The sequence below is a fragment of the Colletotrichum lupini genome, chromosome 8 (assembly GCF_023278565.1).
Source record: "Colletotrichum lupini chromosome 8, complete sequence".
NCBI lineage: Eukaryota > Fungi > Ascomycota > Sordariomycetes > Glomerellales > Glomerellaceae > Colletotrichum > Colletotrichum lupini.
The window spans coordinates 403,343-674,905 of record NC_064681.1 but is presented as its reverse complement, the minus strand read 5'-3'; the positions used below and the strand labels follow the sequence as shown (position 1 = coordinate 674,905).

At 48.0% G+C, this 271,563-nt stretch overlaps 83 protein-coding genes and 4 non-coding genes across 87 annotated transcripts; 46 read left to right on the top strand and 41 right to left on the bottom strand.

The window, feature by feature from the left end:
* Positions 1-10,026: 10,026 nt before the first annotated feature.
* CLUP02_14680 (transcription mediator subunit Med12) lies at positions 10,027-14,739 on the bottom strand (the record flags this gene model as incomplete). The annotated part of the gene is made up of 2 exons (XM_049293607.1): positions 10,027-13,459; positions 13,511-14,739. 2 exons carry the CDS (start codon positions 14,737-14,739, stop codon positions 10,027-10,029), a joined length of 4,662 nt encoding a protein of 1,553 aa, XP_049150753.1.
* Positions 14,740-15,261: 522 nt separating this feature from the next.
* On the bottom strand, positions 15,262-15,549 carry CLUP02_14679 (uncharacterized protein; the record flags this gene model as incomplete). The annotated part of the gene is made up of 1 exon (XM_049293606.1): positions 15,262-15,549. A coding segment is annotated over one exon (288 nt), but the record flags the coding sequence as incomplete, so codon positions are not given.
* A 971-nt stretch (positions 15,550-16,520) lies between these two features.
* CLUP02_14678 (uncharacterized protein) lies at positions 16,521-20,953 on the top strand (the record flags this gene model as incomplete). The annotated part of the gene is made up of 17 exons (XM_049293605.1): positions 16,521-16,550; positions 16,964-17,097; positions 17,171-17,203; positions 17,410-17,545; positions 17,663-17,784; positions 17,890-18,286; positions 18,392-18,558; positions 18,611-18,771; positions 18,831-19,117; positions 19,164-19,672; positions 19,749-19,881; positions 19,951-20,040; positions 20,188-20,371; positions 20,433-20,544; positions 20,573-20,635; positions 20,688-20,785; positions 20,850-20,953. 17 exons carry the CDS (start codon positions 16,521-16,523, stop codon positions 20,951-20,953), a joined length of 2,760 nt encoding a protein of 919 aa, XP_049150751.1.
* Positions 20,954-21,546: 593 nt separating this feature from the next.
* CLUP02_14677 (ATP adenylyltransferase) lies at positions 21,547-22,849 on the top strand (the record flags this gene model as incomplete). Its single annotated transcript, XM_049293604.1, has 2 exons — positions 21,547-21,666; positions 21,875-22,849. 2 exons carry the CDS (start codon positions 21,547-21,549, stop codon positions 22,847-22,849), a joined length of 1,095 nt encoding a protein of 364 aa, XP_049150750.1.
* A 642-nt stretch (positions 22,850-23,491) lies between these two features.
* On the bottom strand, positions 23,492-24,925 carry CLUP02_14676 (uncharacterized protein; the record flags this gene model as incomplete). Its single annotated transcript, XM_049293603.1, has 1 exon — positions 23,492-24,925. The coding sequence occupies one exon, from the start codon at positions 24,923-24,925 to the stop codon at positions 23,492-23,494; it is 1,434 nt and encodes a 477-aa protein (XP_049150749.1).
* A 699-nt stretch (positions 24,926-25,624) lies between these two features.
* On the top strand, positions 25,625-26,960 carry CLUP02_14675 (riboflavin transporter MCH5; the record flags this gene model as incomplete). The annotated part of the gene is made up of 2 exons (XM_049293602.1): positions 25,625-26,084; positions 26,155-26,960. 2 exons carry the CDS (start codon positions 25,625-25,627, stop codon positions 26,958-26,960), a joined length of 1,266 nt encoding a protein of 421 aa, XP_049150748.1.
* Positions 26,961-34,385: 7,425 nt separating this feature from the next.
* Positions 34,386-36,718, top strand: CLUP02_14674 (uncharacterized protein; the record flags this gene model as incomplete). The annotated part of the gene is made up of 3 exons (XM_049293601.1): positions 34,386-34,972; positions 35,207-36,576; positions 36,639-36,718. The coding sequence occupies 3 exons, from the start codon at positions 34,386-34,388 to the stop codon at positions 36,716-36,718; spliced, it is 2,037 nt and encodes a 678-aa protein (XP_049150747.1).
* Positions 36,719-36,888: 170 nt separating this feature from the next.
* Positions 36,889-42,773, top strand: CLUP02_14673 (uncharacterized protein; the record flags this gene model as incomplete). The annotated part of the gene is made up of 25 exons (XM_049293600.1): positions 36,889-36,983; positions 37,069-37,125; positions 37,225-37,407; positions 37,503-37,795; positions 37,915-38,052; positions 38,142-38,197; positions 38,262-38,373; positions 38,451-38,611; positions 38,669-38,730; positions 38,874-38,901; positions 38,977-39,108; positions 39,167-39,348; positions 39,514-39,616; positions 39,679-39,727; positions 39,802-40,486; positions 40,576-40,636; positions 40,690-41,081; positions 41,139-41,150; positions 41,204-41,247; positions 41,307-41,445; positions 41,554-41,749; positions 41,815-41,909; positions 41,981-42,104; positions 42,163-42,358; positions 42,622-42,773. 25 exons carry the CDS (start codon positions 36,889-36,891, stop codon positions 42,771-42,773), a joined length of 3,747 nt encoding a protein of 1,248 aa, XP_049150746.1.
* Positions 42,774-43,021: 248 nt separating this feature from the next.
* Positions 43,022-44,170, bottom strand: CLUP02_14672 (glycosyl hydrolase family 17; the record flags this gene model as incomplete). The annotated part of the gene is made up of 3 exons (XM_049293599.1): positions 43,022-43,260; positions 43,417-43,817; positions 43,905-44,170. 3 exons carry the CDS (start codon positions 44,168-44,170, stop codon positions 43,022-43,024), a joined length of 906 nt encoding a protein of 301 aa, XP_049150745.1.
* A 933-nt stretch (positions 44,171-45,103) lies between these two features.
* CLUP02_14671 (eukaryotic aspartyl protease) lies at positions 45,104-46,726 on the bottom strand (the record flags this gene model as incomplete). Its single annotated transcript, XM_049293598.1, has 5 exons — positions 45,104-45,142; positions 45,218-45,797; positions 45,850-46,147; positions 46,201-46,449; positions 46,507-46,726. The coding sequence occupies 5 exons, from the start codon at positions 46,724-46,726 to the stop codon at positions 45,104-45,106; spliced, it is 1,386 nt and encodes a 461-aa protein (XP_049150744.1).
* A 979-nt stretch (positions 46,727-47,705) lies between these two features.
* Positions 47,706-48,359, top strand: CLUP02_14670 (uncharacterized protein; the record flags this gene model as incomplete). Its single annotated transcript, XM_049293597.1, has 2 exons — positions 47,706-47,756; positions 47,862-48,359. 2 exons carry the CDS (start codon positions 47,706-47,708, stop codon positions 48,357-48,359), a joined length of 549 nt encoding a protein of 182 aa, XP_049150743.1.
* Positions 48,360-67,139: 18,780 nt separating this feature from the next.
* CLUP02_14669 (uncharacterized protein) lies at positions 67,140-67,481 on the top strand (the record flags this gene model as incomplete). Its single annotated transcript, XM_049293596.1, has 1 exon — positions 67,140-67,481. One exon carries the CDS (start codon positions 67,140-67,142, stop codon positions 67,479-67,481), a length of 342 nt encoding a protein of 113 aa, XP_049150742.1.
* Positions 67,482-76,941: 9,460 nt separating this feature from the next.
* On the top strand, positions 76,942-80,694 carry CLUP02_14668 (alcohol dehydrogenase; the record flags this gene model as incomplete). The annotated part of the gene is made up of 10 exons (XM_049293595.1): positions 76,942-77,164; positions 77,600-77,711; positions 77,779-78,503; positions 78,568-78,734; positions 79,271-79,378; positions 79,433-79,465; positions 79,527-79,617; positions 79,820-79,923; positions 80,059-80,210; positions 80,280-80,694. The coding sequence occupies 10 exons, from the start codon at positions 76,942-76,944 to the stop codon at positions 80,692-80,694; spliced, it is 2,130 nt and encodes a 709-aa protein (XP_049150741.1).
* A 1,784-nt stretch (positions 80,695-82,478) lies between these two features.
* Positions 82,479-83,841, bottom strand: CLUP02_14667 (uncharacterized protein; the record flags this gene model as incomplete). Its single annotated transcript, XM_049293594.1, has 3 exons — positions 82,479-83,284; positions 83,521-83,620; positions 83,728-83,841. 3 exons carry the CDS (start codon positions 83,839-83,841, stop codon positions 82,479-82,481), a joined length of 1,020 nt encoding a protein of 339 aa, XP_049150740.1.
* A 36-nt stretch (positions 83,842-83,877) lies between these two features.
* On the bottom strand, positions 83,878-84,419 carry CLUP02_14666 (uncharacterized protein; the record flags this gene model as incomplete). The annotated part of the gene is made up of 2 exons (XM_049293593.1): positions 83,878-84,075; positions 84,153-84,419. The coding sequence occupies 2 exons, from the start codon at positions 84,417-84,419 to the stop codon at positions 83,878-83,880; spliced, it is 465 nt and encodes a 154-aa protein (XP_049150739.1).
* A 306-nt stretch (positions 84,420-84,725) lies between these two features.
* Positions 84,726-86,169, top strand: CLUP02_14665 (S1/P1 Nuclease; the record flags this gene model as incomplete). Its single annotated transcript, XM_049293592.1, has 4 exons — positions 84,726-84,879; positions 85,075-85,152; positions 85,248-85,907; positions 85,982-86,169. The coding sequence occupies 4 exons, from the start codon at positions 84,726-84,728 to the stop codon at positions 86,167-86,169; spliced, it is 1,080 nt and encodes a 359-aa protein (XP_049150738.1).
* Positions 86,170-91,495: 5,326 nt separating this feature from the next.
* CLUP02_14664 (uncharacterized protein) lies at positions 91,496-93,696 on the top strand (the record flags this gene model as incomplete). Its single annotated transcript, XM_049293591.1, has 4 exons — positions 91,496-91,504; positions 91,844-92,193; positions 92,257-92,927; positions 92,981-93,696. 4 exons carry the CDS (start codon positions 91,496-91,498, stop codon positions 93,694-93,696), a joined length of 1,746 nt encoding a protein of 581 aa, XP_049150737.1.
* A 918-nt stretch (positions 93,697-94,614) lies between these two features.
* CLUP02_14663 (uncharacterized protein) lies at positions 94,615-96,126 on the bottom strand (the record flags this gene model as incomplete). The annotated part of the gene is made up of 7 exons (XM_049293590.1): positions 94,615-94,686; positions 94,766-94,835; positions 94,887-95,016; positions 95,626-95,741; positions 95,799-95,839; positions 95,900-95,969; positions 96,050-96,126. The coding sequence occupies 7 exons, from the start codon at positions 96,124-96,126 to the stop codon at positions 94,615-94,617; spliced, it is 576 nt and encodes a 191-aa protein (XP_049150736.1).
* Positions 96,127-96,173: 47 nt separating this feature from the next.
* Positions 96,174-97,775, bottom strand: CLUP02_14662 (uncharacterized protein; the record flags this gene model as incomplete). Its single annotated transcript, XM_049293589.1, has 8 exons — positions 96,174-96,315; positions 96,533-96,722; positions 96,948-97,056; positions 97,162-97,194; positions 97,291-97,329; positions 97,381-97,570; positions 97,633-97,693; positions 97,763-97,775. The coding sequence occupies 8 exons, from the start codon at positions 97,773-97,775 to the stop codon at positions 96,174-96,176; spliced, it is 777 nt and encodes a 258-aa protein (XP_049150735.1).
* Positions 97,776-97,819: 44 nt separating this feature from the next.
* On the top strand, positions 97,820-101,200 carry CLUP02_14661 (uncharacterized protein; the record flags this gene model as incomplete). The annotated part of the gene is made up of 11 exons (XM_049293588.1): positions 97,820-98,033; positions 98,091-98,265; positions 98,333-98,647; positions 98,720-98,804; positions 98,870-98,973; positions 99,041-99,209; positions 99,282-99,344; positions 99,399-99,754; positions 99,811-99,896; positions 99,998-100,020; positions 100,556-101,200. 11 exons carry the CDS (start codon positions 97,820-97,822, stop codon positions 101,198-101,200), a joined length of 2,235 nt encoding a protein of 744 aa, XP_049150734.1.
* Positions 101,201-101,545: 345 nt separating this feature from the next.
* CLUP02_14660 (uncharacterized protein) lies at positions 101,546-102,628 on the bottom strand (the record flags this gene model as incomplete). The annotated part of the gene is made up of 1 exon (XM_049293587.1): positions 101,546-102,628. One exon carries the CDS (start codon positions 102,626-102,628, stop codon positions 101,546-101,548), a length of 1,083 nt encoding a protein of 360 aa, XP_049150733.1.
* Positions 102,629-104,081: 1,453 nt separating this feature from the next.
* CLUP02_14659 (bacterial alpha-L-rhamnosidase domain-containingprotein) lies at positions 104,082-106,238 on the top strand (the record flags this gene model as incomplete). Its single annotated transcript, XM_049293586.1, has 4 exons — positions 104,082-104,981; positions 105,037-105,094; positions 105,150-105,357; positions 105,407-106,238. The coding sequence occupies 4 exons, from the start codon at positions 104,082-104,084 to the stop codon at positions 106,236-106,238; spliced, it is 1,998 nt and encodes a 665-aa protein (XP_049150732.1).
* Positions 106,239-106,961: 723 nt separating this feature from the next.
* On the bottom strand, positions 106,962-108,668 carry CLUP02_14658 (CFEM domain-containing protein; the record flags this gene model as incomplete). Its single annotated transcript, XM_049293585.1, has 6 exons — positions 106,962-107,328; positions 107,405-107,787; positions 107,861-107,928; positions 107,984-108,205; positions 108,306-108,441; positions 108,543-108,668. The coding sequence occupies 6 exons, from the start codon at positions 108,666-108,668 to the stop codon at positions 106,962-106,964; spliced, it is 1,302 nt and encodes a 433-aa protein (XP_049150731.1).
* Positions 108,669-110,255: 1,587 nt separating this feature from the next.
* On the top strand, positions 110,256-112,461 carry CLUP02_14657 (GMC oxidoreductase; the record flags this gene model as incomplete). The annotated part of the gene is made up of 4 exons (XM_049293584.1): positions 110,256-110,305; positions 110,378-110,777; positions 110,828-110,908; positions 110,971-112,461. 4 exons carry the CDS (start codon positions 110,256-110,258, stop codon positions 112,459-112,461), a joined length of 2,022 nt encoding a protein of 673 aa, XP_049150730.1.
* Positions 112,462-113,046: 585 nt separating this feature from the next.
* On the top strand, positions 113,047-116,015 carry CLUP02_14656 (uncharacterized protein; the record flags this gene model as incomplete). Its single annotated transcript, XM_049293583.1, has 11 exons — positions 113,047-113,170; positions 113,244-113,293; positions 113,344-113,445; positions 113,507-114,035; positions 114,158-114,170; positions 114,796-114,921; positions 114,979-115,520; positions 115,571-115,602; positions 115,655-115,728; positions 115,787-115,857; positions 115,915-116,015. 11 exons carry the CDS (start codon positions 113,047-113,049, stop codon positions 116,013-116,015), a joined length of 1,764 nt encoding a protein of 587 aa, XP_049150729.1.
* A 1,897-nt stretch (positions 116,016-117,912) lies between these two features.
* Positions 117,913-122,547, top strand: CLUP02_14655 (uncharacterized protein; the record flags this gene model as incomplete). The annotated part of the gene is made up of 4 exons (XM_049293582.1): positions 117,913-118,195; positions 118,245-121,277; positions 121,345-121,603; positions 122,202-122,547. The coding sequence occupies 4 exons, from the start codon at positions 117,913-117,915 to the stop codon at positions 122,545-122,547; spliced, it is 3,921 nt and encodes a 1,306-aa protein (XP_049150728.1).
* On the bottom strand, positions 122,062-124,047 carry CLUP02_14654 (TAM domain methyltransferase; the record flags this gene model as incomplete). Its single annotated transcript, XM_049293581.1, has 8 exons — positions 122,062-122,134; positions 122,198-122,617; positions 122,733-122,870; positions 122,930-122,954; positions 123,118-123,243; positions 123,320-123,518; positions 123,724-123,762; positions 123,826-124,047. Coding segments are annotated over 8 exons (1,242 nt in total), but the record flags the coding sequence as incomplete, so codon positions are not given.
* A 1,462-nt stretch (positions 124,048-125,509) lies between these two features.
* CLUP02_14653 (dioxygenase) lies at positions 125,510-127,468 on the top strand (the record flags this gene model as incomplete). Its single annotated transcript, XM_049293580.1, has 5 exons — positions 125,510-125,769; positions 125,956-126,034; positions 126,254-126,490; positions 126,577-127,058; positions 127,195-127,468. 5 exons carry the CDS (start codon positions 125,510-125,512, stop codon positions 127,466-127,468), a joined length of 1,332 nt encoding a protein of 443 aa, XP_049150726.1.
* A 1,687-nt stretch (positions 127,469-129,155) lies between these two features.
* CLUP02_14652 (eukaryotic translation initiation factor eIF-1) lies at positions 129,156-129,860 on the top strand (the record flags this gene model as incomplete). The annotated part of the gene is made up of 4 exons (XM_049293579.1): positions 129,156-129,183; positions 129,354-129,428; positions 129,555-129,647; positions 129,712-129,860. The coding sequence occupies 4 exons, from the start codon at positions 129,156-129,158 to the stop codon at positions 129,858-129,860; spliced, it is 345 nt and encodes a 114-aa protein (XP_049150725.1).
* An 812-nt stretch (positions 129,861-130,672) lies between these two features.
* On the bottom strand, positions 130,673-131,911 carry CLUP02_14651 (uncharacterized protein; the record flags this gene model as incomplete). The annotated part of the gene is made up of 4 exons (XM_049293578.1): positions 130,673-130,924; positions 131,028-131,175; positions 131,252-131,307; positions 131,423-131,911. 4 exons carry the CDS (start codon positions 131,909-131,911, stop codon positions 130,673-130,675), a joined length of 945 nt encoding a protein of 314 aa, XP_049150724.1.
* Positions 131,912-133,491: 1,580 nt separating this feature from the next.
* CLUP02_14650 (uncharacterized protein) lies at positions 133,492-134,551 on the top strand (the record flags this gene model as incomplete). The annotated part of the gene is made up of 2 exons (XM_049293577.1): positions 133,492-133,756; positions 133,866-134,551. 2 exons carry the CDS (start codon positions 133,492-133,494, stop codon positions 134,549-134,551), a joined length of 951 nt encoding a protein of 316 aa, XP_049150723.1.
* A 373-nt stretch (positions 134,552-134,924) lies between these two features.
* Positions 134,925-136,981, bottom strand: CLUP02_14649 (uncharacterized protein; the record flags this gene model as incomplete). The annotated part of the gene is made up of 5 exons (XM_049293576.1): positions 134,925-136,009; positions 136,075-136,419; positions 136,570-136,589; positions 136,648-136,829; positions 136,931-136,981. The coding sequence occupies 5 exons, from the start codon at positions 136,979-136,981 to the stop codon at positions 134,925-134,927; spliced, it is 1,683 nt and encodes a 560-aa protein (XP_049150722.1).
* Positions 136,982-137,033: 52 nt separating this feature from the next.
* On the bottom strand, positions 137,034-137,651 carry CLUP02_14648 (uncharacterized protein; the record flags this gene model as incomplete). The annotated part of the gene is made up of 4 exons (XM_049293575.1): positions 137,034-137,142; positions 137,195-137,297; positions 137,415-137,494; positions 137,590-137,651. The coding sequence occupies 4 exons, from the start codon at positions 137,649-137,651 to the stop codon at positions 137,034-137,036; spliced, it is 354 nt and encodes a 117-aa protein (XP_049150721.1).
* Positions 137,652-139,878: 2,227 nt separating this feature from the next.
* On the bottom strand, positions 139,879-140,103 carry CLUP02_14647 (uncharacterized protein; the record flags this gene model as incomplete). Its single annotated transcript, XM_049293574.1, has 1 exon — positions 139,879-140,103. One exon carries the CDS (start codon positions 140,101-140,103, stop codon positions 139,879-139,881), a length of 225 nt encoding a protein of 74 aa, XP_049150720.1.
* Positions 140,104-142,759: 2,656 nt separating this feature from the next.
* CLUP02_14646 (uncharacterized protein) lies at positions 142,760-143,597 on the top strand (the record flags this gene model as incomplete). Its single annotated transcript, XM_049293573.1, has 2 exons — positions 142,760-142,786; positions 142,983-143,597. The coding sequence occupies 2 exons, from the start codon at positions 142,760-142,762 to the stop codon at positions 143,595-143,597; spliced, it is 642 nt and encodes a 213-aa protein (XP_049150719.1).
* A 637-nt stretch (positions 143,598-144,234) lies between these two features.
* Positions 144,235-145,597, top strand: CLUP02_14645 (uncharacterized protein; the record flags this gene model as incomplete). Its single annotated transcript, XM_049293572.1, has 5 exons — positions 144,235-144,290; positions 144,368-144,565; positions 144,662-145,370; positions 145,439-145,476; positions 145,540-145,597. 5 exons carry the CDS (start codon positions 144,235-144,237, stop codon positions 145,595-145,597), a joined length of 1,059 nt encoding a protein of 352 aa, XP_049150718.1.
* A 3,753-nt stretch (positions 145,598-149,350) lies between these two features.
* CLUP02_14644 (uncharacterized protein) lies at positions 149,351-150,558 on the top strand (the record flags this gene model as incomplete). The annotated part of the gene is made up of 3 exons (XM_049293571.1): positions 149,351-149,585; positions 149,652-150,287; positions 150,512-150,558. 3 exons carry the CDS (start codon positions 149,351-149,353, stop codon positions 150,556-150,558), a joined length of 918 nt encoding a protein of 305 aa, XP_049150717.1.
* A 1,656-nt stretch (positions 150,559-152,214) lies between these two features.
* On the bottom strand, positions 152,215-155,119 carry CLUP02_14643 (SKT5; the record flags this gene model as incomplete). Its single annotated transcript, XM_049293570.1, has 3 exons — positions 152,215-152,348; positions 152,400-154,613; positions 154,663-155,119. 3 exons carry the CDS (start codon positions 155,117-155,119, stop codon positions 152,215-152,217), a joined length of 2,805 nt encoding a protein of 934 aa, XP_049150716.1.
* Positions 155,120-159,401: 4,282 nt separating this feature from the next.
* CLUP02_14642 (uncharacterized protein) lies at positions 159,402-159,929 on the bottom strand (the record flags this gene model as incomplete). Its single annotated transcript, XM_049293569.1, has 3 exons — positions 159,402-159,428; positions 159,535-159,637; positions 159,841-159,929. The coding sequence occupies 3 exons, from the start codon at positions 159,927-159,929 to the stop codon at positions 159,402-159,404; spliced, it is 219 nt and encodes a 72-aa protein (XP_049150715.1).
* Positions 159,930-160,049: 120 nt separating this feature from the next.
* On the top strand, positions 160,050-160,536 carry CLUP02_14641 (assembly factor cbp-4; the record flags this gene model as incomplete). Its single annotated transcript, XM_049293568.1, has 3 exons — positions 160,050-160,102; positions 160,159-160,343; positions 160,400-160,536. 3 exons carry the CDS (start codon positions 160,050-160,052, stop codon positions 160,534-160,536), a joined length of 375 nt encoding a protein of 124 aa, XP_049150714.1.
* An 843-nt stretch (positions 160,537-161,379) lies between these two features.
* Positions 161,380-162,263, top strand: CLUP02_14640 (nascent polypeptide-associated complex subunit beta; the record flags this gene model as incomplete). Its single annotated transcript, XM_049293567.1, has 4 exons — positions 161,380-161,431; positions 161,497-161,521; positions 161,707-161,879; positions 162,034-162,263. 4 exons carry the CDS (start codon positions 161,380-161,382, stop codon positions 162,261-162,263), a joined length of 480 nt encoding a protein of 159 aa, XP_049150713.1.
* A 550-nt stretch (positions 162,264-162,813) lies between these two features.
* CLUP02_14639 (adenosine-deaminase) lies at positions 162,814-164,319 on the bottom strand (the record flags this gene model as incomplete). The annotated part of the gene is made up of 2 exons (XM_049293566.1): positions 162,814-163,939; positions 164,156-164,319. The coding sequence occupies 2 exons, from the start codon at positions 164,317-164,319 to the stop codon at positions 162,814-162,816; spliced, it is 1,290 nt and encodes a 429-aa protein (XP_049150712.1).
* Positions 164,320-164,995: 676 nt separating this feature from the next.
* CLUP02_14638 (60S ribosomal protein L24) lies at positions 164,996-165,878 on the top strand (the record flags this gene model as incomplete). The annotated part of the gene is made up of 3 exons (XM_049293565.1): positions 164,996-165,046; positions 165,335-165,478; positions 165,606-165,878. 3 exons carry the CDS (start codon positions 164,996-164,998, stop codon positions 165,876-165,878), a joined length of 468 nt encoding a protein of 155 aa, XP_049150711.1.
* Positions 165,879-167,507: 1,629 nt separating this feature from the next.
* Positions 167,508-168,426, bottom strand: CLUP02_14637 (redoxin; the record flags this gene model as incomplete). The annotated part of the gene is made up of 3 exons (XM_049293564.1): positions 167,508-167,684; positions 168,032-168,234; positions 168,303-168,426. 3 exons carry the CDS (start codon positions 168,424-168,426, stop codon positions 167,508-167,510), a joined length of 504 nt encoding a protein of 167 aa, XP_049150710.1.
* A 1,472-nt stretch (positions 168,427-169,898) lies between these two features.
* On the top strand, positions 169,899-171,546 carry CLUP02_14636 (uncharacterized protein; the record flags this gene model as incomplete). The annotated part of the gene is made up of 8 exons (XM_049293563.1): positions 169,899-169,996; positions 170,046-170,211; positions 170,287-170,489; positions 170,589-170,613; positions 170,688-170,885; positions 170,936-171,013; positions 171,122-171,315; positions 171,390-171,546. 8 exons carry the CDS (start codon positions 169,899-169,901, stop codon positions 171,544-171,546), a joined length of 1,119 nt encoding a protein of 372 aa, XP_049150709.1.
* Positions 171,547-174,664: 3,118 nt separating this feature from the next.
* Positions 174,665-175,045, top strand: CLUP02_14635 (uncharacterized protein; the record flags this gene model as incomplete). Its single annotated transcript, XM_049293562.1, has 1 exon — positions 174,665-175,045. The coding sequence occupies one exon, from the start codon at positions 174,665-174,667 to the stop codon at positions 175,043-175,045; it is 381 nt and encodes a 126-aa protein (XP_049150708.1).
* Positions 175,046-175,575: 530 nt separating this feature from the next.
* CLUP02_14634 (uncharacterized protein) lies at positions 175,576-177,021 on the top strand (the record flags this gene model as incomplete). The annotated part of the gene is made up of 3 exons (XM_049293561.1): positions 175,576-175,782; positions 175,833-176,259; positions 176,309-177,021. The coding sequence occupies 3 exons, from the start codon at positions 175,576-175,578 to the stop codon at positions 177,019-177,021; spliced, it is 1,347 nt and encodes a 448-aa protein (XP_049150707.1).
* Positions 177,022-179,519: 2,498 nt separating this feature from the next.
* Positions 179,520-179,859, top strand: CLUP02_14633 (uncharacterized protein; the record flags this gene model as incomplete). The annotated part of the gene is made up of 2 exons (XM_049293560.1): positions 179,520-179,776; positions 179,835-179,859. The coding sequence occupies 2 exons, from the start codon at positions 179,520-179,522 to the stop codon at positions 179,857-179,859; spliced, it is 282 nt and encodes a 93-aa protein (XP_049150706.1).
* A 747-nt stretch (positions 179,860-180,606) lies between these two features.
* On the top strand, positions 180,607-182,184 carry CLUP02_14632 (uncharacterized protein; the record flags this gene model as incomplete). Its single annotated transcript, XM_049293559.1, has 1 exon — positions 180,607-182,184. One exon carries the CDS (start codon positions 180,607-180,609, stop codon positions 182,182-182,184), a length of 1,578 nt encoding a protein of 525 aa, XP_049150705.1.
* A 1,128-nt stretch (positions 182,185-183,312) lies between these two features.
* Positions 183,313-183,399, top strand: CLUP02_tRNA289. Its single transcript has one exon. It is a non-coding gene; the product is annotated as a tRNA-Glu (tRNA).
* CLUP02_14631 (uncharacterized protein) lies at positions 183,336-183,896 on the top strand (the record flags this gene model as incomplete). Its single annotated transcript, XM_049293558.1, has 4 exons — positions 183,336-183,466; positions 183,527-183,577; positions 183,710-183,794; positions 183,855-183,896. 4 exons carry the CDS (start codon positions 183,336-183,338, stop codon positions 183,894-183,896), a joined length of 309 nt encoding a protein of 102 aa, XP_049150704.1.
* A 101-nt stretch (positions 183,897-183,997) lies between these two features.
* On the top strand, positions 183,998-185,390 carry CLUP02_14630 (uncharacterized protein; the record flags this gene model as incomplete). The annotated part of the gene is made up of 4 exons (XM_049293557.1): positions 183,998-184,252; positions 184,428-184,724; positions 184,892-185,134; positions 185,190-185,390. The coding sequence occupies 4 exons, from the start codon at positions 183,998-184,000 to the stop codon at positions 185,388-185,390; spliced, it is 996 nt and encodes a 331-aa protein (XP_049150703.1).
* Positions 185,391-185,875: 485 nt separating this feature from the next.
* Positions 185,876-186,565, bottom strand: CLUP02_14629 (60S ribosomal protein L37; the record flags this gene model as incomplete). The annotated part of the gene is made up of 3 exons (XM_049293556.1): positions 185,876-186,021; positions 186,207-186,458; positions 186,562-186,565. The coding sequence occupies 3 exons, from the start codon at positions 186,563-186,565 to the stop codon at positions 185,876-185,878; spliced, it is 402 nt and encodes a 133-aa protein (XP_049150702.1).
* Positions 186,566-187,254: 689 nt separating this feature from the next.
* Positions 187,255-188,097, bottom strand: CLUP02_14628 (uncharacterized protein; the record flags this gene model as incomplete). The annotated part of the gene is made up of 1 exon (XM_049293555.1): positions 187,255-188,097. One exon carries the CDS (start codon positions 188,095-188,097, stop codon positions 187,255-187,257), a length of 843 nt encoding a protein of 280 aa, XP_049150701.1.
* Positions 188,098-188,794: 697 nt separating this feature from the next.
* On the top strand, positions 188,795-190,027 carry CLUP02_14627 (pre-mRNA-splicing factor 38B; the record flags this gene model as incomplete). The annotated part of the gene is made up of 2 exons (XM_049293554.1): positions 188,795-188,877; positions 188,938-190,027. The coding sequence occupies 2 exons, from the start codon at positions 188,795-188,797 to the stop codon at positions 190,025-190,027; spliced, it is 1,173 nt and encodes a 390-aa protein (XP_049150700.1).
* A 137-nt stretch (positions 190,028-190,164) lies between these two features.
* CLUP02_14626 (uncharacterized protein) lies at positions 190,165-193,446 on the bottom strand (the record flags this gene model as incomplete). Its single annotated transcript, XM_049293553.1, has 12 exons — positions 190,165-190,440; positions 190,557-190,650; positions 190,742-190,874; positions 190,954-191,395; positions 191,473-191,612; positions 191,732-191,816; positions 192,027-192,167; positions 192,325-192,497; positions 192,574-192,883; positions 192,954-193,011; positions 193,062-193,163; positions 193,226-193,446. 12 exons carry the CDS (start codon positions 193,444-193,446, stop codon positions 190,165-190,167), a joined length of 2,175 nt encoding a protein of 724 aa, XP_049150699.1.
* A 107-nt stretch (positions 193,447-193,553) lies between these two features.
* On the top strand, positions 193,554-198,174 carry CLUP02_14625 (uncharacterized protein; the record flags this gene model as incomplete). Its single annotated transcript, XM_049293552.1, has 13 exons — positions 193,554-193,590; positions 193,750-193,789; positions 193,844-193,979; positions 194,097-194,160; positions 194,221-194,377; positions 194,438-194,536; positions 194,622-194,805; positions 194,845-195,047; positions 195,088-197,322; positions 197,375-197,677; positions 197,731-197,835; positions 197,892-197,924; positions 198,051-198,174. 13 exons carry the CDS (start codon positions 193,554-193,556, stop codon positions 198,172-198,174), a joined length of 3,720 nt encoding a protein of 1,239 aa, XP_049150698.1.
* A 534-nt stretch (positions 198,175-198,708) lies between these two features.
* Positions 198,709-200,474, bottom strand: CLUP02_14624 (abscisic acid ABA receptor; the record flags this gene model as incomplete). Its single annotated transcript, XM_049293551.1, has 2 exons — positions 198,709-198,970; positions 199,291-200,474. 2 exons carry the CDS (start codon positions 200,472-200,474, stop codon positions 198,709-198,711), a joined length of 1,446 nt encoding a protein of 481 aa, XP_049150697.1.
* A 298-nt stretch (positions 200,475-200,772) lies between these two features.
* On the bottom strand, positions 200,773-201,096 carry CLUP02_14623 (uncharacterized protein; the record flags this gene model as incomplete). Its single annotated transcript, XM_049293550.1, has 1 exon — positions 200,773-201,096. The coding sequence occupies one exon, from the start codon at positions 201,094-201,096 to the stop codon at positions 200,773-200,775; it is 324 nt and encodes a 107-aa protein (XP_049150696.1).
* An 866-nt stretch (positions 201,097-201,962) lies between these two features.
* Positions 201,963-202,943, top strand: CLUP02_14622 (amidohydrolase 2; the record flags this gene model as incomplete). Its single annotated transcript, XM_049293549.1, has 1 exon — positions 201,963-202,943. One exon carries the CDS (start codon positions 201,963-201,965, stop codon positions 202,941-202,943), a length of 981 nt encoding a protein of 326 aa, XP_049150695.1.
* Positions 202,944-203,318: 375 nt separating this feature from the next.
* Positions 203,319-203,428, top strand: CLUP02_tRNA290. Its single transcript has one exon. It is a non-coding gene; the product is annotated as a tRNA-Met (tRNA).
* Positions 203,429-204,015: 587 nt separating this feature from the next.
* Positions 204,016-204,096, bottom strand: CLUP02_tRNA265. Its single transcript has one exon. It is a non-coding gene; the product is annotated as a tRNA-Gly (tRNA).
* Positions 204,097-204,420: 324 nt separating this feature from the next.
* On the bottom strand, positions 204,421-206,631 carry CLUP02_14621 (uncharacterized protein; the record flags this gene model as incomplete). Its single annotated transcript, XM_049293548.1, has 12 exons — positions 204,421-204,486; positions 204,551-204,599; positions 204,682-204,772; positions 204,835-204,891; positions 204,987-205,075; positions 205,216-205,309; positions 205,399-205,589; positions 205,644-205,655; positions 205,736-205,992; positions 206,059-206,253; positions 206,344-206,409; positions 206,488-206,631. The coding sequence occupies 12 exons, from the start codon at positions 206,629-206,631 to the stop codon at positions 204,421-204,423; spliced, it is 1,311 nt and encodes a 436-aa protein (XP_049150694.1).
* A 691-nt stretch (positions 206,632-207,322) lies between these two features.
* Positions 207,323-207,847, top strand: CLUP02_14620 (uncharacterized protein; the record flags this gene model as incomplete). The annotated part of the gene is made up of 2 exons (XM_049293547.1): positions 207,323-207,536; positions 207,621-207,847. 2 exons carry the CDS (start codon positions 207,323-207,325, stop codon positions 207,845-207,847), a joined length of 441 nt encoding a protein of 146 aa, XP_049150693.1.
* Positions 207,848-208,051: 204 nt separating this feature from the next.
* CLUP02_14619 (uncharacterized protein) lies at positions 208,052-208,743 on the bottom strand (the record flags this gene model as incomplete). Its single annotated transcript, XM_049293546.1, has 2 exons — positions 208,052-208,481; positions 208,583-208,743. 2 exons carry the CDS (start codon positions 208,741-208,743, stop codon positions 208,052-208,054), a joined length of 591 nt encoding a protein of 196 aa, XP_049150692.1.
* Positions 208,744-210,695: 1,952 nt separating this feature from the next.
* Positions 210,696-210,974, top strand: CLUP02_14618 (uncharacterized protein; the record flags this gene model as incomplete). The annotated part of the gene is made up of 1 exon (XM_049293545.1): positions 210,696-210,974. The coding sequence occupies one exon, from the start codon at positions 210,696-210,698 to the stop codon at positions 210,972-210,974; it is 279 nt and encodes a 92-aa protein (XP_049150691.1).
* Positions 210,864-211,289, bottom strand: CLUP02_14617 (uncharacterized protein; the record flags this gene model as incomplete). Its single annotated transcript, XM_049293544.1, has 2 exons — positions 210,864-211,098; positions 211,234-211,289. The coding sequence occupies 2 exons, from the start codon at positions 211,287-211,289 to the stop codon at positions 210,864-210,866; spliced, it is 291 nt and encodes a 96-aa protein (XP_049150690.1).
* Positions 211,290-211,834: 545 nt separating this feature from the next.
* Positions 211,835-214,100, top strand: CLUP02_14616 (major facilitator superfamily transporter; the record flags this gene model as incomplete). The annotated part of the gene is made up of 3 exons (XM_049293543.1): positions 211,835-211,988; positions 212,058-212,784; positions 212,840-214,100. The coding sequence occupies 3 exons, from the start codon at positions 211,835-211,837 to the stop codon at positions 214,098-214,100; spliced, it is 2,142 nt and encodes a 713-aa protein (XP_049150689.1).
* Positions 214,101-215,127: 1,027 nt separating this feature from the next.
* Positions 215,128-216,878, bottom strand: CLUP02_14615 (uncharacterized protein; the record flags this gene model as incomplete). The annotated part of the gene is made up of 2 exons (XM_049293542.1): positions 215,128-215,475; positions 215,571-216,878. 2 exons carry the CDS (start codon positions 216,876-216,878, stop codon positions 215,128-215,130), a joined length of 1,656 nt encoding a protein of 551 aa, XP_049150688.1.
* Positions 216,879-217,812: 934 nt separating this feature from the next.
* CLUP02_tRNA264 lies at positions 217,813-217,893 on the bottom strand. The gene has a single exon. It is a non-coding gene; the product is annotated as a tRNA-Gly (tRNA).
* Positions 217,894-219,100: 1,207 nt separating this feature from the next.
* Positions 219,101-219,995, bottom strand: CLUP02_14614 (uncharacterized protein; the record flags this gene model as incomplete). Its single annotated transcript, XM_049293541.1, has 2 exons — positions 219,101-219,410; positions 219,739-219,995. 2 exons carry the CDS (start codon positions 219,993-219,995, stop codon positions 219,101-219,103), a joined length of 567 nt encoding a protein of 188 aa, XP_049150687.1.
* Positions 219,996-220,875: 880 nt separating this feature from the next.
* CLUP02_14613 (uncharacterized protein) lies at positions 220,876-221,925 on the bottom strand (the record flags this gene model as incomplete). Its single annotated transcript, XM_049293540.1, has 1 exon — positions 220,876-221,925. One exon carries the CDS (start codon positions 221,923-221,925, stop codon positions 220,876-220,878), a length of 1,050 nt encoding a protein of 349 aa, XP_049150686.1.
* Positions 221,926-222,558: 633 nt separating this feature from the next.
* CLUP02_14612 (ATP synthase subunit D) lies at positions 222,559-223,338 on the bottom strand (the record flags this gene model as incomplete). Its single annotated transcript, XM_049293539.1, has 4 exons — positions 222,559-222,588; positions 222,642-222,728; positions 222,788-223,183; positions 223,330-223,338. 4 exons carry the CDS (start codon positions 223,336-223,338, stop codon positions 222,559-222,561), a joined length of 522 nt encoding a protein of 173 aa, XP_049150685.1.
* Positions 223,339-223,854: 516 nt separating this feature from the next.
* On the bottom strand, positions 223,855-224,639 carry CLUP02_14611 (NAC domain-containing protein; the record flags this gene model as incomplete). The annotated part of the gene is made up of 3 exons (XM_049293538.1): positions 223,855-224,173; positions 224,234-224,292; positions 224,400-224,639. The coding sequence occupies 3 exons, from the start codon at positions 224,637-224,639 to the stop codon at positions 223,855-223,857; spliced, it is 618 nt and encodes a 205-aa protein (XP_049150684.1).
* A 961-nt stretch (positions 224,640-225,600) lies between these two features.
* Positions 225,601-226,173, bottom strand: CLUP02_14610 (ribosomal protein L14; the record flags this gene model as incomplete). The annotated part of the gene is made up of 2 exons (XM_049293537.1): positions 225,601-225,915; positions 226,045-226,173. The coding sequence occupies 2 exons, from the start codon at positions 226,171-226,173 to the stop codon at positions 225,601-225,603; spliced, it is 444 nt and encodes a 147-aa protein (XP_049150683.1).
* Positions 226,174-227,093: 920 nt separating this feature from the next.
* On the bottom strand, positions 227,094-227,551 carry CLUP02_14609 (uncharacterized protein; the record flags this gene model as incomplete). Its single annotated transcript, XM_049293536.1, has 3 exons — positions 227,094-227,192; positions 227,251-227,363; positions 227,416-227,551. The coding sequence occupies 3 exons, from the start codon at positions 227,549-227,551 to the stop codon at positions 227,094-227,096; spliced, it is 348 nt and encodes a 115-aa protein (XP_049150682.1).
* An 851-nt stretch (positions 227,552-228,402) lies between these two features.
* Positions 228,403-229,256, top strand: CLUP02_14608 (uncharacterized protein; the record flags this gene model as incomplete). Its single annotated transcript, XM_049293535.1, has 4 exons — positions 228,403-228,410; positions 228,570-228,690; positions 228,748-229,080; positions 229,164-229,256. The coding sequence occupies 4 exons, from the start codon at positions 228,403-228,405 to the stop codon at positions 229,254-229,256; spliced, it is 555 nt and encodes a 184-aa protein (XP_049150681.1).
* Positions 229,257-230,374: 1,118 nt separating this feature from the next.
* Positions 230,375-235,089, top strand: CLUP02_14607 (uncharacterized protein; the record flags this gene model as incomplete). Its single annotated transcript, XM_049293534.1, has 2 exons — positions 230,375-232,569; positions 232,629-235,089. The coding sequence occupies 2 exons, from the start codon at positions 230,375-230,377 to the stop codon at positions 235,087-235,089; spliced, it is 4,656 nt and encodes a 1,551-aa protein (XP_049150680.1).
* A 327-nt stretch (positions 235,090-235,416) lies between these two features.
* On the bottom strand, positions 235,417-236,436 carry CLUP02_14606 (uncharacterized protein; the record flags this gene model as incomplete). Its single annotated transcript, XM_049293533.1, has 7 exons — positions 235,417-235,570; positions 235,614-235,672; positions 235,727-235,767; positions 235,838-235,870; positions 235,938-236,184; positions 236,220-236,339; positions 236,389-236,436. The coding sequence occupies 7 exons, from the start codon at positions 236,434-236,436 to the stop codon at positions 235,417-235,419; spliced, it is 702 nt and encodes a 233-aa protein (XP_049150679.1).
* A 158-nt stretch (positions 236,437-236,594) lies between these two features.
* On the top strand, positions 236,595-236,919 carry CLUP02_14605 (uncharacterized protein; the record flags this gene model as incomplete). Its single annotated transcript, XM_049293532.1, has 2 exons — positions 236,595-236,608; positions 236,733-236,919. 2 exons carry the CDS (start codon positions 236,595-236,597, stop codon positions 236,917-236,919), a joined length of 201 nt encoding a protein of 66 aa, XP_049150678.1.
* Positions 236,920-237,007: 88 nt separating this feature from the next.
* On the top strand, positions 237,008-237,813 carry CLUP02_14604 (uncharacterized protein; the record flags this gene model as incomplete). The annotated part of the gene is made up of 4 exons (XM_049293531.1): positions 237,008-237,231; positions 237,314-237,329; positions 237,485-237,621; positions 237,672-237,813. 4 exons carry the CDS (start codon positions 237,008-237,010, stop codon positions 237,811-237,813), a joined length of 519 nt encoding a protein of 172 aa, XP_049150677.1.
* A 2,104-nt stretch (positions 237,814-239,917) lies between these two features.
* Positions 239,918-241,570, top strand: CLUP02_14603 (uncharacterized protein; the record flags this gene model as incomplete). The annotated part of the gene is made up of 1 exon (XM_049293530.1): positions 239,918-241,570. The coding sequence occupies one exon, from the start codon at positions 239,918-239,920 to the stop codon at positions 241,568-241,570; it is 1,653 nt and encodes a 550-aa protein (XP_049150676.1).
* A 670-nt stretch (positions 241,571-242,240) lies between these two features.
* CLUP02_14602 (uncharacterized protein) lies at positions 242,241-243,845 on the bottom strand (the record flags this gene model as incomplete). The annotated part of the gene is made up of 4 exons (XM_049293529.1): positions 242,241-242,543; positions 242,685-242,751; positions 242,809-243,143; positions 243,234-243,845. The coding sequence occupies 4 exons, from the start codon at positions 243,843-243,845 to the stop codon at positions 242,241-242,243; spliced, it is 1,317 nt and encodes a 438-aa protein (XP_049150675.1).
* Positions 243,846-246,628: 2,783 nt separating this feature from the next.
* On the top strand, positions 246,629-247,564 carry CLUP02_14601 (uncharacterized protein; the record flags this gene model as incomplete). Its single annotated transcript, XM_049293528.1, has 1 exon — positions 246,629-247,564. One exon carries the CDS (start codon positions 246,629-246,631, stop codon positions 247,562-247,564), a length of 936 nt encoding a protein of 311 aa, XP_049150674.1.
* Positions 247,565-263,726: 16,162 nt separating this feature from the next.
* Positions 263,727-266,183, bottom strand: CLUP02_14600 (uncharacterized protein; the record flags this gene model as incomplete). Its single annotated transcript, XM_049293527.1, has 7 exons — positions 263,727-264,107; positions 264,172-264,269; positions 264,324-264,482; positions 264,550-264,965; positions 265,031-265,157; positions 265,238-265,618; positions 266,147-266,183. 7 exons carry the CDS (start codon positions 266,181-266,183, stop codon positions 263,727-263,729), a joined length of 1,599 nt encoding a protein of 532 aa, XP_049150673.1.
* A 158-nt stretch (positions 266,184-266,341) lies between these two features.
* CLUP02_14599 (uncharacterized protein) lies at positions 266,342-266,814 on the top strand (the record flags this gene model as incomplete). The annotated part of the gene is made up of 2 exons (XM_049293526.1): positions 266,342-266,367; positions 266,469-266,814. The coding sequence occupies 2 exons, from the start codon at positions 266,342-266,344 to the stop codon at positions 266,812-266,814; spliced, it is 372 nt and encodes a 123-aa protein (XP_049150672.1).
* A 1,487-nt stretch (positions 266,815-268,301) lies between these two features.
* CLUP02_14598 (FAD binding domain-containing protein) lies at positions 268,302-269,960 on the bottom strand (the record flags this gene model as incomplete). Its single annotated transcript, XM_049293525.1, has 1 exon — positions 268,302-269,960. One exon carries the CDS (start codon positions 269,958-269,960, stop codon positions 268,302-268,304), a length of 1,659 nt encoding a protein of 552 aa, XP_049150671.1.
* Positions 269,961-271,563: the final 1,603 nt, after the last annotated feature.

Below are 271,563 nucleotides of genomic sequence, written 5' to 3'. Positions count from 1 at the left end.
TTAACTATACTATTAATATATAAAAAAAGGTCGCTACTTATATTATTAACCCGTTAGTAAGTAGTAAGAAAAGAAAGGTCTATTTTAAATAAGCTACTTTTTAAAAGCTTATTATTAACTACGAGTATCTAAATTTATTAATTTTAATTATAATAAGTCGTTAGTAATCGTTTAGTAAATCTTTTTTTATTAACTTTATAATAATAGTTACGTAACTACTTTACGAAGTAACTTCAACGCTCTAACTTAGTATTATAAAGAGACTCCTTAGGGCGTTATTATTATATATATTTAAAAGTTTTTTAATTTCTTTACTTTTTATAAGTACGTTACTAAGTACTTAGTAAATAAAGTACTTATTTATATTATTATTATATATAGTACTACTATTATTTCTTATAATCCTAAAATTTAGACTTTTATTAAAAAGCGTGCTCTTATTATTAATTATATTCTTAATAATAATAATAAGCGGGACGACTTTAAGTTTAAGTTTAATAAGTCTTAATACGAGGATATTAAATTTAAAGAGCTTAATAACGACTTAAAAAATTCTTTTTTTTAGCGTCGTAATAAGCGTTATTATTTTAATATTAATAACTTACTAACCCTTACTTATATTACTCTTTTTAATATAAATAAAGGTTTTCTAGCCTTTAGTTATATTACTCTAAATTTTAATAAGGCTAGTATTACGTTTTTTTTACTCTAAGTAAAGGCTTTATAATAGCTTAATAAAACTATTATTTATATTAAGGCTAAAGCTGCGGGTTATAATTAGTAATTTAATATTAATAAGTTTTTTATAAATATTAATATTACTAAGGTCCCTTAGTTTAATTAGGATTATAATAGCGTTACTTCGAATAACGTTCCTTATCCCTAACTTATTATTAATAATAATAGCATTATACTCCCTATTTCGCTTTTTATTTTACTTCTTATTACAGCTCTTATGATACTTTTTATTATAGCTTTTATTATATTTCTTATTATAGCTCTTATTATACCTCTTATTATAGCTTTTAATAATAACTAAATAGCAAACGCTTTGCGAACTATTATTATTAATATATATAATACTCTATATAACTTCGACTACCTCTTTTTTATTTATTATAATATTAATAAAATTAACGGCCTTATTTTAAATAGTTAACTAAGTACGTATATAAAGCCTCCCTATTTCTCGCTTACTAAACGGATTATTATTAATAATTATTATATTTTAAAAATATATATTAAAGCTACTACTATTATTATTAATATTACGTAAGTTATTCTCTTTATATAGTTAGATCTTAGTCATTTCTTAGTAACGTATTACTAAGGGTTATAATACTGTATTCTTTTTTTAAAAATTACGCTAGGCTAGATAAAAAGGGTTCTATAAAGTATTATTAATTAACTTATTTTTAATAACTTTTTATTATAAACTTAACGTTTATTATCCTATTTTATATATACTTTCTTTTTATAATATTTAAATTTTTTAATTACTTTTATTACCCTTTTAAAATATTTAATAAGCTCTTACGTATTATACTTAATAAGCTATTTAGCTTATTTAATAAAATATTATAAATTTCTCCCTTATTTTATTTTATAACGATTTTTTTAATTTTTTAAACGTTTTACTCGTTCTCTAACTCTAAGAAATTCGCTATTTAGTTATTAATTATTTAGTAATTTCTTTATAACTTAAGCTAAGAAACTAAGAAAATATTATATATTTTCTGATACTATTTTAATAAATATATTTAATAAGCCTGTTTCCCTACCTTTTTAATTATTATAATTTTAATATATCTCGGTATTAGTTTATCATTTTTAAATTATATATTCTTTATAAATAGGCCGACGACCTCTTTTTAATTAAACTCTTTTAAAATATATTTTTTTTTATAATAAGCTACTTAGTTTTTAAAAGCTTATATTTATATTTATATAGCTTAGGCCCTAATTTCTTTAATTTTTTAAACTCCTTTTTAAACCCCCTAGACTATAACTTTATAATTAAGTATATATTTAACGTACTTAGGATAATAACCGTATAGTACTATATATAGGAATACTTTTATAATAGAATATTAATTATTATTATATATAAACTCGGCCTTTTTTAGCTACGCTACTTACTTATTTAGCGAGCCCTTAGTATAAATTTTTAAATACTTTTTTAATATTTAATAAGTCCGCTCTATTGAGCCGTTAGTTTATAAGTAATATATAATAAATAGTTAGTAATATATTACCCGTTTTTTAATAAACTCTTTTTAAAATACGCTTATAAAAAGCTTATTTCTATTTATAATAATACTTTTTAATATACTAAACTTATATTTAAGCTTTTAATATAAGATATTTATTATTTATATTACGTTAAGTATTTTAATAATAAGTAAGAACTTTACGAACTTTATTATATAATAAATAATAATTAAAATATTATTATACTCTACGCCGTTATTATAAGTACTTAGTAATAGCCCTATAATAAAGTTTATAAATATTTTTTAAAATAAATATAAGGGTAGTAGTAATAACTATAGCTAACTATACGGCTTATATCTTAGGGTTATAATTCCTAAATAATATTTATAGTTCTTAACTTATTTTTAAATATTTTATTAAATATCTTTTTAATAAAACTTCTTTCAAATTAGCTCGAGAGTTTTTATAGCTCCTATATAACCTACCCTATAATTATTATAATATTAATAAAGGATTTCTATTTATAAAAACTTTATTCCCCCCGATAGAGTAATCCGCTAGGGCCGTACTATATATTATATATTAAGAAAAACTAAGTATAATACGCTCTATACCTAACTATTAATTAAAATAATTAACTAACTTAACTATTATTTCCTTTTTATTAATAGCTCTTAATTCTTTACTATAGTCTTCCTAAGTTCTAGCTATTTATAGGGCGAGCTTTATTTATTTTAATATATATAAAACTTCTTAGTACTAGCCCGTATAAGTAGCTAGGTTTAGTATAATCTATTTTTTTATATAAGTATTATTATTACTTAGGGGGTCTTATAAAAACTATTTAAAATATTAGCTTATTACTTTAACCCTGTATACCTCCGGCCCGTTTATTATAATTGTTATAACTAAACTAGTATTAATATACTAAATTTTAATATTTATATTAGCCCGGCTATTTACGGCGTTTATACTATTACCTAGCTAAATTCCGTACTATTAAAAAGTATTTTACTAATCCTTAAGTATATTTATATTAACTACGATAGTTATAGCGTCGAGCTAATTAAAGAGGGCGCTTAGTTTAAAATAGGTAAACTTATTAACGGGCATTTTTAGGTAAGCTTACTAATTACTAACTATATACTAAGAGAGTAGGTTCTTATTGGGGTAGTATTTTAACTAGCTAACTTCTTAACTAGTTATTTAACTAGTTATCTAAGTAGTAGTTTATATATTAATAAGTTTATTTAGTAAATATGTTTAGTAGATTTATTTAGTAAATTTATTTAGTTTAAATAAAGAGTAGCTTTAGGTAATATTAAAAGTAATAAGGATGAAAAGAATCTTTACGAGCTCTAGTATAAGTAGTAAATATTAGCCTATTTAGCCCTTTTTTTTAAAAACCTTTATGTTATTATTAAAGTTTAGAACCTCTGCGGTTAAGGGCCGCCTTTAATTATTATAGCTAACTATTATAGCTAATTATTACGGCCGACTTTTATTATTAACCTTTTTAATTAGTACCGCTACGTAATAAAGAGGGTAGCTTACTTATCCCGAATTAAATAGCGGTTTTTATATTAAAATTACTATATTATGTTAAGTACGTACTTAGGATATATTACGCATATTATATAGTTAAAAAGTATACTATATTATATAATTTCTTTTAAAAGCGTAATCCCGTTAAAGTCGATCTTTTATACTTATAAAGCTAAAAGAAAAACTACTATATAAAGACTTTATTTAAAAAATAATAAGTCTTTTTTTAAAAAATAGTATACCCTATTTATTAAATAATATATTCTTAGCTTATTAATTATAATACGAACTCTTATTAATTATAATATATAAAACTCGTTTTTAACTTATAGTTTTTTAATAAGCTCCTTAGTTTTTAATAAGAAATAAGAAGCGAATACTATTTTACCCCTTATAAGCTCTTTTATAACGGGACATAAAATATACTATTTTAATATAATGACTTTAATTCTATTTAATTCTTTTTTATTTTTATTAAACTATTAATAAGCGTTTATTAATAACTCTCTTATTTCTTTTATTTTAAATCGTTTTAATAATAATTATTACTATTTTATTAATACGCTTTATAATACGCTATTAATATAGGAAAAAGGATTCCTTATTTTTAAAACTAGCTAATATTTAGCTAGGATTATAAAAAGAGGCCTCAATTATTTAAATATATATTTTAGTAGTATTATTTTATTTTTCTAAGCTAATTATTCTTTATTAAATATTAAGTAATAGTTTATTAATAAGACGTAGCTTTTAAGTTAATATAAGGGAGACGTTTTTATAAAATACTTCCCCTTTTATATAATCTAGCTTTTTAAATAAACCGTTCGCTAGGTTCGTTTTCCTTAGCTAGTATTTTAAATTAAAATTAAATACTAATAGTTTATATACTTACCTCGCGAGCTTTTTTTAAAAATCCTATACTAATATACTAATTACTTTTTTAAATACTTAGTAATTTATTAGAATTATAAACTTTTATAAAAAACCTTAGAAATAATAAGCTTAATACTCTAGCCTTTTTATTATAATAAATAGTTTTTATTAGCTTATAACTTATTACTACTCTATATTTAAGAACCTTTATAATTAATAAATAATAAGTTACTATTCTCTATTAGCTTATTACGATAAGATTATTATAATAGCTTTAACTAAAGCGTCGGTTTTTATTTATATAATACGTTATTAGTTTTAATACGTAAGTACGGTTATTAAAATAAAAGCGACTTTTAACTAATTAAATACCTTATTTACTTCCTTAGTTTATTAAAAATCCTTTATTTACCCCTTTTTTATTTTTAGTAATACTATTATTAATATAACAATACCTAAATATTTAGTAATAAACTTTTAATAAAAATTATAAAACCCTAGGAATACTTAGATATTCTTAATAGACTTTAGTACTTTTTAGTTAGTAATCGTTCGTACTCGTAATAAGTTAATCTTAATTCTTTTTTATATAATAATATAACTTAAGAACTTAACCCTCTTTTAATAAAATAAGTACTTTAATAGTTTAATAAAAAGCCCGTATAATTATAAACGTCGGAGGACCTTTTTAATATTTTTTATATACTACTCCTTTATTATTAAGTAGATTATTAAATTATTTATATATACTATGTAATAAATATTTAATAAGTTAATAAGTACTTAATAAATATATATTTAGAACGTTATAAGTATATTTATTAATTTAAAAAGTATAATAATATACTTAAAATAACTATATTAGCTCTAAAACGCTATTTTCTATTGGTCTTTTTTTTTAATTTAAATATAGTAGTAAGTATTTTTAATATCTATTTTTAAAATCTATTTCGTTCTATAAAGCTTATTTAAGAGCTTATTAATAAGTAGTAATAAGTATTAATTTTTTATAGTTATTTTATTTAGTTTATAATAGTTTATATAGAAGTATAATATACTATCTTTTTTTAATATAAAAAGGATCGGTACCCTAGCTTTATTAACTAAAAGTATAATATAACCGTTCGCTAGGTTTTTAATAATATACGCACGAAGCTTATTAAGTTATTTTTTATTTAATAAATAAATAAGATTATATAGTGGTTTAGTACCCGGAATTAAGTTAATTAAGTATTTTACCCCGCTATATAACTACGGTTCTTTTATTGATTACTCGTTAAATATCTTTATTTTTAATTAAAATTTTAGTAATAAACCCCCTTATAATTTAGTCTCTATTACCCCCGCAATACTTTTTATAATAGTAATATATAATATATAAGCCCTTTTATAATTTTTAATAATATTATAAGCTATTACCTTTAGTTTAGTAACCGAAATAGGCTCGTACGACTATATATTTATTACTATATTAATACGAATACTTTTTTAGCTTATTAATAATTACGATAATAAGAGGTTTATTATTCTTTTATCCTTATTAATTATATAATAGTTTTTTTCCGGCTTTATAAGCGTAAAAGATCGACCTTAACGGGATTACGCTTTGAAAAAAATTATATAATATAATATACTTTTTAACTATATAATACGTATAATATACCCTAAGTACGCGCTTAACGTAATATAATAATTTTAATACGAAAATTACTATATAATTCGGGATAAGTAAGCTACCCTTTACGTAGTAATACTAACTAAAAAAGTTAATAATAGAGGTTAGCCGTAATAATTAGTTATAATAATCGGCCGTAATAGTTAAAAGCGGCTTTTTTTGACTATAGAGGTTCTAAACTTTAATAATAATATAAAAGTTTTTAAAAAAAGGGCTAAATAAGCTAATATTTACTACTTTTTAGAGCTTATAAAGACTTTTTTTATCCTTATTATTTTTAATATTACTTAAAGCTACTCTCTATTTAAACTAAACAAATTTACTAAATAAATTTACTAAATAAACTTATTAATATATAAACTACTACTTTAATAAAAACCTACTTTATTCTTAGTATATAATTAGTAATTAATAAGCTAAAAGTACTTATTAATAAGTCTACCCCTCTTAAGCTAAGTACCCTCTTTAACTAGCTCGACGCTATAATTATTAAAACTAACGTAAGTACGCTTAAGGATTAGTAAAATACTTTTTAATAATATAGAATTTAGCTAAATAATAGTATAAATGCCGTAAATAACCGGGCTAATACGGATATTAAAATCCGGTATATTAATACTAATTTAAAAATTATATTTTACGGAGTTAAAAATCCCTTTAATATAGGCTATATTATAAATATAAGAGAATATATAAGGGGCCCTTTAATCCTTAATAAAAAGGAGTATATAATATAAGATTTAGTTACTTACGTAAGCTAGTACTAAGAGGTTTTATATATATTAAAATAAGTATAACTCGCCCTTTAGATAGCTAGAATTATGCAGAGGAAGGTCGGGAGTTTTAATTAGTAATTAAGTATAGAGCGTAATATACTTAGTTTTCCTTAATACGTAATATATAGTACGGCCCTAGCGGATTACTTTATTAAGGGGATCCTTATTAATTATAATAAATAGTTATTAAATCTTTTTTAACTACTTATAGTAATTAATAAAAAAGAGTATTAATTAGTAAGCTTTTCCTTAGTTTATAACTTTATTTTAAAAGTCCTTTAATAAGAGAACTATAATAATAACTAAGGTTAATTTTAAATAGGTTATAAGCTTAGTACTAATAATATTTATTTTAAAGTATATATTTATATTAATCTTTATTAGCTTTTTAATAATACTTTATAAAACTATTACCCTACTTTTTATAATTACTTTTATTAGTACCCTCTTAATATTTAATATAAGTATATTAAGTATATTATTTATATTTACTTATTTTTTAATAAGTCGACCTCTATAATTCTTAGCTCGGTAATAACCTATTAAACGGTTATTAACGTTAGCTTCGATTAGGGGTACATTAGCTTATTATTACCCCTATTTCTTAACTTATTTTCTTTTAGTATTTATTAAATATATAGCCTATTTTATTATATATAAAGTACTTAATATTATTATTATAATACTTTTATAATAGCTTAGTACGAGTATTCTTATTATATAGCTTTTATAATATTATTTTTAATAAGTCCTTAGAACTTAGCTCTTTAGAGCTCTTTTTATTCTTTTTTTTATAAAAAGGGAATACTTAACGTAGTTATTTTAATAATAAATATAGCCTCTTTTTATTATCTTTTTATAACTAGTTGCTACCCTTTTACTAATTTAATAATTATAATTTATTAGCTTTATAAATTATATTATATACTTTTTAATTAAGACTTTATAATAAATTAAATCGTCCTATAACTAAGATAGTAGTTTAAAAAAGAATTAATATACTTCTATTTTCGAATTCTTTATATTTTTTATACTTAGGTTATAATAAATTACTAATTACTTAGTAAGGAATTAAGTAGGGGTCTAGCCCTTTTTTAACCTCTTCGTTCTTAGCTTTTTATAATATTCCCGTTCCTAAGTCTTAGGGTTTACGTATTATTAATAAATAAACGCCAAGAAGTTACCCTAAGAGAGGGAACTTTAAAAGCTCTTTTTATAATTATATTATTATATTTATAATAATAGGGATATTTTAAATAGGGCCTATTTAATATATTATTTTATAGTATTTTTTATATAAAAATTATTATTTACTTTTATAATAATAATCTAGTTTACTACTTAAGTATTCGTAAACTCTTTTTTAATTAGTTTATAGTTATAAAAAGGAGGTTTTTTATATTCTCGTTAACTTAGATATATTACTAGCCGCTCAGTAAATTATTAAATAAGTTTTTTATATTAACACTATTTTTAGTTTTAATTTTTAATTATTATTTTTATTATTTTATAAAAGTAGGTTATTATTAAGCTTATAAGGTTTATTAAACTAGCTATTTTAGTACTATTTACGCCTTTATACGCGCCTTAACTTCGTATATTTAGTAATTAGTTACTAATAAATACCCTATTTATAATAAATAAGGTCCTCGGAGTATTAATAAAGTAACTAACCCGTAAAAGTAATTTACTCCGATTTTTTTCTTTATTTAGCTTTTTTATAAATATTAGTATTTAAATAGGACTCGCTTTATAATAAGCTCGTTTTTTTAAATAAAATAGGGTTAAGTAGTTAATTTTAAATAGTTATAGTTTATTAATACTAACGGCTCTTTACTAATAGTTAGGCGTTATTTTATTAACGTTTTATTTATTTTTATAATCTATTATTATTTATATTAATTATTTTATAAAAGTAAAAGCTTTAAAATTATAAAAAATTAGGCTATAAATACTTAACTAACGAGGTTATAATATAAGTATAAGTATATTATAAAACTAAAGCTTATAAAGTCCTTTATATAGGCTTTACTTTTTAAAAAGTTCTTTTATAATACGATTTATATACTAATTACTAAGTTATCGATATCTTATTACTAGCTATATCCCGAATTTATTATACTTTTAATACCCTACTATATACTTATTAGAGGAATCGTGGGCTTAGTATACTAATTTCCTTTATCTATATCTCTATTACGCAGTTAATATATGCTCGTTAGAATTCGTACCGGCCAAGAGGCCTTGCCCTACTAACGTACATACCAATAAAAGACAAACACGAGGCACACAACCTGAAGCGTCGTTTAGACGATTGGCAAGGGACGATCACATCTTGGCGAACGCCAGATAGCGCTTGCTCGTAACACGTTCCACGACAACTTGCTGAAATATATGCCAGTTCGGAACTCATCCTAATTTGGGTGCTTCGATATCTCCAGCATTGGTCTCGTACCCAGTAAGAACATCTCACTTGAAATGTTGTAGGGGTGTGCTGCTTTTCATATTGAATACCTGAAACGTCATAATTTAAAGCCACCGCGTTGCCGCAAGCAGGTCACAATCGCACACAATCTGCAACGAATAAAGTTGTCATAAACACGTTTAAATAATAATGTTGTTGTTGTCATGATGATGAAAAAGGAAAATCCCCCCTAATGCCCGCCTCACTAATACAATCATGTCGACCCCCTCCATCCCTCTCCTTCAATCTTTCCAAGCCAGCCGACGCCGACCAGACTATTGACTTTCCATCCTGGTATCAAAAAAAGGATCTTTTCTCGTTGCTCCCCCCTCGCCTGCCTGATTCTACAATCCCGATTTGGACCAGTAATGATATCTATGAATGAACACCTCGCCTTTCTTCCGACGTATGCATGACAGTAATGAAATGTTTGTGTGTGTATGTGTGTGTGTGTATCCCCAACGCTTCCTCCAATTTGTTTACTGAATCTTGATCGCCTCAAATAACGTGAGACTGAGAGCCGTGTCGTTCTCTCCAACGTTGGGAGTGGGCTCGCTGAGCATCTCCCATTTGCGGTAGATGAACGGCGTTAATTTATCGGTGCCTTGCATCGAGATCGGCATCTTGATTCTCTGCGGCCCGTTTGGTTGTGTAGTAGATTGCTGTCTGTGAGCAAGCACGAATTGCTCCGTCGTTGGAGGCATGTGACTGAATAGGTATCGGAGACGGGCATCTGAGGATGCTGGGTTCTGCATGGTGCCGCCTGTAAGCAAGACTCGTACACACTGCAGGCGTATGTCGTCTGGCAAAGTATCGACTAGTAGTAGGGCCAGATCGAAAACCTGCTGGCCGAGCGGTCGGCCATTTTGAGCGTCCTGGAATGCTAGATTGTCCAATTCGAGAGTAAGACCAGACAGAACAATCAGGATTCTCGCCCGAATTTCGAAAACAGCAGCATTGGCGGGCGGCTTCATGTTGTTGGCGGCCTGGGGTTGAGTCGCTACCGGCGCAGGTTCGTTTGCAGTCGTGTGGAGCGTGATGAACCGCAACAAGGCGGGAAGCCAGTAGCGGATAATTGAAGCGCGCAGGTCTCTCTTGTTGATGTCGTCGGTTGCCAGGACTTCCCACAGCTCTGCAAGCTTCTCAACCATGCCCGAAGTGAGCTGTGATGTTCGGACAGGCGGACGACCTCTCAGGATCGCCTCGACTACTGAAAGCAGACTTCCTGCGAGCTGAGTGCTTTCCTGAGAAAGAGGATCCGCAGCAGGTGGGTTCTTGTTTGACGGGAAGAGACCCAGGAAACGCAGATGAGCCTGCTTTTTAAGATGCTCCGTTATGTCCTCGCTTAGGTAGGGTAGCATGCTAGTCCACATGACGTTGTTGGCTGACACAGCGCGGTCCATCGCCCTCGAAAACATGTCGAACTGCGTGAGAGCCTGTTCCCCTCCTCCCGGGCTTGTCGTGCTATCCGCCGCGAGGCCAACCGAAAGCTTGAGCTGGCAGAATGGGAGAGTAAACTCGTTTGCCAATTCCAGGACCGTCTCAAACGTCAGTGGTGAATCATCGCCAGCATCCGGTAGTAGGAGTTTGGTCGTAACCTGTGCAAACAGACTTGTCAATGCAGTCTCTGGGTTCTTGATACCCAGCGCTTGAACCACCGATGGAGGATCCCGTAGAACCAAGAACTTGAGCAGTTGCAGCGCTGTGTCCTTGATTTCGGGGTTTGCGAGTGGCAGCATCGAAGATTCGACGACTCCCTGCAGCCTCGAGAACTCGACGAGAGCATTCCTCACAAGATAGACCATATCCTTGTGGTTTTGACGTGGCGCCACTCGTTGCTGAATATAGAATCGGTAGGTCTCTTCGGGTGTTAATGCGGTCTTGGCGGGAAGGGGCATCGTTGTCAGATAGAGGACTTCCTGCATGTACGTTGTGGTGCTGTTAGGTGGCATCGAGGGGTTCAGCCCGATCCTCCCTGCCTCGACAGATGTCGTGGTAAGAATAATGGGCAAGGTCAGACAGCCCATGCTGATGAGAAGGGGGTAGATATTTTCCAGCGTAGGGCGAGTCTTCAACGCGCTGATGTGATGGACCCAGTCAGTCATGCGCACGTCAAAGTGCTGAGCGTCGAAAATGCGCAGCCTCCCGAGGAGTGCGCTATAAGCACGCTGTCTGTCCGCTGACTTTAACCAGCAAGATTCCAACCGTCCGACCACGGTCTGGAAAAGTCGGTCCATGGTAGGCCGATCGACGCTGGTCCCGCTCGTCAAAAGCTTCTCGATCTCTTCGTGTAGTTCGCCCTCGGCATCCTGTAGCTGTGCCGTCATGTTATCAGATACGGGCGAGCATGCGTCGATAGGGTTATTGCGATCGCATTGGTGGAGCTGCTGACGCAGGTAGACTGCAGTATTCGTGTAACCGGGTATCAGGGTCGAAAGATTTGCCAGAGACGCCAAGAGAGGTCGGGCAGCAGGTCCTTGTTCGTCGCTAACCGCTTTCAACCTTTCCATCAGCGCATCGAACAGTTCCTTGGCCACGCCCAGTGCTGCGAAAATCGGTAGGTGAACGTTGAAAGTATCGGCGCAGGAGGCAAGAATCTCGGGATTCGAAGCTCTCGACACCACCTTGACAATTTCGACGAGAACCGAGTAGTCGGAGGCCGCTTCAAGAACAGCACGAGCGAAGTTGAACATAGCCGGGGAGACCTGGGGGCCGTTCTTCGTCATAATTATTTCCTTGGTGAATATTTGCAGAAGCCTAGCTCCGACCTCGGTTTGCAATGCTCGGTTGCTGTTGGTAATCAGCCTGCAGAGCTTTCCGACTGCTACGGGCTTCCGCTGGAGCATCGGATCTCCAGGCGGAAGAGGAAGTCCCATAACATGCTGAATGCATTTGAGAGCTGTGTTAATATCCTGGGCTTCGTCGTTGACGTCGTAGGATGCTCGTCGTAGGAGGCTTGCTCGTGTGGCTTGGGCAGAAGAGTTAAGGGCGTGGAGAGGGAGGTCGACAAGCAGCCTTGTAGCACAAGATCCATCTGCCTCAGTATCGGCCGGTTCTCTCAGTCCGCCTCGGGCAATGAGCCAGAATATGTATCCCTGAAGTTGGAAGTCTCCTGATCGTACGATTTCTGACACCAGCTGGTGGAAAACTCTCTTCGATCTTGTCTCGGTTGGTGGGTTTGCACTAAGGAACTCGAGAATCGCCGTCGTCACATCCACTCCAGCAGCCGCCCAAGCTCGAAGAAGACTGGCAGTGATGTACACCTTTGCGTTGCCTGGTCGGTGAGGCGAGGTGCACCACTCCAATAATGTGCGAACTATCATTCCCTTGTCTTCACTAACAGCCCAGCACTGCGTAGCCAAGTCGGAGCTGTACAAAGACATGAATGAGGTGTCGAGATGCTTGACCAGTATCTGTCGGTTTGCCGGCTGGGAGTTGCTGGCTGATGCAACTAGCTGCTCGTTTCTGACATTGATCCACTTGAATGCGTTTTGGGCAAAGTCGTTATCGATCGGAATAGATGCGAGCAGAGCGTCTCTGTACTTGAACCAAGTCGCAGGAGACACGAAGTTGTCCGAGTAGGCGGACAACAGGGGTGTCAGTAGAGACGTCAACCTCGTAGAGAGTTGGGTGAGGATATCGCGGTCGGGATCGTTATAAATCTGAACAGTTAGTTGCGAACTCACTGTGGGTCTGAGCTGGCGTACCGTGTTGAGATGGCTGAGCAACGCATTCACCAATCGTCGGCCATATCTTCTTAAACGAAGCAAATCTTTCCAGTAAATCTGTGTTGTGAGAATCCACATGGGCAACTTTGATTGTGTCGAGTTCTCCAACCCGGATACAAGCCAATCCATGTAGTGGTCACGGTCGAGTAGCTGTTCCGCATAGAGGTGTGTCGCAAGTCGGATGCTATAGAAAGGTTAGCTCGCACACATGAAGCATCGCATGACGTAGACTTACGCATATTGAACTTTGGGTTTCCAGTCGTTGTCCCCAAAGGCCGCCGAGACTCCTTCCACAAATTGCTCCACGAAAACCGTCCAGTCTCTGAGCCACTTTGCCTCGCCACCGAGCACAAAGGGTCCAGGGCCGTTTCCCTTTCTCTTAAAGGCTCGGATCTCATTGGCGCCAACGCACTTGACCAGCCAGACTGCTCTTTCTGTCGGCACGTTCTTATTGAGGCAGTGGTCTAGAAGCACTTTACCTCTGATACCGTGGGGAATCGTTCGGCTCAGTCGGCGCAACGATATCGATGGGTTCGCCAAGTCCCTCAGCCACATTTCTCGCTTCGTATCGGTCAGGGTAACGCGCGGCGGCGGCTTGAAGGTCGAGGGCGACGAGACCTGGCCATTAAGCTTTCTCTGGTTTAGCACTCCGATAAAGATGTTGGACAACAAGTTCAGCCCGCTCTTATGCTTGAGCGCGGGAAACAGTGCAGCCTTGGCAGATTGTGTCTCGACCGAGGCCTGCGGTTGTTTATCGTAGTATCCATTCTTGATGATCGATTCGGTATATTGTTCTTCGGGGTGGTTTCCGGTCCACGGGAAGAAGTCGGCGTGCCCCATATCCGGGATATCTCGCGCGCCACTACTCGAACCTTCAAAGCCTGGTTTGGCTGCGGCGTCGGGCCTCGGTTTGCTAAACGGCGCATATCGGGGGGCGATGCTTGGGGTCTCGATGTGGTACGGTTTCGGTCGGCCATCCTTCTTAATTGCCATGACAGGCGCCGGCGCATCTTTGACGGCGGCGGGTACGACGAATCGCGGACGACGTTTCGGCATGGGCATCGGGGGGTTATCTGCGTCGACGGGCTGGCCCTTGGCCGAGGCCGGCGAGCTCATATCGGCAAGGTTTGAGGTTTCGTTCTTGGGCATAAGGCGGGAAGGCGTGAGGGTCTTTGTGGATTCGCTGACGCCGTGCTGGGCAAGCATGGCCTCGTTGGACAACTCCAGCTTGAGGCGAGAGCCTCCCCTCCGCGGTAACGTGCCATATCTGTTCTGTGCGACGGCGGCGTCGTTGGCATCGCCAGTCAGGTCGATGAGGTTATCCTTTCGAATAGGCGACTGGGGCAAATACTGGGCGGATAGGGAACGCTGTTGGGTTGGCCGTTGGACCGACAAGCCCGAGCTGCTCAGTGTTCGCTGCTGGGGCGGTCGCGGCTGGACGCCCATTGGGGTCCTTGAGGTCATCGCAGGCGGAAATTCCGAGGCGACATTGCTGATTTCTCAAGATATGATCGGGTGTGTTGGATGTAGTGAGGAGGCGACTAGGTCGAAGCGCCGAGGCTGCGATGCCGAGTGCCAACAATTTGACGATGTTGAAGTGATGTTGGATGGAAGGGGGGGAGGAGGAATAATCGGTCGACGGATTGATGTCGGGGATCTGACGGCGTCAGCCGCGCTATCTGTGCAGCGGTCGGGGGTGCAAGAGCGGTTTGCGGATTGGGACTGGATTAGCAGGCCACTGGTAGGGTGGGTGCATGCAGCGGTGGAGTGTGCAGGGCCCTGGTGCGGTACCGTACGGTACAGCGGCGGCGGATTTGCAAAGTGCGCGTGGGATCTTTCGTACGGCTGGCTATTACCACGGATACAGAGACGGGGGCGCAGTATCTCCGAAGGTTCCCGCGTATGCCAGGTTCGCTGTTGTCGGATGACTCGCGACGGCCCGCTGGAAATCCTGCTGGTTGCTGACACTGTTGAAATTGGAAGAGCCTATGTTGTTGTTGTGTTGAAGCCGTTGATTATGAGTGTCAAGACAAGGGGACAAGTCGTATGGTGAGCGATGAGTTGCAGAGAGCTAACGTCAAGATCAGGCAACATGAACAAAGCTAGGAGGCGGGGAGCGGAGAAAATCGTAGCCCAGGTATGAGGAAGAGTCTTGTTCCCAAACGAGTCAACGACTGGGGGAGATTGAGCTTCAAAAGGCAGAGAGAGGGAAAGGAGAACAGAGAGAGGGCGCCTGAGAAGGTGTTTGAAAGTGACAGGCAGAGTTGCCGTGGGTTGGGGTTTACAATGCAGCCAGAGCGCAGCGCAGCGCACTCCGTAGGTACTAGGTGGTGCAGGAGACCATTAGACGGACGGCAAAGATGGCTCGGGGTTATAGTGTGCCTTGGCTCAGCTCAGCCTAGGACTGAGTATCTAGTCACGCAGCACATAAGGACCCGACGAATTCAATTCGACCGAATTCAGGCTAGGAACGGGGAATGGGAATGGTAACTGAAAATGGGAAAGGCAACCAGAGGCAACCTGACAAACACCCTGTGCGGGTGCTGGTGCTGGTGGACGGAACGGAAAGCGGAGGGTGTGGCGTGTGATACGGGATGAGATGGTACGGGAAGGGGGGTGTGAGCTGAGAAGGGGGATTTGAATGAGTAAGTGAGTGAAAGTGAGAGGTGAGAGTGAGAGGGACAGCGGAGTGAGTGAAAAGAAGGTGTGTGTGAGAGAGTGAGTGGGCGTCCAGGGAACAGCAGCTAAATTGCGTTTAGTCGTGGGGCGGGGAGCCGATGGGATCTGCGGTTCCAGGGAGCGGGAGTTTTTCTCTCAGCATGTTGCTTGGAGCCCTGGAACCAGCAAGGCGACTTTGGGGGGGGGGGGTGGGCTGGTTGGATTAAGCGCCTCATTCACACGCTTTGCTCTGTAGGTAGTCCAATCCCATACGGCTTATAGTGTGTGTACGATTTGTTGAATTGGGACCTTCTCCGAGATGGATGAGTTCGAGTTCACGGACATGACCAGGTTGATGAGTTGCGCCGACTTGCGGGAAGCTCCCGATAAGCGCAGGGACTGTTTAATCTTTCTGCGCACTCTTTCTGTGTCAATACGGAAACTACACAGTACTGGGTAGTTAAAACATTGTCTCTGTGGTGTGCATGTTCCAATTCGGATGCCGACCCGAGTTCACCAAGCATTACCTATTAACTAGGAACATCTGTATCTAGGACAGAGTTTACACCCACTTCCCAGACCACACGATGCAGACATGGACCAAACAGCAACGTCCCGTTCTTGGCTAAGGAAAAAGAACAGTTTGGTGTTTCGGCATAAAGCAGGCGGATACGCGGCAGGCTTTAAGGCGGCGGCGGCAAAAGGGGGAAACAACTAGCGGTAAAAGATGAGGCTGGGAAACCCATTTGCTACAGCAACACAATACTCAAGTAATAGGCAGATTCATCTTGTTCATTTGCCTACCTGCAGACCGTAACCTGAGACTGGTCGTATGATGAACAATTGGTAACGATGCGATGTAATGAACTAGGAATGGAAATCGGAAGCTTCCTGTCAACAAATTATCGACGACAACCAGGCCAAGCTGGCGCCTTGGCTTGAATAGGTTAGGCCGATTCTTCGATCAGCTGGGGGAAAAGAACACACACCTCCCCCCCTTCTGTCTCTTTTCCTCTCTCTCTCCTCTCAGTCCCCTGATGCTAATGGAACCTCCAAAATCCGCCAGTCCAAGGACAACCCCCGTCCGCCGCCATGGGGCCCAGTCCGTCTCATTGGTTTGTTCAACCAATGTCTTACAGCTGATTCGCCCACTCCCGCCTCCAAGTGACCTTCGCCCCGGTCTTGTTTCCTTTCTGGCTTGTCCAGTTCTAAAAGTCGTTCCTTGTCAGTCACTCAGTGTATCCATATGGGCTCTTTGGAGTGCTGAGATGTAAGACAATGATGTATTACAGATACTTATCGCCATTATCAATATCATCATCATCGTAAGCCTCCTTTTGCCTCTTTCCCAAGCTCCGTATCAGACTTGCATCCTCGCGTATAAACTTTGACAGTCATCAAAATAACCCGAAGCATGCTAAATTAGACAAGTGTCAGTTCGCAGTCGATGCTGACAAGGACCGGGCCACCGCTTAGTAAAGACACTTGCACTCTCTTCGACTCTTCCTACCTGTACGGATACTCTGGACTCTGGAGGTACCTGGAGTGGGCAGCACACTGGAAACTCCGACAGGCTAGGGAACCCAAACGCCCGGGTGTCCCCTTCGCCCAGGTCTAAATCTTGCTTCCTTCGGTGTTCCGTACCGCTGGAATGGCAGAGCCCATCTACACATCACCAGACGGAAGGGCGGAGAGAGGAAGCCGGAATAGGCTGTTGGGATGTTGTTAGCCGCAGTCGGTCCAAGATCCCAAGACGACTACGGAGTACAGCTGCTCCTATCGCCCGGCCTGGCCTTCTGTCGCTCTCTTAACCCGTCCAATCGCACCAAACGTCCCTTCCGTGGGTAGTTTGTCAGTTCTTAGTATCTATCGAATACACCTGGGCAGTTGTCGCTTTCGCAGAGGGGCAGGTTGGCAAGTATTCGTCTCCGTAACTAGCTGCCACTTGCATCTTAGCTACCACTTTCGGGTGCTTTACTTCAACGCCACCATCCAACCCAAAATCGACAGGACGACGCATCATCGCCATTATCGACACATTCGCTTCGAGCGACGCCTGTCTTGCCTGCCCTTTTCTCTCTTGGATCTGATTTGTCTACGACCCCGTGTGTTTTGTCTCATCCCTTCCCCCTCCCTCTCTCCCACCGTCCCATCAGCCCGCTCTCCCGACTCCCGAACAGGTGGTGAGGGACAAGAAGAACAGGCCCAACTCTGCAAAATTGGTAGACGATCTGAGCGAGCGGCACTGCTTTCCGCAGAGAATGGCCACCAGATTCACAGCACCCATCATCCCCGTTTGACACAAAAAACCGGCCCTAACTCTTCCCGCGTTTCGTCCATACTCTCCGGTCTCGTGGGACACCTGTCTCTGGCTCTCATTATCCCCAGGACCTTTTCAACCACTGGCTCGACCACTGAAGGAGGGGGGCTATAGTACCCTTCGGCTTCTATCGAACAGCATCCTGGTCGACTATCGCGACTCTCCTTGGGGCCCTGGGGTAGACTCCTTCTCCAGGCCCTGGGAAAGTTTGTCTTCGGCCGGCGAACCAAAACGTGCCAAACCACGCCCGCCGGTCTTACTACACCAGACCAGGCACCGGGCCGTCGTGGCACCGCGGCTGCTTGGTTTGCGTCGCCCACGCGCTGTCCATGTCTTTGATGGCTGAATCGCCGCCAGGTGTCACGCAATCTGCCATCATGCTGCATGCGATCCGCCCCTGCAAATCAGGTGGTACCTGGCGGGGGTGGCCAGTGAGAAGCCGCCGAACACCTGCCATAAACACAAGAAAACACACGATGGTATCGGCCATCTTCTTTCAGCTGACACGACCTGCTCCCGTATGACCGCGGTCACCAACTTTTGAGACATTTTTCTGATGAGGTATGCGCAATCATAGGTAGTCGGGTCGCCGTGCCTGACTTGCTTCGGGCTCTGCTGGTGCTGAGTGGGCTTTTGCGTGTCAAACAGACCCATCAACTATGCCAGCTGGAGGCCTTTCGTTGGCTTTTATTCCGTGTTCCATCACTCTACCAGACTCCTCTCCAGCGGCATCCACGTTTCGCAGGGCCCAACTTGAGTTATCCGGCTCTTATTCGCCAAACGACATCTATCATGTTAGGCTCCGTGTCGCTGCGACCAAAGTCCGCGTCTGGAGGGCTATTTGGACAAGCACAGGCCACGATGGTAGGTATAGCAGCAGTGTTAGCACACCGCATCTCCAGACTCCAAGGCCGCTTCCCCGACAATGCCCAGCCCAGGGCCCCAGAAGATGTCGAAAACCTTCTTTCGAAAGTTCCAAGCGAACTCCAAAAAAGGGCCACCAGGGCCCTCCTTTCCTTCTCCTGCAGGCCCCGTGTGGGGGAATATAGCTGTGCCTGCAAGGGCAGACGGCCGCGGCCTAGCTGTTATCTCGTGCTCGTCTTGCTGCAGAGGGGCCCGCATACGGGCGATACTTTCCGCGCCAGATAACGGAGAAGGGGATTTCGTAAGGGTGCCGTGCAGGCGCGCAAAACAAAATGCTCCGGCAAAGCTCCATGCTGCGAATGATTACCACGGCCACGGAGAAGACGCCGGAGTAATATGCAGCTGTTCTGCCCTTCTCCTTTCTTTTGGACCCTCCGTAGGCCGCATCTTCCGAGGCCCCGCAAACTTCGACACCCAGAGTATCCAGTGGTCCACGTCCCAGAGTCAGACATTTCGGGATCCTGTCATATCTCCCCCTACAGAGCGTTGGCACACGTAGACAATGTCCAGCGGAGGTTATCCGTTGCAGTCTGTAAACTTGGCTCTCCAATTCCCGGACACACTCATGGAGTCGAATTCGGCAGCGGAACGAACACCATCGCAAGGTTAAGCCCGTCGGCGGGAGCGTCCTCCCACCTTCGCACTGGGCAGACGGCGATCCCCATCTTTTAGTATCAGGTTTCTGGAAATCCCGGGCACGCAAAGTGTGAGCCTGTTCGTTATCGGAATCCGCGTCCCTCGGAATCTCTGCAACTTTTGCTTCCCACTGTCAGATCGGTTCGTGGGGCGGCGGCGTTCGGAGGGGCCGCTTGACGGCTCGCGCGACAAGATACACACCCCCAGGCACCTTCCGGGAGAGAAGAGTGGGGGGGCGTAGATATAGCAGAAAACGTGTCGTCGGCTGAGTGTGTGCAAGCGGGGCGGGGCAATCGGCCAGCCTATCCCTTCCCTTTCCCTTCTGTCCTTCCCCAGCTCTTTGGGGTCGCGTGTGTTGCTGCCTGAAGACTTAGGCGCCACTTTTCTGTTGGAGTGCGGCCCTGTCACTTGAGGTGAGAGCTTCATTCGCGCATCCAGGACCGTGGTATCTATCGAACCCCCTCCGCTATAGCTCTCTGCCTTCCACGTACAGCACATCCAATTCAACCAGAGCTCTCACAATGGCGTCCAAGCGGGATATGCGTCGGCCGGACCTGAGTATGTTTTGCACCTTTCCTATCCTGTCGCGAATGTCTGCTAACCTTTGTCTCCCGCGCAGTCGTCCCCTATCAGGAGCCCAAGGCCAAGGGCGACTCCACCGAGCTCTCCTCGACGCTGTCTTCTACCCTGCCAATGGCTGCGATGCTTACGCGCAACAAGTTTATCGGATGGTATGGCGCATTTCCTGTTCACCCTCAGCGAGACGAATAGCATTGCTGGCGCTGCACCGAGCTGTGGCGGCCAAGCAACCATAGCACAGGGGTCTACATGAGCTTTGGTCGAAGATCAGACTTACTGACAGGCTATGAAATAGGGCTTCCGTCGTCTTCAGCATTCAGACTTGGCTTGGTGAGAGCGAGGAGACGAAGAAGAGCTCCGCGACGCCGGGATACTTCTCCGTGGGCATGTCAGGTATGTATCTACCCGACCCCTTGGTCGCATTTTCACGAGCCTGTTCACTGACGATACGTGACAGTCATGGCTCTTGCCGTCAGCTACCTGCCCCTCTTCCTCCCTCCTCCCGCCCAACGAGGCGCCGCGACTGGCACCGGTCCCGCTGCCCCCGTTCCTCCTGCGTAGAAAGGATTGCCCATATAACGAGGGACGGGGTCGACGGTGGTGTAGAACGGGGGTGTATCTGGCATCATAAGCCGTTCCCAGTATGAGACGAGGTGCAGGCAGTGTCTACCTAAGGGGGGGCATATTGACGAGTCGATGATGGCGTCAGGGGGGGATCAAGCGTGGTGGAAAATTGTAGTATAATACCTCTTTTGGAGACAAAACGTAAAAGCTGGCGCGAGAGGAACGTCACGCGGTTGATACTCTAAAATCTTAATAGCATCAAATTCAACTATGACTTGTCGCAAACATCATGCTGGAAACTATTCTGGGAGTTCAGAAACTAAGATTGAACGTTGTCGCGTTGTGCAATTATCGATGCAAGGGGATACTTTCTGATGTCGTCATATGCAGCTGGCCAATAACCGGCTTTCATTCCGACTGCCACTCCTGCGACGTTCAACATGTCGATTCGTCTACGGAGTACAACAACTCCTCTCATATTAACATCCTGTTAATACTTCGCTCCAATTTATAATTCGGCATTCATCTCTTAGTTGCCGCTTTTGAATCATCTCCAAGCGTGGGACCTCATCAGAGCAGGGAGAAGCGCAATGGCTTCTCCGATAACCGAGGCCTCGGTCCTCGCTGCCTTTGATGAAAAGGTTCGTGACGGGATCGTGATGTACGCGGAGGACATGGAGAAGATTTATCACGAGGATGGAGGTTTCAAGGTCAGTTCTTTTCTCTTTTCTCTTCTTCACCGGATTTCATCCTTGTAGTTGTGGTACGAATAACGGGCGTATCCGTACGTTCCCATCTTGCTTTTTACTTGACGAGAAAACTGAGACAGATGGTGATAAGGGGTAGAGAAAGGGATAGTAGAGGGCTTTAAAACCAAGGGAATCGTAGGGAATCGCAGAAGCTGACGATTCTGTCTAGTTTGAGTTCCGCTTAACGGCTGCGTTGAAAAGCAAGCCCGCCGCGGTAGAAGACAACGCGGAGCTAGACGAAGCAGACGACAATGGCCCTCCGTCTCGGACAAACGCAAGCGCAACCTCGCACGCCAACACTCGTACCCAAGAAGACGGCAAACACAGGAACAACAAGATCACCCTCGATGAAGAAGGAAACCTTCCCGGAGGCGACATCAGCATCGCGGGCTTCGAGCTCACGACCGTCGGCGGCGGCGGGGATGAAGAGGCTACGCATGTGCTGGCGTTCAACAAGTTCTGCGCGTACAGGCCGCATCTTCTCCTCTTGACTGCCGATGGGAGGAGAAGGCAGTTTGAGGGGTTGGATGGGCGGGATCTAGGGGCTGCTGTTCAGGTTTTGGGAGGGTTGAATTTGGGGTGGGGAGGTGATGCTGATGCTGGTGCTGATGGTGAGGAAGAGAAGAGACGAGAGTACTTGGTCATCTTCAACTGTGGTAAGGAGGGCGGGTGTAGTCGGTTGCACAAGCATATGCAGGTTATCCCTGCACCGGGAGCGATTCCCATGTGGCCTGACCTCGTCGACGCCGGGTCCGGGACAGGGGCGGAAGCGGTCGGTGACGGGAAGCAAGAGCCGCCGTTCCGGTACTTCATCCACCGCTTTAGCGGCACATCGCCACCCTCGACAAAGGACCTCACGGCGAAATACAGAGCCATGCTCCGCCAGGCGACGGAGCTGATTCCCGGCCGGGAGGAGGTTGTCGAGGAGGACGGGGACGGGAGGGCCGTGGCGGTGCCGCATAATGTTATTCTCGGACGGCGGTGGATTGTTGTGGTTCCGAGGGTGAAGGCGGGCGTTGACGGGGCGGATGTGAATGCTGTTGGTATGCTTGGTGTCGTGTGGGCTTCGAGGCCGGAGACGGTGGGGAAGTGGAGGGAGCTGGGGGCGAGGAGGGTGCTTGGGGAGGTTGGCGTTGGGAGGTAAGTGATGGGTTGTTTTGGGAGTTTAGCAGAGGTTTGATAGGCTTGAAAGATGGGCTTTGGAGACTGTGGGTTGTGATGGAGTGATGTGGTGTAGACGGATTGGTATAGATGTAGATGTGGAATAGAATGAAGCAGGCGATGAAAGCCAGCAGCATATAGACGATTAGAGGCTTCATTTCATCAAGATCCCCCATCCATCTCGTGTTGATGCTAAACCCTTTTCTGCAGACCTTGGTTCTTGCTGGGTTGTGGAGGACATCATGTTGGCCTATACCGGTCCAAAGCCATCACTATCAGCTTTTGTCTACATCACAATCTATGCTAAGTACCAAACTTGCCATTGCATGAGGCCAAACAATAAGAAAGTTTTCGAGTTAGCGGGTAATTCCACTTCGGCAACTTCCAACTGGCTAGTAAAGCCATTCAGGCCTTCCATCTAGCGGAAACCCTTAACCACAAAGGGCGAACATTTTCGATGCCACCCTGGCTCCTAAGCACCTTGCACCGGATTGCTTCCATATTCCCTCCTCAATAAGCTGATTCAGATATCGCCTTCATTACCTTTCCATGCAAGTCTCAAGCAGCAGCGCTTCCATTGCCGCTCAGGTCTCCTTCTCCCAAACCCTCCCAGAGAGTAGCCACCTCAATAATCATTCGCAGTAGACCCATACAAATGCTCCCCCGTCTCAAGAACTTCAACTTCATCGCCGACATGGACATACAGCCCCTTGCCTTGCCTCCTAGCCTCGTCCAGATCATCGTCCTCGGGCACGCAATGCATCCCGAGGTATCCCAGCGCCTTGGGATTCCCCGTTTCCGGAGTACGGTGCTCAATCAGCGTCGTGCTGGGCTGCGGCTTCCCCTTCTTCTTCTCAGCGGACGCAGGGTTCTCCGTGTCAAAGGTTGCCGTAGCGAGGTTGACGTTTGGCATCGTACAGCGGGATGTTCTACAGACGACGGAGAGCTTTGGTGAGACGTCCGCCCGCGGCTTTCTGTTATCTGAGAGGTCTTCCTTGGGGATGATGCGGTATCGCTTCCACGTCTCTTCCACGTACGCCGGCGCTCCCGTGACCCATAGATTCGCGCGGAAGCGGAGGGCGTCAAGCGGTCTGTTCTCCGGCGGCAGCAGCGCTGATACGGCGTGGACGGAGGATAAGCTGTTGAGGTTGACGGGCTGCTGGTCCGTGTATCCGTGGACGGCGGGCGAGCCGATGTAGCTCACGGGCGCGAGGTTGAGGGTCGTCCGCGTCAAGGTCTCGGGGGTGCAGCGCGTGAGCGTCAGGCCGCGGTTCGGCGGGATGGCGAGGAATTTCTTCAGTTTCGGCAGGAGGGTCGTGGCGACGGAGGGGATGCGGGACATATCTAGCCCGGAGGCGTCGCGGGCGTGGATGCCAAAGGTTTTGAGGCCGATGTTGAATTCGTCTACGAGGGTTGAAGGCGGGTTCAGAGGCACGATGAAGGAGATTTGGGGTGTTGCGGAGGGGTTGAAGGGGTTTGAGAGGAAGGTCTCGATGCGTTGGGTCCAGGTTGGGGGGTCTGGGTCTGAGAAGGTTACGAGGACACAGCCGCCGGCTTGGACTAGGGGGTCTCGCTGGTCGCTGTTCTTCCGAGGGAGGTAGATTTCTGTCTGGATGTGGCACATATTTGGCTTCGTGCGTTGGCTGATGAGTTTCCAGGAGACGGCGCCCGTTTCCGGGTCCGGCGTCTCGGCTGCGAGGGCGAAGCATCTGTCGTAGGCGAAGCCTGTCTTTGTGAGGAGGGCTCTGTCTACTTCGACGAAGCCGCAGGATTTGATCGGGTGGATGTAGATTGACTTGATGCGGATCGGCCCCGGGTTGCTCGATGGTGTGTCTTCCGGTAATGCATATTTGGAGCCGAATTGGTCTGCCATGTGGCTCTTATTGGCCGGGACACCTATGGACTCCAGGTTCCGGAGCTTCCTGCGCGTGGATGCGGCATCGCCATTGTGGAGGATGAAGGCTAGGGTGAGGGTGACGGGGAGGAGGAGGGCGATGAGAGCGTAGACGATGGTCGAGGCCCGGAGGTGTTGGAGAGAGCCCACGATCTGGAGGAGCATCGTCTCGAGTTTCCTTCCCTGGTGTGACCCTGGCGGGAGATTCGTGTGGGTTGACGGCTTGTCTTCTAAAGGTAAGATCTAGCGTTCATTCCGAGTCTCGGAGTCATTTGGAGGTGGGAGATGTGACGTTTAAACTGCCTTTCGGGCCGCCCCACTTGTGGGGTCCCCTGTTTTCCCGCGATTGCGACACCGGTCGTTGAGCCGGAGCCGATGCCGACGCCGGTCCCACATAGGCGTAAGTTACCTTTCTAAGAAAACGCGAAAGAGGAAGACGACAGGTCATTGGCTGGTGCCCATATTCTTTTGTCAAGGAAACAAAGAAGTGGCCGGGTTGAAGACGCTGTTGTTGGAATTTTAAATTTTTTCTCTTTCCCGTAGAGGTCTAGCCCGCTTTCTTCTTGGATGTCAGTTGCAGGGCGCGCTTTGCATGGAGTGCATATGTAGAAATATGTAGGATGACCCATGCATTTTTTCCCTATGGAGTCTAAACGTCTTTAGTTGCGTTGGTTTTCGAAAGTCAATACCTCGATTACAATTACCTTTAGGGGAATGGAAGAGATTATTGCCATTGTTGCTTGAGTCACTAATCACTCGGCTGCGAAGACTATTTATCTCGCTGGAGCTCCCCAAGTCTCTAGATGATGTTTGCTCATTTCTCTCCAAACCATCTGTTTACTCAAGCGACTTGCCAAGTTGAAGATGTCTCAACCACTGAGATCCTCTCAGCAGAACCAGGTCGCGCCTGAGGGAAATCACGACATGACTCGGAACCACACTACCGATAGGGCCGAAAACCGAGACTCGAAGCCGGAACCGCAGTACAACCCGAGCATCGACGAGACCATCCCGAACCCAGAAGATGAATACCCCGAAGGAGGCCTGCGAGCTTGGTCTGTCGTGCTAGGCTCCTGGTTCGCATCCTTCTCGGCCTTGGGCATCTCAAACAGCGTGGCGACCATCCACGCCTACATCAGCTCCCACCAGCTACAAGGTTACAGCGAAGGCACCATCGGCTGGATTTTCTCCATGTACATGTTCCTCTGCTTCTTCTGTGGGATCTACATTGGCCCCGTCTTTGACAAGTATGGCCCGAAGTGGTTGATCCTGTCCGGCCCCGTCTGTGTCGTGGCGGCTCAGATGTTGTTGAGCATCTCTACGCGTGCGTATACTCTTCCTTACGACCTTTGGAACCTTATAAATTTAGTTAGCTGACAATAATCTTTGACCAGAGTTCTGGCACTTCATGCTCGTCTTCGGAGTCCTCAACGGCGTCGGCGCCTCCCTCTTGTTCACGCCGTCCTTCGCAGCCGTCGGTCACTGGTTCTACCACCGCAGAGGACTCGCCACCGGCATTGCTTCCACTGGAGGTTGTTTCGGAGGCATCGTATACCCCATGAGGCTCCGCGCCCTCTTCGAACGAGCTGGCTGGGCATGGGCGATCCGGACCGTTGGGTTCATCGTCCTCGTTTTCTGCGGGGCTGCGACCCTTCTCATCGACAGACGACTACCACCCAACCCCAACGCCTCGGTTCATCCCAACATCCGTATACTTCGTGATCCAGCATTTGCGTTGACTACGCTCGGCATCTTCCTCCTTGAGTGGTCGCTCTTCATTCCTCTCACGTACATATCGAGCTATGCCATTCATAAGGGCTTCGATATCGACTTTGCGTATCAAATCCCTACGATTCTGAATGCTGGAAGTGTAGCTGGACGTATCTTGGCAGGATGGTTCAGTGACTTTGCCGGGCCTTTCAACTCCAATATCCTGGCTCTTGTGCTGAGCATCGTCGCTTGCTTGGCCGTGTGGCTGCCGGCGGGCTCCTCTATGGCGGGCATCGTCGTCTTCGTGGTCCTGTTTGGCTTCGCTAGCGGGAATAACATTAGCATCAGCCCGGTTTGTATCGGCAAACTCTGCAAGACGGAGAGTTATGGGCGGTACTATGCGACGGCTTATACGGCGGCCTCCTTTGCTTGCCTTTTCGATGTGCCGGTAGCTAGAGAGATCATTTCTGCGCAAAACGGGGAATATTAGGGGTTAATTATCAGGCCTCGTTAGTTAAGGGATAGCTCAGGGGGTATAAAGAGGGGGACTAAGTAATAAAAGAGCAGCTTAGGTATATATAGAGCGCTAATAATATACCTTAAGAAAAGGATAGATTTTAGTAATTCCTTTTTTAAACTTTAATAATAATTAGCCTTTATAAGCTTTTTTTTATATTATATATTTATTAATAATTTAAAATTTTTATTTATAAAGGGGACTAGGTTAAAAGCTTAAAATATTAATAAAAACGAGACGTAATAAGAGAGCGTAATTAGTATTATAATAATAATAAAAAAACGACTCTTTTTTATTAAACCCCCTAGAGTTACTTCTTTTTTAATAAATAATATAAAAACGAAGTATAATAAAACGAATAACGTAATAATAATATAAAAAGACCGTATTACTAAAAGTATTAACGAATTTTAAATTAAATAATAAACTTCTTACTCTTATTTATTAATATTTAAACTAAATAATAAGCGATAGGCTAATAAAACTATAAGAATAAGAGCGATAATTAGAAAAAAAAATCCTTATTATAATATATAAAGAGCGCTTATATAAAAAATAAGTAGATTTAAAACGCTTATAAAGCTTTTTAAATAATCCGGCCCTTATATTAAGGGCTACGGTCTTAGTTATAATAGCCTTAAATATTAGCTTTAATATAAACGGGAACGTAAACCCTTAGACTAAGGATAGTTTAATAAATAAAACTATATTTAAAACGCTATTTAAATAATAATAAAGCGACGAGTTTATATTATTTAAGCCCCTATTTACTAGCTCTTTTTTAACTTAAATAAGCGCTATAAGTAGAACGTTTATATTTAGACCGCTATCCTTCTTTAATTTATTATATACTAGTAAATTAATATAGGATTTATAGAGCTTCTTTTTTAATTATTACTATTATTTTAACTTATAGGCTTAATAAATAAGAATAGATTATAATAAAGTAATATATATAGTTAGTTATTTAAATAGTAATATAAAGACCTCCTAAATATATTATATTTTTAATTACTAAAGGACCCCCGGGTTTATAATAAACTAAGTTATATAAAAAGAACTAAAGACTTTTTTATAAAATAACCTATTTAATCCCGCTAACTAAGGAATAATAATAAGTATATAACTAAATAATACCTCGTAAAGCTAAAAAAAAAAGTTAACGAGTTTATTAGCTATATTAATAAGCTCGAGATAGAACTAAAATATATCTTAATAAAAAAATAGAAACTCTTTATATTAATAAGTAAACTATAGCCCGAACTACGCTTCGTAATAGTATTATAAATAGAACTTTTGCGAACTTATTTATAATTAATATTATTAATAAGACGTATTAAATAATCCTTACTATTAATAGGGAGCTTATAAACGTCCTTTAGGCAATATTTTAACTTAAACTCGAATAAGTTAGTAAGAAAATATTAGGGCGTTAATAAGTTAAATACGTAAGGAATATATTATAACTCGCTTAGTAAGGATATTACGTATTATAATTATAAAAAGATTAGCTATATTATAAGGGATTACTTATGACTACGGGAGTAGTATTAGTCATACTATAATTATAATAAAACCGGGTACTTTACTAATAGCTACCCGAGCGTTATATATTATAAATATAATTAAAAGGGGTATAAGGCTACTAATTATTAATTAAACTTCGCCCTAGCTAAGTAGTATAGACTAATAACGAGCTTAAATACTATTTTAATAAAGAGAATAGTTAATAATTAATAAGGGCGGTGCTTAAATATTCTAACTTATATATACCTAAACTATATATAAAAAAAGCTAAGCGCCCTTATTAATTCGAGAGTAAAAAGGAACGTAGTTAATATTAGGCTACTTAATAGTTTTAACGCTAATTTATAAATTTATTTATTACTATAATTAGTAAATATAGAGAGTAAATAAATAAAGACGTTAAGAAGCTATTATTTATAGCTTTAAATTATTAATAGTAACTACGTAATAAAAATATAGCTATATTACTTTATAATAATTAATATTACGGCGCTTATACTTATTTTTAGTTTTCTTTAGCTAGAGGATATTAACTTACTAATTAGTTACAAATAAAAAAAGTAATAGTATTTAATTTATAAATAATATATTCACTTAGACGCTTTAAAAAAGGGGCTATTAAATAACTTAGTTTTAATAATACTTGCGTATATTATAATTAACTTAATTATAAATAGTAATATAGTATTAGCGAGCGTAGCTAAGGATTAAAAGCTACGTTACTAGGACTTTAATAACTTATTTTTAAAAAAGAAGGCTATTTTATTATTAAATAAAGTACTATATAACTATTATATTAAACTAAATAACGCGGCACTTATTCCCTAGGGACCTATTTACTTATTATTAAACTATAAGCTCGAGATTTTACGTAATTATTTAATAAAAATAGAGGCTAGGGGCTAGATATACCCCTTTATAAGCTTAGTAAGAGTACTTATCCTTTTTATACTTAAAAAAAGAGGAGAGCTATAACTTTATATTAATTATAGAGCGATTAATAAGATTATATAAAAAAATAGAACGCTACTATTACTAATTAGAGAGATATTAAATAGACTATTTAATACTTTTATTTTTATAAAATTAGACCTTAAGAACGCGTATTATTATATATATATAGCCGAGGGTAATAAGTAAAAGACGGCTTTTTATACTAAATACGGGTAGTTTAAGTACTTAGTCGTACTTTTTAAGCTAACTAACGTACCCACGACTTTTTAAATATATATTAATAACGTTCTAAGTAGCCTAGTTAATACTATTTATATTATATACTTAGATAATATTTTAATATATAGTAACGATTACGTAGTATATAAAGAGTACGTACGTAGTATACTATAAAAACTATAATAATAAAACTTATATCTAAATAGTAATATATACGAGTTTTATATATTATATATAGGATTCTTAGGGTATATCGTATTTAATAAAAGCATAGAAATAGAACCCGCGCGTACCGAAGTTATAATAAATTAATTATTTTTAAAGAGCGTTAAAAATATATAAACGTTTTTTAAATTTACGGGGTTTTACTATAGATTTATTAATAACTATACTAAAATAATAGTACTTTTAATAGACTTATTAAAGAAGGTAAAACTAGGATAGTTAGAGTTATTAATACCTATTATAAAGTTATTTAAGAGGCTATTAATAGTATTTATTAACGTGCTAATATTATAATATTTTAACCCTACTTTACTTATATAGTTATAAATAGACGCTTTAATTCGAGCTATTAGCTTAGTAATTATATAATTATTCAAGGGTAATTAGTACTTAATTACTTATAAGTTAAGGAAATTAATAGATATAAAGAGCTATTATAATATAAGAGATACGGAGCTATTAGCTATTATAGATATATTAAAGAATTAGTAATACTATTTTATTTATAACCGAAATTAGGTCGTAGTATTTATAAATTATTTTAATTTATAGTTTTTAAATATAAAAAAGAGATTAAATAAGAAATAGCTACGCTAGCTAAACGAACTTATAATATTTAATATTAAAATTAGGTTTAAATTAAGTATAAAGAACTTAGTAAATAGACTATTATAAAGACCTAATTATAATAAAAATAATAATAATAATAGAGTAGAGGAGCTATTATTGAAAATAAGGGAAGACTTTTATAATATTAAAAATATATAAGAGCCCTTTTAAGTTATAATAATAAGGTATATAAAAACGAGCTATAAGAATAGCTCTTAAATAAAAAGGATAATAAGTATTTTAGAAGCGGAATTAGTAATAGTATAAAAAAGTAAATAAAAGAGGTTAGGAGCTCTAGCTTAAGGGAACTCTAAGGAGTATTTTAAAAAATATAACGGGGCTACGAGCCTAGGGTATTAGAGTTATAATATAGTATTTAAAGAGCTACTTAAGCTTATTATTAAAATTATAAATTACGAGCTACTTATTTTATAGGATTTTAATATAATAAGAGTACTTAAAATAGTAGTTAGTAAAGAGGGGTTATTAATAATAAGTTAACTATAAACTATTTAATAAGAGGACGTTTTTATAAAGAATAGGTAGTAAATTAAAAAGAACTAACGGCCTCGCTTAGTTAAAAAAAAGTAATAATAAAGCTAGGTATATAACTTAAGAGGGCTATTATATTACGGTAATTATATTTACGTATTATTATATAAGAAGCTAAAAAGGGAGGTTATTAAAATATATTATAATATATTTATAATAAGATATTATAATATAAAGCGGATAATAATACTATTAAAACGCTATTATTATTAAAATAGAGTAAGTAGGGATATAAAAAGTTATATTAATACTTATATAGTATATTAGCGGACGAAGCCTTATTATTATAAGTTATATAGCTTATTACGCCCCTTATTTACTTTAGTTAGGTTATAATAAGAAATATTATTAAACTTTATTATAAGCTTATTTATATTAATTATACTAATTAAGAGGCGCCCCTATAATATAATACTTATTATAATAAACCGATTTATAAAGTATAGCGTTTATATTACTACGAGGACGACCCTTATAGCTTAGGGATTTATAAACCTCCTATTTATAAAAATCTTTATTAAGTTTAGAATACTTAAAAGGATCGTCTTTGATAAGGGGTCGTTATTTATAAATAAGTTTTAGACTTATTTTTATTACTTTTTAGTAATAAAAAGTCGTTTTAATACTACGTTTTACTTATAAACGGATAGTTAAATAGAATAGTAGAATTAATATTTAGAATAGTATTTTTATTACTTTTATACTTAGGACTAATTAGATTAAGTATAGCGTCTTTACTTAGCTAAGTTTATATATAATAATACTTAGTACTTAGTAATTTATAAAGTACTTACTAAGGCCCTACTTAAGTTTTTACTTACGTACTTTATATTAATTTTAATAAGGGCTCGAGATAGTATATAAAATATCTTAACTAAGGAGCGTATAGCCCGATTACGAACTAATTAAAAAGTTCTATAACCTTTTATATAAAAAGTACGTAAAATATATAAATAATAAGCTAATAAAGCTAAGATAGATATATTATATAAAATAGGTAATTAGGTATTATTATTAAAAAAGAATATTAGTAAGTAGCGTCTTAGCTAGAAATTAGTTAATAAGTATTTAGGCTTATTCGAAGTTAAATTAATAATTAGAACGGTAGGGGTTACTTATTAATTAAATATACTAACGTAATATAAAATATATAATATATTTTATATATCCTTACTTAAGTCGTATTAATATTACGAAGAAGCCCCTTAGAAGCCCTTATTTATTAAAAATATAGATAGGGAGCTATTTTACGAAATAGAAGATATTATATAATATAAAGGGCTAAAGAGGAAATAATAATACTTAATTTAGTAAAAGGGATATAATAATAATAAAAATACGTAAGAGCTAGCTAAGTATATTAAAAATATAATATTAATTAGTATATATAAAGAACGAGTTTTAATTAAGTAGCGCGCCCTAGCTCTTAATAAGCCTAATAACGTAGTAAATTAGTTATTAATAAAAAAAAAAGGGGGGCTATATAGTTATAACTAAGTAATATAAACGTACTAATTATAAACCGTTTTTTTAATTTTTATAATACGCGGGAGGACCGCTTTTATTTATAAAAAAAACTACCCTTATATATAAAAGGGCCGCTTTAGCTATTATCCTAGGGGTTATTATAAAAGAAATAATCTTTTTGTTATTAACGAATTTATAAATAATTAGTTATAAATACGGAGCGTAGGCGGGGTAACTATATATTAGCTAAAATATTATTTAAGTAGCGTACTTTATTATAAATAGTGCGAAATAGTATAATTATAGTGTTATTATAAGATAAAAATATAGTGCGGGAGGAGTTTATAACTACCTTATTATTATTATTATTAATAACGGGGATTAAGTAGGCCTCTTTATTAACGCGCTTAAGTACCCTTTACGTATTACTAATAGTAATTTAATAAGTTTATTAAAGTTATAGAGTAATATTAGCGACCTAAGTAGTAGTAATAATAAAGCGATAATAGAGCGATAAACTTCTAAATTATAAACGTTATTATTTAAAATAAGAGCAGTACTTTATAGGGTTTAAATTATAGATTTTATAGACTTAGGGACTTAAAATATTATTGATATAATACGTAAGAGAAGTAATAGAATAATAACTATACTAAGCGCTTATTATATTTTTATAAAAATAGTTCTACGTAGTATATTTAATATAATATACGCTAGATTTTAAAAAAATATTAAATAAAGGAGCGAACTAGGGGCTATAAATTATTAACTTAGCTAATTATAATACTTAGTTTTTAAATTAAGCGCTTTATATATAACGTAAATAAAGTAGGGGAGCGGGCGTATTTAGCTAACCCCGATCTTTTTAGCGTTCGCTTTTTTTTTTAATAAAGGTTTATAATAGTTAATATAAATAATATATAAGTAGCGATATATATACGAGGTTAGGGTAAATAAAGGGAATATTAAGCTTTTTAAATAGATTATTATTACTACTATTACTAAACGTATTTATAATATTAATAACCGTTTTATTACTAATAATAGTAATTCTATAATTAGAAGCTATATTTATATTAAAACGAGTTAATAGCGAATATAAAACGACTCTATAAAAGACTTACTTAAGTACGGGAAGTATATAAAAATAAGGATCTAAGAAATATTTATTAATTATAATATTTATATAACGAGGGAGTAGCGTAAATATTAATAAAAATAAGAGATTATATATAAAAAAGATAATTATAAAAAAAAAAAAAGGAATTCGGAATTATAATAGCTTAGAAGGGGGTTAATATTAGTAAATAAAAGTAAAATAACGATTATTTAAGTATTAATAATTATAAAGACGGCTTATAAATAAGAGCGACTTAGGTATAGAATTATAAGGCTATTATTTAAAATAAAGGGTTTATATTTAAGTTAATAAGCGCTATTTATACCCGCCTTTATATTATATATTTAAAAACTTTTTAAATAAAAAATTAATATAATATATATAAATTATAAACGGGCTTTAAAATAAAGCCTAGGGGAGGGAGTACTTTATTAAGCCTTATTAATTAAGCTTTATTAGTTAAGGGATAACTTAGGGGGTATAAAGAGGGGGACTAAGTAATAAAGGAGTAGCTTAGGTATATATAGAGTATTAATAATATACCTCGAAAGAAGGGTAGATTTTAGTAATTCTTTTTTTAAACCCTAATAGTAGTTAGCCTCTGTGAGCTTCTTCCCTATATTATATACTTATTAATAGGCAATAGCTCGATCCTCGTTATAACACGGAATAAATAAGTTAGTGTGAGACTTGTTCCCGGCCAACCGCTGCTGGAGGTTGGGCCCATGAGCGATAGCGAGTCAGTGCAAATGATCCGCGAGATATCTAGTAACTCTTCATTATCAATAGAAGCAGCTTCCGCCCTTTCAACTCGCCTTGAAAACCTACCACTCGCCATCGCTCAGGCTTCAGCGTATATGCAAGATACCTCTATGAGCATTGACCGCTATCTTCGGATCTTGAACAAAGGCGATGCTGCTGAATCTGAGCTGTTGAGTAAGAACTTCGAAGCCGTTGATCGGGATGCTGGCATTTCACGAGCTGTAATGGCTACCTGGACAGTGTCTTTCGAAGAACTGACGATGAGAAACTCTCTCGCGGCTGGAATTTTATCACTGTTGGCTTTCTTTAATTGCCAAGCAATACAGAGACAGTTCCTAACTGTCTATATGTACTTGGAAGAATCCTCACCAGAGGCGAGAAACCAGACAGAGGACAAAAGCAACGGGTCCCAACCGACGGAAGATTGCACCAGCCGACTCGAAGAGGACTGCGAATCCGCGGATGCAAATGTGGTTTTCTCTGGACGAGATTGTCATTCGCAAGAAGATAACTACAATTCCAAGGATGAACATATGGACGAAAACTATTAGTATCCCTATTATAGGGTAATTAGTTCGAACCGTAGTTAACGAAGAGATTAATTAAACTATCTAAATATCTACGTAGGTATAAAAAGGAGGTTCTAACCGTAGGTTAGGCTAGCTATAATAATTATAAATAGGGCCCCTAATTGGCCCCTGCGCAGTCGGCTGTATGCCGCGGTCGAATTGGACTTCTAATCTGATAAAAACCATGCGAATACCCCAAGCTTAGAGTGCTTTAGTCAAAATGAAGCGAATTCGATTCGTCTGGAGCAAGCTCTTGGTGCTCTCAAGGCGTTTTCGTTTCTCAGAGAGAGCAAAAATGAGAAATTAGATATGCATCGCCTTGTACAGCTGGCCACTACTGCATGGCTAATGCGAAAGGGCTTGGCAAAGAGTTTCGTCGGGAAAGCACTGACAACCATGGCCAGGTTCTGCGAAAGCGATTATGGACGCAGGACATTATCCTACAAGGACTTTCCTCACTTTCAAGCTGTACTATCAGCTAATGCGGAGGATTCCACCGAAAACAACTCTTCGACCTTCTTTATCAGACACAATATGGCGACAATATACAGTTCCATGGGCTACTTGACGCTCGCGCTTGACGTATCTGAGGCCATGGTGGAGACACAAGCACACAATGGGCACGAAGAGCTTTTCTTTGAAGCAATACAACTCAGATCAGATATTCTCGGATCCCTCAATCGCGAACAAGAAGCGAAGCAAGCTCTTGCTGCTTTGATTGCTATCCTGCCGCAGGAAAGTATCAGCAAGTTTTCCACAGTTAGTCTTCTTGCTGAGCTTTATCTAAAATCAGAAGATTACAGGGAAGCAAAAGACCTCCTGGTCAGTGCCATTGCAGAACTCAAGGAAGATGATGCTCAGTCCTTGGGAGAGAAGGCATTCCTGAAGGTTCAATTGAGCATGGCAATTGCGAACATGGACTGCGCGTCGGAAGCACGAGAGACATTCTCGGAGGCATCGAAGCTGGTGGATAAATTGCCTGGATGCAGCAAACCCTCCGGTATGGCGTTTAACAACAATCTGGCAAGGATGTTTATCTCGCAAGGAAAATTCAAGGAGGCAGAGAGACTTTGTCGCCAGTTTCTACCCAAAAACCTAGCCAACGTCGAGGCTTCTAATACCACCATTGAGATATTGGGCACGTTGGCGGATGCCATGGGCAAACAAGATCGTTTTTCAGAAGCTATCGATGTCCAGCGCCGAGCCTTGCATTGCATCAAGCAAGTCTGCGAGCCAGGAAACGAAATGGAAGCCGAAGCATTTGAGAATTTGGGCATTCTGCAATACGTTCGAGGCTTGCTTGACGATGCAGAAGAGAGTATGGCCCATGTGTCTCGGTTGTATGAAGACCTATATGGTGACGCTGGGAATCATATACTTCGATGCATGGGATATCTGGGACTCATCAAGCACCGTCAATGCAAATGGGAAGAAGCACAGAGTATCATGGAGAAGGGTTTTCTGCGTAGTGTCATGGTGTTTGGTCCGGAGCATGAGATGACACTTGGTTTCATGAGATCTCTGAGTTCTTTCACGGTAGACTCATCAGAGTCAGACATAGTGAGCAGTGAGTCTGAGGATGAAAGTCAGTATAGTGACACTGCAGAAGGGAAATAATGAGCAGTAAAGCATTGACAACAGGCCTAGTCTGCTTGAGTACTGTAGTCTTCAAGCCCAAGGAACCTTTTTTGATGTTCTGGAACAAAGAACCCTTTCAACAGATGTAACACTGATGAGGACAAAATGAAGTAGTGCCCCGTCCCTTTAAAGGGTGTTTGAGCAACTCTGTGGTCTTGTAAACCCCGTGAAGTAGTCTCTTCTGCCTCTACACAGCGGTAACCCAAAATCTGTAAATTGGTTGTGTTAACAAATAATTTAAAATTTAAGAGGCACGAAAATGGTAAGCCATCTTTCGCATTGCTTGGATAAGATATTGTTAGTGAAAATGATTGAACACTTTGTAGCGAGCATTCTGTCGATTCTGAAGCTTAGGTAGTGGTCACATGGTTGTACGCTCACTCCCACGTCTTCAGAAGTAACACAGACCAACGCCGATGACGTCGCTTCGACATAACAGAGAGCACGACCGAGGAATGAAGTATGACGAATTCTCATACTCGGGACCGCAAGGCGCGTACGTGGCCAATGACTCGATCACATTCCTCACACAAGCCACCAAACATCATTGACAACGGTTCTGCCGTGTCTGCGTGGTGAAAACCTCACCCGTTAGACCCATCCAGTCGTTCCACCCGCCGTCAACCCGCCCTAGCGAGACATTGTGTAACAAGGAGTCGGGACCCTTCTCCATCACCACCGCACCGAGACAGAGGGTCTCCGGCAAGGCGGCACAGAAAACTCGACAGGTCAGCGAAAGGGATGGGCATCTGGGCAGATTTTCAACATGGCAGACTGTGTACGTGTGCCTGTATCGTCTTGATGAAAACCCTTCACCCGGAAGACGTCCGGAAGGGAGACCGTTCTGTTTCCGTGAGCTCACGGACGATCTAGTGGTATTAAGGCCCCCTCAGGTGAGAACACGTTTGTACACAGCATGAAGGAAAAAGCGCGGAAGATACATCAGTTTCCTCCCGGCGCGTATCAAAAGATCAGCGTAGAACAGGCGGACCCACGGAACGGAGCGGCAGAGCCGCATCGCAGGAGACACACGGGCGACGGAGGGCAAGGGAGAGTCAGCCAGGCATTCTCATCTATCCATTTACCCATCCAGAGAGGGAGACTAGAGAATCGTCCAGTGTCTGGCTCGTGCGTTGGCGCAAGTCCTGCAAGAAAGGGGAGAGAAAGTGAGGGGCCATGGTTGAAGGGGGAAGCACGACGGTTTGTGACTTGCATATGCCGCTTCAGCTGAACTAGACGACGACTACGAGAGAGTTTCTTACCCCTTTCAGCATTGCGCTTTGAGGACAGGGTATGTCCCGGCAGATGCTGCCCGGCAATTGGATCCCGTTGGAGGCCGATGAGGACGAGCGCGACTTACAGCAGCGGGATGCTGCATTATCTGCGTTTATCGTAGGCCACTGCAGTCAGGACTGCATGCTAGGTACCGTGGTATCTTTACCGAAGCAAATGCGGCTTGCCTGACAGGATTAAGAAGAGGGCTAGTGGGTTAAGACCAAACCCACTTTTCAGAGGCCCATCAGCCACGTTTCGAGGGTTCGTCACGATGCGTCAAGTGCCGGTACGACGTGTCCTGTCACTTGTGCCTGTATCCATGGCTGCGATTCACCCAAGCCTCCTAAGATCAGGTAGATCCTCCTCGTCCAGACATGTCCGCCACGCGTCCAGCTTCCTTGGGAGGCCGCGCCCAGCGCCGAGCCCCCCGTCAAGTCTGGGAAGTCGAGTTGGCTGGTCTGGGCATCCAGTAAGGGACGGGATAAGGTACCGGTAGTCTGAAGTTGGCGCCGCGCTCAGAGATGGCCAGTGATCCACGAACGACAGTGGCCCCCAAGAGAAAAAGTCGCCAGATCACCACCAAGGATCACGTCGATGAATCGCTGACGGGCACAACGGGGTGGGATTGTGGACTGATGATGACCATGAGAGGGGCTGATGAGAGTCAATGCAAATGGGATCTCCCAAACCAAAATCCCGGAATCCATGTCAAGGGGGAAGGAAGTTTTCAGTGGCTTTCTCATCAGGACTGACATGCTGGAAAGCCAAACCACCACAGTGACAGCGAAGCCCCTGGTCCAGCCAGGCACGCCGTCAAGTGCGCCATGTGCGTTGGAGTTGCGACAGCCAGGTTTTACCTTGTCGTTGCTGTCTCGGGTTGTCGTTGGAGGGTTGCTACCTTCCATTAAGTAAGCAAGTCGGAACCCGTCAGCCAGGCACACTAACAATCACCTCTTGCTTATGGCGCAGCCTCCTTGTCGTGCTTACCTTCACCATGGTGCCTCCTTCCTCAAGGACTGATTGATAACGTGACCTGTTAAGCTCCCTCCTTCCCCCTTCTTCCCATCTCTAGCCAATCAATCACCCGGTCTCTCTTTCCCCCTTACATCCCTCGGTCCAGTCCGTGACATGCAGCCCCACCCATCGTCTTTTCCCACCACAGAACGGTGAACCCGCCCATCTGAGTGGTCCCTGGTCATTTGCTGTGGCGCGGCTTAGAATCCGGGCGTGTCGCATATCCCCTCCAAGTCCATCCTCTCCAGCCAATCACACCCAATTATCTGCAGGGAAAGAGTCAGGGGTCCAGGCACCGAATTGCCGTTCCTTCTCCCATCCAATCGATCCCCGCTGCCATTCCAGAAGGTCTGGAGCCCACACTGCCAATGCCAACGGCTCTGCTTTTTTCCACGTCCATCGTATCTGTCAAGACATCGTCGCCTCAACTGTCCAATCGAATCGATTCTTCCCCCCTTGCTTCAATCGCACAACCTTAATTCCTTGGCCCTGCTCGGTTTTGGCGGCTGGACTCTGGAGACCTTCCAGGCAAATCCAGCCTCTGACGATCCGCCCTTCCCCTGCTAGAGTCCTGACGCTGGCCTGGTTGTCCTAGTCTCGGTCTGCTGGCGGCGGCTTCGGCGGTTGTGCTTGTGCAGTCCGCGCTGTGCATTAGGTTATTATTCTCCGAGCGCTGGTCCGCAGCCACACGGCACAGAGTCAGTAACCGTGGGAAAGAAGCACTGTGAGATATGTCGACTCACCAACGTTCGACCACGAGCGTCAGCAACACCATCACGAACCATCTCGACCACCTTCTAAGACCTCCCGTGAAATGAACCGACCACCACTACCCCAAGAAGCAAATCAAAACCGACTCACCAGAGTGACCACACTCATTAAGCCAACTCTCACCGCAACCGCGCACCGCCGCAATGGGTTTCAACCCTGAAACTCCACCCGCTCATCTCGGTCCTCCATCCCCAAAGAGGTCACCATCCCCCCCTGTCTTCAAGCTCTCGAGGTCGAGCATGCCCTGTCCCTCGAATGCTTAGCATCAATAGTCAAAAGATGTTCCCACTCAAAGAAGGCTTGGGTATGGGTCCAGAGACGCAGCTGGGCCTCGTCTCCGACACCATATTTTGCCCCTCTCTGTCCCAGTCTCCCTCCCTGCCTTTGGTGTGTACGAGGTCGAACACCGAGGTACTCGCGCCTACCCGGTACCACCGCCCCTGTCGAGACGAGTTTCGTCACAGCCCATCATCGTCCGATATCACAAAACCCGTGTCCCTCTTTTTTCTTCCTCGTCTTCTCTCACCATCTCAACTCCTCGTCTCACGATCACCAACCAAGTACACCTCCCATACCTATACCACCAAACAGCCACCAATACTCCGTACCATACAACGAACATACGGCCTCAAGCAAGACGCATACAACGCACGAACCCGCACACGCACGCCAAGAGATCTGCACGCTCACACACACCTTTTCGGGCTTTCACTCTTAACACACCAACATCCCACACATTCTTCCTACCCAAAGTCTAAATCCTTTCCACACACCATCACCTACATCACACCTCAACCGTGTGTTGCTCGTATCCCAGACGGCAGAAGCTGCACCTCGCCTCTCTCTTTTTACCCATCGAGCGCCCGCCCGCACTCGTTTCTGCTAGTCCAGCTGGTCTGATCCAAAAACCTTGCCTTCGCTATACATATTTTTCTGCCGACCTGCCGGTACACACTTCCTCAACGCCACTCTTTCACCAACCAAGACGACTCGTCGCTAGCTCGACGTCCGTAACAACAACAACAACAACTCCACGATCATTCGGAGAGAAGGAGGATTCTGGAAATCAAAGGGAACAAGAAAAAACAAGAAAGCGGGATATCAGAAAGAGACTGGAATTGGGGAACCTCGTCAACGAAACCGGTCCGATTCGCGCGTACGCAAAGGCAGCTATCTTGAGCCGCCTTCCTTTTTGTTTAATATACCCTCTCCTCGAACACCAACCGACGACGACAAGATGAAGGTCTCACTCGCGATCCTGACGACGCTGTGCGCGTCACTCGCCACCGCAGGCGTGGTTATCACTCCCGTCCGTCAAAATCAGGTCGTGCCCGCAGCACAAAAGGTCTCGGGCGACTGCTTCTTTGGTGTTGTGACGCCTCAAGGTTGCGCGTAAGTCTTCATTCTCGACTGGTCTTCACTGGAACCATGACTAACATGATACTACAGTCCTTTGAGAACGTGAGCCTGGCTTTACCATGCAAAGCGTCAAACGATTCATCATGAGCGATGAGGGGAAACGGCGGGAAAGAGACAGGCCGGAGCTCGTCGGGAGCATGTCAACCACCACGCAACTTAATGCCTCACTGCAGAAGCCAACCCGGGCGGACGTGTGAGCATCCATTGCTCCGACGATTCTGATGAACCGCCTCACTCCCGGCCTCGCCTCTCCTTTCTCTACGGCCAATTTTCACGACGGAGAGGACCACGACGCCATCGGGCCCGTCGTCTGTACCATTTACGACTTATTACATATGTGACCGGTTCACAACAAAGCATCCATCAGCATCAGCGGTTGTTCTTTCAGGCGGAATATTATTTGGGCATTTTCATCAAAACGACGATGACTGACGACATGAGCGAGTGAGAGCGAGACGGAAGTGGCAGAGACATGGGAGGACGTCGTCAGTGGACCTTACAGAGGAGGATTATGGTCACCCCCAAAACTAATGTTGGCATCCAAGACGTCGCGTCTGCTTGTTTTTGCTTGTCTCGCCGCTGCGCTTCCCCTACGGACCTCCGCGGGGTGGAAGCGCCGGCAGCACAGCATCACCAGCGCAGTCTTGGCATCTTCTTCACCAAATTTCTCTTCTTATTCCCCCTCCAATTTTTTACCATATACTAGATCACCCTTTTCCCAACTTACAAGAATTTCAAAAATATTGGATATCACCCCCCGTTTCCCCCCTTCGTTGATGATGCGACTAACTGCCTGAGACTGTCACTAACCGGAAGCTCCAACCCCCACCAATGAATCTAAGCGAACGCGGATGATACTCACGCCAGACAAGCCATGGCGCCCATCAAACACCAACACCATACCAAGTGGCGCAACGCCTCGCGCAGCGGCTGCTACAACCATCTTTCCCCCCCTCTCACCGCGACAAACGCACGTCGTCCATCCACCCCCGCCAGGTCCCAACGGCATAGACGTCTTAGACTTCCGCGTGCCTGAAATGCTAAAACTCCCAAGCCGCAAATTCTGATACGCGAAACCACCTCAGACTTCAGACGCCTACCTTGTCCAGTAAAACCCGAGACCAATTCCCCCAATCCCCCGCCCGTGCCTCGGTTTCGTCCCGACTTGGCCGTGTTCCAGATCCCCCAATCCGGTCACTCTTTGTCTCTCGTCCTGCCCCCAAACCCCACCCCAGCCAGCGGCAACCGTTGTAACCTTCCACACCTCAAAGCCCACGAAATACCTTACCCTACTCTTAAGGTATTGCGGCACTGGGCGGTACCATGCCCTATACGTGAGCCGCAAAAACCTTAATGTCGCAACTCAAAATCCCCCCCAAACTTAACCATTTACCTGTGGGACCTATGACCTATGACATCGTACCCTCGAGCACCCACACAGACGGGCACGGAGAATAAGTTACCTTGACCTCGTTCTTTGCCCACCGAGAGCTTGGCTTACGTGCCTACGTAGTTGCGTACTACCGCTCTGCGCGCGCGCGTACCTGGCCGTCGACCTGGATACCTGGGCCTGGCGCTGTTCCCTCCCCCTCGGTCCCGAGACAAGTCGAGTCTTCGACACCCACACCAACCACTTTGCCCACGCGTCAGATGCGCAGAAAATAGAAAGAGGCCCTACCGATCGAGGACTTTCATTCGCTTGTCACACTTCTTTGGGATTCATTTCATCGGCTACCAGATGAGGAAGCAAAGTGTAAATATTGAATTCCGTTTCTTAGGGTATCATGGTTTCCTGTCAGTCTCTCGTCAACGAAACAAACGCCGCCCATGCCATCTGAAATGCCCTCCTCTGTCCGATACTAAACATTCCTCCCAATCGTGTGTGATCAATTTGAATTGGTAGCCGCCGTCGTTCAACATCTGAGGGGGTACTTGGGGGCACGATCGGCCTTCATTCCGCCCCAGTGAGTCTCAGGTGCCTCACTGCCATCTTCACCAATGGCATGTGGCTTCCAGGGCTCGTCAAAGGCCTCGAAGAAGAACACGTTGAAGCCCCAGTTGACCATACCGCAGACACCAGAGTCGTAGAAAGCCTGAGCGTTGTCTTGTCCCGGGATCGCCTGCTGATACTTTGCACCTTCACTGGGCCAACCTAATTTCAGTCGATCTTGTCAGCAACTCGTTCACGATGACCGTGTAGAACCATTCGGTATGGCGGTCACTGCTCAGAATGTATGACATAGGTGATGAATATCACCGAAGAGGCAACCACCAAGATCAGAGTGATGAGTGAAGCAGTTCGACTTACCCGTCTCCCCAACCCACAGCTCAGGCTTGGTGAGCGATTCACTGACGCTCTGGATGCGTCCAAACGCCTGCATGATGGAGTCGAAGAAGCAAGCAGTGGCGTTGTCGCGCGTCTGACCCTGCCAGTAGGAAAAGGCGTTGGTCAGAAGAATGTCGGCCTCCTTGATGACGGCATCGGCCGTGCCGTCTTGGTACTTGTTCCAGCTGTCCGCGGTACCGATCTTGAAGAGCGGGGCCGCCTTCTTCATGTCCTTGATCTTGTCCGCCAGCTCGGTGCCGGTGAAGTTGCCGCGGTACATGGACTCGGATCCGACAGTGATGGCGTAGACTTGGTCCTCGTAGCCGGGTGTGTGCTTCAGAATTGCAGCCTTGTCGGCGGCGTACGACTCTTCGGTATCGGGCCTGTCCGAGTCAGCGGGAGCACTTTCCCAATAAGCTTCACTCGATTTGGGGTAAAGTGAAGTATATCGCCGGACGAGGTTGGTCTACCAAATGCCCAGAATCACCTGGAATTCTTCCTTCTTGGCTGCGGGAAGAATGTACTGGGCAGTGTTGCACTGGTCAGCAGCATAGATGCGGACGATGCTGCTTCCCGAAGCATCTCGGATGGCCCTGAAGTCCGCTTCGTAGTCTGCCTGGTACTTGCACTGCCCGCCCGGCTGCTTCGAACCGAGAGCGAAGCCCAGATGTCCGGATGCGAGGACCAGTCCAGGGGCAGAGGCCAGCAAGGCGGCGAGGACTGAGGTGGAGCGCATTTCGACGGTCGATCTGTTGGTGCTTGCCCGTGCCTAGGTAAGATATCTGAGGCGGCAAAAGGTGTAGCTGCGACAAAAGTCTCGCAAGAGTAAAGGAACAGGAACAGGGTAGAGATGTGAGTAGGTAGGTGACAAAGGGCGATGCAGGAAAAGAATGGGTTGATCAGTCGGCGAAGAGGATGAAGGTCAAAGAAAAAGAGGGAGCCAGAGATCCACACGCGTAGAGTCTACATTCAACTCTCATCAATGGTGATTCTCCAAAGGCAGGAAGTGAGTGTATTCATCACCAGTTTGGGAAGGAGGCATCCTGCCATGTGCTGCATGTCCAGATTGGGCAAGAACGAGATGCAGACAGGGTCCAACCTTGACATCCCGCACCTCCCTCACAACTCGGGACGAACCAGCAGCTCCCAAGAATGCACTGATCATTTATGCTTTCTCAAACTGTCATATTTCTATCAGATCTTGGCAGCTTTGCGATCATTATTGTTAATCCTAACCATGTTGGGGTTTGCGCACCCCGATCGATAGCTCGATCTCGGATATAATTGCTTGGAATAAGAGTTGCTTCAATCGCGTTCTCAACGGACAGTGCTGTTGCTTTCTTTCTTCCCCTGTCAAGACAAATATCGCGAATGCGATTTAAGCTGAACCAGAAAGGGATTTTCGCCCATATTTTATCATTATTTACTGTCATCCACAGTACCTCTCACACAGAAATAAGTCCGACCGTCCAGTTACTAAAAGAAGTCGCAGCTATTCCTCACGTCACATCACGATTCAACTGAAAAACACAAGTGTCGTGAGATAATCTAGAAACCACTGTGGGTTTCAGTTGTTCATTAATCAATAACAGAAACTATGTAGTCCCATGGCCAGGGAAAGAGGGTATAAAGCGATCCGCCATGTACAGGAGGCTCGATTCGTCATCATCTATTCGCCAACGTGGCGACCTTCTTGATCCTGCCCCAACTCCCGATTCATGCAGTGATATTCAGCCGTTCAATTATGTATGCGGATTTAAAGGAAGGACATGAAAGTTTGTACGCCGACCAAAGCACCAGCTGCAAGCCAGAGGTTGGTGGATGTTGAGCGGCCAGCAGCGTTGCCGGTACCAGTCGGGTTGCTACCACTGGGGGCAGTGGAGGTAGAGCACTCGCCAGTGAACTTTGCCGCCGCATTCGCGCCCAGGGGAATCTTCTGAAGGTTCGAACCGCAGTTGTTGTAGGGGGCAAAGTGGAGGGCGGGTGTCTCCTGGTCGAAAACAACATAAGTCGAACGGAGGAACGAGTCACCAAGTAGGTACGAGCCGTCGGTTGCCTTATCAGCTCCGAGGACACACTGGTTGTTGCCCACGTTCCAGATGAACTCCTGAATGGGCACCTTCATGGTGTAGTCGCCAAACTTGAAGTCGATGGTGCCTGTGGTGCTGCAAGGTACCACATACATGTTGACGGATGAGTCAAGCTGGCCTCCCAAATCAGATCCGAGTGAGTCGACGATGGCTGAGGGAAGATAGCTCAGGGTGGCGCCAGTGTCGAAGAAGACGGGGAATTGAGAGTTGGCGTAAGTCTTGGAGCTGCTTCCCGACTTGCTCAGGCCCACAGAATCCAGCTGAACCCAGTACCTAAGAAATTCAATCAGCCATTGTCGTAAATAATAGAAGAGTAATTACTCACCTCCACAGGTTCTCGTTGTTCTGAGGCCCAAGGATGGGCGCCGAGTGCAGGGTGCCACTGAATTTCTTCGTGTCGACACCGCCGAAGGAAATGAGACCGCTACCCGTCTTCTCGTCCTTGGTTCCGAGCGCGATACCAATGGTGAGAGACTCAACGATGTTCTGGGCCTTCATCTCGTCAAGAACGGTCGGGTACCCAGTGTTGTTGGTCGCCTCGCCGAAGCTCAGGCCGAGGATACCTCTGTTAAGGTCAACACTATCAGTGGCATAGCCAAAAATTGTGTCTCTCAGTGCAATGTCTGTAAATTGTGATTAGTGGGTTGATCAGGCGCCAGAGCGAGGTAGCACATACCGCTGCCGGGAAGCGTGATGTTATCGCTGACATACTGCAGAACGACCTCTCCCTTTCCATACTTAATGCGACCTGTCTGGCGATAAACAGACGAAGTCGAAGAGTCTTGAGGGTCGTACTGGCCATTGGCTCTGCAGGATTGTGTCTGTGCGCTGCTGCCAGCGTTGGCGCAATTGGGGTTGACCCAGAGTTCGGAGGAACCAGTGTCAATGGCAACCTTTGTGTCTTGGCCGGGCGTACCAATGTTCACTAAGAACAATGATTAGTAAATTTGGTTGGATTTCAAGCGCCTAGGAGAATACTCACGCTCAATCAAATAAGTAGTCGTCGTCACGTTGAGAACTGGGGCGTCTGTATCTGAGACCTGTCTTCTGCGCAGCTTGTCCAGAGGGTGCAGTCTGACGTCTTGGTAGACAGGCAAAGAAATGGCACCGACACCACCAGAAGACTGTGTATCGTCGCGACGAGCCGATAGAGCGGATGCGCTTGCCGCGAGGGCGGCAAGAGTCAGGCTACGAGCAACCATTGCGATATTCGGGTCCTACTCGGTTTTGGGGGTTCCGGATCGATGTCGTCGGGGTGGTGTACGTCTAGCGATGTGACGTTGTGAACGTTCGTTGTCTAAAAAATGCCGGCGAGAGTTTGTAGATGCAGATTCGCAAATGCAGGATTCCAAGCCACGAGAACCGAATTCGATAGATATGCCAAAAACACGAAATGCTGGTGACTGGGGAGACGACGACGGCGACTGGGGGGAGGCCAAAGAAAAAGAAGTGGGATGGCAATGCTTTTAAGGACTGAGGGTGGTGCCTTGGCAGATTGGTTGCCCAGACTCGTAGCGTGGATTGGGAAAGGAGAGGCCAAGGAAGGCGTGGAGGAGTACCGGTATGGATACGCGAGCTGTGTTTGTCTAGGCGCCTGCATCACCGAGAGACCGCCCCCAGGGAAGAAGGCACAGCTGGAAGGCAATCGACCGGGGGCAGTAGTGACTGCAGGTGCGTTGGTGACCTCACTGAATTTGGCAAGGAAGGCGCGGGAGAGTGGCACTGCACTGCACTGTGTGGGCGTAGTGCCGTCATTGCTGACCAAGTAATGTACTTTTTGGTGGTGGGGCCTGCAAAAGAGTACCTTTAACTCCGTCCAAAGCTGGTGCGGGAAGGAGCTCTCTTGAGGCTGAGCTCAGCCGAACTCTGCTGAGACCGCCAACAGACTCAGCAGGCATTGCCATGCTTACACACCAGGCAACTGCCAGCCACACAAAGATTTCATTCGTTGGTTCCTGGAGAACTGCGGGGACCTGCTTTCAATACAATTTCCAATTGGCCCAAACATCCAGATGATGGGTTGAAGCAGCAAGCCCAGTCCCTGAATATCGCTCCTTCTCACCTTCCCAGGATTGGAAATCCCAAGGGTTTGGCAACAATTAACTGTTGACCACAGAATGGGAAGGGGAAGGAAGCGACAGCCTTTTTTGGGCAGCGCATGCATCATCCCCCGCGAAAGCAATGACCGACGACCGGGATATTGCCAGCATCGTGTGCACTCTATTGAGGCAGGTTCGTCCTCTCTGTTCTACCTGCACCGGCACTCACATAATTAAGGTATGACCAAGGTACTCGTCTTCACTTCACCACTTGCTCTCGAAATACTGACCATGACAGGTACCTAATTCTTACCGCAAGACACCAGCAAAGGATCCAGGCGCCACTTCCCACCAGAAACTGGCGCCAGCAAGCAGCCCAGACGTGGCAACGGAAGCAACGGCCGTGCACAGCCCCCTCCAGGAAGGCGCCGGCTTTCGGCACGACCACATCGAAGCTCCCGGTGGATGGATGACTGACATCCAATGCACAGCACAAACCTTGGCCCCATCCCCGTCGCTGTCTTGTCTCTCTGCCTGGGCTGTCGGCATGCTCAGCGTGTCAGAGCAATACTGGCCCTCGTCAAAGAGTTCCTCTTGCGAATCATCGATTGGTGTTTGGCATCTCTCGGCTGTCACCACTGCATCGCTTTCTTTGAGACACGTGTGGCTGGTCCACCATCAGCACGCCCAGCCTCTTCCTGACTGGATGTCGTGGCGGGAGGATTACGACGACATCCGTACACCCTCTCTTTACCAACGATCACCCTCGACCCTCTTTAGTCAGAAACTTGAGTAAACCATCTTTCAACGATATTTCAAGGCCAAAGCCAAGAATGGTCGCTGTCGCGCGCATTAGCCTAACTAAAACCAAGGTTCTTTCTTATTAGGTACCTTAGTGCACACAGGCCCTCCAGGGGCCCGTCCGCGCCGTCACCTCATCTCTCTCCCCGCGATCCCTCGCCAACATATCCGGACGAATATCTATGTATTCGTAAACTCGAAAGGTTCCCTTGGCATCTCTTTTCTCGAAACTGCACAAAGGCCATGGCAGCTATGCGGCCACGCCGCTATCCGTCTCGGCCGGTTTTCCAGTCGCTAGTCTGCCATAGGCACATGCACAATTGTCTTTGACACCAACACTATTCGATGCTCGGCTGCTATTCATCAGTCTTGGCTGTCGTGGCATCGAAGCAAACGGCCTCTGTTGGCTTGCAGTGGCACACCTCCTGACTTCAAGGAGCTGCAGCCTCTGTCGGGATTTAACCGGGCAATAAAGGATTGAGGCGATCGACGTCGATACAAGGACTTGAAGCCAGCCTGCTGTCGTGACTCGGGCAAGCCTCCATCCGCCCCTCAAGCCACCGCGCTGTTTCTCGCTAGCGTAGGCGGTTTCCGCCGGTAAGCCAGTCGATGACGCTCAAAACCCAGAGGAAAACCGGACGAGGCCACAGGCTCTGCCCACGCTATTGTTACCACAATGCCGTGCACAGGTCTTGGCACCCGATTTTGATTGAATTTCCAATAGTCCTGCCCTTCCTTCTCCGTGGCACCTCGTGACTCTCAGTCTCAGTGTACCCAGAGCCTGATCGTTGAAGCTGCAGGGGCGCAGATCTCCCTTGGAATGGAACCCGCAGTGGAGAAACCAAAGATTCCGATTTTCCCAGCCCCAGCATGGCTCGCCTAGCTCGCGAAATTGATTCGGCACCGCAAAGCCAAAGCGGGCATCGCTCGACCCAGATGGTTTTCGGGCCTTCGGCTTCCCCATCTTCACGAAATCATGCTTCTTTCACTCGCGCGGACCCGTTCCGACCCTACGACAGAATCTGGCACTGTACGCCTAAACGGGAGTCTCGGGCACCATGCCCCAGTCAGTTTCTTCGCACTAGCTCTCAGCCCTGAGGCAGAGCTGCCAAATACGAACGAGTTGGCGGATAGCTTTCCAGATCCTTCGAGGTTGTGGTTACGTTCTTTTGCTAGCTGAAATCTAGTGAGACCGCCAGGCAGACTACAACAGCCTCATCCGCTCTCCTCCCGCACCTTAATGCACCTTCCAGGCTTCTTTGCGGTAACTCCGCGCCGTTCTGTCGCTCGTGTCCATCTTTGAGGAAATTTGCTGGCTGGTTACACGAGTGAGGCCAGTCTGTTATCACCTGGCTACCTTGTCACTGTCTTTCCTACGGCTAGCATGGCCCCTTGAAATGATTCACTCAAGTAAGGATAGACCTCAAAGTCTACCCAATATCTACAACCAGACCGACCCCTGCACTCCTGGCTGACGGATATTTTGTTTAACCTTAATATGACAGTGTCATACCGCGCGCAACCCGCCACAAGCCTTCTCCTGTCATCCAATTTGGTTTCGGGTCCTTTTTGTGTAACCAAACTCGCCTTCTCGGATACCTAGACTTGGCATTTGTTTTCTCCCGCTCTCAGCCGCAGCAGTCTTAGGGCAGGATAACCGTCTCGCAATTGTAACTCTCTGCCCCAAAGCCTCCGCAGCTTCATATCCTCCAACCCTACGCAGAGAATTGTGCTAGGGAATCCGTCTACTACGAAGTTGTGGTGAAGGTTCGATGACGAGAAATGCAACGGCTGAAGCATTTCTAGAAGATGTTTGGACCTGACGTCAAAGCCCGTTGTAACCCCAGTTGATTGCAAATACGCCACTCGGCTCATCTTAACGGCTGGAGCCAGGTTGTCTCGCAAGAGCACTAACCTGGCTAGCTTCTCGCGGTGGAATGTTCAGCTGCTACTGGTTAGCCTGCCACAGAATTGCTATGCCGAAGCCACTAATGTGGAAATATTTATGCCGCGGCCCTGTGAGTGTCGGATTAGAAGTTTAATTTAACTACGGTATATAGCCGACTACGCAGGGGCTAATTAGGGGCCCTATTTATAATTATCGTAGCTAGCCTAATTTACGGTTAGAACCTCTTTTTTATACTTACTACGTAGATATTTATATAATTTAATTAATCTCTTCGTTAACTACGGTTTAAACTAACTACTTTATAATAAGGATATTAATACTAATTAGTAATTAAATTTTATTATTATAGATCGGTAAGGTATCTTATTATATAAAAAAGACGACCTCTTAATACTACACGGAATAAGAGATTTATACTAATTAACTTTATAAAAATAAATAAAAAAAGAAGTAATTCTCGAATACTATACGGAATTAAGTAATTATAGCCCTTTATTACTTACGAGAGGTCGATGTTTATTATATTAAATTACGTTAATTAACGGAACTACTTAAGTAACTAGCCTTTTACCGTCGCCCCGAGTAGCTTTTTTACTAAACGACTTTTTTATAACTAGCCCGTAATTAGAAATTAACTAGTTAAATTAGTAAAAGGAAATACCTATATAATAACTACCTACCTAATTAATTAGCGTAACGAACGAGCTTAATAATATAATATAAAAAAGTACTACGTAATTAAAAAAGGGGATTTCTAAACGTAAATATTCTTATTTAATAGTAAAAGTAACTGTCGGATTAGAAGTCTAATTCGACCGCGGCATATAGCCAACTGCGCAGGGGCTAATTAGGGGCCCTATTTACGATTATTATAGCTAGCCTAACCTATAGTTAGAACCTCCTTTTTATACCTACGTAGATATTTATATAGTTTAATTAATCTCTTCGTTAACTACGGTTCGAACTAACTACCCTATAATAGGGATATTAACACTAATTAGTAATTAAATTTTACTATCGTAGATCGGTAAGGTATTTTACTATATAAAAAAGACGACTTCTTAATACTATATAGGATAGGAGATTTGTACTAATTAACCTTACGGAAATAGATAAAAAAGGAGGCGATTCTCGAATACCGTATAGAATTAAGTAATCGTAGCCCTTTACTACTTATAAGAGGTCGACGTTTACTACGTTAAACTATATTAATTAACAGAACCGCTTAAGCGACTAGCTTTTTACTATTACCCCGAGTAGCTTTTTTACTAAACGACTTTTCTATAGCCGGCCTATAATTAGAAATTAACTAAGTAATAAAAAGGATTACTAATAAGTAATAATTACCTAACCGTAATTAAGTTATAAAAAAGACTGCCTAAAAGATATAAAATAGGGTACTGAGAGGCCGTAAAAGACAAGATCTTTAAAGTATCTAACCTTACTGCGTATAAATAATAAATAGGTATTTTTAGTAATTTCTTTAAAATATATAATCTTATAAGAAAGAGGGCTTAACTTCGTTAACTATACTTAACGGCCTATATAGTTCTTAATAGCTTATATAGCTCTTTTACGAGCCGCCCGGCGTCTATTTTTAATTATTCTTACGGAATACCGCCCTAAAAGAGGTAGGTTAAAGAAGGAAGCTATTTAGAGATTATAAAAAGCACGAGGCTTAGGAACCTAGAAGTATACGGGATAGCGGAAATCGGTAATTAGTAAAGATCCCGAGACTAATTACTATATCTTTTTATAATAATATAAACGTTTACTACTATTATTATTAAAAAGAACTACTAAAACTTACCCTTTTTTACTAAACAAAAAGGAGGATCTTAATAAGTATAATAGTTAATAATCTAAAAAAGTAGTAGTAATTACTAAAAATAGTAAAAACGAGAGTAGTAGCGAGACGGTAAGAAGAAGCGGGAATCTCTTAGACCTTAATAAATTCGTTAAGTAATAAAAGTACGGATTTATTATAACTAATACGCGGATTAAATATATCCTTATTAAAATTAAATACGCTAGTAACTACTAATATAAATATAAGCTAGAGCATGCCCCTTAGCGAGTTAGGGTAAAAAAGAAGAGGACGAAACCCGATCCTAAATAGAATCCTAATCCTTTATAAATAGGTAAATATTAACCCGGATTATTAGGGGACGTAAATATATAGAATTATAGATTAGCTTAATAGCGAGCAAATTAACGCGGTATTAATCTATTTAACTAAGGTTTATAAAAAAAAGGGGCTATAGGGGTAACCCTTATTCTATAAGATCGTAAACGACCTTAGTTACTAACTAAACGAATAGTTCGCGAGCGCAAGCTTAAGAATTATAAAAGTAGTTAATAGATTCTTTTACGGGCGAGGGGTATTATTAGCGCAATTATAATCGCAAGAGCTATACGAAATACTAATAGTAATAATTATAAAGGAGGAATTTATATTATAGAACTAGGTATAGGTTAATAAAGCGTATAATCGCTTTAACGAATTTAGAAAAAGGGTAAACGATCTAGATTTCCTCCCTATAATTACTAACGGAAATCTATTATTATAAAAGGATATACCGGGGCTAAATATAGTACTAGAAGTACGATAATCGATAATTTTACTTATTTCGATCTATAACTCGTTACTATTACTAATACGAAATTAGGTACCGATCGGTTAATAAGAAAGGAGGTAGACGACCCGAAGTTATTAATAGTACGTAGCGATATAGGGATCGTATATAGATATTAAAAATCTAATAATAAATACGAGGTAATTTATAGACCTTAAAAAGATCTTCTTAAAAGAGAAATTATACTCTAGGGGGAAGTATAAGGTCTTATAAAAAACCCTAATAATATTTTACGATTATTACGAAAAAGTCGGAATTAGGGAATATTAGTACTATTCGGTAATTAATATCGTACTTATAAGTAAAGCTTTTAATTATTATTATAAAGCGGTACGTAATCTCGATCGAAACGACTTTCTTAGTATAATTAACGTAATCCGAAGCCGCTTCGAGACTTATAATAAGAACCTAGAGCTCCTATCTAAGCTACGAGCGATTTTTTTATATTTATAGCTAAGATAATAGAGGGTAAATTGCGAGTAGAGATCCTCGAAGAGCTTATTAATCGAATTAATAAACTAGCGAAAACTTAGCTAAATAAGGGGATAAACGAGTAGAAAGTTAGATATTTTTATACCGTAGTCTAGCGTATATTAGAGGTAAAGATTACTTTATATTAAGTACCTAAAGACTACGAGACGCTCTACTCGAGGCTAAGATCTAGCTTTAATATTAAAATAAGAATACCGCGCTAAACTTATTTCTAAGTATACGACGGCCCTTATTAATAATATTAAGTCGATTAAACGTATAATAAGAAAGGAAAAGAGGCTAAATACGGCAATTACTAATAAGGAGGCCTAGATTCGTTAAATAAGTAGAGATTTAAGTTATAAGTAAGGTAATAAAAAAAGCAATACTATATTTATAAAAAGGATAGATATTAGTTAAGTAACTACTCCGAGGAAGAGCGTGCTAAATCGTACGAATAGTATAGAAAGTCGAGGGTAGTAAATAGTAAAACTAGCCCTCGTCGGTTTAACTAATTCCTTATTATATATAAGGGCAGATCCGGGGGTATAAAACCTAATAATAGTAGCTAAAGTAGCGGCCTAAAGTATATACCCCCTATAAGAAATTCGGAAGATAAAGAAGATCTTACCCCTTATACTAACGAATTAGATTACGATAAAATTAAAGATATTAACTACTCTTTTTTCGCCCCGTTAGCCTCTAGAGGATATACGAGGCTAAACGAATAAAGGGTAGTAAAAGCTCTTAATAAGTAGGCTTTTATTTATAGATAATAAGGGAAGGTCCCTTAGATAATAGATATAGAGGCGGCCGAAAGGGCGAATTTAATAGGGCCGAAGTTTATTATTTTAATAATTAAGGAGAAGACGCTATCTCTTTTAATATTTAAAGAAAAGGAACATAGTACTAAGTATATTTAGGGGTAGTTAGAGAGGTCCTTTTTATACTACTTAGATCCCTTAAATACTAAGCTCGTATAAGTATTCTATACGAGCGAAAGGTACGGCCTAGACGATTTTTATAAAATTATCCTAAATACTAGGGCATCGTAATAGTTAACTAGAGGAAAAGGGTAATTTTAGGCACTATAGAAGATCGTATTAGTAATACTTAATACGTTAACGGCGGGTATTACGAGGATTAGTTTCGGCCTAGGCAAGGAAATCGTCGCCCTAGGTATAGTAAAAGTAGAGATATACTTTAGAACGATAACTTTTTATATTTTACTTATTAATACCCTATTTTTCTTATATTTAAAAGATATAGATCGACTAGGTATTATATTTAATAATACGAGGAATATAATCTTTAGTAATAAGTACTTCGAAGTAGTTAAATAATAATAGGGGTATGCGTTTATAAAGCTTACTAACGATACGAAGTTAATTAATTACCTAACGGAAAGTGAGCTTAGAAGACTATACTAGAGATTTAGGTACCCGTCGGTTACGAGGCTATATAACCTCTTAAAGTAATTAAGTAATAATAATATCGAAATAGAGGCGCTAGAGTAGTTAACGAAAGTATATTACTAATACTAAATAAATACGCAGAGCCTACGCAGATTTAAGTTTAAATTGCGTAATAAGCTTAACTTTAACTAGAAAATCGTCGTCGATATCTTTTATTTAAATAGTCGGCTAGTACTATATATAATCGACGTAGCTATATCCTTCTAAGTAAGGCAATTCCTCTAGGATCTATAAATAAAAATAGTATAAGTAGCCCTACGAAAAAGCTAGATTAATATATACTAGGGACCGCTAGACGGTATTAAAACTGACGCTAGTACTAGTTTTAAGTCGGTAGAATTTAGGGATAATACGACGGCTTACGGTATATAGCTAAAAGTCGTACTTATTAAAGCGTACTATAGTATTAGAAAGGTAGAGAGGGTATATTAGTAGTTAAAAAGGGCGTTTAGAATTATTAAAGAGGAAAATCCGGATTCTATTAACGACGAATACTTTTAGATAGTACTTAAATACTATAACAATACTATGGGGCCTAACGGACTTATACTAACGCTATTAGTATTTAGAGCATATTTAAGAACGACCTTAGCCTCGCTACCGTTACTAAGTATAAGCTAACGAGCCTAAGTAGTTAAATAAATAATGCGGGTACTATATAAAATAAGCGTAAAAAGGTAAGTTAACGAGGTAATTATTACGCGCAATAGGCCCGATATAGGGGATAATCTAAATATACTACTAAATTTAGATATACGAGTATAGCGCGAAATTACTTAATAATAGGCTAGGCTATATAAGTTAATTTCTATCGACGAGCGCTCTTATATAGTTATAAAAGATCGTAACTAGTTATTTAAAGTGTTAATTACGGTAGTTAGACCGTATTATATAGATCTTAACGAGGTAATTTCTAACCTATAAGAAGAAGAAGAGCTAGGGGAAACTATATAACCCGTAGTAAAGGTATAGGAAATTATCCTTAACGAAATCGTTATAGTAGTACTAATAGATAACGAGGAAGAGGATATTACTAAAAGGGCACTAATACTACTAGCGAGACGTTATAAAAAACTATAATAATAAGCCCTAACGCGGTAATTTATTACTAGCGACGAGGTAATTAATACTTTTTATATAGTAAAAGAGAAAGCCGATTTTGAGCTAGTAATTAAACTACGTAAAGAAGGCGTAATTATAACTACTAAAAAGCCGTATAAGGGATTAGATCTTATCGAAGTAAATACTCTTTATAATCGAGGGGTCTATCGATTTATTTTATATAACTTAGAAAAATATATAAACCTCTATATATTTAAATTACGAATAGTTCGTAAGATTAAAGGGAAAGGAATACCCTAGCCGTATGAGAAGTTTAGATACGTAATTTAGGGGTACGGCGACGTTAAAAAGGCGACGCTACTTATATAATTACTTATTATATAGCGCTATAGCTAACGATTAATAATAGTACTAATAGCATCGCTACGGAAGAAGGGATACGAGATTTAGAGCCGTGATATTACCTAGGCCTATACCTAATCGGCTATAGGGCTTATAAAGAGAATCCTAGCCTATTTACTAAAAAAAATAGCTAGTAAATACTTAGAAAGTACGATTATTAAAGTGCTTAAGTTACTATATAGGCTCGTAGAATCGGGTACTTATTAGTAAGCTACTTACTACGATTTTTATATTAATTAACTATTAATAGTTATCTTTATATACGACCCGTACTTATTAATCGCGGAGTATAAAAGTAATTAACTTAGGATTATTAGAATATAGACCGACGATATATTAGGCCTATTTAATATTAACTTTATAAAAAAAGAGGATAAGGAGCTTTAGAAAGCGGGCTTTATAACGAAGCTAAAAGAGGTCCTTATAATAAATACCCCCCTAGTATTTAATAGTAGGATTTTTATAATTAAAAAAGAAACCGTTATTTTCTAATAAAAGGGGTAGGGCGAGAAGATTAACCTCGTTAATCTAAATATAACTAACGTTAAGAAGCGGTATAAGGCTAAGCTTATATAAGGGGTATATATTATAAGTATTTATTAACTTAAGGCGACTTTTAATTACGCTAAAGTAGCGTAAGCTATAGACTTAATTAAATAAGACGTCGAGGTACTTAATAAGCGGCTTAAGTAGTAGTAGACGAATCTCGATCGAGGTCTTATTTACTACCCGATCGACCTTATAACTAGTAAGCTCTACGTCTTCGTTAATAAGTTATTTACGAATAATAACGACCTTACTTCGTAATTAGAGTATATTATTATCCTAGCTAATAAGAGTATAGGCGAGAGCGAATTTATTATATATAGTAATATAATCTATTACTCGTTAACTAAAAATAAGCGGGTAACGAGAAGTATACTAGCGTTAAAGGTTTACGGTATAATTAATAGCGTTAACCTCTCCTACGCGATTTTAATAATACTAAGGAAGATTACTAATCGAATTAGCCTTTTACTTATTCTAACGGTTATCTATATAGATTCCTACTCGCTATATAAATACCTTATTAAATTAGGAACGACGAAGGAAAAGAGGCTTATAATCGATATTATAGCCCTTAAGTAATTATATAAAAGGCGCGAGATACTCGAGATCTATTAGATTAATAATAAAGATAACCTCGCAAACGCTTTTATAAAAGTAGTACTAAATAAGGGATTAGAGTAATTCGTAGGTAATAAAAAAGTTATTATATAAATAGAGGGATAGGTTATATAAAAAGAGTAAAAAAAAGGGGGAAAAGGAAACGACTTAGTAAACGGGCCCGAGGTCGAATTATACCTCTAACCGTAGTAGTTAAATCGATAAAAAAAAAGAAAAAGTTAGTATCGGATTAGAAGTCTAATTTAACCGCGGTATATAGCTAACTACGCAGGGGCTAATTAGGGGCCCTATTTATAATTATCGTAACTAGCCTAACCTACGGTTAGAACTTCCTTTTTATACTTACGTAGATATTTATATAGTTTAATTAATCTCTTCGTTAACTACGGTTCGAACTAACTACCCTATAATAGGGATATTAATAATAACTTTATAAGAGTTATTAAACTAGGAGATTTATAGTATACGGAAAAGTTTATTATTATAAAGATTTTATAAATACGACCTTAAGCTTATAATTTAAATAACCTCTTTATAGCTCCCTTAACTACTTTCTAAATATTACTTAGGAATATAATATAAGGGACGGTTTAATAAGAGAAGAGGGGATTTAGAGGTCTTAATAATATTAAATTAAGAATATTACGGATCTTAGAAATTAACTTAAAAAGAAAGCGGCTATTCTAAAGTAATCTTACGACCTCTTATTAGAGTTACTATTAGCTTAAAAAAAGGCTAAAAAGACGAGGATCTAAAGAGAAAAAAAAGAATCCTTTAGAAGGCCGCTAAAGGGCTTTTTTTTATACTAGCTCCTAGTACGAAATTACTAATTTTAAAAAATTAACTAAGTAATAAAAGGGATCGTTAATAAGTAATAATTACCTAACCGTAATTAAGCTACGAAAAAGACTATTTAAAAAATATAAAATAGGGTACTAAGAGGCTATAAAAGATAAGATCTCTAAAATATCTAACCTTACTACGTACGAGTAATAAGTAGGTATTTTTAATAAGTCCTTAAAATTTACGATTTTATAAAAAAGAGGGCTTAACTTCGTTAACCGTATTTAATAACCTATATAGTTCTTAATAGCTTATATAAGTCCTTTACGAGCCGCCCGGCGTTTATTTTTAACTATTTTTATAAAATACTACCCTAAAGGAGGTAGGTTAAAAAAAGAAGCTATTTAGAGATTATAAAGAGCACGAAGCTTAAGAGGCTAGAAATATATAGAATAGCGGAAATTAGTAACTAGTAAAAATCCCGAAACTAATTACTATATCTTCTTATGGTAATATAAACGTTTATTATTATTATTATAAAAAGGAACTATTAAAACTTACCTTTTTATATTAAATAAAAAGGAGGATCCTAGTAAGTATAATAGTTAGTAATTTAAAAGAGTAATAATAATTATTAAAAATAATAAAAACGAGAGTAGTAGCGAGATAGTAAAAAGAAGCGGGAATTTCTTAGACCCTAATAAATTCGTTAAGTAGTAAAAGTACGGATTTATTATAACTAACGCGCGGATTAAATATATTTTTATTAAAATTAAATACGCTAGTAATTACTAATATAAGTATAAGTTAGAGCACGACCCTTAGTAAGTTAGGGTAAGGAAAAAGAGAATAAACCCCGATTTTAAATAGAATCCTAATCCCTTATAAGTAAGTAAATATTAACCCGGATTATTAAGAGACGTAAATATATAGAATCGTAGATTAGCCTAACGGTAAGTAAATTAACGTAGTATTAATTTATTTAACTAAGGTTTATAAAAAAAAGGGGCTATAAGGGTAACCCCTATTTTATAAGATCGCAAACGACCTTAGTTACTAACTAGACGAATAGTTCGCGAGCGCAAGCTTAAGAATTATAAAAGTAGTTAATAAATTCTTTTATAGGCGAGGGGTATTATTAGCGTAATTATAATCGCAAGAGCTATATAAAATACTAATAGTAATAATTATAGAGGAGGAATTTATATTATAGAACTAAGTATAGGTTAATAGAGCGTATAATCGCTTTAACGAATTTAAAAAAAAGGTAAACGATCTAGATTTCCTCCCTATAATTACTAACGGAAATTTATTATTATAAAAGGATATACCGGGGCAAAATATAGTATTAAAAGTACGATAATTAATAATTCTACCTATTTTAATTTATAACTCGTTACTACTATTAATACGAAATTCGGCGCTAATTAGTTAATAAGAAAGGAAATAAACAACCCGAAGTTATTAATAATACGTAGCGACGTAGGGATCGTATATAAATACTAAAAATCTAATAGTAAATACGAGGTAATTTATAAACTTTAAAAAGATCTTCCTAAAAAAGAAATTGTACTCTAGGGGGAAGTATAAGGTTTTATAAAAAACCCTAACGATATTTTACGATTATTATAAAAAAGTCGGAATTAGGGAGCACTAGTACTATTCGGTAATTAATATTATACTTATAGATAAAGCTTTTAATTATTATTATAAAGCGGTACGTAATTTTAATTAAAACGACTTTTTTAGTATAATTAACGTAATCTAAAGCCGCTTTAAGACTTATAATAAGAACCTAGAGCTCCTATCTAAGCTATAAGCGATTTCTTTTATATTTATAACTAAGATAATAGAGGGTAAATTGCGAGTAGAGATCTTTAAAAAGCTTATTAATCGAATTAATAAGCTAATAAAAACCTAGCTAAATAAGGGGATAAACGAGCGGAAAGTCGGATATTTTTATACTATAATTTAGCGCATATTAAAAATAAAAATAACCCTATATTAAGTACCTAAAAACTACGAGACGCTCTACTCGAGGCTAAGATCTAGCTTTAATATTAAAATAAAAATACTATACTAAACCTATTTCTAAGTATATAACGGCCCTTATTAATAATATTAGGTCGATCGAACGTATAATATAAAAAAAAAAGAGGCTAGATATAGTAATTACTAATAAAAAGGCCTAGATTTATTAAATAGGTAGAGATTTAACTTATAGGTAGGGTAACGGAAAAGGTAATATTATATTTATAAAAAGAATAAATATTAATTAAGTAACTACTCCGAAGAAGAGCGTACTAAATTATATAACTAGTATAAAAAGTTAAGGGTAGTAAATAATAAAACTAGCCCTCGTTAGTTTAATTAATTTTTTATTATATATAAGGGTAGATCTAGGGGTATAAAACTTAGTAACGGTAGTTAAAGTAGCGGCTTAAAGTATATACCCCCTATAAGAGATTTAGAAAATAAGGAAAATCTTACCCCCTATATTAACGAATTAGATTATAATAAAATCGACGATATTAACTACTCTTTTTTCGCCCCGTTAGCCTCTAGAGAATATACGAGGCTAAATAAATAGAGGGTAATAAAAGCTTTTAATAAATAGGCTTTTATTTATAAATAGTAAGGGAAGGTCTTTTAGATAACGGATATAAAGACGGCTAAAAGGGCGAATTTAATAGGGCCGAAGCCTATTTTCTTAACGATTAAGGAGAAGACGCTATTTCTTTTAATATTTAAAAAAAAAGAATATAGTACTAAGTAAATCTAGGGGTAACTAGAGGGGTCCTTTTTATACTACTTAAATCTCTTAAATATTAAGCTTATATAAGTATTTTATATAAGCGAAAAGTACGGCTTAGATAATTTTTATAAAATTATCTTAAATACTAAGGTATTATAATAGTTAACTAAAAGAAAAGGGTAATTCTAAGTATTATAAAAGATCGCACTAATAATACTTAATACGTTAATAATAGGTATTATAAGGATTAGTTTTAGCTTAAGTAAGGAAATCGTCGCCCTAAGTATAATAAAAGTAGAGACGTACTTCGGAACGATAATTTTTTATATTTTACTTATTAATACCCTATTTTTCTTATATTTAAAAAATATAAATCGACTAGGTATTATATTTAATAATACGAGGAATAGAATTTCTAGCGGTAAGTACTTCGAGATAGTCGAACGATAATAGAGGTATACGTTTATAAAGCTTATTAATAATACGAAGTTAATTAATTACTTAACGGAAAGTGAGCTTAGAAGACTATATTAGAAATTTAAGTACCCGTTAGTTACGAGGCTATATAACTTCCTAAAGTAATTAAATAATAATAATATCGAAATAGGGGCGCTAAAGTAGTTAACGAAAGTATACTACTAATACTAAATAAATACGTAGAGCTTATATAAATTTAAGTTTAAATTGCGTAATAAGCTTAACTTTAATTAAGAAATCGTCGTTAATATTTTTTATTTAAATAGTTAACTAGTATTATATATAATTAACATAGCTATATCTTTTTAAATAAGGTAATTCTTCCGGGATTTATAAATAAAAATAGTATAGGTAGCCCTGCGAAAAAGCTAGATCGATATATACTAAAGACCGCTAAATAGTATTAAAACTAACGCTAGTACTAGCTTTAAGTTAGTAAAATTTAGGGATAATATAACGGCCTATAGTATATAGCTAAAAATCGTACCCGTTAAAGCGTATTATAGTATTAGAAAGGTAAAAAGGGTATATTAATAATTAAAAAGGGCGTTTAGAATTATTAAAGAGGAAAATCCGGATTCTATTAATAACGAATACTTCTAAATAGTACTTAAATACTATAACGATACTATAAGGCCTAACGGACTTATATTAACGCTATTAGTATTTAGAGTATATTTAAGAACGACCTTAGTTTTATTACTATTACTAAGTATAAGCTAACGAGCCCGAGTAATTAAAAAAGTAATACGGGTATTACGTAAAGTAAGTATAAGAAAGTAAGTTAATAAGGTAATTATTATATATAATAGGCCCGATATAGGGGGTAATTTAGATATATTACTAAATTCGGATATATAAGTATAATATAAAATTACCTAATAATAGGCTAGGCTATATAAGTTAATTTTTATTAATAAGCGCTCTTATATAGTCGCAAAAGATCGTAACTAATTACTTAAAGTATTAATTATAGTAGTTAGACCGTACTATATAAATCCTAACGAGGTAATTTCTAACTTATAAAAAGAAGAAGAGCTAAGGGAAACTATATAACCCGTAGTAGAGGTATAGGAAATTATCCTTAATAAAATCGTCGTAGTAATATTAATAAACGACGAGGAAGAGGAAATTACTAAAAGGGTACTAATATTACTAACGAGACGTTAAAAAAGACTATAACAGTAAGCCCTAACGCGGTAATTTATTACTAGCGACGAGGTAATTAATACCTTTTATATAATAAAAAAGAAAGCCCATTTCGAGCTAGTAGTTAAACTACGTAAGAAAAGCGTAATTATAATTACTAAAAAGCTATATAAGGGATTAGATCTTATTAAAGTAAACACTTTTCGTAATCGAGGGGTCTATTAATTTATCCTATATAACTTAAAAAAATATATAAACCTCTATATATTTAAATTACGAATAGTTTATAAGATTAAAGGGAAAAGAATACCCTAGTTATATAAGAAGTTTAAATACGTAATTTAGGGGTACGGCGACGTTAAAAAAGCAACGCTATTTATATAATTACTTATTATATAGCGCTATAGCTAACGATTAATAATAGTATTAATAATATCGCTATAGAAGAAGGGATACGAGATTTAGAGCCGTAATATTACCTAGGCCTATACTTAATTAGCTATAAGGCTTATATAGAAAATCCTAGCCTATTTACTAAAAGAAATAGTTAGTAAATACTTAAAAAGCACGATTATTAAAGTACTTAAGCTATTATATAGGCTCGTAAAATCGAGTACTTATTAATAGGCTACTTATTACGATTTTTATATTAATTAATTATTAATAGTTACTTTTATATACGACCCGTGCTTATTAGTCATAGAATACGAAGGTAATTAATTTAAGATTATTAGAATATAGACTAACAATATATTAGGCCTATTCGATATTAACTTTATAAAAAAAGAGGATAAGGAGCTTTAAAAAGCGGGCTTTATAATAAAGCTAAAAGAGGTCCTTATAATAAATACCCCCTTAGTATTTAATAACGGGATTTTTATAATTAAAAAGGAAACCGTTATTTTTTAATAAAGGGGGTAGGGCGAGAAGATTAACCTCGTCGATCCGAATATAATTAACGTTAAGAAGTAATATAAAATTAAGCTCGTACGAGGGGTATATATTATAAGTATTTATTAACTTAAAATAACTTTTAATTACGCTAAGGTAGCATAAGCTATAGATCTAACTAAACGAGACGTCGAGGTACTTAATAAATAGCTTAAGTAATAATAAACGAATCTTAATCGAGGTCTCGTTTATTACTTAATTAATTTTATAATTAATAAGCTCTACGTCTTCGTTAATAAGTTATTTACAAATAATAACGACCTTACTTCGTAATTAGGGTATATTATTATCCTAACTAATAAGAGTATAAGTAAGAGCGAATTTACTATATATAGTAATATAATTTACTACTTATTAACTAAAAATAAGTGGGTAACGAGAAGTATACTAATATTAGAGGTTTATAATATAGTTAACGGCATTAACCTTTTATATACAATTTTAATAATATTAAAAAAGATTACTAATTAAATTAGCCTTTTACCTATTTTAACGGTTATTTATACTAATTCTTACTCGCTATACGAATACTTTATTAAATTAAGAATAATAAAGGAAAAGAGGCTTATAATTAATATTATAGCCCTTAGGTAATTATACGAAAAGTATAAGATACTCGAGATCCGTTAGATTAATAATAAAAATAACCTCGTAAACGCTTTTATAAAAATAGTACTAAATAAAGGATTAGAATAATTTATAAATAGTAGAAAAGTTATTATATAAATAAAGGGATAGGTTATATAAAAAGAGTAGAGAAAAGGGAGAAAAGGGGATAATATAATAAACGGGCCCGAGGTTAAATTATACCTCTAACCGTAGTAGTTAAATTAATAAAAAAAAGAGAAAGTTAGTATCGGATTAGAAATTTAATTTAACCGTAGTATATAGCTAACTATATAAGGGCTAATTAAGAGCCCTATTTATAATTATTATAAGTAGCCTAACTTATAGTTAGAACCTCTTTTTTATACTTATTACGTAGATATTTATATAGTTTAATTAATCTCTTTGTTAACTACGGTTCGAACTAACTACCTTATAATAAGGATACTAATAGTGAGACCTTATGGCTGATAGGATATGCCCTATTATTTATGGCTTCCAAGTTGTGTCGCAACAGCCTTGGTGGACGATGTTCAAGGGGAGCGGGGTTTCTTCTCTCTTCTATTTCCTCTCTTCCTCATCAGCCCCTCCTTCTCTCTTCCACCTAGATGTTTTCCATTAAGCAAAATGGCCATCGTGAGTCAGGGGAGCTTTTACGGACGGGCGTCCTACTGATGCATGTTGAAATAAGGATCCTGAAGTACCGTACTCATCGCTAGATCGCAGCACAAGACAAGTTGGCAACTTTTTGTCCAGTAGGCTAAGGTCTGTTGCGCTACCCTTCGTGAATGGCAATGTTCACTCAACCAGTAGCGATGTTTCCATATCGACGCACTATCGTAGAACCTGAACCGACATTTTGCGAGTTGATGTAAAGCCGTCTACTCAGCCAACTTCATTTTACAATAGACGCCTAGACGCTTCTACCCGTTGCCAAAGGACGTGAACCCAACGGTGTCGATGTCCACGACAGCTTCATGCTGCACTAGGAACGCCAGACCCAAGAAGTGGAACTGGTGCTTCAACTGCGCAGATACTTTGCCTTTCTCGATAGCCAGCTTTCATGTTTCATCATAAAAACATAAGGTCGGCGTTTTATTCGAACCGAGTTAAAGACGCGACATCCTAATCAGGCTTATATCCGCTCACACCTTGACAACGCAGTTATTAACCTACGTCGCCGCTTAAACCTCCCCGTTCGCCCCGAAGAACAGGTGGTCAAGCCTATGTTGCACCAGGATACATCCTCTTCGCTTCATCATGTGGTAGTAGCATGTTTTCACGTGTGAAGTCAAGATGGCCCTTCTTCAGGTTGTTGTAGGAATCATCAGATGTCACAACCAATTGCCTGAGACTCTGTGTCGAATTCACTCGTGATGTTGTAGAAGTCTATGTCCAATTTTAGTTACTAAGAGAAGTCTTTGTCAGAGTACGTCCCGACAGCTCCGCGGTTGAGGGTGCAGGATTGTGACAAGGCAGATGGGAAACCAATTTTGCTGGAAGCTAATTGGAAATAGACCAGATGCTGTCCGTTGTTTGCAAGACCTTGATAGTCCCTTGCGGCCTTCTTGTCGATTGTCTATCCACTCTCAAGATGGATTTTTCCACTTTACAGCGTCTATTCTTCACAATATCTTTCTCTATCGAGATCTTCCTTTTTGGATCTGGGTCTCTTAACAACCTGCCCTTTCTTCACGCAGGATTTACAATTCCAAGACTGTTCTCTTTCGTTACCTTCGGATCAAAGGGCTCTTCATGGCCCTTTGAGCTACTTCTGCACCATCTTTCAAACAAGTAATCCCTATTATACTTGCCTTTGCGAATACTTGCGGCTAGGTACACTAGGGTAGGTCACGCAACAGCTCATCTCGGTGAGTCCCCAGAACGATACTCAATAGCTACTAAGGTGGCACGGCAGAGAACCGGGTGCATCTTGTCTGCTGCTCAAGCTCTAGTCTCAAAGGCAACCAATCGAACAGACTGTTCAACAGACGAGTCAAGATCAACGCGTGGCAGTGGTACAAGAGCGGGCAGCGCAAGATGATTCTTCTGCATGCACTGTTTCGCATGGGGGTACAATAACAACTCCATGTACCGAATCGACATCATTGATCTACTACCAAAGTGCGCTTCCGGTCGAGCGTTTTGAGACAGTCTTGAAACTAGGTAGTTTTAGCAAAGAGTTTCCATCCATACACAGTTGAGAACACATATGGATTTAGTACTTCTGAAATGAACTCTGCAAGGTTGTTCAGAGTAACTTCGTGTCTTCCAACTTCATCTTTCCAAACGTCGCAAAGGAAGGGCCATAACAAGACATACTGTAAGATGGAAAAGGTCTGGATCGGCAGGCTGTCGAGTTCACTCTTTGGGCTAGTGAGCACGTGCATACTTTCCTCTTTGTCTCAGTATCATGCTCCATGTCAAGGTCTCAGTGTAACGAAGGAAGACACAGCATTGATGTAAGCATATGTCAGATGCCAAGTAATATTAGCCCTATTCGGAAATCCAAGGTAATAGTACACACAGTCTTCGACGATCCAGAAGGCTTGGAGATCTCATGACATGTCAAGTCCCACGCATCCCGGGCAAAAAAGTGTCGCGGATTTGGAAATCGTGTACGATTGCAGTTGCTGTACCAGATAGTAACTCGATGTAGTAGTAAACCCCGCTGGCGTTGATCCTCTTAGGACTATGTTGTAAGTTCACATTCTTGTGTATATGGAAGACAGAGGTATGATCCCGCTTGAGGGGTTATCACAATATCAAACTACTCTTCTCTCATATTCTCACGAAAGCCTTCTCTCAAACATCCAGTTAGTAAGTTAGCGATCCAATACGAAATAAGTCCAGTTCATTAAATTTTTGTTCTTTTTGTTGTTCTAGACCACCTATAGCCATCTCAACAACGACAACGATAATATCAACGAAAATGCAGCTCTCATCTATGCTCATCGTCGGCCTCGGACTTTCCTCTACTACGTCCGGCTATGTTCTCACCCTGTATAAAGGCGAGAATTGCGGAGGCGCCTCGCAGAGACGCAACATCTACGACAACACCTGCGCTACCACCGATTTTGCCCCCAAGTCCGTCCGGGTCGAGGTCTATGGGGGTTATAACCAGAAGGCGTACTTTTACTCTACCAAGGGATGTATCGCGGGCCAGGAGCTCCGTGGTCCGTGGTATGCTGATCATGAGAATAATTCGTGGAAGAGAGGAGCGTGTATTAGTATGGGTGGTAGGACTGTTAATGCCTTTGGGTCTCGAGTGTGAGAGGGCAGTAAACTGGCATGGGCATAGACCCCCATTCAGGCGATTGTTATGCCTTAGATTCGAGAGTCAATACGACAACCTCTCGAGATGCTGAACCAGATAACTAGACTAAGCTTCGCAACTTACTCTGGGTGTTGGCTCCTGAGCGAATGAACAATAGAAATGCCGGTCGCCTTAATTTTCTGGTCATCAAACTTTTCCAAGCAATATGTGATGTTAGAACATTCCATCGGGCGAAGTGCCCGTTGTTAGTAGGCATATTTCCGAATGTGCTTTTGGCCTACTTGAGAATCCCAAAGATTAATACCTCGCCGTCAACGGGGTACTCCAAGCTTCATTACCGAATACTTAGAGGAATATCCTATGACCTAATAGGGAGATATTGTCACGAGTTATAGCACATAGCAATGGGCATACGGAGTATAGTAAAAGTAGCTTAACTATTAAAGTAGAAATAAACAAAAAGAGAAGGTCTATATATACGATATCTAAGATAGATACGTAATTTAGCACGTGACGGGCACTTTATAAGGTGCGATTACTATCCCTATTACGTAACATACCCCCTAATTGCTACCGCTAGGGAGCTATTGTGCCTAAGATAGAATCTCTAAATGCCCTTACAAAGGCCTAATTTAGTTAAATATAAATAAAGGAAAATTAAGCGCAAGGGATACGCGTCTTTTAAACCGCGTTTATTATAAATATATCCCTTTATTTAAAGTAAATAGAATCCTAACCTAAAATAGTACGTATTTTATTACTTTTAGTATATAAATTACTAAGGGCGAGGCTACTTAGCCGCTTTGCGTATATTTAAATTCTCGCGGCGTCGCCTAGTTATTATTTTTCTTTTTTTTTTTAACCTCTCGTAATTACTATAAGTACCCCCGTCTACTGCGCGCGCGCGCCTGCGCCATTAAATCGTTTACTAATTTTATTCTAAATATAAATATTTAATATATCTAGAAATAATAATAAGTTTCGCGCAATTTCTATAATACCTCTTATATACGTATTATATAGTTTATTAAGAGTTTAAATAGGTAATAATACTAACGAGCCCCTCTAGGTCGTTATCCCCCCCCGCGACCTCTTACCTACCTACTAAGGCCTAGCTACTAAGCTCTCCCTCCCTAGTTAAGAGGATATCGAGGCTACTAGTTAAGACGCCGAGGACTTTATTAAGTTCGAGGCTCTCCTTAGCGGCCGTAATAAGGGCAATAATAAGGTAAATAGTAGTAATAAGAGCTCTAACGGGCTTTTACTTATCCCCCCCTCGGAGTCTAAGAGTAAAAATAAGACTAGTTCGGATAATAAGCCCTTTAAAAAGGGTATATCGTATACTTATTATCTTAGGAGTTTATATTTAATATTATTCTAAGGTTTAAAAAACGCAAGGCTAGCTCTTTTTAAAAGGGTAGTAAGAAGTAAAAAAGAACGCCGAGAGGCTAAAGTACCCCCCGCGGTAAGTATAGTTCTCTTTACTATTCTAAGCCTATTTAATATATACTTAGTCCCTAAGAAGCTTAAGGGAGAGGCTCCCGAGGAACGGGAGATCTAGTACCTACCCTATTTTAAAGTAGCCCTTTAGTATACTAATACTAAGGATAGTAGTCGTTATTTTATAAGAAGTAGTAGCCGGTATGCGCGCTACTTTAACGGCCGTTTAGCTAAAGGGTATATCGATATACTAGTCGTCTTACGGCTAATAGCCTAGGTCCTTACCGAGGCTATTATAAATAGCGCTCCCTCTCTTATAAGTATATTATCTTTTTCTATCGTTAAGAAGCGCACTTCTAACTATAGTTTTAGTAAGATATTACTAAGCTCCGTAGTATTGTCCGCTAGATATATAATAACCGGAGGATATATAAGAACTATATTAGCTTTTATATAGAGGACTTCCTTAACGCGCGCCCCCGGTCCTCTCTTATACTTATCGTAATTATTTATAACTAACCTCCTATTACGCCGCCCGCTTCCGTACCCTAAGTCGTTAACTTAACGGTCGTTCTAGCTCCCGCGCCCCCTATTACCCCCGCTACTCTTAGCTTTATAAACTTTAAGGCGCGTAAGACGCGTTTCTTAGTACGTATACTAACCCTCCTCTTTAATAACGCTATATTCTTAGTAATTACGTACTTTATAAACTAGGAGTTTAAATAGTAAGCGTAAGCCCAGGTCTTATTTCTATATACGTATACCCTATAGGGTAAGGTTATTTTATTTATTTTAGGCCTCTGGGCCGTACTTTAGGTTCTATCTATTATTTACTTTTAGGTATTAAGTTTTTCTAAGCGTGGCCTAAATTAATTATTTTTAACTATTTTAGCTATTTATAATAGCTTCTCGCGCATCGTAAAGGTTAAGAAGTATATAAAAATATTCGAACTTAGCTCGTAAAAGGTTTTTAATAAGTCTATCTGCTAGTATATCTTTTATTAATATATAAGTAACTTCGAAGCTACCTCTAGCGTGCTCTTATTTTAGCTATATATTCTATATATTAATATAGCGAAGTCGAGTAGCTATTCTTTCTCCTTCCCCCACGACGAGTCGAATCGTTTACTAATTATCGTAGTTAACTAACTATACTTCTCTTAGGTTAAGGGTAATGTCCTTAAAAAGGCGCTTTAGAGCTATGGTCTCTTTTGCAGTTTCTTTAAGGTAAAGAAGCTTAGCTTTAGTAGTTAACGTCGTAACCGTTACTTAGCGTGCTAATTTTTATTAAATTAGGCTACTAAAAAAGAATATTATATATCCCTAAGATGATCGTCGTATTACCTCGTTATTTGCGAAGCTAGTATCTCTAGTTAGAAGTAATAATTACGTACTTAGTATACTGCCGTAGTAGAGCGTAAGATATCTCGTTATATAGAGATATTGGATATAGTAGTTAATTACTTTGATATAGGTTACGCTTAGGTTAGTTAGGAACCGTAATAATTATGAGTAAGTAAAAGCAACGTTTAGTCTAATTATAATAGCTATATAAAGTATACTCCCGACCTTCTCTTAGTAGCTCTTTATTTCCTCCTTTATTACTTACCCCTCGTTTAGTTTAAACTCTTTTTAAAAAAGAGGGGTAGCTAAATATAGTAAATCTATAAGGTCGAAGCGCTTAGTAACTCGCTCAATATATACGTTATAAATAAAGTAAACCTTGCGAGCAGTACGGTCTCGTAAAATCCGCACTCCGAGGAAGTAATTAATCGGTCCATTCTCCTTAAGGTTAATATATTCTTTTATGCCGTCGACGATCCCCTAAGCCGCCTTTCGGTCGTCTCGATAATATAGAATAATGAAGTTATCGACGTAGAATACTAGTATTACCTTCCTATTTGCGGTTTAGTAAATATAGATCTCTTCGTAGCTATATATTATATTTATACTACGGAGTATAGAGGTAAAAGTTTAAAACTAGAGAATTAGTAAGTCTCGGAGGCTATATAGAGCGCGTTAGAGTTTACTTACTTTACTAGTAACTTTATATCCCTCTAGGAGTTTAATAATTACTAGCTTCTCGCTCTTAAGAAGCGCGTTAAGGAATGCGTTAATAGTATTATACTAGTCTACCTTAAGGTCGAATTAGGTAGCTATTATTATTATAAGCCTAAAGGCCTTTGTAGTAAGCGTCGAAGCGTACGTATTTTATAAGGGGTTAAGTAGTTATATATCCCCCCTTATATATATACGTACTTTTACCTCGCTAACCTCGTTATCGACGTCGTGCTTATAAGTATATACCTACTTTAATAGAAATAGGATCCCTTATTTAGGATTACGGTCGACCTCTTCTTATATACTAATATCCCTTAGCTTTTTTATTTTTACGTCCATAGTATCCTTAAGTAACTTCTATAGTTACGGTGGGAGATATTTAATATTGCTAAACTTCTTTAGTAAGCTCTAGAAATTAACTTTAGTAAGTCGTAGTTTCTAAACTCCTCCGGAGCGCTCTAGGTAGGTCCTATGAACTGCTCCTTTTACTATTTAATAGAGTATTATATATCCTATACTACTTTCCTTTATAGCTTTTTGCTAATTAGGTATAAAAGTAGAGAAAAAGTAGTCCTAGAGACGGTTATAATAATCGCCGTCTCTTATATTTAAATATAAGAGCGTTGCGAAGATATTATTATTAAAGCGTTATAGAGGTCTACGGGCCCGGTTTAAACGTCTAGGACCTAACGGAGCTTTACTTAGTACTCGATAAGGTAGTTCTTATAAGCTCTGTTCTTATATAATAATAGAGGTTTATTATAAGGGTTCCTTATTAACGTCGACTTTAGTATTAGGAATTACTTCTTTACGATTAGTACCTCGTCTACCGCGTGCTCTAGCGTTTTATTAAGAGCCGTTAGGAATTAAAGGCTTAAGAACCTCTGCGGTATATATAAGTGCTCGTAAGGAGGACTATAGACTGCGCAGAGCTATTTATAACCTAGTTATTATATCCCCTTTTTTACCCCTATCCCTAAGCTTGCGCAAGGGGGTTATCTTAGGGGTTAGTAGTAATAGTAAGACTATATTAGCCTTTTTAGCTTTATTTACCGCACCCTAGAGTACGTCTATTAGTTACTTAGCGTCCTAAATAGTTAAAAATCTAATAGTAATACTATCCTTAACTATAGAGTTATCTTAAGTACTAGTATTTCCGAAGTCTAGATCTACTTCCCCGAGTGCTCGAATTAACTTATCGTTAGTATTAAAGAGTTCTTATATCTCTTAGATTACTAAATTTACTTACTTATTTACGATAGCTTGTTCCTCGTATGCGGGATTATAAAAAACTTCTTTATTAAACCTAATATTCCTCGTAATAAATACTTATTTAAGCGCGGGTACTTAGACCCTATATAGGTTATGCGTTTCTAGTACATATCTAACTAGGTATCCTATATACCCGCGGGGAAGCACTTTAAACTCCTTCTAACGTATGCCCCTCTTATGATTTTTATAAAGAGGGTATGCTTAGTAATTATATACGTAGAGGCCACTGAGATACGGGGTAACCGGTTTAGAATCCCGCACTTAGTAACCCGTCTATTACTAGCGTTAATACCGCTTCTACTAGTTAATTTTTATTATAATAAGCGAATCTCCTTTATTAGCCTCCCGTAGGGTAATATTATAAATAAAGATTACCGCTAGTACTATTTCGTCCTATAAATTCGTAGGGAGGTTCGCAAAAAGGCGCATTTTATAAGCTTTAGCGATTACGAGTTAACTTACTTTTTTAGCGTTACTTACGGGTTCCTTCGTATATAGAGGTAGAAGTTCTATTCTAATTCCTAGCTCGCTATACTACGTTTTATATACGCGTTTAACGTTTATAGTTAAGAGAGCGGTCTTATTATTACTTTTAAAGAAGTAGATTAGAGTCCCTTTTTAATAACGAATCGCTACCTCGAGGCTCTATAGTATAAAAAGCACTTCCTCCTCTATTTTTATCCTTAAAAGGAACCCCCTGAGCTACTTATTATATTTGTTAGAAGCTATGAGTATGTATTGTCGTTTACTAAGAGATAGTTCGAAGTAAAAGAGATCTTAGTATATACGGTACTATAGCCGTAAGGCTCTTCTCGAGGGTAGTCCTCTTAAGACTACTATCTTAGCTTCGGATAATATATATGCTTTATACTTAACTTATAATAGAGGTTTAATACGCATACCTCGAGTTTTATATAGTAATCGACGAAGAGTATTAGGTCCGAGATAACCTATTCTAAGGTACTAGAGGAGCGCGCTATTAAACCTCTTACGGGTATATTAATATAAATAACGGAATTTTCTACGGCTAACTAGTAGTATAATACTAGCTAGGCTCTATAGGACACGCTTAAGGTTTGTAAAAAAAGGATAGGATTAGAAGAGCTTATATTTAAAGAAGACTAGATTATTCTTTTAGATAAGCTACTTTTTAATAGTACTCTTATAAAGCGTTCTCTATCGTAAAGTGTAATCTAGACCGTAGTACTAGAGTGCGCTTCTATTTAGCAAAGTCTCTAAGACTATATTAATATAGAATCCCTCGACGTAAGTAACGTTCTAAAGCTTTAAATCGCAGGTTCCCTTTCCCTTAGGTCCGTCTAGGACGCCCTTTATAATACGAGTGCCGCGTGCGGTAATAGGTAGTATAGTAGTTCCTAATTTAACATAGTCTTTATCGCCCGATAGTACGTAACTCTTAGGTTTAAATAGGCTCTTATCGTTAATTAGATATATTACTTTATAGCTATCTATTACCGTGCTCTAGGAAAGGGGGTAAGCGCTACTTATAGGGGTACTAAAAATTGCGTTTACCTCTAAGTCCTAACTTTTTATAAGTATAGCGACTACGTAGCCCTCGTCCTAGTCTATTAATAAGCTCGCTATAGGTTAGTTAGAGGATCCTTTTAAAAACCTAGGTTTCTTAGGGGTTCTATCGTTCCTTAGCTAACTAGCTTTTTTAAGCTTATTATAGAGTGATTTCTACTTACTTAATTTAATAGCGGCGAGGACTTCCTCTACATAGCTCCTTAGCATTCGTATTAGTAACCTACTAGCGTTTTGGCCTATAAGTGCTTATTTTAATTTTCGGTACGCCGTAGGGCGCTACGGGTATGCGCAATTATAAGAGTATATAACGTTACCCTTATTATTTACGTCGTTAACTAAGTTAGAGCGTCTAGTAAAAGTAGAGTAAGCCCCTTTTTAACCTAAAGGTCGTTTAGTATATACGTCCTAGGTTACTAAGCTAAATATATATATAATCTCCTCGAGGGTCCTCGTATACGTTCTGAAGGCTATTAATTCGCTAAAGGTTTTATATATACGTTAGCCCTATATAAAGTTAAGTCTGGACTTAATTATAACTAAGAAGTTAAATACGGCGATCTCTCTGCTAATTTCTAAAATATCGTACGTTTTAGCTCGGAGATAAGCGGACTACTACTCTTTATACTAGCGTTAGGGATTAATTCCGGTCCTCGCTTTATTAAGGGCTTATTAATATTCCTCTCGAACCGTATTCTTTACTATTAGTTCGGGGGGCGCAAATTCCTACTTTAAATATTTAACGATTCGCTATATACTAAACTTAGCGCCGTTCTTAATAGCTTTTTAAAATACGTATTCGTATAATATAGCGTTAACTAATTTTACTAACTACTAGGCGAGGACTTTAATATGCATATTAATAATATTACGTTCATAAGCTATAAGTTACTCGTATTTAGCGTCGAGCTCTTATTATTTCTAAATACTCTCGAGCGTATAGATCCTCTTTATGGGTACGGTATAGGGATAGATTTATTTATATAAAGTAAGTAGCATAGCTAGCTTCGTAAAAAGAAACCTAGCTTAGTTCTATAAGTTACTCGTACTCGAGGAAGTTAAAAGGTTCGTACTAGGAGTTATGTTTAGAAGCTATTAGTAGAGGATTTCCTAGTTTCTTTAGTCGTTCTCAAACGCCTCATAACGGGCCTAATAGGCTCGTAGTTCTTCTTTATTACGGGTCGCAACTAATCGTCCGAATTCTAAGGGCGAAATAAGCGCTATAGAGGGGTTAAGGAATACGTCGGAATCTAGAGCGTCTAGGTCGACGTACTTCTAGACCCCGACGCCCTTACTTATAGTACGAAGTGCGTTAAACTATTTAATTTAACTATCGTAGCTAGTTAGTTTAGCTTAGGCTAAAATAAGTACGAGTAAGTCGGTTATCTTAAAAAGATCGTAGGAATCGTATTAATAAGTGCGTTATCGTAGTATAGGGTCTTAACTAAGAGCTAGGCTTATAATTATTACGAGTTATAGTACGTAGTAATGGGCATACGGAGTATAGTAAAAGTAGCTTAACTATTAAAATAGAAATAGATAAAAGGAGAAGGTCTATATACACGATATCTGAGATAGACACGTGATTTAGCACGTGACGGGCACTTTGTGAGGTGCGATTACTATCCCTGTTACGTGACAGATATCTAGACATACCTTCTACCTGAATATATAGAAAACACATATAGCCCCTCCGAATTCCGTTCCTGTCACTAGCCAGCAGGCGTCTGTCTAGTTCGATAGGTCAGGTCAAACTGGCTGAGCGTTGGAGTAGTTCAAGGTTAACAATTAAATACGGCCACGTCCTACTCGACGACAGGCTACGAGTTCGATTCCTGGCATGAGCACCACGACATGTAGCCTACTGAGGTGAACTTTTTTCCATTCTTTTACTTACTTCGGAAAAGGAGCTTACCCTCTGTGACTTTCGGACTACCGGCTTGCTCCCTCCCACTTCGGCCGCCCGCGACTCGGCATGCCGGATGTGGGGGGTTTCCGAACTTGACCCACAACGAGCACTTGCTTCATGACTCTGTAAGGATAGACTTGGGTCTGTGAGTTCTTCATGGAAAATAGGCCAAAGGGACTCTGTGACGAGTGTACCTGTGCAATCGTTGCTACATTTGGGCCTCTTTGTGCAGCACACGCGGGACATGACGACATAAGTTATCGTATTGCAAGAGTCCCCGATTGGACACGGGGAGATAGGGAAAGAGGTAGGTAGGTGATCCACTGTGCCTTCCATTGAGGAAACTTCCTGTGCCTCAATGAACACATCATTGACCATTGCTGGAGACTAGGAGCGGGGGGATATTCTGTTTCTTTTCGGTCCTCCAGGAACGTGTGTTTAATTAAATTATGCCCACGCCTCGTCTTCTATACGGGAATGCGGCAATAAGGGAAGCCTCCCACCGGGAAGATGGGTCGATAGCGAGTCAAGGCTATACAAGCATTCCTGACTCCGATCGTATGGCGGATTTGTCGTACTAAATACGATGGTAATCAAGCAAGCAACTGTCATGTCAAAACAGCGATTATTGAACGCTCGAGTTTCTGGGTCTTATCCAAATCTCTATCCAACAATCCGAAATCGTTGGGAACTTCCGACTACGTCGCATTTCACGGCCATTGTTTCGGCTCGTACAGTAATCCCCTTAAAAAAAGATTATCTGATTTTTGATCATTGTGGAGAGGTCATATTCCCAGCCGCTTCCATGGTGATACATACCCAGCAGAATGCTTGACGATGAGGTGGATCCCACGGTACGCGTACCTCCCTGCGGCTGATGTCCGTCAAGGAACCAGCGAGTCAGCACTTAACAGACGTAAACCCGCTTGATGGCCCTCACTTCTTAAAACCTCTCGCTTACAACGTAAATGATGATCTACCTGGACGAGTCAGGCTCCTGATGTTCCCAGCAATGGTTCACTCCGTAACGCTGTCTCGAAGGCCGCTTAGCAATTGAGATTCATGATGAGTAAAATGGGCGAAGAAAGAAAAAAGGAGAACAATAGGAGATTTATAAGTTGCAGGGAAGCCTTTAACCTGTCAAATACTTACACCATCATTCCCAATCTCAGCACTTCGTTTCAATTTCTCGAAAAGTTCCGGCCCTTTACTTTTGCACCAGCACAAAAGATGCAGTTCTTCACCATCATCGCTCTCCTGGTGCCTTTGGCCCTCGCAGAGACCTGGAACCTTTCCGGCACCTGCTCCAACGACCTCACGTGCGAGATCGACGACCAGTACACCAGCCCTACACTGGTCTGCGGTAACCAGAACGGACATTTCTCTGGCGACGGCAACGCAGGAAAGACGGGCTGCGTCCCTGCTGGCACCAAGTGCACTTACGTCTGGACTTGTTAAGCTTTTACATCTACTCGCGTCCAGGTATGTAGGCAGTGTGTTGAGAATAGGAATGAGTGTGGCTGATGGATTTGTTTTGGTAGAGAAAGGAGTGATGGAGCGAAAAAGGTCGCATACTGGGTAGTTTCCATAATTAAAAGTCAACTGTATGAAGTTAATTGAGTTTAAACGTAATGATCTACCGATGAACCGGCGCCGCTCATGGTCCGTGATGTGATCCACTATTCCCGTTTTCTTGACTGCCGTGTGTGTTCCCGGCGCGGGGTACACCCCACTATTCCCGAGGTAACAAACTCCGTGGAATATCCAACCCCCCAGCAACCACCCCAACGTCCACTTGACACATTCTAGAGTCACTTTCAAGTCATCTCATTGCGACGTTACCTTTCAAGCAAGGTGAGCTCCGATATTCCTACACTGCAACGAGCAGTTCTGTTTGAGAACCCCGGCCCTGATGCACAGGTCGTTGTCCGGGAAGATGTCCCAGTCGGAACCCCCGGGCCGTTTGAAGTTCTCGTTCAACTTGACTTCACTGGATTATGGTAAGTTGACAGATGGCTACCTTCATCACTGGTCTCAACATCGCTAACACCATGGCCATCTTTGCAGCGGGTCAGAAGTCCGAGCGCTCCGTGGTTGGGGTGCTTACGATCCCATCCTGGGCCATGAAGGTATCGGCAGAGTCGTGAAATTGGGAGACAACGTCTCAGAGTCACTCCTGAAGAAGAAGGTTGGAGTCAAGTGGCTCTATAGCGCCTGCGGAGAATGTTCCGTATGCGCGCGCGGATTCCCCAATAACTGCTCTAAGCAGCTGAATACCGGCAAGCACCGTCCTGGGACCCTTCAGCGATACGTCGTCGCGGACTCGAGATACTTGACCTTGATACCGGAGGGCTTGAACGACGAGGAGGCAGGACCATTGCTTTGTGCGGGCCTCACGATGATGGGCGCGCTTTCGATGCTGGACAATGACTTATCTCGAGGCGACTGGGTGGTAATCCAAGGCGCCGGAGGAGGGCTCGGTCATCTTGGAGTGCAAATCGCATCTAAGCTAAAGGGCTTCCGTGTCATCGCGGTAGACACGGGAGATGAGAAACGGAAGTACCTGGAGAGTAGAGCGGATGCGTTCATTGACTATGCAACTGAGGACGTGGAAAAGTCGATCATGAGTTTGACCGGGGAGGGAGCTCATGCTATCATCGTTGTTCCCGGTTCAGAGGACGCCTATCGAATCGCGCCAAAGCTCTTGAGGTCTATGGGGACAATCATTTGCGTTGGGCTACCTCGAAATGATTTCGAGTTGCCCATCTCAGTTGCTCAGTGTGCCCTGAAAGGTATGTTCTCTAGCTCTGCACCGCAAGCTCTCAGCGAAGACGAAAGCTAACACCTTCGCACTAGCTCTGACAATCAAGGGTGCCATGGTCGGGACAGAAGATCAAATGACGGAGCTGCTTCAGGCAGCTGAGAAGGGAACGATCCGGGCTTCCATAGACCTTTTATCCTTCTCGCATGTTCCCGAGATCATGACCCAGCTAGAGAAAGGAGAGGTTTCTGGACGGGCCGTGGTCAGTTGTCTCTAAGAGCTACATGCCACTCGTTACCCCGTCAATGCCGTATCATATACCATCATTTATCTTCCAATAAGTAGATGAATCTGCTCTTGAGACGATTCGCTCGAGTCAATATTCTCGCAGATCCACTGAAGAAGTGCAGCGAGCGCTTAGAGTAAATTGAGTCCAACCATTCGGATCGACAAACGGATCGAACCCGCAATCTCTCACAAACCTTGCGGCTTTCCTCCGCCTTTGGTACTGTTTTAATTGGTTTCTTCAGGTAGAAATAAGTAATGATACAGGTTGCGGCGACTGACCTTCTCAACATCTGTTGGTTGTCCCATGTTGGTTTACCGGATATGGAGATGCTCATGCGGGAATCGTACCAACAGGACTTGCATGCCGACCACATGCATAACCATCACGCGCCAAGAGAGGGGTAAAATGTGATGGAAGAATCTTCACAGATATAAATACAATGACGAAGTAAAATGAGAGAACTTGACGCATTGTCTTCGTTTCACCCCACATCACGCTTCCTCACTTAGAACGCGACGAAGATGGCACCTTCTCCGCCCAAATCCTCTCCGAAGTCATCGACGAACTCGCCCCCAAATGATGGCGATGATACTATCGACGCTATTATTCCAGATGAGGTCTTTCCAAGACATTGAATCTTTTCTGAGAGCGGTTGTTAACCATGAGCTCAGATCAACGACGAGGACGCCTCAACAATTGGACCCGTGAGTTCAGCTTCAAGATCAAGCCCGGTTATGAGGAGCAGATGGATGACGACTTTTTCAGAGCGTCGCATCCTCCAGTACGAGCGTAAGCAGTTCGATTCTCGACTACCGCATAGAGAACGGACGCACGTATCACAAGTACAAAGACGGCAGTGAGTTCCGCATCGCACTAAACTTGAGAGTGTATCTCCGGCTCACACAAGTAGAATATGCACTTCCCAATGATGAACGGGAGCTTGATAGACTTGGTACGAAGCGCAACTCAACCATCGCCTTCTGGGACTAACCCAGGCGACCCCGCAGACCTGTCACACAATCTCTTTCTCATGACCTTTGACAACAAACTCGGAACAGCCCCGCCGAATGCCGCTGACTCTAGGGTCCGTCGCGTCCTTGATATCGGCACAGGCACGGGCATTTGGGCAGTCGACTTTGGCGATGAGCATCCCGAGGCTGAGGTAAGCTCGACTGCAGCGGGAATTTTCATGGTCTGACATCTTCCTTACTCTCATCTCAGGTTCTCGGAGTCGATCTGTCTGCCACATGGCCCACTTAGTGCAATTCCCACGTCTTCTTTCTCGTAGGGCAAGTAGCTGATCGCAAGTAGCACCCCTCCCAATGTCCGCTTCGAGATTGACGACGTCGAGGACACTTGGACGTTTTCTCGGCCGTTTGATTACATCCACAGTCGCGTCATGACCTCGTCGGTCAAGAGCTGGGAAGATTTCATCCGCGAGTGCTTCGAGTGAGTTTTCCATCGCTGCTCATCCACAGCAGCGGGCGGAAGCTAAGGAATGACATCCAGACACCTTAGCCCCGGGGGATACCTCGAGCTGAACGAAATCGATCCCTGCCCTCTGTCCGACGACGGCACCCTCCAAGAGACGTCCGCAGTCATCAAGTCGGTCCGCATGCTAGAACAGGCTGCTAACATCTTCGGTCGCCCTTACCACACCGCGCAAGCACTCCAAGAGACTCTGACAAAAGTCGGCTTCGAGGATGTGACTGTACAGAGATTCAAGTGGCCGACGAACCCTTGGCCGCGAGATGCCCGTCATAAGGAGCTTGGGATCTGGACCCACGAGAATCTGGTTGCCGGCTGGGAGGGCTTCTGCATGGCACCTTTTACCAGGGCCCTGAATTGGTCTAGGGAGGAGGTCATGATTCTCATGATGCAGGTGCGCAAGGAGTTTAGCGATCGGAGCATTCATGCGTACTTCCCGGTGTAAGCTTTCAACTCGCTTCGTGCTTTCAGTTCCTTGGCTAATGGTGGCAGCCATTCCATCTACGCTAGGAAGCCTGCCGGGCCAGCTTCAGCATGAGGTATGAATAAGTATAAATGGATGGGAGAGCTGTCATAAGAGGACTTTCTAATTCAGCAACGTGCATTCTTGATCCACAAGGATAAGGTCACTGAAGGCGTCCTCAAGGCTGTCAATTGAGGGGAGCGTCCTATCATAACCAACGGAGACCATCTCATGCCCCCGACATGATGTCTCCGAACAAATAGTGTCTTTCAATTCCCTTCGTCTCTGGAGGTATATTCGTAGCTTATGCTTAGAGGACGGTCAGTGATCGGGAGGGAGATCCGGTGTCCGGCGTTCGGCGTCCCGGTGCGGCCAGATCAATTCTCAGCCGCCAGAAATTTTCTCAAGCACCATCTCGCAGCGGAACGACCAGTACGAGCCATTCAGCCGACTGTCGTGGTGGGACATAAGCTTTGGCGCCGTTGGTCTCGTAGAACGGAGCCCGCTCGTAATTTATATGCGGTCGTATCAATGCATCGCGTACCTATAAAGCAAATTGACCAAGCGGCTGAGAAAGACCTTTCGAAACGAGATGGAGGTCGGTGTTTGGCTATTAGTAGATACGCTCACAATGTATTTTATTACGATGCCCCAAATTCCCTGCATACTCAAGTGCGTTTCTCGCGGAAGCTAAAGTGTTAAAACTCCTCAAAGGACTTCCATGTAATGTCAAAGATCCGTCATCAAAGCTTCATCTCCACAAGCATTTGATGGAGATGGCCTTCATGTCATAAGGTCTCAACAGCATATCAACGCCTAATGCTATCTCTGCAGTATCTCTCTACACCATTGTCGACATCACAAACTCAGTGTTGAATACTTTTCTTGACTACGATCACGCGCGGAATCAATCACAAGTCCACAATTACGCTACATTAACCCCTTCAAGCTCAGCCACAGACACCATCCCCAACATCTGTCAAACTTACCTCCGTTCCAGCCTAAGTCTAGCCTCCCGGCCCGGATCTCGCTTCACGCCGTGCAGTGTACTGCGTAAGCGGGAACCCTCCGGCCCCGAGCACCGTCCACCACCGTCGGCGACTCCGGTACACCAGGGATGACCGTCGTAGGCAGTCGCGTCGCATACCTCTCATCAAAGCAGAGCCTCAACCCATTCATCCATACTTTCACCTCCCCCGCCCCTCTGTCCTCCTTACGTAACCCATATATCCCGGGTGCGACTTATACTTTTACGTACAAATTTCGTCTTCCGTAGTCTTGGAGCGAGGTACTGAAGTCGGGTGTCATCGGCTTCAAGCACCCTACCTCTGACATGACACTAGCGCATCAACGACCGTCACGGGATATTACCATAACAACGAAGATGTCAAATTTCTTGGAATATTCAGAACCATAGGAAGAAAAGGCCAAAAAAGCTATCATAATATGTGCCATCATGATGGTAGACAAGTGGGTTGAAAACAGAAACCCCCATAACCATGCAATTAACCCCAATGTAACCCGCAGACCTCTGTAAACGCCATGTCGAACACAAGATGCTCCCCAAAAGGAAAACGAAAAAGAACCGTAGCGATACAGTCCGCACTTCCTCTCAATGCAGCGTCGCCCTTACACCATCACCTCGAATGCGTCTAGTCCACACCCGTGAGCATGCAAATCCCCGACGCGCATCCCCTTCACAACGGAGCGAAGAGCACAACCCCATCACCGTGCATTCAACACACCAAGCAACCCAAACCACTCACTTACGCCTCATCATCCCTCTTCCCCTCCCTCTTAGTCGCATACATGTGAAACTGCCCAAAAATCACAAAATCCTCCACCATCGTGCCCAACGACCCCAACAACCACGGCAGCGCGTTGAGCAAATACGCCCGGTCCTGCTTGAACGCAACAAGACTCGCGCCGTACGTCAGGTTCCCCGTAAGCGACAACAAGAAAAACAGCAGCGCGAGCCCCTCGCAAGACTTTTCCCTGTAATTCTTGATAATCTGCGGGATGCGCGCGCAGAGGTAGCACACGGCGCTAAAGTAGCCCAGCGCGAGACCAATCTTCTCCCAGGTGCCGTCCGCCGCGGCGGGGGAACCCGCGCCCGCACCGGCGTCGCTGTCGGGGGCGTCCCACGCGCCGACCTTGTAGGAGAGGAACCAGCCCGCCGCGCCGACGAGGTATACCGCGAGGATGCTCAGGGTGTTGTGGAGCCAGGGGTTGCTGTCGGGCGTCTCGTCCTCGCCGGTGACCATCTTGCGCAGGGGGTCGAGCGAGCTCTCCTCGTGGTGGGCGTGACGGCGCTGCGAGCCGGGGAGACCGGCCGCCGCGGACGAGCTACGGCGGCGCTGTGCCGAGTTTGAGAGGAGGGGTTCATCTTCCCGTGCTTCGGTCGGGTTCGCGCCGGTGGCGGTGACGGGCGCGGAGGAGCGGCGGCGGGAGGATGCGCGGCGGGCGTTCTTGGTGTTGTAGTAGACGCATTGGGAGATTAGGACGAGGTCGGCGAAGCAGAAGTAGCTTGCGAGGGCGACGGCCGTCGGAGCGAGGTGGGTGAAGAGAGCGCCTGGAGGGGTGGTTGTTAGTGGGAGCACGCGCCAAAAGGTTAAATTTTTTTCATGGCGTTAAGCAGTGTTGGCGTTGGTGGTTGGAGAAATTTTCGGTATGACAAGAGACGCATATTTTTTCTTGGAGAAGGGTAGCGGTGTGGGAGAAACTCGCGAGGCGCAGATAACATGGACCATTGGCAAAAGCACAAGGAAAAAAGAGTGAGGAGCTGGGAAGGTAATGTTTTCTGCGTACCCATGAGATTCGTCACGTCGCCGATCAACCAGATGATCAAGAAGCCCATGGACAAGCCATCAGCGCTTTGCGACTTGTAGTTTGTGAGAAGCTGGGGAAGCTATTTTGTGTAGATAAGGATGGTCAGTCTACTTGGACAGAAAAAGCAGGCAAAAAGAGTCGTGATCCGAGGTCGCGTGACCTTCGCGAACAGAGAGAGGGACGTACGAGAAGACATATCCACGCGGTCAAGCTAATGCTGCCAAAGATTCCCGACAGGGCCTCTTCGACTTTCGGCGTGGACGATAAGGCGGCAAAGGCCGTAACCGCGACGGAAGCCATTGTGTGTGTATTTTCGATATGCGACCTTGGTGAAGCTCACGATAACAAACGTGAAAGAAAGGTGAAAAGGACGGGTAAGAAGAGCCGCAGCGACAGATAGGTTTTGGGGGAAGCTCTTCTCTCTTGTGCCGTTCCTCGGTCAGGTGGGCTTAGGAATGGGGTCAAGTGGGATGGTTTTCTTCGATGGAGAGTCACGCAGACAAGACATTGTTGGTGCGGCACGGGTAGAGGGGACTGATAGCGTCCACATTTCGTCCAATCCGATTTCAGCATTCTGCTTTTCCCCCGTTATCGCATTCCTTATCGCCTACCGCAACCGATAAGAGACCCCTGCCGCCGCATGACATAACCAAAAGACCAAGAACGACCTTGGCGTCGTGGAGTGTGGGCTGACGAAGAGAGCAATTAGTGGGGGCGGGTTGAGCATCCAGCAAGGGTCCCTCCAGGAAAACTTGGAAAGAATTTGGCGGGCAGAGCGGGTTGACCGCCGCAAAGGTCCTATTTTCGGAGGGGCCCAATGACGGAGAAAATGGTCGAGCTGAGAGAGTTGCGCCAATGAAGAGTCCTGATTTGGTCATCTCAACCTGCTGAAGCTGTCACTGTCGCTGACACCCTGGGCTTATGTAATTCTTCCAAGACGCTTCTGCGCATTTGCATCTGCAATATCGAGATGAACCGTTCGCATGGCCCAGATAACATGCTCGAATGCATGCAGCGCGAGGCGTCACCCAAAGTCTAACCATCTGCCTCCAATCACAGGAGCAGAGGCACACCGAACGATCAGATAGGCTGAAATTCCGCATTCCAGCAGTCACCGGACATCCGCCAATCGTCAGCATTCCCCTCCCAAGTGGTGTTTCACGTGGTTCCCCCCGTGCACCGCCATGATTCGCCCTCCGTGGCTGAGGCGGCACCGGGTGTGGATGGTCACGGACGAGCACCCCGGCGCAGGCGTTCCTCGGCCAACTCACCTCTGCCGGGCGCCTACACCAGCGGCCCGCTCAGCGCCAGTCATCCGTGTTGACGTTAACCTGGAAGGTAACGTGAGCTGGCGTGCATCGCTCCCGTCCCCAAAACCGGCGACCCGACCACGCGTCAAGCTCCCATATAACCGCGCGTCCGTCCTGTTTCCCGTCTAGCTTGTCGTCATTCAGTCAAATTGACGGACTCAAATTATAGTCCTAAAACAGTGAAGCCTAATCGCACCTCAGTGCATACCAACTCACCAATAAGAATCGCAAGCCATCATGAGGCTTTCGGGCACTGTCGCACTGCTCGGTGCATCGCTGCACGGGGTTGCTGCATGGGGAAGTATGTCATAAATTCCCTGCATCCACGATAGCTTCAAAATGGCCCTGAGCTGCAAAGTGTCTCGAGTTGCCTCGCTGACCGACTTGACTTACCAGGTCTGGGTCACATTGCGACTGCGTATCTAGCCAGCCACTTTGTCGCCAACACAACCGAAGTCTTCTTCCAGGACCTGCTGCGTAATGATTCCGAGCACTACCTTGCCGGCGTCGCCACTTGGGCTGATACGATCCGGTACACGCGCTGGGGACACTTCACCGGGCCCTTCCACTTTATCGACGCCAAAGATAGTCCGCCCGACTATTGCGGCGTCGACCTCGAGCGGGATTGCAAAGACCAAGGCTGCGTTGTGACGGCACTCGCAAACTACACCGCCCGGTCTCTGGATCCCAAGCTGAGCGGGTGGGAACGCAACCAGGCGGCGAGGTTCGTCGTGCACTTCATCGGTGACATGCACCAGCCTCTCCACAACGAAGATGTGGCCCGGGGAGGCAACGGCATCCACGTTAAGTGGCAGGGTTCCGATTACAACCTCCACCACGTCTGGGACAGCTCCATTGCCGAAAAGCTGATAGGAGGCTCTCGTCGGAGGCCCTACGACAACGCGAAGAAATGGGCGGATGAGCTTGCTGACGAGGTCAAGACTGGAAAGTTTGCTGCGCAAAAGGCAGAGTGGCTGAAGAGTCTGGACTTCAACAACGTCAACGCTACCGGCCTAGAGTGGGCGAGAGAGGGAAACGCTTTCGTTTGCACCCATGGTATGTTGAATCCCGAGCCATCGGCGACCCCCCACAAACCGGAAGGGCGACGTCAAAACTGACTCTTGTATTAGTATTCCCAGAGGGGCCGCGAGCTATTGTCGGCCAAGAACTTAGCGGCGAGTACTTCCAAAAGGCGGCACCTGTGATTGAGCTTCAGGTCGCCCGCGCGGGTGTGAGAATGGCTGCTTGGCTGGACCTCATCGCCGCGGCATACCAAGACCTGGCGAAGACGGCCGAACCTGTCATGGAAGACTTGTAAGATTATGAGATGAGACGCCAAGCATGTTGCGCTGTTTGCTCCGCGCGCGACTTTCTGTACAAGACCCTCGTTTATCACACAGCAAAATGTGTTTTGATGCAGTGAAAGCTTGGCCCTGCCGGGGTCCTCTGTGTGTATTTGATTTCGTGACTTAGAGCCTAGTCGCAAACATCTCTGGATGCCAAGCTAGTGTAATGACATGATCAATGACGAGACGAGGCTCACCTTGGGCTCATCTGCCGTCGTAGTGCTAAAGATCGTGACAGCTGCCATGCGGCAGCTCACAGACTTGTCAAGTTGCCTTGGGTAGGAGACTCGGAATAATGTTGATCACACTGGTCGCGACACATTCTTGGCCGGGCCTTCGTCAGCAAAGAGTGTGCCTGCAATGGCTGAGGCGGCCCAGTTTGATTCACATGGAAGAGCTGTTTCCCAGAGGCGTAGTCGGCAAACATTACCTGGCAACGAGAAAGTGGCGTGACTTGAACGCATTTCCCTTCTCGCGGTGGAGAATTTGGAATCAGGCTAAGAACGGGTTGGAGGTCTAGCCGTGACGGCAAAGGACAGCAATTGGGATGATAGGTGACGTCTGACAAGTGAAGTTCGATGACAGCCCTTGCCGGGGGTCCGAGAGCAGCCCGGCGAGCAATACATCCAAGGAGATTGGATGCCGGAGGAAGCGCATCCTGTGTGCATGTCAGTGGACACAACGGGATTGGCACGGGTTCTGCATCTCAAGTTTGCGATGACGGTTCAACCGAGCTGGGTGACTGGGGTCGTGGGCGAGCGTGGTTACCGTAGTGCAGGCAATGAGCGACGATAGATAGCGCAAGGCGTTTGCCTCTGTGACAGTCGACGGGTTTCAACTCGTCTTCCCGAGCTGGGATGAAAGGCAGGTCTGCATGCCGGATCCGAGGAGAATGCCTGCGAGTTGAAGATGAAGACGAGGTTGCGCCGTTGGCTCAAGTGACAAATGGACGGAAGTCGAGGTGAACCTGTTTCACCATTGGGTTTTTGGCACAGGCTTCAAACTCAGCCTCGTGTCGCAGGATGGTGCGCCTCCTTGGCGCGAGTGGAGATTCGCGACAGGGGCGCTGCACACACTAACACTCTCACTCCACGAGTCCACCGCAAGCAACCCCGGTGGCTCGGATCCAGATAAGGGAAGATTGATGACAAGCCCTTTAATTGATGTTGGAATTGGATGGCATCTCAGGGGGGAAACAATCTGCTCGTTTACGGGATCTCGGAAGGGATGAGACGAATATGGGGGAGGCGTCGGCTGTGGTGCCGGTCATTCGGGTGCGTCTATGGAAATTCGAGGTTTCGCCAGGTGATCTTTTGCGATGCAGCTTCAAGCATCAAGCCGTAGAGCCGTGCCGTTCGTTTCCAGGCGCAGGCGAGGCCGCGAAGGCATCATCATGTGGTGCCGTGGGCCGTGGGTGCCGCATTCGAGTGTCAATCGGCGAGAAGACAGTCCGTACCCATCAAAAGATCCGGCACAGTCATCCACACGATGTGGTATCAGTGGGATCCGTAAGTAAAAGTAGAAGTTTGGATGGCGGGATCAAGACCGAGCATATGTTTCCAACGGTGACAATGGCGGATCTGTCAGTGCAGTGAGCAAAACGTTGTAGGGCAACTTTAGGTGTGGACGATCAATAGCATTAAACTCAGCGTCGTTTGCAAAATGTCCGACAATTGGCAGCCCAGAAAGGAAAGTTCTCGACTCAAGCACTTGGGTTGACAGCAGAAAATGGTAGACGAGATGAAAATCGAAACCGTCATCTCATGGATAAGCATCTCGCGCACTAGGGTTGGCCATGAGGAAGATCAGATTAACCTTTTGCTCGGATGGCTGATGCAGGACTGGCCGATTATCCAACGAGCGAGGTGGCAAGGGGGGAAGGGGTGAACTCGGTGCAAGGTGGTGGTGGGAGGTTGGTTGGTGTCGCCGTTGACGGTTGGGGTGGCAGATATCTAAGGATTCGGTGGACAATGACATGGGAGAGAAGAAGGGGGAGGGGGAAAAGACTCGAGGGTCGAGGTGAAGCAACACCTTTGACAAGGGACACCCCTTCCCCCTGCAATTCTTCCAGGGCTGCGGTGGTGGGGCGGGTTTCTGGCGGGCGGGATGCTAAGGACAACCTTAAACGTGGTAAGAGGGGATGAGATAATCAACCTTTCCCGTTTTGGTGACCCAAGTGGAGTCATGGATCTCCACGGGTCTTGGGCCGCTGCAGGTACCGAGTGTAAACGGCGCTTGGCACTCCTGCTGGGACGTGGAAGGTGCCCTCCTCTCACTTCACCACGCTTCCCTTCCAGTTGCAATTGGAAGTGTCCGGAACGATACATGTAGATAAGTTAAGTTACGTACCTAGGTAGGTACGTGCCTCCGTTTTGATCTTGGAATGGAAGGTGAGGCACCAGTGGAAAGGAGATGGCGCACCTTCCAATCCCACAGTTCCGTAGGTAGGTAGGTAGGGAGTAGTGTCTTTCTCGATTCCTTTGCGCACCTTCCATTTTCTTGCATTACCCCATCCATCAAGTACGAACACTGCTCGACTCCTCCTTCGACAACTTCATGGGTTTCCTTGGCACTCAACGTTTGACGGGAGGAAGATCATCCCCGAAGCTCCAACCGCAGTAAGGTACGGTGGACCACACCGACAAGTTCAAGTTTTTTTTTCTTTTCCCCCTTTCCCTCGCCTACTCACCCTGGAAACCCCTTTGCTGCTCGCCCTCTTTTCTCAAACCGACAATCGACGGTACCGTGACCGGTCATCCCAGGGGGCCTTGCCGTCATCCGAACTTGCCGAATAACAGATTAAGTTTATTGGATGTTTGATGCCATCATTACTGCGCGCCCGCTGCTGACCTTGGTTTTCCGCTCGCTTCGCCAACTCCACATTCCGACCAGCAACGCCAACGTACATATCCTAGGTACTCCGTATACGAGGTGCTTCTCGTTTGCTTCCACATTCTGCAAAACGGCAGAAAAGTCAACTAGGTTTTTGGATGGACTCCGCCGCCCTTCCGACAAAAAGCCTCCGTGCACTTCTGGCCAAGTACATACATGATACGAGGCATTCGCTCGCGATGCAGACGAGGCACACGATACACTATCCCACCCTTATCTGCGGGACGGATTCCATAAGGGCAAGCTTTGAAGTGGAACGAAATGCAGTGGAGTTGATGCGTTGCATTTCGCTCACCGGAATTAGACGGGCGCTTCCATTCTCATGCGCAATTGCAGACACGAACTGATCGATGGGTAGAACCGCCAGAACCGATGGTCGACTGGCAATGTTAATGTTCTGTTGTAGCTGGCCAGCGGTCGCACTAGCACGGCATGTCTCACCCGTCTAAACGGTCCGTTGCCAATCATCCACATTGCCGCTTTCTCCCGGCCAAGCTTGAGACCGTTGTCGTGTCGCTGGTACCCGCAGAAGCAGCGTGGAAAAGAAACACAGCACGGCTCGGGGGATCTTCAAGCGGTAACGTCAATCAAGAGAACCCCATCACGAACATGATGATGTGTGTGCGCTGTCAGCAAACAGCACCAGCTTTGCCTCTGCGTGGCCAGTCTTGGCGTTAATACAGGCGTGCCAGGCCTCTCAGGAAAGCCAGCGTCCGGAGGCAAATCATGGCCGATCCTCAAAGGCTTAGCATGAGGAGCTAAACCCATGACGACTCATGGCTCAAGAGCCAAAATCAATTGCATACGCATCCGCAGTTCGGTGTGCCATTTGTCTCGACAGGGTGCGGCTCTCACACATCGGTCCACTACGTGCCTAAGTATCAACGGTCCGTGGGAAATACGGATGGATAGATGCTTGTCCTGACGGACGTTGGCCTAACGGTTACAAACCTGCCAGCTGATGAGTGCAACTTGACGTGCGACAGTGCAGGCATCGAGGAGCGAACTGCCAGTTTTGCCAATGCTCCAGGGAAATTAGGACGGAGGAGGCTTCGCTCAGATAGCCAGCAATCGAGCATTTGCGGGTAGTTGTGGAGAGAAGGCGCCTCACAAACTCACCTTGGTGCGGTCGGTATCTTGGACGGTGACAATACGTTGGTCGAGTACGGCGACGAGGCACTCCGTAAAGTGCCGCGCTTAAGAGACGGCAAGGACACGAAAATGTCGTCCAGTGTCTCGTTTCGCTTCATCGACGCCTCGGGCGAAACGCCATTTGCCTGATGTGCCGGACAGCAGGCCCCGCCATTGGCTCGCTAAGCCGCGCCGGGGCCAAGTGGGGACTCCATGACCCCATTCTGCGACGACAGGAGCCGCATCAGACCTTCCCAGACCTCGCGACGGCACAAGCCACCACCGGACGAGGGGGGTTCCTTCCAACTACCTTATCCTTACCCTTGCCATACCTTACCCTTACCTTACTGCGTAGCGTAGTCTCTTACTGTCGTCCACATCTGGTGCCAACAACCTTTTTTCTTTGCCTCGCATCTTGAACCCCTACCAATACTTGTGTGGTAGAGTGGTAGATACCTGCCACAGGGACTAGAGACACCACACTGACGTTACCCGAGCCGCCCTGTTCGACTCAACTTCGTTACCTGCCATCCTGAAGAAGTCGGGAACTGTCCGTCAAGGGTGCCCACCCTCTCCCGGTCTGGGACAACGACATCCCCTGCTCATCTGTAGCTTGTCTCTCTTTTTTCTATCCGTCTACTCCGTACACTACGTAGTAGTCCGTTCCTTACACTACGGAGACTCTTCATACACTACGCCTCTGACCAACATCTTTGTCGCCGTTCCCGTCCCATCCATGCAGCTAAACTCGACCACCCCTGCCAAAGCTCAGATCTCTATTCTCCCGTCTCTTCACTCAACCCCCCGATCCATCATCCCTACTCTTCCTCCTCCTACTTTCTCGGAGCCTGGAGGCGTCTGCCCTTGTCAACTAGTTGTCGCACACCATCTCATCAGACAGATGCTACCTACCTAGTCTCTTTGTCCCTCTCTCTCTCTCTCTCTCTCATCCCTCGACGGTCACCTTCTCATAGAGAGCTGACAGACCCTCATCACCTTTTTCCCACCCCCTGGTTCGTCACCCACTGCGGGCCTGCCAATTGCCCGCACGGGGATCAGATGCTAAGCAGCATCCATGTACTCACACCCCCGGCCAACAGTGTGAGCCGTGTACTATCCGTAAGGTATACTCAGTAGTATGGTGTATGGCTAGGTACTAGGTAGTCTGCAGACGGGCTCCTGTCAGCCCTTGTCTCCTCCTTCTTCTCCTCCTCTCCCATCTCCCCTGCGCCGCGTTTTGGACTCGTGGAGACGATTCCTCCCCCCCAAGCCGTCATGGAGCCTGTCTCCGTTCATACGACCCCTTGGTCGAACCGGCACCAGCCTGCAACCACAGCCCTGTGCATATAAGACTTGAAAGCTTGGCACTGATCGCATATTTGTCTCGGCCTCTCCCTTCTTAATCCCCAGCAGCGCTCAGTCTCGATCATTCTTTTCGCCTTCCACCCTTTACTTTTATTTCCATTCATCCTGTTGCCTCACGCTGGGAGTGTGTCTTCACATTCATTCATTCATTTCTTTTCAGCTTGTGCTACGTATTCAGGTGTCTGTGACCGTTCCTTTCGTACTCTACTCTTGTTCGCTCCTCGGTCTGGAACCAACCCCTTTCGAACGACAATCTAGTATTTTATTGATAGCGACTCGGTCGACAACTCCCTCGGATTTACCCCCAACGATCAACAAGAAAGAGACAAGATGCAGATTCAAAAGCTCATCACTGCCCTCGCGGGCATGGCCGTCGTCGCCGAGGCCTCCGTCGCCTTCCTCGATGCCTCGCCTTTGAGCGCCGCCCTCGCCAAGCGTCAACAACGTGGTGGTAACCGTGGTGGACAGGGCGGAAACCAAGGTGGAAACGCAAACCAGGGTGGAAATGCCAACGCTGGTAACGGAGCTCTGTGTTTGCAAACGAACGCGGTGCAAAAGGGTTCGCAGCAGGCCGGACAGCCCAACGCCCAACAGGCCAACTCGAAGACGTGAGTATTGACACATACACGGCACAGGCAACCCCCGAAACGCGCTAACCTACTGCCTTGCAGCGACAATGCCAACTTCATCAACATTTGCTCCGGTTCTACCCTCACCGATGGTGAGCAGAAGACTGGCGGTTCCTGCAACGGTATCCCCATGGGCAAGATCCCCGCCCAGACCAAGATGGTGTCTACCGTCATCAACAATCCCCCTCACAACGGCAACATCCAGGCCAACCAGGACTTTGATGTCGAGCTCAAGGTTAACAACCTGCAAGCCGGTTCCTTCACTGACGCTCAGTCTACCTACTACTCGGCTCCCCAGGATCTTAGCGGCGGCGGTACCATTATCGGCCACGTTCACGTCACTGTTCAGGATATGGGTAACTCCTTGACGCCCAACACTCCCCTGGATGCTTCCAAGTTTGTCTTCTTCAAGGGCATCAACGATGCCGGCGATGGCAATGGTAACCTGAAGGCCACCGTCACTGGAGGTCTCCCCGCCGGAAACTACCGCGTCTGCACCATGTCTAGTGCCTCCAACCATCAGCCCGTTCTGATGCCCGTCGCTCAGCGTGGTGCCCAGGATGACTGCAACAAGTTCACCGTTGGTGGAAACGGCGGCGGCGGCAACAACAACGGAGGTGGCAACAACGGCGGCAACGCTGCCAACGGAGGCAACGCTGCCAACGGAGGCAACGCTGCCAACGGAGGCAACGCTGCCAACGGAGGCCAGCAGAGTAAGTCGACCAGTGATACTTCAATGTTTCGTTGATGTACTAACGGATACAAGACAACAACCAGGGCGGAGCTGCCCGTGGAGGTAAGCAAGCCGGAGGCAGACAAGGCGCCGGCGCTGCTGCAGGCGGTGCTGCAGGAGGTGCCGGTCGCGGCGGTGCTGGACGAGGCGCTGGTCAAGGTAATGCTCAAGCAACACCTCAGAACCCCCCTCAAGGATTTCCAAACACACAGTTCCCAGGCCAATTCCCCGGCCAATTTCCTCAATTCCCTGGAAGCGCACCCCCTGGACAGGCCACAGCACAACTCCAGACCGGAAACACACAGGGAGCTCCCAATGCTAACAACTCCGGCCAGGACGGGGACGCCGCCAGTAATTCGGAGAAGGCGACGGCGACTCCTTCGGTAGACCCGGCGGCAGCGACGCCAACGCCCACCCAGGGCGGAGGTGCCTCCAACAATGGCAAGGCCAACAGCAATGGATCCGGACAGAACGGCAACGGTAACACTTCTTCTGGATCTGGCAAGGGAGGCGCGACGTCGAACGCTATCGGCGGAATCGCGGCCCCGGCGGTCTCGGACTCTGGCGATAGCAGCCGACCATTCTCCGTCAATGGCAACTCGTTCGTTTCCAAGGCCAATGCGGCGCAGCGTGCTTGCGATGTTCAACGGAATGCCTGTTTCAATGCTTTCAACGGTGGAAAGTTGAACGGGGTCACCACGGCCGACTGTGATGCCCAGGTTCAGACCTGCATCCAGGAGCTCTCATAATCGGAATGCCTTTCGACGACAAGGACGACAAACAACCGAGGGATTATTGGGATATGCACGCGCGCGCTGATACGGACAACACGGGCCTTTTACATCACATACAACGACAAGTCTCCATGCTTTTGGGTTCACCCGGGTCGCCAAAAAGTGTTCTGGTGTTTTTTCTGTTTTTAATTTCTTGGGGTTGTTATATTCTACACGAACTGGCAGGAGGTTATTAGATGAGCAGGTTGGCGTGGATGGTTTTTTCTTTTGTTTGATGAAAACCAGCGCTCCCCGTGCTTCGATACCACACACTCACACATCATCAACGACAACACTGGCAAACTCCTCCCCCTCTATATTATTGTTCTAATGTCCCCCTCTCCTCGACAACCCTCACACACATCTCATCACCTCATCACCATGACACAAAATCTTACGATCCGACCTTTCTGTACATTTAGAGGGAGTTGTTTTTCCGTTGACAGGATACGCAGCATGGCTTGGAAAGAAATGGAAGACACAATTCCAGTAGAGAGTGCACACAGTTTTTTTTGGATTACTTTTGCTTGGTTCTTTGGTTCTTACTGATTCGACATGTCGTGATATCTTGTCTAGGAGTTCCGCGATCCACTAACAGATGACACGTCACGATGTCACCCCATCTTAGTGAAAGTCGGGGTGGCAGGAGGTATACCGGCAACACTGCGCAAAACGTCCTTTCTCTCTGATGTTGATGAACCTGCACAGTGAAAGCTGCGGTGCCGAGCTGCGGTCCGAGCTGCGGCGTCTGATCTGCGTGTCGCGATGATGGGGGGGGGGCACATGTCTCGGCCGGGGGGCCGTGTTATGCGCTGGGGTTGGTGTCTAGGGTGCCTGGTCTGCTTGTTTTGGGGGGGATTTTTCAGTAGGCCTGATGGAGGGGTTTGTATATGACTAAGCTGGGCTCTCCAGCGTCGCGTGCCATTGAGTGGGATCAGTGTGTGTGGGTTGGAGACTGGCGTTCGACTTGGCAGGTCTGAGAGGGGGTATGGCCCATGGGAGAGGGGAGGAAAATAGGGTAAAGAAGAGTTGAGACGTGTTTCACGTTGTCGATTCTTCTCTTCTTGTAGTGCCGGAGTTGGGACGGATGGAAGGGATCTTGCGACAGAGGGGGGCTTGCGGTACCGTAGAACAGCCTTAACAGACAGACTTATATTTGCGAATACAGGGCTTGAGGCTCAAGGTCCGGGCTTGTGATGTCACGAGTCGAGGCTAGAATCTGGGTACCTGTGGTTTGTGGATTGGGGCATGTGTCATGGGTTGGGATGGCACTTTTCGTGTGGTGCCAGGAGGGTTCTGGGGAGGGGGGTGTTTGAGGTCTCGTGGGAGGGGGCAATGGGCCTTAGCAGCTGAGGTAAGGTACGGATTAGTGGAGGTATATTAATTAGGAGATTTCTTTTTAACGTTTCGGAAGGGGGGGCGGGTGAGAAGAGAGATTGATTGATGTTTATTTCTGCCTTTGGGGGAGCTTAATCTTGAGGTCTTTTCTTTGTTTTCGGCGATTGGGATTTCTCATACACACACGCACACACACACACATACGCGCGCGCAAGGTGGTCTTGATTGGGCTTGCGTCGGGAGGTTTATTCTCATGACTCTTTTACTTGAACTTTGAGAGTTGTACCTGACTTGAGGCTTAATTTCGCTTTTTGTTTTTGGCTTTTTTGTTCCCGTCCGTTGCTGCGAGGCCGTTTTGCCCGTTTTTCCCCATCTCCCTTTTGGCTTTCAGCGTGTTGGTTTCGAGTTGATTTATCGTCGGTTTTCGCAAGTGTGCCACTGAATGAGCAAGTGCAACGATAAGAAGGTCAACTCCACCCTCCAAATCACCGTATTCAACGTCCCAACAGATGAAAGATTCTGTATGTCGGAGTTCGTCTAGCAACGGGATCATGTTTTTTTACGCACTTTTCCGCAACATGGTTTCGGGTTGTTTGCCCTTTGTCTTTTGCCCTCTACAATCGATCTTTGCCTTGTGGTTGCGCGGATTCTCACGCCTACTTTGCCTTACCTTATCATATTCGCTCGTGATGATGCAGGTACCAGAACCTTGCAACTGAATCGCGAGTCCACTTATCTACCTGAGGTACCCCTTCTCGGCGAGCCGCTCAAGGTCAAAATTCTGTGTTTTCTCCGTCGGGAAACACAGAACTTAACTAACGCACCGTAGAGAAGTCATCACTTTTTTGTTCTTTCGGTCGGTGCCGAGGGACGTGGCTGCTGTCGTCCCGAGTTTACTTGCATCGCGGCGTCTGCGAGTAGAACGCAAAAGTTGGCAAAATGGCTAATGTCAGAAGTTTCGCCTCATCCTTTGAAGCAAAAGCATCGCAACGTCCCGAGATGAGGGCAAAGGTTTGGACAAGTGCCGCCCCGTCTGAGTCTCGGGGACGACCCGACGTGAACTGACATCTTGGCCGTTCTCCTTTTCTCGTTCTGTTTTTTTTTTTTTTTGCTTTCTACTTGAGTTCTCCCTTGTTTTTCGCCTTTGCTTCCTTCTTGGTAACATGTCCACACCCTCTCTTGACGATGGAAAGGTTGAGTGTGCCGAGAGAGGGTGAGGTAGGGCGAAATTTGAGTTCCTCAGGGAGGGGGGAACGACTGTCTTGGGTGTAGCCTTTTGGGTTTGCGAGTGACTCGTTTTGGTTCTTTTAGTCTTTTTCAACGTTCCGTTTGTGCCTGACAATGGTATTTCCTCCATAATAGAGGAAACTTACGTTGAAGATACGGTTTGGATACGTTTCCCTTTTGAGGCCGACACGGCGTCGCGCCGACGTGGACCAGAGAATTCGATTAGTTTGTCAGCCGACATACACACGTTACCGGAGTGCGGCGGACCTTGATCCGCAGAGCTTGATGGGGCAGGGCTCCTTCGGCCCGGGCTTGACATGGCCGCGCTGGGTTCCGCTCCGATTGGGAAGTGGAGGCGCTGCCGATCCGGAAGCCGGGGGCACCAGGCGGATCATGGTTTGGCGGCTCGTGGTTTGGCGGCCCGGGCACCCAGGGCTCTAATTCCGTGTGAAGTAGCTCCTCGCGGCCATGTCTCAAATCCCTCATTTCCAATAGGGAGGTTCCAACACAAAAAAGTGGTGTCCAACGAAGACGCTAGCTTCTTTGAAGTGCGTTGTTTGACAAACATTCGCATACCTAGCTCGCGGGTAGCGACCAACAAGCGTTGGGAACCGCGGAACGCAACAGGATTGGACGCAGTCAATTACTGAGGCTGCCCACACCTGAGTATTTAGCCCTCCATATCTTCAGCCCCTCCGAATTGTACCACGCCATTGGTTCGATGGCTTTAGATGTGTTTGCTGGAGTCGATTTCTGGTAGAGAACTACAACCTGGCCAGATCAACGGGTCCCGGATCAGGCTATCGTTAGCTCCGCTGTTGGTTCAACCGGTCTGGGAGAGAGTTGCTTCATCCCTGCATTCAAGCCACAACGTACCTTTCGCAACGGGGAAAAGCAGGCTGGCTGGGACTAAGTGATCCAGCCAGGTCTCACACGCAATAAGAGATACAGAGGCGCAGGGAGCAAACAACTCACAAACCCGGGACTAATTAGGTACTAATGTACCTTTGGCAACGCCTCTGCCGTAGCCTTATATCGAAAACCCTGAATTCTTTAGCTCAGAAGCTCCAAGTCCGGCGCATATCTCCGGCCCACGATGAACCCGAGCTGGGAAAGGGGGCAAGAATCGCTTTGGAAAAGTAGAGAATCTAGTCCTTGAGCCTCCCTGCGTGGGGGGGTCGTTCTTTCAACAGGCCAATTATTCCGCCTGTATGGCAGCGCATCGTCGACCGATGTTTCGACTCTTGAATCTAAGGACTCTATTGGATGCAAGTGGCGAGACATTCTAGAGGCTATGAAAGCTGAACACTTTCTACGCTGGACTGTTTGCTCTGTTGGAACGGCTACCGGGCTAGGGCGTTGGTCACGGTGATGTTGAGAAAGCCGGCAAGTCCGGCGGAGCCTGGCCCTATGTTGGCTTGTTGGCCGTATATGAGATCTATCAAGAGAAAGCACCTATGCTACATAAGAGGGGAACAATGGCTCGCCATCAGTGATAGCTCATCTCGCTGAAAAAGAATTCATGACCGCCAGAATGCAGTTCGCCGATGCTCTCTTACGTCTCTTGTGGACTTACAGGTCCATCACGGCTCTCGCCGTGGTCTCGGTTTTCCTTCTCGTCTTTACATACGCTCGAAGCCCGAGACGGCGTCTTCCGCCAGGCCCGAGAGGGCTGCCCCTCCTCGGAAACGCCCTCGACGTCCTCAAAGATCCGTGGCTGACTTTTGGCGGCTGGATGAAGACGTATGGTATGCTCGTCCCGCGGTTCCCTCCACTGGCTAACCGACTAACACGACCCAAATCAGGCACCATCATGCACTTCACCGCTGCCGGAAGCGATGTAGTCGTCCTCAACGACCTCAAGACCTCGTTCGACATCTTGGATCGTCGCGCTGCCGTCACAGCAGACCGGCCCGGTAACGTCATCATAGACATGATGACGGGGTCCTGCTTCGTGCCTTTCCAGAGCCAGAACGCAATGTATGCCCCCCTAAATTCACACATCCACAAAGGAAGCAGAGCAGAAAAGCTCACTACGAAGTTCTAGGTGGCTGCGCATGCGCAAAGCCTCCCACACAGCGCTCCGCAGCATCTCCTTCCCAGACATCCGCCTCGTCCAGCAAAAGGAGGCTACACTCCTGGCGGCGGACATGCTCAAGGACCCGCAGGACTGGCTGTCGCACCTGCACCGCGCGGTATCCTCGGCGAACATGAATCTGGTATACGGCACGCCTTCCCTCGCGTCTGCGAGCGATTTGAAGCTGGTTTGGCTTGAGGACTTTGTCGCGCGGTTGACCAAGGCTGCGCTGCCTGGTGCGCATTTGAGTCAGGTCTTCCCTTGGTTGAGACATGTGCCGTCCAGGTATGTTTATTTGGCAGATTGGACAGTGTGATCGCTACGGCTGGGATGGTGAAGCTGATAATCTGGGTCTAGATTCGCGCCTTGGAAGAGGCGGGTGGAAGATTCGTTTGCTGCGGACTCTGCTATCTTTGGAAGTTGGTTCGAGGAGGCCAGACTTGTGAGTATTGCATGGGTGACCCCTATTGTCTTTTTGGAAGTTCTGTGTGCTGAAAACATTTGCAGAGAGGTGTCAATGGCGGCAACTGTCTCGTCAAAAGCTTCATCAAGGACCAGAGCCGGTGCAACTTATCCGACACGGAAATCAACTGGCTCGCGGCGAGCGTCATGTAAGTCCGTCTACGAGGTATACCGACCCTCTTTGATGTGATCAATTTTCTGACAAAATATCTCCAGTGCCGGGGCAAAGTCGATCACGGGCGTGCTCGAGTGGTGGATGTTGGCTATGGTCGTTTACCCCGAGGTGCAGCAGCTCGCCCAGGAGGAGCTGGACCGCGTCGTGGGACGCGAGGCGATGCCGAACTTTGCCGATCACTACGGAAAGCTACCTTACATTCAAGCCATGGTGAGTTGTCGGATTTTCAGAGACTCCTCTCTGTCGCGTGAAACGACATCGCTCACGATTGAACTTGTCCAGGTCAAGGAGTCACTTCGGTGGCGACCTGTCGACCCAATAGGTCTTCCACATCAGAGCTCCGAGGTAAGTCACAGCCTTGCGCCTACAATCTCTCAGTAACCTGACTCTTTCTCACAGGACATATGGTACGAAGGCTGCTTTATACCAAAAGGCTCGTTGCTCATCCCCAACGTCTGGGCCATGAACCGCGATCCGCACACGTACGGCCCGGACGCCCATCACTTCAACCCGGCTCGGTTCCTCGATCCCAAGACTGGGCAGCTCAAGCCGCTGGCAGCGGAGACGAAAGAACAGGGCCACGTCACGTTCGGGTTTGGCCGCCGATTGTGCGTCGGGCGCCAGATTGCGAATGAGGATCTCTTCATCACTATCGCGACGGTGCTTTGGGCGATGAAGATTGAGCCGAAGGTGGGATACGATGGGTTGAATGTCCCTATAGATGTTGATGGATGTGTCGATGACGGTGTAGTTGTGTGAGTTACCCCTGTACTCTTGCCAGTTTGTTGCTGTCGCTGACTTTGGATGCCAGACGCCCGGTTCCGTTTGAGTGTACCACCAAGTCTCGGTTTCCTGAGGCGTTTAAGACCCTGCAGGCTGCCGAGAACTATAGTGTAAGTTGAGGAAGCAATCTTGTACAAGCCAGCTTCGCCATTAGTTTTCACATCTAAAGACTAGCGGATGGCGACCTTGGAGTCCCAGATGTCGCAACTTCGGAGGATCCAAGAGCAGCAAACGTAGTGTTAGTCTAAGATAAGATAACACTTTGAGTGGATAACCCACGTCGAAAGCTCGTATATCTACAGTGGCGGCAATCAGAAACTCCGGCCACGGCTCGGGGTCCGGTTGACATGCTGTTCTTGATTAGTGATACTGAGCTTCATGCCAAGGTCATGCCACCACATGCTACAAATTGAGTCTGCCGGCATATATTGCCTTTGATTTTCTGACGATTCAGAAACTAGAAATTGACTGCAGTATCTATCTAAGTTTCTTTGAACCTAGCCTTTTGATGGGCCTTCGAGAACTTTCTTGAAGTTCACTAATCAGATTACCACTCACCTTATCGCGACACTCCGGACAGCTGCACCTGCTTTAATCTCCGTAAATTCTACTGATTCTCTTTAGGTGCGAGAGCTGTCCTATTTAGGAACTGTCCTGACCCTACCAGACATCATGTTCCGGGGTAGTAGCTACCAAAGGATAAGTGATCTTCACCATTGCACCACGAAATAGCTCCAACTTTGACTCGCTCAGTCTGATCTTCGTCTGAGCAGACCATTCACTCCCTCGCCATGCCGGAACCATGGGACGATCAGATCGCGCACTTCCAAGGGATACCATGGTGCGCCAAAGTCCTCTCGGAACCAGGCATCATCGCCAGACCCCTCGTCAGCCGCGAATTCGACCCAGACAACCGCATCTTTGAATTCTGGGGCTCCACACTCTTCAGCGCGGCCACGGTGCCCTTCTTCATCGGCTGCTTCCACATGCCCTCGCCACCACCGGACGGCGTTGGACAACCTCACGATAGCCGGCCCCTCGACGAACTGTACATGACCAAGGTCCGCTGCTTCCTGACTCTCGGCCATGGGCTGAGCACGCTCAAGAAGGAGTGGTGCCACGGCGGTGCTGTCGCGGCCATATTCGACGAGTGCATGGGTGCGATCGGTTTCATCAACAAGTTGCTGGGGTTCATGCCGATGCTGCCGCAGGTCACACAGAACTTGAACATCACGTACATACAGCCGGTGCCGACCATGTCGACGGTGGCTTGCACGGCGGTCTTGAAGCGGATGGACGGGCCTAGGAAGTTCTTGGTCGGGGCGGAGATCACCGACGAGCTTGGTACGGTTCTTGCCAAGGCGGAAGCGTATTTTGTTGGGATGGAGAAGCGGAAGAAGAGGCAGGAGAAGCTTTGATGTGGCTTTGAGAGCTTGTATAGAGAATTGATATGGATTAGACTTTGCTTATATGTAGACATAGACCTCTGCCGCCGGAGTCCTTGAGCTGTCAGCATTGACAGTAGCCAGCTGGGCATCCTTACTTGCTTGGACGCATGGCACACGAACGACGCCGTGATAATAGATAGGATCTGAATTTCAGTCTATAGCTCTGTATTCAAGAAGCTGTCTGCTTTCCTTTGAGGGTCAAGGACATGAGTTGTAATACTTTTACCAGAGCAGCTACGTGAGTATTCTGGACTAACCTCGTTTCAAACGAGGCTGAGCTATCTCGCTAGGCAACCTCAGAATAATGCAAGGTGTCTACCAGCCTTCCAAGTACATCTGCTGCACACTACCAAGCTCATGATATACAGTCGGTCCCCTAGAAGAGTCATTCTCCGCCGTCTGAATATGCACCATCCACTCGTTACTTTCAGGTGACCCATACGCCCCCAAATCATGCCACGAGTGAAGTGTCACAACACCGTGCGACGCAATGATTGTGTAATCCATCGCGCAACGGTTGCAGTGGCCAATCGACTCGTACCCATGCCCGTCGACCGCAACGCGGATGCCGTCCATGACATCCGATGACGCCATGTATCTACTGACATACCGGGGGTGGCCCCAGCCCAACCACTGGTTGATGTTCACACCGTCGTCGTCGAATATAACCTGTCCATTGGGCTCCAGTAAGATCATCAGATGCGGACAGACGCGCCTGGAGCAGGTCGTCCGAAGCAAACCGGCCTCGAGGTTATCGCGGACCTCGTGCTCCATGTGAATCAGGAACCTGCCCTCGATAATCTTGGGTGTGAAGGCGTACCGGCTCGTGGTGGAGATGAGGTTTGCAGGTACGTCTACTCGCGATGTGAATGGCGCCATGATGTCCTCGAGGAGTTGTTGCTGGTTCTTGTCTATTGCCCCGCTGTCACTCATACGAGCCAATTTAAGAGCGAGCTGTACGTGCGCATGCCGGAGATTGTAGTTCTTCGGATTAAAAATGTGGCGAGAGTTTTGCTGGCAGGGAAAGGGGTTGTGGCTCTCGGCTCCGGGGATATCTTGCGTACAAATCCTGTGAAGATGGCAGCAGGGGCTGCATACCCAGTGGTTCGGCTTGGTGTAAGCGAGGCCCGTCCAGAAGGCGAGTTTGTGGTTGCGAGGGAGTGAGATAAGGGCGAGGGTCCAGTCCCTGTGCGTGAGGACACGAAGGCCTTTGCAGGTGTGAGAGAGAGCGAATTCGTCGTGTAGCGGGAGGGAACTGAGTATCTGGTACAGGATCTCGTTTGGGAGGGACTGGATCGGTGAAGCGTTGTCTGCAGAGGACGACTTTGTTGTTTCCGTTCGAAAACGTTGGAAGAGACGGTGGTTGTGATGAACGAGCAGTCGTCTGAGACGTTCCATATTGTGTTGCTGGGCTTGTGTAAGTTGTAGCTGGCTTACTGGGTGGCTGTGTCGGTGGATGTTGAAGCTGAGGGAGTTGTCATGAGGTGAGTTCGCCAAAATAGGTGAAAAGATTTCAAGCTGCTTGTTCGATGCGACCGACTTTCATGACTAGGAAGAGCAAGGCCAAGTCATTAACTACGAAGTAAGGCAGTTCATTACGATAGGAAGTTCTTCCTAACTTGGCCATTCAGGCCCTCACCAACACCTGGAAGGACGGTTCGTTGGAGATTCGGGTCCTCGGAGCACCCTTTTGTCTAGAATCCACCGGTTGAGACTCGGACCACGAAGCCTTGGACGACATTTTCGGGCTCATCATGTCCCCTCACTGACCCAGCATCTTCGCCTCTACCTCTATTTCGAGTACTCAGGTGGGATTGGGGGTAGAGGCAAGGGGTCCTAGGTTCGTCGTCGAGGAATACCTTCAGCCACCATGGATCTAGAGCAGTCCACTTAATGGCGACGAAAAACCGATAGATGGGTTTTAATCAAGTGACCGTCTCTCTCTTCCGTCTCGGTCCACGAGCCGTAGCATCCCGCCTCTAGACAGCGAGTTTCTGCACCGACGATGCATCATCTGTCCTGAACTTTCTGGTGCGACTCAGATTCGTGCTACAATGTCGATCTTTGACGATAAAGGACAACGATGAGGCTTGATCCGTCTGAAATCCCAAAGCCAGATATCGATATCGGTCCGTCTTTAGTCTACACAACAAGATCTCAGCATCTCCGAGGGCGTCACAGAACCTCTCTCGCTGAATAGGAATTCATACTATCAGAAGACATCCATCGTATCTTCGGATCATTTCGTCCCGAAAGAAGAAAAAGCAGAGTCCGGTCGTCCACCTGGAGCTATCCGGGCGGGAGCATGGAGTTTACATCCCAGCATAGCAGACCCAGGTTTGATCGCAATGGACGTTCAACGCAAATCAGCATCATCGGCCCAAAGGAAACAAACCCACATCCCTTTGGTGTATCCGTACAATTTCGTATGGAGAGGCATTGCGGGGTACACAGGCAGAAGTTGGGGAACCCCACGACCGACATGAAGTTCTGTCCTCAATCTGGTAAAGTGCTAGACCGGGGTATGCGTGGGTATTCCCGCTTCTGTATCGGTGCCTGGGTTGTAACTGCTGTGATTGGCGTCATCCGCGGCAATCTACACCGAAGATGGACTCAATTGAGGTTGACTCCGCGCAAGTAAATGTGACGACAGCCGAAGCTCAGCTGTCGAAGCGCAAAGGAGGTAGTCAAGATATTCCACCAAGGCTTCTTGTCTCGTGAACATGATCTCCCACAGCCGCCTCGGCATAAAGTCTAAGGCGCTTGATATGCCTCGTGTCATCGGAACTTGACCAGGTCGCACCACTTCCTTCTGCACCATTGCAGCCGCAACGGCAAACCCAGTTCTAGCATGTTGATATCACAACAGTCTATTCGAGCCCTTGCGGCAACAACTCTCCTTGCAAATTACTGTTCTGCTGAATGCTGGCGAAACACGACCTGCGATGGACCAAGCTCTGCTTCGTTCCCAGGAGTTTGGGACCAGTACAACTATGCTCCCACTTCTCGTAACGTCACACCAAAGTACATCTTATCCTCACCATCTGGAGCGGCAATCTCCAATTTTACCGCACCGGTCAATCTTTCCAGCCAAATCGACGGCCTGGTCTTCGACTTTGGCGTCGAAGTAGGTGGGATCGTGACCATCGACTACAAGCTCTCCCAGTTCACCAACGCCACTCTCGGCCTCGCTTTCACAGAGGCGAAAAACTACATTGGTCGCAAGTCAGACAACTCGAATGGTGGTACCGGACAAGACGGCGCTCTCGCATACAACATCACCTCGGGCGCAGCGGGAACCTACATCATGCCCGATCCGAAGCTACGCGGCGGCTTCCGGTACCTGACCTTATTCCTCACGCCATTCGGCTCGTCGTCTACCGTCTCGGTGGAGATCCGCAATATCAGTCTGGAGATCAGCTTCCAGCCGACGTGGTCCGATCTTAGAGCCTATCAGGGATACTTCCACTCCAGCGACGAGCTCCTCAACAGGATCTGGTACAGCGGGGCGTATACCATCCAGACGAACTCCGTTCCGGGCAAGACTGGTCGCATTTCTGGGACAAGTGGACGCACGAGCTGGCAGAATGACGCTTACATTGGGCCCGGGGAGACCGTCCTTCTGGATGGAGCGAAGCGTGATCGCTGGGTCTGGATTGGGGATATGGGGACTGCGGTGCCTTCGGCATTTGTGAGCACCGGCGATATGGAGAGCACGAAGAATACCCTCTTGGCGATCTACAACTACCAGGTAAGTTGCCCCAAAGATGATGAAATTGAAATTTACTCAACGTGTCGCTCGTTAGTCTGCCGACGGTACTTTGCCAAAAGCCGGTCCACCATATCTCTCGAAGGATAGCGACAGTAAGTTGAGACAAGTTTAGGATGGCAAGAAGTCAAGCTGACGGTGCAAACATAGCATACCATCTGTGGACACTGGTTGGCACTTACAACTACTTCTTGTACACCGGCGACACGGACTTCATGACTTCCATCTGGCCCAAGTACCTCAAAGCAATCAACCTCAGTAGAAGCAAAGTCTCAGACAAGGGAATCATGAACGTGACTGGCGCCGCGGACTGGGGCCGATGGACATACTCCACTGAGCGCAGCTCAGCAAGCATGCTGTAGGTGAATGTTCTTCTCGGCCAAGGGAAACACTAACTCTACGACCAGATTGTATCGAGCCCTGCGCACCGGCGCCGACATCACCTCTTGGTCTCCTACCCTCGCGAACGCGAGCAGCTACCAGAAAGACTGGACAAGCGCCGCGAGCAAGCTGCAAGCGTCCATCATGACTGAGCTATGGGATGAAATCAAGGGGGCGTTCAAGGAAAGTCCCGACAACACGTCGCTGTATCCACAAGACGCGAACAGCATGGCAGTCGCCTTTGGTGTCGTCTCCGCAGATAGCGCCGAAGCGCAAAAGGTGTCCGACTACCTCGAATCAAACTGGACCCCGATCGGTCCTCACTGCCCCGAACTCAAAAACAACGTGTCGCCATTCATCTCCAGCATCGAGATCGCCACGCACTTCCGAACGGGACGCCCCGATCGGGCCTTACAGCTTATCCGAGACGCGTGGGGCTGGTACCTGAACAACCCCAACGGCACGCAGTCTACCGTCGTGGAGGGGTATCTCATCGATGGAACATGGGGCTATCGAGGAGATCGCGGGTACCGGAACGATCCGTCTTATATCTCGCATGCTCATGGGTGGAGCAGTGGTCCAACTTCGACTATGACGGAGTATCTTGTCGGACTGAGGGTCATCAAGCCCGGCGGAAGCGAGTGGCAGCTCAAGCCTGTGCTGAGCGAGCTCTCGGAAGCCGAGGCTGGGTTCACGACGAGCTTGGGCAAGTTTTCTGCAAAGTTTACCGTTGGGGATGAAGGAACGGCTGTCGTTGAATGGGACACACCGGCGTCGACTCGGGGATATTTGGTGCTTTCGAGGCAGAAATCCGTCTGGGTCAATGGTGGAAAAGGTAATATGACCATCAGCGTCTAGTCTTCTCCTTCGTCGGTGATCTGTCGTGCGCTTCGATAGAATGAGCGCATATCGGAATTGCAATCTTGGCGTTTCTGTATGGCCCAGGTTCCAATAAAAACCGACAGCAGGTAGATCCTAAGAGTCTCAGTCTTTCTGCAGACAATACTCCGTGTTCCCAGAGCTCCTTATAGTTCCAGGGGCCCTTTTTTTGGTCGGTGCGCTTGAGTCCAGCACATTGTCTTTCAGGGAATGGCGATCATCAAGGACCGAGGCAGACATGAGTTATAGTAAGTGATTTCCTTTTCATCTTGACTGCCCTCTATCTTTCGCTCTTTCACGAGCGAATACGCAGAAGACGTCTGCCTTCACTGATGAGTAGTATTGCGTATTATTCACTTGAAGGGACAGAGATACCCTCTTGTGGATCGTGAGATCCTCGCGGCCATCACCTTGTCCGCTCGCCGAACGACAAGACCACCACGGCTGACTGGGTGTCCAGATCCCCCAATCTGGCAATTTTGGTGAACACAAGAGTCCAGGACACTCTGGAAGTGGTTTTATACTTGCTTGATCTTCTCCAACAGTTCCATCCAGTTGGACCTTGTTGGGATGTATAGACTATCTTGTGTGTGTGAGGTACTCGGTAAGGTAGGTATACATATCGCGTGTAAGAGGAAAAATTGATGATGTTATGTACAGTGCATTACTGCAAGATTATGTTATCTCCAAGCTGTCCACTACCTAGTCCCACCTCTGACTCTTGCCACTTTCAACATCCGTCAAAAGCACAAACTCAGCCTCAGACCTCTTCGGCGTAAGCCGTCGATTCAAACCACTGGACCCAGTCGCCACCGCCGAGTGCGAGTTGTCGGTACCCCTCGAGCCCGACGATGCGCCAGACAGCTTGGACTTGACAGCCGACCAGGCGGCGTTCTGAGACAAGGCGCTAGAGAGGAACTTGTAGACGGCAGGGAGGGAGGCCGTGATGATGCCTGCGTAGAGCTCGATTGTGCTCCAGTAGGCCGCGTCGACGTAGTCGTACGTGATGTTGGTCGAGTTTGCGAAGACGACGAGGGTGCGGAGGCGGATTACGCTGGCGAGAGTGACGCTGTGGGAGACCAGTTAGTCTTGTCCCTTTGTTGAGATAGTGGGATGACAGTAGAGGGGTGTCTCAGGGGACTTACAAGATGCCCATGGAGAATACAACCATGACCATGAGCTTCTTCTTTAAAGGCATCTGCAGCTGGTAAAGCTGGTGCAAGGGGAGCGCCAGGATGACGATATCCAGCACGATGTTGAAAGCCGCGCTCAACCATCCCTGGAGGTGGATATTGTTGCAGCGGCCCAGGTGATCTGACTCGAGCTGCAGCCAGGCGTGATTGATGGGCCAGCATTGGAAGAGCGTGGCGAAGAAGAAGGCGGCGGCGTAGGCTAGGGTGAGGCCGATTGTGACCCAGATGGCCTTGCCGAGGCTGTTGTGCTGGAAGATGCGGTGGAGGAAGAGGAGGATAGAGACTTTGTTCATTGCCTGTGCGAGGAAATAGAAGAGCTCTCCGAGGAAGTAGAACTGTTGGTGAGGGGTGTTGGTGTTAGTCGTTGTTCTTGGTTGAGACGAGGTGCGAGTGGATTTGGTCACCTACAAACAGCACGTTCTCAACGTTCTGGAGGGGCAGAGTCCAAATGTCCTTTCCCAATCCATTTGCAGAAACTAGATCAGTCAGTCTCGACTTACACGGGACACGTGTTTATGGAGGAACACCTACGTGTGAAGGCAAAGACGGTTGGCGGGATCGTGAGAAGAACGCAAGCGGTGATGGTCCAGTCATCCCAGCTGAGTTCTCTGTTGCATCCAGGCAGAGCAGAACACATACGGAGTATGTAAATGATGAGAGCTACACCGAATCCTACACCCGCCACGAGAGGAGGCTTCATAGTATCATCTCGAATAGGTAGGCCGCACATGGTCGCCGAGCCATTCTTAGTTTCTAGCGCAGCATCAACACGAGTCAGTCAAATCCTCCCATTTGTGATGCTGAGAATATGCCTTGTACGGTCTCAAAGCTAAAGCAAGGCAAAGGCACTTACTGAGGGCATCCTCATAGTTGCATCCCTGCAACACGCAGACAGAGAGGTTGGCATTGAGTTCCTCGTTGGTGCAAAGACACGCAGTGTCCGTAAGCTGGCAACCCGACGTCGGGACAAGCTTGGTGAGACAGACGAGCTGTAGTCGGGAAAAGATGGGGATGCCGCACTGATCAGCCAAAAAACTTGCCACCGTCTTGACGCTAAGCGCGGGAGATCCGCTCACTATTCAATACTTACTGCGCATTCCGGGTATAGCTTCTGAGCCATGGCCAACGCTTCCGCAGCTGAAGTCGCGGCTTGGGCCGTTGAAGAGAAGGCCGCGAGGGCTGCGGCCGTGGCCGCCAGCATGCCTGAAAGCTTCATGGCGACCGATATTGTGAAGGGGGGATGTCGTACGAGAGAGCAAGAAAGGATGGGGAAGAGAAGCACGAGCGGGATTCCGGGTTTCCTTTTCAAGTATGTAAATCGTAGCCGAGAGAGACGGAGTTCCCTAGACCGGATTTAGAGAAGAGGAAGAAGGGGGTGTTACTTTTAACCTCATATCGTGACTTGCGTGCCATCCTTCCTCCGCCTGTCAAGTTCATCACATAGATGGCGGCATCTGCCGTGATCCTTGGCTCTCGGGTCCGTCTCTCTCTAGGATTCTGTCCCTGGATTTCTTCATTCTGGAGTCTCTCTGAAGTGGGCGAGTCATTTCTGCGTTGCCTTGTAGCCGACAATCTTGCTTTGGATCGTCGTCGAACCCCTGGTGTAGTTGAGAAGGAAGATTCCGTAAGAAGACTGAGGAGACTTGAATGTGGCCTGCGCCGGATGCAGATGCCGGTCAAAACGGTTCGCTAGAGTCCTTGACCAGCAAACTTACGAGTAAACTTTCCGAAAAGAGTGGTCCGATTTCTTAGCGGCGGCAGTTGAGCTAACTTGGCTACGTAAAAGCCAAATCTCTTCATCTCTCCATCACCCGCCTGTCGACGTCCAAACCGTTGAGCTCAGTCCCAAAGCGGTTAAATTATCACGAATGGAGGAAGAGGAGGGGTTCGCGAGTGGCCAATGAACCGCAGGGGATCGCTAACATGCTTTTCGTTATTCCTGGTATTCTGTATATGCACTGCAACGGCAGTAAGAGTGAGATCAACGGCTCTTCAGACCAGGGCTAACCCGACAACAAGGAGGCGGTAAGTGCTTGCGCGCCTGATCTGTCTGTTCTGTCTCCAGTCTGTCTCCCGTCTGTCGTTCGTTGCGTGAATCGTAGTGGCATCGAAGCAATGGGCCCCTCTAGAATCTCCATACCCGTCGTCCAAAGAGCGTTCGGACAATGGGGCCAAGTGTAGGGCTATCGTTTCTCAATTCGTGACCCCTGGCTGTGGATGTGTCCACGTCGGATTGTGCTCGCTCAGCAAGGTTCTGCCATGCTTGTTCTGTTGGACAGTTGCTTGTCGTAGAGCTCCATTGGTGTGGGCAGCAATTTTCCCCATTGGCGGAGCAGGATCCGGGGGTGGTGTTTTGACGTTTGACAGGGCCCATGTTTTCTTTCATTTCGTCTACGACCCTGGTTGAATCCTCGACAGGCATGCCAAAGAGTCGTCGGCGCCAATGCAACCTCGAGTTAGGAAAGGAAACTGGCAGATCAAAGCATCTTCTCCCCATGTCTCACTTCTCGTGGCCCCTTCATGAGCGTGCCGGCTTCACGGGAGATAATGCCTCTCATCACATCAGCATCGCCAATCAGTGGAGATGCGTTCGAAATGAGTCCGAAAAGGAGCGTTCTCATGAACCCATACTTAACGTTTGAGGTTCTGACTTTTTGAGTCGCTTCGCCTGTCTTGGTTCCACCAACTCTTAGCCATTTGGCAGTAGTCATTCCTTTGCATCTCAACAAACTCGCCAGCCAGTCACTCATTCATCGTGTTTTTGCTTTCGATTGCGTTTCAGTCACCTTCAGTGGATGTTACCATGAAGTTCCTTTTCTCTGTTGCGGCGCTTTTCGCGGCTGCCCATGCGGCGTAAGTTCTCACAACTAGTCTCAGTCAATACCTACACGCTTATCGTGCGAATCATCGGCTTACACAAACCAGCTTCGATCAACCCCTTGGTCCAACCCTGAATGCCACGGGACCTACAGACAACTCGACGTATGACTACGTCGTAGTCGGCTCCGGGCCGGGCGGTGCTCCCCTCGCTGCCCGCCTGGCCATGGCCGGCTTCAGTGTCCTGCTCATCGACGCCGGTGAGGATCGAGGCGAAGACCCGGCCGTCCAGGTTCCAGCTTTGCACGTTCTGGCTTCTCAACATCAGCCGATCGCGTGGGATTTCTTCGTCAACCACTACTCTGATCCGGAGCAGGCCAAGAGGGACAGCAAGATGTCGTATCGAAAGCCGGATGGAGAGATCTATGTTGGTCTCGACCCGCCAGAGGGGTCTGAGCAGCTGGGAATCTTGTATCCTCGTGTCGGCGCCCTCGGTGGTTGCTCACAGGTAAGTCGTCTCGACGTAGGCTAGTTTCCATTAGCTGACAATCTCAAAAGCACAATGCTCTTGTCACCATTCTGCCTCAGGATAGTGACTGGGACAACATTGCGGCCATCACTGGTGACAGCTCGTGGGAGGTGAGTAATTACCGACTTCCTTGGCGATGGCTGGAAAATGCTGACAATAATGGCTTCCGAAGGCTTCCAAGATGCGAGAGTACTACAAGAAGCTCGAAAAGTGTCACTACCTCCCCGGCGGCCTCGACAGCTCCGTGCACGGCTACGACGGATGGCTAGAGACTCAAACTACCCCGCCAATTCTCATCGTTCAAGACCAAAAGGTGCTGTCTCTGGTTCTCGCTGCTGCCACCACGATGGGCAAGTCACTTCTCGGCAAGGTGATCAACACCGTCACCGGCCTCCTCGAGATCTTGGCCGTCGATGTCAACAACGACTCACCCGACCGTGACAGTGGAGAGAAGATCTACCAGATTCCCCTCTCCATGAAGGATCCTTCCTTCACTCGTTCATCCCCTCGTGACTTCATCTTCGACGTTGTCACCGCGACCAACGAGGACGGATCCAAGAAGTACAAGTTGGATGTGGCTCTCAACACGCTCGTGACCAAGGTCAACTTTGACACGACGGGCGAGAAGCCCAAGGCAACTGGCGTTGAGTACCTCGTCGGTAAGAGCCTGTACCGTGCCGATCCCAGAGCCACCAAGGAGGACGGCGGCGTCCCCGGACGTGTGTTCGCTAGCAGGGAAGTCATCGTGTCCGCGGGAACCTTCAACACCCCTCAGCTGCTCAAGCTTAGTGGTATCGGCCCTGCCTCCGAACTTGAATCCTTTGATATCCCTGTAGTCAAAGACCTCCCTGGTGTCGGCGGCAACATGCAGGACCGGTACGAAGTCGGCATCGTGGGCAAGGCGCCCACCGACTTCTCCCTCCTCGAGAAGTGCACCTTCCTCGACATGAACGGCACGCACAACGGCGAGGACCCCTGCTTCTCTCAGTGGCAGTCGGGCATCGGCGGCCTAAAGGGCGGCTACACGACCAACGGCATTGCTTTCGGGTACTTCAAGCACTCTTCCGTCGCGGAGAATGGCAATCCGGACCTCTTCCTCGGTGGTGTACCGGCCTACTTCAACGGTTACTTCCCCAATTATGCCGAGCACGCCCTCGCCGACCTCAGCGTCTGGACCTGGCTTACCCTCAAGGGCCACAGCCGTAACAACGCCGGCGTAGTCAACCTGACGAGCACCAACCCGCGCGACACGCCCAACATCACCTTCCACAGCCTTTTCGAGGGCATCGGTGGCGAGGAAGATCTTCAGGCTGTGTACGAGGGAATGCAGTACGGCATCGAGGCGTTTGAGAACCTGATCCCGCTTGATGGCTCGTTTGAACGCATCTGGCCACCCAAGGAGATCTCATCTGAGGCTGACCTTAAGCAATTTGCCAAAGATGAGGCCTGGGGTCATCATGCTAGCTGCACTGCGCCTATTGGTGCCGATGACGATCCGCTTGCTGTCCTGGATTCTAACTTCAAGGTTCGTGGGGTTGACGGATTGCGCGTGGTCGATGCCTCCATCTTCCCCAAGATTCCCGGGTTCTATATCGTTCTTGGTATCTACATGGCGAGTGAGAAGGCCGCTGATGTGATCATCGCTGAGGCACAAGCGGCGTAGTTTGTCAAAGTTCGCCATTATTGGACGTTGACGGTAACCAGGGTCCAGATTTCCTAATAGCATCATGTTCTATGATGTGCATAATACTACAGCCAGATTCTGATTCATTGATCTCTTGAAAGCCGGACAAAGCATATAAGCGAACTGTGAAAATGCTTCATTATTTGCTGTAGATCTTGTAAAAGTGCGTTTTTCTTGGAACTCAGTTGATGTACCTGAGACAAGGGTCAGCCGCGAATGAAGCCGAGAAGCCAGCTACCTTCATCCCGTCTTCCTTGTCAGACATCTGACGCAGCTTAAAGGCATCCTATAGGCCATTTCTCAAAGACCCCTTTCAGGTCTTGGCGTTGAAAGGGTGAAGACGGTCAGCCGCCTGCCCTCACAAGCGTCTCTTTTAGACATACTGACCTCAGCTAGAAGCACCTAAGCATTTCGGAAGCGCCGGTCTTCAGACCTCAACTTTTTTTATGTAGACTTCTCAGAGGCATATATCAAGCCCGTCTCCTTCCAGGCCCCTAGAGCTGCTTGTCTCTGTACCAAGCCCAATAGCAAGATCAGTCGAAAGTTGGCATTGGCTTCAGAAAGATGGTTCCCCGATCCGAAGCCTCAGCCAATTCATTGAAGGAGGACAACCGCTGGTGCCTACGATGCCTCGGTTTCTACACTGGCGTCTATCCCAGGAAGCAAAAGCCGGTCGCGAACTACTATTGTAAAAGAAACCGTGAGCGCCGTTGAGTACCTTTCTCATTCACGATTTTCTTACTTACGTTTCATCGTTCTAGTTATGAAATGCGCCAGATGTGCCGAGGATAAGGACAAACGCTGTCTCATGGTAGGAGTTTGTTTCTTGGTGGAGGCTGTGGGATGCTGAATTCCATCTAGATTCAGAAGGAGCAGTGGCCCCAAACTCTGGAGATCATTGAGAAGACCAGGCAAATCATTTTGGCAGAACAGGTTGATGGCGAGAGCGAGAAGTTCGCCGGGGTAAGTTCAATGCAGAAAGTTGGGTTGTCTTCCGAAACATTTGCTGATAATGACATGCCAGGACCGGAAAGCCATCAAAGACCTATATCGACATGTTGAAAGAGTGACCAGGGCTTACCACAACACACAACTGCAAGACGATCATCAATCAGCGGCTTCGGATGAGGACACTCCAATGGCCTACAACACGGCGTCTGACGATGAAGTGATGGGCGAGATTCGGTGCGCCCCGAGCTTTGCAGGACCGAGTCGGAGCGGCCGTTCCTCCAACACAGCTGGCCTAAGGGTCTCGAAGGTATTGGTTGATATCAAAAGAATCGACGAGGAAAAGGCAGAAGCCTCGCGCCGCCTGGGAAGAGAAGTCTGGATCGCGGCACGGGACCCGCAAGCAATCGGGCCTTCTGACCAATTTCTTCGGCTCGTGGTTGATGAGCTGCACCGTGACGCTCGTCAGGGCGATGCTCGGCACGGTATCTCTGACGCTTTCAAGGCTGTTGACAACGCTCACGATGCCCGGGAGGACGCCTTCCGCCGGCTAGGAGACCTGGCTCTCGCCATCATGCCGGCCAGCTCCACGCTTGAGGGCAGGGGTTCGTCGGGATCGGGCCGAGCCTCCAATTCTCGTCATTGATCTTGCAAGAAGGGAAGGACCAGAAGCAACTTGATAGTAGTGAAGGAGGCTAGACCATGTTTTGAGATTTGACGTTGATAGAATCTTTCGAGCGGTCCGTGGTTATTAAATTGATTGGAGCTGTCAAAGTGAATATGTGAGGATGGAATTGGCTTTGGTTGGCGGTACTTTAATTATGCACCAACAAGACCCCTGTCGTTAGCAAGCATCGAGCCCAGCTAAGACCAAAGGACTTGCAATCTGCACCTGTGTATATTGCATCAACAGCCGCAAAGGTGCGGTTCGCTGTGAAGTTGTGAACCAGTGCTGGAAACCAGATGAATGTCTAGACCAATGCTAAGGAGAATTGATCTGCTCCATGTCGTGTTGTGTCTTGCGCTGCTGCTGCCAAGGATTCCCACGGAGGGTTTGGTCCGTAGTTCAGCCACATCACATGTAGCCACAGGGAAGTCAAGCTCCCGCCACAGCACTACGTCATACAGCCATCACCGAACCAAAGCGAGGGAGCTAGCTCTACGTACCTCAGCTGCCATAGGTAAGGTAGCTTGCCTTTGGCAGGCACGCAGGAGTCAGATCACGATCCTCGGGCTAAATAAATACGCCAGAGCTGTGCCTTGGCCAAGCCACGTCGCAAACACTCTCTCTCAGCTTCCCCATCTTTACGTCGGTCCGTCTACCAGCACCAACTTACTTTACGAAAGCCTTCTCTGCAACTTCAGACGACACCCCGACGAAAACTATCCCATCATGTCTGACGAACGAACTGTTTCCCAGGGCCAGGCTTCCAGCTCCGGCGGAAGGAGCAGGATGGTCGACTCTGTGCAAACCAAGGCCCAGGAAGTCCTGTTCGTATTGTCCACCATCTCGCGTGCTCGCGCCCCAATCTAACATACGTATGACAGGCAAGAGGACTACGACAAGGCGAGAGGTTTGGTCGCCGATGCTGCCAAGAGCAAGGCCTACCTGTACCCCATCAAGGGCATCATCTACTTCGCAACCCACCGAACACTGTGGAAGCCCCTCCTGTCACGCATCGGATCCTACCTGCTCCTATCTGCCGGTGTCGTCACTGGCATGTTCGTCTTCACCTACGTGCCACAACTTGCTCTCCTCGTTTTCGTGAACGGCCCGCTAGCCGTCTTCACCACCGTCCTTTTGATTCTGAACGAGAGTTCGGCAATCATCAACTTCCTCTCGCGATCATTCCTGCTCCAGGACGCGATTCTGGACACCTTTGACGGCACTCTTCTTCTCAGAGATGAGGACGGAATTGTGAGGGAAGGCAGACAGCTCAGGCCCGGATCTGACCCCATGCAGAAGCTGGGCAAGGTTCTCAAGAGTCCCTTTGAGAAATACAGTCCCAAGGCACTCATCAGATACCTCATCTACCTGCCCCTGAACTTCATTCCTGTCGTGGGAACCGTCATCTTTATCTCTCTGCAGGGTGAGTCTTGCCGGCCGCTTCCGTGTATTTCACAGCTAACGTTTCTGCAGCTCGCAGCAGAGGTCAAGCCGTCCACGGCCGTGTATGTTTCTTCCTTTCCATATTCCGGATATCGTGCTGACAATCCAACCCAGTACTTCCAACTCAAGAACTGGTCGTCTTCCAGAAGAGCCGACTGGCTGAAAAGACACGCCGGGCCTTACACTGCGTACGTTTGGGATCCACCCGCGCATGTATTGTGTGCATTTGGCTGACTTCTGTCACAGCTTCGGCCTAGTTGCAACCGCCCTTGAGATGATCCCCTTCGCTAGCGTTCTCTTCACATTCACAAATGCAGGTATGTTTGGCAAGGATTGGACTTTCGCCTTGAGTAACTACTGACGCTTATCTATAGTCGGCGCTGCTCTTTGGGCCGCCGATATCGAGGCCAAGGATACTTCCATGACGGATAGCACCGCACCCACGCTTCGAGAGACGGCACAAAAGGCCGAGTAAACGACGGACGTCTGCGTCTGGGAGTCATACCTTTGACTTTTACGGCGGGATCGGCTTGGCACTAGGAGATACCGACCCCTCTTTTGACCGGATCCCCGTGCCACAGCATCTTGACAGCAGTGACGGATCTAGTGCGACAAGAGCCGAAGCTTTCAGCTGAAGAGCACTCGTAACTCTTGGCGAGACGGCGTTGTTCGACACGCTAAGCAAAGTCGGCGAAGCGTAATTCTGGTAACAGTCGACGGAGCAGTGTGTTTTGGCCCCGACGAACATGAGAAGAAGGAACTTTTACCGTAATAATTAATTTACGAATCACAACTCTGCGCATCACGATATCCTTGATGTACCACTCTTCAGGTCTTGCCCTGATTTCGTCTGCCGCAACGTGTTTCAGACACTGCAGCACCGGCTTTGTCATTTTTCGCCGACGACCAGCTAGACGATCGCTCTTCAAATCGAGACGTTCGCCACCTGATACGGCACATTGACAGGTGTTCCGGCGAAGCAGTCCATGCTACTAATCAAGCGAGACTCACCTGGGCCTAACATAAACAAAACGAGTAGGACAAGACATCGCGAGCCCCCGCTCCGAGCCTTCCATTATGGCGTACTACTTGCTTCAGGAACAGGTAATCTTGTTTCAAGGTACACGGGTAGCTGCATGACACGCACTGTCAAAGATTGGCTTTTGCAACTACAACTGGTTGCAATCGTGTCCCGCACTAGGGGATGGTCAAGATGGGACAAGACTCGGTGCAAACTTATCGGTTCTGCCGGAGAGGCCGCTCGAGTCTCGCCGACCAGTGGCTTTCTGGTAGGTCACTAGTAGGTGTTCCTTGGTGAGTGCAACCACCTCGGGATAACGTCCCGTGTCTGTGACTGCCACCATACCACGCTGTGCTTGATGACTTGCGAGTGGATGTCACGATGCGTGCTCTTCGGTGATATCCTGATCAGGAACTGATTCAGATTCGCAGGGGCGAGACTGGTGATGCAGCAACTCTCCATCAGCATCGACTTTCAGTACCAGATGGATGCCGCAGACAGAGTACCGAACGTGAAGTCCATCCCTCTTCTCGTTTCACCAATACGGATGTAGGGCCTCAATGTGGATGATGACCGCGAGCTGATCATTATACTGCCAGATCGTACCTGTGTGTTGTGTCGAGCTCGGCTCGGGGGTCGCATAGCAGTTGGGTATCTTTCTCTTGTGACCACCTGGTTAGCCTCGAGTACAAGCTGCTCTATTCTTCGCAATCTTCTGACATTGTGCTAAAGAAGAATTCCAATATAGGAAAGGTTGTATCTTCCACAGCTCCCCACCAAACTAGGCCACAGAGCTGAATGATAATCCGGCTGCCTCTCTTCGGCCCGCTTCAGCAACTGATTCCGGTTCATGGCAAGACTGAATGAAGTGGGAGCATTCGAGCCCTGTAGTAATCAGAAGGTATCTTGCAAGATTAGGCATTCCCGAAAGATATGGAACTTGCTGTGAAATTGAAAGGAAGGAGAAGCATGTGTAAGCCAGTTGGTGGTATTACCTTCCCGGCATCACACCTTCCTTTCATTAGGCAAGTCGTGAGCTCTTTCCTGCTATAATTGTGTCGTCCCCTTCTTCAGATACTTGCACATACAAAGTTTTTCTCCCGTTCTCCCACCTCGGTTTTCCCCCCTTCCCTTCTCTCTCGCTCTTTCCCCCTTCTTCGTTTCTTCTCCTGTGCCCATCCCCAGTCGCTCGAATACGAGTGAGCCGGCTTTCACTCGTTCACTTCTACTAGTATCCCCGACTTTCGTTTGTTTGAATACTCCTAGCATCAGTGGCTCGCCAGGTATGATCGTCAACCATATTGTGTGCTACGAACTTTGTACTGAGGCCGCTTCAGAAGAAACTCCGAATATGCGAGCCTCTCATCTCACTGTCGTCTTGGTGACGGTAGTCGGTCTGCAATTCTTTGCTACAGGCGTGACAGCTTCCGCCAATGCCGATGACCTCAAGCAGCGGGACAAAGTCGAGTCCCCCGCCGCTGCCCTCAAAGTCGAACATCACGCGAGGAGCCCTCAAGATCTCGATGCATTCACCAGCTACGACTATGGATACACCTATCCGCCGCCTCCCTCTCCCACCTCTTACGGTGACCAGCCGCCGTCGACCGTGATATCCTCTGCTAATAGTGCTCATGGTCAGTCGATTATGTATTTCGGATACTGCTCTCAGACTGACATGCGTAGTATCTTCAACTGAAGTCGGCTCGGTCGCCAGCGACTCCAGCACATATGGCGTCTCTGACTCTGTTACTCTGAGCTTAACTGTCTCTGCTGGAGCTACCACCACTCTGTCCAATGCCGTCACGTACCCCCCCAGTTCTGATAGTACTTCAAGTACTGCATCTTCAAAGGTGGCTAGCACCATTGTGACATTGATTTCATCCAGCTCCATCGCTTCAAGTGTATCATCATCACTTTTAACAGAGTCGACTCTTTGGCCGCCAGCCAACACTTCGACCAGAACCGCAACGTCATCCATTTTTGCAACGTCACTGAGCGCCAACCAGACAGCTTCTTCGGAGACCATATCTGGCACTTTTGCCTCCGCGTCCGAAGTCAATAACGGCACGGCCGTATCCTCGACTGGTTCAGCATCGGCCACTTCCACGCCCACGCCGCCATTCTCTGCATTCAATTCATCATCCAAGATACAGACTGGCACAGGTGGTCCAGTTTCAGCCTTTTTCAACACATCCACGTCGATAACATCTCTCTTCGTCTCTTCGGAACAAGCTTCTACGTTGACCCAACCTGTGGAAACTCCGTGGCCTACGCTCTGGCATTCAACTGGTTTCCCCACCTCGGTGACTAGCTCCCAAACTTACTCACCCAACTCGTCCTCGTTGAGAACTTCTTCCGTTGACTTCTCGGTGTCCGCAAGTTCCTTCATAGTAGTCCCTTCTATCGTCACTCTCAGCGCCAATGGAACCGTTCGGTTGACAACTCTCTCGCATACTCTACAAGCCACTGTCGGATGGAATAGCACACAATCAGGTGCTCCGGTCACAGGCATTCAGACCACACTTGGCACGGGCGTCTCTACCAGCGTCTTAATAAGCTCTCGAGTCTCGGGAGCTCTACCAGTCAACTCCTCGACGGTCGATGGCCATGTAAACCGAACCATTTCAAGTAGCCCGACCGGAAACTGGACCTCACACCCCGTCGTTACAGTGATTCTGCCTACTTCAACTCTCGTCATCTCGGGAACAGGATCCATCGTCCGAACGAGCATTGCTGTCACTGCCGCGCCTTGGTTTCCGGCAAACTCGACAATATGGCCAAGCGGTACGCTTGCCTCTATTAGTGAGGAAAGTCCACCGCCTACGCCATCTGGCACGGGTACATTTCCTTCGGCTGCCACCAGCTCCAGGGCAACAGGGCCATATCCCGCGTCGAACACGACTACTCTGACTCTGCCGACTGGAAGTGCGAGCAGTCGAGTATCAGGTGCTCGAATTACGATCTCCGCGAACGGGACAGGTTTTACTGCTCCATGGAACTCGAGTACGATCATGACTCTGACAAGAGGCTCCACGGCGGGAACAGTAGTCATCACATCGATCGGCAATGCCACAAGCATAACAGCTACGCTCGCCACCCCTCCTCAACTACCAAATTCCACATGGGCCGCGAGTGCTAACGCCACTTGGATGGCAACGAGCCATTCCGGGGATCCAGCAACCTCCAATAGGACTTCGATAGGGGCTTCGGCCACTTTACCTCCATGGCCAGTGTTCAACTCCACCCAGGCATCACTCACTGGCACCGTTTCAATCCCTGCCATCACCTCGTCGGCAACTAGTATATCAAACACTACTGCCTCGGCCTCGGCATCGTTTCCTTGGATCAACTCGACATCTAGCGGGGGCCTCACGGCCTCAGTCATTATCGTGAGTGGAGGCAGCACAATCACTTTGTGGCCAACCGGAATGACTCCCAGCCTGACTTCGTCCTCAAATGGGACCCTCCTGCAGACGTCTACAGCCAACGCCACAAGCAGTTTGACGTCTTCAGCAGCATCAGCCCCCTTTCCCACATTCAATTTAACCCAGATCCCCTGGCCCACTGCGATCAACAGCTCTGGTAGGCCGCCTTCTACGGTGTACTCAGGAACCGTTGCCATCACTTACACATCCATCGGAAGTGACCGGCCGCCTTTTCCCACAACCAACTCCACCAAGCTATCCGGGCCTACAGGAAGTGGCACATGGGCTTCAGGGACGTTATTTCAAACCTCCGAGCCCTCAGAAGCATCCAATAATACTTCGTCTACCGTCAATTTGCCGCCATTCCCGACAACAGGAAACGCCACTGCTATTCCAAGGCCAACTTGGATCCCTGGCACAGCATCAGGACTCCCTGTCACTACTTTGACTGCTACCGGAGCAAACGGCAGCACTACGCAGACACTCTCAATCGTTCCCCTGCCTCCTTTCCCAACATTCAACAGTACGACAACTCCAGGCGCAACGGGCACCTCGGCCGGCACGGGAGTCAGTGTCACTTGGAGAGGCACAGGTGGTCCATTCAGTGCTCCGACAGATCCAAGTTCAACTTGGAGTCGGTGGCCCAACTCAACTGCGTCAAACATGTTGCCAACCACTAGTATACCAACAACGCAATCCGGCACTGCTCCTTTGCCTACTCCACGAAACACGACAACGGTCACAAATGCAAATGGCACGGCCTTCTCAACGGGATCTCCACCCGTTACTATTGGTCATCCCTCCTCGCTACCCCCCTTTAGCAACTCAACCACCATCTCTGGAGCAATCTCAACGTCTCATTTCACCTGGACTATGTCAGGATCCGTCTTCTCTTCTGTGTCTATATTACCTGTACCTACACTGTCACCTTTCAACTCATCTAGTTCTCGAGTTTCTTCCGGCACCGCGCCATCTTCTGGACCCTCTCTTACCGAGTCGGCGGGCCCAGCTTTGACCAACTCTGCCAGCCTTGCATCTGGAGCTTCTTCGGCTTGCAACACTGTCACTGTAACAAACGGCACCGTAACTCAGGTCGTCACCACAAGTATCATCATCAATTCCGCTACGGCGAAGGCTGATCCAACCGTGGTCTACCCACCATCCTCTTCAAACAACACAGCGTACACCGCGTACCCATCCAGATCTTCTTGCAGTTCCAGATGGCAGAATATCACGATAGCGTCGACGGCAGGGTTCACAGGTTCGTGGACGTCTTCAGCTAGAACAAATCGTAAGTCAGAACCTCCCGACCTGGTTTAGTCAATCTAACAACATCGCAGGAACCTGGACATCTGTAGACCCAGCCACGACATTCATCACATCAACGACAAGCCGCTTGAGCAATCCCAGCAGAGACAGCGGCGCTTTCTCAGATACCAGCTTCTCCGTAGCCGGCACGCCTACCACAACCATCTCTAACATGCCTCTCCCTTCGAGCCCGGCGTACCCCTGGGGAGGACTTGGTCCCATTTTCCGACACCACAGCGGAACCGAGCCTGTTGACGATGATGCAGGGTCTCCCGATGGGCCAGTGGTCCAGGGGAGAGACGGGGTCTGGTAGGCTCGGTGGAAGAAACACATGGATCAACTCGCATCTCGTGCTCGGGCAAGGAATCCGGGTGCTTAAGTCTCACGACGAAATCGAATGCCTGTTTGCTTCTATCCTGATATCCATTGAACTGCGTCTGGACCAGCGCACACGTACCCATACCAAGAGTCTCTTTTGTACCGCAACCCGACAGATGGCGTGCCTGGAGTTATTTCCTAGCTAGAGTGAATGGAAGAAAAATTGGAATGGCTGTCCTGATAAACCATACAGATAACCCAGGTTCTTCCCGTGATGAAACGCTTCTCTGTCCTTCGCCAGCCGTTGATGAACCATGCTCCCTCATTGCAATACGCCAAAACACCATGATCCATATGCGAAATGGAACCCCCTAGTAAACCGCCAGCCCGGTAGTCTATCATGATTTCCCTACGCCCAATAATGTCCCTAAGTAAAGGAATATGAACGGCTAGTGTATACCCTCCGGTGGATTAGATCCACTCGTCTCCGCCACCGTCGGCTTCCGCCCGTACACAACGTATCTGTACCAGGCAAGTCAGCACATAGTCTCTCTAATCTCGATCATCAAGAGGAACCGAACTCACAAAGGAACATAAGCATGCACCTTATGGCTCCTCAAACTCTTCCTCACCGTCGCGCAAAAAAGCAGCGTCTCCTCTTTACTCCACCCCAAATTCCTCGTCGCGAGCCCCAACGTCAACCCTTCGAGCCCGTGGTCGAGGTTACAGTGCGTGTACGCGCCCAACGTCTTGAAGTGCGGGTCGCGCGGCCACGCGTTGACGGGCCACTTGAATTGTTGTTCTTCAACGTCGACGAAGCCCGCGGTGCGCATGAGGGTGGCGTAGGTGGGCGCCGCGTCCATGTTGCGGCCTGTTACACGGCCGCCTCTGAGGAAAAGGTCGGAGAGTTTGTGGATTGGGGAGTCTGGCGTTAGGGATGCGTCGTCGCAGCGGTAGGGAAGGGAGAGGTCTTGCATTTCGAGGTAGCCGCCTGGTTCAAGGTTTCTGGGTGGTTAAGAAGGTGAGTATTTGAGTGGCCGCTAGGGATAAGTGTGCATAGAATGAGATGGACGGGTATGAGTGTGAGGGTAAGAGTGAGAGAGAGAAGTTTGAGACACACTCGAAGGCTTGGTTGATAAAGTCTTGGTAGTTTTTGAGACTCCCTGCTAGCATGCGGACAAAGATGAAGTCGAACGGCTGAGACCATGTCCAATTCTGCTCTAGGTCGTCCAGCTCCCATGTTAAGTTCGGAGGTGTCCTGCCATCCCGACGTCAGTGAGCACGACAATGAGATTTTTCCCCACTTGATGAGCCTACCATTTTGGCTGGATGTTGCTCAGATCTACACCAATGACCTAGATTGAAGACCGTCTTAGTAGTCGTCGGCCGGGATGGAGAGGATCTCATCGACTTGCCTTGGCTTCCGGGTGTGCGTCCGCTGCAATTTCAACATCGTCAATCTCACAACCCCAAAGCAAGGTGAGGCAGGACTCAGTGTATCTCACCGTAATCCATCGCCCAGATCCCGGTGCCCGTGCCGGCGTCCAGCACGCGCTTTGCCTTTTGTGAGTCCTTAGGACATAGGCATAGCTTGTCGCCCAGCGTCACACTCCACATGAGGTGTTGGAAATCTGGTTTGAGATGATACAAATATGAGCTTCAGGGTTCCTTTCCAAATCCGCACACCGAAAGAGGAGAGATGCAAACCTAGGCGCTCCTGCTCGACAATATCGTTGGGGAACGGATATTCTGTGTTTATATCGTCAGTCATCAAGGACCCAGCATCGGAAAGGCGGTTCACAAGGCACTGCTCACTCCCGGAACTCATTGCGTGATATGTCCTGCCATTCTCCTCCAGCACCGTCAACATGCTCGGGGTAGGCGAGTCGGTACTACCATTCCGAAGCTGCAGCACATGATATCGTTAGTCTATGGCTGATGCTATCTGGGAAACATTATGACAGCCAGGCTCTGGCTGCGTTTCTGGTGACATCTTTGGAGCTCCAGCTGCGCGGGATGTGACGTGAAACGCCGCCACGTAACTAAACATGAGAAGGTACAAAGTGGGTGGGGGGGAAGAACGCAAGCTGGGCAGAACAAAACACTCATACCTCCGAGATTGCCGAGTCCGAATCAAAGGTATCGGGCTCCTAGAAACACAATCATTTAGTTAAACCAAACCTCGCAGTATGAGCTCTCGTCAAAAAACGCACCAGAGGTTGCCCAGCGGCAGCCATATCTCTTCGCTCTGGAGTTCTCCTCGGTCGTTTTGTCGATGTAAATGTTTGTAGGTTGGTAGATTGAGAAAGCCGACCCCGGTTTGGGTTCGGGAAAAGCAAAAGGTGGATAACGGTCGTTCCAGGGATGGTGAGGGTACGGGGAAGAGGGCCCCGAGGACTCACTCCTGCGCAAGGAGGGCAAGGAAAGGGGCAAGAGGAAGAGGAGTCAGGTCGGAGCTTAATCCGATGGCACTTGCGCGCAACATCAACACCGGGCACACCTTACGATTACAATTTTCTTGTCCGTAATTGCCTTGTAGAGCAATCCCAATCCCAATTTCAATCCCGGCCTTCTGTAAACGCGTAAACGGGTGGAAGAAGTAGGGACGCCCCCCCCTTTCTGGGCAATCAGGCACATCATACATGCCGCAACATGCCGCACCTCCCCAGCCATGGCAGGGTACCAAGACGGGATCGAACCTACCTTATTCAACGCCGGCGGCTACGGGGAAACTTCCAATGCAGCCTACGAATACCTTATCACGGAGCCTACGTTATTTACTAGTGTGCGAAAGAACAGGACATCGCTTCAGGAAAAAAAAAATTGTGTCCTGAAGAAAGAAAAGCAAAAGCCCGGGCACGGTCGTGAACTTTGAGTTGTGATGATCATGCAGGGACCAGCAAGTGCCGAGATTGATTAGTCGGCCGTCCGGGAAGGGGGTTGGGAAATGACGAAGGACATTTGTCAAGTTGCTGGATCCAGATTCTCAAAGCCGCTTTATCCGCGGAGTTATCTTTGCTGCGCACAGAGCAAGTTATAAATACCTACGCGTTCATATTTGCTGGAATTACGCTCCGTTTATCCCTCTTCTTCTGGATACTGCGTGGTTTTGTGAATGGCATGACTCGGATTTAGGTTTTTCAGAGTTTTGTTTATCCAATCTTTCGAGTTGCATTGTGTCGTATTGTCGCGTCGTTGATAGGGCACATCGTATACCTCCACTGGGGGGGGGTTCTTGTGACCCGTGGTAGCTTCAACAATGGTTTTGTTAGTTCGCGCCTACACGAAATTGTGTCAGAGGTGGCTTTTCGCTCCGGAGAATCTTACGTCGCTGCCGGCGCCGAGGGCTCAGTCGGAGAAAGTGGGCCCCGCGCGGCACGGGGCTCGGAATCGAGCAGTGATAACCTGACCCGGGCCTGCTAATCAAGGTGCCATGGTACCGGAAGGAAAGCCCACTACCAGTAACCGATGAGAAGAGAACTAAAGGGAGAGTGGCAGCTGTATCTCAATGTTGTACTGACATTTCAGTTCAGAAGAAGCTCAACGATATAGCACACTTTGATGATGCGCAAGTTACCTTACCCGCCAAATCTCGAGTGTCTCTTCTCACTTTTGCTACCCATCGGTCCGAGTTTCAACGAAGCACGAAGATCAATGCTCTGATTGTTTAATAGTCATCTCCCCAGCATGAAACATACTCGTCGCCATGTGACCTGATGATACCTCGCCGTCGTTACCTTGCATACTTACCTTGGGTAGTAGCAAACATCCTCACGCAAAACACACGGGGACCAAAGCTCCATACCAAAGTGTACAGCCTCTGATCACCCAAAGGCAACGGCAGAACACAACATAGTTCCTAATCTAGATGTACCACTTCTAAATTCTCTCGTCGTTATGGATCCCCCGGACATCCCGGCCGGGACCGAGTGCCGAAGAAGGCCGCTTACACAATCCGCCCGCCCATCGCAAGTCCCGAGCCAGGACCCGGGGGTGACGCTCGGACCCCGTCTGCACTACCCCTCCAAGCCCTCCACCAACTTCAGAGTCTCCCGCGACAGGTTGTGGGGGCGGGGCAGCGCTAGTACCCCGCAGAACGCCCTCTCCTCTATGAAGTCAGAGACTCAGACTGAGTGCCGGAGGGGATTATCACCCAGGTAGGTACCTAGCTGGGGATGTGGTGGAGGAGGAGGGGTAGAGGGGGAGAATTACCGTATCCTCGAGTCTTGGGGAACTATCAAATGACAATGTGCTGACATACCTCTTTCCAAGCAGTTAATCCTAGGACTTAGAGACTTGTTCCGTAAATCCGTTGTGCTCTGAAGTGTGCGACCACGTCCAAGGTGCGGCGGATTTGCCGCGGCGCGGCTAAGGTATTACCCGTCGACCGACACTCGAAATTCAAACCACCTGTACTGCATGGTACAGCTAGGTAGCCCACTCGGAAATCAGCGATTACAGAGCATTACATAAAGAGTGCCCCTCCCTCCGAAGAGTACCACCTCTGCCAGATAAATCCGGGGTCCTTGATATTAAAGATAGACGAGACGAGCAAAGAGAAAGCCGTTACTAACTCGACTGGACATTTGAGAAGCAAATCGGACCCTTGTCGCTGCCTGCATCTAGATCACACACAATTAGCAAGCAACAATGGCTCAGAACACACCAGAGCTCCTGGATCTCACGATCGACAACATCACACCCAACACCGTTCGCATCAACTCGCAGAGCGACAATGCACGACTCAAGTACCTCATGGAACGGCTCGTCACCCATCTGCACGACTTTGCGCGGGAGACGCGGTTGAGCACTGACGAGTGGATGGCGGCGCTGAATTTCCTCGTCGGCTGCGGACAGATTAGCAGCGACGTGCGGCATGTAAGTCGGCGCGCGGTGCACCCGTCGTGAATATAGCGGATGGCTTAAGGACTCCTGACGAACGACGCTGACCGCCCGCCGACTAGGAGTTCATTCTCCTCTCCGATATTCTAGGCCTCTCCCTGCTCGTCGACAGCATTAACCACCCCAAGCCATCCGACTCCACCGAAGGCTCCGTCTTGGGGCCATTCCACACACACGATGCGCCGACTCTAGAGAACGGAGCGAATATGTCGGGAGATCCTGAGGGCGAACCGCTGCTGGTTGTGTGCACCATCAAGGACCGACAAGGTAACCCCATCTCCGGAGTCAAGATTGACATCTGGGAGACGGACAGCAGTGGTCACTACGACGTGCAGCACGAAGGGAGGACAGAAGCAAGCGAGCGCTGTGTCATGATCTCGGATGAGGAGGGTCGCTTCTTCTTCCAGGGAATCAAGCCCGTGAGCTATCCAATTCCCCACGATGGGCCGGTTGGAAAGTTGCTTTCTCTCCTGGGGCGTCATTGCTGGCGGCCAGCGCATCTGCACTTCATGTTCCAAAAGGAAGGCTGGGACCACTTGATCACGTAGGTTTTTCCGCTCTTATCTGTTGCTCCATTGTAGGAGCTAGCTCTTTCAAGAACCCGCCGTCCGTTCCGCTCCGATGCGGATGGCCAGGGTTGGGTGAGATGGATCATGGATCTGGCTGACGCAATCAACTAGCGCACTCTATATCCGGGGAGATCCATATGAGAAATCGGATGCGGTGTTTGGTGTTAAGAAGAGCCTTGTTGTCGACCTCGATAAAGTGGACAAGGCGACGGCGGAGGAGTATAACGTCAAGGAGGGTGGATGGTTGCTGAAACAGGACTTTGTGCTGGTCTCGGAGAAGGAGACGCAGGAGCTGCGGGACCAGAATGCTATCGAAGCATTGGGAAAGCTGGGTCTGACACATCTCAAGCTTGTCGACCATTTGCCAGTGCCAGAGCTTGACTGATGGATGTCGAATTGTAATGAACATTTGAAGTCTTTAATTTCCATTTCGTGACTTGACGATCGAGTGGCTCAAGCGCCTTGACACCGATCCTGCTTTTGCTCGACCATGGTCTGAAAGGCTCTGTTCGTAGGATTGTTGGATTGTGACGGAGGACAGGGACATGCTAGTCAGCTCTCAGTGACGCATCGTGGAGCCGCATCCGGAGACTTGTAAGTTGTAGGGCTGGGCGCTGAAAGCGGCAAGGCCGGCTGGCAGCAGATGGTCATTGTAGAGTCGGGACTGGTCGAGACGCAAGGTCTGGAAGCCGGCCGAGTTGGCGTTGATGCAGACGCCGCAGACGCAGGGAGTCAGGATTTGTCTTGCAGACGAAACAAACAACATTGTGCCTCTCTCTTGGGCTGGCGCTCTTCCAGGGGGGTCCCCTATCAGATGATTGCCCATGTCTCAGTCCTTGAAAGTGCGTGATCGTTGGAGGTATGTAGTGGCTGCCGACGAGAGACCTCTTGCAGCTGTATGATGTATCGAGGAAGCTCCGGTGGCGCCGACGTCCTGGCAGAGAGCTGGCAGAGGCCTCACGGTGGCTGTACCTGGGAGCCGGGTAGCGCAAGGTGCCGAGATACGAGCTGCAGATGGCATCCATAGATTGTTTGGGCATCCCGCCGACTAAACCGCAAATAGCCAGGGACAATCATGGGGTCGCGGCGGCGGCGCGCGAGTCGATGAGTCCAGCCACAACTAGGTGTGGGCCGTGCTGGTGTTGGTGTGACTGTTGCTTCTGTGCCAAGTGTGACCACCAACCAAACCTCTGCAATGAGGTATCCATATCCATAGTCGTCATCTTGTGCAGGGCAGGACTCGGACGGGTTTGTCACAAACAACGTGCTCACTGCGAGGGCTGACTTTGGGATGATGGGCGAAGGGTGAGTAACACACGTTGAACTGTGCGAAGTACAGAGGGGCAATGCCTTTCGGAAACTACCATACTACGTAAAGCAGAAGAAGATGCGGGTGATGAGAGGTTCCATTGCCTTATCTCTCCCAAGTCAAGGTACCTTATCGGGCGCAGTCAGCGGCTCACGCGATTCCGTTTCCCGCTGGTTCAGCCAGAGCAGGCACGGGAAACGGCCAGTGGCCTGTGCCTGCCCTGTGCAATAGTTGCCCCTCGTGCCCACCTGCACCGGTTTACTCACACCAGGGCGGGAGGGCCTGAGACCCAGCCAAACCAGGTACCTAATCCGTCCATCGCTACCTAATACAGGCAGGAGTCGAGATAGGTACCTGACTGCATCGCTCTTTGCAACTCTGTTCAGTGCCCGCCCGAACCCGAGTCCGTCATTCCTTCCGTCCCAAGTTACCAATTTTGCGGGCTGCCCGCCTGCCCACCCTAACATCAGTCACTGATCTGCAGACCCCGTCCACCCCCCATAAATCTTCCGACGTATATAACCACCCAGCCCAGCGATCCCTCTTTCGTCCGTCTCCCACCACCTCATCATCATCGACCCAGTACAAACATCAACGACATCAGATAACCGCTAGATCAACTGCGAACAACCGCACTCTCGTGTTAACAACCCAACTACTCGAACAATACTACAGCGAGACCGCTCTCACGCCGTCCGTCGCTAAACCCCCGACAATCGTCACCCAACCCGTTTCCCAAGGTCACCCCCGAACAGACGAGTTTATGTCAATTGAAAATCTCAAGTCCTACGGTATGTCACCACCACAGTCGTCTTCCCTCGATCCACGATCATCACCGCCGTGTTCCTTCAAGTCTCCTGGCTCGCTGTCGCCTAGAGATTGGAACACGTTGCGTTGCCCTCTCTCCCCCCTGACCGCCACCAACTTGCCTACTAGGATGCTGACCATTGTCGCGCTTCAGACCCCTTCGCCGAAGCCGACGAAGACACCGGCGAGACCAAACAGTCTCAAAATTATATCCATATTCGGATCCAACGTACGTCGCGAACCTCCAAACCCTGCTGTCGAGAGACACAAATACCGCACGTCCCGACAGAGCGGTCCCACGCGCGTCGACTCAAGGCAACCAATCAACATACAGTGACTAACCCATGACTTGCAGAGCGCAATGGACGAAAGACTTTGACCACCGTTCAGGGTCTCCCGAAGAAATTCGACCAGAAGAAAATTCTCAAGGTCATCAAGAAGCAATTTGGTACGGATTACCCCGCTTCAACCCCAATATGACATGGGCGGCCTGCTAACATGACCCCTTCTAGCTTGCAATGGCACCATCGTAGCTGACAGCGAGATGGGCGAGGTCATCCAGCTCCAGGGTGACCAGCGCAAGGTTGTGCAAGAGTTCCTTATCAACACCAAGGAGGGACTCGGATTGGATTCCAAGACCATCAAGGTCCACGGTTTCTAAGCACGCCGCAAGTCGCCACCGTTCCTACCAGCCTTGGCCACAGCGGCTACGGCTGACGTCCGGGTCTGAGAAGAGCCGCGAGGCATAGCAGCCTCTCCGCCTTTCGACGCCGCTCAGTGTCGGCACCCGATGTGACGTAGTAGGACGGTATACCTCCCACCGACAGAAGAGGTTATCGGTGGAGGTTGAGGGCGACTTGCGTCAGCTTCGACGCATGATAAGACAGTTAGATCTCGAGCATCTCACAAGGGCCCACCGTACTTTCATTGATGGTTTGGGTGGTCCAGAGATTTAGTCTTGAAAATGACAAACTTGTCCCAATTCTCTCTTGCCATTTTTGTGATGTGTGCTATCGTTTTGGAGCCTTGTGGCCGTTGCTGAATTCGTCGAAGTCCTTGGATCATGTCACTTTTTGAGACAATCCCTAGTTAAGGATGTTCCCACTGCCTGGAAACCACTTTGCGATTTGGCACCCAGTAGACGAAAGTTGACCCTTCATCTACACGGAGGTTGAACCATACATTGTGCACAGTAATAACGTTGCAGCAACTTGTCTTATTGCATGAGGAAACCACGTTATATGCAGCATAGCTGTGAATTTGGGGTATCTATGTTTCTCAAGGCACATTCCAGCACCCGTTGCTTTCAACAAGGTCGCGTTTTTTCCTCTTTCTCGTGCTTCCCGCCCCTAAATACTTTCCATCGTGGGGGTCTATCTGCCATGACACATAGTTCGTGTCCCCCCTACATTCACCAAAACATATCAAATAGAGGGAACAATGCTCTGAAAATTTAGATTCGTGACATGGCGCCTATAGTTCGCTATGCGAAGGGGAATAGGAAGGCAAGATGGCCTCGCCGGTCACACGCTCAAACTGCTGCAGGATGAACCTGGCGAGGGACTCGAACGGTTTTTCGGGATAGTCTGAGCCGTTGTAGTGGAGGTGGGCGAGGAGGGAGATCATGCTGATGAAGCTGGCGATGGAAAAGATGTTGATCGAGGTGGAGGTTTCCTTTTGGATGTTTATGCTTCGTTGGGTGATGTGGTATGCTATCGTAAGGGTCTGGTTTGCGCACGCAGGGCAAGATGTCAGCGGTTGTTTAACTAATGCTTTCGCGGGCGGCCCCAGTGTAGAAAGCTGCTGTAGAAACGAGAGAGTGACTGACCGTAGCTATGGTGACCCAGCCGGGGAGTAGAAGTCTTGGGTCCTCGAAGCCGCCTGAAAATGTGAGGATTCGTTCGGTGAGGAAGGCGTTGGTGGAGTTGATTGTAAGGAGGCGGATGATTGTCGCTTGTGGGGTGTAGTTGATGAGCCTGGTCGTTGTTAGACGAGCCTCTTCAGACACGGAGCACAGCTTCTAGAGAAGAAAGGTGCGCTTCAACCACTTACCATCGTGACATCAGGCAGTCTATGAAGAAGAAGGAGAGGTACGCTGAAGCTCCGCACTAACACGATATTCATGTCAGCTTTTGATTCATCTTTCGGGGGTTCATCCAACGGCACAACCCAGCGCAGGCGCCGTTGTGTGCTCCCCCAGAGAAGAGCAATGCTTCCACATACCCACATGAGTCCCAGGAACATTTCAGTCCATGGAAAGGGTATCTCGGAGTGTCCGGGGGGCCAATTGGGCGGGGGACACGTGCTACCCGCGAACCCGCCACTGACGACACCGCCAACCCCGACTCCAGAGGCCGCCGCAGCGGCAGCATCAACAGCTTTCTTTCCCCCCGGTACGGCGACGGGAATAATCTGAACGAGGAGGGTCAGGGCGGGCTGCAGGGCCCAGAAGATGGCCGGGCCGATAGAGAGAAGGCGGCAGGCGAAGAGCCATGGTCGCCATGGCTTGGGGACATTGAGGACGACGGCGATGCGGGGTTCGAGGAGGGAGGAGGAGACGAGGTCCGGGTTGTAGGGCGGCGGGTGGCCGGAGGTGGTGTCGTCTGCGTTTGGGTCTGGAGGAGCGCCGTTCGTGGGAATCGGGGTGCCGTTTGTGTGGTGGTGTTGGTGCTGGAGGTGGTGGTTTGAGACGGCGCGCGCGAGGGGTGCCATCTAAGCTCTGTGAGGCGGTGGTGTTGCGGCGGACTGCGCTGCCATTGATGGAGGGGATTCGGGTGCGGTTGTCTGCGGCGGCGGCGACGATGGCGGCATGGGGGTAGTAGAGTTGTCGAAGGAGGCAAGTGCCAGACGGAGAGAGGAAGAGAGCGTGTGATGGACGAGAAGGATGGTTAGGTTCGAAGCTATTGTGAGATGGCCGGTTGGTCGAAGAGTCCGGTATCCGTAGGCGTCTAGGCCTTTTAGGACCTTGAACCCCAAGGTAGGTAAGGTTGGCGAGTAGCGTAGTGTAGCAGCAGAGCGGAGCGGGTTTCTGGAAGTTTGGAAGAAGATCCAGTCGAGAACTACTTAGTGGCAGACGGAAAGGTAGCTCGGCACACTGGTGCTTCCAAGGTTGTGTCTCGGCGTCGTGCTCCAGCACTTGGGATTGGGCGGTCCTGCAGCTCGTTTCTGGGGGGTGCGGTCGATTTCCTCCCTCTATTCTTGTTTTTTGGAACAGGAATGTTCCAAGGAACGGAGAGCATCCGAGAGTTGGAGGCGACCGGGATGTGAAGGAGGGATTGGAGCTCGAGTATAACGGACCCTTTTTGGGGGGTTATTCGGAGGACGGACGAAGACGAGGACGAGGAGGGGGAATGGAAGCCCAGGCAGGTAGGTCGCGTGCCGCTGCCCGCAATTGTGTCGACAAGTGTCAATTACGGGAATGTGTGTGTGCGTGAGATAATGCCAAAATGGCCGAATCCAGCTGGTCCAGGAGGTGAGCTATTGGTCAGAGTTGTAGACCAGATTAGAAAAGAAAAAAGGTTTGGATTGATTAATGAGTATTCCAAAGAGGTGAAGCATCCATCCATCCTCCCACCTTCCAGGTTCGCTACCTCACATTATCTTGATTGCTACGTCGTCCCTGAGCACTGGGCACTGAGCAGCATGAGGAGGTACAGGTACGTTTTAGTCGGGCTTCCCTTGTGGATGCGGAATTGAGACAATGACAGCAGGGTCCTGCCCGACCGTGGGTAAGGTACGTATTCGTAGCGTAAGGTACGAATCCCTCTTCTCCCTCATTGCGGAGTCCGACACATCATGAACGGATACCACAACCCTGCCAGTGCCTCCCTTCGTCGTCATTTTTGGAAGCAATTATCCACTCGACGTGGCTTGATGACTATCGAGGCTGTCATTGGTGTAATCCAACTCTGGCGGGGGGAGCACAGCTCTTCAAGCCACAGTGTGGCGCATATGACCATCGCGGCAAGAACATGAGCCGTGCACTCCACAGTTTCCAAAAGATGCGACGGCCGAAGCGCTTGCCGCGGAGGATTCCGACCGAGTTGTGGTCCCTCGAGAAAAATGTCCCCCGAAAGCTTGGACCACCTATTTTTCCAATTGGAATTTTTGGTCAGCAGAGGTGTTCGTGATAGAGCTCCCCGGTAAGAGGACAGGACGACCCGTTCGGAATCAGACCATTCCCAGAGTCCGCCCGCTCCCGCACTCGACGACGACGACGACGACGACGACCTCGAACCTGGCATAATCCTACGATCACGAATCGAGACCGATTGACCTACCCGTCACGCGCCATGTACCGATTCGCGAGGCCGCTGCTCGGCCTCGGCAGCGCAGCCATGCGCCCCCAGCAGCCCTTCACCAGAGTTCTCCCCGCGGCCAAGAGGATAGCAGCGTTGCCTGTCGGGGCCGTGTCGGCGAGGAGGGGCTACGCAAGCAAATTTGCGGCGGACATGCGGATGAGTTCGCGCCAGAACAAGAAAGCTTCGCAGGCCGACGGCGGATATTCTGCCAGCGAGATCGAAAAGTCCATGACTATGGCACATATTATGCTTCCAGGTGCGTTCTCAGTATCGAGATGGTGTGATTTAGTAGGCGCACTTCATACGTGGAGGGAGCAGGAAAGAGACAGACAGAGAATAGCGCGTTGACACGGCATTCACAACAGGAACCTTTGTCACCGTACCCTTCTCCCAACTCGACAAGTCCCCCAAGGCCCTCTGGGCATACAACTACGCCCGCCTCAAGCAACGCGTGCTAGACTTCTTCGCCGTCTTCGGCGCAAAGGTCCACTCCATGCCGAACTGGACCACCAAGCCGCGCTTCCAGCTCAGCTACACCAAGATCGTCCCCGAGGCCAAGGCCCTCCACCGCCGCCTAGGCGAGGCCCTGGCCGCCGGCGACAAGGACACCCTCCGCGAGATCTGCACCCCGGCCCTCTACCAGACCCTGTCGGCCGTCATCTCGCGCCGCAAGGCGACGGAGAAGCTGACGTGGGAGCTGCTCCGCTACGACGGCAAGCCGCGCATCGTGAGCCACAAGATTGCGATGATGCCGCCGCTGGGCAAGGCGCCGGTTATCCAGCAGGTCGTCGTCGCCATCTCGAGCTCGCAGAAGCTGGACAAGATTGAGAAGTCGACGAATAAGCCCGTCAAGGGCGGGCTGCGGGTGCAGAATCAGACAGAGTACTTTGTCATGACCAGGCAGTTCAACCCCAAGACGTGGGCGCCCAAGAAGTGGATCGCGTGGGGCAACACGCAGGCCACGACGATGGAGGACTGGGAAATGATGCAAAAGGGCATCAAGGATATGGAGAAGAAGGATTATGCCAAGAGACGGGGGGAGCGGCTGTGAGGCTGATATCTTTGGGTCGCACTGGTGAGGACGACAACAGGAGGTTGTGGCGGGCATGTGTATGAGGAGTGAAACAAAAACATGTAATGAGTGTATTATATGTGTCTGATTAAATGGCTGGCTATAGAACGGGCCTGATTGCATAGGAGCAAAAGACTCTCCGACCGACCACCAAATACAAGAATCAAAATCTCCCCCTTTTCCCTACTTCGCTAGGGTTATTTTCACTTCCGTGGGTATTTATTCCACTTTTGATGTATTGATACGAATTGCTACGCAAGGATCAAATGGTACTTCAGGAAAACACCTTCTGGTCGCTTATGCTTTGCTTACTCTGAGTAGCATGCTCACCGTTGAGATCGAGGCATGGCCCTTAGAAGAACTTGCCAGCGGGCTTAATGACCTCAACCTCGGAGTTGGCCTCATACTCGTCCCTCTCAACATAGCGAGGGGCGCCGTCAGCCTCGGGCGAGAACCCAGGCCCGACAGGCCGATCGAGCGCGTCGAAGCGGCGACCGCTCCTCTTGGCCAAGACGTACTGGAACGCCAACCGGCACCCCAACGCGCCGAACCCCCAGAGGAAACTGCCCACGGGCGCAGCGACGAAGGCGCCGAACACGCTCCAGTCGTTGGCGTACAGGCCCTCGGAGATGATGAGCAGGTTACCCGCCTTTTGCGCGTCGCCGTCGTAAAAGACGAGACCGAACAGGAAAACGGTGAGGATGCCGCCCAGCCCGCCGGCGACGACCTCGAAGCCGCGCCACCAGTAGAAGCGGTCGACCAAGCCGAACACGAGGACGGGGATGACGGAGGCGGAGACGAGGTCGGAGATGAGGTAGATTTGCAGGACAGAGGGGGCTTTCAGGGCGATGACGACGGTGGGGAAGATGATGAGGACGACGCCGGCGCGGATCCACCAGATGTTGAGGCGGTTGCGGAAGAGGTCGTTTGAGGCGGAGGAGACCATTGCGGATTGCAGGCTGTCAAAGGCCGCGGTGGAGAGGGTGCAGACCATGACGAGGACGATGCCGACGACCCAGGCGGGGAGTTGTTGGAGGAGGAGGAAGAAGGCGATGGAGCCGCTGTCTGCGATCTGGTCTAGCGGGAGCGCGCCGGACCAGGCTGCTACGAGGCCGGTTACGCCGACCATGGTGAGGATGCAGAGGATGATGACGACGGCGATGGAGACGCCCACGCGGAGGTCTTTGTCTGTTTTGGAGGCAAAGGTGCGGAGCCAGAAGCCCGAGAGGAAGAAGTCGTTTGTGAGGATGCAGATGGGGAGGATGTAGAGGAGTTGCCAGCCCAGGAGGGTTGGTTTCAGAAGGCCTGAGGTTTCGATGAGGGAGGTGTCGATATCTGTTTTGACGCCCATTGTGATTGCGACGATGATGATGAGGCAGATTACCATTGCGCCTTGGATGTTGTCCGTCACAAAGGAGATGCGGAAACCACCGAGGGCTTAATGATTCGGACGTTAGTCTGGTATTCTCTATTTCTCCAGAATACCGGCGGGGGAAACTTACATGTGTAAATGGTGGTGATGACGCACTGCACAATCATGACGGGCAAGCCATCCAGACTCGTCAGGGCGTTGACGACCTGTCCGATGGCGGACAGCTCGGCGACCATGTACAGGAACAGCGTGACGAGGGTCATGAAGCTGAGATACAACATGGCGACGGTGCCGTAGCGCTGCCTCGTCCAGGCCGTGAGGACGAAACCCTCGGGCGTCTTGCGGCGGATGACGGGGCCGAGGACGGCGAAGATGAGGAGCGGGAGAGAGGACGAGAGGGCGTAGACGAGGACGCCCTGGACGCCGGTGATTGTGGCGAGTTCCGGGTAGGAGAAGAGGATGCCGGAGCCGAGGGCTTAGGTGTCTTTGTTAGTATTTCACGAGGCCGGGGCAAGGTAGGAGAGAGGGAGGGGAGGGGGGAGAGATGTTCGGAGCGGCAGCACGTTTCCCACGCAAGCATTAACTTGATCGAGTAATTACGGTGCAATCTCAGCTTCATTTCCACATTTCGCGGCATCTCCTCTTCTGTCGTGTCGTCTCAGAAGGAGACCTCCAAGAAGGACTTTCCAGAGACGATGAGAACGGAAGAGGGTGGATGCGCGGCGACTGCTTCAAATCCGCGCCCGTAGTGAGCCGCATCCCCGATATTTCCATCTCCCCCACCCCCTTTTTCCTGATGACATCTTCAGAAGGGGGGAGGGTTTTCCACAGATAATTCTGGCCACATTCGAGGTGTGCCTCAGGGTGGCCAGAAAGGTTAGTAGGCTTGTCTCCGCCGATTCAGAAGATGAGATCAGAAAAAAGGGAGTAGGGGGAAATGGAAGTCGAGGAGTAATTGTTGATCTTTTTGTTGTTGGGTTACGAACCTGCCTGTCAGTCATTCGATTGGATTCCTGGCCCGTAGTCATTCGTCTCATGATGATTCTGTTCATGAGAAGAATCGGGGATAGAGAAGTCGATCATCCTATATCATCTGTTGTAGGCTTGCATTGTGCTGTGCGGTTCGTGGGAAAGTAGTCTCGTAGTCTTTGCTGTTTTCTGTGCCGTTCTGCCGCTCTTCTTTCTCGAAGATGCTTTGCTATCGGGTTAAGAAGCGCAGTGGCTAGACCACCCGCGTCTTCTTCACTCACCAGAGGCGATGAAGTTGAGGGCCAAGGGGAAGGCTGCGGGGAGTGCGTGTTAGTTTGCTATACATTGGGGGATCCGAACGAGAGTCGAGCTTGTTGACTGTTTCTCAAGGGAATGAGAGCCAAGTGTTGCAGACGCGGTCAGACTCAGCCTCGTCTGGCCCCATTAAACACATATACTCTCACTCTCATTCTCATGATGCAAAGGGGAAGAGTTCCTGACCCGTCTGAGTTCTATTTCCAGACAGGAACTCTCCCTTGGACTGATTGCGGAACTTCCACGCAATGGCAGTACCGGTGATACTGCGCAAACGTTAGTACCATACACTCTTTAGGAGGGAGGGAAAACAGCAGCGATAAAGGGTGTTGAGATTGAAAGAGCTGCGCAGAGTTCATACAGGAAGAGTCCATAGGTGACGTAGATGAGGGCGTTGGACGCCGCGAAGGATGGTTGACCCATAGTTGCAGTTTAAGCGCAATTGTCAATTGTCAATCTTATACGGTAAAAAGCAGATTACAAGGCTGCGACGCAAAAGTTGCGATGAAATTTCAATCTCTGTCACACGTCGTGAGAGAGAGAAGAGAAGTCAAAAGGTGACGATGATACAGAGCGCGTGGCGTGAGTAACAAGCGAGATTTGCGCGCGAATAAAAGTAGACGATTACTAGAGAGAAAAATCCTCTCACACTCGGCGAATTAGATGGTCAGATAGTGGACTGGCTAGGCCCGGAGCAGCGTGGTTTGGCATTGGGTAACCACCGCCTTGGGTGCACCACTACATCCTAATCCTCTGACGGGATTAGCTGATGGTCTGAGAAAGAGTGGATATTTTTGATCGCGGTGTGGGGGTTGTCAAAGTAAAGTCGCAGCGATCAAGTGGCCGACTGCGGCGATGGGCCATTCAGAGCTCCTTTCTTGGGTTTTTGGTGTGGGCGCCGCGCTACCGATGTGGAGGGGTCCCGAGGTGGTGGGGAGTCAGTCGTACCGTTCTTGATTCTGGAGTCTTGGTTCTGAGCTTCTGCTTTAGTTACGAGGGCTGGATGTTAGTTTGAGTAAGGAAATCTGCCATGGATATCAAGAACTACAAGGAAACCCTTTTCCACGATATCATATGACCTTAACCTGAGATGCGAGGTAGAACTTTTGATAGTCAAGTACCTTACGAGTACTCGGCTCTTTATGTAATCGGATCTCAAAGTGGGCCCGCCGGACCATGGAGGGAAGGGGCGCCGCGCCGCACCGCGCCGCGCGTGACCGCCACGATGCCCAGGCGCCCGATCTAAGCCCGTGCATCTTCCGACACTCAACGACCACAGCGCCGAACATCGCCGGCCCCTTGACGCCATACTGGCCGACTTCCCCCAGTTCTTAGCTGGTTTTCGATGTAAGGCCTTAGAAGCCGGTGGACTTCCGGCATCCCTCCGGAAAATGCGGGACCGGTACGGAGGTCACCAAGGCATCTTCCGATTCCAACAGGCGCCGTAGATAGTCGTTGTCACGGCTACCGATACTCTAGCCTCGCAAGACCACCCCAAAACCTCAGAGCTCAGCTGTCCAGTGGCTTATCCTTGCGTCAGCTCTTGTCTCGGTCTGAACGTCACTGGCTGAGCCATAGGCACGCGCGCGTCTCAGGATTTCGGTACCGTGTGGAACGCGGATCGTGGATCATCGCGGCCGTCTGTCTTACCAATGAATTGCCCGTGTCAGTTCGAGATCGAGAAATTCACAACCACTGCGAGTTCCGAAACCTCCTCTTCCCCTCCTTTTACCATGCGATAGCTACCTGACGACCTCGTGTCCAGGCTGGGCAAGTCTCAACCTGCACATGGGATGCCATGCCTGCATTGTTCACTACTGAACGCAAATGGGTCATGAAACTCTTGCTTCGATCGTCATTTGTCAAAAAGGCTAGACAGATCTTCAGGTCCTGATCCAGTTGCCACAGCTTGCCAACCCCTCCAGATTGCTTCATGTCTAAGATCTGAGACTTGGCATTCCGCGACCCGCGGCAGGATCGATGCCCAACTCAGTACACCACTACACCGCGAAGTCGATATCGAAACTTGCCTCGAGACAAGTAAGCCTTCGTCGGTCCGCATCCATTGCACAGGTAGTCAATACCTTGAGCTAGCATAGCCGTGCCGCTCACCAAGCTCATCAAGCAGCATGCAGGATGCATCACGATATCTCGAAAGACGGGTAATACCCTATCCAACATTAAGGCGATCGGTTCAAACGACCATTATACGCGTAAAACAAAGTCTGACCAAGGTGAGGGTTTGAGAAACCACTTTTCTTTTTGTTGAAGATCCCGCTTCCAAAACTCCAAATGCAACTGCCATCGAAGGACTTCATACAGTCCAACAAGTTTTTTCCAATCATGAAATCAAATGGGTATAAGGTGCGCCGCTCCCAGATGCTCTAATAAGCCATAGACGTGCCTGGCCACACGACCCCGATTACCGCCTCGTAGATACCGGTACGCCTTAGGAGGATCCATCTCTCTCTCTCTCTCTCTCGCCCTGGAAATAAGTTTTCTCGCCCTTCGGTAGGCGGTTTTGGTCGAACAAATACATGATTAGGAAAAGGTTGTGTAAGTGTTTCGGTCGTCTTTCACGGTTCGTTGCCAACGACACCGGAAGACGATGCTGATAGTGATGATGGTAATGTTGGTGGTTGGATGTCTCTCATTCCTGGTTGGGATCGAATTTGGATCGGTCAATCATGTGCTCCCAGGGCACCTCGGTCTTGACGCCCTTCTTCATACAACTCTTGCATACAGAGGAGTCGTAGTCGACCTGCGTGACCACCACCTTACACCGCTTCTGCGTCTGGCTGTACCGGTAGCACCACTCGGAGGCGCCCGTGAAGTGGTGCCCGCAGGCGTAGTTGCGTCGGTACCACTCGCACATGACGGGCGTCGCGGCGCGGTGGGTGGCGGTGGGGGCGAAGAGTTGTTGATGAAACAGAGAGGGTGAGGTTGGCGGTAGCTATAAAAGCTATCTGAATCTGCTTCGTCAGCATCGGTCTTGTTCTTCAACAGACGTCGAAACCTACACGAGGGTATTGTATGTGCGTGTGCGTGTGAGCGTGCGAGAGGTTGATTTAGACTGAAAAGAGGGGACTTGGCATGACAACTCGGTCAAGGCAAGTTGCAAGGGCCGACAGATACCGGTGAGCGAGAGCAGCCTGTCAGACGACGTCCCGAGGTGATGGTTCAAGCGGGTATATGTAAGATCTTAAGCTCAGGTGGCTGCAGGAGCGGGATCGATACGGCTTAAGGGGAAAAGGTCCGAGGGTAAAGATTGTATAGGATCTCAGAAAAAAGGTTGCCGCTTAATACCTACCCTTCCCATCCCTCGATCACATACCCCCCTCCCCCCTTCGATATTCTGCCCACCCTCTATCTGGGAACACTTGGCGGGCGTATGTGCTGGATGAGAAGGCATGGGCACAAACCCGCGGGCCTGGCCCTCGAGAAATCGTTTCTTTTGCGGAAAGAAAAAGATGGGGAATTGCGCATGTACACATCCATTTTGTCTGTGTTGCGTATCGATGATGAGAGTCTGCCAAATTATCAAGGGAAACGGTGGATGTTTTTTGCCCTTGTCTCAAACCAAAAGAAAGAAAAAAGTAGGATAATTAGCCTTTATTTTCCCTCTGCTTCTTCTTTCTCTTCTTCCTCATCAACTTCTCCAAAAGCAATCAGTCGTAACCTATTGCTCTCGCCCCCCTCCCCAAGGGCCCTTGCGGAAAGCTGCTGGCACGACTAGGATCCGTTTGTCTCTCCTGGTGCCGTTTGCCGCATTCTTTTTCTTTCGGCCGTGGCCAGGCAGCCCCCAGGTTGTGTTTTCAAGACCAGACTACGCCTGGTTGTCACTGACGACACGGGTGGAATGAGTTGATTCGAGTCAGCAAGGTACGAATACCTACCTACCAGGGCATGGGCAAAGTGCCATTCTGCCCAGCGGATTTCCTTGTTGCAAGGAAGGACTAGAAAAAGGAAAGAAAAAGCAAGTATCCGATCCACGAGCTCGGAGGGATCACAAATGGTTTTTTTCTCATTTTCTGATGGTTTCCTTGCGACCAGCCTTGTTGGTCCATCTCTCCCGGCGCTACCACCTTCGGAAGACGGCAATCCCAGCGAATAGGAGAGGGATTCAGTACTTTTCTGATCTTTGTCAAAGGAGGGACTTGAAAAAGATTCGATAGTAACACTGTAACGAGCCGCGCTGGGCACGGAGCCTCAGGCCAATGAGCCACAGCTATAGGCGATTTGCGGGCGGGAGTGTGAAATCTCACCTTCTGCATGAATCCCTGTCTGGCATATCCCCGAGAGACGTGCGTGGTATCGAAGATTGGGCAGCGAGATGAAGGGGAAGGGGGAGGGGAGGGGCCGCGCCAGGCTTGCTGTTTGATACACCTACTACTGTGTAGGTAAGGTACGGATACTGGCACACTTGGGCTTCAGGCACCATGTTTCTCTCTCGGTTCCCCCCCAAGAGAAGAGGAACTCTCACAAAGGTGGCGCTGTCATGCGGCGGAAACGAAAAAGTGAAATGTGACGGGCGTCCCGAGATGGGGTATCCGCGCGATTGGGGCGGACGATCGCCCGGGTAATCCACCCCGGCGAGGAGACCAGGGTTGTCAACATTCCTCGAAATGGGGTGTCCACAGAGACGGGGCGGAAAAAGAAAGCATTCCGTAGCAAGCGATAGCATGAAGTGAGGGACACCCACCACCTAGTCTACGCTCGCAGCAACACGGTAGCACGAACTGACACCATACCATACATATTTCGCTTCTCCTTGCACGTATCGCTGTTCTTTTTTTCCTCTTTCTGTGCAACCATGAGAGCAGAGCAAAATCTTCAAGGATCACACCCCCCTTATGACGCTCATGCTGAGATAGTATGACGGATTGCTACAGACACACATACACACACCCTTCTCTATGTCACTCACACATACTTACCTACCTTAGTGTTGCCAGTGACATATATGGCTGAATATCTGGCTGGATCTCATAGTAACTGCCTAAGACCTTCGAGCCTTGCCGAGAAGAGTAAGACATGATGGGGGACAAGGCACGCAGAGCCAGAACTGGGGTAACGGGAGGGACATGAGGGAGAAGCAAAAACTTGCTATAAATGAATTGTTGATCCATCTTATTGCGGGCAAAAAAAATACTCCAGGAGACTTTTTGGAGGGGCGGCCGGGCCTTCTTTTCCTTTCTCTCTCCCTTGCCCTGAGGATCAAAGACAACAAGCTCCAGCTCAGCTCATGCTCTCCACCCCATTCCCGTTCTGTCGTCTATGCAGCCCAAGCCAGCCCTGCCAATTTTAAAGAAGTTTGGGACGTATCCGGTACGTACGCAGTCAGCATCAGCATCGGAACAGCCCGTTTGTTGAGTCGTGCCGTGTTGGTCCGTCGGTGATGGTATCCAAAGAGATCCTTGGTCGCCAGGAAGGAAAGCCGAAGAAAGCAACTCGGGGTGGATACAAACAGAAAACAAACAGGTCTAGAGTCTGCGACTTGCCGACAGATCCTAGATATCCGCGCAGCTGAGATGACGACAGATCGATCGCTAAACCTCGTAAGCTCTTTTTTTTCCCATTTATTTCATTTTTCACTCTTTACTTTTTATTCGTCTAGTCTTTTTCACGCTTCACCCCACCACCCCGGGTATCGGCCACACAACAGGACTGACACTCACACACTCTCCGTCTCCCAACACTATCCACCCGGAAGCTTCAAATCAGGACCAACACAAACTAACATGACAAACGCAGCCTCGCCCGCCAAGTCCCCGTGACGCAGGTACTCTCCCGCCACACCAAAATCACAGGAAACACCATCATCGCGCTACAACCTCAACCATGCAGCTCCACCCGCGCACCAGCACGCCCTCGGCCTCGACGGTCCTCCGCGACTTCCTCAACCAGGCGAAATGCACCTGCTGCACGGTGCGCGTGGTGGAGCTGACCAAGCAGCGTGCCGTCGTGGAGTGGGGTTCCGTCCCATACTTCACGGCGCGGGGCCAACGGGCCGAGTTTGTCTATTACACGGCCGAGCGCGTCGCCGACGTCCGGCCGGATCTTCTTCGGACCTGGACGACGGGACGTTCGGGAGCGGGAGCGGGAGTGGGGCAGCAAGGCAACGGCAACGGCAGAAAGGAGGAGACGGCCGAGTGGATCCGCGACCGACTCCGCGATAGCTGGCTCGTCGAGCAGCTCGCGTACTGGGTCGAGTTTCTCGAGGAGTGGAAGTCGTACCGCGAGTGGTATGTGTACAAGCCCGAGTTGTTCGAGGGCAAGGAGCCGGATGTGCTGAGTCCCGGCTGCGAGGGCTGCGTGAAGCCGCATTGGCCCGGCGGGTTGCGGCGACGGGCTTCATCTTGCGCTTGAATATGTGGGCATGGAAGTTCACTTGCGGTGAAGGCCTTCTAGGATATGGCATTGGCGCTTGCCATGGGATCATAATGGACGGACTGCGTGGTGGGCAAAAAACAAAAGGGAAGCGGTTAACAGGGCTGGAACCGAGGGGCTCGCTTATTCGTTTCTTTGGGTGGAAAGTGCTTTATTCCCTCGGCTAGTGCGTGAGGCTTTGGGACTTACAAGGTTTTTAATCATCGTTTGTGATATCATTTCTCACCTTTGAGGGATTCCGGGAAGGTGGTGTCGTTGGACCAGGGGGAGGGAACTAAACGGGTGATTGGGGGTGGTTGCATGGTGAACGGGCGAAAGGTCTGCAACGAGACGAGTCGGTATGTTTGCTTCAATAACCAAGTAGGTAGCCGTAGTATTAGCTTAGGTAGGCAGGTAGAGTAATTGCAAACGTGGGTGATGTTATAGATATGTAGGTGTACACGTCCAACCCGTCCTGCTTCGACTATTTTCAGCTGTGTCTCCGTCCATGGACCCGGGAGAGCAAACATCGTCAACACCCGCGCTATAGCCCTCGTCTCTCCGTACCATCCACACCTTTCTTGTCAGTTCCAAGACTTTTGTTTGTAGAGTTACAACCAAATGACGGTCCCCCACGATGCAGTCTTCCCGCGCGCCCGCGCCGGGCTCGCATACCAATGGTCATGCCCCCGAGTAACATGTCCCGCATGGGAGAGACAAGGGATGTAAGTAACAAGAGGCGGAGAGACTTCAAGATGAGCCAAGACAAGCCATGGGTGGAATCCCGGCCGCGGAACCGGGGACCCCTCATTCCCCGAACAGATTCTCCCCCATGTCCCTGTACTTTTCGTCCCTCCCCTGCGGCAGATCCCCATCTCTGAACCTGACCACCTTCCATCTCCCGAATACGTAGGTAGTGTAAGCCACGTATGGGCGCCGTCGAACACAGAATCGTGGCGCCTACACGAGTAAGTATGATAGACTTTTGACGGTCCAAAACTCTCGCATCAAAAGTAGGTACGGCTGTACGAGGCAGTAAAAGAAGGAAACATTACTTCACTCAGATCTCCAGATCTCTTATCCTTGACGGCACCATCTGATCATCCCGATTCAGTAATAATGATTCCAAGCAGTATGTCACTATGCCGTCCACCTATCACGGCATACCATGCTTCGAACCCTCGATACGGGACTGCATCAACGTCCTGCCCAACATCTTGGTCCCTCGCCCGGTATCTGCCATGCGATTCTCGTTCGACCAAGGACTTGGCGTGCCACGCCTTCAACGTCTCCCGGCACCCTTCATCCCAGTCGTTCCTCATATCCTCCTGGTTCGCCTCCCAGTCTGATTCACAACAGAAAACTGTGCGTGGCAATGACATGGTGTATTGCCGATCTTCAGATGCAGGTTGGCACGTGGATAGAGACATTGTTTGGGTCCACGTTTGCCCGCCAGCCAGCCACGTCAGAAGCCGTTCATCTACGGACGTACCCGCGCATCGATCCAGCGGGTACTATCGAAAACAAAATTCCATTACTGACTCGATCGAACCTGCTCGGGACGTCATCAGAGAAGTCAAATACATGGCTTCTATCCCGGAGCTTACCGTCCTCCCGTTCATAGCTTCCTTTCGTTTCCTTTCTTTTCGATATCAAATCTGGCCGCCCCCTTTCCACTTCATTTCCCCCTACTACCCTGGTAGACTACCAAGCACTTTAGATCGGACGCCGTCTAACGGGAGCTTCCGTCCTGTCAAACCTTTTCCATACATGGTGAATCTGGATCTGAAATCGCCATGTTTAATATTTGGGCTCCCTGAACGCCTTTTAAACGCCTCTAGTTGAGCCTCAGCCCAACCGCCTCCTTGCCTCAAGAGACGTCACAGTCTCCTAGTTACCCCCGGTGCTTGAGTCTCGGATAGCGACATGATCGATCAACCAGAGATGATCTTGAACTGCTTCAGGCCATCGTAACCGATTTCATGTATCAGCCACCTTGAGCCAGTACACCAGGCCCCCAAAATCCGAGACCGAATCTCTCTCACTTCTTCTTCCCTCCAAAGACAAGCAGAAAAACTCTGGTTAAAGAAAAATGCAAGAAAAAGCAATTATCTCAAGGATTCGGAACGCCGTCCTACCATCACACACCCCTGCTACCCATCCCTTCATGAGCACATATCCCTGCTCATCAGCAAGGATCATGAACATTGTCCCCAAAAAGACACATCATTTTCGCAACATCTGTGCGTTGTTTTGTTGGCGCCGCTGTCCTAGGGACCCCCCTCCTTCGGCTGGCCTTGCGCTCGCATGCCACGATCTTGGGATCTCCATCTGCCCGCCACGTCCCCCCCTTGGGCTTCCTTTCTGGATACTCCGTCCACTTCGGCTCCGCGGTGTGCTGTTACCCTCCGTCTTCATTGGCTCGGAGAAATTTGATACCGACTGGAACAAAGCGTGGTCGGACATTTGACCATATCGATCGTGAGATCGCGAGATCTCTCTGTTGCTGTTCCCTCCGTCTGGAATCGAGCCGTGGTGGAGGGGAGTCATCGAGTCGTGTACGGCGGCATATGTGATACTCTACCGATCTCGATGGCGGTGACATTTCTCAAACCGAGAGGCTCGCTGCATCGTACACAGTGATGTGGCTGGATGGGCTTGCATTAGATGATCCGTCAAATTTCTGCCACTCCCCCTTCTGCAGCATAAGCATCCCGCATAAAAGCCCACGCAGACGGACGATGGAAAGTCAGCAGCCACCATCCTCACCCACCATCTCAATCCCACTCGGTTGTGAGATCACAAATCGACGCCGACTTTGTGGACGTCCGAGGTGGAGGGGGAAAGAAGCATAAGGTCGCATGCCCCAATGCCTTGTCGTCGCGCCGTTGTGCGTACCCTCGCGTCGATGATCGCCCGTGCATATCTCACAGTGCATTTCTGTCTCGTGTAATCCATGTGCTGCTGTGCCACATGCTCGTCATGTGGTCTGTATGTGGGCGCGTCTATCATCGGTCTGGCAGCGAGGCAAAGAGAGACTTGAGACTCGAGACAGACAGAGGGAGACAAGACATCTCAGTGCAGGGGGGCTTTGCCATTGTGGGATGAACAGGTGATCAAACACAGACAGGACCACGAAACATCGGATGGCAGGAAGACCTCCATCAATGCAATAGAACCGTTCTGTCTCCGCCGTTGTACCCAAAGACCTTTTCTCTCACGCGCGCGGCCTCTCTCTATCTGTTGTGGATCTCAGAGTATGAGGTTTTTCTTTCTCCCCTCGAAGAACGTTCTGCCGAGTCCTACACCACGCACATCCAAGTCACCACGTCCCTAGCATCTTAGAATGTGTCTGCCTGCCTCCGAAAAGGAGTTGAAGGTGACAGGGTCGTGTGAGCGGTATTAGTTTGGTACCTAGTCTGGCAAGAATAAGCAACGAAAACGCAACCTAGCCTTGCTAACCCCGTCGAGGGTGTAACCCCTCCCCATCCAGAAAGTTTCCAGAAAAGCAACAACCACGTGTGACGATGATTCGAAGGATATGATTCCCAGAATTCTGCCAGCGCACAATACTCCGTACACCACGAACTGGACATGCCTCTCTACCCAGTATCCGTAATCTCGGCCATGTATCGCGGCATCGCCGGTTCGTGGAAGCCGCGGATCAAATGCTTTCCCACCTTTTCCCCCCTTCCTTTGGAATGCAGAATGCCGAATGCAGAAATGACAAAAGGCAGAAAGGGAAAGAGACGAGAGTTAAGAGACAAGGAATAAAACGAAACGTCTGAGATTGGAAAGTTTCAAGTGAGACGTTCCGTAATCTCTTCAAAAGAACTCGAGAAGAGAGAGACTCGTTCCCTGCAACCCGCCATCTCCGACCTTTTTGCCTGAATAATACCCTTTTCTTTCTTCCTTCAGCGCCTTACCTTGTCTCGCCCTGCCCTCGACAAACAGGCCCTCTCGTTGCTTCTTCCGAGATACCAAGACTCATCCAATCTTTTAAACTTTTTTGACCCCTTCACTTCCAAATTCCCGCTTCTCCCCGGCTCGTCGCCCCTTCACTCATGTTCATCCGGCTCTGCAACTCCCTCTTACCCGGCCGATGATGCCGGAGAATTATCAATATCGAAATGGGTCGTTCACGTCAGAATCACATAGTTCGTCCGTAGTTTTTGATGACCAGCCCATCCGTCGACCGTAATCGGCGAGAAGTTTACCAAGATCTGCCCCGGCAATGCGGAAAAGCAAAACGAAATCGACCGTTACATGTAGTTCGCTGGGCTGGGTTGCATGGATAGGGACTTTTCAATCTCCAGCCCAACCCTGTGATCCACTCCCTCCCCGAAAAAGAGGTTCTCTTTCTCCCTTTCAGCCCTGGCCCTGGCCCTTACGCAAGGCACGGGACGATCCCCCCTTCGGGCTCCGGGGGCCATCTTGCTGGTTGCTACCCTGTGTTGCGAACTATCGGATGACACGCCGGCCGTACCGAGGTCGGTCGAGTTCTAGATTCGAACCTGCGTGGGGGGAACTCCCGAATGGTACGGGACGAAGAAGATGAGTGTCCATACTCGAAACAGGATCACCAGAGTCGTGAGGTCATCTATCGATGAGTTAATTTGAGGTCTTGATCTCTAATGGACTGATGCTGACGGCTCTGATGGTAGGCTTTGCCAAAGAAGAGTTGGGCCCGGGAAGGCATCTATCTACGCGACGGAACAATTACAGTTCCGGCATTGAGCTTTCCTACAACCTATAGACTCTGTCATCCTTCCACCGCGTCGCATCTGGCATTGAGTTGCAATCTTCCTGTCCTTGACGTGACTCGTATTGTCTTCACTCATGGATTTGAGGTCTAAGTATTGGATACGGGCAGAAGGAGTGAGTCGGGCGCCAATGAAGGGCCAGAAAGACTGGTAACTGAAGGAATGAGGCTGCGATGAATAATTCTATATATTTACTCATGAATGTCAGCGTCTGGACACAGCAGGCTAGTGCTACACTGACTACGTTTTCGACCCCTTATGGACGATGTCCCGAATGACCATTTCCTTGCTCATCGTTTCACTTGGGTGATAGATACAACGGAATGGTACTCGTACGTACATGAACAATTTTTTCCCCCCAATCATCAGAAGAGAGCCGTCGGCAAGTTCATGCGTCACTCATTTTCGGGGGTATAGGTTCTCTTCATATCACTCCTCGACTACAGCTGATTGTATTGCCTTGTAGTCTAGGCTGCTAGGGTCGTTAGAGGAAACCCTTTCAGACATTACTTTAAGGTAATTGGAGCCTGGCTGGACGCGGTCTCAATCGGATTACTGTCAGTTCGAACGATTCGGTGTGGCGTTCGGCTCTGAAGGTTGCCTCTGTCTTGACATTTTGACGCCTGCCAATGCCAAGCAGCCATTTCCCTCCCACTACGACTGGCCAGTCATCCATATATGTAAATTTACAACACGACTAGAAGTAATATCGCAAGTATCACATAGTGTCTGGGCGCACGTAATGGTATCACATACCCCAGATATCTACCGGGCGTAGGGCTGACAAGATCGGCAAGATCTGCTCCGCCCGGGGCAAAAAACGTCTCCTCGAGAGCCTCCTCTATCTAGATCTCGAAATCTTTAGGTCTGTAAATAAAAGATTAAAGGCAAAATTGCACATGATGATTCCACGGGCTACAACACATCTCCAGGTCTTTTCTTGTATTTTATCTCAACTTCATCATAATCAATAGAAATCATCTGTCCAGAATGAAACCCCCCATCGTAGGCCTTTTATTCTCACGCGGTTCTGCGCCCTTTAGCTATTGGAACGACCGCGCTCAAACATTCAGAGCATCGCCGCCCACGGTCTTCGATAACCAATCCATCGAGATTCTCCAACAGGCAATAGCAGAGCCCAACGCCACGCGTCAAATATCGTTCCGCCCCTTTGAGGTCTTCTCAGGCAACGCTCGGCTGCTCGGACAAGACGAATGGACATGGCGTACGATTCTAATTCCCTCTTCCCGACACTGGAAAGTACTTGTGTAGACTTACATCTCACCACCAGGCGTAAACATATCCGACTTCAGTCTTCCCCACCTCACCCAAAACACCACAGAGGCAAACCTAGGCCGAAACATCACCGAACCGCACTACATCGCCACCTCATACTCCCTATCCTGGCCCCTCGGAGGGAACCTCTCATCCGGCGGTCTCCGCGGCTCTGATTCTCCCTTTTGCGTAACGTCTCTAGACGTCGAGTTCTCTCCCAACGTCACCAACCTCTGGACCGAGGAGAATGGCAACAGCACGGACTGCGAACCCGTCCTAGGCGAAGCATGCCTCGAAGCCCTCCACGCCTCCGATAAGTCCCTCACCCGAGATAGCTGCGACGGAAGAATGCCCTCGTGGAAGACTATCCCGGAGTGTAATACCACGTTCGGGTATGGTGCCGTGATTTATGGAGCTAGGACGAGTAACCTCAACCCCAACGTAACGAGTAATTCCACCCCAACGACGGGGGAGAGCACGTCGCCGGTCACAAGTGGGAGTGAGATTATGGGGTTCGGGAGCGGGTTGATTGATGGCGGGGATGCGAGGCAGGCGTATTTGAATGCTTCGAACCGCGTGCAGATTCTGATTTTCAATACGTGGGTTGGGGAGGAGCGGTGGAATATCAAGTTGGCGAGGCCGAATATTCACTGTATGAGGGTGAATTCGACTCAGGTTGCGATGAGCAGCGCATTTGGCTCGGTTTCTTCGAGTTGGGGGCCGTTGTTGGTTGCTGCTACGGTGAGCATGTTCATATTGCTAGCTTAGCTTGGAGAGACACGAGAAATTTAGAAGTTTACTGAATCAGCACCTATATAATTCAAATACTCAAAATCCCGCATGGTGTTTCCCCTCCTCCACTAATCTTCTCTAGAGGTTACCTTTCGTTCGATGTTGAGACTCAGGCGGAAGAGGTGCCGTGAGAGAAAGGCTGAAGCAATAGTAGAAAGGAGCAAGATTGAACGAGGAGAAATTCAACATCGCACTGCATGGAAAGCTTTGCACTTTTAACCGGTATTCACGATGTACATCTACCGCGAAACCAAGATCCAAAAAGGCAAAAGAGTTCACCCCCCCCCGGTGGCGAACGGGGGCTACATCTCTGGCGCACATGCTGGGATTTTTCGTTGACTCGAACTCGGGACCTCTAAGCCTTCACCGATTAGGCTGTTCGTGGACTTCAACCACTCCACCACCCAGCCAGTTTTGACCTGACCTCCCAAAGGGAGGCGCCTGCTGGCTGGTGACAGGAATGGGACTGAGGGGGGCCATATACCCTTCCCGTACATTCAGATGGAAGGTAGGTGGGCAGGTACCTCGAGGGCCTTCCTTCCTTCCCCTGATTCATCAATCTCGTCTAGAGAAAACGGGATCTCGTACATGAAGTTCAGGTAAGAGAGGGTACCTACTAGGTAGGACGCGGCGGCTCATACATGGATACGCGGTGAGGCTTACACATCAAATTCGTCGCGAATAATCGCGACCTACTAAGGAAGGTTGTTTGTGCGACTATGAGGATGCGAATCTCATACACATCCAGACCATATGCTTCCCCCCCGGGACCATCCGCATCCTCCGGACTGTCGTCCCCCAAAGTTCGTCCCGGGCCGCACGAAACTCCCCGCCAAAGAAACATTCCTCGCCGCCTATCTTACCCACCAACCTACTTGACCTGAGTAGAAAGGACCATTCTGCCTCGCTCGGCCTACCTCGAACTAAAATTGGCAAGTAATACAGCCAAGGAACCCTCATCGTCCCACACAAACCATCGTAACCCCGGGTTTTTTCGAGAACCTCAGCCTCACTGCACAAACACGACCCGAGACCGAAACCGAACGAGACTCACCTGTTGGCAGTCGCAGCTACAGCCACTCTACCCTCCCCCCCTTTTCTACGGCTCCGAGGTGAGATGCAAATCGCCTAGGAAGAATCAAGCAAATCTAAGGTCATTATAATCGAATAGTTTCGTTAGGGGAAATCGGCAGGGAAGAGGAAACTGATTTCACTCGCCAACTACCTCGTACGCAAGCAAGGTAACATTGGTTAAGTCTCAAGCTTCCTGTAGTAACCTCAAGTTAGGAAATAAACCAAGTGTTAGAAAGCAATAGAGCATCAAAGAAGACGTTGATGAATAATTATATATGCTAAACGCCAAACATTGGCTGTATGAGCCATGTCACCCTGCCCTTAGATGAGACAATGACATGAACGCTTGAAATCCAGCCCCTCATCAGAGCCATTCTCATTCCATGGACCTGTATGGGGAAGAAGGAGAATATGAGTGACCTCCCTATCAAACAAAGGAGCCTCCCATCCAATGGAGGAAATTAGACTACCATTTGTCCAGAACGCCCGTTGTGGCTTTCCCCCATTCTCTTCCTTCTTTCGTGAGCCTTTTCTTTCCTGTTCCGTATAGATCAAACATCCTGTTGTCGGTTGATGCCGTACAAGTACACAGAGTTGTACCTCGTCGTCGTCTCTTCATCCTCTGTTCGTGGTCGTCGTTGCGGTCGACACAGGAACCCAGCCCGGACCGCTCGTGTTACATCAAGTTGTTGTATTGGGTCATGCCTTGCCGCCTACATGACGGAGCACTCGCCCTCTTGTTGCTTGCCGATCTTGCTGCGAGAAATACGCTCGCGCTGCCGGGGTCCGTTCTTGCCGGCGCGCTTAAGGTCTTCGAGCCGTTCACGTGCCTTGGGGAAATCTTGGGCTGTAAAATGGGTCAGCATACATCGCAAACACACAAGCAATTGCAACTTACCAGCTGCTCTCCAGTACCATCGCTTTGCATCCTCCATGTTGGCTGGCACACCAATGCCCACCTCGGTAAAGTAACCCATCGCGTACTCAGCCTTGGCCAGACCGGCCGTGGCAGCCTTGCGCGCCCACAGGTAAGCCTCGGTATCGCTCTGCTGCAAGACGTTATCGGTGCCAGTAAGGTACCATCCACTGAGTGACAGCTCAGACTGGTGCTCGCCTTGCTGAGCTGCGCGGGAGTACCACATAATGGACTGGCGGGGGTCAACGGGGCAGCCCATCAGACCATACTCGAAGGCGCAACCGAGACGATATTGTGAAAATTTGTAGCCGAGGTCAGCCGCCTCTCGGAACAACTGGAAGGCATAAGCTTCGTCCTTGATAATGGCATCATTGGGGGCTGCAGATTCGTAGAGCAGACCCAATTCATGCAATGCGTGAGGATTTTCCGCGTCAGCTCTTTCCGCAGCTCTCTTGAGCCACCCTACAGCTTCACGAGGGTTCTTTGGCTGGCCAAGAAGCCCCTTGAGCAAGATCATGCCAACCTTGTACATGGCTGGCGTATCGCCGAGCGTGGCAGCTCTCTTATACCATTGGATCGCCTTGAGGGGATCCTTTCTTGTGCCGCCACCTTCTTCGTGGCCAATCTCACAGCAGACTGCCGTCCTGTACGCCGCAGCCGCATGTCCGAGCTTAGCAGCCGACTGGTACAATGTGAAAGCCTCCTTGTTATCAGGCTCAAGTCCAAACAAGCCACGGCCTAGGCAGTCGGCATAGAAGAACATTGCCTCAGAGTTTTGCGCGCTCGACAGCTTCTTGAGGATCTTGTTTGCGTCGGCAAGATATCGCTCCCGGGCACGGGTCTTCATCTTCGGATCGGCAAGATTCGGGGCCAGAACATCGGCCGCCTCCACCAGTCGCTTCGCCAGTCTCATGGCAGTCTCTTGATCATTCGGTGTTGACTTGACAACCTGGCGTAGACGCTCTAGCTCTTCCTGGGTAACGGGTGTTGTTTCTTGAAGCGAAGCCTTGCTAGGTTGCTGAGGGAGCATTTGCTGCTGAGGCAGAGGTGCGCCGCCAGGACCGGCAGGAGGTGTCGGCACGTTTACGCCAGGAGCGCCGGCGTAGTTGCGAACAGGCGCGGGCTTGTCATTCATGTTGACCATGGAATTCGGCATGTGGCCAGGTCGGACGGGGGCCGGATGAGATGGCAGAGAATCGGGGCCTCGATTAGGAGAAGGGCCTTGGGGCAAGCCAGGACGCCCCATCTGCGGGTTCTGTGGTTGGTCCCAGCCGTTGGGTTGGTTATACACGTCCTGGTAGCCGTTGCCCATTGGCGGCATCGGAGGAGCGTCGCCGGCCATCTCAAACACAGCCTGCTGCGACTGTCGGAGATCTGGCTGCGATTTGGTCCGACTCATCTCCGGAACGCGCTTAGCGCCCGGCTGCGTGTGCTCGGCAATGCCTGGGCGCATGTGCTGTTCGAAAGAACCACGAGGAGCATGCGATGGTGCCCCATTGTAGTCGGGAGCATCGTGATGCCCATGACTGTGGGCGCTTTGATTACTCATGCGAGAAGGTTGGTAATAGGCGTCGTAGACGTCGCCGAACGACGCCCTAGTGTCTCGGTATCCGTCCTGATCGCCTCCGAACTCTCCATGTCCCCCATACCCTGCATTCTGAGGCGGAGGCAGTTGCTGCTGCTGTTGTTGCGGCGGCGGAGGCATCGGGTTTGGGGGATACATGCGCTGCGGTGGCGGCCGATTTCCTTGCGCTGTTGAAGGCCGAGGAGGAACACCACCACGTGGCGGTCCCCCTGGGCCACCATATGTGTCCTGGCGTGGCGGAGGCCCGCGCCTTTGCGCTTGGTCGTTGACCGGCATGGTCATGCTTCTAGAAGGTGGACCGAAGTCGTCCCTCGGAGGGCCTTGCTGGCCGTAGCCATCTCCTCGGAAGTCTTGTCCGTAACCTGGCTCAGGACCACGCCGCGGGTCAGAGTAGCCACGGGGTGGCGGCGCTCTGCCATTCGGAGGTCCACCAGGAGGCCGCTGCTGGACAGGTTGGGATGAGATGTCGATTCCGGCCATCTTGTTTAGAATCGCATTTTCAGCATCTAGGTCCGTCTTACGGCCTTGTCCTGGAAATGACGGGAAAGCGCCACCACTGAATCCCTGGGCGCCAGGAGGACTGATCGGCGCGTGTTCTCGAGGACGGTTTGCTAGGAATGGTTAGCATACAAGGGCACGAATGGCACGCATGCAACTCACCAGCTGGATCTGAATTGGCCGATCGCTCGTACGGAGCGGGACGGCCACCCCGGCCCATGGGAAAACCTCCTCGGCCTGGGGGACCGCCACCGCCACGAGGCGGGTATCCGCCGCGAGTGCCATCTGCGGTCGGAGGACGTGCAATAGGACCACCTCTTCCCGTTTGAGGCGGTCGCCCTCCTCTTGGCGGGCCATTGGGCCCTGGGCCGCCACCATAGTAATCCTGCGGCGGGTAGCCTTGATTCGGCGGCGGACCTCTGCCGTAGTTGGGGTCCTGGTATTGACCGCCATAGTTTTGGTCGTAGCCGCCGTCATCATAGTAGTCGTAGCCATATCCGTCCTGCTGGTAGTTGTCATACTGCTGAGGAGGACCCCGCTGCGCTGGGCCGGGGCCGGGTCCAGGACGAGGCGCGGGAGGGCCACCGCCATAAGGACGCTGACCCGGATATCCTGCCATCGTCTGCTATGCCACCACTTCTCGTGTCGGAATCGTGTCGTGGACTTTTCGATTTCAGTGGCGCAATGTGCGGGTTTCGGTCGAGTGTGTTTTTGGGGTGTATGTTGGGGTAAAAAGATGGGTGGTTCGAGGTCGGAAAAGTGTTGGTTTCGGTAACAGCTCCTAGGCGGCCCGGGATCGCATAAGGTTACCGTAAAGGAGAAAATTAGATGTAGCTCCACAGCTTTGTGGAATTGGACAGACTACAACAGGCGCATAGCTGACGTTGACGAGGAGGCCAAGGGTTGGCGGGGGGTTGTTGTGGTCTTGTAGGCTGGGATTCCGCACGTTTCGGCTCAATGTTGATCGACAGTTTCGGCGGGCCAGGCTATGCGCGAGAGCGGACGATTCGAGTTGGTATCCGGGACGAGAGAATAGTCCACTGCAATTTCGAGGGGTTCGGTGCGCGCAGGACGGAGTGAGCCGAATTTCAAGGGGAGTAGTAACCGATAGAGAGAGAGAGGGAAAAAGGGAAAAGGAGAGAATAAGAAATGAAGTTGAGCCGCGCGTTGGGCAATGCCGGGTAGTAGGTTCAATAGAGCAGCCGTTAAGGGGAGATCGCAGGTGTTTCCAGAACACGGCGTCTATTGGTGGCAGTTGACGGAGGGCAGCAGTGGGGATGCAAATAGAAGTTGATGTTGGAGGGGTGGATGAGGTTGGGCCGAGCTCTCTCTTGTGTGGGCAGTTTGTGTATTATTATGGCCGTGCCGTTCAAGGTAGAGCAACTCAGGTTGCTTAAGGAGAGGGAGTTGAGTGGGAGGAGGGTACGGATATTCGTAAAGGGTATGGGTAAGAGATAGAGAGCGAGGAAGAGGTCTAGCTCATGCACGCGTCCACAAGTCCACACACCGAAGGAACGACGTGTGTGCGGTGCGGTAGGTATTCGTACGGGTGTGTGGATTGGGACTGGGACACGGGAGGGAATTTGCTGGTGGAAGAGAAGAAGAGCAAAGCACCTCAGGAGACGCTGTCGGATGCGGTGCAACGCGCAGATGAATTAAGACAAGACGGAAGACTGGGGGAAGAAGGATTTTGACTGGACTGGGCAGGATGCGTGGACGGGATTGGGTTGTTGGACGAGCGCCCGGGGGGAACGGGTACCTCGATTCGCGCATGTAAGGCACGGGGCGAAAAGGTACCTTTCCTTTTCGCAGAGAGATGGATTGTGGAGGGTGGAAAGCATTGGAGCATCGGGGAGGTGGTGTCTCGCTTTCCCAGGGTCCCCGGTTACGGGGCGTTCCTGCGGCGGTTGTCATGGAAGGCAAGTGCTCCCATGGTCATGTACCTTTTGTACCTTTCTTCTACCTCTCGTTCGCACCACCTCACATTACAATCAAGTCCGTGGAATACAACTGCATGGTGTCTACCTGCCTACATTACTTGAACTCATGAAATGAGTTGGATTGTCTTAGCAGCGTTGGCAACATACACACTAAGATACGGCAATTCAGGACTGCTGTCTGCGTCTTGTTTGTTGCAGAAAAAGGAACAAATTAAGGTCCCTGAGCAACAGCGACAAAATGACGACAGCGTGTTTGAGAAGGCGCCTGTCGGGGCCGTGTCCTTCCGTCTGTCCATGTCGCTCCTGCTTCCCTATCATACCTTTCTCCAAGGTACCTGATCTCACATTAAGGTACCGAACAAGTGATGATATGCCACCCGGACGTGCTCTGTAATCGATATCCCTGGTATCAACACGTTGCTCAAAGTCTGTGGATGGTAGAAGCGACAGCTATCGAACGGCGTCGATGATTGTCGTTTTCTGTCATCACTGTCCTCATGGTCACCAGGATCCGTACCTTTTGGCCTGTCAAGATGGTTTCAATACCAGAGACGAAGCTCATCCACTCAATACGACGCTACTTCGGTACTTGCGCTACTAAGGCAAGTAATAAAGTACCTCACTAAGGCAAGGTACGGAAGCAGCGTTCGCACTGCCGCTGCTAGCTTAAGGTTACTCTTACGGAGAACTTTGAGTGACTTTGCAGAGGGGGGAAGGGGCTACAGCCTATCGGTACTATACTGTATGTAGGTACTTCAGAACTTCAGGCGCATTGAATGAAGCGGGATCCAACAGAAGCACCGCCTTCAATTTGCGCCAGCCTGCTCGTTACATTTACAACAACATTAATCTTTTCATCTGGGTCTTATACTCTTATTTCTCTGGGGCCTCCCGCGACCCGCCCATCAGCTTACAGACCGGATAGATTACATACTGCAGCTTGAGACAGAGGATATCCCGGATCAGTTGGGCAACCATGCCTGAAGCGCCGCCGGCCCCACGACAATTTGCATATTTCTCGCTTTTCTACCCTCTCGCCCTCAGCGAAGTAGGTATACCATTACCCTGGACAGCCGCAGCACGAAGCCCTCACAGGAAAGGTTCATCCGAGCGCTGCAACGAGGGTCTTCCCAGCGTCGGGGCGTGGAACTGAGGTCATGGCCACGGTAAGGTACCGCACCTCACTGGCATGACTGGGCCCATTCGTAGGTACCTACCGTTAGGTACTCCGAGTGGATGGGTCCATTGACTCCATGCTTCCCAGCCTTTGCATTCCACAACCCATTTCCCCTCCACACTCATTCATTCGCTTTGCGAATAGAAAAGAAAAAGACGTCGGTCCAGCAACCATCAATGGAATGTCACAGTTGTCTTCAACGAATGATTTGCAACTACCATGCCGTTTCCGTCTTCGTCGTCACGAGGCAGATAGAATCAGAGACATTCCAACCTCAATTAGGTGCCTCTATAGCAACACCCCCAAAAAGCTTCATCTGACAACCTCTTCCTTTTTGATCTTTCCAGTACGGAAACCTATCCTATCAGCCACCGCAAGCGATGCAATCTTGTGCCCTAAGAAAAACGACGCTGATCAGGCATGTCGCCTGCTCTCACTTGACTGCCTGACCCGGGTCGCACAATGTGCCTTATTAAGAAGCAGGGATCAATCACAGACCCCCTAAGACCCGTTGAATGAGCATTGCTGCAATGCATTCTGGCTCCGCGTCTCTCTCTCTCGAGGTACACACGACAAGAGCGCTGTATCAGAAACTCCCCAGTGGCAAACCTCATTGGCCTGACGCCCCTTTTGAGTCTGCTATTCCCATGGAGTCTGCCTTATGGGGATCCAGTATTATCACCCTTCTGCAGTCAGCCGTGAGCATCAGGGGCCCGGCTGTTACTCGGCTCCTGCTCACCTCTTCTCAAAACAAGAAGAAATTCATCAGGAGAGTAGGAGAACAACCCTATCCCCAAGTATCGAGAACCGAAAAAGCAAAGGTGCGGAAACAGTCCAGGCTCCTGTTGAACCCCGTTTTCCGGTGTGTCTGGTGTTCTGGTGCACCGACAGGACCCTCAGCGAGACGAGGGGCAATTAGGTTCGTAAAGTCTCTGTGCGCCGAGCCTGTCCGCGACATTTCGTCTCATCTCTCTCGCTTCCCGTCGACTCCCGTCCTGTTGCCCGGAGCGCGGGTGCTGGTATACCGTACTGAACTGGTGCCGGTGAACGGTTGTGGGATTCGGTGACAGCAATGCCTGTTTATGCAACCACCCCGAGGCAGCGCAGCTAGTCCCTACTTTTCGTTGCGGCATTCCTTCTTACTTGGGAATGCATCATCTAGCGGGAAAGTCACTTAGCAAGAACTCAAGAGCAATGACCAGATGTCCTGGTGACGAAGTCTCTACAGGCTTGCTATTCGTCGACGGTATATCAGCCTCTCTGGTCACGCTCAGGAGGCCTCTACCCTATCGTATTGCTTTACGACGTTCGCCTTCGTCGCCTCCACTTCTCGACCACATCCAGTGTGGAAACAACCAAGGTCGAATAGGAAGGCCGTTCGGCCCGGTCAACGTACGGCCAAGCGGCCAAGCATGCGGTGAGGTGGGTTAGGCATTTCGTCAGCTTCCGTCCCGTTCGGAGTAAAGCGTTTTCTTTCCCGTCTCGAAGGAAGGGCTGAGCGGCCAAGACCGGCGTTTCCATGTGAGGTGGGGTTTATGGCTTGAATCCTCAACGGTCAAATCACGATGCATAGGATGCCCTCAGGCGCATGGAAGACACTACGCCCCTGGAGGCGGAGACCTTTTGATGTCTTTTCGCCACAACGACAGAGAGTAGACAAATCGTGACTGACATCGAAGGGCGGCTGCGCCGTCGTCGCCAGTCACTACTGAAGGCTTGGCCGGCACATGGGTTTCTGATGCACCGTAGGTGGCCTCCCTTTCTGGGGGATATCCCGCCGTAACTCACGAGGGTCGGTGCTCGATTTCGTCCTGTCATTGGGGAGGGGAGCACGGGAAGCGTTTTCTTGCGTTCCTGCATGTCGATCTGGAGCGTTGCTTGTCTCCAAATGGGTTGTGGCATCATCCAACCACAAACGTTTTGCTCGATGTTGGTGACAGTGAGCACAGCCCCCTCGGACATGTGGTCTTCCGCCTGCGCCACGAGGTTGCAGAGATGTGCTGGGAAGATGAGAACTGGTCTGTGGGTTTGGACGATCATGGGAAGTTGATGGTGTAGGGCGCCACACTTTCGAACGGACTTGAGCCCGAGTCTTGTTCGCATTGGTGCGTGAACTTCCAGTCTAAGAATATGCGGATGAAAGCTGATGTCCCACGGGAAGCAGTAGCCACACCATCTCAAGAGAGCGCATGGACCACCGTAAGTCATCGAGTCCAAGCTTACCTAAGGGTGCACGAGATGGCAGCTTCCGACCGCCTTCCAAATTGGGTCTCTGCTGGGAGATCTCCAATCAAGCGCGTCAGGTTCGTCATCGATTGTGAGAGGGCTGCCTCTGTGTCGCAAAGCCCCAAACTCAAGCCTCCATTGCCGGAGCTTCGCCAAATCGTCACAGCCCACCTGCTATCGCACCGTATCGCACAAACTCAATCACCATGGCGACAAAGAAGGCTACGAATTGGAAGTTGTGGGGAAAGATGCTGCTTGGGTACGTTGAGACTCTTGAAGGTCTGCAGGGAATGGCGAACTGACAGATGGGCACAGTGGTGGGATCTTTTGCGTGGGCGGCCCGGCCTTCACCATGTGGGTGTCGCCGACGGAAGAGGAGCTCTTCAAGAGATACAACCCCGAGCTACAGGCCAGGAGTCTTGCGAACCGCGAAAAGACGCAGGAGGAGTTTGACCAGTTTGTTACGAAGCTGAAGGAATACTCCAAGTCGAACAAGCCGAGTACGCCAGTCATATCGTGGAATTATGGTTCAGCATGGAGCTAACACAATCAACAGTCTGGACGGTGCGAGACGAAGATATTGAGAGACAAAAGCAGGCACGCATGAATGAACAGAGGAGGAGGGAGGCAGATCTCAAGGCACAGCAAGCGGCGATGCGCAAGGAATCGGGAATGTCGGATGACTTGGACTGATGTCCCGCCGCTCTGCGACGGACTGTACTATATCAACGTGGTCTCGGAGGGTCTGGGATTATGCCATGTTTGGCTGTATAACAACGAAAGATACCATGCTGACCTCTGAGGGTTGCTTTCAGGCGTTTGAGGGCTCAAAGATATTTGGATGAAATTGACAGACTACGCGGCAGTAGTGTTGCGTTCTTGGCATAGCCGGATTGATATCGGCCTATTGATGGAGATATGATAGCATGCATCGTGCCAGGAGACATTGATTGTCAGTGACGCAGAGAATTAACCTCGTTCAACACCGCTCGAGAAGGCAGGCCGAAAAGCTCGTCACTCAGCTGGCCCCACCTCATTCGGTGAACTTTCGGTGAGGTCCAGAAAAGGAACGTACCTCGGCACAATACTATTTCCGCAAGCGAAGGGAATTCTTGGCACGCACAAAACCTCCATCATTGCATCACCCTTATCATGCAAAGTTGGCAGAGCCGGCTTCAGCCTTGTGGTAGATAATTCAACGTGTGACAAACAATAGACGAATCACGGTGAGTAGTTTGCCCATCTCAGTGAAATTTACTTCCCTCGGGCGCTGCACACACGGGTCGGGAAGGGAAAGGAAAGAGGGCGGGGTGGGAATATGCGTGTGGTCGTAGCTCCCGTCCTCGCCTGAGGGGGGTCGGCCGGCCGCTGCCCGCCCGGGTTTTTCCCACCTCCATACCACACATTTTTGCTAATTGCCCTGAGGACGACCGCACAGCACCAGCTTGCTTCCCTTTCCCCCACCCGCAAAACCACCACGCCAAACCGTCCCTCTCCCTCCCCAAACTCGTCAATTTTCGAGCCAATCTGCCCACCATGTCGGACGTCCAGGAACGCCTCAAGAAGCTCGGCGCCTCCGCGCGTATCGGTATGTCTGCGTCAATGTCTTTTGTCTCTATGCTGTCGTAATGCTGTCGGTTTTGAAATTGGTAGCTAATATACGCGATGCGCAGGGTATGTGTGAACCTCCGAAAATTGACCCCTCATTTTTTCCCTACACCCTTTCCCTCACCGAGAACACCGCGAAATATCCAGAAAAAAAGACAAAATTGCCTACAAACACAACTCTCGAACTCGCTCATTCGCGAAATGTTTACAAAGAGGAGATGATGACTAACGTATCGATGCTTCGCCCGACGATAGCGGCAAGGGCACTCCCCGCCGCAAGATGAAGCGTGCGCCCGCGCGCTCCGCCGCCGACGACAAGAAGCTCCAGGCTGCCTTGAAGAAGCTCAACGTCCAGCCCATCCAGGCCATTGAGGAGGTCAACATGTTCAAGTCTGACGGCAACGTCATCCACTTTGCTGCTCCCAAGGGTAAATGACCACCAAGCTACCACCATCACCGTTCACGTCCTCTTTTCCGATGCACCTCTGTTCCTCCACCAGAGGATAGCTCTTCTACCCTCCCATTCCTCTCTCATCGCACGAAGAAGTACCTAGACGTATACTAAAGATGAAACTCTTCCAGTCCACGCTGCCGTCCCCGCCAACACCTTCGCCATCTACGGCAACGGTGAGGACAAGGAGCTCACCGAGCTCGTCCCCGGCATCCTCAACCAGCTCGGCCCCGACTCCCTCGCCTCGCTCCGCAAGCTCGCCGAGAGCTACCAGAACATGCAGAAGGAGGGCAAGGACGGTGAGGAGGACGACATCCCCGACCTGGTCGAGGGTGAGAACTTTGAGAGCAAGGTCGAGTAAGCGGCGAAATACTTCACAACAGAAGATGAAATATTTGCCGAAAAAAGATCAATAAATGAAAAAAAGCTCCCAAACCAAACGGTGCCACCCCTCTGCGACTACCTTTATACTTTTTGTCATGGGAGTTCGAGGGAGAAGAGAGATACTTTTTTTGATCGAAACCGTCCTTGGGTTCCGTGGATTGCCTATCATCTATGAACGAGCGTGTGGGTTTTAAGGAATGGGAAAAATTAACGAGATACAAACTTGACTTCCAACGCAAAAATCGATCGATACGAAGACGCTCCCAATGTGTTTCCCGGCGGTTGAAATTGTGTGCGTCGTTGTCGATGTGAGACGGCGAGAGGAAGTCAGGCTCCTGGGAGACGCTGAAGACTCACCGTTCATGTCCAAACTGCGCAGTATTGTGGTCTCGACAAGGTCAACAATCTAGACTCACAGCGTGATGAGATGGTGAGTCGATGAAGATGCTAAGAGTGATACAAAATGATTTTCCAATTGCGCCGCACTCGTGTCTTTTAGCATCCATACCACCGTGACGAATTCCATCCTACAACCTCGCAAACTCCTCATCCCCAACATTGACAACCCACCCCGCCAACGCAACCCTCCTCGCAGCCTCCTTGACCTCCCTCCGATGAACAAGCATCTCCCCGCCCTTGACCTTGCCATACGCATCAACATCCAACGCCCGCCGCAGCAACCCCCCAACCTCATCGTCGTCACCACCTTCCGTGGCCACCCGCTCCGCCACCGCCGCCGCGACCTCCCACATCCTCCGCCTGGAAACCAAACTCGCGCCCCGGACATCAAATGCCTTCCGCCCCTGCAGCACGCCGCCCATCGTCCCCTCATCAACGCCACCACCGCGTGTCCAGGCAGCAGCGAGGTTACTCGCCGCAATCTTATCCGCCCCAGCCTTCCTCCTAACCATCCGTTTCGAGAACTCAAATTCTCTAGACGTGGTCCGCACCTCGAACGGCGAGAACCGGTGTCCACCCTTCCAACGCGCCGCTTCATCCACTACGGCCTTCATCCGTCCGCTTGCTGAGAAGGCGCGCTCGCAGCCTGTAGCGGAGTACTCCGATTCCGGGAGGATAACGGACGAGACGTAGGCGTTGCCTGGGTGGATCAGCAGTGATGCCAGCGAGGCGAGGAGGGAGGTGCACTGTTTGAGCGCGAGCTTGTCGGAGCAGGATTTCGAGGTGGTCGGGGGCGCGTCGCCGCGGGCTGGTTTGCGGCGGACGATGCCTAGGTGGGAGAAGTAGGCTCTTCCTGGGAGGGGGGTTGTGTCTGTTGTTGTCTGGGGAGGTGGCGCAGTAGTCGTGCCGGATGGAGAGGCTGAGGACGGAGGCAGTTCCCAGGGTGAAGCATCTTCTTGGGCGGCCATGGTGAGTTCCATGCTTGCATCGCCGCAGGGGGCTTCGGAGCAGTACATGTGTAGGGTGACGTCGTCTCTGATTGCGAAGGGTTGGGGTGAGGAGGGGGAGATGGCGGAGGGTGGGCGTCTTGTAATGATATCTGAGGTGGGCGAGCTGCCCTGCGAGTGGGTGTCGCATTCGTCCAGGAGGTAGCGGTTGAAGGCGCGGATGGCGAGGACTTCGGCATGCCAGTCGTGGAGGGCGTTTCCTTTTGCCAAGGGGAGTTTGCTGGCTGGGAGACACTTCATGCCCGTTCTGTGGTAGGTGTTAGTCAAGTGGTCATTGATGGCATTTATGAGATAATGATGTCTGGTATTGCTACGTATCGTGGAAGCTACGAGGAGTATTGTCCATATAGAATATCGTGAACTGAGAAAGATGAGATCCAGAGTCTGAAGTATGATGTGCCACATGAATCAACTACAAGTTGTATGACCCGAGATCATCCACACGCATGACCATCTTACTTACGCTAGTGAGAGACAAGTTAAGACGCCATCTTTCTCGGCAACAATGCCGCTCAGGGGAACCCATTCATGTAGGCCATTGTCTCTAACCTGGGGCCTGCGTTTTGTAGGTAGCTTCTTGAACCGCCCTAGGACAACATCTGCGATCTCATCGGGGTCGGCTGGCATTTTCAGCGGCCGTGATGTTCTCATAAGCGGTCTCGTCACCTTAAGCCAACTTTTCATCACCGGTATCCGTTCGACATTTTCTCTCAAGCAAGAACCTGTGTCGTAGGTGCACATCTCGACTTGAAGTTGAGAGTGGGGCTTCTGGACCAGGCAAGCCACAAATCCACCGCACTCTACCTAATATGTGGCGCAGTTCGAGTCAACCACCTCAATATCGGTAATGGCTATCTCCACGTGACACATGCACCACCAAGCAGACCCACTCTTTCGTCCCGTCCGCGTAGGGTTGACGCCCACTAGGCTATTCTACCCTCCCACGACGAATTTCCGAACCAGAGTCGAAAATTGTAGAATCTCGCGAAGAGTGCCAGCCTGGTCTTACCCTCCCCTTCCCGAACCCTTTGACCTCATCGACAAGTCAGCCAACGTTCGCATTCAATACCGCCAATGTACGTTCAATAGATTACCCCCTCGTCCGGTCGACCCTCGATTTTTTTTTCCTTCCGACTGCTGGCCTAGCGATTACTCAACAAAACCGCAACGTCACCATTTCCGAAAGACAGCCGCTTTCCACGAACAACTTCGCTAGGCCAGACGAGGAGAACGAATTGAGGGTCGATTACAGGAGGATCTTCCGAAAATTTACGAGGAATTGTTTTCTGACTGATTATTCAAGATGCGCACGTACGACGACACGTTCTCCGGACAGAGAATCTACCCTGGAAAGGTACGATGATGACAACGCCACCCATCCTTCCCTATATCTCCGATATCATCTTTCCCCCCCAGTCGATCGAAGGAACCTGTTGAAAGCATGGCTGGGCAGTCGGGGAGCTCAACCCCAGATGGAAGAGATGGGACATGAGGGGCAACGACTTGGATGAACGAGCAAACCATGGGGCAACGATTGATCGACGGGAAAGGGAAAGATGATTGCAAGGAGACGACTTCACGGAGGAGGCAAAGACATGACACTCTCCATGGGAACAAGACGCTGACGAGACTCTGACTACAGGGTAAGCTCTACGTCCGCGGTGACTCCAAGATCTTCCGTTTCCAGAACGGAAAGTCCGAGTCCCTCTTCCTCCAGCGCAAGAACCCCCGCCGCATTGCCTGGACCGTCCTGTACCGTCGCCAGCACCGCAAGGGTATCTCTGAGGTGAGTGCCCAACCGTCGCGACGCTGCCATAAGGTCCCATTCGAGATTTCAATATCGAACCTTGTCACGCGTCGCAAGCCTACAAACCCCCAACACCAAAGAAACAGATGACTGACACCCACAACAGGAGGTCGCCAAGAAGCGCACCCGCCGCACCGTCAAGGCCCAGCGTGCCATCGTCGGTGCCTCCCTCGATGTGATCAAGGAGAAGCGCTCCATGCGCCCCGAGGCCCGCTCCGCCGCCCGCGCCGCCGCCATCAAGGAGTCCAAGGACAAGAAGAACGCCGACGCCGCCGCCAAGAAGGCCAAGACCGCCGCCGCCGGTGGCAAGAAGGGCCCCATCGCCTCCAAGCAGGGCTCCAAGGGCGCCGCCCCCAAGGTCCAGGCCCGTACCCGTTAAACAGCTTTTTTTTTTCTAGTCTCTCGTTGAGGATTGGGGAAAAAATTTGGGTTTGCGTGATGGGTTTTTCTTCTCTTGACATGATGAAATAAAAAAAGAGTAAAAACATTTCTCTGTCGAGACGGCGTGAGGCTGGTGTGACATGCGGGAAGCAAAGAACAGAAACGGCCACCGACCAATCCCGGCCGAGGGTTAGGATTTTTTTCTTTCAACCCTCCGGCTGGTGAGGATGGAGACCGTTTTTAGAGAAGGAACGAACGCTTCTGACAACAAACGAATTGGTGAAAGGCACAATACGACCAGGTTCAAAAAAAACTTGATTGGAGTCGAGGGTTCATTGTGCTTTGAAACGGGGACTTTTGGGGTTCTATAACTACACAATCTCACGGGTAGCACGGAATTTGCATGGAATTGTCCCAACGGGGGATTCTTACCAACATTTTTGATCCTCGAATCCCGTACTTTGGTGACTAGTCTTTTTGTGTTTTGTATCATTTGAATGGTGACGTGATTCTTGGAGGTTGACATGCGAGGGAGACAGTCGCCGAGATCTTGAGAGGCGGATGTACTGCAATAGATCCCGGGACTCATCTACGAGCTCAACCCTTCCCGTTCCCTTTCCTGCGTTGTTCCCGGAGCGAAGCTACGAGCCGGAGAAGCATCAAACAAAATGCGCTTCGTAGTGGCTGCCACATCATGTATTCCCCTCAACGGAAGTAGAGGGACCGTAGAACTCCTTTGATCCCCCGACTTCCCGCGCTCGGAATGAGGACTGAAGCTTACTCCACACGATCAACGTTGACAAAGCTCAAAATCTCTTCTCCCATCTTACAGTGGACATGTGGGGGAGGGTATTTTCAGAATTTGTCGTGCCATCACCAGAACCCTTATTGTAAAAGACGGCCATCGACAGACATCCATACCCTCGTCCTCACTCGAGTACATCAAGCCCGCTGGGTAAACTCCAAGTAAACATCATACTCTAGCCTTTCTCTCCACGAACATATCAAACACACACCTCTGGACATCCATCATCTTTTGGGGTCAAGATACCCCAAGTTTATCCGCATCATGCCTACTATGGAAACGAGCCGCACATGTAACATACACCTGCGTAATAGAGCTTACCCGGTGCAAGTATCCGACAACACCATGACCTGCGTCGGGGGAAAGACAACCATCCCCTCCTCCTGTGGTTCCTTCCCCTCGTCCGTCTCTCTTCGCGGCAATATCGCATCTCCGAGCCCCGCTACCGAGACGAAGTCCGTCTGCTCTACTAGCTCTACCGAAGCATCTAACAGCTCACGTTCCAGTCATCGGATCAAGTATTTCAGGCTAGGCAGAAACATGGACAGGTCTCATGAACCATTCAGTTTTTGTCTCTATTCTATAAGCGGAAGAAAGTGGTTTCGTGATCCGAAAACCGCCCCAATCTTCGTCTAACGAAAGTTCAAAAATTCTAATATGAGCTTTTGTTCTAAACGCGCGTCGGAAAAAAGGTTTCCCTTTCTTTCCCCTCTTTCGTCTATAAAAGAGACCATGTCTTGGGCATTTCTCATCATGTAAAAAAAAGGAACCCGCCCAACGCAAAAATCATTAAATCTTCAAGTGGCACAAGGTACCAACTCTTTACAGAGCCTTGAGAACGGGCTCGGCGCCAGAGACCTCGAGACCCTGGAGCTCAGTCTCCTTCTCGGCGTAGACGACCTTGCCGTGGTCGATGACGATGGCGTAGCGGGCGGTGCGCTCGCCGTGGTTCCAGCCGATGGAGGTGGAGAAGGCGGCGTTGGCGTCGGAGGCGAAGACCTGGGAAAGCCGGGTTAGTTCATCAACGCTTGTGACGGTGGCCGGGATATCGCGCGATGAAAGATGAGAGAAGACACGAATGCAACTTCGCGGGTGAGGCGACTTGAGCGTATCGTGGTATCATGTTGAGACTCTTTTCCCACCCCCTTGTGGAGGAGCAGAGTGGGGGGTGGGGCGGCGTTTATCGGAGTCGGTGAAGGGGTGAGCTCCACGGAAAGAGGGGGAGGGGTAAAACAACACAACGCAACAGCACAGCACAGCTAGAGCTAGCTGAAGAAAGCAAGTCGAAAAAGAGAAAGAAAAAAAGATGCAACAGAAACAGCAAGACAGAAACGGGCAAAACTCACAATGAAGTCGTCCTTGATGTTGTTGGCCTTGCCCCAGCCGGACATGACAAAGGGGTCGTTGTAGGCGAGGAAGATGACCTGGTCGACGCCCTTGGCCTTGAGCTCGTCCTTGTGCTCAATGTAGCCGGGCAGGTGGGAGGCGGAGCAGGTGGGAGTGAAGGCACCGGGGATGGAGACGATGACGACCTTCTTGTCCTTGAACTCTGTTGGGAGACGGGAGCAGTTAGCCAAGAGGATCTTGTGATGCTTCGATTGATAGAGAGAGACTTACCCTTGGCGGTGTCGTACTTGATGGGGATACCGCAGACCTTGAAGTCGGCAGTCTCCTCCTGGTGGGGGATGTACTGGAAGGCAACGCCCTCGGGGAACTGCTCGCCGACCTTGAGACCAGACATTTTGATGATTTGGTGTGGGTTGGTTGAGGAAATTGGTGAAGAGAGAAGTGCGTTGGAGATGTGAGAGTGGATTGGTAGTAGAGTGTTTGGTTGAAGAATGGAAGGAAAGGGAAAACAAGATCAGATAAAGGAAAGGAAGGTAGGGCGAATTAGTACTCCGTAGGTGGGCGGGATATCGAGGGATCGCCGAGTCAGGGTCCCAGGCGCAATTCTGCGAGCTTCCAGGGAAGTGGAGCTCGTGATGATTTGTATTTGAGATACGGATACTACGCTCCTTAGCCGCGGGGCGGCCACTCCTTCCTGGGACCACCGCCGACCATCTCAGGCACAGGCACGACAGGTAGTCTTTTTGTGACGAATACGGGCATACAAGTGGGCAAAAAAGTGCGGACCACGGGGACCTACCGTTGCACTAACAAGAGGCACTCGACGGTTTGATTTGTCTCGGAACTCTGGAGAGTTGTCTTTCTTGTTTGCCCGCTTTCGCGTTTGGAAGCCATGATGCAAAGTATCTTTTTTCCCCTTGCTCAAGGTACAAGGTAAGATACTTAGTAAGGTAGATAACAGCAGCATTCAAAGTGACAACAGACAGAATATCCGTATGGGGGAGGTACGAATAGATGACATGTACCTTGAACTCTGATAACACCAGCGAAATGCGCACCTTTTCGGCCCACAGAGTGACATGACGCAAGACCGGGAATTTATGCCGCGTCCGTTTGGGCTCCGATCCCCGGCCTCTCTCCCCCGGTGGGGGGAGGCGAACAAGGGCCCCTCTCGGCCGTCCGAGCATCCAGCCTGTCGGCCTTCTACCAACGTCCTTCGGAGTTACTGTGCCAAGACGTTGTGACTCTGGGAGCCTTTTTGTCATCATGGCGAGGTCCGGGTACTCCAGACCCGGGCGGCGTGACATTTCTGGATGTTGGTGGTCATTGGCGTGCAGATGGTACAAAGTCGGCGAGCATGTGCTTGTCTGGAATTGCCTGACTTTCATCGTCTGAAGAACCAGCTGCCTGTACTCAGTAAAGTCAATCCTGCGGTACCTGGTTCACACAACGACAGACCGCAACTGCAGTCAGCGCGGCTCTGTGTGATGAGGCAGAAGTTGCGTCGGCGTCGGCCGTTGCTTGTTGCTGTAGCGCTCACTCCGCAAGCCATCCGAAGTTTGAAAGACTCATCATGCTCAAGCTAGATTGAAATTCCTCAACTAGAACTGAAAGGTTGAAAATCAAAATTTTTGCGCCTCATCTGACGTCGTTTCGTCAGAGCAGAACCCGCGGTGTTTGCCAAGGGCGCTGGTGACAGCTGACAAAGGCCGAACCCCCGGCAGCCCGTGTCTGTGATTGGTTGAATCGTCCGGTGTTTGTGTCTTCTTCCAGCATAATTGACATGTTCAAAACTGCTGTCTTTGCCATGGCGATAGCTCCATGACTTTAGGCATCATCACTTGGAAAGATCGCATTGCTTGAATCATGACCAGCCAAGACGAAGCCAGACCGCCGTTCCCACCCTTCACCGAGGAAACCGCGAGGATCAAGGTGAAGGCTGCCCAGGATGGATGGAACTCCAAGTCCGTGCCCCTCAGCAACCGAAGCAGACGCCCACTGACATCGCCGCAGAAACCCCGCAAAAGTGAAGATGGCTTACACGCCCGACTCCATCTGGCGCAACAGAGACACTTTTCTCCAGGGTCGAGATGGAATTGAGCAATGGCTCACCAAGAAGTGGGAGAAGGAGAATGGCTACCGACTGCGCAAGGAGTTGTTCGCCTTCACCGATAACAAGGTAAGCCCCCCGGAGTCACCGTTGACCCGGCAGCTGTGGCTGCGCTTATGAGAGATCACTGACCATTGGAACAAGATTGCCGTCCAATTCTGGTATGAGTGGCATGATGAGTCGGGACAATGGTGGCGGACGTATGGTCTCGAGGATTGGACCTTTGCTGAGAACGGGCTTATGCGCAAGAGACAGATGAGCGGGAACGATGTCAAAATTGAAGACACAGAGAGGTGGTTCCGGGATGGCGTTGATGTGAATACCGTTGATATCTCTGAGAGGCACTGGTAAAATCTGTCCTCTGTGCCAAGACATTGTCAGAACTGCAAAGATCCGAATCCTTCCCATAGACTAGGTAGAGGGGCACGACTTCCAATGATTCGTAGTATGGCTCGTGTTCCTGGCGGCAGGGTTTTTGTCTCGAAGTAATGAGTCCAGAATCCTCTCGACTGACACCTGTGCGTCTGTTGGATAAATTGATCTAGTGTAAAATCACTGTCGAAGATGCGCCGCCATGTCTTGAGATTTGGGGAAATGTTATCAATCAGATGAGGAACGAGACAGGCACATATCTTGTCAAGACATTCCATAGAAGGCCAATGTTCGAAATACCAAAAACAGGCGTAAATATGACTAGCAAGCCGCCCACGAGGAATTCGCGAGTTCTCCACGAGGCGGGAAGTGTGAGTGACTGCCCCCTCTGATCCTGGGAGCCAAGCACCTACACACCTAGGTCAAGATCCTTAGGCCAGCACATGGGCGGCACGCTCCTGACTCTCATGGAACACATCTTGCCAGCGAAGATAGGAAGGTGAGTTGTGCCATGGTCCACCCACGCTAGAGAATTTTCTTGGTTTCGAGTAGAAAGACGTAGGGAAGACTTAGCGTCGTGTGGTCCAGGTCGCCAAGCGCATGACAGGAGCTTGACGCCACGATCCAAAGAGGCGGTTATGGAGACCAGAGAGACGATGCGAGAGCTAGGGGAAGGGAGAGGCCCCTGCGCGAGGACGAGATGATGGCAATTAGCAAAGCATCAACCTCGGCCGACGGTCCGCGTTGTTATATGAGATTGCCCGAATCTGTCATCGTTCCAATCAAGGCTTTTGAGGACAGGTACCAAGAAATGTAGCTTTGCCAGAAGCCAAACAAGAAGAGCAGAGACGACGGGCTGTGACGAAAACCATCAGCTTGCATATGATCACGCCGCGTTCAGAGCAGTCACAGATACACACAATGGTCATTTTGCGGCACGATAGGCGAGCCAATACCTTGTACAGGACGCAGCTGGAAACATGCCCGGCGATCTGTTCCTCTCGGGCCGGAAGCAGCGTCGCAATCGGGTAACGTGTGACGTTTGGCTCGGCACAGGGGTTCTGGCCACTCTTTGGGCCGTCCGTCCCGCTGGAGGGGGGTCGCTTCGAGATGACTGCAATGATTTGCACCAGGGGTATTTTCAGCTTTGTGACCTGAATGGAATGCTATCTTGTCCTCTGCATCGACAGCTGCTGCAGTGCGACAGTGCGAAGGTGAGGTTGGAGTAAGATGTGGTCTTTGCCAATGTGACAGGCGGCCGATTCGCACAGTAGAGCTACTGAAAGCTGGCTCGATCGGATAGCTGGTTCATCGACGCTACACAGAAAAGGCGCTGCTCGGAAAACGGTTGGCACAAATCTGGGAGGGGGGATGGACGCACAAAGACTGACCTCGGGGTGATGGTTAGGTACGGCGACCATGTCACCATGGTCGGCGACACTAGCGAGACCGAATAAGTCGAGGTAGTCTACTAAGGCTTTTGGTGATTTGGTGCGACAGGCTGGATATGAGGTTTTCTCAGGCTGGCTGGACTTGTCTAACTTGTGGGTGACGGTGGGTGGAAGTGAGGAGCTAGGATAAGGTGGTGGTGGTTGAGTGGTGGTTTGATTGGCCGTTGGTGTAAGCAGGGATAGATTTATCGATTAGCGACAAGACATGATCAAGGCGCCCCTTCAAACTCTTCTTCACATTCTTCGCAGGGATGGTTTGAAGAGGCTAGTCGCCTCGTTACTGCTTCTAGCCTGACCGATCTGGTTCGCTGAGGAGAGCCTTGACACTATGACTAGATACCTGGCATGAGGAGCAGGCAGGGGAGGGGAGTATTAGCATGAGATGATAATGTGGCAAAAAGCAAATGCTGTTTGGGGCTGGTTGAAGGTGGCCGGCCTTGGTGGAGAGGATTCGTGTAAGTAATCTCGTCTGATCTTTGAGTTGTCTGTCGTTGCAGTCGTCTGATGAACTTTGGGAAGAAAAGGAATTCAGGCGGGCATATTACATAATTCGAACGCTCAAACTCTATTGCCCGGGTAAGGTTCCCTGCCTTGCAAATGGAAGTCGTTTCTTGAGAGTCCTGTGGCAGGTGCGAACAAGGTACGGATAGGTACAGTGGGGACCCATTAGTGTCCATACAGCGCACAGTATCCCGCAAAATCAGGGATTTTCAACAGTAAAATTAAGCATTAAGCATAACAATAAAAATAAAAATAAAAACATAATATAATATATTAAGTAATAATTTATTATATTAAAAAGTTATATTAGGTTTTATATTAAATTCGTTGTGTTATTAAATCTTTGTTAAAATATAAGAGGATGAATTTTACTTATAGTGGATTATAGGGCGTCAAGAGTGCGAATAATACTGTGTTTGTTAGTACGTTTTTAAAAAAACTCGGGTACTAGTTTTTTAACTATCAATTAAGTAATAGAGAAAATTACTAAAACTTTATAAAAATAATTTTCATATTATTTCAATAGTAAAATATTTTTAAGATTTTTTTTAGTTATGATTATTACTTAAATCGCAGAGATATTACTTATATTAGTATAATGAAGTTAGTGGGTTTACGCTGACGCACTGGGAGGTGTATTGAAACTAATGGGTCCTCACTGTACAGAGAGGGGAGGAAACATCGTCAATCGATCTCGGGGAAGGAACGCGCACAGACCGTTGATTCAGGAGACCCTGCCAGTACTTTAGGTACCTTCCGGCCTACCTTACCTTAGTACCTCAGTAGTACAGAGGAATAGGTACCTTCACCACCACCAACCCCTTGCCTCTTTTTTTTCTCCTCCCTTCCACCTGGGCAGCATTTTTGTCTTTCTTTTTCTCATCTTCGTCTTCTCTCTTCCCCCGGTCAGATGGGGATACCTACGTACGGATACTTCTCATCAAGCACGCCAGGCACGCCTCTCTCAGCAATCCCGCGCTTGTGTCGTAGCTCCACCGTCTGTTCACAGCCTGCCCTGCGCCGGATCAATATCTCCTGAACGCCGTTAGGCGACTGGGATACCTAGACCCAAAGTCAAACTCGACTTGGACCACGTTACGTTACCTATTAGCACCTTTTGTGATCCGGCTTGACGGGCTTTGGGGATGGGGACTGATGGACTAGGTACAGTCTCCTCAGTCCGGAAGCCTTCGCCTCATCCGTTGATGAACTCAGCACCATGAAGAACAAAGGGAGTCCTGCCTCGGCCTCTCGGACCCGGAGCTCTTCTCCGTCCATCACTAGACGACGATGGCAAGTCTGAATTCTGGAGGCTTGATGTGGGAGGCGTCGCCTGCTCTCGTCATGGTCCACCTTTTTACGGCCGCCTTTTACGCCTCCGTGCCCCGGGCCCGGTCCCCTGGAGCTTTTAGAGAAACGAGTTCTAAGGATTCGCCCATGTCTCGCTTGACCTCGAACCAACTTCGGATGCTGGCTGTTGTCATGTCAGGTTGTTGCTGCAACAACTTGAGGCGAAATCAGCACTCGACGAACATTTGACGGCTTTCACCAAAGACTTCACTAATCATTGTCACACCGGTCTGAGAACATTCCAGGCCTTTGGGTCTCTTCTCCATGCTCTCCTCTTGCCGATCTCCTGCAATCTCCCATGCAGCAGGTATCCGTACCTTCTACCAGCCAACTCTGCGCTCTACCTACAGGGTCGATTTTCCCCAAGCAGGGAAGACAAGCCCAGCTGTGAACTGTCTCAGCCGAACAGACGCTCCTTACTCGTTCAGGAAAGCCTCGATGCTAGCGCCGGGCCACTCCACCAATCGCCACGATGCTGCAAGAGATCAACAGTGATTTCGCTGTTTCGGGAGCTTCGTCACTTATGGCTTCGAAGCAGGTCTGCAATGGGAGAATGGGCGTTCTTGAGGCGCCCGGTCACTTGGTCACGTCGTTGCACCGCTTTTGGCTCACTCAGTCCTCGTTTGTCTTGTCATCATAGCATAGCAGAGATGTTTGGGCCTTCGCCTCGCAAACGCAAACGCAAAGCGCTCTGATTCTTCGTATTGTCCAAAACAATGGCCACAACAACGCCGGGCGTGCCAGGTAAGCAAGGGCTCGCTGCGTAAACTTTGAAAACCAACGATGCCGTTGCTAGCGCCATTCTTGCTTCTTCTCCTTCATACCCACATGCATCCACGGCCAGGGCCATGTCTCTCAATGTTCTACTATCTCATGCTGCATACAGAAATTCAGAAATAAAGATACATGCCTACTCCGTACTGCACGGTACATCGCCTCCACCCTCACGCGGGTGCGCTATTCCTTCTGCGTCGTCCTCCATGCCTGCCAAGCGTGCCCTCAATATCAGCATCACCAAGCAAGTCCGAGAAGAAAGCACATCCCTACACACCATGCCGTTCCCACCCGTCCGCATTCTGCCAGGAAACAACAAACGTCTGGACGCCTCACCCATCCCAAGTCCCAGTGTCCCACAGGGACCCCGGCTACAGGTCGATTTCGCGCTTTCTGGATTGGCCCAGCTTCAGCCCTCTCCGTCAACGGAAGCCAGTCATGGCCAAATAAAGTAGTCTTTCCGTCGAAATGTGTGTGGGGCTGGCCATCGTCCTGGCCCTCCCCAGCAGCCCTCGGCTCTCCTCAACTCTCGAGATATCTGGGCACGGGTTCACGGGTACGCCTACGCCTACACCTGATTTTCTTCTCTCACTGCTATATCAGTCGTCTTGTGCCCTCAACCGTACCCCCCGTTCCTTCACCTCCCATCTTAGTTGCGTTCTTCGCTACTCCCAACCCCTTCCACCCCTCCCGCAAGGCGAGCACTTTTCTTCATTGTGCAGTAGCTTGTAGTTCGTTCCAACCCTACCTTAAGCCCAACACTACTCTCTTTCCCCCAACTTTGTCCGGTCTTACTCGTGGAACGTCATTCCCGGACCTGGATACTACAAGTTAAAGGCGGTCTCTTTCGATCACAGGTTTCTGGACATTCACTCACACTCACTGTCCTACACCCTAGAACCTAAGACCACCTATTCCATTCGCTTCTGCACCTACTACCAACCAGACTGCGACATTTCGTGACACTTCTATCAAATATCCAACTATGGGTCTTCTACCTCTCACCTACCGCCGACCGGTATACGTCAGCAACACCAGCTCAGCTCGCGGGAGCACTTCAGATGTATCTGACAGTGGCGATGAAAAGCAGAGCAACACCTCCTCATCCTTGCGCTCCGGCAATTCTGGAAAACTGCAGGGCATCCCGGAGTCGCTCACTTTTGACAAGATTATCAACGGTGGCACATGTCCTGTAGGTTGCCTCTCATGACTTTGATACTGTCCAAAGTATTGACTTGATAGCCTTGTACCGTGCGTGACTTCATGAACTACCTGATATATATTGAGCATGCGGCGGAAAACCTTCAATTCTTCCTCTGGCACCGGGACTTCCAGAAGCGTTTTGGGGAAGCAAAGACGTCTGACATGTCTCTCGCTCCCGAGTGGACCGAAACCATGGAGACTGATCTGCTTCAACGCATGAACAAGGAAAAGTCACAGAGGATGCGCAAGAAGCCCGGCCAAGAGATATTCAAGGGAACCGATTTCGAGAAGAAGGGTACCACGAGCGGCATCGTGCAAGATTCCAACAACCCTTTCCACACCCCTCCACGCACCCCAAACGACTACGAAGGCTCAGTCTACACGGGGTCTCAAGGCGTGTCGAATGCCGATTCGTACCGCTCTCAGGCCAGTGATGCATTCGCGGCCGTGGGTGCCAAGCAGCCTTGTAAGCTGTCAGACTCGAGGGCTTCAAGGTATTTGCTGACTGGATCTAGTCACCATACAACCATTCCGTGAAGAGATTGACCGTGTTATCGCCACGTACATTATGGAGGGTGCGCCGCGACAGCTCAACCTCTCGGCCAAGGAACGTGACGCCACTCTTCACGCCCTTGCGTACACTACCCATCCTACGGCCTGTCGCTTGGCCATCAAAGTAATTGAGAACTCTCTCCGCCAGCAAGCTCACCCCAACTTCATTCGTTGGTCCATCTGCAACGGTAACCCCGCTCGCGTCTTCTTCGCCCGGGCTCTCGGCGTTGGTCTCATTGCTATCGCCTTTGTCGTCGCCATCTTGATTACTCTCAGCCGTGCGGGCCGCGGATGGCGAGCACTGGCTGCCATTGGATGGGTTTTGGGCATTTCCACCTTGGTCGCAGCCTACAAGGGCATGTGTGTTGTCCTCCACGGCATGCACCATCGTCATGTTCGTCCCTGGGAGCTCTTCGTGGACGAGGAGAATGACGACCGCAAGACTTCCTTCGACACGTTTGGATCTAACAACAGCTATGAGTCGGAGCCTTGGGTCATCAAGTATGAGAAGCGCAACATTGTCCGCAAGATCTTTGACCGCGAGGTGTGGATTGAGGAGCCTGCTCTGCGCACCATCCAGGACACCATCTTCCTTCAGGCGATGCTATGTGCCGTTCTCGTTGGCGGTGTCTTCACCGCCATCTTTGTTGCCATCCCAAAGCACGGGTACTTCTGAGTGTGTCTTTGTCGAGACAGACAGCTGGAACAGATTGTATCGCAAAGCTTCTGTTTATTGGTCGCCTTAATAGGTGTAATTGAGTACGTGAAGGATGCTTGGAACGGACGATGAGAACCAAAATACCATTTTGCTTGGGCGCGGCGTATACGGTGGAGGTCATGTTTTGTCGTATGGCTTTGTATATCAAGACATGGAAGTTTATATACCAGATTCAGCTCCAATGACGAGATGTGAAGAAAGTTTGCCCCTCACGTGTATACGTCAGCAGGGCAAGTCTTTCAGCCGGGTACAAAGCTCAATTATCTGGTATTGAGTTGCGTGCCATCGAAAGTTCATAGGATACAGATGACAGGGCGATTTCCACTACCTTGATCTAGACGAGTCACTCCATGCTGTGGTGTCACCTGAGCTCACTTGCATTTGTTTAACTCGTGCTATCGACTGAGGGGGTTTCATTACCTCGCCTGCGACAAGCCTGAATCAATGACCGGAAGGCTCTCCTCTTGTGATCATGTTTCTTCTCAAGATCAAGAACGCCAACCGCAAGCGAAGCAGTCATTGCGACACTACAAAGTTACGTAGACTTGAGGCAGGAGAGCCTCTGATGATAGGCCTCGGAAGAAGGGAGACTCCGGACGGAGAAATAGAGGGAAGGGGGGGGAAGATGCCCTGATCGTGCATGAACACAACCCATCTAATCCCATCTCAACTCAAAGTATGCCTCCACCGTCTGAGGATGCCTGGTGGCGGGGAAGTTGAGCCACTAAAAGTTTAAATTCTACCTATACAACATGAGACTGAGACGTTTACCCTTCCCCCCTCGGCGGTGTAAATCCGGCTGATGCAGGGCAACCCGAGACGAGAGACTCGTTCTAGAAACGGGCAATGCCGTAAATAGCGGGTCTCCCTCCCCCCCCCCCAGGCGACCTTCGGACTTTGTCAGAGAGCTGAGGCACGTGGTCATCCGCCGGTGGTTTCTAGGGAATCCTCCCATCTTCGAGACTACGGATACAGAATCGGAACAATGTTCTAGTGTCCCCGTCAGACATGGGCACAGACGGAAAAGTCTGTGGATGTGGTCTTTTTCTGAATCCATCGTTGGCGTTCCTCGTTCGGTGGGGGGTGAGCAGACCCCTGTCGCGCGGAACTCTCACCGAACCAGTAAGACGCGCCGTTTGTGAGTAGCGACTACCTGATGCGGCAATGGCCACGGGGAGAGCCTGAGAGAACGCCAACCTCATTGATCGACAGCATCTACGTTCATCCCGCGTCTCTTTGTCAAACCGACGAGAATGGGTGCGATGTAGTATCCAGAACATCCATCATTTTTTTTTATGATCTTCGCCAAGGGCGTAGTGCGGTTGAGGTATCCGTGGGAAGATCTCGAACAGGTCCATCTCCCCCGTACACGCGAAATCCGGATTCGCAGACGATGGTATATGCATGCCTACGACAGCGTTGTCCGATCAGAACGATGGACCAAGAAGACACGGGCAAGTGAGAGCTGGAGGCTGACGAAGCGTACACGTTTTGACGTTCAAAGTCTAAATGCCAAAACATCAGACCAGTCAGTCACAAAGAAAACTCCGTCGGAAAAAGGCAACACAACTATCAGACGACTCAATGATACTAAAATAAAAGAATTACCATCCCAGCCCCTGCTGTTTTCTTCATTACAGATTTTTCCTCCTCTCTTTGGGCGAGCGTGCAAGGCGTCTGGTTTCCCATGCGTCAGGAACGAGGCCTACCACGCGGCATCTTGACTCGAACCCTGATCTTCTAGGATGCCTTGAAACGAGACCTACGCGCGCGCCAAGTCATGTCAATCAACTCACTTCACCCAAATTTTGGGACAAGCCTCGCCTGCCTCACAAGACGAGCAGGATACCCAGATACCAAGACGCCCGGAGACTTTTCAAAGTCCCTCTCCAAGGTACCCTTCAGAAGGTGGTACTATTGACTCGTGACACTCGCGATGCCTTCCGAACAGGTCGAGCTTCCTTCATGCGCGGCTCATCTCGAACAAGGGGTAGAATGGTGATCTACCCACTCGTTGTTGAATACGTCCCATCCAAAGCATACAGACAACCCCAGTACTCCGGATCTCCCTCTCAGACGGTAAGCCAGCACGACATCAGACCAGACCAGACGGGCCCCAAACGAGCGGGACCGGTTCACCCAGCACTCTGGATTCGGTTCTCGCCTAAGGATCGTCAAACGTTCTCACCCTCTTGAGGTTGGATGCGTGGGTGCCTCCCATGAGACAATGCGAGTCGATCGCAAACCACGCCTGGGTGGTGGATCGAGGCAGAGTGATATACAAGTCGCCGTGAACCCCTCGAATTTCGTCCTCCCAGCTATCAACTTCCAGCATCACCTCTACACAGCATAATCAAACTACATAATCACGCCGTCTTCATCAATCCCAACGTAGTCTACCAAACTCACAAACCCATAAACAAAACAAACCCCGTACGACACCTTCCGCAACCAAGATGCGCGCCTCATCAGTCCTCGTGGCTCTCTTCGCTACCCTCGCCGTCGCCGTCCCAAGCAACCTCGACTCCGTCAACCTCCCCTCCCTCCTCGAGACCCGCCAATGCGCAAAGGCGGGAACGTGTTCCAAGGGCGGCGACAAGGGCGAGAGCTGCTCGGCGCTAAAGTGCTGCAGCAATTCCAAGTCTGGTCGCGGCGGACAGGTACTGTCTCTCACCCCTCTACCACTCTTTGAGCGTCCTGTTTACCGCCTCTTGTCTGTCGTGATATTTTTGAAGCAGAAGTCATGCTCTAATGCCCTCGTTACTTATTAGGTCTGCTGCTGCAACTGAGAACTAAGGATACCACACATCAGGAGATTTAAGAAGAAAAGCATATGGAACACGTAGTTGGGCTTGTAGTTTCAAAAATCAAGTTTATTTCGATGGGATCTCCTATTTTATCGTATCTATTGACTGCTTGAGTGGTCTACCAAGGACGAAATCCCAGACGATCAATACATCTCTCTCATGGACATTGAGGCCGAGGCCGCGGCCGAGGAGGAGGAGGAGGATGATGAAGCCGACGAAGACGATTATGATTACGGCGATGACGATGACGACAGCATGTATGAGGATGCATCGGACAGCTCGAGCGACGATGATGAGGAAGACACAGAAGACTTCCAAAACGAGGTAGATTTTCGACCGCCCTCGACTTAAGCTTTTCAGGCAAGCAGCCATACTTCTCTTCCACCTTCCAAGGTTCCTAGTCGATACACCTCTTTTTTCTTCCATCTTCCGAGGACACCAACCAGCACCCATATTTTCCACCCTTCAAGGTCATCACTCAGCGTTGATAAACATTGTTCTGATCCGCTGAGTCGCACCTCTCTCCCTCTACCGCCCTCCGACTCGGCTTGGACTTGCCATTATAAAGTCAGTGTCTGTCGCATGAGGTAAATAACTGGTAATCGCCCACTTTACTTTCTGCATATCCTCTTCGCAGGCCACTCTTGATTCTCCACCTAGCATCTTCAAATTTTCAGCTGACATTATCACTTCTATAGGCACGCACATTTACACAAGGCGTCGTTCATCGCACATCATGGCCTCTTCCGACGCTAGTCGCAGTGTGCCCATCGCGCAATATCAGGCAACGACGCAGCTTACCCTGTTTCCTCACTCGCCGCCAGACCCGTATGGTCATAACATATACAAATTTCCAGAGGGTCTTAGAGAAAAGAGTATCCTGTCGGAGCGAGAGGCCGGAATGTCCAAAACGGCTCGGTGTTTCGACGACGAGAACCAGCCTTATCTTCTCAATACAGACCAGCACGACAATCCAGACAACAGCTTGCGCATCGAGGTTGTAAGGGTCCTTTCTGGCGGTCACGGTCGCGGCAACCAAGTGGTCTTGGTCAAGATCCTTCACATGCCCAGATGCGATCCCAAGGTTCCTCTTCCCGACAAGGAAGAAGTCGCAGTCGCCAAGATCTTTGATCCCTTGTTCTATAGCACTTCATTCCCCGAGGATCTGCCCTTTTGGAAAGATACATCCAGAGCCGACATGAGACTGAGTCGCGAGGCTGGCGCGTACAAGGAACTGCACGAGAACGGCCTGACTGGCTATCCGCATCTCGCCCCTCAGTACTACGGCTGTTGGACGACCTGTCTTACGAGCTACTCTCCAGACTGCGAGGGAAAGACGCGACATGTTGGCCTTGTACTCCTGGAGTACATCGAGGGAAGCAGCATTCAAGCTATATGCGGCCACGACGACGATGACGTCCTAATCCCCCCCACACAACGAACTTACTTGGTCCCGAACGGCCCTGATTCGATTCATTTCGACTTTGAGAAACGCTTGGACATTCTAGCTCAACTTATCGAGGGAACCATCAAACAGATATACAAAGGGGTCTGGCATGACTACGTTGAGCCAGAGAACGTACTCATCTCCATGCGGAACAAATCAACCCTCCTTGAGACGCAAAGAGTCTGTCTCATCTCCTACGATATCTGTATGATCGATGTCAAACTCAGGGATCCCGTCGACAGATGGTCGCGGTTTCCTCACCCTCCGCATCCTACCAAATGCTTCGATCTTGACCGATTTCATAGTTTTGGTGGCTGGTGGCCTCTCGATTGGGAAAATGGCAAAGGAGATGAGCACTTCGAAAATTGGCTGCTCGAACGCTTCGGAGAACATGACTCCGATAGGTACTCCTGCAATCTGTTGTACTCAAGAGAATGGCTGAAGCGGGAGAGAGAAATCGCTAGAAAGAAGGCGAGAATCAAGAAGAGAGAGATGGAGAAGGAGAAGAAGAGAGCGAGGAGGTCGAAGGCGAAGGGGAGGAGGGCTGCGAAGAAGGCTGCCGCAGAGAAGACAGCGGCGGAGAGAGATACCATCACAGGACTGAGCTCGTCGGCCGCCGCCCTACGAATCACTTACACAGAGACCGCAGGCATTGCCTTCATACAATCTTTGATGGCAGCCTGGAAGGAAGGATTGAAAGCGGACAAAGTCGGCCAAGGACACGAGGGCGAGGATCCTCGAGGAGATTCAGTCGCGCAACCAAGCTCGTTGACTGAGACCCAGAGCCCCTCGGTGTCTCTGGAGGCAGATGCGGAAGCAGCTGAAGCAGAGGAGGCCAGCCAGGAACACAAGGGTGATGGCTCTTAGGAAGAGTAGGTCACTCGCGCAAGTTCATCCACTGAGGCTCCGAGCCCCCGAATGTCATTGAAATCTAGCGCGGAAGCAGTGTCAGAGGAAATTACATGGATTCATGGCAAGGACGAGGATCCTCAGAGAGAGTCAAGTGTGCAGCCAAGCTCATTGAGAGGATCCCGGAGACGCCCAATGTCGGCGGCGCAGTTGAAAGCCAAGGTCAGGATGCCTGAGGCTTTCCGGAGAGAACGCGACGCGCTGAGCCGTCAAGCTCGTGCTTCTGATCCTGAGTCTCATGAGTAATTATCTTCCGGGTGGAGCGTCTAGTTATAGGTATTGGAGCAAACTATGATAGGGCAGAAGACTCATTAGTGTTATGTTGTTTTCGAACTATGATCTCAGAGTGTGTTTGATAAACTATAACCTACCTGCTTGGAAACGAGGGTACGCACGACAGAGGTCAGTTGGGCTCCGCTCTTTAGGGGTCACTCTGCCAATCGTAGCCTCGTGGCGTATGTATAGATCCAACCGAATGCGAACAGGCCCTGCCTTTCCACTTTGATTTACTTCAGTGATGTAGCAAGGTATATCTGATATGTGAATGCCCCTCATTGCTTGTTGAAGCTTCGAGGTGCGTTGGTAATCAACTGGAGTGAGAAGACTCTTCAATCCGGTGAAGGGAAGTTCCAAGTCTGCTAGGACCCAGAGTCTCTGCTGGAATTGCTCCCCGTTCTACTTGAGGGGATGGGCTGCACGTATGGAAAAGACTGCCTTGGAAGTTATTGAGTGATTACAAGTGTTTGCTTTCCTAACAAAGTATAAAAGGCATGGTCACTGATAATCATCGGCTTTTATGTGTTTCTGTAGTTGTGCGGGAAACCTTGTAGGTGAGCTTTTCCGCTTCAACCGTCTAACCTCACAAACAATATTGACACATCTTGGGTTTTCTAATGCTGAAAGTATATGACCCATAAGCAGCAAAATGAACTGGGATCTAAAAACCTCCACGACATTGAACTTTGTTCCAATGTGCTTCAGATGGCGTCGAAGTCCACGAAAGGTGTTTCCAGATCCACCTAGCATCCCACCAGTCACGTCGCCCACCACTCTTAGTCTCCTTTGCCGTGGGGAACTTTTATCCAATCCGATATGGTGTAGTGGCCAACATGATGCCCTCTCATCTCAATGAGTGGTTAGGCATAGCCCCGAGTTCGATTCTCGGTTTCGGAATGTTTTGCTTTTGCTATGTTGACGATGTGTTCACTCACTTTGGCTACCTAGTTTTAGGGACTGACACGTCATGACCAAGGATTCGATGAATGATACACTGGTAGATAGCACTGCACACCTCACCTAGTACCTACCCATCCAAGGTGAAGGTACCTTTTGTGTTCATGAAACAGCCTCCGTAAGACTAACTATAGAACAATGATGAGCTCGAAAAGTAGTTTCATATGGACTAAGCTTGATTCTATAAATTGATTCCCGAGCATTCTGAAAACTCATTTGGAGCGCATCAATCTTGAACCAAGACGAATAGAATTGAATATGTCTCTAACATTAATCAACATGTAGTTGATCAAAATGCGAGGCTCATGACGGCGACAGGACGACCTTCATTTAGAGTCAGCTTTGCTAAGAGGTCCAGTCCAACACAGTGCCAACCACTCTCGACACTGCCAAAGGAGCCCCACCACACCCAGACGCAGCGGAAAATAGCACAATGACTCTACTGACTTTGAGTGAGGCCCTCACTTACATGAACATAACAACCAAGCATCCGTCTCTCATACAACATTTACACATAAGAGCATACGCAAATTAAAAAATGGCGACGAGGATACCGCACCTGCTGGAGAGCTACCTCGCCCTCCCGTACGAGTACGCTCAGGTCCTCCTCACCAGCGTCCTCGGCGCCAGCACCAACTGGCTCGTCCTGCGGTACCTGTACACGTATCTCAGGAAAGTCAACGCCGCTGGTGAGGAAGGGGCCGCCTCTGCATCGCAGAGCGAGGACGTCCGCGTCGTTCTTGTGAGCTTCCTGAGAGATTTTGCGTTTTGGAAGGAAGGCGCTGGGAGATTGGTATGTTTGCTTGCTACTTGACGTGAAATGCCCCTCACTGGAAATTTCAACCCCTCCATCGATGAGATTTTCAATGAGATTTTTCACTTTCACCATTCATTTTTCTTGCCAGCACACAGCACTTTGGAATGTAATTGAAAAAATAAAATAACAAAACGCTAACCATGCACCACAGGGCCTCGATCTAGAAGGTCTGGGAAGAAGCGGCAAATTCGTCTTCGTAGACGGGCTGAGTGGGCTGTTTTCCTCCCCTCATCAGGCGCCGCCGCCGACGACGCCCAAGGGTCGGAGGACCATCCGCGGGGCAAGGCTGGCTGATGTCCAGCGCGAGCTCGACGGCGCGGTAGCCGATGTGTCCGCGGCGGATGCGAAGACGGTTCTGATTGTGGACCAGCCGGACCTCTTGCTCGCTGCGTCTGGCGAGGACCTCACGGGTCTTGCGTTGAGGGATATGTTGCTTGGTGTGCAAGAAGTACGTACGCTTACTAACCTAGTTTCTGGCTCGTTTTCTTCTCTCCCTGAAGGTATCGTTTGCAACTTTTGTGTGCAAGTTATTTTGCATCAACGATGAGATATCCTTCCCACCTTTTTTTATCATTATCAAATCAAGTAAGGGTCCTTCACTGACACATCATCCAGAAAGTACACGCCTCCATCATCACCGTTGCCGCAGACGAGCCTCTCATCGCGGCGCAGACCACGACGCTGGAGAAGGAGCACGCGAGTCTCGTTCTCGGGCTGGCGCATGCCGCAGAGACGGTGATTGGTCTGAGGCTGCTTGACACGGGCAACGCGAGCGACGTCAGCGGGGTGTTGAGGGTCACGGCTGGAGGGGGCGGCGAAGAGGACAGGGCGGCCGAGGAGACGGAACTGTTGTACTTTGTTGGTGGGGATGGGAGCGTCAAGGTGTTTGGGAGGGGACAGTGATGGAGTGTAGGAAGGGTTGAAGTTGAATGTCACCACCCATCGTGTTGCGGTCAGGCTGTTCATCCTTCGAAGAGGGCTTGAAGGGGTTGCTAGGGGTTTGGAATCGGGATATGATATACCCCTCGAACGCAAGCAATTATCTCACGATGAGGGGATATCCAATCTGTCACGTCAAAGTACGATGTTTTTCATCCCTGAAATCCCCCATTAATCGGCCATTCACCATTATCCAGTTGCGTATGGGATCAGTGAGTGAACAAGACAAGCAAAGTCATTTCTCTTTTCCCTCAGGATCCGTTTTTCCCTTGTGTAAAAAAAAGTGAGTTTATCCCCTTGAAGAGCCCGCGCGCGAGATAACATAAGACGTAAAAACACCCGTTTCGATTTTTGGCCAAATGCTTTGGTTTTGTTTCGACTCTTTTTTTGATATTGGCTTTGCTTCCGAGTAAAAAAAACGAGGGGAGGGGTGAGAGAGACAGAGGGGGAGGGAAGAAAAGCAGAAGAAAGAAAGGAGCTGATTTTTCCCTTGTTTTCTTTTCGTGATATCGTTTCCCGAGTAGACAAGACTCCGGCGGCGTTGCCACGCCTTCCCTGGCCCCCCGCCTCGATCTCAATTTTTCATTCCCCCATCGCCCGAATGCCCTCGATTGCACAGATACCTCCCCATGTCGACCCGAATCACATTCCAATCATCGCTCACGACTCCTGCGCGGTGGGGCCGGCGGAACCCTTGGGGACACCGGACTGGAAGCCGTTCTTGAAGCGGCGGGAGACGTCCTTCATGTAGCGCATGCGGCCGGTGCCGACGGTCTTTCTCCGCTTGGCCTTCTCGGACCAGTTGTCTGTAAATCGCATCCTACGTCAGTAACTCGTCTTCATCTTTCCCGGTTCATGGTTCTTGTGTGGTTGCTGGGTTTGGGTTGACGTAGAAGATGTGGCGTGAAATTGAGATCATCTCAGGGGATTGGTATGTTGATTATGGCTGGGGACTCGGATTGGGTTCGTCGTTCGGGAGGATAAAACGTACACTTGCGGGTCTTGGCCGAGGGGTAACCGCAGGAAGAGCAGGTGTGCTTCTGGATGTGAAGCGATCGGCGACCTGAAAACACATGAAAATTGATCAGTCTCTTGAACCCGCATCGAATCTCGAATTTTGGCAAGTGGTCGCGTCCTAGTAAACCAGAACTCGACTCTCTCCCATGTAGATGCCACTTACCGCAACGACGGCACAAGGTGTGCGTCTTGTTGTGTCTCTTACCAAACGAGGAGGTACCCTTCGCTATACAAGAAAAAATAACATCGGTCAGTCCATCGGAACGGCGTGAAATGGTCAACCTTTCGTCGCGAAGACGATGGCGACGACGGCGGCGGCTAAAACGTACTCATCTTGGCGGTATTCGGTGGTCGACGATGGTGTTCGGTGGTTGCTGGTCGGTTAGTTGGTTCGCGGAGGAATCAATCGAGAAAGACGCTCGATTGTCAAATTTCGTGGTGCGTGACCTAAGCGAGAGGATTGGGCTTGGTGGGGCCTACCCATTCGGCCACTCTGAAAATTCGTGGATGGCACTACACGTGACCGAGGGTTCGATCTTCGTCCAATCAACACCTTCCCCGGCCAGCCAGGGGACTCGACCTGCCTGTGCACCGCCGCAGCATCCCTGTCTTCAAATATTGGTGGGTCTTGTTATCCAGCCGCCAATCCATCTTTTTTTTTTGCTGGTGACAAACCCCTGGACAGCCCCATTTGAGGCTATTTCGTCTTTTTGAGACTGCAGCGGATGCTTCTCGTGTCGTGTGTCAGCGACTATATAATACGGCAAATGGCACTCAGGGAAGCGATGAGGATGAGAGGCAGGCAAGAGATGCAGCCGAGTTTCACCATTAAGTGATGGCATTACTTGGCGCCATTGAATCGAGCAACCGTGTATCAGTAGAAGCGAGTCCGTGAATTCATGTCATCTCCAAACGCCTGGGAACGCCGTTTCCTAACCCATGACCGGGCCTGCTGTGTGCGGGTATACAAAATCATCACGTCGTCCACCGTCTTGCCATCCGCCCGTTGTACCAACCCCCTCTCAGCCCTGGATATCCAACATCTGCTTGAGCCCCGCCTCGCTGGCTCTCAACCAGCGGCCCCGCTCCTCGAGGTCGTCTGCATCACCACCGGCTCTATCTTTCCGCCTTCGCGCCTCCTTGGCAGCTGCCGTGCTGTTCTGCCTCTTGGCCTCCAAGGGCATCAACTCAGCCTGCAGCCTTTCCAACTCCTTTCTCTTGCGCGGCACCTTGGCCTGCAACTGCTCCAGCTCGCGATCCAACTGCTGCTGCTGCCTCTTCTTCTCGTCCACCAGTTCGAGGGTCCTCGCGAGAGGCAGGTTCATCATCGGGCTCTGTCCCGGTGCTTGCGACTCTTTGAGCTCTGCCACTTGCTCCTCCAATTCGGCAATTTTGTCGGGCAGCTCCCTCAGCTTCGTCGTGTCCAGCGACACGTTCTCGTACCGCTTCGCCAGCTCCTTGCCCTTCCTCTCCAACTCCGTCACCATGTCTGCGACCTCCACCTTGAGCGCCTTGAGTTGCGCCTTGGCTTCGAGGTTCGCCTTTTCCAGCTCCAGATTCTCCTGCGGCGTGACGATGACAGGCGGATCGCCAACGATGGCGCGTATGAACTTTTCTTTAGTGACTTGCTCTACGTAGGAGAACCGCAGCTTGGCGAAGAGCTCCTTGTAGTGTTCGAGGTCGGCCTCTAGGCTGGCTGGTGTCGCGGCATCTTGGGATGCGTTGGATGCGTCTGACGTCCGTTGCCGTGATTCTTGCGCGACGGCGCTGGAGATGGGTTCGCTGAGTCTGATGATTGAGATTTCATGGTTCTCATTAAGGTCTTCGATTTTGCGCAGCACTTGGGCCGCCTTTCCCGCGTCCATTTTTTGGAATCCCGATTAGCTGTGTTGTTGTCGTATATCTTGGCCCCAGTAGGTGCGCTGTCGATTCAAGTTTCGTCGTTGGCGCGTCGGAGATGATGTCGGCGGGGGAGGTCCTGTCGCGGTTGATAATTCTTTGTCCTCAAGCGCCCGAGGTCTGTCATTAAGGTAACTTAACGTAAGGTGGGCGCTTCACCTTTGTGACGTTTGTTTACTTGGGTCTAGATTGGGTAAGGTGCCATCTTTATCTTATCGCTATCATCGACATGTCGTTATCTGCTGATAAGGTACTTAGCCGTGCGGGAAACGGCAGGCATGGCGCAGGCTCATCCCACTGCGCGCCAAGTCCCTTGTCGATGTGACTCTGGCGGCCTTTGCTGCAGTCGTCGATCAATCCTCCAAACGCCGCAGTTTGCGACAACGACACCTCTCAACTAAGCGAACCCCCGCTGCCCCTCTCCATCGCTTCATTCAACAGCCTCGTTGGAAAGCCCTGTCGCTATTACTTTCGAATTCTTTCATCGATCCGAGACCGGCACTTCTAGAACCCCTGCGCTTCTGTTCTATTCATGACAAAAAGAGGCACATACCCCAGCTAGCTGCCGGATGCCGCAGCCATCAGCCTGATCAAAAGTGATCGGAAGGCGCGTGGTCATCTCATCACCTTTTGGATCTACGATTTGGGTACCAAGGCCTCACAATGTCAAGCCACGACATGATCACGGACGACTACGTCGCCGATTTGCTCGCCAAAGAGGCAGTCACGGGCAGGGCAGACAAGAAGTACGTCCCACGACTCTCCCGGGTCCCTCACGTCACCATCTAATTGGATCCTCCCTTTAGACCGGCAAATATGCCTAAACCAAACACTCGTTTCCTGCGCCACATCATCAAGGATACGAATACGCACAACAAGAATCTCCTAGCCAAAGAGGCCGCAGAGTCTCGCGCGCGCTTGAAGGATCTGGAACATGCCGAGGAGAAGGAGAAGCGGAGAAAGGCAGGCCCACAGGATATTCGAAAGAGACAGATGGGAGATATCCTATCCATCTTAGGTGACCGCAAGGACACAACCAGGCTCAGTCGATCGGGAACGTCGAAAGAGAAGTCGCACAGAAAGGAAGGCTCGCCGCCGCGGAGGGCACATCACAAAGAACGCAGGAGCGAATCTCCAGAACGCGAGAGCGGTAGGAAACACCGCCGGAGTAGAAGGGACGGATCGGATTCGGAGCGGGACGACCGTCGACGACACAAGAGCGATCGGCGGAGGTCACGCTCACCAGACGAAAAGCACAGGAGGCACCGCCATCGGTCGCCAATCGAGGATAGGGAGACTGCGTCAAAGTCCCGGCGAAATGATAGGGAGAGGAGGCGAGACGAAGAAGGACAGGATCTAATGTCGAAGAGTCACCGGTCACGCAGAGACCGGAGCCGGGAGAGGCCACAGTCAGGATTCTCGATCAAGGGCAGCAGCCGTCGCCGCGACGGAGGGCGAGTGCACGAGCAGGAGCCCCAGACGACAACGTCAGACTCGGATCCGTTGGACGAATTCATTGGGCCGGAACCACCGCAGCAAGTCCGTTCGCGCGGCCGGGGCACCGCCATGGGGGCCTCGGGTATCGACAAGCGCTTTGAAGCAGACTACAACCCCAAAATTGATGTGGAGATGGCCGACGACGACAAACATCCGGGAGAGAACTGGGATGACGCCGTGGAGGCGTTCAGGGACAGGCAGAAGTGGCGGCAGAACCAGGAGGAGCGGATGCGGGCGGCCGGGTACACCGATGTGATGCTGAAGAAGTGGAGGGAGGGCGGTGCGGCTGACGAGCAGAAGGACGAGCGGGATGTGCGGTGGGCCAAGGCCGGGGAGAAGCGCGAGTGGGATCGCGGCAAGGAGGATGGGTTGAGCGGGTTGTTTTCCGAGTTCAATTGAGTCTTTGACGCGCGAGGCGGTGGACCTGGCTTTCTTGTTGCATTGCGTTCGTCGTTTAGGAAGCAGGCTTTGGGTCATGGCCAGGAGGCGTCTGCATTGTTGAAATGCATCCCAGGGTATCGTTTGAAGCATTTGCATTAGTTGGATGGAGTTTTGGTACGTTGATGATCGATGATGAATTTTAAGTGGATGTCTCGTTTTAGGAGCGCGGTGTGACTTGAGGAGTAATTACATGCGAGTGGCCGTCGGAGGGAGTTCAGGATGCCGTGTACAAGCTCATTTTTACTGAGAAAAATGTAGAAATAATCGGCATCGTTTTGGATATCCCAACATTCGATTGAAAAAAAAGCACATTGAGAGACATACATCACAAGATGGGCTGAGGCTAGAATTGACGCCCTCATCTGGACCATCTGCGAGTGAAAGCATCATCAAACTCAGGGATCGTGGATGAGGTAATTGAGGGGTTGGGGATAGGTGGACATCATGCTAGATAAGATTCGTCATTGCTTCCCAGTCTCAGCCTCACCTGCAGAGGCAGAAGGCCGTAAAAGCCACGACACTGGCTCTTAGGGATGACGTTTGCTTCGACACTCGATGTGAAGACCTCACAGGCATATCTCCTACGTTGTCCAAGCCTCAATTGCCGTACGGACGAGAAGGGATTTTCTCAATGGAAGCCACACGTTACGGGGTAGAAGGGGGAAATGTCACTCTTGCTCATCGACTCGATGCATGAGGTTGTAGCGGCGGGGCGGGTGAGATGTTCGCAGACGGCGTTTCACTCTCCCCTTTACCAGGGAAGCAGGGTAGGAACGTTCTTGATTACGCCTCTGCCCAAGAAAGGCTGTGAAACAAAAGCTCAGGAAAGAGAACCCCCATCATCCATGGCGACAAGGGGGTCCATTTTGTCAGTGGAGACTAACTTGATTCGGCGAAGAGGGGTGAAGGGGTTAGAAAGGTGGGATGCATCATATCCGGAATACGGATACCAGGGTCTTCTTTGTCGTATGGGAATGAGAGAAGGGATTGTGATGGTGAGAGGAACAGATGACGGCGGTGGCGTTTCCGCTCGCGTGAAGATTCAGGTACGAGAGAGAGGGAGAGGAATGCGGATACCAGGGGAATGAAAGGATGCCGAATTTCCTGAGTGGATGAAAGCGGCGTGGAAGGAGGAATGGAATGTGGGATGGGGAAAAGTTGAATAAAGGTTCTGCGCCACAGCCGGGACGGCACTGCCACGGGGTGTTCGTCGCCGGGTGAGGGTTGGCATTGAGGACGGCGGGAATGGAGCCCCGGGGGCATGTTCCGGGGGGGCGGAAGGCGGACGGTGGGTGATGTGTCGGACGTCATGGAGCTGGTGGACCGCTGTTGGTTTCGAGTGAGGGTGAGATGGAGCATTGGAGAGTGTGCGCACTCCGTACAGTACTCCGTACCGTACATACATGGAGAGGGATGAGATGCATGGGTGCTTGAATCTGTAACGCGTTTCTAAGTCTGGTGAAGGGGTTGGACGATACGACGTTGGGAGCATGGTTTGTTTTGTTTTGTTTGGTTGGGTTGGGTCGAGGGCTCAAGCCTGGCCCTCAAGCCTCACTTCAATCCTTCACGGTGAGGTTGGCTGGTAGGATTTAGAGGAGCCCGGGGTTGAATTGAGTTTTCCCCTGTGCCACCCCCCCCCCCTCGGCGGTTCGAGGTTCGAACTCAGGGTATCGAGCGGAATACCCTGCGTGTCACTGAAAACGGGATAAACACTGGGAGGGTTGGCGAGGTGAGACGCCTTGACGCACTGTGATTGTCTGTTCGCCTGCTACTCTACCTACCTTGGAGGCCCAGATACCTTTAGAGCTTTAGGTAGCACGGCAGGTAGACGCGTAGACTAAAGTAAGGTAAGGTTATTCGCGTGCGGTATCAACTCAACGGACGACGCACGGTTCGTTGTGGGTGAGGACTGGATGGAGATTAGGTGGAAGAGGTTCACGATGCTGGGTAAGCTCACGTGAGGGTTGGGAATTTGGGCAGAGGATCTGTATCCGCAAGGTGACATGCTCGACTTTGCAGGGCGGATGGGGATATGTGGGACGAGGTACGGATAGCTCATGCAAGCACTTTGGACTCGGCGGGAGGCTGTTGATGATGACTACCTCATCAACTCACGTCTGTGTCTACTTTTCTCTCACTTCCCAAAGCCCGGATTAGGTCGAGTTTCCTCGTTCGGGCATGAGAAGAAGCGCTTCTGCCTTTGTTGCTTGTCTCTCTTGACCAGTATGAGATATCTCCGGCAGTAAGTAAGTCACTTGCAACTTCTCGATCATGACCTCGCCGAGTCGGCCCCCCGCCGCTGTCTTGACTTTTGAGATTTGGGTTAGGTTTCTTTCAGGACCGCTAGGCCGTGACGAGTCTGGGCGTTTCTGGCATCCAGAAAAAGCAAGGGACTGCTGCAAACGCACACACCCCTTTTTGCAGTTTACTGTTTAGATGCTTCCCCTCGTCTCAGTTGGGTGTTTAGTCACGAGGGGATTCGGGTCAGTCAGTGTACTCCGTACCTTCTTGGTGCGTAGTGGCCTGTGAAGTCATTGGCAACCCCGACTTGATGGAGAGATTCTTTGTTTGCGTGCGTGTTTTGGTAACGGTATTTGCAGGGCCTGTACGGGATACCGCGCGTTTAGACCTAAGCTGCTGCGCCTGGTTTCTAGGGTGTCGTTCACTCGTCCCTCGGGAACGGTGTAAGAGGCGAGCGAAGCGACCTCTGGACTCTGCTGCCTTGAGTACGATGTGCGGGCCATACGGGAATACGGGTAACTCGTCACCCTCATTTCCCGGGTTGTCGTATTCGACGCGAGAGTGTAAGTTGAGCTCCAGTTGGTGTTTGGACGCTTATGGAAACTTAACGGGAAAGGGGTAGGGGCAGCTTAAGGAATTGAACGCTGAGAGGCCTCAGTCGGCTCTGGCGCTTGCGAGACGATCGCGAATTGTTAGAGCTCCTTTGATTGTGGTTCAATCTCGCCATGCGCGGCTGGGCGTCAAGGTCTACCTCTCATGTGCTTTCCTGCGAGAGTCGCCTGTCCGTCCTGAAGCATCGGATGTGGAGAATAGGGGAGAAAGTTGAGACGGTGGAACGTGAAAGTTGAGTTTACTGAAGCAATGGTGCAGCAGCGACGAGCACGCGACGACAAGCAGCATCCAGGACAAACTAACCCTCTCTCTGGCTTCCTCTGGCTCCCTCTGGGGCCGGGCCCAGGACCCCTCGATAGGTCGATGGTTGGATACCAAGATACCAAGCTTGAGTGAGACTTTGTGCGTGTGCCGCCAAAGCCGGTCGACCCTGCGACCCATACCCTGCGGCCCTGCCACACCCTGCGGGCGAGCGTGGCTGGGATGGGGTGTATTTTTGACAGCCGTGGATCGCGGTGGACCATGGACTATCACCTGAAGAAAGAAAAGGTGATTAATACGGGTACGCTTGAGGCATGTAGATGGCGATGTAGATGATTTATGGTCTTTTTTCCATGACTGATTAGAAAAGATGAGTGAGCAGATTGTCCACTCACTTGATGATCTTAGTGAGTGATATTGCTGCTACCTTGTTGAGAGGGAGAGGGAGAGTGAGAGTGAGAGTGAGAGTGAGAGTGAGAGTGAGAGTGAGAGCGAGAGTGAAAGTGAAAGTGAAAGTAAAAGTCAATTGTGAGGTGAATTACATGTGTGGCTCATGACCAGACCAGTCCCGCGTGCCCACGCCATCAAACTGAAAAGTGCACGCGCGTGAGGTGTGCCCCGATGCGCCATACGTCCGAATTTCACCTCTCAGCCAGACAGGGGCCCCCAAACCCCCCGACTCGACGACTCCATTTCCATGAGCCCATGGTGCATGGATGAGTCCATTTTGGGACCACCACTCCTGCTGGCGGTCACGCTTTCATGTGCAGTTGTTGCCAAACGACACTCGGCTGAGGTAAGTACCTTCTCATCGCAGAGTAAGTGAGGTATAGTGAGTTCTAGTGTAGTGAGTGAGGTGTGTCATTGATAATTGCACGAGAGCAGGAGTGAGTGAGCGACAGACAGACGGGAGGCCCCGGCACCTAAACAGCAACGCCGCGCCCCGCCACCAAATGCGGACGGGACAGACCCTCCTGGTGTGTCACTTTGGTTCAGTCTTCCATCTCCATTGTTTCTCTCTCTCCTCAAGTCACAAGTCACAAACCACAAACCTTTGAGGTGTCTATCCGTCCTTTTCTCTTCCATTGCTCTAGTCGTTCCATCCCACACCTCTACTTACTTACTCTACCTTACCTTACCTTACCTCATCCGACGGTGTCTCTGCATGGCGTCTGCTGCTCTGCTCTGCGCTGCGTGCACACCCAACCCGCCGTGCCGCCCACACTCAAATTGACTTCTCCCACTCTACATCAGGTTACCTTACCTTGCTGCGGTCCCGAACCTGAATAACCTGATCGGCACCTCGTCATTCAACTTTCTTTCTCCTGTTGCTTCCCGACCACCGAAATACCAGTCCCATTTCTCTCGTCTCTTGACCCGACGCTTCCCGCCGGCACACCAAAGAGAGACCCGGAGAGTGCGTCCTTGTGTGGGAAAGGCTGCTGTCCAACCCCTTCACCCCTCCAACTAAAGGCCCTACGGACCCTACGGATACCTACCAACTGTCGTGCCATCCACCTCCCCTCCTCGCCACTACTTTCCTCTACCTCAACTTCAGCCTCGTCATACATTTTGACATTTCCACCGATAGCAGCCAGACAGACGACCTCTCCTTGCCTTCTGTCACCGAATGACTTTGCGCATGCTGGTCCCCTGTGCAGTTTGCCGCTGAGCCACTGCCGGCTGCCGGTCGATACCTCTTCACCCTATCCAACGTCGACAACTCTTTCTGGCGCCACTATCGCCAGACTCGATTACCCCCTCGGCTGCCGCGCCGTGCGCCGAACCCTCCGCCACTTCTAGATACCATACACACGACGCAGAGCCTCGACCTCTGGACCCTTTCTTTTTTCCCTTTCACTCAGTAACGACCCGATACGATATCCAACCATGCGTACTCCTAGAATAGCCATTCTCGTTCTCTTCTTCGCCGCTTCGCTCTTCCTCTTCTGCCGGTCCATTTCCTCACTGGCTCGTTCTTCCTCCGCCTCCTCCTCTCCCGTCATCGCCGCCCCAGTCGCCGTACCGCGATCACGATTCACGAGTTTCTTCTCCTTCACAGCGCCCTTTTCTATTTTCCAGCCGAATGCCGCCATCAGTTTGACCGATGACAACAGCACTTCCTTTGTCGCTCGCCCTGCTGCATTTGGCCCCAACCTGCCCAATAAAGGCTTGAGCGGTCAGCTATGGATCGGCAGTGGTTTCGCCGACGATAATCTCCAGGAGGGCGAGGGCGAGGGTGAGTTGGGATGCAGTGACATCCCCGGTTGGGACGATGGCAAGGCCAACGCCGTCCTCAAGACTGCCACCAAGGGCATGTCCAAGTCCTCCAACAAGGCTGCTGCTGCTGCCGGCAAGCCTGGTCACCACAAGCGCGACAAGACCGACAAGGACGCTGTGCCCGACGCCGTGGGTGTCCCCGTCACCCGCCTCAGGTCCAAGATTCGCCCAGCCGACGACGGTACCGACGACTACCTCCACCAAGGCCTCGCCCGGAAGCCCCAGCCCAACCACGATAGCGCCCTGTCCACCGAGTCGACCCATGCCGATATCCAATCGATACAAGAGGCTGCGGAGATCGCCGGGAAGATCGTGCTGCTCAGTCGCGGCGGCTGCGGTTTCTTGGAAAAGGTCAAGTGGGCGCAGCGACGTGGTGCCATGGCCCTCATTGTGGGCGATAACACAAAGGGGGGTCCCTTGATCCAGATGTTTGCGAGGGGCGATACCTCCAACGTCTCCATTCCCTCCGTCTTCACCACCCGGACCACGGCGCACTTGCTGTCGTCGCTGACGCAACCGGGCAGCTTCATCGAAGACACTCTCGACGAGCACGGCCGCCCGGCCCTCAAGGTGCTGCAATCCGACGCAGGGAGCCGGAAGAACAGGAAGAACAAACCGAAGGCTGCGGCGACGACGCCGATGCCGACCCCCAAGGCCACGGCAACGCCCAAGGCCAAGACTGCCGCAAAGGGAAAGCCGGCCAAGGCCGAGCACAAGGCAGCCAAGCCTCGCACCAGCCTGTTCCGATGGCTTTTTAGCTGGGGCCGCAGTTCACGATCCGGCGACAGCATCCAGCCTCCGAGCAGCGGTCGCCATAACTGGGTGCTCGTTGACGACTGGAGCGAGGAGAAGGACAGGGTCATCCGAGACGGTCTCGGCAAGGCCGCCAAGAGGGGCAAAGGCAAGGTTCCCGACGCTCGCAAGAGCGAAGACACGTTCCAAATCGGTGTCCAGGACTGGCGGGATCCCGACTTGGTGGATGCCCCCAGCTCCAAAGACAAGACCGAGGGCGCAGCCAAGGAGCAGCAGGTCGGCAAGCCCGGCAGCACCGCAAAAAGTGGCAAGGACGTCACCGGCCCCAAGGGCGGAAGCATCACTCCCGGAAGCGGCGAGTACAACCCCGATTTGCCGCCCGTTGAGACCGAGGGATCCACCTCCGGAAAGGAGACCACAGCCCACGGAGGTATCATGTCCAAGATTTTTGGAGAAGACGATGGCGCCGACTTCTCCAAGGAGGACAAGCCTAAGGATCCCCCACGCCCCGAGGAGCCCATTCCCGACGATGGCGATAACGACAACGGCAACGAGCCTATCGGCCACGATGGTCTCTGGGTTACGATTACGCCTTCAAGCAGCTCCAGCCCCTTCTTCGATACTCTGCTGGTGCTTGTCATCAGCCCTCTGATCACTCTGAGCGTCGTCTATGCCTTGTTGATCCTCCGCGCGCGCATTCGCAGAAGACGCTGGAGGGCACCCAAGTCGGTCGTCGAGCGTTTGCCCGTTCGCACATATCACACCGTCGCGGCATCGCCTGTTCCCTCGCCGAGAATCCCGTCACCGACAAGCCCAACACCCACTACGCCTTTGCTACAGCAGACGCCCTCCCGACCACGGCCTCGTTCTAGAACGACGACGGGCATCCCCGAGTCGGAGAGTTTGCTGTCTGTCAACTCGGCACTGCAAATGCCTAGGTCGCCACTGCGGACAGAGCACGAGAAGGCAAACGGCAGCTACTCGAGTGAGTGGAAGAAGTACATGGGCAGACAGGTCGAATGCGTGGTTTGCTTGGAGGAGTACGTCGACGGCGTCAGCCGCGTCATGAGCTTGCCCTGTGGCCACGAATTCCACGCAGAGTGCATGTGAGTTGATCCGCCCCTCTTTCTGTACGTTCATAGTACTGACATTTTTCAGCACGCCTTGGTTGACGACGCGCCGCCGCACATGCCCCATCTGCAAGGGTGATGTTGTCCGCTCTCTTGCACGCGGCTCTCCCTCCAGCCCCCGCTATGAACCGTACCACGACGACTCTGACGACGAGGTGGAGGCCGAGGCGTCCGGCTCGCGGGACAGGGACGAAGACGTGGAGCAGGGTGGCATCCTCTCGCCCGCGCCAAGGGGTCGCCAGACCCGGTCCGACGGGTGGTTGGGGATGTTGTCCGGTAGCTTTGGAGCGTCGTCCCGTGCCAGTCGATCATCGCAGGATGATCGTAACCGGTGAAGTCGGTTCGCTCATCTACTGAGGATGTCGCATCACCTCTCAATGCTAGCATTTTGCTTTTTTCTGATTTTTACGTTTGGCACCGTTGGAGGTTGCTTTTTCTTTCAGGCATGGACTGGGAAGCACTAGTCCCACGGGAAACGGGACACATGGCGTAATTAGGGGTTTCTTAGGGGAGACAAGGGCTTTCTCTTGGGCACATTGGCAAAGGGTTTTGTTTTTTGGGGGCAGCATGGCCGAGAGGTGAAGAAAGAAACCAAGACTCGAAATGGCCCGGGAGAGAAATGGGAGGGACCTCACTACACTCGTTTCGATTGTTGTCCTGGACGTAAGGTTTTTTGCTTTCTGCGGGTGGTTGTGGTCCTTCAGGCCTGAAGGATATGCGACTGAAGTGAAGAGAGTGGCTGTGGCTGTGGTGTGGCGTGAGGTGGCCGATATACCCGTCGTCTCGTCCCCAACTGGCGATCGGGGGGCGGACGCGCTCTTGGAATAATGAATTCCATTGACTATGACGTTTTTATTTGTAACATGGTGACTGACTGTGCGATGTGATGAGTGAGGTATCATGGGTGAGTTTAGCAGATGTGTTACATGCGAAGAAACAACGAAGTGAAGTGAAGTATTGGTGTTACGACGTGTGGTATCTAGGCTCTTTCAAGGAAAGGTGGAATTTATGTTTGGGGTATCTTATATCCTATGTACGCCTGGCCATGTCCGCGGGTTGAAGCTTTGTTTCTGTTTCTGTGCGTGTTGTACCGAGGAGCTTGCCTCTTCGTAGTTGAATGAGCCCCCCCGCTACCGTTCCTATTCCTGTCGGGTGAAGAGCATAGGCAACGATGTGGATTACTTCTTTGGTGAAGGGGGGGTGGCAGTAGATCGGTAGTAGAGATCTTCAGGACGGTATGATGCTGTAATCGGGGTGAGAAGGTTGGTACGGATGGGTGCTTGTACCAGTTTAAGCCAGAGGTGAGATTATGCTCTCCCTCTATCTACCGTTATGGTGGGAGAGGTCGAGTGGAGGAAAGGTTCAGGTGTCGTTGTAGAAGATCATGCGGGGCATATCGCGCGCGGCGACGGCGTGGAGGTATGCGGAGCCTGGGTGGGGTGCTGTTGTTACGGAGCCTGCTGTTGGTGGTGTCGTTGGTGTTGAGGAGGAGGGGGGGGATGGTGTTGATGGGTTTTGGGGTGTGGTTGTGGTGTTGGTGTTTGTGGGCGGGGAGAGGGGTTGGTTTGGCGAGGGGGGTTGTTGAGTTAGAAGGTGGGTTCTTTTGGGGCCTTTTGGGAAGGTTCTGGGAGATGTTAGTTAGGTGGATGAGATTGGGGTGGTGTTTGAAATGGGTGTGATGAGTGGAAGATTAGAGGTGAGGCTTGGATACGTGTGTGAGAGGGTCAGGGTTGCGAGATATAGGAGAAGGTTAAAGATAGGGGTGGATAGGCGAGGAAGACTCGTGATTATGAGAGCAGGCTGTTTGAAGAAGATGTCAACGGTATGATGGAATGATATCACACACTGAAACTCGTGTCTTCTCCATCAAAGAATAGGGGGCTAAAGGGTCCATGTCCACTTCTCACATTCACATGACACAGAATAAAATAAAGAGCAACTTACAACGCGGTACTCAACGACCCGTAAAACAGATTCACCTCCTCAGTCGGTCCCTCAGGATCAACCGCCCTGGCCCAGAGAAACTCGCGCGCCTCGTCAACAGCGGCGTCGATGCGGTCGTGGAGGCTAGGGAAGAAGGGGCGTAGGGAAAGGAGGGAGATGACGAGGCCTTGCGGGCCGGAGGCGAAGCCGCGGGATCGTGGTTGTGATGCTGCTGCCGCCGCTGTTTCTGAGGGCTCTTGCTGTGCTGGTGTTGGCGGCGCGTCTGAGGATTGTTGTGCATCGCTTCGAGGAGGTTGCGAAGGTGAGGTGGGCGATGGCCCCGGCCGGTCGCCGTTGGGAGACTGGAGGTCTAGGAGGGCTGCGAGGCGGGATGTCAGGGACGGAGAGGCGGCGAGGGGAGGGGATGTGAGGACGAGTTGGGTTATTATGCCTAGGTCGCCGTGAGTTGTGCCGTAGGTGTCTTCTGGTGGCGGCGGTGGCGACGAATGAGGTGGCTGTGACGACGACGGTAATCGTGAGGGACATGTCCAGGGATGTGGGCCGAGAAGGTACTCTGACACGTGGACTATCGCGCCGCAGACGAGGGGCGCGGAGGAGGGGACCCAGTGGCGGATTAGGCGGAGGAGGTAGAGTGTTCCTGCGAGGCCGTGGAGGAGGCAGCTTGGCAGGGGTGGTGTTGTCGTTGTTGTCGGTTCTGGGGCGTCTAGGTCCATTGCTGTGGAGGAGTTTATCGCCGGTGCTGAGGCGGACGAGGAGTTGGCGTTTGCGTTGGAGGAGACGATGTATTCCAACACGGGAGAGAGGATGGCGAGAAACTTGCGGACGTGGAGGAGGTCTTTCGTCACGCAGGCGCGGATGGCGGGGCCGGCTAGGTCATCAGAGAGGAGGCCTAGGACTGGTGTGTCTCGTGCTGTCTCTTGTGTACTAGACGGCAGAGATATCGGGGCGGACGGGGTCGGGATATTGGAGATGTAGGCGCGGGCCCAGTGGATGGCCGGGTAGGAGTGGATCTGGAGGCGGGGGTGGTGTGCCGAGACGGAGAGGAAGAGGTAGGCTGTGCCGGTGTGGGATGTCGGGAGGCCGGTGAGGGTTGCTGGCGGGTGGGTTGATTGGGGCGGGGAGAGGGAGAGGGTTTTGGAGAGGTGGGTTAGGATTTTGGTTGTTTGGGTCGAGGGGTCGTCCATTGTTTTGTTTTTTGGAGTTGAGAGGTATTGGGATGAGTTGACTTAAGTTGAATGAGATGAGGTATTGGTGAGTGAGATGTGTGAGTAAGTGGGTGAGTGAGATGTGATGTGTAAGACAAGTGAGATGAGGTTGCGCGACTCTCGTGGAGCTTGGGTAAGGTGAGGTGCCTTACTTTCAGCTGTGGTCGTGTGAGGTCGGTGTAAGGCGGCGGTGACCGTTCCGGGTGCGGGGGGCAGGAATGCGGGGTTGGAGGCGGTGGGAGTCGCATGCCGCACCCAGGGTGCCAGGCACTGACACTCAGGGGCTCCCGGGGGGAGGTTGGGGGAGCCGCGGGGGTTCGGATCGTCGTGGCGGGGACACGCGCGGGCTTGGCCCTGGGGTTCGGGGCGTTGAAGTGGGGCTCTGCTCCGTGGATGAAGGAGAGGTGGCTGTTAGGTACTGTTTATCACCGTGGGCAAGGCCAGCCATGTTTTGTGATTGCCATTCGGGTGATACTTGATCCTCGGATGGGCTGTGTAAGTACGAGGCCGATGGGTAAATAGTGCGTCTTTCTGGGTATTTTGGTAGAGAGATTCTGAGTGCTTGGTTCCAGACTTGGGGCTTCACCGTCATCGTTGTCATAAGTATATATGATGCTGGGCCTTTGATGAAATCTATGAGTACGAGGGAGTATTCTTCTCACAGTATTTACTTGCAGGTTTCGAATAAAGTATAAGGCATTTACTGTACTTGACTTTCATTATGAGTTTAGTCGCCTTGGAATGAGATGGCGTCGAGCATATGAACATGAATTGCTGAAACTCTGCTGCTTAAAAAGTAACCATGAGTTTGTATTGCATTGGCATGATTTCTACATTTCGGCATCTAATGATGAGTAGCCTACCGTACGCTCTCTTACATTAATGTTCATAGTTTCGGCTTTTGGTTTGTCTATGACTTCCCCTCACTCAGTGGTCTATATTCGACAGGAACCATATTAGCGTCAGGAGGTAGTCACAGAATATCATATCGTCTGTGAGTGTGCAGCTTCAGTACAGTCTCACAATCGCTCAAGCATTTCGTCTCGGAAGGAGAATTGGAGATGTCGTTGCGTGGTTAGAAGATGGTTGATGAGTAAAGGTGTAAAGAATCACAGAGCCGTCCACAATGAGGCACACTACACGCTAGACCGTCAATGAATCTCGCTGGTAAAATAGCGAGGAGGCATCTTTCAACAGCTCTTGATTATCAAATCGCAAGACAACTTGCAGGTCCGAGATTCGCGAGCTGCATGTCTCACATGGATTCATCTGAATACACCATGCGGGGTTACACTTCTTCGGGAGACGTCGGCCGAGGCGTCCGCCACCACCACCATGGCTTCGAACACACGACATAAGAGTCAATCTCACCTCTTTGAACCTCAACTCATACAATCCAAACCTCTCACATCATCACATAGCAGGCCCTCCAAAGTCAACATACAAACTTACCTGCAACCCACAAACATGTCCGACCCGCTCCCAAAACTAATCACCCTAGAAGAACACTTCGTCGCAAAAGACCTCTTCACAGAACTCTCCGACATATACTCAGAACAGCTCAAACACCTCCCCGAGGTCTCATCCCGCCTCCAAGACGTCGGGCCCCTCCGCCTCGCCAACATGGACGAAACCCGCATCAGCCTGCAAATCGTATCCCACGCGCCCGGCCTCGGCCCCCGCGCCCCGCACCTAAGCCGCCTCGCAAACGACCACCTCGCGGCCGCCGTCCGCGCCAACGCCACCCGATTCGCAGGGTTCGCCGCGCTACCGATGGCCGAACCGGACGCCGCGGCGACGGAACTGCGGCGCTGTGTCCGGGAGCTGGGGTTCGTTGGCGCGTTGGTGGACGCGCACGTCGACGGACAGCACTACGATGACAGACGCTTCTGGCCCGTCTTCAAGGCGGCGGCGGACCTCGACGTGCCGGCGTACTTACACCCTACCTACCCCTCCGAGAGCCAGCGGCCCGCGTACGAGGGGAACTTTGACCCCGGCGCGGCGCGGAGTATGGGATCCAGCGGGTTCGGGTGGCACTCTGAAACGGGACTCGCCGTGCTCAAGCTCTTCGCCGCGGGTCTCTTTGACGAGTATCCTTCCCTGAAAATCATCATTGGGCATTTCGGCGAGATGTTACCCTTCATGATGGAGCGCGTGGAAAAGCTCTCGGTGCGGTGGGGTCCGCGGCGGCGCGGGTGGCGGGAGGTGTGGGAGGGCAACGCGTGGGTTACCACGAGCGGGGTGTGGGGCCTCGCGCCGCTGGCGTGCGTGTTGAGGAACACGCCGGTGGAACATATCTTGTATAGCGTCGATTACCCGTTTGAGAAGAACGAGAACGGGCTCGCGTGGGTGAGGGAGTTGAGAGATAGTGGGATGGTGACGGGGGAGCAGCTTGAGATGATTGCGTTCCGGAATGCTGAGAGGTTGCTGAGGGTTGAGGCGCCGTGATGGTGCGCGGGCGGGAGTGTACTACTGTGTAAGTGGGTGACTGGGAAGTGGTCTCGAGGGGAGATCGAGTCTAGTTTCGTTCTGGGACACACACACAACCGGTCCACACACTTGGTTCGACTTTGAGGAAATCAAAAGATCCCGTTTCCCTCTCCATCCATCGCGATCGCAGTCGTGACTGGCCAAGACCCTCCCATCTCCACGGCCCCGTTCCCCTCTCCATCCATCGCGATCGCAGTCGTGACTGGCCAAGACCCTCCCATCTCCACGGCCCCGTTCCCCTCCCACAATTATCGTCTCTCCCCTTCCGCCCCGCCCACGATGCCCTCTCTCGCTTCTTGGTACCACCCATCGCGGCTGTCTGTACACAAGATCGTCTCTATGGCTCAGTCGGTAGAGCGTTGGTCTCATATCAAGTACATATGATTCTGAGAAATATCTCGGGAGTAATCCAAAGGTCGCAAGTTCGAGCCTTGCTAGGGACATTGTATTTTGCTGGTTGTGCAAATGTTCAACTTTTTGGTAAGAGCATGTTTTGGCAGAGTGTAGGCGAATGCCCACACGGCCTGGGTCACTTCTCCTGGTATCTGAACGAATGGTGTCACGGGAGCTATATTGTTACATCAAATGAGCCTTAAGAACACATCCGCAATTCGCTCTCTCGTTAACAGAGTTGGTGCAACGAGTCCTCAGTTTGATAATGTTGAACGAGTTTCGCAAGTCTGTCTGTCAACTTCGTTCTGAACCTCAAAAGATAACTAACTCCCCAAGAACATGGACAGGCCTCGAAGTAGGTTTCGCAACCGACAATCTTGCCATGATATGATCCTACATACGTACATTGAGCAAGAACATACCACTTCATGCACTCATTAACATCACTAATCATCCCTTCACCTGGCCATTCTAATCTTTCCACTTTGCAAACGCGTGTGTTTGTGAAGTGGGTCACCCTCCCACCCCGCACCACACAACACCTCACCCCAAAAAAGCCACCAAAACCGAAAATCCACATCCCACGATTTCATCTCCTTCGACGAGGCGCATGTATCACCACGACAAACAAAAGAGTTGCGTCGAGGGGGAATCGAACCCCCGGCTCCCCGACGCTGCTGGATGGCAACGGAGAATTTTACCACTAAACCATCGACGCTTGACAAGATGAACTCGTGATTCGAGATGCGGGTGAGAGCTGGGAGTGAGATTATCATTACAGTGGGTGGAGTGAGGTTTAGGGCTGGAGACTGGAGTTGGCGTTGTGTCAATGTGGAAAATGGGTCCGGTTTTGGGTCCGGAGGGTCCGGACTACCGTGTTCGGCCGGGATAGGGATGTTTCCGACGGCCGGTCAACTTGTGAGGTTGGAATCGTTCTGAGGCCTGAGGTGTTTGGGATAATGAGTTCCAGGTACGTTTAAAGGCTCTTGTATATTCTTGAGTTAGCTCAGTTTGAGAGCAAGATTGTATATACTTCATCCTATCAGTCAGGGTCAGCTGCGTCGATACTACCGGTGGAATCCTCCTTGAAAATGCTGGACAAACAGTCCTATATTCGATATCCCATCTCATTGTAAATTAGGAATGGTATAGTCTACTCTAAGATTCCTTACTTGTCTCTGTATCATTTCGAGAACGCGTTCGATGATTTCTTTCCTCGGTCTGATTATTGTTGTGGTTTCCAAAATTCGAACGTTTGCTGGACTTCTACTCGGTAGGAGGCAAGACTTGAAGACCAATCTACCCGCGCCATCCCTCGCTCCGGAAATCGCCAGGCTTGAAGAGAAACATGTGCCGAGCATTGAGCTTTGTGACAGAAGGCGGGTAGCGCGAATCTGACATATGCCAGCATCAATTCAATTCAGATTTTCTTTTCGTAGAAAAGAATGAGACTGACTGAGAGGCAACAAGTGAATGATCGACTTTGACCACGACGAGCTGTACTCTCGATGCTCTAAGTAAGACGATCAGAGAGTTGAGCTACGTGTACGATGATCTCAATCATCTATCCGCAATAACGCGTCTTGGGTAGTAAAAAGCCGCAAGTACCCTCAACTTTCATAGCCGTCCATAAGCTGACGAGTGGGTGATCAAATAGGTTGCCGGTCAACACACCACTAGCCGCCTTCTTAGAGCCACTATAGCTGTTGTCATTACTAAATGCTTTTCAAAGCGTACCTTGTGAGGGATGAATGAGAAATAAGTAGTGATGAATAGGAATAGCAGTATCAGAGCAAAGGCATTGAGCGGCAGACTATCGTGTCACCCTTCCTCTCACGCATCATCACGACACCATATCCGGGATGGCCACGTACATCTCCAAGTCACAAAAGATCTGTTCAAGTCAAAGCACCTACAGATAAAGCAAGCCACTTGGTTTTCCACGTCAGCTTCTAGCGGAACACTCCTCACACTATTCACCCCACCAAGCCCACGACAGCTCCAAATCAACAAACCTTACCTTCCATACTCTGCCCCATACTCGAAAGGAGAATGAAAATAGAAGCGCGAGCTTCGCGGTATACTCCCCACAGCGTAGACCTTATCCTCATCTCATCCAAAAGACGCTGGCACCAGTACGTGTTCCCTACTTCTGTAGGAGGATGCCATCGTAGCGGAAATGAGTTTGATGAAAGAAAGACTAAAACAAAACTGAAGAAAGAAAAATGTGGAAACATTCCAATCTTCTCCGCGTTGCATGCTCACAAGATAACGTAGCTTCATATGTGACGTGATGGGAAACTCAAGTCTGAGAATACTCGGCGAGGTATCCCAAGAGAATCATATACACTTCTTACCTTTCACTCGCAAAAGACACCTCCAGGCCACTCGCGCGCCCAAAGATTCTGTAAAGGAGCACAGCAATAGGCCACGACGAATACTGAGCATGCAATGCAACCACGAGAGCATTCGAATCGTCTACAGACCCATGCAGGACAGAACGCCATGATTCGCCGATCAAAACCCCGCTAGATGCGGGCAGATAACCGACGTCCGCTCCGCACTCAGAGGCCAGCGGCGCACGCGACAAGCGCACCTCTGACCTTTCACCTCTCTCGGTCAGCGCCATCGGGCCAGATTAATAAACCATGTCACGGCGGAAGCAACGCAGGTAACGCACGCTACCCGCGGCACGTTGCGGATAAATAGGAACCAGAGCCGTGAGGGGCGGATAACCACACAGAATACGGACCGCAATCAGAGATACGAAGACAAAACCCCCATCAAGGCTGGAACAGGCAATCCCGTGCGGTTTCGTGGGGGTGGGTGTTGAGTTTGTGATTCCATTAGAGTCGAGACCGAAAACCCGGGTTGACTGGGGTCGGAGAGGTGTCAGGGATGGGGGTAGTTCGAAGGAACTCTACTGGCTGGGTTAATTCGAGCATCCCGTTCCAGACTTGGAAACCTTGACAGCCCATCCGCCGTTGCTCCTGCGGCCTGCAACTACACTTATTCTAGGTTGGAGGGCTGACTAGATGTAGGACTCGCAAAGTTGAGTGAGGTGAGTGAGACGCGCCCGGAGACGCTCAGATCATCGTCAACTTCAGACGGTGCGGCACCGTGGAGCACCTGACGCGGGGCCCCGGTACTGAAGGTCTGCTGCGACTGCTGCAAGCTTGCTGGACCGGGGAGGAGGAATGAACACCTTTGAGTCGGGCTGACGAAGGTATAAGAAGCTTGTCGGGCCTGCCATGCATCTCCCGCGCGGACGAACCGGACATGTCACGATCTCCACGATTTGCGGCCCAACAGATTGCTGCAGTTGACTAATCCGCGTCCCAACCGTACGACGTATTGCCGCATTGTCTACCAGACATCGCACCATAGACGAGATTTGGCCGACGGATGAAGCGGAACAGACCAAGACACTGCCGGCGCCAGTATTTAAGAGAGTTCCCCCCCCCGTGATCCCCTCCTATTACGTCGCTCAGCGGCCTCTTTACGCATCACAGTCGCAACAACGGCTCTCCAACAGATAGGTGTGCATCATTTACCCAGCCGTCCTCCCCGCGCTGCAGAATTACTTGGGTGTGTGCGTGTGAGTGCTGTGTATCGACGCAGTGTTTGTTGGTGTGGACGAGTAGCCGTGGTGCCCCCCTCCCCAAATCCCCGCATTCTGTTTACCCCTCGCGCCCCGCCTCGCGACATTCTTCCCCCGACTTGGCCGAGTTCCGTCGTTTTCTCCGCCGGCCGTCGACTCTCGAGTCCAAGGTCACACCCCCGCTGATCGATCGGCTCTAAGCAGACGCTCCAGCTTCGCCAGGCCGACGGCCGAGTCCGCGGGATACACTTGGGTCAGCCCTCCGCCGAGCACATTTTGCGAGCAAAAACTTCACCACCTCCGCCATCGACGACGAACCCTTCAAACGCGTCCAACGAGCATCATGTGGTCCAACAAGCGTTCTTCTCCCCCCGCGCCCGGTAGCCCAACCGAGGTGGAGGCTCCTGCGCCCGTATCCTCCAGACAGAAGAACCCCGGTCGTCGCATTGCCCAGATTGTGAAGCTCAAGCCCGAGTTCATCGACAAGTACAAGGAGGTCCACGCCAACGTCTGGCCCGAGGTGCTCAAGCAGATCAAGGAGTGCAACATTGTCGACTGTAGGTCATCCGCCGGTGTCGGCCCCAACACGGCAGACTGCGAATCCCGATGTCGGGCGACTTTTCAAAGCTGACTTTCAACAGACAGCATTTGGCACGAGCCCGATTCACGTATTCTGTTTGCGACCATGAAGTACGTCGGCTACGACTTTGCCGGAGACATGGAGAAGATGAAGGAGAACCCCAAAGTCCGCGAATGGTGGGCCATGACCGACGGCTGGCAAGAGTCTCTGGTTCCCGGCGCGGTGAGCAGTGAAGCAGGCGAGCCGGCGTGGTGGAAGCCCGTCGAGGAGGTGTTCTACACGCCTTGAGAAAGAGAGAGAGAGAGAGAGAGAAGTTTGGTGGGATGAGGGGATCGAGTGTATTGCATTATTAGTCAACGACCAGCCGAATGATGAGCGTTTCGTTTTGATCACGTTCGGTGCCCTTGTCTGCCTCGTGCTGCCAGATGCACCAGACACATGGTTTTGCTGGAAATATGCCCGATTGGTGACCCAGCCGAGCGTCCGTCTTGATCATTTGAAACCACCAAACAATCCTCCAAAGACGCCGCCGGATCCTCCGCCACCTCCGCGCTGGCCGTGCCGCCGAGCCTCAGACCTGATCCATTCTTCGAGGAAAGCGCGGTCTGTCAGCTTCTTGGCGTCGTGAAGCTTGGTCTGTATCTGGGCCTCTTGGTTGTCGAAGCTTAGCAGAGTCGGGATAGAGGTGATCATGTAGGTCATGCCTAGTCCTCCGCTCATGACGTCGGGAGAGTCGAATTCGACGGTGCAATAGCCAACGCCGCCCTCTGCTTCACCGACACCAGACTCTACGATGGACTGTATTAGAGGGGCAACGACTCGACATGTCCCGCACCAAGACGTGGTCCACAGTGTTATCAGTGGTGTGCGAGAAGAGGAAGAGAGGAGTTGATAGGTGTGGAAGTCGTCAGGACGGCGAACACTGGCACCCGAAGCAGAGGTTAGCGGACGGGTGCTTTCGAGAGGAGAGGCCAGGGCAAGGATTGGACAGAGAGGTTGGAGAATCTGCGGTGGCCCACTTACGATGCGTAGATCTGGTTTTTGGCCGGGCTGGTACGAGACGTGGAGAAGTGGGCAGCGGCGGCAGAGATGGAATGCTTGGGGGGCGGAATACGGACGCCATTGGTGAGGTTGCTGTTGCAGCCCCGGAAAGTGGTGCGGGCGGTATGTCTTAGCAGTTGCATGGTGATTTTACTGCAGGATATGGTATGGTGAATGTCGATTGTCTTGTCTTGTCTGTTCAGATGCCAAGGATGTATGCAGCGTGCTGCCGACTGACGTCGTTGAAGATGATCCCGTGATGTGTCGTGATGCGAGTCGCGCCGCTGAGATGCGACAGAATTCTTGGACAAGAACGAGTGGAGGGCTGCAGGTGGCAGTTGTGGGAGTACCTGTGATATGGAGCAAGCTAACAAAGATATCTTTGGAGCCAATGGTTCGATATAGCACAGGGTGGCGGTAGTGGATGGATGGTTATGTAGCGTCAACGGTTTTCCGAGCAGCTGGACAGCTTAGTCGAGATTTTAGGTAGGTAGGTAGTATTACTTAAGGCTGGTAGCTGTTGTTGTCAATGACGGGAAAAATCCGACGTTCATCTGGAGGTTCGGTCGCCATCGAAATCAACAGGAGGTGCACCTTCCTTCCTGGCAGACGGCGCTGTCACGCTCAAACCACGGTAGGCTCTATTGGGGAAGGCGGTGTAGCAATATATGGGGTCAGACCTTGTCACGCACGCGGCACGATGACGTTGAGGCTGCATGACATAAGCAAGATTCTGCAGGGCTCTACCTCAGGCTTCAGCGAAGCACAGGGCAGGCACGGGCAGGGAAGGAGTCGAGGACACCAACGGCAATTGCGGTAAGGTAAGGTAAGTGCAGGTGCATTCCGTTCTGGGCGCCCAGACATGGCGCCTGCTGTTTTTTGTCTTCAGCTTCGCACTCTGACTCTGCCCAGACTTGCCAGGTACGGAGTACTTTACACCGCAAGGTAAGGAAGGTACATCGTACTCTGTACTTCTTGCTTGGCGAAGGAAGGTTCCCAATTAATTGCTCCTCGTCTTATTTTCCGTCAACCACCACTCAGCCGCATTTTAATCGCGCCGCAAGACAACGACGAGACTCTACATCAGACACGCGCCCTTTACCCAACCTTTCTCTATGCGACGGGCAGGCCGCAGGATAACACACGAGCCCATCCCTCCATCACAAATCTCACCATGGGGTCAGTCTCACTTTGGAGGGGCAACAAGAATGCTCCATTACATCCGAGCCCGAGGTCAGCAGAGACGAGCAAAACATGCAGATGGTGCCCATGATGGTGGTGGTGGTGGTCTGGCACCGCTCGGGTTGCTCCGAGACCCCAAGACATCAATTCATAACTTCTACTGCGTACGTACGCTACCTGCCCATTTACAAACTCTCAACTTTCGGTGACTTTCTGCATAGTAGATGAAGCTGAGGCCCATCCGCACTGTCGACAACGTTACTGTGTAGAGCCGCCCGTTGCCCGCACAGCGATAGGTACATGATGGATCATGAAAGCTGGATTATTGGATATCCCTTGGTTGATGGATCTGGTGTCACCGCCCTCGCCAGTCGCCACCATCTTGGACCGCTGATTCACATGGTCCAAGTGGAGAAGATGCGACCAGCACCTGAAGTCTCCCTGTCACCCACCCAGTCACCCACGGACTTGTGAGCAAGGGGTTTTAGCCTCGCTTTTAGGGGTCCTGCCATCCGGGGCACTACTTGGCTCTGTTGCAGACGCGTATTGGCTGTGGGCGGCATTTGGAGTTGGACATGTGGCCCTTTTTCCTCACCTCCTTTGTTCACCAAGGCTATCGCCAGTCTCCAAGTGCCTCCCAAGCGCCCCCCCGCAGGCGCATCTGCTGCATATGGCCTGGTGCCCCCGTGCCAGTACTACAAGTATGTATGTACAAAGGTGGAAGTACGTACTCCGTATGGATACCTACAACCTGCAGGCTGCGGGCTGCCAGGACTGAGGAGAGACACCGCCGCCCTCGCCGCCAACGCCGTTTCCATGCTCGAATCCTTGATCCATCATCGCACTTTGCACGCACCCGCCAACGTCGAGTCACCTGCCAATCTGTCCAGGTTGCGTCGAGTCTATCCAGTGGATGAAGGGCCATCTCGAGTCTCTCGACCCCTCCAGTTGCTCAAAAAAATTCCCCACGGAACCCGCCCGACGCGACGCACCTGGCACCCACAAACAGAAAACCCCACCAGCTGATTCTGCGAGCCTGCAAGCTACTACGACTGCGTACGAATACGGTCCTATTGGTACTTTAGTACGGATACCTTGCCATACCGCTGATGCTCTGCTGCTGCTGCTGCTGCTGCTGCTGCTGGGCATGAAATGCATCTCGTCTTCCTTGCCTCGTGTGCGCGGTGCTTGACTCGGTGGCCGGCCAATCCTGACAACCAAGCGCCGATATCTCATTTCCATCCCATGTTCCATTCCCCCAGACTTGCGGCTTGCGGCTTTGCCAGGGCACGATAACATTGCGTCCCTCTTCGCGCCTGGGCAACATAAAGCTCGAGGTTCATCCTTGATCTCATGGTCGCCTGCCCCTACGTGAGACGCAGACCCCCCTCGCTCTCTTAATCACAGTCAAACGGCGCGTTACCAGTCTGACGCCATCCTTCTGCACGGACCTGGATAGTTTCTCCTCTCTCCCACTGCGCAGTGCGCGCAGCCCATCATCTGCCATCGAGGTTGGCCTCTCAATAACGACATCCAAACGCTATTTCCATCGACAGCTTCGTTGCGCCAACACCTTTTCTACTCCATATCTTCCGCCTCTCCCTCTCCTCCTCCAACCAAGGTCTCTTCCTAGACTTGTTGCTTTTCACCGTCTCCGCATACATCGCCTCGCACCGGCGCAGGGCTTTCCAGAAGAATTTGTATTTCTTCCCAAAGCGCATAGTCGTACTGCCTCGGCATCTTCCTTCATTCGGCTCTTGGACATCTGCAACCTTATCTCATCTTCTTTGGATGCACGGTCGAACCAGACAGACTACCTTATGCTCGACCGATCTGAGGACAAATTTTCTGTCGACCCCTCGTGCCCAACGACACCCTCCTTTCACCTCATCCTTCTGCTCGTCCATTTTTGTTTTGGTTCTTCTCCCTTACCCAACAACAACAAAATCCGCATAGCTTGCCGTTGTAGTAGACCAAAGCGACAGCAAACAGAGTTCCTTGGCCCTGCCCCGCCAAACCTGGCTGGGAAGACATCCTGTGGAACGCTTCAAAATGGCGGGCGTCCTCACGTGGAAGAGTCGCTTCGGTGGCATCTTTGGGAATAAAACCAAATCCGACAGTGCCGAAGCCACAGATGACGAGAATACCAATATTCCGAAATGGAGTATGGGTGTTCTCAACGACCCCAAAACGATTGAAGTCCCTGGTAAGCAATCAACCAACCCCCTTTCCGGTTTCCCGCCCATACCAAGGCCACCAAGTTGACACCCTGCAGGTTCTGTGCTTCTCCTCGCTGCGCATCGCAACGAGCCACTCGGCTTACGCAACGCGCCCGCAAGGACTTCCCACTCATCCATCCCCACTGGTTTCCCGGAGCCGGTAGACACACCGACCGGCCGCCAATCTCCAGCCAACGCGGCCCCACCTGAGCCCGATGCAAAGACGACCAAGGACGGAATCATCCTCAACCCTCAGCCTGAAGAGTCTGCAAATGACCCTCTCAACTGGCCTTCATGGCGGCGCGATTGCGCTCTTCTGTCTCTTGGTTTCTACTGCATGGTCGGTGGTGGCATGACTCCCTTGCTTGCCGCTGGCTTCACCAATGTCGCCCAAGACTACCACATTGAGACCGAGACAGTCTCCCTAACTACTGGTCTGTACATGATGGGCATGGGTCTCGGTTCCGTCATCTTTTCTCCCACGGCTATTCTGTACGGAAAGAGGCCCGTCTACCTCTTCAGCTCCATCATCTTCATCCTCAGCTCTGTGTGGGCAGCCCTGTCACCAAACTTCACCTCTCTCATCTTGGCTAGAATCTTTCAGGGTATTGCAGTCAGTCCCGTGGAGTGTCTTCCCTCCGCCACCATTGCAGAAATTTTCTTCCTTCATGAGAGAGCGTTCCGAATCGGCATCTATACACTCTTGCTGCTCGGCGGCAAGAACCTCATCCCCCTAGTCAGTGCCCTCATCATTCAAGGTCTTGGATGGCGTTGGACTTTCTGGTAAGCAGTCAACACGTACGGATACCACAAGACTGCATCGCTAATATTTCGACAGGATTGTTGCCATGATTGTTGCCTTCTGTGGCGTGCTTCTGTTTCTGTTCGTGCCAGAGACCTTCTGGGACCGAACACCGCTCCCCAAGTCACGGAAGCCGTCCCGCAGACCGAGCTTTACTCGCCGATTCTCATCACGCCATCACGTTCCTCAGGTCCGTAGCGCTCATGAAGATGCCGTTGTAGCTCCCACAAGTCCTACGCCACAGTCGCCACACGTTGCTTCGCATCCGCACAAGGACCTTCACGTTGGATTTGCGCCAGACCCAAACGAGAAAAAGGATGACAGCATCGACAAGCAGGTGAAGGACGTCAAGGATGAGACGCCGGACTCTTCCAACCCGGTGCCCGTCTCGCGGACGTCTGGCGCGTCCGGCACACCCACCTCCGGATCGGATTATTTCCACAACGCCCCAGCTATCGAAAGCGAAAAGTTCAAGATGCAAGCTTCCGACGTCAACTCACCGCCAAAGGCCCTGGCCTACACCCACACCCTCCGCCACCAGCCCGCGAAATCCTTCACCGAGCAGCTCAAGCCCTGGAACGGCCGCCTGAACCACGACAGCTGGTTCAAGGTCATGCTCCGGCCCTTTGTCCTCTTCGCCTACCCCGCCGTGCTGTGGTCCGCCGCGGTCTACTCCCTCTCCGTCGGCTGGCTCATCGTCGTCTCCGAGTCGGTCGCCTTGATCTACCGCAACCGTGAGTCGTACAACTTTGACGCCCTGCAGACGGGTCTCGTCTACCTATCCCCCTTTGTCGGAGGCATCCTCGGCACCGCCGTCGCGGGGAAAGTGAGCGACATCATCGTCAAGGCCATGGCCCGCCGCAACGGCGGCCTCTACGAGCCAGAGTTCCGCCTCGTCATGGCGGCGCCGGTGCTCGTGACCACCGTCATCGGCCTCATGGGCTTCGGCTGGTCCGCGCAGGAGCGCGACCACTGGATCGTGCCGACCATCTTTTTCGGCCTCATCTCGTTCGGCTGCACGCTGGGGTCCACGACGTCCATTACCTTTTGCGTCGACAGCTACCGGCAGTACGCGGGCGAGGCGCTCGTCACGCTCAACTTTAGCAAGAACATCTTCCACGGACTCGTGTTTAGTCTGTTTGTCACGCACTGGCTTACCTCGGACGGACCCAAGATGGTGTTTATCTGGCTGGGCGTGATTCAGCTCATTTTCCTGTTTGCCACGGTTCCCATGTTCATCTACGGGAAGCGGGCGCGTATGTGGACCGTGAGGAAGAACTTTATGGAGAAGTTCTAGAGGAGCATTGTCCTTTGTCTTTTTTTCTTTTCTCTTTCTCCCTCATATTTTTCTGCATGGAGTTGGAGTTTACGGGATCTCCATTTGCATTTGCATCGCAGCGTCTTACAAGTTTTGTCCACCACTGGATGAGGTCTCCCAACGAGTCGGGTAGCATATTTTACGTGGGAATGAGGCCCGGGTATGCATTTATTGGATGGATTGGATTTTGACGACTTTTGCATTTTCCCCCTTCCACTTTGAAACCGGGGCTTTCTGCATGGCCCCTTTTTATGACAACATTTGTTCTCATGATACCTTTAGAGTTTTATATGAACTAGAACAAGATCCAGAAGAAAGAAATCAATCGAATCTAGATGAAGCTATTTTCCTGAATTTTCTGACGTTTGGACTGCCGGCGGGATGTCACTCGTGGGATCCGGGCTCTGCTCAGGTATGCCATTGCCGATGAAGTTCGTGTTCTTAGTTGATTGAGGGTTGAGGGTGTTTGTCGAGCCGAGTCGTAGCCGCTGATGAATGTGAGGTGATTGAATATTCGCTTTCGACTTTTACACGTCACTTCAAATGGCACTCGACCTCCCCTATTCCCTTTCGATGCAGTATGTCACACCCCGTTCCTCACATTGAGGGCGAGTGGTACATGATGAATGAATAGGGAACAGTTCACGAGGCAACATACGGAGAAGACTGCGTTTGGAAGGATGGATGGAAGAGCAAAACTGACTATTCTTTTACCCCCCTTTTTATGGGAAAAGAATGATGGACGGTGTAGATCTACCTTGGATAAGGCGAAAAAAGAAAACCAAGCACTGCGACAAGGAGAATCATAACTGACTGTCCAAACCCTACCCCTTCCCCCTTCCCCCCTCTCATTTTTTGTTTCAAATCCAACTGAAATCTAGTAAGCTACCCGTCTTCACCACCTCGCCAAGGTACGCTGATATCCCATCAGCCGAAATCGATCACGGCTCGCAAGTGAGAGAGAGAGAGAGAGTCGAGCCTGCTTCTCACCTCCCGCTCTGGGGCATTAGGACTGCGGCGGTTGTTGCTGCTGCTGCTGCTGCTGCTGCTGCTCGTCGTCGCTACCCGAGCCCGAGCCGGTGGCTTCCCGAACAATCAGCCCGCCAAGATACTGGTGAGAGGGGCTGTCGGCGATCTGGGACGTGGAGCTGGTTGACGTCGTTGAGGGCTCTTGCTCCCCTCCTTGTCCTTCTTCCGCTGCGGCCTGGCGCGTGGGTGAGCCGGGGGAGATGTCCTGGGTGGCGCGGGCCTGGCGCGGGCGTGGGCGTTGCGGGATCGAGGCATCCCGGGCACGTACATCCTCCCGTTCTCTTCGACGTCTGAGCATCTCCGCATAAGCCTGCTCTTGATCAATCTGAAGAGAAAAAGTTGGCAAATGAAAAACTTGGGAGGCGCATTTTTGGTGGGAAGGGGGTGGGGGTGGGGGGTGAAGGGTTCAACGGGACTTACCTCGGTCACGGTCTCCACGTCTAGTTGAGGTTCTCCCTCGTCCGAGACGTCAATATTATCATCTTCTTCCCCGACTTCTTCTTTTTCTTCCTCGTCACTGTCAGAGACCTCCTCTGGGTATACGGTATAATCTGGGTTGCTGTCTTGCAAAGGACCGAAGCAGTCCACGAGCCAGTCGTCAAAGGACTTTGCGGTGGTGGCAGCAGCCCCCTGGGTGGTCGTTGTCTCTGGCCATGCTGTGCCATCATCCCATTCCTCAGGGATCCAACCGAGGAATTGACGCATCTTACCGCGTATACCGAATTGTTCCCATGGGTGGGGGGGCAATTTCATATGGGCAAAGTAGGCTGGTACCCCTGCCTTGCCAGCTTCGGTGTGCTCCCAGACATAGGAGAACAGGTGGTCCAACATGACGACTCTGGGCGTCGGGAGATCAAGGCCGTTGTTGCGGAGAGTGAGGAAGACGTTGCGAGGAAAGATGTCGGGGACGGACACGCCCAGATGCATGCACACAACGATCTGACCGAGGAGGCTCTTGATGGCGTCCAAGCATACTTGGCGACCCAGCGGCAGCATCTTGGCCTGGCCCTTGCCCTCCGCTTCGTGATCGCTATGAAGCGAAACATCCCTGCCTAGCGGCGGCTGGAGGTATCCGGTGTCACGGTCGCGAGTGCACATGGCCTTAATCGAAAGGCCTTCAATGTACTCGATGAGAATGAGGCCGACCCAGGCGTCCGGGGACGAATCGCTGTTCAAGGCCTTGCGGTTGGTGACCCAGCAGCCATAGTATTGAGCAGTCATGTGAGGGTGTCCGGACTTTCCTTTCTCGTAGAGGAACCGGTACACCGCGGCCTCGCGGCAGAGCTCGCTGTACGCGACGGTGGCGTCGTCAAAGGGGGGTTCGTTGGCCAGGTCGAGTCCGCCGCGCATGGGATAGAGCCGGGGGTCGAATACCTTTGCGACGACGAAGTTGTCTGGTCGCCTTACCTTGCTCTGTCTGGGGGAACTCGGAAAGGGTGCATGCTTCTTGACGTCGTTGCGGTCCGTAGGTGCTTGAACGACCTTGCAGAGCAGAATTTGAGAGCCGACGTCTCTGCCGGCTCGCAGCGGCTCCACGATCTTGAGCTGAGGCTTCTTCGGCTTGAGCTCCTCCGCTGTGGGCTGGAGCGAGCGCGGTTGGTAGTCGTCTTGGAAGGGCGGGAACTTCCCCGAGCCAAATGGCTCCGATGGGTGATGGGGGACTAGGTCGAGCTTCTCTCCGTGCGCATATCTCCTGGCCGCTGCGTTACGGATGGCCAACTCATTCATGATGGGTAGAGCGAGAATAATCCCAAGGGCAAGTGTAAATCGCTTCGACAGTAGACGGTGATCACAAGGTGCGGAATAGTGAAAGGGAGAGAGGAGGGGAGAAGGCAAGAGAAGGAGAGCTGCTGGACGGAGATAGATAAACCTGACCGGACATAATTTGGTGGAGATGCCTGTGAACATGGACGCAAAACTGTGCTTGGAAGGTGGTATAAGCTGCAGGTGACGCCCAAGTCCTCCATTCCCGCTGGTTTTATCATGTCCTCGCGAAGAATCTATCAAGAAAATATTAGAAAAAAAGATTCAACGGGCAAATGTTTGCCGGCCGCTTTCAATTGTAATGGTTGGGTTTCCCGCATACGTACCAAGCTGCAAGATGCCATCCGGGTGGCTACAGAGGTGGTGCAGATGGCTCATCGCTGCATCGATATCATCTCCTCTCATTACCTTCAGTACGAACACCAAACAGAAACAAATCGAGTTCCGTTGATCGTTCTCTTCTTTCGAAGCTCAGTGAACCGGCTTGCATGAGACGCTGGCTTGTGGCCCATGGCCTTCTTCCAAATCTTCTCCTTACTTGCTTTTGGTCGTCTTCCGTCTTCTCGTTGCAGGCCCATGGGGATATCTGCGCGTGAGCACCTGGAAGACGAAACGCGGGCGCAGGAACAGCAGCGTGTTTGAACGCAAAGCAACAGGAAACAAGTATCCTTTCTTTGGTCCGCAGAATGCAAGGTATGGTCATGCTAATGTGAATATATTGATCTGCCCCCGAATAAGGTAAGGTAGAGCGCATTTAATTTACTTCACCTAGCAGCATCCAGAGAACTCTCCTACTTCTCGCTTTGTGATGCCAAGGAAGCCGCGAAAGCGGCCCACATCATACTCACAAAGTTGGACGCATACCACAAACCTGCAAAAAGACAGGCTCGCCCATTGATGCGCCGAGGGGGAATCGAACCCCCGGCTCCCCGACGCTGCTGGATGGCAACGGAGAATTTTACCACTAAACCATCGGCGCGGTTCGCTCTATCGAGTCTCTTGTGGATACGTGTTTGCGAGGCCAGGGCAGAATCATGTTGGGGATTGCGGATGTATTCTGATGAGAAACCAGACATCAAAAGGCAATTTTGCATTTTCGTGAGTCGCCCAGTCTCCGCCGGGTCCACCGGATCCCACCACACCCACCTGTGAGGTGGAGTCGTCACGGACCTGTAGTGCAGCCCTCTGGGGCCCGCTTCGGCGTTTGTGGATCGCGTTCCACCCGGGGCGCTGCAACACTAACACAACCTCCATCGGTGCTCCGACCGTGCTTGACTTTGATCTGACATCTTCCATCTGACGACGAGGTAGCACGCCATCATCTCGACCTTCTGTTACTTGAGACATGTCCAGTTCTACAGTTGTATATGTAAGTTATCTTATCCAGGCGTTCCGAGTAGCCATGCCATCAAATCACCATCCACTCCGCCAGCTTTAGAAAGCTCCGCCTCAGCATCACCTCGCATGCGTCGGTGGTCGTTGGGGAGAACCGGGTTGCACAAGGAGATCTCCCGCCTCGGTCCCGCTGCTGTCCGGTAACTTGGGTCAAGAACCATAACACAAGGTTCCTCGCGCATGCATATATTGAGGCTCGGCGGGAAACTCACGTCATCCTTCACCTCCCGTCGCGTCCCCTCATCGACGACCATCATTTCTGCACTTGTCGCCATTCGGCCCATCGTACCTGCCAGACACTCGTGATAGAATCAGGACTGTGTCCGGTGTGTCATAATTACCTTCCCCAAGATACTCGCCTACGGTGTAGAATAGAGGTCTCACTCGTGTCGCGTGGACCACGTAACGTAATCCTAAAGCGAAAGTGAAGCTTAACAAAGTAGACGTGTCGTAGATCGTTGTGTTCCATAGCCGAGCTCAATCCTCCGGTAAAAGGCTTGCATCCCCATCATCACATCTCACATGCATCACTTGGTCTCGTGTCAAAGTTATTGATCAGGCAAACGTGTCTTGTATTCGGATTTCCTCAAAATCCGTCTGGTGTCGCGATTCCAAGCCGTCTCATGTAGTCCACCGGGTTTTCTCAATCCAGCACTCCTTCCTAAACCCCTCGTCTATCCCAAGCCGGAACCCGACAAAAACAGAAAGCCCAAGAAGACCCGCCAAGAAGAGAAGACAGCCCAACCAAAAGAGTGTCGAGTGTGCCCAGTGTACATGCGTGTAGTGCTTCCTTAGAAGCCGAGGCCGTGCATGATGTCAGTCAGGCCGTTGTAGGTCTCCATGCTGGCTCTGGCCTGCATGTCGAGAAGCTGGCTGATGGTGGCCAACTCCTCCGAGATGTCAGCGGCAGCAGTGCCAACATTGTTGGCGGTGTCCTCCTCAGAGTCCTCCTGGCCAAGGTTGGCCAAGCCAGTGGTGCTCTTCTGAGCAGGGGCAGTCGAGGCATTGGCCTCCTCGACGCTCCGAAGGAACGCCTTGTCATGGTAGCGCTCGGCAAAGCGCTTGACAGACTGGCCCATGTACTCAATGTTGCGTGCAGTGCTATTATATATCATTAGTTTGTATTCCTTCCCCAGGGATGCGGTTTCACACGTGAAGCCGCATGAGAAAATGGAGGATAAGAGTGATAAGCAAAAATGAGAAAAACTGTAGACCGTGAGAGAGCTACGGCTGATAGAAGCTTAAGAACTGGAGTGGTGAATAGATATGAGAGGAAATATAGACAACAAGAGGATGTGGTTTCACTCATAAAGCCGCATGAGAAAATAAAGAACAAGAGCAGTAAGTAGAAACGACAGGAATTGAAAACAAAGGAAACGGCAAAATTGACAGAAGGTGAGGTAATGAGATAACAAACAGCGCTGCTTACCGGTTCGCAACAAGCTTGTTGAGGGCGTCAGACAGCATCTTGACCTTGGCATCACGGTCGCGCTCGTAGATGTAGTCGGACATGCTGGCGCGCTTGATGCAGGTGGTGCGGAAGGCACGGTACTCGGAGAAGACCTTGGACTTGAGGGCTCTCTGCTCAGGAGTCTGGTTGGCGAGGTAGGTTCGAGTGCGCTGAGTGTTGGGGTTGGTCGAGTACTCGCCTCCCTTGCGGCGCGCGTCACCGTTTTCACCAGCCATTGTGAATGTCGGTATTGGGTGGTTTGATTGATTGAAGGGGATAGTTGGTGATTTTGATTGTCTGGGATCCGAGAAGTGAGGTATTCTCGCAGATGGGTTGTTGTGTGGGTGAAGAAGTGGAAGTGGTGGGTGGAGGAGAGAAGAAGGGAACAAATAAGTCGACCGGCAGGCGGAATAATTCTGGCGCGTCACCCAGGCAGTGAGATAAATGTACTCACAAGGAAGGTGCAGAAGGAAGTAGAAGGAAGGAGAGATCGACTGCTAAAAGAGGGAATAAAAGAGTGGGATGTGAATAGTTGCACGTGTGTGGGCGGTGAGTGAAGCCTCAAGATGTTATTTTTCGCTACTTAGAAAAGAGCTGGTCATGTGATTGTAATATTCTCAAAGAAGGGCCTCCTAAAGAATAATCGATCCCTTCCTTCAATATAGCCCCTAAATACGGCAGGTACCTTGCGATTCCCAGACCATCTGAAGCTATGGGGTCGTCACTTGGGCCTTTCATGGTGCAGTGAGTGCCAACACCCAAGAGTCAGGCTCAACAAGGCGTCCCTACAACCACTGGAATTATCTCAAGCGATATTATTGGATAGATCATTACATTAATGTAGACGAGGCCACCTGTCAGATGGATCTTAGCATCATTTGGTTGATCCTTTACCGATTTCATGAAGCAGCCCACTGCCAAGTGGGTGACAAAATCGATTTCCTACTATTTATCTTAATAAACACCCCTTTCACTACTCATATCATCATTACTACCCTTTTATATCAAAGTCCTTCTTATATACATAGAGGAATATAGTTTGTTTAAAAGATACTGATCTAAGTAGTAATAGCGGTGAAACTACTTGTCGCATGTGTCGAGCGGAAATCGATGTTGTCACCCACTTGCCTGCGCATCTGACCGATGCCCCCCAAGAACCCACCTCAACCCACAAACCATCTCCTCCTCCGCCTCGACAGCTCTCGCCAACCAAGGCGCCTTCAACCAAAACGTATGAGGCCACCCCATCACAACCTCAACCCTCACCTCGACACCCGCCCCCGCAAGCGCCATCGCATAACAAACACCGTCAGAGTACAGCGTATCATTACTACAAACCTGCACCCACGTCCTCGGCAGCGCAGCCAGCGTCTCCGCACCGGCCTCAAGCGGCATCCTCTCCAGCCCGTCGCGCGGGACAGCGCGCGAGAAGACGCCCAACAGACTCGTGACGAAGGACGGCGAGGTGGAGGAGGTATACGCGTGTCGCAAGGAGGGAGGCACATAGTCCAGAGAGCTCCCGCCGTCGCTGGTGACTGGACAGCGTAAGAGGACGCCGTGGAGGGATCCGCGGGGCGCGGCTTGCGAGACGGCGGCGGCGAGCTGACCGCCACTGGAGGACCCGACGATGATGAGCTTGGTTGCGGGGGACGGGTGGAGGGCACGGATGTGGTGGAAGGCGTCGAGAGAGTCGGAGACGCAGGTTGAGGCCGGGGACGAGGGCATGAGTCTGTATCCTACCGAGTACACCGTCGCGCCCTCCAGGTCCTTGGCGATGCGTCTGCATGATAGCTCTTCGCTGTCTGCCTCGCCGACGTAGAGCCCGCCGCCGTGGTAGTAAATCACGACGATCTCGTCGCCGGTGGTGTTGTTGTCGGTGTCGTCGGTGTCGTCGGAGAAACGGAGGATCGGGATGGCGAACTGGTCTAGACTCGAGGGGGTTGTGAGTGGCTGTAGTGTGGTGTTCGATAGGTGGTGGTATGGTGCGTCGGGGGCGAGCACTCGGGCGTTGAGCTGTCTGCATTCTTCCGCGTAGACAGGCTGGCGGTCGAGGGATGATGAGTATGTCTTCTTTGGGCCTTTGGCTTTGACTTCTTCCTCGAACGCTAGCCAAGTAGGATCTAAGAGAGGTGCCTCTTTGAGGATGAGACGGTCTAAGGAGGTCATGTTGAGTGAGTGAGATGTATGTGATCTAATAAGGACAGAAGAATTGAAGCGATCAAATGTAACAATTCGATAACGAGAGGCTCAAGAGCGAAGGTCACTACATTTGTACGCGGCTTTGGTGTTGAGATGATTTGTGAGATGAGGTTAGACTCAAGGTCCGATAGTGGGGAAGTCGGGGCTTCCGGGCTGTTGTTGTCGCGACGAGATCCCGTTTATCCGGCCGTAGTTCCGGGGAGCCGGGCAGGTCGAGTGTGAGCTCAGCCCCGAGAACCAGGATATGTCAAAATCTCGGTACTCACCGCGTGCTTATGAAGTGACCGGATACATAGCATATTGCTGGATGAGCCGTGCGAACGGTCACGCTGTTCGGCTTGGCGGCTCGGTGAACGGCCACCACTGCGGTTAGCGCCGAGGAGATAAACTCCGAACCGGAAAAATTCAACCGAACACCAGTATCCTTCAAACCGACTCTGCAGAGCTGGCGGCTCAGAATGAACGAGTACATCATAGGATGGGCAAGGCGCTTGGTACAGCAGGTCGATATTAATGTCCGCTGGGTTGATTCCCTCCCCTTGGACCGATCGCCTATCTACAATGCTAGAGTACACAAAGGGAATCGAAGAACGAACGCGTCTATAGCACGGAAAGATCGCCGAACTTCTCCTGTAGGGGGTATTAGTATGCCGAATCATATCGGGGTCGTGCTTTGAACGTACCTTGTATCCCGGAACGGTCCAGCGGCCCTTGGAGACGAGCTGGGAGGTCTTCTCATCGATTGAGGGCTCGGCGGCGGCGACATCGTCCTGTAGTAATAATAAGCATCCGGCCATCCGCGTCCTCCAGGTATTCCGGCGGTACGTACGACAGTGAGGTCCTCGAAGGGGCGAGCGGACTCAATGTTGGTCAGGGTCTTCTCGAGGTCCTTGAGCTCGAGGTCGACCTTCTGCTTGGTGGCCTCGGCGTTCTTGACGGCCTCGACCTCAAAGGCCTCGATGGCCTTGATCTGGCGAGAGACATCGTAGGTGGCGGGCTTGAAGGCGGAGAAGCGCTTCTCGATCTCATCGACGACGGCCTGATTCTTGAGGATGGAGCGGTACTGGGCGAAGTCGACGGTCGTGGGGAGCTCCGACAGCTGCTGGACCCTGCGACGGGCGTTCTCGTTGCGCTGCTTGAAAGCCTGGAGGGAGGCGGCGGTCTGGCCCTTGAGGCCGAGGGAGGTGGTGACCTTGGCCCAGTCGAGCTTGAGAGCTGCGCTTCGCTATTGCAGGACAAGGAGAGAAATTAGCTCAGGTGGCCCAGCTTCAAGGGAGCGGATGCGCGGATGCGCGACCCAATTGGCGACATGGGCGGCAATTGCATCAATCGGCGACGAGAGACGAGCGGACTTCGATGGGATACACGTACTGCGGCCATTTTGGAGGATTTGTTGAGGGTTCGGGGGAGTGGAGAGGGAGTTGCGTCGTCGTGAGGTTGATGATTGACTTTGCCGACCGGAGAGCAGAGAAAGAGCCGGGATGGAGTGTGTCACGCGGATATTCACGTGATACTTATCCGGCCGAATGCACTGGGGTGTGGTTGGCTGCACGGGAACGAACGGTTCAATGGTGGGGCAAAGCTCCCGGCTTTGCGAATTCGGTCTGAGCCAATTCCCGCCAGATCGAGGGGTAGCTGTAAATTCAACCAGACGAGGCTGGTCTACAAAGGCAGGTATTACGAGCAGGAGTCAGCCCACGATGTCACAATAGCCAATCACGCATCACGTATGTCATAAGCGCGATATCCAGAGTGCAAGAAAGCGCCGATTATCATGACCTCTCATTGCGAAAGAGACTTTTCGGAGTCAACTCCCTGGGAATTGTACATGCCAACCCGTTCCGTCCTTTTTGCTGTATCGAGATTTTGAGAAACTACCTTTGACCGGGGCCGCCGCTAAATACTCAATGCCATAATAGAGTTAACGATATCGTTGTCGTTCTCCTTCAGGGCCTTGATGGCCTTCTTCCGGCTAACGTTGGCCTGGGTCATGACGAGCTCAATGTCCTTGTCCTCAATGCCCTCAGCGTCAACCTCCTCACCATCGTCCTCCTCCTCGTCCTTCTTGGCCTCGGCGTCAGCCTCGACGGCCTTGCCGTGGCTGGAGTGGTCGTGGCCGGCGTGGTCGTGCTCACCTCCAGCAGCGGCGAGCTGCTGGGCGGCGGCCTGCTGAGCAGTGGCGTTGAGGTCCTCAATCTTGGCCTCACCGAAGACGCTTGAGTGCACGTGTCAGTTTCCACACATCGCATGACCCATGGTGCAGTATGCTACTTACATGTAGGTGTTGCTGTTGGGGGACTTGTAGACCTCGGGGCTGTTGATGACGAAGAGGATCTGGGACGTGGGTCAGCCTTGTTCAATATGCCCCCCCGCATTGCGCCGTGCGTGCCACCACCACCACCACCGACAACAGCCACATCATATCATGCCAGGCAACTCACGTTCTTGGGGCGGCGGAGAGTGACGCGGGTGATGCCCTGCACTCTGGTCAGGTGCAGCTTCTCGAGAGCCTTGCGGGCCTTCTTCTCGTTGCGGGAGTGGATGACGGCGGTGGAGCCGGAGGGAAGGCCCTCGGCATCCTCGCCCTCAATCTCGGAGTCGGAGCTCTCGTCCTCGTGCTCCTCGACGGAGACCTTCTTGGTCTCGTCATCGGGAAGCTCTTCAACGCGGGGGTTGGCCATTTTGTCGACTGCTGAACCGAGGGAAGAAAAAAAATTGTTAGCTGCGGGGTGCTTCTGGTGTGGTGGTGGTGGTGGGAGCTAGGATCGCGCGCAGAGCTGATTTGGCGAGCTCGGATTTGGGTGTCTGTGGGAAGGGGAAAATGCCAACTTTTCGCACAAAAATTCGTCGGTGCAGTCGCGGGTTCGTTGATCGGGCAATGGCGTCAAAAATTCGACAGAGGGGTAGCAGCACTTACCAAAGACTAGAACGAGGGATCCTTAACTCGGCGTGGGGGATTATGTTCGGTGGCTTTGTGGTTTGTAGGAAAGATCGCAGAGAAATTCTAGGGTTAGCAGCACCTACTGTGTTAAAGTGGATTAGGTAAGCAGAAGACAACCGCCTGCGAGTCTGCCAACGCTGCCGACCTGAGTGGCTCCCCCCAGTTCAGGTCCCCCGGATGAGACGCGGTGCACGCCGGGCATTTTGAGCCACGGCCGCCGCCTCAAGGAAATAGATGACATTCTGCCCGTCATTTCTACAAGGCTGAGGCAGAGCCAGGCCGTACATGGGCTCACTACGAAATCTGGACTTAACCGGGATGGATCTAGAACGGCATTTCGAGAACCGACTCCCGGCCATGGCATTCACGTCAAGAATAGGTTCGTCATGAAGATTTACATAGTCTCAAAAGGAAAACCGAAAAAAAAGTCTTTACTCCGTGTCCCCGTCACGAGCCAACCAATCTATTTTTCTGATTGTGCCATGAATTCATTTTTGTCTCTGAATTTCCGTATTTGACGCCGGTCATCATATGATTGATGATGAATGTGACATACAGCCCTTCCAGTTACGGAGCAAAAGAGATGTGCAGCAACCCAATGCTGCGGTGATGCAGACCAAACCGGATCCCATGCTGTCACGCTCTAAACCAGCCCCGTAGTCTTCAAAGTCAACCCCATAGACATCCTAATCGTGAGTCCATTACGCCGAGGCCTTGACCTTGACCAGAGCCTTGCGCTCTTCGAAACGGCGCTGCTTCTTGAGGCGGAGAACCTTGAAGCGGTCGAAGTCGCTGAGGTTCTTTCTCCGCTCGATCTGAGTGCTGCGCTTGAACCAGTTGGTCTCCTTCCACTTCTGGTCGATCTCGGACTTCTCCCAGAACTTCTTGACGGTGCCGGTACGGGCGCCACGGGGCAGGTCGGCGACGACGAGCGAGGAGAGGAGAACGTTGGAGAGAGAGACAGGCTGGCGGGGGACAGCGAGCTTGGCGTCTGAGGAGGGGCCGTCGACCAGAGCCTGCAATTCGGTATCATGTTAGTCTTCCAGGTTTCCTATATCGTCCACGGAGCGCGCGCTCGTGCGCCCAATTTCAAAAAAACCATTCGAATCGTATCGGGGGAGAGAGGAGGTGCTGTCGTAACGTACGCGCTTGTGGTCGATAATCTCGACGATAGTCGCAAGGCGGCCGGCGTAGGGGCCGTTGCCCTGGATGAGGACGACACGGCCGACCTCGACCAGTCGCCACTTAGAACCCTCGATGGTAGCGTCACCCATTTTGCTGGTCGGTCTGAAGTTGGATCGCGAAGTTAGAATCGGGGTTGCGGATTTCGTGGTGTTGCGTCTTGCTTGTCTTGGAGGGGCGCGTCAACTTACCAGACGTCGAAGATGTGCTGCTGGTGGTTAGTGGTGGATGGAGTTCGAAGTCACTTCGGCACACTTCTTTTTTTTTTCCCTGGGAGGATGGTGCGACTTAGGGCAAGTCAGAAAGCCGCAATGAGACGGATTTGCTGATTAACCGAGCCGAGTCCCTCTCTTCCCAAAACGGCTTAGCTGGGGCGGTCAGTGGCCACTCACCGCGCAGGCTCCACCGACGACAGAACTTTTTTTTCCCATTCGCATAAAGGTGCAGCTTGATGAGCTCTCCCTTTGTTTTGTTGATCTTACTCTACATCAGCTTCGAGGTACTCAGAATTTGGCATCTGTCTACGAAGCTGCAACAGAACACAAGGTACGTTCATATCGCCCGATACACACCCTATTGGAATGATGAGAAAAATTTGCGATTGATTTCTTTCGGTGGCTCTCTTTCGCCGGAGTGGCTATATCGTCTGAATATATGATATTCAATTCTTACATATTCTGACCTCCAAACCCAACAACACCTCTCTGTTCTCTGGAATCTCTGTCGGGATATGTTTGACTAACTCGGCATCCAGGTATGACCAGCAGTATAGACGACTTAATAGTAAATAAAAGCTATGATATATAAACGTCTACGTTCTTGAAACCTCGTGTTGCCCGTTCTTCATGATTAATTGCGTGACCACGGTTTTTTGGACTGCCTTGCAACCACCGTGTAACATCACTGGAAAAGTATTTTGCGTCATGACTTTTGATATTCATCCTATGAACTCATGTATGCTGGTGCTACCCTGCCAACGCCGGACCGAAAATCATATTTATGCTTCCCATGTCTATTTTCCAGCCTTTTGCTTCAGGCGGAGCTCGTCCTCCTCCTGGAGCTGCTTGTCGATCTCGGCGCCCCTGGAAGGCTTGTTGCCGTGCAGCTTGGCCTGATTGCCAATTAGCACTGATTCTTTCATGCGCGGAGGGCTCAGGAATGCTACTTACGGGGAGTGTGGCGTCCTCCTTGCCAAGGCGGGTCTCGAGGGACTCTTCCTCATCACCCTCCTTGTTCTTCTTCTCCTCAGCAGCAAGTCTGTTGGCGATGGAACGCTCATCCTCTGATTGACTGTTAACAACTGCAAAACCCCGGCCGCTGTACGGGCAACTTACTGGAGTCTGTCGCCAAGTGAGAGTGCTCCTTGCCCTCGTGGAAACGCTCGGCGTTGTTGGTCTCCTCCTCCTTGGCGTTTCTCTGATCGCCAGCCTCGTAAACGGCGCTGTTGCCAACGTTTGAGTTTCCGGACATGATGATGGTTGTTTTGTTGGTGAGGTGGAAATTTGAGGGTATGTTTACTGCTAAAGAGCCGGGACGGTGTGTTGTTTGATGAGTGATTGATGCTTGAATTGAGAAGGGAGTAAAAAAGGTTTGTGTACAGCAGATGAGCTTTCTATTTGAATGGGAAGGAAGCTGTCTTAGCTGCACTTGCGCAACGACCCCCCTCCGGTACATCTACGTCATGACGTCTCCTGCGCCGATTCTCAGCTTAGACGGGCAAAACTCCCTCCTACGTCATGCAATTGTCATTCTCCGCAAAAAAGCCATGACAGATCTGCTCATGCCACATGGAAAATCGGCGATGCACTTGGGGCGGAGAGTAGTTGGCGGCTCTGACTTTACGGTGCATCTTCGTTGCCAATTTTCACCCCTGTCTTCGACGCTGAAGCTGAGTGAGCTTGAGTTCAGCCCATCGCCTGCCTTAAGTCTGGCTACCCCTGCTCCACGGTCGATAACGAATGAGCGCGAAGGTCCAAGATCGATATTGACCTAGGCACCTTTTCTTGTTCAGCTGTTGACTCTTTCAGCAAGCCTCTCGTCTGTAAATAGGAGCGTTGAAGGTGAATCTGCCTGGTGCATTGAAATCTTACCCCGCCAGTACCTTCCCTGACGACCGACCAGTTACTTTCGAGCTTTGCACTGTGCGGCACCCTGATCGCGTGCTGCATATCCTGTGAATCTAGATAGGTAGTGAGATCAATTGCCCTATTGCTGTGGGAAGGCAACATGACATAGCAGAGGACCCATCGGAGTCGCGCCCCTGATCTATTCCGTTACGAAAAAAGCCAAATCGATGCCCAAGAGGCTCCAGGCCCATCCAAATGACAGAGTGAGGGGTCCCAAGACGTGATGCTCCATCGCTGTTCCTCCTGTGGCCGGTCCCAGGTGCATGGGGCCAGGGGTCAAGCGCGGCAGGCCCCGCCAGTGCGCTAATCCGGCATTGGCGCCTAAAACTAAGCCGCCCGGCTAAATGACGTAAACCTGATAGCTCCGGAGCTCCAGAGCTCCACTACCGACTTCATCGCATCGCGCTGCACGACGCAGAGCTCACGCAAGACAAACACACCACCAAAATAGCTCCCCAACGACCTGCCACAATGTTCGGATTCGTAAGGCAGCTCAACCGTACCCGATACAGATCAATTGATCACTGACACACACTGTAGCGCAAGACCCTCGACATCGTCACTGTCTTCCACAAGGCGAGCTCCCCCGCCTCTGTGAGGGTTGTCAACCTCCTCAAGCAGGTGTCGGCCAACGCCGCCGCCGGCGCGACTGAGGACCAGGCCAGCGACCACAGCGTCCAAACGAGCCCCAAGACGTCCCGCGCCGACTTTGAGCTCAACATCACCGAAGACCCCCCCACAGCCGACCAGGTTAAGACCATCCTGGAATACGTCGGAAAGAGCAAGATCCCATCAATCATCAAGGGTGCTTCCACTGAGCAGGATGCCCTCAAGAAGTTCCAGCAGAACGCCGAGGTTTTTCAAAGACCCGTGGTATGTGTTTCCTTCCCAGAGCTCGTGGTGCTCTTCAAAACTGTACTTCTTTAAGAACAAACCTGGCTGACTGAGACATACAGACTGTGGATTGGAACAACGGCAAGGCTGTCTCTGGTGAGAGTGAATCTGAGATTCTCAAGATGATTAACGCCTTGAGCAATGAGAAGAGCTGAAAGAAGAACGCTCTCTTCAGATGTTTCAAAGCAGCTCCTTTGTCCTTGTTATCCAGATACCTGCGTTCTCATTCCCCCAGTGGTACATTAGTAGTTGAATGATGAATATACTCTTCTCTCTTCTATGCCGTGTAAAATATCGTCCATTGCTTCCATCAAGCCCAAATTTAGCTCGTAGCTATTTCTGTAGGCTGCCGTCAATCTGTTGATAGCTGTCGGACGAGGATCCAAGTTGAGTTCCGATGAGTACTATGTTCCTGCAATAGTGCTCGTTCACGCTGATGAGCAAAGCCTTACCTCATATGCAAGCACTGCTACCTCAATTCTCCAGGACCAACGATAGCCCATCTTATTACTGATCCTCAATGGAAGTGTGCTGCATCAACTACATTTATTCGTTATCAGGAACAAATGAGTAAGACTTGTTTGTCTCTATAAACATTACAATGAGGGGCATGATGACCTTGGGAAAGATGCCAGACGGCTGAAAGAAGAGAACACTCGCTCTTTTCATATCAAGTTCCTGTGAAAGAAGGGAAAGAAGATCCCGGCTACCCACCTATACAGCAAATTGTGTCTACACATCAAGTAGGAGTCGTCGCAACAAAAGGAAGACCCAGGAAGCTCACGCGATTACCATGTGAGAGCCGTATCTGGTGTACTTACTAAAAATGTAGCTGCCGGGAACTATGTTGCTGCCTGAGTCCTGCTTCCTCCACTTCACCGGTCTAAGAGGTGTCACTCTGTGAACGTCTGAATATTTCGTTCTTCTCGTTGATGCTACTGCTGCTCTCATCTACAGGCAGGTGCACCCACCCATGATTCCTTCCCAACAAACATCTCTGGGACCTGCCTCCTTCCTTCCAACCTCTCTCCTGCTTCTTTTTTTCATTTGCCTTGTGAGTCTTGACCTTCTCCCTCTCTCTTCGTCCCAAAAACAACAACACCACCCACTTCATCGTCTCTTCTCCCTTCCCACCACCAAATCAATCCCTCTCCTACTCCAAAATCGCCACCAGAAATATTCTCATTTTCTCTACCTCCATTGCCTCCGAGCCCATCACCGCAAGCCTATCATCCCGTTGCCAAACGACGTTGGATATACGCAGCTTTGCAGTATGGCTTCTAACATCCATGGAGGACCTGGCTCCTTCCAAGATCAGCGCTTCCCCAGGAACAACGATCACGATAGTGGCGCTACGATGGCAAACTCTATGCCTACCAAGCCCTCCTCTCATTACTACCCCAACGGAATTCCCGACGGCTACAAGATGGTCGGTACCAAGGAGGCAGAGACGCCTAGACTTTACATCGAAGACAATCTTCCGATCGCCTTCTACAACCAGCCGACGAAGGAGATCAAGGCTATTTTTAGCACCAACAATGGCGAGTTTCCCACTCGCGGTCTTAGCCACGTCCTCCCAGTACGCCAGATTGATTTATGGAGCGCTGAAGAGCTCCAGGAGAGGGCCAATGCCATCCGCAAGAAGCATTGGAGTCACATGAAGTCCATGCCGCAGCTGGAGTTCTGGGAAGACTTGTATGATTATTTCGACTGCTATGACATCTACTTCCAAGGCGCGATGAACCTTTGGAATCTGATGCTTCATCTCTACCACGAAAATCAATGTCTCGTTCGCAACCTCCATCAAGAAATCGTTGCAGAAGTTGGTCACTGGTGCGACGAATGGGCTGCAAAGAGCGAGAACAAGAAGAAGCTGCTAGACTTCAAAGAATTCCAGGGCGACGTTCTCAATCTGCTGAGCTCAGAGGATCGCGTTGACCTCCAGGGATTGCCTCCTGTCAGCATGGAACTTGTCCGCAATGCTCTGAAGTTTCGACATGATCAGCTTCTAGGCAAGCCATGGGCTCAACCAGCCTTGTACCCGCAAAATAGCCTCGGGTACCAGTGGGAAGGAGGCACACTGCAACATTGGCTTGGTGAGTTGACTCTGTTACCTGTTAAAGCGCCTGACCTAACCTTGTCAGCGGGTCAACCCGTTCAAGATACTCCTAGTGGACTTGCCCCAGCATCAACCGCCCCAAACCTGACGAAGGGCAGCCCCGACTCCCCGCTTTCCCAAACGAGCCCGGCTGCCAAAGCCTCTCCTCCGAAGCCATTGATCGTGAGCGGTACATCTAGGCAAACTCCAATCGACCATCTCCATCACGATGTTGCCACGGCCGTGAATCGCGTCAGCTACCCCGAGGGTACCCCAGCGGACAAGCGGCAGACCTTTTCGGCAAGTCATGGCCATGGTAACGATGGTTCTCGTCAGCTGCCTGGTCGTTTGCTTCCCAACGTTGCGCAAACGAATCAAACTTCGATATCCAGAGGCGAAAATGCAGGTCCGGGAGGGTCCACCTTTTACCCTCATGCTATTAGACCTGATGGTCATCCATTCAGCACGCCTTTCACTACAGGTCCACATGGTATGCCTCAGCCCTATCTTGGCCCCGTTAGCCCCCTTCATGCTCCCTCTCATGCCCCCCCTCAAGGGCACTCTCAAGGGCACTCTCATGGACCATCTCGTGGACCTCCTAATGGACCCTCTCGTGGACTTCCTCATGGGCCTCCCCATGGACCCATGGAACCTCCTGCTGGTCCTGGAAATCGCCGTTACGGCCCACCCTCGCAGGTCATTCCGTCTCCTCAAAGACCTAATGACAACCGCTTCAACAACGCTGGGCATTCGGCGCAAATACCGGGCTCTGTTCCCGTGGGCGGCGCGCAGCAGCGTGCTCAATCTGCTGCTTTTCCCGGAGCGGCACCTGAGCTGGTTTCCTTTCAGAGACACAACGGCAAGCGGAACGCATCAACAGACCCCCATTTTGGCCAAGCAGGCGACCGCGGCTCGCAAATGGGCCATCCGCGATTTGAGACAAGATTCAACTCGCGAGCAGCGCCTAACTCGAACGGCCCTTCTCATCATCAGCAGCGCACCCGTGGCGATTTAAAAGGATGGGAGAAGGTCCACAATGCAGATGACTCGATTCATGGGCCCGTTTTCCGTCGTTCTCCAACCAAGGAGAATCGCGGCCGTGCATTATCCCGTTCTTCCGCGTCTAAACAAACTTTCACTTGCACAAATCAACATGAAAAGCTTGGCGATAACAAATGGGCCTACGCGCCTTGCGAGTGTCCTTCTTGTGAGGCTCGTGAACGATCTGTCTTCGTTCAGCTCACCTCTCATCTGATTAGAGATGACCTGTCTGAAAAGGTCCATGCTGTGATGTCTCGGTGGGGAGAGGTTGAGAAAGTCAACAGATTGGCTCTCAAGGACCAGAAAGATTTACCCAACTTTTTTGTCAGGTAAGTGGCAACATTCGTCCAGGCTAGGAATTCTACTGATATCAGGTGCTCTCGTTCAGATTCAAAGAGGGTTCTCGCATCACTGAGATTGCATGCGCAAAGGATGTTGAGTGCGCAGAGCTTCACTGTATGCTCCAGACGCGACCTATCCACCATACGCGTTATGGAAGCTTGATGTATTCCAAGGGCAGCCGGGACGCGACTGAACAGCATAGAATCCCGAACTCGTATGAAGGGTCTCAGCAATCTCGGGCTAGCAGCCAGGTCCAATTCACCCAGAGCCAGTCTCTATCTGCTCGTATGGACTCTCGATCTCAAGCAGTCTCCTTGGAGCAGTACATAATTCCTCGTCCATCAAAATCGCAGGGCAAAGCAGTACATGGTTCTCAGCCCGAAGCGGTAACTAATTTAATTATTCCACTGCCCACCGCAGACCAAGCCACTGTGCTGCAGGGGAAAACTGAACTGCCCGAAGACGTCAAGCCGACACAAGCCAAACCGACTGTCGATCTAGCTTTGCAACAGTCAAGTGAAGCTGAGTCGCAATCGAAGCCGCCTTCCGAGGAGGTCATTCCCGATGAAGAGAAGACAACCAAGCATGACAGCCCTCGGATTTCCAACAGTCCGTGCAAAGTCATTGTCGTCAACTTGCCGGCGACACCTCAAAAGCTGACGAAAACCTCGATGGGCACTGAAGTACACGGAGAATCTGACTCGTCTGGCAAGGCTGTCTTTACTCCGGACGCCAGTGAATCGGTAGCCTCTCCGTTCAAGAAAAGCCCCCCTGCCTCTCCCAGTGAGAAGGAACACAAATTCGGCGCTCTTCGTGACCAGGGACCATCTGAAGAATCTGCGAAGGTTACACCTCACGTCTCGCCTGTCCCGGAAGAAGGAGTCATAGCCCCTGAGCCTCTTGCGCAGAGTCCCACGTATGGCAAGGGAAAGTACAGGAAGGTTTTTTCTCACAGAGATACCAGCAGTGTCGAGGTCTTCGACGTGGTGCCTCACATGCCAGGAAGAAGTAGCTCTTCGTTCCTCAAGACTTCGTTTCCTGACGAAGATGGGCCTAGCGATAGCCTTCGCTTGAATTCTGGACATGCACTCGACAGCTTGATCGATGCGGGCTTAATCTCAGGGGTTCCAATCACCGCTATGGCCGACGATGCTTCAAAGAAGAAGACCAAGAGAAACAAGAAAAAGAAGAAGAAGCCGACATCAGGAAGTCAAGATGAGTCTCTGCCCATTGGCGACGCCTCGACTGTGGCCGCCGATGATAAAACTCTTCATATCCCGGCGGAAACCCAGACTGGTGCATCAGAGACGGCCGACATCATCACGAAGGCCAGGGATATCGTTGCAACAGAAGCGTCTCCAGGAAAGTCAAGTCTCCCGGAGCCGCCTAACAAAAGCTTTCGAGCCAACGCTGGCGGCTCACTTCGAATGCCGAAGAATCGCAACAAGCAGCCGGCTCAGCTGAACATTGCTGTACGAGAAGGTTCTAGTTCTGGAGCAGCCACCATCCTAAAGGAGGCCCATGTCGTCGACGGCGGTCTTCCATCTGCTGCGAGTACTTCACAGATGAGCTTCACCACAGCCCAGGAAAGCTGCTCTGGCAACAGCTCGCCCAAGGTCTTATCGACCCCAGCAACTCCATCGTCGGCCAGGACGCCTGAACCGAAGTTTTCACCAGAAACGTCCGTGGTTGAGAGCGGAGCGACGGCAAAGTCAACCATGCAACTCAATCCAAAGGCAAAGGAGTTTGTGTCGCCTGTACCGCGCCCTGCTTTTCATAGGGTGAAGCTGGCGCCAATTCCATTGGTACCGATCCCAGTGAAGACCACTCAGCATCAACGCAACTTTTCTCGCAGTTCATCGGTCACATCCCGAACTCTCACTCCAGGACCAACGCCTCCCAAAGCTCAAGCTGAACAGTGTCAGGGACATGGTGCTGAAGATGGCGTCGACAATGGAGTGAGTTCTACAACTGGTGAAGTGCCAGTCCAAGATGAAGGCACGCAAAATTCGGCACCCGAGAGCATGGCGAAGGCAAAGCAGGACCACCCCGCTGAAGGTGGTACGCCCGTCCCACAGCCATCAAATGCTAGCAGTGGCAACGGTCAAAGACAGCGTGCGAAGAAGGGCGCTAGCAAGAAAAAGCAGCAACAGCTTAGCAGCGATCGCGAACAGCACGGGCAGCATCAACAGGGTAAGCAAGAACCGCAGAAGAACAACCCTTCGCCTAAGAAGCAAAATAAGCACGTCCAGCAACCGCAACATGCCCCTGGGACGCACAACAGAAAGCTTTCTGTTGCAAGTAAAGACGACTTCCCGTCCCTGCCGCCTGCTCCCTTGCCTGCTTCCAGCCTACCTGCGGCCAGCGTCTGGGGCAAAGCGCGTGCAACATCAACTGCTGCAAAGAGCAGCACCACCACTCCTACCAGCAGCATGAGCAGTGAGAACAAGACCAAGGACAAGACATCCTCGGGCGCGCTCCCTCAGGAGGGCAGTGGCAAGCATTAGACAAGGATGTTCGATGTTTGGGGGGAAATGATTTGGGCGCGATACGAACAAATACGGAAAGACGGAAGCATATGTGACAGGACAGGGCTGACTAAGAGCTTTTCTGTAGATTGGAGAGCCTGTTGGGGAGGTATCTCAGAAGCAGGTGATAGGGAGGATTTGAATTCGTTCCTTGAGAAGGATTTGTGTTTGAGTGATACCCATAGCTCGCGCTTGTGGCTTAGTAGTTGCGAAGAAATAGAATGAACATTGCTCGGAAGACTCTCTATCTGACCGTTTATTGCTCGAATGCTTACTTGGGTGGTTGTGAGCCCCGTCATAGGTGACCTAAAGTGAACTCGTCTTCTCCCAGAGCCTCGTCTGATCAAGGGCACAGTGAACATCCCGGGGGTTGTGGACACTATCCAGCAGACCGCATATGGGATCGTCGTAGAAATGGTACTTTGCAAACACAGATAACCCCGAACTGTTACCATGGCGCCTAGTTTCATTCATCGGCAGCTTGCTGAGTTCAGTTTCAATACAACTTTCGGCTCGTCATTCTCAACAACATGGTGATGGTACAAAAGGTCCTTGTTTTGGTCTATTCGTTCAATTGTCCCCGCCTGGGTTTATACGTTTATGCGCCGTTCTTCACCAGGGTCGTAACTGTGTCCTCGATCTGCTTGTCCGACAGGCCTTTTGCGGAGCATGTTAGCCACTGAGCGTCCTCGAGAGAGATTGAAGGAGGGAGGAGGGTGACTCTCACCTTCCAGCGACTGGCTCTTTTCGACGCCGAATTCTGTTTGAGAAAGAGTACCTCATCAGCATTCGGTATTCATTCTGTATCATTGGGAAGTAGTTCTGACCGTATCTCGCGTAGATCTTGGGTAGTGTGCCGGCGGCCTCGCGGATGAGGATGGGAGTCTGGGGGTTGTTCTTCTTCATCGTGGGGTAGGCTCTTGCGACGAAGTTGCTATTGCGATGAGGGGTTAGCGGGGGATCGAGGTGATGCGAGCGGTTGGTGTCGTCGTCGTCGTTGGGAGGTTTCGAGGTTGGGGTGTACATGCGCTGAGCGTGTGTAGGGAAGTCGAGGAAACGTACCGGGTCGCGGCGCTGTGCTCGCCCGTCTGGCAGAAAAGGAAGCGCACCTCCTTGAGGGCCTTTGTGAATGCGTACTTGCTCGACATCGTGGCTGGGGCTGCGCGAAGGAGGTGCGGACGGGCGGCGGTTGGGTCAATTGGCGGGATTCGGATCGATTGGAGGAGCCTCTTTGCTGGTGGACGGACTGGCGAGGATTGAAGTTAACGAGATGCTCACGGTTCGAGGTGGGTCAGGGAATTTTGCATAAGGCGGTCGGGAACTCATGATGAGCATAACTTGTCTAATTGGGTATTACTGATTGGTTGGACTCCTGGAGCTGTGGACTTATGCATATGCACAACTCAACACCCCCGATCTAGGGGCCGTTTTTCAAGGTACGCAGCTACAGACAGGCGAGTATTACGTAAGGTGCTAAGGTTCAAATGGAAATTGGAAGGTGAGGTCGACCTGGTCAGTGCTCCCGCAGTCAACTTTTTTTCCCTCGACGGGTTGTCCCCGCTTATCTCCGGTTGACGGACGCTGTTTGCTCGCTGAGAGCTGCCGTGCGCCTTACCTCGCAGTGCACCGTATGCGCTCGCTCGTGCTCCCGGGCCAAAAAAAGCTGCCCGCTCATCTTCGGACGTCCCAAACCTCAACGCATCTGCGTCCCTCAACCTCGCCTCAACCTCTCCTCTCCATCCCTCCCGTGCGTCTATCGAAAGGAAAACCCTCTCCGCTCCAAACCACCTCTGCCTCCGCGTGAATTGAGATCCCTTCTCAATCGATCCTCCGAACCCGAGTTTCCGACGACATATACACACGAAAAGAAAAGCTATAGCTTTGACAGTTCGTCACAATGGCCCCCGCCAACAACTTCTTCAAGGCCGCGCGCCCTGCCTTCCGCCAGCAGGTCTTTGCCGGTGCTCAGATCCGCAACGCTTTCCGCACCTCCCAGTTCCGCGCCCAGTTCCGCGAGAGCTCCAAGAGATGGCAGAGCTCGACTGCGTCCGCCGATGCCCAGGTTAGCTGGTTCAAGCGCATGTGGGACAGCCCCATCGGAATCAAGACGGTGCACTTCTGGTGAGTAGACTGTCCCCGACATGCGATACAAAGGCTTCGCATGGTATTCTTTTGACATGTTCGCTGACTCCGATGGTTCCAGGGCCCCCGTTATGAAGGTATGAAGTCCTGGTAGCTGAAGGTACCTCCGGGTATCTCCCTTGCAGATGTCCGGTCGCGATGTCGGAGGTCGATATAGACCGGACGAAGAAATACCCGAGAGAATTGGCAATGCCTCCATGGAACGAATACTGACTGGCAACGCAATACACAGTGGGCTCTCGTTCTTGCCGGTGTTGCTGACTTTGCCCGTCCCGCCGAGAAGCTGTCTCTCACCCAGAACGGTGCCCTGACGGCCACTGGTATCATCTGGACCCGTTGGTGCTTGATCATTAAGCCCAAGAACTACCTGTATGTCATGAAGGGTCTCACAAAGGGAACGTGTCAACTAACCTGTCCAGTCTTGCTGCTGTCAACTTCTTCCTCGGTGTCGTCGGTGTCGTCCAGTGCTCCCGTATCCTCATGTGGCAGCAATCTCAGAAGAGTGTTGGTGACCTGGCCAAGGATGTCAAGGAGGACGTCAAGGAGGCCGTCTCTTCCTAGACCTAGAATCGCAACTGCCGAGCAAAGTGGGGTACATTAAGGGGTCCATGGGAGGGACGAGGTAAAGTTGTAGCATGGTTCCAAACTGACGTACCAGCTGCGGCCACGATCCAGGAACAGTCGCGGAGGCAAGAGGAGACGGCGCAGAGCGCTTCGGACTACCCACCCTGTCATGTCATGTCATGCATCAGACACGTCACGCTTCTCAGATCTGGTTCCTAGACACTTCCTTTTTCTAATTCGATATACAACAAGGCCAATATTTCACGGCCCAAAAAATTGCAAGAGAAAGAAAGCAAACCGCGTTCTGACTCGAATCATGCGTTATGGTCGTTGTGCCGTATGTGCTTTGGCTGAAGAGTATACTCTATACGGAACAGCAAATGGATCCCCGCGGTAGCATTCCGCGATTCCCCGCGTAGTAACGTGACCAAAAGACGGGTTGATAGCTAGCTTGACCAGCGTACCGCCAGTATGGATCCTCGACGGAAATCCCGAGACATCTGCGCCATTGTGTCATTCGAGCTGTGTGCGACATATTCGCCCAGGCACCCCCACGCAAGCTCCCGAACCAGAGTCGAGGCCTTGATCGAACCCTGATTTCGAGCGAGGAGACTTGGCTTGGCCTCTGTTCATGGGATTTCATCTTATTACTAAGCAGCTCGACTATGGAATACAACCTTGGCTGATATGACAGTTGGTGGCCGGGCCGTGTACGGAGCGGAACCCCTCTTGCACGGGTACCGAATCCCAACGCCGACGACATCTTCGGCAAGGGCGTCTCTCGGGGAATCTTGGGATGCCGAATCGCTTTGTTTGAAGTGGCAAGCTGCTCAGGCAGCAAAAACTGACCCCGCCAGCGACGATATCAACAGCACGTCGGACTCCTACCTCGATGGACTACATGCCCGAAAGGGCCAGCTGCATATGCGGGCATATGGGGATGCGTTAAGAGGTCCTATCAACGGATCAGACTTGAGGGCACTACTACTAGGCTCCCCGAATCGGCGTGGCCGCCGAAGACGAGTAAGCTCGCCGACCTGCCCTAATGCCATGAAACCCCTGGCCTTCCATCGCTTACGTGGAAATGGCTCTTTGTCTTTTATTCGTTTTACTCCCTCTGTTCCCCTCATACACCGCCGCGACCGTCTGGGACTAAAACCATATGGCCATGAGGGCAAGATGGGAATTGACAATGCGGAACTTGGCCGATACGGGCAGCTAAGATACGCCAGGTGGCGCATCAGTCCCACGCGAAAGGTACCAAGGGGCCCTTCACCGTCCTTCATAGGAAGCCGGGAACGTTTCTTTTTCCGACTCACTTTCAGCTTGCATACCCGTACTTCGTACCTACTCCGTACCCATAACCAACGTCCAATATCGCTCGGGTCAGGGTCTCTATTCGACAATGAATCGAGCCAGCCCACACGGTGGTTGGAATAGGGTTGCTGACACCACGCTGGCAACATTGCCGGGTCGTTTGGCTTGTGACTTGGCTGCTAAGCGCTTGAATAATTGGCCCGCAACAACATGTCTAGTTCCCGAACCCCCTCAGTCTCCTTGACGTATGGTACATGAGCCACTGCGTCGGACCCAGCATTTCGGCCTTCGAGGTTGATGATATGCATTCTCTCGGGGGTGATGTCATGGGCCTAGCTTCGTTCCTGAATACACTGGCGGGCCCCTCTCCGTTGAGGAACCTAGCAAGGCTGAAATGGAAAAGAAGGAGGGGGAGGGGACTTTGTTGGATGGCAAAACGACCAAAAGACGAGTCGTTGGAAGCTGAGTGTCTGCCACAATGGCATGATACACGACTCGGTGTCCCGCAGAGATCTACGTGTGCCGCCAGTCGGGCAGGATCTGATTCTTGAAACCCGATTCAGTTACTGTACCGCAATTTTGCCGGTGTGCTGCGTATGTTTTCCGAGGTAACGTTCGTGCTGCCGGGTTCGACAACTGTGGGAACACCCCCCGGAACCGGGAGAGTGAACCGTTGTGTCGGGATACCCTCCAACATGGTTCCAGGTTGTGTATAACAACCCACTGCTGCGTCGTTGATGTGCTCGTCCACGAGTTGAGTAAGACTCGATATATCGACGCAGACATGACGAATAGCAATAGCAACGACAGCACCAATGGTCTGGGGGAAGTGGTCTTCAGAGCCGAGGAGACTGCCCGTCAACTAGTCGACTTGGCTAACGCTACCAAGACGATCCACTTACAGACGCGAAGACAGATGAACCAGCTCCAGTCCGAACTATACCGCACAACCACCCTATATAGACTTATCTACAACGACCAAATCTGCCACCTCGAGCCATCATCAACCACATTCCGCGGCCTCACGCCGGTGGACCTCAACATCTGCAGATATTCCTTTAGACGAGCCAACGAGACCCTCCGCCTCTTTCAACAGAGCCCGGTGACGGCGGGGCCGGCAGAGACATGCCTCGCAAGCCCACAGTACCCGAAACTCCTCCTCGAAACCCACAGGCAGGTGAAAGCTCTCAACGACGAGATCCGCGCCGACGTCGTGCTCGCCATCAAGCGCGTGCTCAACCAAGACCTCTTCAGCCGGGATACGCGCGCCGTGCAGCTGCGCGATATCGCCGTGGGGCGGGACCCGAGTCTCGAGCACGATATCTGGCAGATTCGAATCCAGAGAGGGGATGCCCCCTTGATCGCAAGCTTGCTCCTCGCGAGTGATGATATGTGTCATACCCCTGGCGCTGACGGAGTCGACGGCGTGTCTGTCACGGCCTCGTGCCTGCGGTTCCGCGACGCGAATACTATTATTGAGACGAGGGCCATGCCGCGGGATGACCCGGATATATGCCGCAAAACGCTCAAGCTCGCTACCTTGTTACACGCCGCGCGGTCGCCGTACCTCCTCCGCTGCACGGGCTTCCAGGTCCTCACCCAGAACCGGAATCAAGACAGGGAGCAGGACCCGGATCAGCGGCTGGAATTCTTCTACGACGCCTCCCCGCTGCACGGCTGCCGCAGCGCGCAGATCCACAGACTGTCGGAGCACCTCGGCTCGCCGACGGGTCACTTCACGCGCGGGCGGCGGGAGGCGGCGGCGAGGATCCTCTCGGATAAGATCCGCTTTGCGGGACAGCTTGCGAGGGCGGTGAGCGAGCTCCATGCTGTTGATCGGGTGCATGGCGCCGTGCGTGCTGAGAATGTGTGGTTTGGGGTCAGGGGCGGGGAGTATGAGGCCAAAGTGTCGGTGCCGTTGCTTGTCGGGGCTGGGTTCGAGGAGGGGGAGGTGAGGCGGTGTCGGGTTCGTGGTGGCGGTGAGGATCGTGGTGATGGAGGAGAGGCGCTGGAGGAGGGTAAGAGGAGGGATATATTTGCGTTGGGGGTGTTGTTGTTGGAGATTGGCCTAGGGCGGCTCATTACGGAGGTTGCATCTGCGTCTGCGACTTCGTCTACGGCCTCATCTTCGGGCGGTTCTGGTTCTGGTGTCGGCGTTGGTGCTGTCTCTGCGGCAGAGCATCTTGGGACGTTGAATGCGGTCATGGGTGGGAGGCATACGGCTGCCGTGCGGGCGGCGTTGGATCCGCGACAGTTGGCTGTCGCGTTCTCAGCCATGGATGTAGGTGGTGGAGCAGAAGGAAGAGGAGGGGGCGGCGAGAACGAGGATGAGGACGAAGAAAAGAGTTTGTTTCGTAAGAGTGGCAGTTGCGGACTGGATCGGGCTTTCAGGGGAGTCGTTGTCGATGAGTTGTTGGGTGTTGTTGGGAGGGCGTGAGGAACGAGGAGGTGATGCTTGGGGAGCTCTGGGTTCTAGGGTCTATTTTGGATGGGCTGGTCTGATTGAGGTCTACTGACATTCCAAGCATCAGACCCAGGACTGAATTAGTACTTAGGCAATGGCGATCATTCTCATTGAATGTCAAGATGATTCTGAGAAGTTGGGCGTGAGACTGGGGTCGACGTCGAATGCAGTCAGTTAATCACGGGGTCAAAGGTAGGAGATACTGGCATACTAAAACTTTTGATTGATAACTCTCCTTCCACTACGACGTGGAAGTAATAGAAGAAGCAATTGAAAACTATTTAACCTTTTTAGAGGTCGTACGCTCTGGTTTGCCCGATTCTTGCAGGGCCAGTAGTGCGAAGGCCCAATACATGATAGTCATGCGGTCAATTTGGCCAGACTATCTTCCACGATCAAGAATGCCACGCATTGATCCTTTGCGCCTGCAAAGACGGAAAAACCCCCACGACATACACATCAAAGACCGTATTCGGAATCACCGCCGTGATCGATGTACTCGCCAACAACGGTGTCCCCCTCATTATCATCGGCGTCTTCCTCGTCGTCATCGGCGTCGTCATCGGTGTCTTCCTCGCCTTCTTTGCCAACTCGAGTATTCTTCAAATGACCTCGAATACTGTCTGGCGAACTCGAATCAAGCTTAGATCTCTTGCGGTGACTTCCATTTTGGATGATCGTCAGGTCCTGGAGTTGGCTCATCCTCTGATCCAGTCTCAGGTAGTGGCTGATCCTCACAAGCGGCCTCAAGTTCAGCTGAAGGTGGCTGATCCTTACATTCGGCCTCAAGTTCAGCTGAAATTGAATGGCCGATCCGCCGCAGAAACTCCCTCTCCTTTCTAGAAGGCTCGACCATAAACTTGTGATCGGCCTCGGCTTTGGCTAGACGCTTCTCCTTCGGAGTTGGATGGATGTCACTATCCTCGATGATCAGGTCATATTTTCCCTGTTAGCTGAGCATAGGCTTCTCCCGATCGTATTGCTCTTGACCCGTCTTCTATGCTTCATGTATTTTCTCCGTAAGCATGTCTTCAGTCGAATAGCTTCTCTCCTGCGTGGGATCTCCAAATTCGCTCGCGGCCCAGACCTCATAGTCCCCTGGCACCTTTTCCGTCCACTCGGTTGGGAACCAGCCTCTGAACTCCTGCATCTGGCTAGCATTGTAGAATCACGTCGGATTCGGAGGAGTTGGAAGTCGTTGCATCGGGTACTTGTTCATCACATATCTGCGGGGGATCGGCGGTGCTTCTTCGTCTAACTCGTCGAGCCGTCCGTGCGTGCTTTCGCGGGACTGAGACCACACAACACAGAAGATGTAGTCGAGAAGGACAGGGCGGATGCTTTCTGGGGTCTGTCGGTCTCGGGTGTTCTGGAGGAAAGTGAGGACGATGCCATCGGGATCGAGACCCTTGATGACGGGGCCAATATGCTCGAAGCAAACACCGCCGTGTATAACCTTCTTCAAGATTTTGAGCCGCGATGCAGAGTCGTTCAGAGACAGAACTTTCGACGTACTGCTTGCGTGATCGATGTAGGGAAGGGAAGCCTAATCGGCAATTAAGGCTCCGCTGTGGTCTCGTTCACACATCTTCTCAAGCGAGCGGCCCGCAATGCACTCGATGAGAATCGCGCCTACACATCTCCATTGGAGGGTTCTGGGTGAAGAGGATCTGCCAGGTTCAGGTGAATCGCTAGCGTCGAACTTGAGCGCCCAGCTGCCGTAGTACTGCGGTACCATATGAGGATCACCCGTGATCTTTTGCTCGTAGAAGTACTTACAGGCATTAGCTTCCCGACTATATAGTTGATTGGAAACTTCGCTGGGTGTGAGACCGAAGAAGTAGGAGAGCTGATCTAGAAGGAGGAAGGTTGGGTCGAAGATTTTGAGGACGACCTTGAGCCCGAGGGTAAGACTATGATGAGTGTCGCGGCTGATGGATGATGTCTTAGTGATCCTGCAAAGGAGGATAAGTGCACTACCCTCGATGTCACCGTTCAAGCATCTGATGACCTCGACCTGCACTTCGTGACCCGGCTGCTCAACTGTGGGGTCGAAGTCGGGGAGGAGCCACTCATTGGACTCGGGCCTTTCTGATCCGTACTCTGGGAGACCGTAGTGTATACCAGAGCTTCTGAGACAGAGCGCCAAGACTTCTCGTGGCTTATAACGCCCGAACTCTTTCCAGAGGTGAATTTGTCGCTGGCGCTCATCCTCCCCACTCGCTTCCGGCATGCCAGAGTCTGACATGATGAGGTTTGATCAGGCCTGGCGGGGAGAGAGTGTAGGTTTCTCAAGATGCGAGAAGATGAAACGGTGAGGAATGAAAGGGATTCTGTGTAGGAAAAAACACGTTTCGACGGTGCGAAAGTGGAGGGGAAAGAGTCGATGAGAGAGGGCAGAGTAATTTTCGGCGGCGCATGAGTTCGAACTTCCCTGGGTAAGTCAAAGCACCCAGTTATGGGCCCCCCCCCCTTTTGGGCCCCCCATTTACACCAATAGTACTACTTTTCACTATACATCTAATAAATCGGCTACTCAATAATAAATTTCAATATTTTATATTCAAATAGAAATTTACTTATATTTGGATTAAAAAAATACTATATTACGTAATATTGGTAGTTTTCTTAAGTTGAAGTTAAAGTTTTATAAATGTTAGTGTTTATATATAAATTACTAGGTAACACTAACAATTTAAAAACTAAAATAACTTTTATAATTATAGTTTAAAAATAAAAATAGAACTATGTTTATATTATTTATACTCATTTCTAATTTGATATATACTTTATATTCTATTTTTATTATATCATTACGTAATACACTTAGTTTTCAATTCCCTTATATAAAATTTACTATGAGAAACTTTTAAATTAGTATTACTAAGCTAAAAAAAAATCATATAAATATAGAAAAGCTATTTATATATAGTTTTTATATATAGTTTTACTATATTATAATCTTAGCTTCTAAAAATAGATTATTCTTAAGTAATTTATATTCGAATTATTACCTCTTAACTATGTGTTTTTTAAAATTTATATACTTAATATAATTACGTAATACTCAGCTAGTATATATTACTAAAAGTATAATAATATAAAAATATAGTTAAATATTTATATAAATTAATTTTATTTATATTTTTATATACTAAGTCCAGCTAGTTATATATATAGTATAAAGTAGTAGGTTTTGGTGTAGCCCCACCAAAACCAGGGGGCCCAAAAGGGGGGGGGGGGGCCCATAACTAGGTGCTTTGACTTACCCGCAAAAGTATAAACGAATGAAATGAGGCACCTCAAGGTTTATAAAGTTGCCTTAATACGGGCCGGATGAGGAGAAAGACCTAAGGCCTCTGCGATGGAAGGATGAAACAAAAGTTGGGATCACATTGAGAAGGATCTTGAGAAGGTGAAGGAAAACTACCTTGACATTGACACAAGGAGGACCATAGAAGTACTTTCGCAGCAAGTTATGGCTAGGAAAAACCGACCAGGACAGCTCACCTGGCTCAGGCAAAATAGCGCCGAAAACCTGAGTCCACGATGTTTGGATTTACCTGACCAACTAACAGGAAAAGCGACAAAAGCCCAAAAGATGAAGATGCCTGTAGGAGATTCAAATCCTCTAGAAGACGCCCTAATAAGTGTCTAGAGTTCGCGGCTTGTACTACGAGGCTTAGAAAGGAAATCAGAACAAAGGTGGTGTTTGCCCGGAAAGGAACCCCTATGCTAGGGAATGAGGCACCTTTGTTACCTGTGCTACTACCTATGCGACCTCTGCGATCTCCCGGGATAAAATTTTAGTTGCAAAAGAAGAACTTGCCCAAAACTTGTGCCGGACTAAGCGCCGGGAGGAGACATCGTCGGTGTCAAGATGAATTTCAGACTTTGATATATCAGTTAGATGCCCAAATATTTCATCCGAAATGTTCATAGAAATCTGGATGCGATGAGAGGAGGAAGCGAGGTAAGCTCGGATACTTGCATCTCGTCAGAAAGGACGATGTGCTCTCAGACGCAATGCAGCAATCTTGGATTGAATGCCATGTAGGATAGACTGATGAAACGATACTGGGCTGGAATGTGGGACATTGAAACTAATATCTCTGGAGGGTTAATGTCAGATGAGAGGACGAAAGAAATAAACCTCGAAGGGAGGATGGAAAGATGATTCTCCCAGAAACAAGGAGGGATTGTCGGCTTATGAACGACACTTAGGAACTGATATTAATGGTATACGTGGAGGAGGGACCAAGTTTGAACTGTTCCCAGTTGTTTCTTATACTGTTTTCAGTTGTAATGATAGAGGTAGAGTCAAGAACACAGTGCTTCCAGTGTGTTTGACCCGGATTCCACGGGAATTTGACGGCCGTGTGTGTCAAGCGTTCTGCAAGACGCTCCCCATTTCGTGTGACAGGAGCGAGATATGCCCGAGCTATACTACATTGTTGTCCGCAGTTTCCATGTCGTGAAAGAAGCTGAAGCAGTTTCAGAAAGGGAATACTGCCGTTAATCAAGGAGATGTCTTTCAAGGTACCAAATTAAGAAGCCGATGAGGTTCGTGCTAACAACAAATCAGCAATGACTCTAGGTCTGTATTGAGCCATTGGGATGAGACGTTCTTTGATCTGGACATCTGAATCAACGTCGGAGCTGAGGTTGTCTCCTTCTGAAACAGTTATTCCTGTGAGGTAAGTGGCAGACTATCAGTTAAGGACTATGAATGGCCATGCACCACGTGTGGGTGAGTACAGAGTCACCGCCCCCCCCTCCCCCCCGCCCCGTCGCACCTTCCCACCATATTTATCAAATCTAGACCTGACACTCACTGAATCATTTCTTACTGAATTATTCGAATCATTGCACCACAAACCCAGAAGGCTCTGGATTTCTCCCTTTTCTTAAGCCGTCTCTCACTTTCCAAGCTGGAACGGATGGCCTCACCTTCTTCATTCGCTGATTTAGCCAGCCTTTACGCCTTCTACACGTCGCCAACATCATCTCCAGCTGCATCAAGAGCTCAGAATGCCTCCGCTGCCCGCCGAGATGCCGCTATCAGCCAAGACGTTACTCTTCGACCTCGACGATGACCTCGCCGACTGGTTTCCCCCCTACGGTGAGCCCGCCGATCCTCCCTTACCGCCCCCAGAGACCGCGACTAGTCTGCAAATGAGCGACTTCACCCACGTTACCTTCGCCGACCCCATTCTCTACATCAATCTGGTACAGGAATGCTTCCAAACCGACGCCCACCTGGAGCCCCTCAAAGACCGACAACTGGTGGGAGTCAGAAACGACTTGCGCTGGGGTGCCACCGCCATCGACGTGTGCGATCAGCTCTTTGATCCCGCTCACTCTTTCGTGTTCCATCTCCTCCGCCGCTATCCCACGCAGCCCATCCCGTCTGTGGTCAAATACAGTTGGCAGGATACGGGGTTATGGGAATTGAAGAGAGCCGTGTACTCTCTCGTGGCCCTCCACGATCCAGCCGAGATCCTGCCTCTGAGCTTTCCACTCAGTACCCGTCGTCGTCGTCGGTTCGCCATGATCGAGGTGAGGGCCTTTGGTACCTTTGACGCCCTGGTCAGCGACTTGCGCAAGGTGGAGGAGAAGACCAAGACCAAGAACGAGGACCACCACGACGAGGGTACCTCCATCGTCGGCCCCGACGTCTCTCGCCTCGAGCTCACTACCCAGAAATGGCTGAAGCATATCGCAGACACCTGCCTCAGCCTCCGAATCAACCACGCCGCTATCACCGACCACGTCCACCTCATCATGCTCGTGTTCCCCGCGATGATCATCAGCCAAGATTCCTCTTCTGCCCCTAGTCAACTCCCCTCTCCCGGCGTTCACGGAGGAACCTTTTCGGCTTCCATTGTCAGAAGAAGCCGGGAGAAGCCTGTTGCCTACGCGGGATGGCTGAGAGCTGCGGCGCGTGCTACGCCTTTTGATGCTTGAGATGAGGGCAAGTATAAGGTTCCTGGTGTGAGTGCTATCTATTGAATCTCTCTTCGTTGCTGACTGTCTATTCCGTGAGGTAGATGACCGGATTTGATTCTATCGACAAGAAAGCCTCTATCGACAAGAAAGCCAAGGACCGATACAGAAGGAGTATCAGAGTGAGCGAAATGGAAGGGTGAAGAGACAAAGCAGAGAGGATCAAAGAGGCAAGACGAAGCCGGGGAGGGGTAGTGGGGGCATCATGAGGTCCGCGAATTGACAGATTGACAACGTGCCCCCCGAGACCTTGTCCAGACCGAACCAGATCAGCATAGACAGATCCATAGAATGGAATCACCCGGGATCTTAGAAGAAGACTGCGCAAAGTTGATGACGTTTTCCATGTCTATTCTTGTGTACGACCAGAGTCCATCGAGGTCTCCTGGCGATGGCAGCCATTAGACAGTTATGTCAGAAGATGGCAACCCAAACTCGATCGGTCAATCGTGGAAGAACAATGTGTCACGAGTTATGGCACGCAGCAATGGGCATACGGAGTGTAGTAAAAGTGGCTTAACTATTAAAGTAGAAATAGATAAAAGGAAAAGGTTTATATATACGATATCTAAGATAGACACGTAATTCAGCACGTAACGGGCACTTTATAAGGTGCAATTACTATCCTTATTACGTAATATACCCCCTAATTACTACTACTAGGGAGCTATTATACCTAAAATAAAATCTTTAAATACCCTTATAAAGGCCTAATTTAGTTAAATATAAATAAAAGAAAATTAAGTATAAGGGATATACGTCTTTTAAACCGCGTTTATTATAAATATATCCTTTTATTTAAAGTAAATAAAATCCTAATTTAAAATAGTACGTATATTAGTATCCTTATTATAGGGTAGTTAGTTCGAACCGTAGTTAATAAAAAGATTAATTAAACTATATAAATATTTACGTAGTAAGTATAAAAAAGAGGGTTTAACCGTAGGTTAAGCTAATTATAATAATTATAAATAGGGCCCCTAATTAGCCCCTGCGCAGTCGGCTATATACTACGGTCGAATTAGACTTCTAATTTAATATTAACTTTTTTTTTTATTAATTTAATTGCTATAGTTAGAGGTATAATTTAACCTCGGGCCCGTTTATTAAGTCGTTTCCTTTTCTCCCTTTTTTTAACTTTTTTTGTATGACCTATTTTTTTATTTATATAGTAACTTTTTTACTACTTACGAATTGCTTTAATCCCTTATTTAGTGCTGCTTTTATAAAAGCGTTTGCGAGGTTATTTTTATTATTAATCTAACGGATCTTAAGTATTTTGTGCTTTTTATATAATTACTTAAGGGTTATAATATCGATTATAAGCCTCTTTTTTTTTATCGTTCTTAATTTGATAAAGTATTCGTATAATAAGTAAGAATTAGTATAAATAACTATTAAAATAGGTAGAAGGCTAATTTAATTAGTAATTTTCTTTAGTATTATTAAAATTGCGTAGGAGAGGTTAACGCTATTAATTATGCTATAGACCTCTAATATTAATATATTTTTTATTATTTACTTATTTTTAATTAACGAGTAGTAAATTATATTATTATATATAGTAAATTCGCTCTTACTTATACTCTTATTAACTAGGATAATAATATACTTTAATTACGAAGTAAGGTTGTTATTATTCGTAAATAACTTATTAATAAAAACGTAGAGCTTATTAGTTATAAAGTCGATTAAGTAATAAACGAGACCTTAATTAAGATTCGTTTATTATTACTTAAGCCGCTTATTAAGTACCTTAACGTTTTATTTAGTTAGATCTATAGCCTACGCTACCTTAGTATAATTAAAAATTATTTTAAGTTAATAAATACTCGTAATATATACCCCTCGCGCGAGCTTAGCTTTATATTACTTTTTAATATTAATTACGTTCGGATTAATAAGGTTAATTTTCTTACCCTACCCCTTTTATTAAAAAATAACGGTTTCTTTTTTAATTATAAGAATCCTACTATTAAATATTAAGGGGGTATTTATTATAAGGACCTCTTTTAGCTTTATTACGAAGCCCGCTTTTTAGAGCTCCTTATCCTCTTTTTTTATAAAGTTAATATTAAATAGGCCTAATATATCGTTAGTTTATATTCTAATAATTTTAAATTAATTACTTTTATACTCCGCGATTAGTAAGTATAGGTCGTACGTAGAAGTAATTATTAATAGTTAATTAATACAAAAATCGTAGTAAGTAGCTTACTAATAAGTACCCGATTTTACGAGCCTATATAGTAGCTTAAGTACTTTAATAATCGTGCTTTCTAAGTACTTACTAGCTATTTCTTTTAGTAAATAGGCTAGGATTTCCCTTATAAGCCCTGTGGCCGATTAGGTATAGGCCTAGGTAATATTACGGCTTTAAATCTCGTATCCCTTTTTCTATAGCGATATTATTAATACTATTATTAATTATTAGCTATAGCGCTATATAATAAGCAGTTATATAAATAGCATTACTTTTTTAACGTTATTATACCCCTAAATTACGTATCTAGACTTCTTATATAGCTAGGGTATTCTTTTCTTTTTAATCTTATAAACTATTCGTAATTTAAATATATAGAGGTTTATATATTTTTCTAGGTCGTATAAAATAAATTAATAGACCCCTCGATCGTAAAGAGTATTTACTTTAATAAGATTTAATCCTTTATATAGCTTTTTAATAGTTATAATTATACCTTCTTTACGTAGTTTAACTACTAGCTTAAAATCGGCTTTTTTTTTTACTATATAAAAAGTATTAATTACCTCGTCGTTAGTAATAAATTACCGCGTTAGGGCTTGCTATCGTGGTTTTTTATAACGTCTTATTAGTAGTATTAGTACCTTTTTAGTAATTTCTTTTTCCTCGTTATTTATTAATATTACTATAACGATTTTATTAAAAATAATTTCTTATACCTTTACTATGGGTTATATAGTTTCCCTTAGCTCTTTTTTTTTTATAAGTTAGAAATTACCTCGTTAGGATTTATATAGTACGGTCTAACTACTATAATTAATACTTTAAGTAGTTAGTTACGATTTCTCGTAACTATATAAGAGCGCTCGTTAATAAAAATTAACTTATATAGCCTAGCCTACTATTAGGTGATTTTATATTATACTTATATATCTAAATTTAGTAATGTATTTAAATTACCCCCTATATCGGGCCTATTATACGTAGTAATTACTTTATTAACTTACTTTTTTATACTTACCTCGCATAGTACCCGTATTACTTTTTTAATTACTTAAGCTCGTTAGCTTATACTTAGTAATAATAATAAGGCTAAGGTCGTTCTTAAATATATTCTAAATACTAATAGCGTTAGTATAAGTCCGTTAGGCCCTATAATATTATTATAATATTTAAGTACTATCTAGAGGTATTCGTTATTAATAGAATCCGGATTTTCCTTTTTAATAATTTTAAACGCCCTTTTTAACTACTAGTGTGCCCTTTTTACTTTTTTAATATTATAGTACGCTTTAACGGGTACAACTTTTAGCTATATACTATAAGCCGTCGTATTATCCTTAAGTTCTACTAATTTAAAGCTAGTATTAGCGTCGGTTCTAATGCTATCTAGCAATCCTTAGTATATATTAATTTAGCTTTTTCGTAAGGCTATTTATACTATTTTTATTTATAAATCCCGGAGGAATTACCCTATTTAGAAGGATATAGCTATATTAATTATATATAGTACTAGCTAACTATTTAAGTAAAAAATATTAACGACGATTTCTTAGTTAAAGTTAAGTTTATTACGCAATTTAAATTTGAATTTGCATAGGCTCTGCGCATTTATTTAGTATTAATAATATACTTTTATTAACTACTTTAGCGCCCCTATTTTAATATTATTATTACTTAATTATTTTAAGAAGTTATATAGCCTCGTAACTAACGGGTACCTAAATCTCTAATATAGCTTTTTAAGTTTATTTTCCATTAAGTAATTAATCGACTTCGTGTTATTAATAAGCTTTATAAACGTATACCCCTATTATTATTTAACTATTTTAAAGTACTTATTACTAAAGATTTTATTCTTCGTATTATTAAATATAATACTTAGTCAATTTATATTTTTTAAATATAGGAGAAATAGGGTATTAATAAGTAAAATATAAAAAGTTATCGTTCTGAAGTACGTTTTTATTTTTATTATACTTAGGGCGACGATTTCCTTACCTAAGTTAAAACTAATCTTCGTAATACCCGCTATTAATATATTAAGTATTATTAGTACGATCTTTTATAATACTTAGAATTACCTTTGTTTTCTAGTTGATTATTATAATACCTTAGTATTTAGGATAACTTTATAGAAATTATTTAGGCCGTATTTTTTACTTATATAAAATGCTTATACGAGCTTAGTATTCGAGGGATTTAGGTAGTATAAAAAGGACCCCTCTAGCTACCCCTAGATTTACTTAGTATTATATTCTTTTTTTTTTAATATTAAGAGAGATAACGGTTTCTTTTTAATTATTAAGAGAATAGGCTTTAGCCTTATTAAATTTACCCTTTTAGCCGCTTTTATATCTGTTATCTAAAGGACCTTTTTTTATTATTTATAAATAAAAGCCTACTTATTAAGAGCTTTTACTACCCTTTATTCGTTTAGCCTCGTATATCTTTTAAAAGCTAACGGGGCGAAAAAAGAGTAGTTAATATCGTTAATTTCGTTATAATCTAATTTATTAGTATAAGGGGTAAGATCTTCTTTATTTTCTAAATCTCTTATAGAGGGTATATACTTTAAGCTACTACTTTAACTACTATTACTAAGTTCTGTACTTCCGGATCTGCCCTTATATATAACAAGGAATTAGTTAAATTAATAAGGGCTAGTTTTATTATTTACTACCCTCGACTTTTTATATTATTTATATAATTTAGTATACTCTTCCTCGGAGTAGTTACTTAACTAATATCTATCCTTTTTATAAATATAGTATTACCTCTTCTATTACTCTACCTATAAGTTAAATTTCTATTTATTTAACGAATTTAGGCCTCTTTATTAGCAATTGCTATATTTAGCCTCTTTTCTTTTTTTATTATACGTTCGATTAACTTAATATTATTAATGAGGGCCGTCGTATATTTAGAAATAGATTTAGCGCGGTATTTTTATTTTAATATTAAAGCTAGATCTTAGTTTTAAATAGAGCGTCTCGTAGTTTTTAGGTACTTAGTATAAGGTTATTTTTACTTTTAATATATACTAGACTATAATATAAAAATATTTAACTTTTCGCTTATTTATCCCCTTATTTAGCTAGGTTTTTATTAGCTTATTAATTCAATTAATAAGCTCTTTAAGGATCTTTACTCATAATTTACTTTTTATTATCTTAGCTATAAATACAAAAGAAATTACTTATAGCTTAAATAGGAGCTCTAAGTTCTTATTATAAGTCTCGAAGCGGCTTTAGATTGCGTTAATTATATTAAAAAAGTCGTTTTAATTAAGATTATATACTACTTTATAATAATAATTAGAAGCTTTACTTACGAGTACGATATTAATTACTAAATAGTATTAATATTCTTTAATTCTAACTTTTTTATAATAATTATAAAACATCGTTAGGGTTTTTTATAAAACTTTATACTTCTCTTTAAAGTATAATTTCTTTTTTAAAAAGATCTTTTTAAGGTTTATAAATTACCTCGTATTTATTACTAGATTTTCGGTATTTATATACGATCCCTGCGTCGCTATATATTATTAATAATTTCGGGTCGTTTACCTCTTTTTTTATTAACTAATTAGTACCGAATTTTATATTAGTAGCGGTAACAAGTTATAGATCGAAATAGGCAGAATTATTAATTATTATATTTTTAGTATTATATTTTGCCCTAGTATATCCTTTTGTGACGATATATTTTCGTTAGTAATTATAGGGAGGAAATTTAGGTTATTTACCCTTTTTTTAAATTTATTAAAGCGATTATACGCTCTATTAACTTATACCTAGTTTTATAATACGAATTCCTTTTTTATAATTATTATTATTAGTATTTTATATAGCTCTTATAATTATAATTACGCTAATAATACCCCTCGCCCGTAAAAGAATCTATTAACTACTTTTGCGATTCCTAGGCTTATACTTACGAACTATTTATCTAGTTAGTAACTAAGGTTATTTATAATCTCATAAAATAAGGGTTACCCCTATAGCCCCTTTTTCTTATAAACCTTAGTTAAATAGATTAATATTATATTAATTTACTTATTATTAAGCTAATTTATAATTTTATATATCTACGTCCCTTAATAATCCGGGTTAATATTTACTTATTTATAAGGGATTAGGATTCTATTTAGGATCGGGTTTCGTCCTCTTTTTTTTTACCTTAACTTACTAAGGCTCGTGCTCTAGCTTATGCTTATATTAGTAATTATTAGCGTATTTAATTTTAATAGGGATATATTTAATCCGCGCGCTAGTTATAGTAAATCCGTGCTTTTACTACTTAACGAATTTATTAAAGTTTAAGAAATTCCCGCTTCTTTTTACTATCTTATTACTACTCTCGTTTTTATTATTTTTAGTAATTACTACTGCTTTTTTAAATTACTAGTTATTATATTTATTAAGATTTTCCTTTTTATTTAATATAAAAAGGTAGGTTTTAGTAGTTCTTTTTTATAATAATAATAGTAAACGTTTATATTACTATAAGAAGATATAGTAATTAGTCTTAGGATTTTTATTAGTTACTAATTTCCGTTATCTTATATTGTTACGAAGGTAACTTTGTTTACCTTATTATTCGCCTTATTATCAATATTACGTAAGCAAACTATATACCATATTAATCTACGATTTCTGTAGATTATTATAGGTATTGATTATGTAAGCAATACTGCTTATATAAGCTTACGTGAGCAATGGAAAGTACTGGAAGGTAACTGAATAATCTGGAATTTACTCGAGGCGGAATTACGTACTACGATTACGCATTCACTTACGTATACGCTTATTAATTATATCATAATTAATAAGCAATGGAATATTCTAGTAGGAGGTTTTTATGCCTATATGTAGGCGTGTATTTGCCTACCTAGACCTTTCGTTAAGCAAGCAACTTCTTATATAGTAATTTAACTATATTACTCTCTTTACTACAAAAACCTCTTTTATATACGCTTATATCCCCTATATTCATATATTCTTACTTCTATATAAATATTCACTTTTTATATTCTTTATAAGAATATCCCGCATTACCTCGTTAAAGCTATACGTGCTAGATATATATTTCTAGCTTCTTAAGCCTCGTACTCTTTATAATCTCTAAATAGCTTCTTTTTTTAACTTACCTCTTTTAGGGTAGTATTCCGTAAGAATAGTTAAAAATAAATACTAAGTAGCTTATAGAGGAGCTATATAGGTTATTAAAAACTATATAGGCCGTTAAGTATAGTTAACGAAGTTAAGCCCTCTTTTTTATAAAATCGTAAATTTTAAGGACTTATTAAAAATGCTTATTTATTACTTATATATAGTAGGGTTAAATATTTTAAAGATCTTGTTTTTTATAGCTTTTTAGTACCCTATTTTATATCTTTTAAATAGTTTTTTTTATAGCTTAATTACGGTTAAGTAATTATCGTTTATTAGCGATCCTTTTTATTACTTAGTTAATTTTTTAAAATTAGTAATCTCGTGCCGGGAGCTAATATAAAAAGAAGCCCTTTAGCGGCCTTTTAAAGGATTTTTTTTTCTTTTTTAGATCTTCGTTTCTTTAGCTTTTTTTTAGGTTAATAATAACTCTAGCGGGAGGTCGTAAGACTACTTTAGGGTAGCCGCCTTTTTTTTTAAATTAATTTCTAAGATCTATAATATTTTTAACTTAATATTATTAGGACTTTTAAATCCCCTCCTCCCTCGTTAAACCGTCCCTTATATTATATTTTTAAGTAATATTTAGAGGGTAGTTAAGGGAGCTATAAAGAGGTTATTTAAATTACGGGTTTAAAGTCGTATTTATAAGATCCTCGTAATAATAGACTTTTTTATATACTATAGATTTCTTAACTTAATAACTCCTATAGGGTTACTTTTATTACTAAATAAGAATATTTATATTTAGAAATCCCCTTTTTTAATCGCGCAATGCTTTTTTATATTATATTATTAAGCTCGTTCGTCGCGCTAATTAATTAGGTAGGTAGTTATTACGTAGGTATTTTTTTATTAATTTAATTGGTTAATTTCTAATTACGGGCTAGTTATAAAAAAGTCATTTAGTAAAAAAGCTACTTAGGGCGATAGTAAAAGGCTAGTTACTTAAGCGGTTCTATTAATTAATATAGTTTAATATAATAAACGTCGACCTCTCGTAAATAATAAAGGGCTACGATTACTTAATTCCGTATAGTATTCGAGAATTACCTCTTTTTTATTTATTTTTATAAAGTTAATTAGTATAAATTTCCTATCCCGTACGGTATTAAAAGGTTATCTTTTTTACGTAGCAAGATATTTTACTAATTTATAATAATAAAATTTAATTACTAATTAGTATTAGTATCCCTATTATAAGGTAGTTAATTCGAACCGTAGTTAATAAAGAGATTAATTAAATTATATAAATATTTGTATAATAAGTATAAAAAGGAAGTTCTAACCGTAAGTTAGGCTAGCTATAATAATTATAAATAAGGCCCCTAATTGGCCCCTGCGCAGTTAGCTATATACCGCGGTCGAATTAGACTTCTAATCCGATAACGTATTTTATTATTTTTAATATATAAATTACTAAGGGCGAGGCTACTTAGCTACCTTATATATATCTAAATTCTCGTAGCGTTACCTAGCTATTATTTTTCTTCTTTTTTTTAACTTTTTATAGTTATTATAAATACTCCTATTTATTATATACGCACACCTATACCGTTAAATCGTTTATTAATTTTATTCTAAATATAAATATTTAATATATTTAGAAATAATAATAAATTTTGCGCAATTTCTATAATACCTCTTATATATATATTATATAATTTATTAAGAATTTAAATAAGTAATAATACTAACGAGCCCCTCTAGGTCGTTACCCCCCCCTATAACTTCTTATTTACTTACTAAGGCCCGGCTACCGAGCTCTCCCTCCCTAATTAAAAAAATATTAAAGTTATTAATTAAAATATTAAGGACTTTATTAAGTTCGAGGCTCTTTTTAGTAGTTATAATAAAGGTAATAATAAAATAAATAATAATAATAAGAGCTTTAATAGGCTTTTACTTATCCCCCCCTCGGAATTTAAAAATTAAAATAAGATTAGTTTAAATAATAAGCTTTTTAAAAAGGGTATATTATATACTTATTATTTTAAAAGTTTATATTTAATATTATTTTAGGGTTTAAAAAACATAAAGCTAGCTCTTTTTAAAAAAGTAATAAGAAATATAAAAAAAACGCTAAAAGGCTAAAGTACCCCCCGTAATAAGTATAGTTCTCTTCGCTATTTTAAGCCTATTTAATATATACTTAGTCCTTAAAAAGCTTAAAAAAGAGGCTCCCGAGGAACAGGAGATCTAATACTTACCCTATTTTAAAATAGCCCTTTAGTATATTAATATTAAAAATAGTAATTATTATTTTATAAAAAGTAATAGTTAGTATACGCACTATTTTAACGGCCGTTTAGCTAAAGGGTATATTAATATACTAGTTATTTTATAGCTAATAGCCTAGGCCCTTACCGAGGCTATTATAAATAATACTCTCTTTTTTATAAATATATCATCCTTTTTTATTATTAAAAAGCGTACTTCTAATTATAGTTTTAATAAGATATTATTAAGCTCCGTAGTATTATTTACTAAATACATAATAACTAGAGAATATATAAGAATTATATCGGTTTTTATATAAAGGACTTTTTTAACGCGCGCCCCCGGTCCTTTTTTACGCTTATTATAGTCGTTTATAACTAACCTCTTATTACGCCGCCCGCTTTTATACCCTAAGTTATTAACTTAACGGTCGTTCTAGCTTTTACGCCCCCTATTACCCTTATTATTCTTAGTTTTATAAATTTCGAAGTACGTAAAACGCGTTTTTTAATACGCATACTAACCCTCTTCCTTAGTAACGCTATACTCTTAATAATTATATACTTTATAAACTAAGAGTTTAAATAATAAATATAAGCCTAGGTCTTATTTTTATATATATATACTTTACGAAATAAGGTTATTTTAAAAGTTTAGGCCTTCGGGCTATAAGAGGGTTTTATTTTATTTATTTTAAGCCTCTAGGCCGTACTTTAAGTTCCGTTTATTATTTATTTTTAGGTATTAAGTTTTTCTAAGCGTAGCTTAAATTAATTATTTTTAACTATTTTAGTTATTTATAATAGCTTTTTATGCATTATAAAAGTTAAGAAGTATATAAAAATATTCGAACTTAGCTCGTAAAAGGTTTTTAATAAGTCTATTTATTAGTATATTTTTTATTAATATATAAGTAACTTTAAAGCTACTTTTAGCGTACTTTTATCTTAGCTATATATTTTATATATCGATATAATAAAATCGAGTAGCTATTCTTTCTCTTTCCCCTATGACGAGTTAAATCGTTTACTAATTATCGTAGTTAACTAACTATACTTTTCTTAAATTAAGGGTAATATTTTTAAAAAAGCGCTTTAGAGCTATAGTCTCTTTTATAATTTCCTTAAGGTAAAGAAGCTTAGTTTCGGTAGTTAACGTCGTAACCGTTACTTAGTATACTAATTTTTATTAAATTAAGCTATTAAAAAGGAATATTATATATCCCTAAAATAATCGTCGTATTACCTCGTTATTTATAAAACTAGTATCTCTAGCTAAAAGTAATAATTACGTACTTAGTATATTATTATAATAGAGCGTAAAATATTTTATTATATAGAGATATTAGATATAATAATTAATTATTTTAATATAAGTTGCGCTTAGGTTAGTTAAGAACCGTAATAATTATAAGTAAGTAAAGGCGACGTCTAGTCTAATTATAATAGTTATATAAAGCATACTCCTAACCTTTTCTTAGTAGCTTTTTATTTCCTCTTTTATTACCTACCCCTCGTTTAGTTTAAACTCTTTTTAAAGAAGAGGGGTAGCTAAATATAATAAATTTATAAAATCGAAGCGCTTAGTAATTTACTTAATATATACGTTATAAATAAAGTAAACCTTATGAGTAGTACGGTTTTATAAAATCCGTACTCTAAAAAAATAATTAATCAGTCCATTCTTTTTAAAGTTAATATATTCTTTTATACCGTTAACGATCTCCTAAGCCGCTTTTTAATTATTTTAATAATGTAGAATAATAAAGTTATTAACGTAGAATATTAGTATTACTTTTTTATTTATAATTTAGTAAATATAAATCTCCTCGTAGCTATATATTATATTTATACTACGGAGTATAGAGGTAAAAGTTTAGAACTAGAGAATTAATAAGTCTTAGAGGCTATATAAAGCGCATTAGAGTTTATTTACTTTATTAATAACCTTATATCCTTTTAGGAGTTTAATAATTATTAGCTTCTCGCTCTTAAAAAGCGCGTTAAGGAATACGTTAATAATATTATATTAGTCTATTTTAAGGTCGAATTAAGTAGCTATTATTATTATAAGCTTAAAGGCCTTTATAATAAGCGTCAAAGCGTACGTATTTTATAAGGGGTTAAGTAGTTATATATCCCCCCTTATATATATACGTACTTTTATCTCGCTAACCTCGTTATTAACGTCGTATTTATAAATATATACTTATTTTAATAAAAATAAGATCCCTTATTTAGGATTATAGTCGACCTCGTTTTATATATTAATATCCCTTAGCTTTTTTATTTTTATATTTATAATATCCCTAAGTAACTTTTATAGTTATAGTAGGAGATATTTAATATTACTAAACTTTTTTAATAGGCTTTAGAAGTTAATTTTAGTAAGTCGTAGTTTTTAAACTCCTCTAGAGCGCTCTAAGTAAGTCCTATAAACTACTCTTTTTACTATTTAATAAAGTATTATATATCTTATACTACTTTCCTTTATAGCTTTTTACTAATTAAGTATAAAAATAGAAAAAAAGTAGTCTTAGAGATAGTTATAATAATTACCGTTTTTTATATTTAAATATAAGAGCGTTACGAAAATATTACTATTAAAGCGTTATAAAAGTTTATAGACCCAGTTTAAATATCTAGGACTTAACGGAGCTTTACTTAGTATTTAATAAAGTAGTTCTTATAAGCTCTATTTTTATATAATAATAGAGGTTTATTATAAGGGTTCCTTATTAACGTTAACTTTAGTATTAGGAATTACTTCTTTGTAATTAATACCTCGTTTATTACGTATTTTAGTATTTTATTAAAAGCTATTAAGAATTAAAAGCTTAAGAACCTCCGTAATATATATAAGCGCTCGTAAAGAGGATTATAAACTATATAAAGCTATTTATAACTTAGTTATTATATCCCCTTTTTTACCCCTACCCCTAAGCTTACATAAGGGGGTTATTTTAAAAATTAATAATAATAATAAGATTATATTAGCCTCTTTAGCCTTATTTACCGTACCCTAGAGTATATTTATTAGTTACTTAGCGTCCTAAATAGTTAAAAATTTAATAATAATACTATCCTTAACTATAAAGTTATTTTAAATACTAGTATTTCCGAAGTCTAGATCTACTTCCCCGGGTGCTCGAACTAACTTATTATTAGTATTAAAGAGTTCTTATATTTTTTAAATTACTAAATTTACTTACTTACTTATAATAGCTTATTCCTCGTATACGGGATTATAAAAAACTTCTTTATTAAACTTAATATTCCTCGTAATAAATACTTACTTAAGCGCGGGTACTTAGACCTTATATAAGTTATATATTTTTAATATATATCTAACTAAGTATCCTATATACTTATAGAGAAGTACTTTAAACTCCTTTTAATATATACCCCTCTTACGATCCCTATAAAAAGGGTATACTTAATAACTATATATATAAAAGCTATTAAGATACGGGGTAACCGGTTTAAAATCCTATACTTAGTAACCCGTTTATTACTAGCGTTAATACCGCTTTTATTAGTTAATTTCTATTATAATAAGCAAATCTCCTTTATTAGCCTTTTATAAGGTAATATTATAAATAAAAATTACTACTAGTACTATTTCGTCCTATAGATTTATAAAGAGGTTCGCAAAAAGATATATTTTACGAGCTTTAGTAATTACAAATTAACTTACTTTTTTAGTATTACTTACGGGTTCTTTTATATATAAAAATAGAAGTTCTATTCTAATTCTTAGCTCGCTATACTACGTTTTGTATACGTATTTAACGTTTATAATTAGGAGAGCGGTCTTATTATTACTTTTAAAAAAGCAAATTAGAGTCTTTTTTTAATAATAAATCGCTACCTCGAGGCTTTATAATATAAAAAGCACTTCCTCTTCTATTTTTATTTTTAAAAAGAACCCCCTAAGTTACTTATTATATTCGTTAGAAACTATAAGTATATATTATTATTTACTAAGAGATAGTTTAAAATAAAAGAGATCTTAGTATATATAGTACTATAGCCGTAAGGCTCTTCTTAAGGGTAGTCCTCTTAAGACTACTATTTTAGTTTTAGATAATATATATACTTTATATTTAATTTATAATAAAGGTTTAATACGTATACCTTAAGTTTTATATAATAATTAATAAAGAGTATTAGGTCTAAAATAACCTATTCTAAAATATTAAAAGAGCGCGCTATTAGACCTCTTATAAGTACGTTAATATAAGTAATGGAATTTTCTATAGCTAACTAGTAATATAATACTAACTAGGCTCTATAAGATATGCTTAAAGTTTATAAAAAAAAAATAGGATTAAAGGAGCTTATATTTAAAAAAAGACTAAATTATTCTTTTAAATAAGCTACTTTTTAATAGTACTTTTATAAAGCGTTCCCTATTATAAAGTATAATCTAGACTATAGTACTAGAGTGCGCTTCTATTTAGTAAAATTTCTAAAACTATATCAATATAAAATCCCTTAATATAAGCAACGTTTTAAAGCTTTAAATCGTAAGTTCCCTTTCCCTTAAGTCCGTTTAAGACGCCCTTTATAATATAAGTACCGCGTATAATAATAAATAATATAATAATTCTTAATTTAATATAGTTTTTATTACTTAATAATACATAACTCTTAGGTTTAAATAAGCTCTTATTATTAATTAAATATATTACTTTATAGCTATTTATTACCGTACTTTAAAAAAAGGGGTAAGTACTACTTATAGGGGTACTAAAAATTGCGTTTATTTCTAAGTCCTAACTCTTTATAAGTATAGTAACTACGTAGCCCTCGTCCTAGTTTATTAATAAGCTCGCTCTAAGTTAGTTAAAAGATCTTTTTAAAAACCTAAGTTTCTTAGGGGTTCTATCGTTCTTTAGCTAATTAGCTTTTTTAAGCTTATCATAAAATAATTTTTATTTATTTAATTTAATAACGGCAAGGACTTTTTTTATATAGCTCTTTAGTATTTATATTAGTAACTTATTAGCGTTTTAGTTTATAAATACTTATTTTAATTTTTAATACGCCGTAGGGCGCTATAAGTATATATAATTATAAAGGTATATAACGTTATTTTTATTATTTATATCGTTAATTAAGTTAGAGCGTTTAGTAAAAGTAAAGTAAGCCCCTTTTTAACTTAAAGGTCGTTTAGTATATACGTCCTAAGTTACTAAGCTAAATATATACGTAATCTCCTCGAGGGTCCTCGTATACGTTCTAAAGGCTATTAATTTATTAAAAGTTTTATATATATATGAGTTCTATATAAAGTTAAGTCTAAACTTAACTATAATTAAAAAGTTAAATATAGTAATTTCTTTACTAATTTTTAAAATATCGTACGTTTTAGCTCGGAAGTAAGTAGATTACTATTCCTTATACTAGTATTAAAGGTTAATTCCGGTCCTCGCTTTATTAAGGGCTTATTAATATTCCTCTCGAACTATATTCCTTATTACTAATTCGGGGGGCGTAAATTCTTATTTTAAATATTTAATAATTCGCTATATACTAAACTTAGCGCCGTTCTTAGTAGCTTTTTAAAATACGTATTTATATAATATAGCGTTAACTAATTTTATTAATTACTAAGTAAGGATTTTAATATATATATTAATAATATTACGTTTATAAGCTATAAGTTACTTATATTTAGTATTAAGCTCTTATTATTTCTAAATATTCTTAAGTATATAAATCCTCTTTATGAATACGGTATAAAAATAGATTTATTTATATAAAATAGGTAGCATAACTAGTTTTATAAAAAGAAACCCGGCTTAGTTTTATAAGTTACTTATACTTAAGGAAGTCGAAAGGTTCGTATTAAGAGTTATATTTAAAAGCTATTAATAAAGGATTTCTTAGTTTTTTTAGTCGTTTTTAAACGCCTTATAATAGGCTTAATAAGCTTATAGTTCTTCTTTATTATGGGTTATAACTAATCGTCCGAATTCTAAAAATAAAATAAGCGCTATAGAGGGGTCGAGGAATATATCGGAATCTAGAGCGTCTAGGTCGACGTATTTCTAAACCCTAATGCCCTTACTTATAGTATAAAATACGTTAAACTATTTAATTTAATTATTATAATTAGTTAGTTTAGCTTAAGGTAAAGTAGGTATAAGTAAGTTAGTTATTTTAAAAAAATCGTAAAAATCGTATTAATAAATACGTTATTATAATATAAGGTCTTAATTAAGAGCTAGGCTTATAACTATTATAAGTTATAGTACGTAGTAATAGGTATATAGAGTATAATAAAAGTAGCTTAACTATTAAAATAGAAATAAATAAAAAGAAAAGGTCTATATATACAATATCTAAGATAGACACGTAATTCAGCACGTGACGGGCACTTTGTGAGGTGCGATTACTATCCCTGTTACGTGACACAATGTTTAATAACCATCATGTATTATGAAACTTCTACCATCATAACTCGTAAATATCTCATCTAGATCGTACACTCCACCAACAAACAGAGGAGGTCCCGCCTATCTTCTCTCCTTATGCTCTCCGAACGCCAGCTCTTCATCCTCACGCCTCTTCTTCATCTTCTCCACAGCCCCTCTTCGCCTCAACATATCCTCCTCCTCAGCACCAGGCACACCGCCCCGACTGTTCCGCTTCGTGATCGCCTCCTCTTCCTGCGCGATGTACTTCATCGGCCGCTTTGAGCTTGTGGCGTCCTTGTCGCGGAAGACGAAAATATCGTGGTTGTCTGCGAAAAAACGGTCCACATCCTCGAGGGAGCGGTCTGCTGTTTCGGGGTAGAAGAGATAGACGATGGGGATGAAGGAGAAGTTGAAGACTGTCCAGATGATGTAGAATTGCCAGCCGAGGGAAGAGATGCCTGGTGGTGTGATCTCGACGACCTGTTGGTGGGTTAGGTCTCTGGGTGCTTTTATTTGCATTGGAGGAGAATCGCGGGAGACGTACCATGAAGTTGACAATCCAATTCGTTGCGGTGCCGAGAGCGGCTCCCTTTGTACGCATGGACAAGCTGTTGATCTCGGTGGGGTACAGCCAAGGCACACCTATATCGAATTAGCAAACATTGACCCAAAGAATCGGGAAAGGACTTGAAGTACCCTGCCAGCAAATGCCAAAGAAGACATAGTACAAGAAGAAGAAGGCGATGGAAGCCTTTGCCCACTGGGACTGCGTCTCTGGTGCCAGGCCAGCCATTTCATTGTAACGAATACAGATGGTAATGACGGCGTAGCACATGAATTGGCCAAAAGCACCGTCTGTTTGCAACAATCAGCTGTCCTGTGCGTATTCATCGGGCCTGGATTCGACGTTTCCACAACTTACACATCATCATCTTTCGCCTTCCCCATCTCTCCACGTTGGGAATTCCAATCAAACTGAACAAGAAGTAGCTGACGGAGTTACACGCCGCCAGTAACCTCGCTAGTTTATTGTCCAAACCGACGGAATTGATGAGAACGAGGGGCAAATAGTAACTTGTAACATTAATTCCGGAAAATTGTTGCATGGCCTGGGTTCCACACCCGAGGAATATACGCCGGATGGTGGACGTTCCCGACGACTCGCCGGTCCGGCCTCGGAGGAGGTCCGACCAGGGGACGGTATTCTCTCTTTCGTAGTTGATGGCCCACTGAATGTCCTTGGACTGAGTCTGGATATAAGCATCGTCGACAGGCATGTCTTCGAGGTCGGCAAGAATCTGTTCGGCTTCGGCGACGCGGCCTTGAGCCATGAGCCAGCTGGGGTTATTGTCAGTCATAGGAATCTAGCGGGTGATATTTAGGGGACTAGGGAGGGGACGTACCGAGGTGACTCAGGCAACCAGGGGACGGTGCCGTAGAGGATGAAGATGAAGAAGAACTGGAAGGCCAGGGGAACGCGCCATGAGATGGAGCCGGTGAGGTATGAGAAGCCAAACGTGACCCAGTTACCTGCCCATCGTTAGTATCTGGTACCGAAGAACGAGGCCGGGAGATATCCAGAGAGGGAAAGGAAGACGAGGAAGACATACTCAGCGAGAACCCAAAGATGTTCATAATCATCTCAATAACAATCAACTTGCCTCGCCAACTCGCCTTACTCGTCTCGCCCTGCCACACCGGAGCGGTACTGGTATTGATACCGTTCCCAATACCCGCGACGACACGGCCGACGAACATTTGCGGGAGGCCAAAAGCGGCGGTCTGCAGGATGGCGCCAATGGACATGATTGTGGTGCCGACGAGAATAGTGTTCTTGCGACCGAGGCGCTCGCCAATCCATATGGTGGAAATTGCGCCGAGGAAGCAGCCAATGTCGTAGATTGCGGTGACGGTGGATTGGAGCTTGTCGTTGCCGACGATGCCCATCGTTTCGAGGAAGTCATCTGTTACGATGACGCCGCCGAAGACGCCTTGGTCGTAGATGGTGGGGTGTTAGATTAGAGATCCTGAGAGCAGAAGGTTGGAAGATGAGGCTCTGGGGGGAAGGAGTTTGAGGGTGAAAAGAATTGGTGAATAGTGGAAGGTGAGCTGAGGTGAGGAGGATGGAAGGAAGGAGCAGACGTACCCGAAGAGTGTCATGTCTGTCGCGCAGGCGATGGTGACCCAAAAGGTGAGCCACCCGCCCTTCAAGCCAAACCATCCCATGATGAAAGGCTCAGTGTGAGAAATCGATGCAGCTGTGTGTTGTCGTCAATTGGTGAGAATGGTTGTAATCTGTGAGAGGGAAGGTGAAAGAAAAGGTGAAGAGCAAACGGTGAAGCGGACCGAGCGTCGAAGAATTAGTGCTGGAACCCGTGCTGTGTTTTCCCAATCCCGATGAATACCAAATTTACCCTGGACTAGACTAGACCAACAAACATTTGTCTTGGGCTGCCATTGTTTGGGAAAGCGGCATCAGACGCAGTCTATATAGAAAGCCAAGAAAGGGAACTACATACGTCTAATTCCTCCGACTAGCGGCATCATCTCTCCCATGGTGGGGGCCCCGTCAATTAGTCCCGAACCAACATAGGGCCGGGGCACGCCAGCCAACCCCAGACAAGCTCTACCAGTGACAAGGCGTAGCCGCTAAATCTATCGCGGCTACCTGCCCGGAGGTACCCCTAGTGTGCTCCTCGCCAGTCTGTGGGGTAATGATTGACGGATCGGGCGGTGATGGGAAAGGCGCCTGACTAGTGTGGATAACAAAACGATGTCATCGTCATGGTGCGGCGGCGTTAGTAACATGCGTCCCAGGGACCTCAGGTCTCGCTTCTACGGTCTACCTACCTGTGGCTGCCAAGGTAGAACATGCAGCTTCGGCAGCAGCAAAGCGGGAAACCAAGGTCAAGACCCATGGTTGGTCCCAGGGCGCGATGGCCGCTCGCTGGTATCGACGCTGATTAGGCCGGGCCGACTCGAACGATGGGAAAGGATGGATGGATGGCGGGGAATCAGTCAGCCCCAATGCATCAGAGACAGACTCGAGGTCAGTGGTCCATTGGCCACAGTTGGGAGCAGGGATATTCAGAGTTTCGGGGTTGAGCCCGGCCGGCTGTGTGCGAGCGGTCGTTCTGTATGCATGTTTCTCTTGTCTCTACTCTCACTGGCCGAAGGGATGACATGATGGTTCGGCCAAACCGTGGCAGTCCACGACGCGGACTGAGTCAAGAGTCCAACCAAAGCATGGCAGCAGGGGACGGGAAAAGATGGAAAAGAACGAGGATGGAATCTGCACCCCGCATACTTGATCACCGCTACGTACCCACGTTCATTCCTTCACAATAAGGTAGGTACATAACCAGGAAGGTAGGTAAGGCAAGGCGAGAAGGCGCGCTGTTGACGTTGACGTTTGACGTTGGCAAAGGTGCAGCGATGACGTCGCTTGGTGGAGACTCCATCCGCGGCTCTGAAACGGGCGGGGCGTGCCGGGGCCATCGCTGTAGTCGAAGCTTAATTCCGTCGATCCGTGGCTTCCTCGCCTCGGCGGTCAGCGCCGCGAGTACGTACCTGTCTTAGTCAACCATCTTTCACAACCAACCTTACATAGGTAGTAGGTACCTTACTCAGTTCCTTGTACTCAGTTCCTAGACAGGACAAATTCAGCAAAGTGAGCAACCGAGAATGCAGTCCGTTTCTACCTCATCGATTGGGTTATGTGGTTACGCTGAACGATGAGATTGCGGAACAAACTTGGGTCAAATTCTCCGATTCATCCACGCCCAAATCCCCCGCCCTCCGGTCGTCACCCCCCACCATAGAACGAGGCGGGAACAATCCACAAAAAGAAAACTGACGACTCACTGCATCTCCCACCCCGAATCTTGCATTGCTCAAACCCCATTGAAAAATCCCGTCCTGGAGAGGCTCATGGGGGCCGATCGGACCGAATAGCAAAGCCCACAGCAGACGATGCATTCGTCACACTATTACGATGCGGGGACTCCACGTTGGCCGCGTTTTTTCTCCCTCGTCTCCATTTCCATTTACAGATAGACACCTTCTTTCCTCCTGTCAGTCTGATGTAATCTCTTCCTCGTTCCAAAGGCTCCGTCCTAGTGCCATTGTAACGCCGTCTCATTCCATACACATGCAAACTCCTAGGTGTCTACCTACCTACCTCCTGACATCGCTGGTAACCTCCTCCACATCAAGCAGCTGTCAACTCGACATGGCGAAAAAGGAGGCTCTGCGGAGGAGGGAACATGGCTGCTTCCGCGGTCGTTGGCTCGGAGAGTCTCCGGCCCCTCGGACGTTGAAGTCGCAACCCGTTCCCTCCCTTGCCCCCCACATGTCACGCCAAGTACCGGCGCGTTTGCGGCTGCGGCTTTCATTAATTCGATTCGGTTGAGCCGCCGAGCGTAAGGCCGAGCAATGCAGTAGAGTTGTTGACCCGTTTCATTCAGACGGTTTTCTCGCCAAGATACTTCGTAACGATTTCTCTGAATTCGATTCTGCACTTTGCTGTAGAGCGGAGAGGTTTATCCTCGTCTTCCCAAACTCCCGGCTTTGTCTCAACAACGGCCTTTACCTCTTCATGACACCTGGCCCATTACGATTACTCCCAGCCATCTTGACACTCTTCCAAACCCCATCGGCATACAGGCCCCGCCGTCACATTGACAAGAACTCCCCCACGCACTCCGCCGGGCCGATAAACCTAACATACCCATCCGGCCTCACGACCACCATCCCGGCCCCCTTTTCGAACCCGTACCGCTTGTGCAGCACTCCGTCCACGTCCTTGTAGCCCCCTTTTCCAACCGTCTCCCCGGCGTAGATCTTGATAACACCGTACTCCTTGAACCTTCCGTCCGTGACAATCTTCTCCTCCGCCTTGTCCAAGTTCTCCTCGTCGTCCCCCGCACCGCCTGCAAACAGGAAAATCGTGTGGTCCCGCGCGCTCGTCATCCCGAGCAACCACTTGCCCTTCTCGCCCCTCTCGTCTGTGACTTGACCGTCCGGCGCCCGCCAGCCGCCCCTGACAGGCCCATCAAAGCCGACTGCCGAGCCGACGATGGAGCTGTTGCGGTACTTGATGGCCATTTGCGAGATGAACGTGTACAGCGACAGCCGTCGCGCCTTGTTGCTCCAGATGCGGGGCACGATCCATGGCATCAAGCAGTTCCGCACTGTTGTGAAGATTGTGTTTTGCGATGACACCATGGTGAACATGCGATCTGTGCCCGTGAGGAGGTGCTGTCCGACCGGGTGTCGCTCTTCGTTGTATGTGTCCAGGAATGCCTCCTCCTTCTCGCCGCGGATTACGGCCGCGAGCTTCCAGCCTAAGTTGATGGCGTCCTGAATGCCAGTGTTCATACCCTGGCCGCCCGCAGGGGAATGTATATGCGCCGCGTCGCCGGCCATGAATAGTCGTCCGTCGCGGTAGTTATTGACACCACGGCAGTTCCACCGGAAGCTCGTCAGCCACAGCGTCTCTTCAATCTCCAACTTCTTCCCCATCATCTCCTCCACAAATTCTTCAATCTCCTCCTTGTCCGGGTCGCCCTCGCGCTTGCTCCTCGATGACCTTTCACCCACGAAGCGGACCACGCCGTTCTTGAGAGGAAAGACGACCATTACCCTACTGCTGAGATAGAGGGAGACACGCTCTGTGTCGTAGTCGCCTTTCACTTTTGCGTCGCAGAGCATGAATTGCTGAGGATATTGCGCACCCTCAAACGTCACGTCGGCGCTGTGCCGGACGACGCTATGTGCGCCGTCGCAGCCGACAATGTACTTTGCCCGTACGACCTCCTTCGAGGTGCCTTTTGTCAAAGTGGTGCTCGCGCGGACGCCGTCTTGCTTGATATCGTCCGCCGACACACCCCGCTCCACAGTACCGCCATAAACCTGCAGCTGCCGCAGCATGGCAGCCTCGGTGTCGACCTGGGAGATCCACAGCGGGAGTCCGAAGCGGGTATCGTCGAAGCCGAGGTCGTCAAAGGTGCCGGTGACGAGATGGCGCTTGTTGCAGTAGATGTTGACGCCGGGTCCCGGGGTGCCCTCGGCGAGCATGGACTCTGCGATGTGGGGGTGGCGGTGGAGGAGCTCCTGTGAGCGCGGCTGCACGGCCAGGGCGCGGGACTTGTCTGACGGGACGGGGGCCTTGTCGATGATGCGGAAGGGGATGCTCTGCACCGAGAGCTCGAGTGCAAGAGTAAGGCCCGTGGGGCCGGCGCCGATGATGAGAACGTCTGTTTCGCTCATTTTCGGTAGTGATGATCTCTTGGTTGACGATGTCAATGGTCTTTTCTCTGATGGTGAATGCATTGGTGTGTTAGTGCTTCTGAGTGGGCGATGGCAGCAGACGCCAACCGCGACGAGGCAAGGCGGGTCGCTACTTTAAATAACATCTTTTTCCCGCGTAAGTTCGTTTGGGTCATACTGCGGAACATCTAGGGGACTCGATATGTTTCAAAGAGGACCAGAGTTTCCATGCCCAACATCAGCTGAACGAACACGTCGGCACCTCGCCTTCACAAGCTCCGTGCTTCATCGTAACCGCGTACGTCACGTTCATTGCCAGATTGTCGAGAGAGATGTCCGCGGGCGAGAGGTAAGACGGGGAAACACGCAATTTGATTGAGGTGCAGGGTTGTCCACACAACGCATGTCAAGAACAGATACGGGAACCGGGGCCAGATTGAGGCCGGTCACAGGCGGGGCAATGGGGTTCGTTCTTCTAGCTGGCGATGGCGTTACTTTGAACGGTAAAGTGTATTCTGCCTGGACTTGGCTGTCCTTCTTGGGCCACTTGGGACGGTGAATGCGTTGGCTGGCGTGGTTGGAATTGGCTTGTAGTCGGCGGGCGGGAGTTGCAGCTGGGGTCTATGGGTGAGGCGAGTCACGTGAGGTATCGGAGGTCGGTCGCTTTGACTCCCGATGGTCCGACATTGTGGGTCACCCAGACTTAAAGAGTGTCGGATTGGAAGTCTAATTCGACCGCGGCATACAGCCGACTGCGCAGGGGCTAATTGGGGGCCCTATTTACGATTATCGTAGCTAGCCTAACCTATAGTTAGAACCTCCTTTTTATACTTACTACGTAAATATTTATATAGTTTAATTAATCTTTTCGTTAACTATAGTTTAAACTAACTATTTTATAATAAGGATACTAATACTAATTAGTAATTAAATTTTATTATTATAAATTAGTAAGGTATTTTACTATATAGAAGAGATAACCTCTTAATACCGTACGGGATAGGAGATTTGTACTAATTAATTTTATAAAAATAAACGAAAAAGGAGGTAATTCTTAAACACCGTACGGAATTAAGTAATTATAGCCCTTTATTATTTACGAGAGGTTAATATTTATTATATTAAATTATATTAATTAATAGAATTACTTAAGTAACTAGCTTTTTATTATTACCCCGAGTAGCTTTTTTCCTAAACGACTTTTCTATAGCCGGCCCGCGATTAGAAATTAACTAGTTAAATTAGTAAAAAGAAATACCTAAGTAATAATTACCTAACTATAATTAAGCTACGAAAAAGACTACTTAAAAGATATAAAATAGGGTACCGAGAGGCCGTAAAAAATAAGATCTTTAAGGTATTTAACCCTATTGCGTATGAGTAATAAGTAGGTATTTTTGCTCTTTTACGAGCTACCCGGCGTTTACTTTTAACTATTTTTATAAAATACTGCCCTAGAGGAGGTAGGTTAAAAAAGGAAGCTATTTAGAGATTATAAAGAGCACGAGGCTTAGGAGGCTAGAAGTATACGGGATAGCGGAAATTAGTAATTAATAAAGATCCCGAGACTAATTATTATATCTTTTTATAGTAATATAAACGTTTACCGCTATTATTATAAAAAGGAATTACTAAAACCTACCCTTTTATACTAAATAAAAAGGAG